Source organism: Rhinoraja longicauda, chromosome 11 (genome assembly GCF_053455715.1).
Source record: "Rhinoraja longicauda isolate Sanriku21f chromosome 11, sRhiLon1.1, whole genome shotgun sequence".
In the NCBI taxonomy this organism is placed as follows: Eukaryota; Metazoa; Chordata; class Chondrichthyes; order Rajiformes; family Arhynchobatidae; genus Rhinoraja; species Rhinoraja longicauda.
The window spans coordinates 43,674,722-43,927,166 of record NC_135963.1 but is presented as its reverse complement, the minus strand read 5'-3'; the positions used below and the strand labels follow the sequence as shown (position 1 = coordinate 43,927,166).

Here is a 252,445-nt window from a genome sequence, read left to right as displayed (position 1 = left end):
CAAATGTAGGCTTTCTAAGGAGGTAGAGGCTTTGGTGTGTTTTCCTGGCTGTAGCTTTGATGTGGCTGGTCCAGGACAAATTGCTGGTGATATTTAGTATTAGTATTACAAATGCATGTTTCAAATGAATGTCATACCAAGCCTTCCAAGTGCAGTCTTTTGAAAGTCTTAATAACTAATATTCCGAATCATATAAGTTGCTTGCTGTCCTTCTCCCCCAACAGCAGCAGTCTTCAGAAATTCAACATTTTTCATTTAAACTTGGGAACATCCATTAAAATGGGTGATTTTTGAGTTCATAAACACAAATTAGTGAACGGTCATCAACCTGTAATGCTGACTGTTTCCCTCTCCACAGATGTCGCTTGGCCTGCTGAATATTAGTGGCATTGTCTGTATTTTTTATGGTTGAGCTTCCAACGTGTACATTTTTTATGCTTCTTTTGATATAAAACATATTTCTTTAGCTGGAACCATATTATTGTTTGAAAAGCCAAAATTGTTGAGCTGTGCAGTTCATCACTTTGACGCTCCATTGTACAGGCCACAGTGAGTGGATGTTAGCCAGCATTCCCATTAATTGCTGCTGCCTGCTACTGAAAAGTATGATATTAGAAGAACACAACTAACTCGATCGTTGTGTCCAGGGCTGAACAAATGTATGAAGTGCACTGTCCAGGCTTCAGCAAGTACTTGGAAAAGATCCACTCTATGGCCTGCCAATGTTCAGGAGATACATACCAGCAAGAACTGGCAGAGAAGATGGGAAGGAAATTGAGCAAAATCGTCAAATATTTCTTATAGAAAGAGCTTCCAATTATGTCATTTTTGTGCGTTAGGCCATAAAAGCAGTACAATGAACATTAACATTGAAATTAAAACAACAAAATGCAAAAAATGAATGATTATGTTATAATGTTAAAAAGTTTTGTGCATTATACCAATAACACATCTTTTCAGTCTGAAGAAGGGTCTCGACCCGAAACGTCACCCATTCCTTCTCTCCTGAGATGCTGCCTGACCCGCTGAGTTACTCCAGCATTTTGTGATACCTTTTTTTTGTTATATCATTTTGGCCTTTTATAATTAAGTCCATGACTCATGTCCCAGATGTATTAAGTATATTCATTCAGCTGCCATTTTCTTTGAGCTGGCAATTGAAATCTCAAACACTTCAGCAAATAGAGTATCTAAACTTCATTGGTAATCATTCAGTTCCCAGTATTAACAATTTGGCACACTGCTCCCATTGATTATTACGTGGGTGAATGTATTTTCTAGCACAATTCTGAACAGCAAAATAGACGCTCCCGACTTATGTAAGGGTTACGTCTTGAGGACCTTTCTGTAAGGCTGATGGTACGCAAGTTGGAAAGGTAAATTTAAATACATAAATTTACTATTTGACATGGAGACCACGTGGGAGCTCTGACACAGAGACCATGTGGATGTCAGTGGGCTTAAAGAATTGCTTAGGTAAGTGTGAGTTTATGTAAGTTGGGGAGATCCCGTAATAAAAAAAATCTGAAGTTGTATTGTTCTGTCTTATTTGGTTTATCGATCAAAATGTATCACAATCGACCAAATCGTTCTCGGACGTTGCAAATAGCCAAGGCTCATGCTTATTGTTCGTTACTGGCCCTTGCGTTTGTTTGGACGTCTGGAGGATCTCAAGACTGTCCGGGCTACCACCCTCACTCATTGCTGACCTTCAGTCATTAGGTAGGCAGAGTGAAATAAATGGTTGTCTACTGGAGAAGTACAAAACTGCACAATTAAAAGCTATCAATGAGTGAAAATAACCCCAAAGTTGGTACAGTAATATTTGAATACTGTTTCTTGTTCAAGTGATTTTGCATTTCTTTGGGACCTAGATTTTTGTCTTATTAGTTATTAAGGAACCATAATTTACTATTTACAGATGTATAAAGATAAAAATCTTGATTTACCTCAAAATAAAATTATTTATTTTTTGACTGGCGGCGTAGCAGTAGAGCGAGCTACAGCCTTACAGCGCCAGAGACCCGGGTTCAATCTTGACTGTCTGTACTGAGTTTGTACGCTCTCCTCGTGACCTGCGTGGGTTTTCTCCAAGATCTCCGGTTTCCTCTCGCGCTCCAAAGACACACAGGTTTGTAGGTTAATTGGCTTGGTGTAAATGTTTAAAAAATTGTCCCTAGTGTGTGTAAAGCAGTGTTAATGTGCAGGGATCGCTGGTCGGTGCGGACTCGGGCCGGAGTGCCTGTTTCCGCACTGCATCTCTAAACACATTTATATTTTGACCCCAAAGAATCTATATATAATGATTTAAATTAAAGCAAACATTAAAGGGTGCTATGAATTTCTGATGCGCTTTGTCTCTAGTAAAGATACTGGAAATGTGTTTGCTGATATTCAAGCGATATATCTGCTGTATGGTGATGAACTGAGATGAACAACCAGAATTGCAAGTTTCACTTTTAGTTGGCACCAACCCCCCTGATCTCATCTGGGCTTTCAACGGAGTATCGTGGTTGGCCTCACAACCTGGGTAATGAAAAGGAAAATTATCTAATGTTCCAATGATTCATTTCTCCCACAATCCAAATAGAACACTCATTTTTCATTGTTTATTTTTTGTTCATGTAGTGCATTTTTCTCCATGTGTTTCTTTTCCTCCAATTTTAACTGCTTTACCATGTGGTACATTTTTTAAATCTAGCCAAATTCTACGCATTTGACTTCTCCCCACACCGTATAGTTTAGAGATCCAGCATGGAAACGGGCCCTTAGGCCCACCGCCCAAGCCAGCCATCGATCACCCATTCACACTAGCTCTATGTTATCCTACTTTCGCATCCCTACACACTAGGGGCAATTTACAGAACCCAATTAACCTGCAAGCCAGCATGTCTTTGTGATGCTGGAAGAAACTGGAGCACCCGGAGAAAACCCACACGGTCTCAGGGAGAATGCACAAACTCCTCACAGACAGCACCTGAGTTCAGGATCAACCCCAGCTGTTAGGCAACAGCTCTGTGCCACTGTTCTGCCTTGTTCCACCTCACTTCAATTGATAGCTGCTTAACACTTAACTGTTTAAACATGCTTTATAGCATCTAATAGGTCAGAGAAATACGTTCATTTGATATTTTTTTACCTTGCTATTAAAATGTATTATTTTTGTCAATACATTGTCAATACATTTTCAGCTTCTTTTGAATATTTGCTCTGGGTACTATTTTTTTTACTGTATGAATTCAACAAAAGGGGAATTGCCTGAAAAGAATTTAAATAATTTATGGTATTTTCTTCAGGTTGATAGTTCCAGATCATTGGATTGAGAAAATATGAAGCCATTTAATTGAATGATGGTAGTTTATTGATGGATTTCCAGTATTTAAGGTGAACAAAATGAAGTTTGATTATTTTGTACCAAGTTAGAATATTTGATTCAAACAATGACACAGAATTTACAGTTAGAAATAACAGTAGGCTCTTGCTGCTTTCCAACAGAAATAGGAAAAAAAGCAGCGACTTTCTATAAAGGGGTGGCACAGTGTCGCAGCAGTCGAGTTGCTACCTCACAGTGCCAGAGACCTGGGTTTGATCCTGACTACGGGTGCAGTCTGTACGGAGTTTGTACATTCTTTACAATTTTTCTGTCTCATGAAAGCTAATTTTGTATTTTTGGATTGCTTCCAGGTGGATAATTAAATGTCCTGAAATCATTTTAATTCCTTTATGTTCCTACATTAACCTTGTTTATCATTATTTTGATGCTCTGCAATGCGGACAAAGTAAGTTTAATTTATGGTATCCCATTTGTTGAATCTGTTATCATGGGTATTTTTTTAATTTAGTTGTAGTTATCTCATGAGATTTATGTGAAAGGTTTTTGTGAGAAGTATTTTTATGGAAATTGACATCCTGACTGGTTGTTATCCGATGCCCTCTGCTGGAAGTATGTGCCAGTTTAGTTGATGCTCAAAATGTCCAATGATCAAATGAGCATTCAGAAACTGATGTGGGCCGGATTTTTCCTCAGCTAGTTCGCAAGTGTAAAACAAGTATAAAATAAGGCCGAGGTGTATAAGAAGAGAAACATTAGAATGGAAATGAGGTTACTATAAATCCTGTTTTATGAAATTACGGAAAGTTGTGAATGTTGCCCTGCCCATCACAAAAACCAGACTCCCCACCATTGACTCCATCTACACTTCATGCTGTCTCGGAAAAGCAACGAACATAATCAAAGACATGCCCCACCCCAGTCATTTCTCCTTCTTTGCACTCCCATAGGGCAGAGGATACAGAAGCTTGAAACCTTGCACCACCAGCCTTGAGAACGGTTTCTTCCCCGCTGTTATCATGCTTCTGAACAGCTCTACCATAAGCTGGGGTTATTCCCTTGAATCACCTCTGCCCCACTGGGAACATTGGACTTTATATATGGAACTGTTGTGCTTCAATGCTGTAAACTATAGTCTGCACTCTGCATGTTCCCCTTTACTCTTCCTATTGTACTCGAGTTTGGCTTGATTGTATTGGATAGCATGGAAAACAAAGCTTTTTACTGTACCTGGCAATAGTACAATAGTACTATAGACAATAGTCTATATGTGCCTATGTGTATGTGACAATAATAAACCTAAAGCTAGAATGTACTGGGTCTAACCAGAGATTGCTGGGGGGGGTTAAGGAACTTTGTGGAAACTTGCATTTAGCTAATTAAAAAAAAATGTTTATCAGCCTATACAAACGGCCACCATAAAGTTTCATTGGTTACTGGGAAGATCCTTGTAGCTGGAAGTCTTGCACCCAGAGAATCTGCAATATTTTGGGTGATTAGCTCAGGAATGGGTTGCAGAGGATATGGTGATGGACGAGTAATCCAAAGGTTTCTGTTATAAAAGGTTGCAGACTAATCCCAGAATAGCAGCTGGGAAATATTAGACTCGCTTTAATAAATTAGGAATTAAAATGTAATGTCTGTCGGTGACTGGATTATCACTGAATAATCAGAACTTGGTTGAAGTCAGCTGCTCCAAACTACCACACAATTCAGCCATCGCTCTTTCACCCTCCAACTTAAGCATATCCAAAATTGTAGGAGTAAGACACTGGCTGGTTCCACTGGCATTGGAGGAGAGTTCCAAAGATTTGCAAATCTCTCTTGGGGAAAAAGGAATCATCTTACCTCTGCCTTAAATGCACAACCTTTCATATTTAAATGGTGAATCCCCTGGTTCTAGATTCTCCCCACTAGAGTATGAAGACCTTTAGGACTCTGTATGTTCCAATCAAGTATTTTAGCCCATCAAGTCTTCACTGACCATCAGCATCCCATTGTACTAATTCTACATTAAATCCATTCTTTTTATTTTCCGCACATACTCGTGAACTTTTATTTTCCCCACATACTCATGAACAAAAAGGCCGTAAAGCTGGGTCCATGCAAGTGCCCATGACTACGCCTTAGATTTGGAGAAAGTGGGAGGAATCAAAGGAGATGTTGTTGAGGGCAAGGACAAGTTCTGCTCGGTGGAGGGGTGAGTTAGAGGGAAATTGGTTGGGTCTTTGTTCGTGGAAGAAACTAAAGGTCTCAAGGCCCTCCTGGTGGGGGATGGAGGTTTGAGGAAGATATTTCTTCTGTGTCCCGTGTTGTTCCCCCTTACCCCAGACGCAACAAGGACAGAGTGCCCCTCGTCCTCAACTTTCACCTTATCCACATCCAACACATTATCCTCCAACATTTCCATCACATCCTGCGAATCCCACCACTAATCACAAATTCCCATCTCCACCCCTCTCTGCCTTCTGCAGAGACTGCTCCCTCTGCAACTCCTTGACTCATTCATCCCTTCTCACCCAAACCACCATCTTTCCAGCTACCTTCACCTGCAACCGCAGGAAATGCTACACCTCTCCTTGTATCTCCTCCCAAGACTGAATCCAGGGACCTTAACAGTCCTTTCAGGTTCACATGTACCTCCTCTAACCTCATCTACTGCATCAGTGTTCCCGATGTGGGCTCCTGTACATCCGAGAGACCAAATGGAGATTCAGCGACTCACTGAACACCTACGCTCGGTCTGGCAAACCCCACGGGATCTCCTGGTTGCTAACCATTTTAACTCCCTTCCAATTCCCATACTGACTGTAGCGGCAACTTTAGTCTTCCCTATAAGGTCCAAAGCTTACCGTTTGATGAAGGAATGGGAGCAGTGGTTCTTGACTCAAATAACAATAACAAAGAGATAGACAATAGACAATAGGTGCAGGAGGAGGCCATTTGGCCCTTCGAGCCAGCACCACCATTCAATGGGATCATGGCTGATCATTCTCAACCAGTACCCCATTCCTGCCTTCTCCCCATACCCCCTGACTCCGCTATCCTTTAGAGCTCTATCTAGCTCTCTCTTGAATGCATTCAGAGAATTGGTCTCCACTGCCTACTGAGGCAGAGAATTCCACAGATTTACAACTCTGACTGAAAAAGTTTTTCCTCATCTCCGTTCTAAATGGCCTTCCCCTTATTCTTAAACTGTGGCCCCTGGTTCTGGACTCCCCCAACATTGGGAATATGTTTCCTGCCTCTAACGTGTCCAACCCCTTAATAATCATATGTTTCAATAAGATCCCCTCTCATCAATTTAAATTCCAGTGTATACAAGCCCAGTCGCTCCAGTCTTTCAACATACGACAGTCCCGCCATTCCGTGAATTAACCTAGTGAACCTACGCTGCACGCCCTCAATAGCAAGAATATCCTTCCTCAAATTTGGACCAAACCTGCACACAGTACTCCAGGTGCGATCTCACGAGGGCCCTGTACAACTGCAAAAGGACCTCTTTGCTCCTCTACTCAACTCCTCTTGTTATGAAGGCCAACAGTCCATTGGCTTTCTTCACTGCCTGCTGTACGTGCATGCTTCCTTTCAGTGACTGATGCACTACGACACCCAGATCTCGTTGTACGTCCCCTTTTCCTAACGGCACCATTCAGATAATAATCTGCCTTCCTACTCTTACCACCAAACCTCACACTTATCCACATTAAACTGCATCTGCCATGCATCCGCCCACTCACACAACCTGTCCAAGTCACCCTGCAACCTCATAGCATCTTCCTCACAGTTCACACTGCCACCCAGCTTTGTGTCATCTGCAAGTTTGCTAATGTTACTTTTAATCCCTTCATCCAAGTCATTAATGTATATTGTAAATAGCTGCGGTCCCAACATCAATCTTCACGATGTTGCAGTTAGTTGTTTATTGAAGCAAAATACAAAACAGATTAGTATATCCCGTCGTTAACTTGTTTGTTTGTATTAAGAACTTATTTTCTCACCGTCACTCCTTGGTATGCTATTATCTTAGCAGGCTTGACTTGTATGGCCTGCTTACCCTATGTCAGCAGGCTCCTCGTTGTCACACTGAAGCATTACGTCAGTGCTGGGCACGTTATACTCATAATTCTGGCTCCGCCCATGGCACCTCCCAGTCCATTACGTAAACTCCAACATTCATCTCAGGACCACCCCCCCCCCCCCCCCCCCCCCCCCTGGTATCCAAAGATAATACAGCAGGATACAAAGTAATATAATAATATGCAAAATGTGTCCTACACTGACTTTTCTGTCCATGGCCTCCTCCATTTCACTGTGAGGCCACATGCAAATTATAGGAACAGCACCTCATATTTCATATTTGGGTAGCTTACAACAGCGATATGAATGGTGAATTCTCTAATTTTAAGTAACTTCTACCTTCACTCCCCTTCCTCCACCCTAGTCGTTTAACCAGTTTCCACAGTTCACCACATTGTATCCCGCTTGAGATCACACCTTCTCTAGCCAACAATGGGTTATTTGTAACAGGCCATGATTTGACCTGGTCTTTTCTTGCCTCCAGCTTGTCACCCCCCCAATCCACTATTTTCAATTTGAAGGGTCCTGACCTGAAACTTCAGCCACCCTTTCTCTCCAGAGATGATGATGCCTGACCCGCTGGGCCCTTTGTCTACCTTTGGTATAAACAAGTGTAAGAAAATAACTGCAGATGCTGGTACAAATCGAAGGTATTTATTCATAAAATGCTGGTGTAACTCAGCAGGTCAGGCAGCATCTCGGGAGAGAAGGAATGGGTGACATTTCGGGTCGAGACCCTTCAGACTGATGGTATAAACAAGCATCTGCAGATCTTTGTTTCTGAAGACGGGTTCTCAGTTTACAATTACTTGCTGATTCTTCCACATAATTTTATAATCCCTGAATGATCCAAACACTCCCTACCCAAGAACAATGTGGGAGTTGCTTCAATTAATAAGCCACCAGGGTTAAAGGGGGCAGTTCACCACCACTGTTTTCAAGGGCAATTAATGCTGTCTTGGTGGATGCTCCTTGGTGGATACTTGGTGTACCGGTCGTGCCCAGGAGGTGGCGTTTTCTCCACCCTGCAGTCGTAGGTTTGTGCAGCCCTGCAGTACCGGGTTTGAACTGCGGGCAGTTCGCCGCCCAGCAGTACTGGTTGTGCCCGACCGGCGGTGCTCTCTCTCCCCACCCCCTGCAGTACTGGCTGTGCCCAGATGGCGGTGTTCTCTCTGCCTTGCACTACCGACTGTGGCCGGCCGGCGGCGCTCTCCGCCCTGCAATACTGGCCGTGCCCGGCCGGCGGCGCTCTACGCCCTGCAATACGGGCGGTGTCCGACCGGCGGCGCTCTACGCCCTGCAGTACCGACTGCCCGGCCGGCGGCGCTCTCCGCCCTGCAGTACCGGCTGTGCCCGGCCGGCGGCGCTCTCCGCCCTGCAGTACTGGCTGTGCCCGGCCGGCGGCGCTCTCCGCCCTGCAGTACTGGCTGTGCCCGGCCGGCGGCGCTCTCCGCCCTGCAGTAGTGGCTGTGCCCGGCCGGCGGCGCTCTCCGCCCTGCAGTACTGGATGTGTCCGACCGGCGGCGCTCTCCCCGCCTTTCTTTAACCGGCTCGGCTCGCGACGAGTCCAATCCACAACGGTCTCTTCGCCAAGATGGCGGCGTGCTCCCAACAGCGGGCGGACAGCGGGGCGCCAGACGGCGACTCTGAGCTCGGCCCCACCGACGCAATGGCGGATGAGTTGCCGGTCCTGACGCCACAGGAAATCGAGCTGCGGCTGCAGCGAACCCGCAAGGAACTGAGCAACAGGAGGAAGATTCTGGTGAAGAATCTGCGGTCGGACAGCAGTAACCAGGTACCCGGCTCCCGAGGCGGGCGGGCGGGGGGTGAAGCCGGTTAAACTGCGGACTGGCGGCCGGGCTGGGCCGGACCGGGCCGATGGCGGCGCGCCCGGCCCCGCCGCCATTCCCCCGGCCTCCGGGGCGCTCCCTCGCCGCCCGTGGCGAGAGGCGGGGGGAGGGAGGCGCTCCGTCGCCATGGCTAGAGGTGGGGGCGCTCCCTCGCCGTGACTAGAGGGAGCGGAGGGGGGCGCTCCCTCGCCGTGAGCGTGGGGCGGGGGGAGCGTCGTGCGTCCGCCCGGAACTCTCTCACGGCCTTTTACTACATCTACAGACGTGTTTTATAGATAAAGTTGCTCGCAGTAACTCAGCTGCAGAGTGCGAGAGGCAAAGAGAGAAGTTCAATTATCGTGATTCTGGTGGTTGGAAGTTGTGGCGAAGGAGTTTGAGCTGGTTCAGACTGACGGGGTTGTTTGAGCTGGTTCAGACTGACGGGGTTGTTTGAGCTGGTTCAGACTGACGGGGTTGTTTGAGCTGGTTCAGACTGACTGGATTCCCCACATGGTTTCTTTCCTCTTTATTTTTTTTGCTGTGTAGAACATCGCAGTATGCGCCCATTTTCCACTTTCCCCTTTTTTTAAAAAACAATATATTTTACACCAAGTGCGTTTTTTTAAAATAAATATTTTGTAGAACGAAGTTTGACTATTTTTTAGAATTCTTGCTTCTATTAAAAAAAAAAATGAACACTGTGTTACGTACACGCTTTCAAAACCCGCAGTATTCTTTCTGTAAGTTAAACTAGTGTTGAATTTCCGTATCATTACGTACACGAAATATGACAAATTCCACCATGAACAGCGCCTTGTGTGTTTTAACCTGGTGGTGTTATGATTGCAGTTTCATGTCATCATATCATCATATCATATATCTACAGCCGGAAACAGGCCTTTTCGGCCCTCCAAGTCCGTGCCGCCCAGTGATCCCCGTACATTAACACTATCCTACACCCACTAGGGACAATTTTTACATTTACCCAGCCAATTAACCTACATGTCAATGTAATTACTTTTTACGTTGGGTCATAGCTATCGTTAAACTACGAAAGGCCATACAAATGATATCAACAGCTGTTTTAATTTTATATTCATAACGTTTTTTAAGCGACAGGTTATTATTGTTTTGTAGCCCATTTTGAATATAATGTAAAACTGATTTATGGCTCTTACTTTTGATGTTATTACTGTCTGGGAATTCATTAGTGTACTTCACCTGGGGTTTAAAGGTACTATTCAGACACATTTGGGTACTGGAGTTGAGTTTCTTCTGTTGTGTATGAGGTATAGGTATAATGAAAATCTTGATTACAGCAGGATTGCTGGCACATGGATTCAAACAGCACACAAAAACAAATTATATATACATACATATATGCATTACACCAATTCTTAAAGGCAAAAAAAAAGTACATTGCAAACTACAACAAGAAAACAAGTCCATAGTACATATGCAGGATAGACACAAAAAGTAACTCAGCTGGACAGCCACCATCACTGGAGAGAAGGAATGGGTGAGTTTCGGGTCGAGACCAGGCTTTCCTTAAGATTGGTTCAAGAACCTGATGGCTGTAGAAAAGTAGCTGTTCCTGAACTCAATGGTGCATGATTTCAGGCTCCTACCAATGGTAGTAACACGAAGAGGGCAGGGCCGGGCCCAAATCTAGGTAAGCGATGATGTAGATGGTGTAGACGCCACCTGAAAACTACTTGTTACGATACCTTGAAAATTCCCAGGAGCTATTCGCATGACTCAAGTAGCTAAGAATAAACATGTTACCTGAACTGGTGCATTTCCCTGAGTTTTCCATCAGAGGGATTTGCAAGAAATATGGTGAGACAAGACCAGCTATTTTGCAGACCATATGCAAATACGCAAAGTTATTAAATTGAAAAGCCTTTCTCTCTTCTTTGAGTGAACCTTTCTTGTCAGTCTTCTGTGCTGTTGATGCCTTTCATTACAATGCTGTGTGTACTTTCCAACATTTAGACTTTGCAAGTCTGTTTATGTAAAAAGCAGACCCAGTTTATGACTCCTGGGAGCCCTCGGGTAATGATCTACCCCAGCCCAAATATAGTTGACGAATAATTTTATTTTATTGCGTAATACTAAGCTTGCCACCAAATATGTGAGTGCCTTTGACATAAAACTGTTAAAACTTTAATAAAATAAAAAATATGGAACTACAAAAAATCAGAACCCAGGTGGTCCCAGCTGGAGGCCGCCAGCTCCAGGTGTTTGGCCGATGGTAGGCCGCAGTCTGAAACGTCAACTGTTTATTCCCTCCAGACGCTTCCCTAACTGCTGAGTTCCTCCAGTACTCTTTCTTTAACTTCTGTAAGATATTTTCTCAAGCAATTAGACTAACCAATACAGCAGAAGGCAATACTTTAGGGAATGTTGAAAGTCATGCAGGATATACAATGCAGTGAAGAATATTACAGATGTTAGGCTGAGTTATAGCATCAAATATGAATTGTGTGGGAGAAATTTTACCCTGATTTTGTTCATGATTGCCAAGGTTTTCCCAAATCACAAATCATGTGAACAATAAAGTGGTGCCCTTGATAATGAACATGAGTTTGAAGTTAATGTAGATTATGTCACTGACTTGCTTAAATCTCACGTAAATCTCATTTTAAAAAACAAGTTTAAACCCCAACCATGAAAAAAAGAATTCACTCCAAAAGGATTGGTGGAAGCTTTGAAGGCATTTGAAGGTTTGTCAATGTTAGAAGGCTAAGATCCTAACTTGGCAAGATGCACCAAGGCCTGTAGGGGTGTGAACTAGAGTATTTTATGCTACAAAGAAATTTTAGAAGAAAATGGCAACCTTTTAATCTTTGCTTAAAATAGTTTAAAAGTTTGAAAGGAAACTTGCCGTTGCATCTACTTCAATTCTGTTGGAATATGGTATTGAATGGTTTTTGTGTGGCCGGACGTACTTTCTGAATTCCGAGCACCAGGACGATATTCACTCGGTGGCAGGGAGAGCATGAAAGCTCCACATCCTGAGGTCGCAAAACGCCCATGTCTCTGGCGCTGTGAGGCAGCAGCTCTACCAGTTGTCCCATTGTGTTGCCCTTCTTTCAGGACTGCTTAGGGATAGTGCATTGGAAGATGTTCAAGACAAATGATTCAGCCCAAATAAGTACCTCTGTCCTTGCCAGTCTCGTCAATAAATGTGTTCTGTCAAAAGAAAAATGGGGTTTATCCTAATCCTTGGGTGAACAGGGAGATTCACTGTTTTACAGTCCAGATCTGAAGCTTTCAAGAAGGATTATCTTGCACTAAACCAGAAAATCAGGTATGATCTCCGCAGGGCTATCTGGAATGCCAAGAAAGAATTCCAAAATAAACTAGAGGCTCAATTCAATTAAGCAGTGTGAAGCATCTTTGGTAAGACTTGAATGCTATAATAGGCTAACAGCCAAAATTGTGGGTGATCTCAAGCAACCACACAGCTCTACCAGATGACCACAATGCAATTTATGTCTGTTTTAAACACGCAAAATTCCACTTGGGTGACCCCCATCCACCATGTGTTCTGTCCCATACATGTCAATGATTAGTTGGGCCTAGTTTTATAGGGTTGTAAACTCTCATAAAATGGCCGGGTGACGATACAACTTGTCGGCTGGATCAACAACAGTGATAGCATAAAGAACAAGGAGGAGGTTAGGATCCCATGGATGTGTTTCCATAACACAAATTGGATATAACATGAGTGAATTTGAGAACATTATTTGCATTGTGTGGGCAGAATTGGTAATAACACGGTTTCAATCGGGAACTTGGTAACCACTTAAAAGTCAGTCTGGAAATTGACAAGCGGGAACAAAAAAACGATCTTGGATTTAAACAATATAGGAGATTTTTTTAAAAACCTGTGTCCATGTGACCTACGCACAGTCATCAGACATCATTTGAATACAGCTGACCATTAAAATGACAATTGTGCAACAATACTCTATTAAACAATGTAACGTACAACCTTCAGCATTTTTAATACGCTGTGACAAAAATAAACAGTTCCATTTTTTAATTTTTTTTACATTCTGTTAGAAAATTACTTTGTTATTTCAAAAAGTGGCACTGCAGACCTTAAACCCTCCCCCAAATTCCCCACACAATTCTCTTTATAATGCGATTTTTCTGTAACATAAGATATCTTATGCACAGCTATCGTGTAACAACAGCACTGCCAATATTTATTTGGGCGCCAAGAAGATTTGCCATGTCCACGAGGATTTTCTTGAATTTCTACAGATTCTCATGGGGTGCACCTCCATGATTTGGCAACTGCTCTGTACTTCAAGGCCTGAATCTGCAGAAAGTGGTGAACACAGCCCATTTCCGTCACGGGGGCCACTTCCATCCAGTACATCTTCATGGTGCTTTGTCTCTTGAAGGCGGAAAGTATCATCAAGGATACTTTTAGCCAGTCTGGCTGATCCCTTTTCTCTCAGTTATCTTCTAGGGAGAAGACACATGAGTTCAGATGGCCAGGCTATTGAACAGCTTTTTCCCCCCACTGCTGTCAGACCTCTGAATCAGCCACCTCTTTCACATCCCTTACCAGAGATGCTGCCACTTGCTCTTACTCTAGTTTACCTTGTTGGGTTATTTTGTTATTGTTTTTTTCACTACTTCAGATTGGACTACAATCATGCACCATTCTTATGCTTAGCACTTACTGTAATTGTTGTTGTATTTATTACTGTATGCATATTGTTTACAGAGCTTCCTGTAAGCAAGGAGTTTCATTGTGCATTGGTGTATAAGATGATAAACTGATCTGAACTGAGCTGTGGATATATTGGTGGATATATTAAATCAGTTTTATCTTTTGGAAATGTAATAATTGCTTTAAACAAAATGGGTTGCTTTATTTCAGGAAAAAACCCATATGGGTACTTGTAACCTGCTGTTGCATATATATCATCCCAGGTGCCCGAGTCCATGGAGTGGAGTAATTGCAATTTACTTAGCTGAGGCAAATGTGATACCATAAGTCTGGAAACTTTAAAGAGCATTGCAGTTGAATCTGACCATGCCAATTATACCCATTACAATTAGAAATGTCTTCACTCATTTGCCTGTGAAAGTATAACTTGAATAACTGAATAATTTCCGGGAATGGTGGTTATACTTTGCAAAGAGAAACAATTACATTGTAAATGCTCCATGTGAGCCAAAAGAATATTCAAAGTTTTAAGTTGGATGGAAAATTGGCTTCATGAAAGGAGCAGAGGGTGATGGTGGAAGGTTGCTTTGCGAACTGAAGGCCTGTGACCAGTGGCGTGCCTCGGTTCAGTTTGTCAATTATACCAATGATTTGGATGGGAATGTAAATGGCAGATTAGCAAGTTTGCAAATTATACATAAGTATACATCTATGGTTTGGGGATTGGAACATCAAGATTACTGCAGTATAAATTACAATTAATATTTTTTTAATTAGATAAGAATCAACTTGAATCTAATAACAGAATATTCTTTTTACACTTAAAATTGCTCTTGGGTCTGGAACATCAAAATGAGTTACTATAAAATTGACCATTACCGTAAAACCAATACTAGTCTTTTAAGATCTAAAGATTATATTCATTAATATCCATTTGTATATGGGTGTTAGGCCTGTCTTCTTGTAAACTCAAGTTGTGGTTTCAAGTCCTGCTGTGGCACAAAATCCGTAGTCCTGTACGGGGATTTCAGCTATGGGAGAGCTATTCTGTCAGACATTTTATAGTTTTGTACATGTGTTGAGTCGATAACCCCCATCGTCCTATAAAATATTCCCATAATACTGCACGAGGATGAGCATTGAAAGTCGCCTTTGCAGGCCTGCTAATCATTCCCCACAAACATAAATCAATAGCCTTAAGGACATAAGGAATAGGAGTAGAATTAGGTCATTCGGCCCATCAAGTTAACTCTGCCATTCAATCATGGCTGATCTATCTCTCCCTCATAACCCCATTCTCCCGCCTTCTCCCCTTAACCTCTGACACCTGTACTAATCAAGAATCTATCTGTCTCTACCTTAAAAATATCCATTGACTTGGTCTCTACATCCTTCTGTGGCAAAGAATTCCACAGATTCACACCCTCTGACTAAATAAATTTCTCCTCTTCTCCTTCCTAAAAGAATGTCCTTTAATTCTGAGTCTATGACCTCTAGTCTCGACACTCCCACTAATGGAAACATCCTCTCCACATCCACTCTATCTGTCTAAGCCTTCACTATTCTGTATGTTTCAATGAGGTCTGCCCCCTCATTCTTCTAAACTCCAGCGAGTATAGGCCCAGTGCCGACAAACGCTCATCATAGGTTAACCTACTCATTCCTGGGATCATTCTTGTAAACTTCCTCTGGACTCTCCCCAGAGCCAGCACATCCTTCCTCAGATATGGTGCCCAAAATTGCAAACAATATTCCAAATGTGGCCTTGTAGAGCCTCAACATTATATCGCTGTTTTTTGTGTACAAGCCCTCTTGAAATAAATGCTAGCATCGAGTTTGCTACCAATTTACTACCAATTCAACTTGCAGATTAACTTTTTGGGAATCCTGCACCTGCACTACCAAGTCCCTTTGTGCCTCTGATTTCTGGATTTTCACCCCATTTAGAAAATAGTCTGTGCCTTTATTCCTGCTACCAAAATGCATGACTCCACAGTTTGGTACACTACATTCCCTCTGCCACTTCTCTGCCCACTCTCCCAACCTGTCTGTCCTTCTGCAAAGTCTCTACTTTCTCTGCACTACCTGCTCCTCCATCTATTTTTGTATCATCCACAAACTGCCACAAAGCCTTCAATCCCCTCATCCAAATAATTAATATAAAATGTGAAGAGTAGCGGCCCCAGCACCAACCATTGCGGAACTCCACTAGCCACTGGCAGCCAACCAGAAAAAGCCCCATTTATTGCCAGTCTTTGACTTCTGCCATCCAGCCAACGTGCTATCCATGCTAGTTTATGCCCTTTGATGCTGTGGGCTCTCATCTTCCTAAGCAGCCTAACATGTGGCACCTTATCAAAGGCTTTCTGAAAATCTAATTAAACAACATCTATTGACTCTCCTTTGTCCTGCTATTTACTTCTTCAAAGAATTCCAGCAAATTTGTCAAGCAAGACCTCCCCTTCACGAAGCCATGCTGACTTTGGCCTATTTTGGCATGAAATTCGAAGTACTTCGTAACCTCATCCTTTATAATCTATCTATCTATCTATATATAATATATATATATATGTGTGTGTGTGTATATGTTATCTCTCTGCAAATGTGGACCTACAGCCAAAACGGTAAACCATAGCGCCACAATTTGTGCGCCACCTTAACCACCACACTCCTGCCCACTGTTAAAAACAAATTGGTCGTATATTTTTTAAGTTAGAGAGATTTTAAAGTTTAAAACTTTCATTTCTAAACACATTTTTCAAAGTGCTGTGCGTATGATGTCACCATAGGGCACGCACGGCCTCTCTTTTCATTCGCACAAACAAGATGGACGCCGTTAGCGTGGCCGTCCGCACGCAATCAGGGGCTCCTCTCTCTCCCCTCTCCTACACCCGCCGCCGCCGCCCGCCTCAAGTAGTCCCGGCCAGGCCAGAGCCGCGCTGCCCGACTCCAGTAGTCCTCCCTGCTCCCTCCTCCTCCCTGCACGCTTGGTAAGTGGCTTTCGCCGCCAACAGCTCCAAGGAGGGGAGTGGGTGGGGGTAGGAGGGGGGGGGAGTGGGGCTGGGGGAGGAGAGAATGGGGGGGTGGGGAGAGGAGAGAGTGGGGGGAAGGGGAGTGGGGGAGAGTGAGAGGGTTGGGGGAGGAGACAGTGGGGGGAGGGTGGGAGGAGGAGAGAGAGTGGGTGGGGAGGAGGAACGGTGGTGGTGGTGGTGGTGGGAGGAAGAGAGAGGGTGTGGGGGGAAGGGGGTCAGTGGAGAGTGGGGGGAAGGGAGTGGGCGTGGGAGGGAAAGGGGTGGGTGGGAGGGGGACAGTGAGTGGGAGAGGGTGGGGGTGGGGAGGAGGGTGGGGTGGGGAGGAGGGAATAGTGGGGGAAAGTGGGGGTGGGGGTGGGGAGGAGGGAATATTGGGGTGGGGGGAGAGTGGGGTGCGGGCAGGGGGAGGGGGGTATAGGGGTGGGGAGGGAGGAATGAGTGGGGGTAGGGGAGGGGCAAGTGGGGGTACGTAGGGAGGATGGAGTAGGTCAGTGGGGGGAAGGGGGGGTAAGATTTGAGTGGGGGGGTTGAGAGTGCTACATCAATACAGGAGAGGCTTTGGGTCCAGGGCTCACCCACTCACACTCTCTCCCATTCCCTGCCCCCCCCCCTCCCCTCCCTCTATGAGGAATGGGCCCGACGGGCCCACTTGGTCTAGTGTGTATGTATGTGTATATATATATGTGTAAAACTCTCATGTTATGTGTGTATGTATATATATATATGTGTATACATTGTATATTTGTACGTGCCCTAAATAAAGCCAAAACGGTACACGATAGCACACCAATTTTATGCCCACCCTCCCCACCATTCCACTGCGGTCTCAATTGATCAAGTTTTGTTAGATGGATAGAGCAGGAGGAGGCCATTTGGCCCTTCGAGCCAGCACCGCCATTCATTGTGATCATGGCTGATCGTCCCCAATAACCCGTGCCTGCCTTCTCCCCATATCCCTTGATTTCACTAGCCCCTAGAGTCTATCTAACTCTCTCTTAAATCCATCCAGTGATTTGGCTTCCTCTGCCCTCTGTGGCAGAGAATTCCACAAATTCACAACTGAGTGAAAAAGTTTTTTCTCACCTCAGTTTTAAATGGCCTCCCCTTTATTCTAAAACTGTGGCCCCTGGTTCTGGACTCGCCCAACATTGGGAACATTTTTCCTGCATCTAGCTTGTCCAGTCCTTTTATAATTTTATATGTTTCTATAAGATCCCCTCTCATCCTTCTAAATTCCAGTGAATACAAGCCTAGTCATTTTCAATCTTTCCTCGTATGACAGTCCCGCCATCCCAGGGATCAATCTCGTGTACCTACGCTACACTGCCTCAATTACAAGGATGTCCTTCCTCAAATTAGGAGACCAAAACTGTACACAATACTCCAGATGTGGTCTTACCATGGCCCAATACAACTGTAGAAGAACCTCTTTACACCTATACTGAAATCCTCTGTTATGAAGGCCAACATTCCATTTGCTTTGTTCACTGCCTGCTGTACCTGCACGCCAACTTTCAGTGACTGGCGTCACACTTATCTATATTATACTGCATCTGCCCATTCACTCAACCTGTCCAGGTCACCCTGCAACCTCCTAACATCCTCTTCACAGTTTACACTGCCACCCAGCTTTGTATCATCCGCAAACTTGCTAGTGTTGCTTCTAATTCCCTCTTCCAAATCATTAATATATATGGTAAACAGTTGCGGCACCAACATCGAGCCTTGCGGCACTCCACTCGCCACGGCCTGCCATTCTGAAAAGGACCCGTTTACTCCTACTCTTTGCTTCCTGTCTGCCAACCAATTTTCTATCCATGTCAACACCCTACCCCCAATACCATGTGCTCTAATTTTAGTCACCAATCTCCCGTACGGGACCTTATTAAAGGCTTTCTGAAAGTCTAGATACACTACATCCACTGGTTCCCCTTCATCCATTTTACTTGTTGCATCCTCAAAAAATTCCAGAAGATTAGTCAAGCAAGATTTCCCTATCATAAATCTATGCTGACTTGGACTTATCCTTTTACTGCTATCCAAATGCACCGTTATTACTTCTTTAATAATCGACTCCAGCATCTTTCCCACCACGGAAGTCAGGCTAACTGGTTTGTAATTCCCCGTTTTCTCTCTCGCTCCTTTCTTGAAAAGTGAGATAACATTAACTATCCTCCAATCCACAGGAACTGATCCTGAATCTATTGAACATTGGAAAATGATCACCAATGCGTCCACTATTTCTAGAGCCACCTCCCTGAGGACCCTCGGATGCAGACCATCAGGCCCAGGGGATTTATCATCCTTCAATCCCATTAGTCTACCCAATACTATTTCTCGCGTAATAAAAATTTCTTTCAGTTCCTCTACCCCCCTAGACCCTCTGTCCTCCAGTACATCTGGGGGATTGTTTGTGTCTTCCTTAGTAAAGACAGATCCAAAATACCAGTTCAACTCTTCTGCCATTTCCTTGTTACCCATAATAATTTCACCCGTGTCTGCCGTCAAGGGGCCCACATTTGACTTTGCTGCTCTTTTTCTCTTAACATATCTAAAGAAGCTTTTACTGTCCTTTTATATTCTTGGCCAGCTTCCCCTCGTACTTCATCTTTTCAGCCTGTATTGCCCGTTTTGTTACCTTCTGTTGTCCTATGAAAGTTTCCCAATCCTCTGGCTTCCGGTTACTCTTTGCTGTGTTATACATCTTTTCTTTTAGTTTTATTCCATCCCTAACTTCCCTTGCCAGCCACGGTTGCCTCCTACTCCCCTTAGAATCTTTCTTCTTTTTGGAATGAAATGATCCCGCGTCTTCCGGATTATGCCCGAATGTATTGTTGCATTTTAAAAACCATTAACTTAATAAACTTTAATAAATGTGCTTCTCCCGCCCCCCTCTGCTGGGAGGACTGGTGCCCGTCCCGGCGTGCCCTGCGCCTGACCTTCCCATAGTGCAGCGCGTCGGTAGAGGGTCAAACAACATGACTGCCACCGAGTTGCCGTTGCAGGAAAGGTTTCCACCCAACGCGTCCACGGCTCGCTCTTGTCGACACGATGGCCGCCTGGGGCTGAGATGAGTGGCTCCCTCTCCTACCCACGGCCCCGGGGGCACTCCCCGGCCGGCGACGGGTCCACAGATCGTCAGTTGGGGGAGGGTTGCCGGGCCTGCAGGAGAGGTTTGCACCCAACGGGGGTTGCCGCGCCCTCAGGAGGGGTTTGCACGGAGGGTTACCGGGCCCGCTGTAGAGATTTGGACCCAACAGGACCACACCCGGCCATCGGACTCTAAACTCTTACCAACCTCCGAAGTCAGACTAACCGGCCCATAGTTACCACTATTCTGCCTTGCTCCCTTTTTGTGAAGTGGGGTAATATTGGCAATTGTCCAATTATCTGGGACCATTCCTGACTCTAGTGATTCCTGAAATATCACTATCAATGCCTCCACAATCTCTAAAACCACCTTTTTCAGAACCCTAGGGTGCAGTCCATCTGGCTCAGGTGACTTATCCACCTTAAGCCCTTTCAGCTTCCCAAGCACCTTCTCCCTAGTAATAGCCACTCCACTAACTTCCACCCCCTGATTCTGTTTGAGGCATGTTGCTGGTGTCTTCCACAGTGAAGACTGATGTAAACACTTTATTCAACTCCTCTGCCAATTCTTTATTCCCCATTGTCACTTCTGCATCATTCTCCAGCAGTCCAACCTCCTCTCTTGCCTCTTCTTTGTTCTTTATATAACTGAAGAAACTCTTGCTATCCTTTTTATATTATTGGTTAACTTACCTTCGTATTTCATCTTTGCTCCCCGCATTGCCTTTTTAGTTACCTTCTGTTATTCTTTAAAAGCTTCCCAATCCTCTGGCTTCCCACTAATCTTTGGGAGCACGCCTTCTCTTTTAGTTTTATACTGTCCTTGACTTCCCTTGTCATCCATGGTCGCCTCTTTCTCCCCAAGAATCTTTCTTCCTCTTTTGAATGAAAAGATCCTGCATTTTTTGGGTTATTTTGTTTTGATGTGTTTATGCTTTATTCTTAATTGTTAACTGTATGTTTGTGTTGTCATTTGTGAGCGGAGCACCAAGGCATATTCCTTGTATATGCATCTACTTAGCCAATAAACTTATTCATTATGTCATTATTCCCAGAAATTTCTGCCATTGCTGTTCCACCATCATCCCTGCTAGGGTCCCTTTCCAGTCAACTTTGGCCAGCTCCTCCCTCATGCCTCTCTCATCCCCTTTGCCCAGCTGCAATACCGACACTTCCAATTTCACTTTCTCCCTCTCAAATTGCAGATTAAAATTTATCATGTGGTGTTCGCTACCTCCTAATGGTTCCTTTACCTTGAGTTCCCTTATCAAATCCGGTTCACTGTATAACACTAAATTCGCCTTTTTCCTGGTAGGCTCCACTATAAGCTGTTCTAAAAATCCATCTTGGAGGCACTCTACAAATTCCCTTTCTTGGGGTTCGGTACCAACCTGATTTTCCCAGTCTATCTGCATATTGAAATCTCTCATGACCACCGTAGCATTGCCTTTTTTTCATGCCAATTTTATCTCCAGATGTAACTTGTACCCTGTATCCCGACTACTGTTTGGGGGCCTGTAAATAATCCCATTAGGGTCTTTTTAGTCTTATAATTTCTCAGCTCTATCCACAATGACTCTACATCTTCTGATCCTATGTCACCCCTCACTAAGGACTGAATTTTATTCCTAACCAACAGAGCTACCCCACCCCCTCTACCCACCTTCCTGTCATTCCGATATGACGTATAACCCTGAATATTTAGCTCCCAGCTCTGATCCTATGCAGCCACATCTCTGTAATTCCCACAGCATCATACCTACCTATCACTAACTGTTCTGTAAGCTCATTCTCTTTGTTTCTTATACTATGCATATTCAAATACAACACCTTTAATTTGGTATTCACCTCCCTCGTCACGCCGGTCCCGATTTTACCCGACCTGGATCTTTTACCCCTTCTTGAACTTTCCGTCCCATTAATTTGGGAGACTTCTGTAACATTTCCTGCACTCTCTTTCCCTTTAACTTCACCCTTACACTTCCAATTTGCTGACCCCCCCCCCCACTATTTAGTTTAAATAGTTAATATTTCAGCTGTTAATGTGTCTGGTGAACAACCATTTTTAAAATGGATATGCTTAGGTTGTTAAGGCCTGCTGTATTGAGTGGATTCATTGTTTACTGACACATCACAATTATGTGGTTGATGGGGAGCCTCTACTGGTTGCCATTCAGCATTCCTATGGGAACATGCACCTGGCTGACTGCCACCTCCTTTGTTGCACTTGGTGAATTGGTGTGCCAACAGTTAATGTAAATGATGCAAAAGATTATCTTCCCGAATGAAGAGATTTAGTGCCAAAGCAAGATGTAAATAGGGCAAAACAAAAATCTGCTGTTTAAAGTATTCTCTCTTTTCTATATTTTTCTCAGACCTGGCTATAGACAATAGACAATAGGTGCAGGAGTAGGCCATTCAGCCCTTCGAGCCAGCACCGCCATTCAATGCGATCATGGCTGATCACTCTCAATCAGTACCCCGTTCCTGCCTTCTCCCCATACCCCCTCACTCCGCTATCCTTAAGAGCTCTATCCAGCTCCCTCTTGAAAGCATCCAACGAACTGGCCTCCACTGCCTTCTGAGGCAGAGAATTCCACACCTTCACCACCCTCTGACTGAAAAAGTTCTTCCTCATCTCCGTTCTAAATGGCCTACCCCTTATTCTTAAACTGTGGCCCCTTGTTCTGGACTCCCCCAACATTGGGAACATGTTATCTGCCTCTAATGTGTCCAATCCCCTAATTATCTTACATGTTTCAATAAGATCCCCCCTCATCCTTCTAAATTCCAGTGTATACAAGCCCAATCGCTCCAGCCTTTCAACATACGACAGTCCCGCCATTCCGGGAATTAACCTAGTGAACCTACGCTGCACGCCCTCCATAGCAAGAATATCCTTCCTCAAATTTGGAGACCAAAACTGCACACAGTACTCCAGGTGCGGTCTCACCAGGGCCCGGTACAACTGTAGAAGGACCTCTTTGCTCCTATACTCAACTCCTCTTGTTACGAAGGCCAACATTCCATTGGCTTTCTTCACTGCCTGCTGTACCTGCATGCTTCCTTTCATTGACTGATGCACTAGGACACCCAGATCTCGTTGAACTCCCCCTCCTCTTAACTTGACACCATTCAGATAATAATCTGCCTTTCTATTCTTACTTTCAAAGTGAATAACCTCACACTTATCTACATTAAACTGCATCTGCCATGTATCCGCCCACTCACACAACCTGTCCAAGTCACCCTGCAGCCTTATTGCATCTTCCTCACAATTCACACTACCCCCCAACTTAGTATCATCTGCAAATTTGCTAATGGTACTTTTAATCCCTTCGTCTAAGTCATTAATGTATATCGTAAATAGCTGGGGTCCCAGCACCGAACCTTGCGGTACCCCACTGGTCACTGCCTGCCATTCCGAAAGGGACCCATTTATCCCCACTCTTTGCTTTCTGTCTGTCAACCAATTTTCTATCCATGTCAGTACCCTACCCCCAATACCATGTGCCCTAATTTTGCCCACTAATCTCCTATGTGGGACCTTGTCGAAGGCTTTCTGAAAGTCGAGGTACACCACATCCACTGACTCTCCCTTGTCAATTTTCCTAGTTACATCCTCAAAAAATTCCAGTAGATTTGTCAAGCATGATTTCCCCTTCGTAAATCCATGCTGACTCGGAATGATCCCGTTACTGCTATCCAAATGCTCAGCAATTTCGTCTTTTATAATTGACTCCAGCATCTTCCCCACCACTGATGTCAGACTAACTGGTCTATAATTACCCGTTTTCTCTCTCCCTCCTTTCTTAAAAAGTGGGATAACATTTGCTATCCTCCAATCCACAGGAACTGATCCTGAATCTATAGAACATTGAAAAATGATCTCCAATGCTTCCACTATTTCTAGAGCCACCTCCTATCTGAGATGATTGATCAAATTAGATGTCCTGCTCTAATTGCAAAGAAGGCATCTCATTGTCTAATTAATGTTCATTCTCATTCTTGCTCTTCTACCCTTGCCCTGTGTGCAACTTCCCAAACAATGGTTTGGCTCTTCTTGAGTCGTTCTTTCCTTTTACTAGATTCTACAATCATGGCTGTTACTGCCATCTCCAGCATGTTGACTATTAAATTTTCTTCACTGTCCTCACTTTCCCTTCACTTTCATTAGACCAAACATTACCACAATATACCATCATGATTTATTTATTTATACTACAGGTGCTCGACTTTGCGATGGTACAAATGGCCACGAGCCACAGCTCGCTTGCGGCCACGTGATCAGGTGTATTAAATGCATTTGGACTTACAATATTTTCGGTTTGCAATGGGTTTCTAGGAAAGGAACCCGGGTGGGGAGTGTCCTGTGGGCGGGCAAGGGGGGACAGGGAAAAGGCACTGACCTCTGCCCCGTTTCTCCTGCGGGCCTGGCGTGGAGCCGAAGCCTCTCCTGCAGCTCGGCGGGGAGCGACGGGGACTGCCATCTTGTGTATCTGCCGCCGCGCTGCACCACGGGAGGAAGGTCAGGCGCGGGGCACGCCAGGACAGGCGCCGGTCCTCCCGCTGGACCTCCGGGGGGGAGGGGGGAAAGCACGTTTATAAAAGTTCATTAGGCAAATTGTTTTTAAAAAGTAAAAAAAGTGGGTTTATTCAGACCACAGGGGAATGGTGAGTAGGGTGGGCCTAAAATTGTCGTGCTGTCGTGTACTGTTTTGGCTGTGTAGAGGGCATGGCGCGCGCGCACACACACACACACACACACACACACACAATCATATTGCCTTTTCCCTTGTAGGTTATATAAGCTGCTCTAAGAAGCCATCTTTTAGGCACTCCACAAATTCCTGGGATTTTCGTGGGATCCACACTGATTTTCCCAGTCTATTTGCGTATTGAAATCCCCCCTGACCATTGTACTATTACCTTTCCTGCTGTTTGTATCTCCTGATGCCATTTATATGCTACATCCTGGCTACTGTTCAGAGGCCTGGAGATAACGCCCATCAATCTTTTTACCTGTGCAGTTTCTTGACTCTACCAACAAGCATACTACATCTTCTGATCCTTTGTCATCCCTTGATAAGGACTGAATTTCATTCATTACTAACAGAGTTACCCCGCCCCTCTGCCGTCTGTCTTCAATAGAATGTGCGCCCATAGTTACGCAATTTGCTAGTACCCTGGACCCAGCCGGGTTCACCTGGAGTCCGTCCCATTGGAGCATGTACTTCCTTCCCCATACTTATCCTAACGTCCCACAAATTCAACCCTACTTCTCCCACCAATTTTTGAGCCACGCATTCAACTCTTTAATCTTCACCACCCTAGGCCAATTTGCCCGTGGCTCAGATAGCGATTATTACACCTTTTTGGTTCTGCTTTTCAATTTAGTTCCTAGCTGCTTGAATTCTCTCAGCAGAATCTCTTTCCTTGTCCTACCGTTGTCATTAGTACCCACATGGACCATGACAATTGGATCTTCCCCATCCACTCCAAATTGCTCCGTAGATCATACAAGATGTCCCAAGCCCGGGCACCAGGCAAGCAAGACTGATTTTGGGACTCTCTATCCTCATGACAGAGAATCGTGTTGTTGTAGTTCGTGCCCTATGAACAGAATAGTCAGACAACCGAATTCGTTTAACCTCTTTATTCTACTCACCCAGGTGGGAGAGTCTAGAAACCGAAGCGTTTAGAAACGCTCAAGAAGCTAGTGTAGTCTCTCTCTCCGAAAGCTAGCATTTACACACCTTTTATACCCTAAATAGATGTGCCAGCATTTTTCCATCACTGCCTTATATGGCAAGTTTACAACGCCCTATAAATCTTTGTGTCTTTCGGGACCTCCGTGTCCATCTTCTTTCTTGGGAACAAAGGGCAGTCCATATGGCAAGATGTTCTTCTTAACACTTCAAAGCTTTGAGGCCAGTTGCTGATATCAGAGGATACGATCAGCCATAAACCGCGCTTCCATGCTGACAACAGGATGCCCCAGGAATAATCCGAGCTGGAGCTTTTACACTCCTGCAATAAAACCCACATTGCTGCATTCGTAATGTTAGCCCTTACAGTGTCTATTCCCCTAACTGTACTATCCCCAATGACAATGTCGGAAAATGGAACTAGCTTCGATGTGGCAACTTGATCAGCATGGATGTTGCGCAGAAGAGCCTGTTTCTGCACTGTCTTTAAAATTTAAAACAAAAAATAGCCAAGGACTACATTTGATACATGCAGTATCTCAGTAGTAATGAACTGAAATTGTTTATTCCTATTTTCATTCCTTCAATTCACCATTCATGGTAAAATGTTTACAAACTTGTAATTATTAACTTGGGTAACAACCTTTTTAATCATATGCCTTTTCCAAGAAAAAAATATTGAGATTGTGTTTGACCACTGTTAACTTGGATGTGTAGTGATTCCCAAGAACCAGAGGTCTCCTGAATAAAAGGCCCTGAATGCAATTTTTATCAAAACTGTTGATCAACTGGGGGTTTTTTGTCACAAAAATATTGTTTTGCCAATCTGTTGCTTGGCTCATTATGAGAGCAAGTTGTTATTACTTAGATAATTGAGCAGAATGGTTTATCTCTCGTATAATGTGAACCAGGTGGAGACCATACCTTTTTTCATTATTGCCTCAATCCATTTTTTTTGTTGCTGAAACATCTTTACAAAGGACTAATTTTGTTACCTTCGTGTCGGAAAAAAAACTGCAGATGCCGGTTTAAATCAAAGGTAGACTCAAAATGCTGGTGTAACTCAGTGGGTCAGGCAGCATCTCGGGAGAGAAGGAATGGGTGACGTTTCAGGTCTAAGAAGGGTCTCGACCCAAAACATCACCCATTCCTTCTCTCCCGAGATGCTGCCTGACCCGCTGAGTTACTCCAGCATTTTGTGTCTAGCTTTGTGAATGAGTGAGATAACAACATCTCTCAAGTACCTCATAGCACTTTAATTCTCAATCACATTTTTGGGGATTTTAAATGTGCACTAAATACATTCGTGCTAAGCACTAACCTGTTGGTGGAAATGGCTGTTTATTATTAACGAAGCTGCAAAGTCTAATTTGGAAAAATTAAACTAAACTCGCTGGTCGGCGCAGACTTGGTGGGCCAAAGGGCCTGTTTTCATGCTGTAGCTCTAAACTAAACTATAAATTTTATTTATTTAGGAGTATGGAAACATAGCCTTATTGTTCAGAAAGATTTTGCTATTTTTGTACACGAGACTACACTAAAGCATTAAGACATTTAAGGCCTCAAAAGTTGTATACATTCAGCTCCAGATGTGTATGATGTCTGATGCCAGACCAGGAATACAGTGTAGGATTGAGCTCCCTGGCTGTCGCTGAAGTAGCTTTTATTATGATCTTGTGTGTTGTGACTACATTTGGAATCTCAACCTGAATATCTCTTGGTAATGAGATATTATTTTCGTAACTGCTTTAACATGCTTAATGTAGGTGGCTAATGTTATTTTTCTTCCTTCAGGAAGTACATGAATTGCTGAAAGATTATGAATTGAAATATTGCTATGTGGATAAGAACAAAGGAACGGGTGAGTAGAAATTGTATTTGAGAAAAGGTTTAGTTCTCAGCTATCATTTAACAAGAAATGTTCAATCAGTTGCATTGCCCAATATTTTAAAAAAACACTTGGAAACCATGTGATCTTTTAATAACATGCCACAGAAAGCAATCGATTCAATTGGTGTTTCTATGTGTGCAGCTGCAGTATCGCTATCTACCAAACAACAATGTGGAATATAAGACAATGTGGCAAATTAAGTATTGTGTAGGGAAGGGGGTGTTGGATTAAGGATTTTGATGAGGATAGAGAACAAAACCGTTGTGCAATGTTGAGAAACTAGTGTGTGTGGAGATCTTGATGTCTCGTTCATGAGATCTTGAACCTTGTTACTTTTTCCAAGTAGTTGGGCTTCTCAACATTAATAGAACCACAATTTTTTTTTAAAGGTTATGATACTTTACAAGGATGAGAAAATGCCTTTTGTTTTGCTCCCTATGGCTAGGTCATTTTTCTGCCTTTTATGGGTGGTAAAAACTGAATTAATCAGTGCTTTCAGAAGTGAATTTGACCCCTCTTTCCCCCAACCTTACCTGTGCCCCAGTTGGATACTCACCCATTTCTCCCCTTTCCACCTACATTTCTTCCACCAGCTTCACAATTCACAACTGTTCAATCCTTTTGTCTCCCATCTGTCGTTTCATCTCTGGCCTTTGTCCACTACCTGCCTATCCAACCCCCTCCTCACCTGTATCAACCTATTACCTGCCAGGCTCTTCCAGCTTTCATTTATCTTCCCCCCCCCCCCCCCCCCCCCCCACAATCAGTCTGAAGAAGTGTCCTGACGCAAAACATCACCTATTCATGTTCTCCAGATTTGCTGCCTGACCCACTGAGGTATTCCACCAATTTATCTTTTTTTTTTGTTGTAAATCAGCATCTGCAGCTCCTTGTATTTACCATTGAGAATTATTTGATGGGCTCTCGGGAAAGCCGAGCAATGGGACTGACAGGATGGTGTGGTGTCCGTGAACTCCTCCGGGCACACTGCTACAAATTGAAAAGACTTCCTAATAACTTTGCAAACCAGTGACCTTCACTACCAAAAAGCAAGCACTGATGTGTAGAAATACTCTCACTTCTACCCAAGACCTATATCAACCAGGCTTTGAAAGTTATCATCATTTTCCCGTGTGCTCATTATTGCAAAGGCATTGAAGATTCTGCTGCTTGTGTGTTTGAATAATTGTAGTTAGATGGTAGGATTACTGATGTGCTACTGGTTTATAATCTTGAATCCTGAACTAATATTGCAGGGAATTTACATTAGTCTTGTAATTAAAAGACCCTCTAATAAAATTGGATCAGCAAAACAGGCAAGTTGTTAAAATTATTAGAGATGATCAGTACCTGGTGCATAAGTATTGCGGATATTACTTGCCATCAATGTTGTGAAAATGGTCCAAGCTTTTGCTGCATGCAGGTATGAGCTGCTTCATTTGCTGCAGTATTGCATACAAAATTGAACATTGTTAGAAAAGTCAAATAGGTTTATCTCCTGTTGGTTCATTCACTATCTATTCTTCAGTACTTGGCCACTTTGGTTTCTGATAAAGGATATTGAAGTACCCATATCTTGTGCCCTTGTTAATTTCATGAACCGAGGGAAGGCAGCAGGTGAAAATCAGGAGGAGGTTTCCTTGCCCAAGTCTGACGTAACGCCATGAGACATCATGGGGATTGAAGTCAAATGATAAGGATTCCAAGGGTTACTCAATACCACCTATACGCGTATGTGCCAACCTCGCTTAGGTCTGTATGTTTAGTGGGATGAGAACAGCCAGAAATTGTGATGGAAGAATCCCACACGTTGTGTTGGCAATGATTGTGCGTAGCACTTTATCGGAAGGATCAGACAGCTGTGGATGGCAGCTGTGGCAGGGCTTGTACGCCATCACTTCCTGCAGATGAAACCAGTGGCAGGTCGAGTGACATCAAGGGAAGCGCAATGCTTTCTATACACATTTCAAAAGGAGAACACCTATGTGCCTTCACAGGCTCCCACAGTCTCTGATGGTATTGTAATCTCTGTCGCCGAGGCGACCTCAGAAGATTCTTCATGGGGCTAAACCGTCTGGATTTGTGGTGTACTTGGCTGCACCTTTAAAACCTGCTCAGACCAACTGGCTGAAGTTTTTGCGGATATCATCAATCTCCCTAAGGTCTGAGGTTCCCACCTGCTTTAAAAGGGCATCAATGATGCCAGTGCCCAAGACGAGTAAGGTGACATGATTTGATGACTACTGACCAATGGCACTAACGGCCATGGTATGAAGTGCTTTGATCAATGGTACAGATCACAATAGATGCAATCTTACTGGCTCTCCATTTTACACGGCACCACTTGGACAATAAGAATGCATGCGTCAGGCTGTTGTTCATCGACTACAGCTCGGCGTTCAACACTATCATCGCCTCCAAGCGCAGAGAACGAGGTGTCTGCTGATCTCTGTGCGACTGGATCCTTGACTTCTTCACTGGCAGACTACAATCGGAAAAAATTGGCAACAACTCTTTCTCCTCGAGCAGCTCAAGGATGTGTGTGCAATCATCTGTTCTGTAGCCATGAGTGCATAACTATACCATCACCATCTTTAAATTTGCCAACGAAACCACCATTTTGTTGGACATACAACAGGTAATGATGATGAAAGAGTGGAGGAGGGATGATAGAAAATCTGAATGAATGGTATAGATTTTCAGAACGACGATCTTGCTCTCAACATCAGCAAGAAGAAGGAACTGATTGTTGACTTTAGAAAAGGAAAGTTGAATATCTGTAAACCGAACTTAATTGATGACAGACATCTCTGAAGACCTGCACTGGACCCAGCACATTAATGCAATCATAAAGAGACCTATCAACCGATGCTTCTCGCCATCGACACCGGCGATTGTGCAATCCTGCTCCTTCTCGACCTCAGCGCAGCGTTCGATACAGTGGACCACACCATCCTTATTGACCGTCTCCGGTACGCGGTTGGCATTGATGGCACTGCCCTGAGCTGGTTCGCTTCGTACCTCAAAGATAGGAGTTTCGCCATCAACATAGGCAGTTACTCCTCTGCTCCAGCTAGCCTCTCCTGCAGAGTTCCACAAGGCTCCATCCTAGGCCCCATTCTCTTCTCTCTATACATGCTCCCCCTTGGCCAAATCATTCAAAGGCACGGCATTTCTTTCCACTGCTATGCCGATGACACTCGGCTTTACCTCCCCCTGAAACCCAACAACCAGTCAAATTTAAACAGCCTCTTACACTGCCTTGAGGACATAAAATGTTGGATGGCACAGAACTTCCTCCAATTAAATGAGAGCAAGTCTGAGGTCATCCTATTCGGCCCCCCCGACTCCATCAAATCGATAACAGGCAGTCTTGGAAGTCTATCCTGCCTAGTCAAACCGCATGTCAAAAACCTCGGCATGATATTTGACTCTGCATTAAAATTTGATAAGCAAGTCAACGCTGTGGTAAAAGCCAGCTTCTTCCAACTTCGAACCATAGCTAAAATCAAACCTTTCCTCCAATTCGACAACACAGAAAAAATCATTCACGCTTTCATTTCCTCCCGCCTAGACTACTGCAACTCCCTATACACTGGGATCAGCCAATCTTCCCTGTCCCGCCTGCAACTGGTCCAAAACGCTGCAGCGAGACTCCTGACGGGTACCCGTAAAAGGGACCACATCACCCCGATTCTGGCCTCTCTCCACTGGCTCCCTGTACGGTACAGAATCAACTTCAAGCTCCTCCTATTCACGTATAAAGCCCTAAATGGACATTCCCCCCCCCCCCCTACATCAAAAATCTTCTAACCCCCCTATCTAACTCCAGGTCCCTCAGGTCGGCTGACTTGGGGCTACTCACTATCCCGCGGTCTAGGCTCAAGCTCAGGGGTGACCGCGCTTTTGCGGTTGCAGCTCCTAGACTGTGGAACAGCATCCCTCTCCCCATCAGAACTGCCCCCTCCATCGACTCCTTTAAGTCCAGGCTCAAAACCTATTTCTACTCCCTAGCGTTTGAGGCTCATTGAGGAGGCGCTGTGAACTGTTTGCGTGCTACTGTATGTTTCATTTTTTTTCCTTAGTACCTAATCAGATGTACAGCACTTTGGTCAACGTGGGTTGTTTTTAAATGTGCTATACAAATAAAATTGACTTGACTTGACTTGACTATCAACGCCTCTACTCAGGAGATTGAGGTGGTTCGCTAACTCAAGCGCCTGGGAATGAAGGAGATTAGAGAGGGGTAGACACTGCCTGGTCCATCACGGGTACTGATCTCTGCACCATCGAAGGGATACATAGGAGGTTCCTCCACAAAAAGGTTGCAAGTATCATGAAAGACCCACACCACCCTGGCTATGCTCTCATTTCACTTCTACCGTTGCAATGAAAGTATAGGAGTCTGAAAACCGTGGCCAACAGGTTCACGAATAGCTGCTTCCTAACAGCCATCAGGCTTTTGTGCACTTCACAACAGTAACCTCAACTATGAACTTTTATGGACGGTCTTTAGTTGCACTAATGACTTTTGGGAAATTTTACACTAGTCTTGGCATTGTTCATTTATAGGATTTTTCTTTATATTATCTGTATATTGCATTCAAAAGCCTTGAATAAGCTGAATAAAGAGCACTTCTTCTCAATCATTACCTCTGCTTTTGTCCATTAGCAGGCATGTGAATTTTCCGCGTTTCCGCAGATTTCCACGTTTTTAAAATCCATTTTCCACACTTTTTGCATGATTTCCGCGTTTTTCACTTTGCCAAATGAACGGAGAAATCGGATCGAAAAAAAGAAAGAAAAAAAAACCCGAACTATAGACTTGTAATGAACACGAGGGTTCTGCGAAAAATCCCCCTTGCGCACCCTGGAAGTCTCCCCGGAAATGTGGCACCTAGGCTGGGCAAGGCAGCCAATCTCGACCTCATCCGGACTTCCACGGCCGATCAGTGGGTTGAATTTGCAACCTGCGGCCGGGGCTCTGGAACTCCAGCCCAGCTGGAGCCAGCAGATCTATCCCCATAGCCGACTTCCTTGGCCTGCTGGATAAACCAGCAAAGCTCTGGAACCAAGAGTGCCAGAAAATCAGTGGTGGAATTGTAATGAGTAAATATTACATTTAAGTGCAGGATTTCATTAAGACAGGGTTAAATATTAAAACAGAGCAGAAAAGCCAATTACCACCTTTTTGGGCTGATTATCAATTAATGTGCGAATTTACTTAAATGTTATTAGTATACAGTGACATATTCACATTATTTTGTGATGTCTCTTTTTACTTTGAAATTAACTAAAAGAGGCCTAAAACTGGTAATTTTGTGTGTAAATTTTCAATTTTTTTGACCCCCGCTGTACACCTCGCATAAGCGCTCGGCTCTTTTCCTCTTTTTTTACCTCGCTCACATGCCTGATTAAACACCTCCAGCCCCATTTGTGGGAAAAGTCTGGTTCCTACAATTGTCCCATCAGCTTCATCAGCCTGGTTAAAAAGTGAAAAAATCAGAGTGAGGGTGGAAGTGGAGAGGAAGAGTTTGAACTGCAGGTTATGATCTTGTACTGTATTTGTGTTCTTTTTCTTAATATTTAGTTTTCCTCTTTAAAGCACAAGATTCTGATTTGATATTGGAGGAACAGAAGACAGCTGAAAGTTAGGTTTTGCTTAAGTGCAATGCTGCCTCAAGCCATGCAAATTAAAAATGGAATAAAATGTAATGGAATCTGCAAATGTATGGTTTGATCCTGAAGAAAATTGAGCATGTTTGGCCTATAGTGGAGGCATAATGGGTTTTGCAGGGATTGTGGTGGGGATAGATTATGAAGTAGTCACAATTGGCCTGTAGATTTGTGGCTATCAGATCATTTGTGTAGGAAGGAACTGCAGATGCTGGTTTATACTGACACAACATGCTGGAGTAACTCAGTAGGACAGGCGGCATCTCTGGAGTGAAGGAATGGGTGATGTTTCTGGTCAAGACCCTTCTTCAGATCATTTAATGGAGCTGAATCAGTATGAAGAAGGTCCTGACCCAAAACCTCATTTGTCCATTCAATCCCCAGATGCTGCCTGACCTGCTTAATTGCTGTGTAAGAAAATAACTGCAGATGCTGGTACAAATAGAAGGTATTTATTTCACAAAATGCTGGAGTAACTCAGTAGGTCAGGCAGCATCTCAGGAGAGAAGGAATGGGTGACGTTTCCGGTCGAGACCCTTCTTCAGACTGAAGATCTGAAGACTGCTTAATTGCTGTGATTTGCTCAAGATTCCAGCATCTGCAGTCTCTTGTATTGATAGTGGAGTTTGGTTTGCATATTTGGTGGAGGGAAGTTGTGGTGCTCGGATGCGAGGTCCTCGTCAGAAATGGGGAATTTGACCAATAAATTGGAGATTAATAGGATTGGATGGTTATTTTGGAAAGTGGATGAAGAGTGATGCTTGTGCAGCAGATCAGGTGATAGTGGGTTGGAATTGGCTGAGGTGAAGAAGGGGGTAAGGGGACCTTAAATGAGGTTATGGATTTGAACATAGCTTGTCATATTCCTTGGTCTGGACTTCACAGGTTGGAAGCTGCCCAGTCATATCCTTGTTTTAAAAAAAATGAAGTAGCTTCACAGGTTCTGGAAATAGTGTCTGGAGGCATGTTTATTTGACAATTTCTTTCACTGCTTGGTATGACAAATGAATGGATGTCTTTAAAAGAAATCACACATTTAATAGAACTAGCTTTGAGTGCACTATTTTCTTTTTTTTGGTGTTTTTATTGAAATTTCATTGTACAGTGTCTGACGGCAAACCTTTGAGTACTTTCGTGATAATATTTAAGATGGAAGTTTAATGTGACCTTGATAGGCATAGCTTGTCGTATTCCTTGGAGTGGACTTCACCGGTTGGGAGCTGCCCAGTCATGTCCTCGTAAATTAATGAAATAGCTTCACAGGTTCTGGAAATGGTGTCGGGGGGGGGCATGAATATTTGGCAGTTCTTAACATGGTTAGCATGACAAATGATTGGTCGTTAAAGAAAAATCACGCATGTAATGGAAATTGCTTTGGGTCCACGATCTTCCTTTTTATTGAAATTGCATTGTACAGTGTGTGATGGCAAACTGTTGAGTATTTTAGTGATTATGTTTAAGATGGAAGTTTAATGTGGTCTTGATAGGTTGGGTATAGAATGGATGTTTCCATTGCGTGAGAAAATTGCGGTACTGTTTCAAAAAAGAGGTTGCCCGTTTAAGATGGAAGAAAAGGATACATTTTTAAGGCTTCAATCCTTGGAGCTTTCTTTCTCAAAGGACGATGGAAGCAGAATATTTGAATATTTTGAACGGGGAGTCAGGTCGGGGGGGGGGGGGGGGGGTCCTGATTGGAAAGGGGTAAAAGGTTACTGGAGTTGGGTAAGAATACAGGATTTGGGTTGCATCACATTACACATGACCTTATTGAATGGTGGTGCAGACCTGGAGGGTTAAATAGTGTATGGGAGGGGGGTCATTTATTAATACAGAAGAAGGTTCTGCACTTGCATTGAAACATCAATGCAGCAATTCTACCCAAAGTTGTTCTTTGATTTTCTTTACTTTGTATTCCTTTGGACATTATTTATACTTGCTTTGCCCCTCTTACTTTTTCCATTGATTTTGGATTACCTTCAGACACGTCAGTTCACTCCTCCTTTGAGTTTCTAAGATTTTATGAGAGAACCTATGGACGGTCAAGATTTATGCCAATAAAATCTAATATATTGAGCCTATAGATAGCATCTTTCCAAAGATTTTTAAGATTTGAGGACAAAGGAAATGTGACATTCATGGCCTTTAATACTTGAATTGACCAAAAGAAAATTGGTTAAATTTGATATTTATTCATAACTTGTACCTAATTCGTACAAAAGTTATTGGGGTGCATTTAAACAATTTCTGTGCGAATTTGCACCAGACTTCCTGCAAAGTTAATTTGCTTTCACAGATATGATTTTGAAATGCTTAACATATATAACATATAACAACTACAGCATGGAAACAGGCCTGTCCGGCCCTACCAGTCCACGCCGACCATTCTCCCTGACCTAGTCTCATCTACCTGCACTCAGACCATAACCCTCCAATCCCCTCCTATCCATATACCTATCCAGTTTACTCTTAAATAATAAAATCGAGCCAGCCTCCACCACTTCCACCGGAAGCCCATTCCATACAGCCACAACCCTCTGAGTAAAGAAGTTCCCCCTCATGTTACCCCTAAACCTTTGTCCCTCAATTCTGAAGCTATGTCCCCTTGTTGGAATCTTCCCCACTCTCAAAGGGAAAAGCCTACCCACGTCAACTCTGTCCGTCCCTCTCATAATTTTAAAAACCTCTATCAAGTCCCCCCTCAACCTTCTACGCTCCAAAGAATAAAGACCCAACCTGTTCAACCTCTCTCTGTCGCCTAAGTGCTGAAACCCAGGCAACATTCTAGTAAATCTCCTCTGTACCCTCTCCATTTTGTCGACATCCTTCCTATAATTTGGCGACCAGAACTGCACACCATACTCCAGATTCGGCCTCACCAATGCCCTGTACAATTTCAACATTACATCCCAACTTCTATACTCGATGCTCTGATTTATAAAGGCAAGCATACCAAACGCCTTCTTCACCACCCTATCCACATGAGATTCCACCTTCAGGGAACAATGCACAGTTATTCCCAGATCCCTCTGTTCCACTGCATTCCTCAATTCCCTACCATTTACCCTGTACGTCCTATTTTGATTTGTCCTACCAAAATGCAGCACCTCACACTTATCAGCATTAAACTCCATCTGCCATCTTTCAGCCCACCCTTCCAAAAGGCCCAAGTCTCTCTGTAGACTTTGAAAATCTACCTCACTATCAACTACTCCACCTATCTTAGTATCATCTGCATATTTACTAATCCAATTTGCCACACCATCATCCAGATCATTAATGTAAATGACAAACAACAGTGGACCCAACACAGATCCTTGGGGCACTCCACTAGACACTGGCCTCCAACCTGACATACAATTGTCAACCGTTACCCTCTGGTATCTCCCATTCAGCCATTGTTGAATCCATCTTGCAACCTCACTATTAATACCCAACGATTTAACCTTCTTAATCAACCTTCCATGTGGAACCTTGTCAAATGCCTTACTGAAGTCCATATAGACAACATCCACAGCCTTGCCCTTATCAATTTCCCTGGTAACCTCTTCAAAAAATTCAAGAAGATTAGTCAAACCTGACCTTCCAGGCACAAATCCATGTTGACTGTTTCTAATCAGGCCTTGATTATCCAAATAATTATATATATTGTCCCTAAGTATCTTTTCCATTAATTTTCCCACCACAGATGTCAAACTAATAGGTCTATAATTGCTAGGTTTACTTTTAGAACCTTTTTTAAACAAAGGCACAACATGCGCAATGCGCCAATCTTCCGGCACCATCCCTGTTTCTAATGACGTTTGAAATATTTCCGTCATAGCCCCTGCTATTTCTGCACTAACTTCCCTCAATGTCCTAGGGAATATCCTATCAGGACCTGGAGACTTATCCACTTTTATATTCTTCAAAAGTGTCCGTACCTCCTCTTCTTTAATCATCCTAATTTCCATCACTACTCTACTTGTTTCGCTTACCTCACATAATTCAATATCCTTCTCCTCGGTAAATACCGAAGAAAAGAAATTGTTTAATATCTCCCCCATTTCTTCCGGCTCAGCACATAGCTGTCCACTCTGACTCTCTAATGGACCAATTTTATCCCTCACTATCCTTTTGCTATTGACATATCTGTAGAACCCCTTGGGGTTTACTTTTACATTACTTGCCAAAGCAGCCTCATATCTTTTTTTCGCTTTTCTAATTTCCTTTTTAAGATTCCTTTTACATTCTTTATATTCCTCAAGAACCTCATTTACTCCCTGCCGCTTATATTTATTGTATATCTCCCTCTTTTTCCGAACCAAGTGTCCAATTTCCCTGGAAAACCACGGCTCTTTCAAATTATTATTCTTTCCTTTCCACCGAACAGGGACATAAAGACTCTGTACTCTCAAAATTTCACCTTTAAATATCCTCCATTTCTCTATTATATCCTTTTCATAAAACAACAATTTCCATTTCACTCCTTTTAAATCCTTTCTCATCTCCTCAAAATTAGCCTTTCTCCAATCCAAAATCTCAACCCTTGGTCCAGATTTGACCTTCTCCATAATGATATTGAAACTAATGGCATTATGATCACTAGACCCAAAGTGCTCCTCAACACATACCTCCGTCACCTGACCCATCTCATTTCCTAACAGGAGGTCCAACACTGCCCCTTCTCTGGTAGGCACCTCTACGTATTGCTGCAAAAAACTATCCTGCACACATTTTACAAACTCCAAACCATCCAGCCCTTTAACAGAATGTGATTCCCAGTCTATATACGGAAAATTGAAATCACCCACAATCACCACTCTGTGCTTACTACTAATATCTGCTATCTCCTTACATATTTGCTCTTCCAATTCTCGTTCCCTATTTGGCGGTCTATAATACACCCCTATAAGTGTTGCTAAACCTTTCTCATTGCTGAGTTCCACCCAAACAGCCTCCTTAATCGAGCCTTCTAGTCTGTCCTGCCAAAGCACTGCTGTGATATCCTCCCTGACAAGCAATGCAACACCCCCACCTCTTGCCCCTCCGATTCTATCACATCTGAAACAATGAAATCCTGGAATATTTAATTGCCAATCGCAACCCTCCTGCAACCATGTTTCACTGATCGCCACAACATCATACTTCCAGATGTCAATCCAGGCTCTAAGCTCATCCACCTTTCTTACAATGCTCCTAGCATTAAAATATACACATTTAAGGGACCCATCATTTCTTATTCTCAGTTTATTTCTTTTCCCTTCTTTCTCTCCTACATATTGGGTCTGAGTGTTTCCCTTTTCTGCCTCCTGCCTCACACACTGCCTATTAGCTATCTGTGTTTGAGTCCCTCCCCCCAACCGTACTAGTTTAAAGTCTCCGCAGTTATTTTAGCAAATCTCCCCGCCAGGATATTGGTTCCCCTCGGGTTCAGATGCAACCCGTCCTTTTTGTCCCAATGATCCAGAAACTTGAAACCCTGCTCCCTGCACCAGTTCCTCAGCCACGTATTTATCCTCCACCTCACTCCATTCCTATTCTCACTATCGCGTGGCACAGGCAGTAAGCCTGAGATTATTACTTTGGAAGTACTTTTTTTTAACTCTCTTCCTAGCCCCCTGAATTCTCTTTTCAGGACCTCTTCCCTTATCCTACCTATATTGTTGGTACCTATATGTACCACGACCTCTGGCTCCTCTCCCTCCCCTTTCAGGATATCCTGGACACGCTCAGACACATCCCGGACACCGGCACCAGGGAGGCAAACCACCATCCGGGTCTCCCGACTGCGTCCACAGAAACGCCTATCTGACCCCCTCACTATAGAGTCCCCTATTACTACTGCTCTCCTCTTCCTTTCCCTACCCTTCTGAGCAACAGGGCCGGACTCCTTGCCAGAGGCCCGGGCACCGTCGTTGCCCCCAGGTAGGCTGTCCCCCCCAACAGTAAAACCTGGTATTATTAGTTGCTTGTTTCTGCGGCCTTTCTTAATCCTGCAAATTATGGGGAGATAGACCACATGAGTAGTATAGAATATTCACACTTTCATCATTCTGAATAATTAGTATGAATACCACAATAAGTGGTTAATACAAATTCGGGTGGTTGAGACTGACAGTTCTAATTATGGGACAAAGCTCAGATAGGCTATTTTAGACCACCATTGCAATCTTGAATATTTCCATGGGAGTAAGTTATGGCAGTACTGGCCATTGCTTACTACCAAGGAAATAATCAATTGGAACATTATGTCAAATGATCCCTGAACTCCTGGACTAGGAATCATCACTGCCATCTGCCATTGGATCGTCTGACCCACAGACCACAATCTTTCTGACCCACAGACCACAATCAGTGAGGATAGGTGATAACACCACCTCCACAATAATTCTCAAAACCAGTGCCCCACAAAGATGCGTTCTCAGTCCCCTCCCATACTCGTACATTCTTGACTTTATGGCCAAATTTGGCTCTAACTCCATTTGCAAGTTTACAGATGGCACAACTGTGGTGGGGCCGGATAATGACACGGTAGAGTACCTCAAGAAGGAGATTGAGAATTTAGTTACATGGTGTCAGGATAATGACCTCTCCCTCAATGTCAGAAAGTTGAAGGAGGCAGGTGGAGAAAGCATGGAGTACATGCCCCAATCAGCATCAACGATGCCAGTGGAAATTGTTGTGACCTTCAAGTTCCTTGGCATTAATATTACCAATGGCCTGTCGTGTGCCTACCACATTGATGTGACAACCAAGAAGCTACACCAAAGTCTCTACTTCCTGAGAAGATGGAGGAAAATCTGCATGTCTTCAATGACTTGCAAACTTTGACAAATGCACCATGGAAAACATACTATCGGGTTGCATCGCAGCTTGGTTTGGGAACAGCTATGCCCAAGACAACAAGAAATTGCAAGTGTTATAGATATCTCCTAGTCCATCTCACAGACCAGATTTCCCACTATTAATTCCATCTGCACACGCTGCTACTTTGGAAAAGCAGTCAACATAATCAAAGACTTGTCCCATCCTGACCATTCCTCCTGTCTGGCTTCTTTAAAGAACTTTAAAGCATGCCCCATCAGACTCGGGTACAGGTTCTTTCCCTCTGCTATCAGGTTTCTGGGCAGTCCTTCTGTAAGCTCGGGTACTGACCGATTCACCTCTCCCGCATGTGAACAATGGGCTCAGTCTATAGAATTGATGTGCTATAATGCTGAGAACTATATTCTGTGTTCTATCTTCCCATTTGCTCTATCTATTGTACTTTAGTTTGACTTGATTGTATTAATGTATGGTATATCTGATCTGTTTGGATAGCATGCAAAACAAAACTTTTTGCTGTATCTCAGTACACATGACAAAATAAACCTAAACTTAAACCAAGGAAGGAACTGCAGATACTGGTTTAAACTGAAGATGACACAAAAAGCTGGAGTAACTCAGCGGCACAGGCAGCATCTCTGGAGAGAAGAAATGGGTGACATTTCAGGCCAAAGAAGGGTCTTGACCTGAAACGTCACCCATTTGTTTCTCTCCAGAGATGCTGCCTGTCCCACTGAGTTACTCCAGCTTTTTGTGCCCTCTTTTGGGGAATTTTATAATTTGGTGCATGCTGTGTATTATTACACTTTAATTAAATTAACCATTGCATTAAAAAAGCAGCGATGCATTCTTTATTTAAAACTATTTGATATACCAATAGCAGATTTTCCTCGGTCAATTTTCAGAGCAATGGACATGAACATGGCAAGGATGAGCAACCCTAATTGCCCTTTAAGGTCGTGTTGAGCCATCTTAAATGGCAGCAATTCTGTTGGGCATTGATTTGCAAATTTTAACCCAGTGGCATTTGAGCAACAGTTATATTTTGAAGTCTGAGTGACGTGTGACTTGAAGGAATCCGACAGATGTTGGCATTTCCAACGACATTGCCTTTGTTGTCCTTGATTGTAGACATTCTGAATTTGGTTAATGCATTTGGAATTGAATTTCCTGAAACGGGTGTCTAATGTGGATGGCTAATTGCATTTCTGGGGAGTAGGTAAAAATCAGTAGTAGATATTTATTGAAAATTGATTACCGTACGTACGTGCATTTATTCACAAAGTGCTGGAGTAACTCAGCAGGTCAGGCAGCATCTCAGGAGAGAAAGAATGGGTGATGTTTCGGGTCACCAGCATTTTGTGAATAAATACCTTCGATTTGTACCAGCATCTGCAGTTATTTTCTTACACTACCTGTTGCTATCATTCTTCAGGAAACGGGGCTTCCCCTCTTCCATTATAGATGAGGCTCTCACTAGGGTCTCTTCTACATCCTGCAGCTCCGCTCTTGCTCCCCCTCCCCCCATTCGTAACAAGGACAGAATCACCCTCGTTCTCGCCTTCCACCCCACCAGCCAGCGTATCCAACAAATCATCCGCCAACATTTCCGTCACCTACAATGGGACCCCACCACTGGCCACATCTTCCCATCCCCTTCCTTTTCTGCGTTCCGCAGAGACCGTTCCCGCCATAACTCCCTGTTCCACTCGTCCATTCCTACCCAAATCACCCCATCCCCGGGCACTTTCCCCTGCAACTGCAGGAGATGCAACATCTGTCCCTTTACCTCCCCCCTCAACTCCATCCAAGGACCCAAACAATCTTTCCAGGTGAGACAGGTTCACCTGCATCTCCTCCAACCTCATCTATTGCATCCGCTGCTCTAGATGTCAACTTCTTTACATCGGCGAAACCAAATGCAGGCTCAGCAATCGCTTCGCTCAACACCTTCGCTCAGTCCGCCCTAACCAACCTGATCTCCCGGTGGCTGAGCACTTCAACTCCCTCTCCCACTCCCAGTCTGACCTTTCTGTCATGGGCCTCCTCCAGTGTCATAGTGAGGCCCACCGGAAATTGGAGGAACAGCACCTCATATTTCGCCTGGGCAGCTTGCAGCCCAGCGGTATGAACATTGAATTCTCCAACTTTAGATAGTTCCTGTCCCTCTCTTCCCCTTCCCAGATCTCCCACTGTCTTCCTGTCTCCACCTATATCCTTCCTTTGTCCCGTCCCCCTGACATCAGTCTGAAGAAGGGTCTCGACCCGAAACGTCACCCATTCCTTCTCTCCTGAGATGTTGCCTGACCTGCTGAGTTACTCCAGCATTTTGTGAATAAATACCTTCGATTTGTACCAGCATCTGCAGTTATTTTCTTACACGTTCGTACTTGCATGGTAGGTACATTTGTTTTCAAAACATTGAAAAGCAGAGTTTTAATTTTTGTTCTGTGAATGTTTTGGTTACTGAATGGTTGCCATATTAAGTGAATACACAAAGTACCTTTTCAGCTGTATGTTGTGTGTTTTCTACTAAAACTAGTACACATGACGGAAATGTTGTTTTGAACTTGACTGGTCAGCAATTTCTTTTGGACAATACTGCTTTATTTCTGAACTCTATCTTTATCAGAGTGTGTGCGCTGATCTTTTGTGGTTTCTGTTTACACTAGGCAGTGCTGTGTAAGCTAAAAGCCCACATGGTGCAGCATTGCAAAGCATAAAAGGTGAGGTCAAACAATAGACAGTCTAGAACATTGGGGCTCCTGTAACCTTGAAAGCAAGTGTAATAGTTTGAATTTTCAGTATTAACAAAATATCGTTGTTTTTTATATTCACTTGTTTAGATTTGTGTAATTTGAATAAAGCTATTTTAATTGTAAAGTTTGTCATTGCTTAAATTTTTTGTAAGCACTTTCTTTTTGGAACATTGAGGATTGAAGTATTAATCTAGGCCATGTTGAATTTCAAGTGATGGTTGGTAATGAATCTGTTGTGCAGCCACCTTCCTTTTCTAATTGAAAGAATCACGCCAATGATTTTTCATTAATTGTAGTTGTTATATTTTAATGAAAATCAAAGCCGAAACGATCAATTTATTATAGTCTTTTACGGCTGTCTTGAAACAAAAAAATAGACACGAGAAGCCAGTGTTATCCATGTGAAGCTAATAACATATTAAATAATGAAGAAGCTAGAATGTAAAGTTTCTATTGTAGAAATTGAAAAGAATCTTTCTTTTAACTTTCTGTTTGATAATTTGTGTAGAACAATTTGTCACTCCATTGTTTATTCACCTTGAAGACTTCCTTTTGAGTTACTGTTTTATTGAATTGCAGCTAGTTCAGCAAAGGTAACTGATTTCCTTTTTGTCTACGTTATTTGTTTGATCCATGCTACCATGTAAGTGAATAATTATTTAAAAGGAATAACATTTAAGTGATGGAAATGAAATACCCTGCTATAAATTTAATTTCTAAGTTAGTATCAAAGATGTTAATACCAAAGAAGGAAATTGATCTTGTGTCAAATACTTTAATATATTGACTCTTTGATTTAATGTGATTTTCTTTTTCAGCTTTTGTTACTTTGCTTAATGGAGAGCAAGCAGAGGATGCCATTTGCAAATTTCACAAGTCCATTTTCCAGGAAAGAGAGATAACTGTTCAGCTACAATCGACAGATAGTTTGCTATGTGTTACTCAGCTGCCCCTTTCCTATACACAACAACAGTTTGAGGATCTGGTCCGTCTCCATGGAAATCTGGAGCGGTGCTTCCTTGTTTATAGTGAGACCACTGGGCATTCAAAAGGTTATGGTTTTGTGGAATACATGAAGAAGGATTCTGCTTCTCGAGCTAAATCTGAACTTATGGGCAAACAGCTAGGATCTTGCATCCTATATGTTCAGTGGACAGATGCTGATCAACTGTCACCTGATTTCCTTCATTCAAAGTGCCTTTGCATCGATAAAATTCCCCATGATTACAAAGACTCGGAGGAGCTGACGCAGTTCTTCTCACAGATGTTTAAACCAGTTTTCTGTCAGGTATGTAGAGAAAAATGGGAATATGCTTATTTTTTTCATGGCATGGACTTAACTTTAAATTCAGTGGTTGTAATATTTTTGAACTCAATGTGCAATATGGTTTTGTGAACTCAAATTTTAGAACATTACTCCAGGGTGTCTCCACTACTTCCAGTGTGTCCACTACTTCCATAGCAATCTTTTTCAAAATCTTGAGATGCAGATCATCCCTGTAGATTTTTATCAGCTTTTGTCACCTTCAATTTTTTTAAACTAATGTTCTTTATTCTACAGTATTTCTTGTTTAGTCTAGATGGCATTTTCTTGTTTTCATTAAGATGGATACAAAATATGTATTCAATTCCTGTTTCCTCTCCCCAATATAATTTATCTTGATCTCTGAGACCCATGCTGCAATTCCTAATTTGCCTTTCAATGAGCACCCATAGAAGCCTTTATAGTCTTTTTTTTCTTTTCTTGATTACTGTCTCTTTTTGTCATTAATTTCTTGGTTCTGTTTTGCTGCAATGTGACATTTGGCCCATACTTGTGTTTCCTGCTCTGTTTGGCAGAATAATTTTTATTGATGGGATTTTGTGCCTCTCAGTATCTTATCATTGTTATAAATTATCCTTATAAATGTTCACCATTGTTTACTTAGTGCTGTATACTTTTAATGCCTTTTGCAGTCTTTTCAACTCGTAATGTGTTTTCCCGCTTAAATTTATTGACTGTCACAGTTGTACTGGGTTAGTGCTCTTCAACTTTGGAATAGTGCTCTTCAACAAGTGTTAACGGATCTTTTATTAGGATTCACTCAATGTTTTTTCTATGCTTTCTTCACTTAGTTGCTTTCCTCCTATTTCTGCCTTCTACCACTTCACACTCTTTCCCACACATACCACTGCTGAAATTGGGAGGTCAGAAATATACTGGAACTCCCTGACTTGACAGTTGCGTTCCGTGAACCCTTGCGCAAGCCAGATTTTATGTAAGTCTGAATCTCCATCCACTGCCCAAAAGAACTCATGGAGAGTATTAACTGTCTCCGTGTCCGGCTGTTTCCAAGGCACTTTCTGCAGTGCGCAGCCTTCTGGGTAAGCACAGCTGCCGTTGCCTGAGTTACACTTGTGGCGATTACAAACTTCCTTGTTAGCACCAGGGACTCAGTGCAGAATTGTTTACGGAAATGCGAGTGTATGTATGTCGCCTGTTACATAAATCGGGGAATGTTTACATTCTAGTTATGAATATTTGGTAATCCAGATTAATATGGTATTCAAAGTTAGGATGAAATGAAGATCTTCTAAAAAATCAATCTTGCACTACTGATTCTTTATGCAAAAGTTTATTTGAGTGGTAGTAGCTTTTCATTGTAACAGTATTGTGACTATCTGCAAGCTATTTAAGTTTTGTGACAGCCAAGGGCAGCATCCTTATCAGTAATGATCACCAAATATTGACCTAATTTGTATTTTAATCACCTTATCTGTGCACAGGAATTGAACCAGACACCTCTCTTGTTGGGACACCTCTCTTGCCCCTCCCCTACCCCCACTGCCCCTAGCGTTGCCTCCACCCCCATTTCCCCCTCCCCTCCCCACCCCTATTTCCCCCCTCCTCTCGCTCCCACCCCTCTCCCTGCCCGCACCACACTCTCCCCCCACCCCAATCGTCCCTCCTCCCCACCCCCACTCCCCCCCCCCCACTGCCACTCTCCTCCCCCACCCCTCCTCCCCCACCCGCTTCCCCCCCTTCCTCCCACCCCACTTCCCACCCACCCGCTCCCCCCATTCTCCCCTCTTCCCCACCCCCACTCTCCCCTGCCCTGCACTGCCCCCCACACCCACTGCCCCTCCTTCCCCCACTCCTCCTCCCGCCACTCTCCCCGACCACCTTCCCCCCCACTCTCTCCCCCACTCTCCCTTTCCCCCCACTCCCCTCCTACCCCCATCCTCCCCTCCACCCACTCGAAACCCCTTGCTTCGGGCCCGGCAACGCCGCTTAAAGCTCCTCCGTGCGAGGGGGAAGGCACTGAGCACAGCACTCCCGTCAGTCGGGTGGGTGCCCCCACCCCTCGGAGCGGGAGAAGCAACTACACCTCCCGGCGGCAGCGTTGCCTGATCTGAGGAATGTCAGGCGCGAGGCATGCAGGGACGGGCGGCGGTGCACCCGGGGGGCGTATTAGTTCAAGTTCGGGGGGTGGGTGGAGCGCATTAGTTAAAGGTCCGGGGGGCGAGAGCGAGCTCATCTCTTGAAGACGTGCGGGTCGCATTGTGCCGTCACACGCTGAATAGCGGTGTGGGAGGGGGGAGCGCGAGCTGATCTCTCACAGTCACACGGGTGCCATTGTGACGTCACACGCTGAAGACCTTCAAGAACTGGGTTAGAAAGGAACATTTTAAACTTTAAAATCTCTAGCTTTAAAAATATAGCTTCAATTTGAATGAGAGTTGTTACATATTATGCCCAGGATTGTGGTGAGTAACATGGGCCAAACATTGTGGCGCTATGGTGTACCGTTTTGGCTGTGCGAACCAAAAAAGGTTGACACAAACACACAAACAAACACACTTTTAGTAATATATAGATATCTTGACAATGTTTGTCAGTTCTTTAGCAAGCAGCTTTGCTTCAGATACTTGGCAGTTAAGGAAAATTTGCCCGTATTTAAATATCTTCCAAACAAGGGTATTTTTGTTTTAACAACTTTTGTGTTTTAGTGTACATTTGAGTAAAATCTGTGGTGCCAATGTGCATTTCATTGGGTTTTCAGCCACTTTATTAAATTGTGCCTTTTTTTAATTGACTTTGGGAAGGTTGTGAAAAGAACTGAGCCAATTGAGGAACTGCTCCATTTACCACTAGATATTTCTTTGAGTGGAGGATTGTTGTTCAACTTTTGTTTTAGTGTGCTTATTTTTCTTTCATTTTATTTATCAGCTTGCCCAAGGCTCAGGTAGCCATCCGTCTTTTGCAGTAGCAGAGTATGAGACTGCTGACCAAACTGAATTAGTTCAGCGATCTGCTAATGGAATGCTTGTTGGGGGCAGCCATGTCCATATTTCATTTTGTGCTCCGGGTCCTGCAGGACGCTGTACTCTGGCAGCACTTATTGCCGCCCAGAGGTTGGTAAGTAAGATCTTTAATCCTCTTCAGAATATTTAAGTTATAGCACCAAAATAAGTATGACATTTATTCTGTTATTTCAGCAATAAACAGCATTACTAATTATTTTGAACGGAATGATACAGCATGGAAATAGGCCCTTCAGTCTAACTAGCCCACACTGACCAAGATGCCCCATTTACCCTAATCCCACCTGCCTGTGTTTGGCCCCTATCCTTCTAAACCTTTCCTATCCATGTACCTGCCCAGATGTCTTTTAAATGTTGTGATTGTACCTGCCTCAACTATCTCCTCTGGTAGCTTGTTCCATATACCCACCACCCTTTGTGCGGGAAACGTTGCCCCTCAGTTTCCTGTTAAATCTTATACCTCACCTCAAACCCATGTCGTCTGGTTCCTGATTCCCCTACTGTGGGTAAAAGACTGTGTATTTACACACAGCGTATTTACACTGTGTATTTAACTATTCCCCTCATGATCTTGTCCATCTCTATAAGATCACCCCTCATCTTCCTGTGTTCCAAGGAATAAGTCGTAGCTTGCTCAGCCTCTTCTGATAGCTCAGGCCCTCGAATCCGAACAACATCTTCGTAAATCTTCTCTGCATTCAACCTAACATCTTTCTTCTAACAGGGTGAAGATCTAAACTGAACACGACACCCCAAATGTGGCCCCGCCAATGTCTTGTACAACTGTAACATAACATCCCAACTTCTATACTCAATACTCTGACTGATGAAAGCCAGTGTGATTAAAGATTTCTTGACCACCCTATCTACCTGTGATGCCACTTTCAACGAACTATGTACCTGCACTCCTGAATCCTTCTGCTCTACAACACTCTCCAGAGCCCTGCCGTTCACTGTGAAGGTCCTGCCCTGGTTTAACGTCCCAAAAGGCAACACCTTGCACTTATCTGTATTAAACTCCATTAACCATTCTTTAGGTCATCTGCCCAACTGTTCAAGATTCTACTGCAATTATTGATAACAATCTTCCCTATCTACAATTCTACCCACTTTCATATCATCTGCAAACTTACTAATTGTGCATTCCCATCCAATCATTGATATAAGCCACCAACAGCAATGGGCCCAGCACCAATCCCTGAGGTCCACGACTAATCATAACCTTCCAGTCTGAAAAACAACCCTACCCCATCACCTTCTGCTTCCTTTCATGAAGCCCATTCTCCATCCTATTAGCTAGCTCTCCCTGGATCCCTTGCGATCTAATGTGGCCTACCAGGTGGACCTTATCAGATGATTTCCGCAAGGCCATATGGACTATGTCTTCAACTTTGCCGTCATGAACTTCTTAAAAAAAAAACTCAATCACATTCTTGAGATATGATTGTCCACGAAAAAAACATGTTGCCTATGTGTAATCAGCCCATCCATCCATATTCCTATCGCTCAAAATACTCTCCAATAACTTGCCTACCACAAATGTTAGGCTCACTGATCTATAATTCCCAGGCTTTTCCTTGCAACCCTTAAATAGAGGCATAACATTAACCACGCTTCAGGCTTCTGGCTCATCCATATGTAGTGATGATTTGTATATATCAGCTAGGCTGCCTGCAATGTCTTTAGCTTCCCACAGTGTCCTTGGATGTATCTGATTGGGCCCAGGAGATTTAATATGCTTTAAAACATGGGCGGCACGGTGGCGCAGCGGTAGAGCTGCTGCCTTACAGCGAATGCAGCGCCGGAGACCCAGGTTCGATCCCGACTACGGGCGCCGTCTGTATGGAGTTTGTACGTTCTCCCCGTGACCTGCGTGGGTTTTCTCCGAGATCTTCAGTTTCCTCCCACACTCCAAAGACGTACAAGCATGTAGGTTAATTGGCTGGGCAAATGTAAAAAATTGTCCCTAGTGTGTGTAGGATAGTGTTAATGTGTGGGGATCGCTGGGCGGCGTGGACCCGGTGGGCCGAAGGGCCTGTTTCCGCTCTGTATCTCTAAATTCAGCACCTCTTCAACTGTAATACTGGCTGTCTTCAAGACACTTCTATTAACTCTCCCAAGCTCCCTGTCTTCACATCTTTCTTCATAGTAAACACAGAGGAGAAATACTAATTGAGGAACTTGCCCACCTATTGCAGCTCCACACAGATGACCACTTTGGTTTCTGAGGAGCTTCTGTTTTCTCTAGTCACTCTATTTTCTTTAATGTGCTTAAACAAAAAATCCTTTATGCAACAGAGCTATCTCCTGCCCCCTTTTTTACCTTTCTGATTTCCTTCTTGAGTATGTTCCGCAGGTCCTCCAGGGACATGCTTGAACCCAGCTTCTGATGTCAGTCCTCTGCCTCATTTTTCCTGACCAGGGCCTCAATTTCTCTCATCATCTGTTTCCTTATTCCCACCTGCTTTGTCCATTACTTTAACAGGAACCCGCATGCCCTGAACTCTTGTCAACGCACTCTTTAAAGCATCCTACTTTCTGGACGTTCCTTTGCCAGCAAACAACCTACCCCAATGAAATTGAGTAAATTCCTGTGTAATACCATCAAAGATGACCGTGCCCCATTTCAGAATTATAACGTGGGTCTGCCGTATCTTTATCCATAACAATCTTTAAAGCTAATGGAAGTAATTGCTGGTTCCAAGAGGCCCGCCCACAGACATTTCAGTCACTTGCCCTTCCCAATTTCGTAAGAGTAGATCCAGCTTTGCCCTCTCCCCTGCCTGAGGAAACTTTCCTGAACACATTTCACAAAATCTGCCCTATCTAAGCACTGGCGCTATGACAGTCCCAGTTTATATTGGGAAAGTTAAAACTGTCCACTATGACTACCTTATTAGCCTTGCTGTCTGCTATCTCTTGGCCTCCAATACTCGCTGATTATTTGGGTGTCTGTAGTACACTCACAACAAGGTGATCATTCCCTTCATTTCTTAGCTCCAATCATGTAGAATCACTGGACAATCAGTAATGTCGTCTCGGGCAACTGCCGTGAAATTTTCCTTGATCAATAAAGCAACATCCCCTTTTCTTTACCCCCACCTCTATATCTCCTGTAGCATCTGCACCCTGGAACATTAAGCTGCCAGTCCTGTCCCTCTTTTAGCCAGGTTTCCGTAATAGGCACAACATCCTAAATACGTGTACCTATCCATGACTTGTGTTCATCCGCCTTTCCCGTCAGGCGCGTTAAAATAAGTGCGCATTAAAATAAGTGCAATTCAATCCAACAGTTCTTCCGCGCTTCCTGTCATGCTCCTACCAATTCTGTCCACTGGACTTTCTTTCATATAACTGACCGTGTACTGTCTTCCAGCCTCTCGCCTGCCTCAGTCCTGCATTGGATCTCGCCTCCTAAGCAATAAGAATATGTATATAGAAAAGAAGACTTGGATTGATTTCAAGTGCTTTATTAGGATTTTTTATGTTGTGAACCACTTTTCCTTTTGACTGAACAATTTTATATTTGGGTGCAATAGTTGTTTCAAAATGTTAAGATCATTAACATTATTGTATAATCAATGCTTGAAATCTGCCAGATTGCCTCCTTTTTTCCCTTCACCCCTTCCCCTACCATTTCTCTGTTCTACTCCTTCACCCCATCTTACTCCTTCCGCCCTTCTCTGGCCTGCCTCTTTCAATCTGCCGAAAGGGCTTCAAGATTATTCAAGCAATCATGGTGTACTTTGCCCATATGACCACCATTTGAAGTGTGAGTTTTGATGGCAATTATTGGGAGTTATTAAAGCACTTCAATACCACACCTTGGCCCTTGAATTTATTGCAACATCTACATGCAGGAGGAGGTAAATGCATGTTTGTTATGATATATACATTTATAAAAATATCAATTTTTTTTTCAACCCAGTTCTATGGGCAGTTTTCTCAGCACTTGAGAATTCTTGTCTGGAATAGTCTAATATTGTTCAAGATGAGAACAACATGGGTTGAATTCCTTTCATCAATCTCATCCCCATTATTAAACCATTATGCTTAACATATATATATATATATATATATATATATAATACATTTTAATTTTAAATTAACCCATTTTTGCTTAACTTAATATTATTGAAGAATAATCATAAATTCAACAAAACAATCTAATCTGCAGTATTAATAAATTCAGATTATCTTTGTAAGCAACATTGTATTAGTAAAGACTATATAAAATCCTGCCTTTGAGAATACTGCTATTTATTAACTGGCATTCAATGACCATGAATTGAGATGAGAAAGTTTTTCTTCACACAGAGAGTGGTGAATCTGTGGAATTCTCTGCCACAGAAGGTAGTTGAGGCCAATTCATTGGCTATATTTAAGAGGGAGTTAGATGTGGCCCTTGTGGCTAAAGGGATCAGGGGGTATGGAGAGAAGGCAGGTACGGGATACTGAGTTGGATGATCAGCCATGATCATATTGAATGGCGGTGCAGGCTCGAAGGGCCGAATGGCCTACTCCTGCAGAACTATTTTCTATGTTTCTGCCAGCAAAATTCAAATGGTTAGTTTACTGAATATATACTGTCTGTGTTCTTTATGGAATTCATGATAATTCAGATTTCATGATAATCGGGCTGTGGAACTGGATATTTTGAATTCTTGTATTAATGCATATTTTTCAAGAGTAAATAATTAACAATAAAGGAAATTTCATTCGAGCAAGTATCTCAGTTAGAGGCGAGAATGGCAGCTCAGAAATATGAATGCACACCTACTATAGATAGCCATTGAGCCATATTGAACCAAGCATCTGCCTTTTTTAAATATATTTTGCCATCGCAGCAGCACTTTGGTTCTGTGAGCTGGAGTAGGCTACAGGTGGAATATAGTTAGGTAGGAGATAATGTTATTCCGGGTCACGCCAGTAATTGTAAACCTTCCCCATACAATTGACCTCACAAAATGCAACACTTCGCTCTTGCTTGGATAAATTCCATCTGCCATTTCTATGACCATATTTGCAATTGATCTGTCTCCCGTGACCTTTGACAGCTTTCACTGTCCACACATTCACCAATTATTGTGTTATCCAATCAACCCATCTATATTTTTGTCTAATTTACTAAGATGTATCACAAAGAGGTCCCAAAATAGATCCTTGCAGTCACAAACTGCCAGTCAGAATAACATCCTTCCATCACTACCCTTTGTCTTCTGAGTAAGCAAGTTCTGAATCCAAACTAAGTCATCATAGGCAACATCCACAATCGTACCCTCATCAATCACCTTTGTTACACCTTCAAAGAGCTCTATCAAGTGTGTAAGATGTGATCTGCCCTGGACCATAGCATGCGATTGTCCCTAGTTGCCAGGAAATCCTATCCCTAAGAAGCCAACATACATTTAAATTGAACCCTTCAGCTTTATTGCAATGGCCGCAATCATGTAGAGTGGACACATTCATTTAAAAAGGGACACTATGTTTAATAAGGAAACGGCAGATATCATTTTATTGGATCTTTAAATGCCAGTTAATTCAAAACATTAAGGTGAATATGAGCAAAATGATTAATTTTTTATTAAAAGATCAGAATAGTTAAATTGCTTTGAATTTCTAAAATATTTCTCATCTGCTTTTAAATATTAATGGTCAGAGTTCTGTAAACAAGAGTGAGCTGTCAGAGGCCATCCGCCCATTTGAGGGTTCTGGTCTTGGGATTCTATGCTCAAGACCTACCATTTCTTGTGGACTTTCTGCTTCATAGAACACTTCATAGAAAGGGAGGTCTGTGAAATTGGGCCCACAGGGCCTCAAAATGTCCATGTCGATTTGGGAATAATGCAAGTGGCCTTCTGGATTGAGTGTAAATGGCCCAATAATATTACTTCCTACTGTATTTGTCATTGACTGAGAATTTTGAATGGGATGATTAATGGTTCAGTTAACTACACGCACTAACATTTCCATTAACATTTTCTTTTTTTTTTTGTGGGACTTGCTGCATATGTTTTGCTGTAAATATGCTATGAAAGCAACTAATTTACTGCTGTGTATATTTCTAAATATTTGACGTTATAGCAGTTGGGGTGTCTAACTCTGAATTAAATTTTCTCTTAAGTTGCTAAATAGCAGAAAGGGCCTTCTTCCTGAACCCAACCCTTTGCAATTCATGAACACCCTGAGTAATCCTGCTGTATTGCAGTTGCTACTGAGACCTAACTTCAATGGGCAAGCTGGCAAAAAAAGTGAGTGGTTTGATTCTTGCAAGGCAATTTTGGGGCCTGGTGTATTATTTCAGTTCTTTATAGATGAATTGTAGAAACTAATACAATACTAATACAAGACCTTGGATTATAATTCTGATGAAGCTGTTTGTAATTACCATGGGATTGAAGATTGGGTTAAATGTTGTTCAGAGTGATGGGATTTCAGTTGATGGAATGCTCACAGTTGTACTGGCATTAAAGAGCAGTTCTTTGGGGATAGGTTACACTTAAATTGAGCTGGGATGCTTCCTGCTTGGTTATAGGGTATTTAAACTTATGTTATGGGTGGAATCTAAACAATCTTCCTTTGGCATTGCTGGTCCATTACGGAAGTTCTAATAATGTAAAAATTTGTGATCTTTGGTATAAAACTTAAATACTTAGCAGATTAGCCAGCATCTGCGATGCAACAAATGGTTGAATCTACATGTCATTAGAACTAGTAAATATTATCTAATAGGTTTTGTGCAAGTTCAAAAGTGAGGAAATTTTATATTTGAAAATTGGTTTCTGTTCAGATAGGTGAACCTGAATAGTTAAATGTCAGGCAAAGCCACAGATTCTGTAGCAATTTCCATGATGTGTTTGCTGAAGGAAGAATTTAGTGCTTGATGAGGTATTGATGGAGCAGGGAGAGGTAGATATTCTTAACGGGTCATCCTTTATGACCAACTGGAAAGCTTGAAACTTCCAGAATGAAGGGGTTCCATTGTTGTCAAATTGCTCTTGATTATTCTCATTTATTGTGTAGATATTTTTTGTGTATACTTAGGGAGGGAGGTGAAGTGTTGGTGTAATTCATCTTTCAAGAACTGACAAGTCCATAATTCAGATTTGACACAATTTAAATGCTGAATGGTGCATGCTGTCTGTCCAATCTGAATTATGTGCCCAGGTTAGTTTAGTGTTTGTCTAATCAGCCTTTTAATCAAAAAGCAATTGGGCCAAACTAGTCAAAGTGGTTTAATTTAAAACATGTAGAATCAAATGGATTACGGAGAAGGAACAAATATTTTGTATGCTGGTTTTGCTCATGGGCACTTACAGTCAGGTGAATGATGGATCAGAATTGCTTGTGACGCCAAGCATGCCAAAGTAATTTGTCATCATGATTCAACCCTTAAGAAAAATAATACATGGAGCCGGGCCAATATTTGCGTGACCACTCATTTTGAGTTATTTAGTTTTCTGTGTTATTGCCATTAAGAAATGCTGCCATGGTTTTTTTTTAGATAATTGAAATGTGCGTTGCATTTGCAAAGTGTTTCTTCAAAGGTTGTTCTAAAATTTGACTTGTTCCCTTAAGGTTTGCTGGGGAATACTTTGGGTCTGCCAACTTTGCAAAACCCTGTACTGACTGCAGCCCTACTTCAAGCACAACAGGTAGATGATTTGAAATCATTTTCTGAAGCACATTCTAATAAATAAAGGATAAGCCATGCTAAGCCATGCAACAGAGAACCGATAAAAACTCTAATTTGAATGAATCATTGCCATCAAACTCTTTTTACCCCAACACTATGTCGAGTGTTGTTGAAGATATATTGCCGTTAATCGAACCTCTGTAGAAAGATTTGCATTTGTGTGGGATCTCTTTGGTAAATAAACGTTGAAAGTTTCTAAGAGTCCTCTTCAAGCTGTTCACATGGAACAAGCTACTGAAATTACTTAAATCATACGTAGTCAAATATGTGTGCAAAGTAAAGTTAATTTATCTCTGTTCTAAATCTTTTAAAAAATGGCTCCATGGTTGATGTCAATACTTGAGCCCTGCAAGGATTTTTGTCAATTACTTAACAATTTTGAAGAAATTTAAATTCTTCTGTAAGTTGGAATTTTATTGAAGGAAAAGTCAAACATTTTTGTAATGTTTATCATGAAAATCGAAGAAAAAAACCGTTTAATTTTCCCAAAAGAGTCCAATGGCCTACTCTCTTCACAAATCAGTCCTCCAAAAATTGTGTAAAGTTCATTTTTCAAATCTAATTTCTTGCATGGATGGAACATTGCAATATTGGCTCTTCTTTTGGACTGCAATACTGGCTTCACTGATGAAAAGGCGCTAGTTTGTTTCAAGAGCAGATGTCTTAACTGTGTGGCTTTTAACTAGTGCAGACATATTTCCGGAGCCGCTGAAGCCTAGAAATGTGCACTGGTTATCTGAGAAAATAATTGTAGTCAGTCCTCTGTGGAAAATAATTCTTAATTTTAATATTCTTAATTTTTTTAATCCAATTACCTTGGAGTGATAATATTTGTGTGGTTGATTGACCTGCTTTATTGAACAACTTTTTTTTCCCCCGAATTAGAATGCTGCATTGGGAAATGGATTGTTTCAGAATCTACTGCGAATGCAAGTGGCGCAACAGCAACTGCTTTTGAACAAAGAGAATCCAGCAATCAACAATGTAAGCTGTAATTGAGATGAGTCGATAATCTCAAATCCTTAACTAGATTTGTATTACTGTGTGCAAATTTTAAAAAAAACTAAATGCTGCAAATCTGAAATGAAAATAGTAAATGCTGGGTGAATGACCAATAGGTTGGGCAACATTGGAGAAAAGAGAAACAACTCGTGTAGTAGGTTGAGAACCCTTTAAAGTGAGGTGAACTGGGAAAGTGAAGAATAAATTTAAGTTGCAGAGGTTGAGGGTGTAATGTTTAAAATATAGGAGTAAGACATGAGTTGCCCAATATTTATAGAACTGCCTTATTAATAGATGAAGGCAATTGGAGCATGAAAATAAAGGAAAATATAAAACTGAAATGCAGGTCGGATCTGTTGCTGAATCTAAAAGGAAAATGTTGGAAATGTCTGGCAGATCAGGCATTGCCTATGGTGAGAGGAAAAGTGAGTTAACTAATACTGATCATTTCAATATCTATCCTCATTCCAATGAAGTCTCCGCTCATGAAAGACTCGCCACGATATTGTTGTCAAACACGCTGATGACTGCTGTTTTTAGTGAAAGGCTTTCATCTCACAGAGGCCGAACATCAGTTCAAAAAACTCCCTCTGGATTGTGATCTCACTTATGAGCACCAGATTGTTGTCTTCTGGACTGTCACTGATCTTATTTTTTTGAGATATTTTTTCTCCACAGCCTTCATCTTCTGATGTCTCCAGCCTGCTCCTCCCTTTCTCAAAATCCATAAATAGACACCTTTTCAGACTGAGCTTGCTCTGCTGAACTGATTACTACTTGCAGTCTCTATCCTTAATATTTTTGAGTTTGGGTGCAGAGTTTGTGTTCTGGATAACCCAATGGATTTATTTTTCAGGATTGGTGAAAACACATTAAAAAAAAATTATTTGGCATGATGGGTCAATTTGTTGGATCTCCTGGAGAGCATCTTAAATATGCCTCCTGTTCTATTTCCCATCTACTCTGAATTACTCTCCAGATTGTGATAAAGGTGTTGCACTGATTTAAAATATAAAAGCAAGAATAGACAATTAATACTTCATGCCTGCTTCATCACTTGATAGGGCCATGGATAATTATTTATCTTGACTCTACTTTCCTGTACCTACTCCATATTCTTAAAATCCCCCAATAAAATCTGTCTTTGATATACTCTGCGACTGAGCTGCCATAGTTGACAATTGAGAATACTAAACAGTCATTGTAAAAAAAAAAAAATGTTTAAAATTTGTGATTTAAGTCCACTTGCAATGAAGGCCACTGTACAAATTACTCGTTATATGAGCAAATTATCCATGATTTGTGTATCAGGACCCCCAGGTACAAGTCCATTTGAATGTCAGTTCCATTCACACTCTCACGATTTAAAAAAAACATGCTGGGTTTCAATTGTTTGGACCAAAATGATTGCTTCACTTTTCTCTGCATTATATTTCATCATTAGTTTTTGGTATGAGTTGTTTATGATTGTATACTAAAATATAGCCAGGTTTTGTTTTGTGTGCTATACCAAGGAAATCTTCATATATGTGAGTATATCAGGTAGTGCAAAAGAGAAAATACACCACAGAATATTGTGTCACAGCTACAGTGAGTGCTGATTTCTTTTTTAAATTGTGCAATGAGCCTCAGCAAGTTTGGTTGGAAGATTTGGGAATTTATCCCTAATTAATGAGAGCTTTGTTCAAAGCTCTGATAACAGTGGGGGGAAAAGCTGTTCTTAAATCTGGTTAAGCTTTTGAATCTTTTGCCTGACCACCTCTACTTCATATCCTTGCCAGTCTGTTTGGCCCATCTGACATCAGAGGGGAGAAGAAAGAATGACCATGATTGGTATTATGTTGGCCACTTTCCCGAGGTAGTGTGTAAAGGCTGGTTTTGTGTGATGGGCAAGGTTGTATTCATAATTCTCTGCAATATTTTTGTGTTCTTGGCAGAGCAGTTTCCATGCTAAGCTGCAAAGTGTTTGGTTAGGATGCTTTCCATGGTACATTCTTAGAAAATGATGAGAGTCGTTGGAAACGTGCCCTATTTCTTTAGCATTCTGAGGAAGTAGAGGTGTTGGTTGCATTCTTGGCTATAGGTTTGTGGTTGGACCAGGTGAAATTGTTAGCAAACTTTCACACCAAGGAGCTTGAAGTTCTCGACCATCTTCACTTAATATACTTCTCTGTCCTTTTGGTCTACAATCTCCCTTCTCTATCCTCCACCACTGTCACTACCCTTAAGCTTTTTAATAAATAATTATGGATATAGTACTTGGTTTGCTTAACCAAATAATTAATATAACTTGTGAACTTATTGGATCTCAGCAATGTTCTTTGTGGCACCAATTAGCTTAAGCTAAGGGAAACCACCTAAAACCTTGCATTTCTGATCTGCTGTAGGTTCTTCAAAGGTGGATTTCGCGGAAAGAAATTATTGATTTTAATGTAATGATTTGTAGGGGACCAGACCATAAATAATGCAGGAAGAATGGCCACGAGAATAATGCTCAATGATTGTTGGTGCTTTAGGTGTACGGATTAGATTTTTAAGAAATGTATTAAATATGACATTTGTGTTTTTTGTTCTTCGTCTTTTTATTTCCAGAAGTCCAGTTTACTTGGAGACCCCTCTATATTGCTTCAGGGAGCAATGGGAATTGGACCAACTATGACAACAAATCCTGGGAAAGGGATTTTGGCTGAACCACCAAAGGGTAAATTTATTATTTTTTGAGTGGCACAGTTTAGTTTTGTTTGGAGATGCAGCGCGGAAACAGGCCCACCAAGTCCGCACCCAACCAGCGATCCCCGCACACTACATCCTATATACACTAGGGAAATTTAAATTTTTAACATGCCAATTACCCAACAAGCCTGCACGTCTTTGGAGTGTGGGAGGAAGCCAGAGCGCCTGGAGAAAACCCCACGCATGTCATGGGAGAACGTACAAACGCCATACAGACAGCACCCGTTGTCAGGATCGAACCCGGTTCTCTAGAACTGTAAGACAGCCACCCTACCATTTCGCCAGTGTGCTGCCTGATAAATTATGAACTATAGAATAATCTTGATTGTTTAATGGATGAAATGTGTTTTGAGGACTTGAAACTGGCATATCACAAACATTGGAACTATTGTTCCTTGGGCAGTTCCTCTGGATTGAGTACTATAATCATCCTGAACCCCGTCTATATTATTCTCCAGCATTGTCACTGCCTTCTAGGTTTCCCATCAGTAATTATGTGTATATTATATGGTATGCATATCTAAATCATCTGTTTTGCACTTGGTCCTCAGCACCAATCCCTTCAATCCTGAGGTGATTGATGAGGCCATTGTGGGACATGTAGACCCTGCCATAGTTGGAGCAGAGGGGTGGGTAGTCTTTGCATTGCTCATGCGGGATTTCTGTGTTTCCCCAATGAGATAGGAATTTCATTTAACATAGAATTCTATTCTATGAATGGAATTAAGGTTCTCATACCATGTTGAAAACGCCTGTACCTGCATATCACTGATTTGTGGCGACGTTATGCATTTAATGATGCTGAAGAACATACTCCAAGCTATTCCACTGTCCTACTAATAATGATTTACCATAACTGGGCTTGGAATAGGATACTGTTTTGGGCGTATGGTGTTGAGGATGCCCACCAAAGCTGACTGAGTATAATTTGGGACTTAATGTTGGTTGGCTTATTCTGTGAGTGGTTTGGCAGAATTTTTGCGAAGGAAGATGGTATCTCTCCAGTGCTTGTCACCAGTTTTTCTTTTATGATTCTCTGCCTGTCAGCTTTGAGATGCCAGCTGCATATCTCAAACGTGTAGAAGGCTATTCATCTTCACTCTCTTCCTGGGAGGCCTGTGGTGAATTTATTCATGAGTTGTTGTGAAGGCAACCAACAAATGCAAAGATTGCACCATTGTTGGAAATTTAAGTTTGTGTTTGTAAAAAAAAAAAGGCACAATTTTTTTTTAAAAGCTCTTTGGATAGTTTTATTAATTGGCAACACTGTTTTAACCAAACCTCTGACTGCCCCTTGTGTTGTGCATGAATGTAACATTCCTTGCAATAATCATCCTTTTGGGTTCGTACTGATATATATATATATATAATAAAGTGAAGTGCCAGAAGATGAAATGTATTGGCTTTTATTGCATTGTTGCCCACTAAAAGAAATGTACTTCCAAAAGAATTGTGTATTGAAAATGCTCACAGCTTTAAAATGCATTTTGAAAATAATTAACTGATTTTACAATCAACAAATTGATGTTTCCCCACAGGTATTCCAATTTCTGCATTTAGTGCTGAATTTGCTAAAGCCCAGCAACCATTGGGAACTTTGCCATTTTGTTCCAGGTTCTTGGGACAAAATGTGACAGAGCAGAAAGCCCTTTTGGAAAACCCAAATCTGGTCCTGGGGCCATTTCCACTCTCTGCTCCTGTTAGCCACTCTCATCTTCAAGGCAGTCCCAATTTTGCTCTGGGCAATTTATTGGCCTGCCACCAAAAGCAGCAAACTCGACCAACCTGTATGAATGGGACTTTTTGGGTAAGCATTTTGTTATACTTTCCCACCCTTTCTATCTTCTCTTCTCATTGAAATTTTCCCTCCATTCTATATTGAAGCGACATATTAGGATTATGGAAACCTAATCTGAAGTTTGGAGTTCTTGAGGATATACAGTGCAGTAATGTATCTGTAAAATGTGATCACAAGCCAGTTCTCAAATGAATGCTAGTTATGTTTGAATAGCTGAAGTTTAATAAATAAAATTATAGTATTTCAAATGAAAGAGGCATGTACCCAACCTTCAAATTCAATTTAATTTAATTATTTTTTCATATTTAATAAGGGTATCTATTGTTTTTATTCTTGGATATCCTTGAAATATCTCTATATTAGGTATCCTACGAAAAATACAGCAATATTTATTTAAATATAGTTCCCTTTATAGCAAAAATGGTATTCTGGGGAGAGAATTATTTAAAAACTGAGCTAAAACTTTGGGCAATATTTTATGAATAAAACACATTTATGTCTTAATATGTTGATTTTAAAATCCCTGGTTAAATACTAAGTATTGTGCTGGGACATTAAAATGCAATCAGCAGAAGGGAACAGCAACATTTAGCTACTGGCATAACATGATGAAGTTGGACATTATTTAGCCGTCTGATCATTAATACCTTTCAGGAAGGAGTGTCAGCTATTTGTATTGGGCTGATCTCCTAACTCCCGAGCCACAAGAGGATATTAAGGCTGAACATTGAATGCAAGCATTGTTCTCAGAAATAAAAACAGGCCTTCTGCCATGTCGACCAAGTGCTCCATCTCAGCTTGTTCCATATCCCTCTAAACCTTTCCACTCATCTACCCATCCAAATGTATTAAATGTTGTTATCCCTTCCTCAACTACTTTCCCTGGCAGCTCATCCCATATACCCACCATCCTCTGTGTGGAAAAGTTGCCCATCTGGTTCCTATTAAATCCTTCCCCTCGCCCTAAACATATGCCCTCTAGATACTGCTTCCTCTACTCTTGGAAAAAGACTGCATTCACCCTATCTATTCCCATCATGATTTTAGATTTTTATAAGATCGGCCCTCAGCCTACTAAGATCTCAACTTCTCCCTGTAGCTTATACCCTTGATCCCTGGCAACATCCTCAAATCTTTCAAAATGTGTTCTTTCAAGTTTAATGGCATTTTTCTGTTTGCGGTGTGACCAAGTGTGACCTCACCAATGTCTTACAAAACTGTATCATAATGTCTCAACTTCTTTATTGTTTCTTTTTAACCATTTAAAAAATTAAAATATAATGCTTTTTTCTTAAAGGCAGCAGTTAGTGATGCTACTGAACCCAAAATGGTTAGTAGTCTTCTGAGAGATATGAGCCGGAATGATCAAGGGTAATTCCAATCTAATGGGTAATGGATTCCGATCATGGGAAATACTAACACAAATATCAACATTTGGTCAAAGTGCAAAGCACTTCTGGTATTGGTAAAATAATCTCCAGTTAAACTTGGTGCATTGAGGCAAGGGTGAAGTGTGAAGGGTTTGGCTTTGTTTGGAAGGTACATGATTGATACAATCACCAGATATGTTTGGGATCTTGTCACGACCATCTTTGATTATACGTTTTTTATTAATCCTTAAATCTGTTGGGCTGAATTGTGCTCTGTTCAGCCAAGTATCTCAACTTGTTCCTCCACACCATTGTGAGCTTTGGATGATGATGTAGGTCCAACTGAGTTGCGCTTTCCATTCTGGAGTTGATCGATGAGGCATAGTAAGGCCTCGTACATAACTAAGCCCTGGCTGCTTTAGGGCTATAAGATCTCATCCTGGAAAGCTTTGACGTCCTTTCAGAGGAGTTGGGGTAGGTGGAGTGCAGTCTCACTTTAGAGCTTTGTAACAGTTTTTAAATGCCTATTATGTTATGTTGTGTTTATTGGTACTTGTACCGAGGTACAGTGAAAAGCTTGTTGCATGCTAAGCAGTCAGCGGAAAGGCAATACATGATTAAAATTGAACCATCCGCAATGTAGAGACATAATAAAGGGAATAACGTGAATAGCATTTAGTACAAGGTAAAGTCCAATCAAAGATGGTCTGAGGGTCTCCAATGAGGTAGATAGTAGCTCAGGACTGCTCGCTAGTTGGTAGGATGGTTCAGTTGCTTGATAACAGCTGGGAAGAAACTTCCTGAATCTGGAGGGGTCTGAAGAAGGGTCTCGACCCGAAACGTCACCCATTCCTTCTCTCCCGAGATGCTGCCTGACCTGCTGAGTTACTCCAGCATTTTGTGAATAAATGCCTTCGATTTGTACCAGCATCTGCAGTTATTTTCTTATACTGAATCTGGAGGTGTATGTTTTGTGCACTTCTATACCTTTTGCCCGATAGGAGAGAAGAGAGAGTGGCTGGGGTGCGACTAGTTCTTTTTATGCTGGTGTAAATGGAGTAAATGGAAAGGAGGTTGCTTTGTGTGATGATCTGGGCTGTGTCCAAAATTCTCCGCAATTTCTTGCAGTCTTTGATGGATCTGTTCCCAAATCGTGCTGTGATGCATCCCGATAAAATACTTTCTACGGCGTATCTGTAGAAGATCTCTGACATATTTGAAATTCTAAATACATTTAAAATATTAAAGTGCAGACAGTTGTAAGAAAATAAATAATCAATTAAATCTGTTTAAAAAAAATTTTTACATCGTTTAATACTTGCCCTTCATTTGCAAATCCCTATTTATGTGAATAGGGACTTTCATCATAAGCAAGGTGTGTACTTCAACTCCAGGACATGCTTGTTTGCAGAACCTTTTCAAAATTACTGGTCACAGCCAGCACAGTTCAGCCCATGGTTATTATTTGAGAGTCTAGAGAATAATTATTGAAACTGTATTAATTGCCCCACAATGGTTGATTAATGGAAGAAAATTGTTAATTCAGGGTCTTGTTTCTATGCAGAATGCTGCAGTGGGCAACCAATCGTCATTGCTTGGAGTTCCACCAAATGATGTAACAATATCACACAATCCATATCTTAGCTTTGGAAATATAGTGCCAGGTCTGAATTTACATGGTGAGTAACCTGAGGAAGTATGTGTTACGTTAATGAAATATTAACTTGAGAGTATGGTGTCAGAAGTAGATGGCTGCTCGTGATACAAAATGACAAGGAAGCTGGCTAGAATTTATGTGAAAACTGCAAAGGGATGTTATTCACAACCATCAGCATTTGCTGTCTTTTTTCAATGTGGCCAGTTTGATAAAACAAAACAAAGTAGTGGACATCGGCGGAGATTGATGTGTTTTAAACATTTTTGACGAGTGACGTAATATAAAGGTTATATTGATATTAGTATAGCACTTTGTATTATTTCATTTTTTATCACTTGTAGTATTTTACTTTTGTAGTTGGTTTAAACTTCTGTACCAATTTTAACTTCTTTTTAATCCTTTCAGTTGGAAATGCTAACAAGCATGCTCTTGTACAACAGCACAATGCAGTTATGGAACCCATGTTGAATCCAGGCTTTTCCAGGGCAGCGACAACATCGGAACAGCTACAGGCATCTGCCGCGCAGTACGCACTTGACTGCTATACTGCGTATACACCCAACTATGGCGAATATACACAGGTAGTGTCACAAATAGCTAACTGCATTAGTTATTTATCAAAATTACTTTTAATCTAGCTAGTTTTTATTTCGTTCCAAGGAAGGTAGTCATTAGACTGAAATTCCTTTTCATTTAAATAAGTGATTTGCATGTACAAATGATTTAATTTTGCTGAACAAAGCTCATCAAAATCTCTACCAAGAGTCGAGAGTATTTAATTGTCAAGTGTCCTGACAGTAGAACAATGACATTTTAATGTGGATATGGTAGTGTGCACATATAGTGGTTCTCTTGTAATTATGTGCTACTAGGCACTTCATACTGCAATTCAATAGTATTGAGGAGTGTGCTGGCAAAAGCAGTTTAATGAGTTGCTCTAATTTCAAGATTTAAAAAATCCAAGTCTGAGGATGGGAGAGAGGTAGCAAAAAAGGCTCAGTGGAATTGACTGCTCAGATCAGGGATAAAGCGCAAAATCCTTTGAGGTCACAAATGATCACTTCCCAACTATGCCAAATGGATGTATTCTGGAAGAAAAAGTTGTATGGAATGATCAACTTGTAACTTTATTGACAAAGCACAAGTGTAACAAAAAGACCGACATGCTTCACAGAGAAATTGACTGGAAGTTGTCCAGAGGAAAAGTATCAATAAAAAATAACTTTCCACAGTTTTTTTCCCCATGTTGCCAAACTGTTAAATTTTGCAACATAGATCTAACATTAAATGTGATAGACATTGGGCATTAGAAACCTAGAAGGTCTGTGAAAAAGGAATTTCACTTCAGTCTGTTAATAGTCAACATCTAGGTAACCTTTTTATGGTTCATATTGTGGACTTTTTTGAATATACTTAAATGATGAAAGATGTGGTTCAGACTTCGTTGGAATATAAATGATTGTCCCAGCCAGCAAATTATTTTGATTTCGAGTTTACTTTGTGATATTTTGTTAACATCAATTAAAAAAATATGGAAAGTTGTCACTAGTGAAACCTTTTTATTCTATGTGCTCCAAGGGTTCCCTCTCAAATGGAGGAACCGATTTGCCATCAAATGCAATGGATAGATCTGACAGTTTCCTATCTCCTAACCAGCTCGTTCATTTTAACTACTTATATCAGAGTCCAATAATTATCATGACAAAAAACAAAAAATCCAAATATTTGCTTTTCTAGCTAACCTGTGTTGTCCTGACCCCTGAAACCCCTTGTCTTCCTTCAAAGCAGAACCTAATTTTGGACCAGCTGTTCTTAATTTCATAAAGTCTTAATTTTTAATGTTGAGGTTGTATTATCAGGAAGTTTAGAACATGAAAAAGAAAGCCATTAATTATTTCTGTACAGATGTATGAGTGTACAGATCTGCTTTTCACATTACTTGAACTAGCACTTTGATTCGCAACACAATATTCCTTCAATTCAGAGTTGCATTTGTATTGATCTAAATGAATTCTAGCTGCCCTTTTAAAAGCTGTTTTCTTGATCTTATCAATAACCTTTGCTTTTGTATTTAAATATAACCTTGGTTATCTACTTTTTTGATGGAACTTTGTTACATTATGAAAGATGAATTGAAAGCTAGTTTTTTCTTAGTCTGAAAATGGTGCAATTGTTTATACGTTGGTAGGATACCATGCAGCAGTGGTACCAGAACTCTGTTCCATCTCACAGCTCTTCTGAGGCATTTGTTCCAGAGTGTGGAAAAGATCAATGTGAGGCAAGTAAAATTTCAATTAGTTTAGGTTCTGAAACTTTACTGTAATACTTTGGTCAAGAATTAGGTCAGGTCAGAAGTTACTTGTTTAGGTTCATCTCGTTATTGTTCCAATGTGTCGTTATTACTTCCAAACACTTTTAAATTCATGGTATGTCTTTATCCAAAGAGAGCATGTGGCAGTGGTAAATGGGAAGTTGTACAGGTGCTGTAAACATTTGGAACCAATGATTATTGCTCAAAATCCTCCCAAACACTGAATCAGACATAGAGCATGGTCACGGGCTCTTCTATTTGGCCCAACTTGTCTATGTTGCTTAACTGAGCTAGCCTCACTTGCCTGTGCCTGCCCCATACTCCTCCAAACATTTCCTATCTATGCATCTGTTCAAATGTCATAATGGTACCTACCTCTGGTAGCTTGTTCAATAACGCAGTTTGTCCTGTCCAGTTCACTGGTCCCTTTTAAATCTTTTCACTTACCTTAAACCTATGCCCTCTAGTTTTAGAGACCCCTGCCCTTGGGGAAAGAGAATGACTATTCACCTTGGCTATGCCACTCGTGATTTTCTATCATCAGTCTCATACAAACCAGGCGGAGAGAGAAGAATTATGTTCAGAAGCATAATCTGTCTTCCATTATCTTTAGCTACAAAAAAGTTGTCTGTCTTCATGTATAGGCTGCAGTGGAAACTCGGGATGGAGAGGGAGGGGGGATTAGGGAGGGGTATATTATGTGTCGGGTTGGGGGGTCCATTGTGGCAATCCAATTATATTACCTGATCATGCATCACCATGTTTTTTTCCTATCTCGCTTCTAATTTGATGTGTGAGGCAAGTTGTAATCTCCCAAGATTTTTCTGATCAGTAAATTCAACACTATAATAGAAAATTAGCTATGAATGCCAAATGACAATGAATTGTGTTGCCTGAGGCCTATGTTGACCCATCAAACTACATCTTAACGTACATGCCAACCTGGTTTTCGACAGGCCATTCAGCCCACAATGTCTGTGCTGAACATGATTCCAAAATAAACTTGTATCATCTGCTAATCTTACTTTAATGAAATAATTTATTTGAATTCCCAATCTCTTGCCCTTCAGCCACCTTATATTAAATAGATCCTTCCATTCCTTTTTGTTTTACGATAATTAATTATTTCCTTGTGTTAGGTGTCCCATTTATCTGTTATTAGATATTGTCTATTTGCTGTTTAGGTACAAGCACCAACTTTTGTTCCGACATCAGTTGCTCCTCTTGAAACATTCTATGCTTGGGTAGGAAATTGAATACGCAGCAATTGTAATCTACGTTACTCAGTTTCTACTCTTGTCAGGAACTTAGCAATTGCTAATATTTGAATTTTATTCAACATTTCATGGTCAGTAACTGAGTGAAAGATGTTTCTTGGTGCAACATTTCTCAAAAACGACTGGACCAACTTCCTAATGTGTCTGATTCGAACTATTCATAACAATGACTGTTTTAAACACACATCGAATTGCAGCTACTCCTGATTTTCCGTTTTAATTAGCTAAGCTTGGTACTATGAATCAATCAATACTTTATTACAGACTCAAGGTCCAGATAAAAACCAAGACATTACATATAATAAACAAACAGAAGCACAATAAGTTACATACAAAAGCACAGTAAGTTACTAACAAATTACTAACAAAAGCACAATAAATTACGTGCAAGCACAATGCATGGTTTAAAGCATCAGCCATCAGTGATCAACATGTCTATGTCAGTACTATGTCTGTCACTTGACTGATTTCTCTTTTCAGCTAGCTATTTTACATTCTGAATATTGATTCCCCAAGTAACTCCAAGTCAATTTAGCCATGTTGTACATGTCTCCATAGAGGTGCTTTAAAACATAGAATGTTTGCTCCCTTTCTTGTGTGCACATTTTTTAACAAAGACATACTATTGATTTTTTTCAAACTTGTTTTTTTATTCAAAACGCAAATGCTAATCTTAATACGTAATGACTCCCATTCATGCTTTTGTTTTTTTAAAAACTCTGGCATTAAGGGATATCAACCAATTTGTTATATTATGCAAAGATAGGTTCCCACTGCATTTTCATCAGAGATTTTCTTTTGGCCATATTGGCCAGTTTTATTTTACTAGTTTCTGGGCTAGCATAGTCTTGGGAGCAGATTAGCCCCCTTACTGGCTTAATGATGCTGTAACTCTGGAAATATCATGTAAGTGCACAAAATGTAAATTTGGGTTGTTTTCAAGAGCCTATTAATATCTACTGTGCACTAGTTTCTTTGAGCTGTTTTTAGGTTAGCCATGTATTCTACCACCCACCTTCACCAACACTACTCTTTGTACATTGTGATTATAACCATGCACAATCCTGGTACAAAGCAGGGAAAATGTTAGTAAACATCTTGGAATACAATTTTTTTGACGTTTAAGGCAAGCACGTAGATGGCCTTTATTGCAGAGATATTGTGGGTTGAAGGGACTATGTGCTGTACTATTTGGTGTTCTATTAAGCAGACTGGGCCTATATTTTTGAATTTAGATTGAGAGGTGAGCGCATTGAAATAAAATGATTATGGGGCTTGACACCTAGATGCATGAATGATAATTTCTGATGAGTCTCAAAGCCGGGGGGGCGGGGGGGGGGGGGGGGGGAGTTGATGGATAAGCGTATTGAGAAAATATAAGATTCGGGTAATTTTTGAATGTTAAAGGAAGTGGAATTAGTACATGGAAATCACATTGAGATTAAAGATTAGCCATGACCATATTGAATGGATGGCATCTTATTGCAGCGATGAATGTTTACATGAGTTTGCTGTGACTTCTGTTTCTTCTGTTCTAATGGATAAAAGTTAAATGACCTGTTATTGTAATTTTCCACATGATCCTATTCTTGCATGCATTTCATTATAGGGAAATGATTGTGATAATTTCAGTCAATCTTGCACTTGGTATGGGCTACATTTAATCAAAGTTCATTTGTTTACACTGATAATTGATGTACATATTAAAGATAGGCAAGATGCTGAGCCTTGAGGTGCACCTGTGTTGATAGTCGATAAGGAAAAGATGTTACCAATCCACACTGAGGTCTGCCAATTATGAAGTCAAAGATCCAGTTGGAGTTGAAAATATATTCAGAAAACTTGTTCAAGAATTCTAGTGTTAAGAGTAGAGTGTTAAGAGTAGATTTAAAAACTAGGAAATTAAGATTGGTGGACAGATTTTTCTTGTATACAAAATAAGTCTTGCAACTTGTTAAGGCCATTGTTAGATGTTAAAACAGCAATTCAAAATGCTACGATGAAAGAAAAAGTCAATTGAAAGAAGGTGTGAAAGTAGTTGTTTATTTGATCCTTAAATGTGACATGCTTAAATTGCCTTTTCCTAAATAAAAATGAAAGCTCACTTTTTTAGCATATATCTGCAAATGTCAATGTGGATTACAGTATGGCAGTGCAAGTGGTGCCTTCACATTATGCTGGGAGTCAGACTTTCCTAGAAGTGCACAAAATATAGTCAAAAGTACAAGGTTGAAGATGTTTTTGAATATGACAACTGACTGGAAAATTTAAGGACATCTGCAGCCTTGTGTTTCTGCCAGGTACACTTTCTGGGCCAAAACATTTGTGTTCATTCACTTTCTTGTTCTGCGCTCTACACTTCTGATTCTACGCTTGGGCCCAAACCCTTATAAATGACCATTACTCCTTTACAAGGTCGAAACCTGACCACATACACTTGATCAGCATTCAAGTTTAAGTTACTGTGTGACAGGTATTTGTTTCGGAAAAGTACCAGGCAATGACCATCTCCAACAAGCAGGCTTTCCTGAAAGAAATACATCAGAAACATAATTGAACACTTCCTATTTTTCTGAATGCCGTTTTACTTGCACCAAATTCAACCAAGAGAAAACAGCACTCCATTCTCTATTTCAGACAATCACTTCCGCCAACCTTCTTTCCCTCTTCTTTCCTCCCCCCTCCCCCGCATGCCTGATGGCTCTGATTAACAAACGACATTTCGGGTTGTGGCCATTTATGAACATGTCAGCACTGTTTTGATGGTATGAAACAAACAGGCAACTTTGAAAACCTAGAAGGACGAGTGTTGTAAGCACATTGGAATGGCAACAGATGTTAGTTCCTCAGACCTTCACCATCTTGAAAATATCAATCACTTCATAATCGCTGGGTTAAATATCTTAAAAGCACTGCCAAGGTGGCTTTGCTACTTGAGCTGCAGCATTTCAATATCCTCATACCCTTCACACTTTCTCATGGGCAATTGAGGATGGGGAAATAAGGTCAACAAATACCAGTAATTTCCACATCACATACATTGACATACAAGAATACGTAGGTTCTGCTTCTGAAATTCATTAAACTGATCTTCTAATATGCACACTCAAGACAAAATAGTGACCCACAAATGAATTCTGATTGAATAGTACAAACCAGGGATGCAACACAAACTACCTCTTTGTTTGTAAATAAATAGACTAGGATTTGATATAGAGAAGAGCTGGGATGCTAAATACATATATTAGAATGTTGCATTATGAGAAATTATTCCTAGTATTTAGGCCATCCAGTATATTGGAGTATAAAGGGTTTTGAATTAAATCCTGTATCTCTTCGTGTAAACTTCTGTCTGCAAAATGTAAATGTGATCTTGTCCTGTTCATTGCAAAAAGTACTTTAAATTTATCTATTGAAATCTTTTTATTAAATTTAAAAGCAGCAATGCTCAGGTAACGTATGGATCAGGGAGGATTTCTCATCTCCAGTGAAGAAGGGGCTGTAAAAAGAGAGCACTTTTTAATATCCAGCACATATCACTGGATCATACATTTGTTGATGCTATCAACAATATTGCCCCCCCCCCCCCCCCCAAGTTCTTGTGTCCTAGGATCTGGGCCAGAATAGGGGTGGCTAATGGCAGTTATCTGGGAAACAGTTGATATAGATCAACCCTCCAATATGCTACAAACCTCGTGCTTGCTCTCTCTCGGTATGTTTCTATAACATGGTACCCACAGCATTTAATTCAAAACAATGGAGAGATACCAGTGCTATCTCTGTAAATTCTTTTAAATCCACTGGCAGGTTAATTTAACCTGTTGGGATTCTCTCAGCCAATATCCCCAAAACTGAAGTCCGAATGACATTGCCAGCTCAATCAGCTGGATCATGTTCATATGCTTGGCACCAAATACAGAGACACTTTGTATCAAGATGGGATCCAGCAACAGATTATAGGTTAGATGGAGTAATTACAGCATTCCAATCAACTCCGGATGCCTGTTCCTTGACTGCTCAAAAAGGAGCAAGGCCATTTGGGATCACATTCTTCAGTGGCTTGCAGTGTAAGTGGCAGAAGGTGTGCACCACTTCCCACACTAGCAGTGCCAGAGCCTGCAGGTCCCACATTGGTCTCAACAGCCAATTTACACCCTGCAGAACATGAAGCATACCATCCTTAATCCTCGGAGCAACTGAATGAAATCTTGGGAGCTATGTGTTTACTGTTGGTCATGCCAATCAACTGACCACATCCATTGCTGGGAAAAGGATATTGAGAAATTGAACCTAAAACATTCTTGTCTGGTCTTAGGGTGTTGTTTTTATAAGGAAATATCAAGTAAGTTTTATTATGTTTATAATTTTTGAAAAATGATCAATTTAATATCCCTTTTTAATTGAGTTTGTAAAAGATGTTACTGCCAGATCCTGGACTTCTGTGCACATAGTGGATCTATTTTTCCAGTTTTAAAGTTAAGCTTGTACGTTTACTAAAGGAATAGGACATAGAGTCATAGAGTGAGACAGTGTGGAAACGGGCCCTTCGGCCCAACATGTCCCAACTACACTAGTCCCACCTGCCTGCGCTTGGTCCATATCTCTCCAAACCTGTCCTATCCATGTATCTGTCTAACTGTTTCTTAAAAGTTGGGATAGCCCCAGCCTCGACTACCTCCTCTGGCAGCTTGTTCCATACACCTACCACCCTTTGTGTGAAAAAGTTACCTCTTGGATTCGTATTAAATCTTTTCCCCTTCACCGTGACTCTATGTCCTCTGGTCCTTGATTCCCCTACTCTGGGTACTCTGTGCATCTACCTGATCTATTCCTCTCCTAAATTTTGTACACCTCTATAAGATCACCCCTCATCCTCCTGCGCTCCAAGGAATGGAGACCCAACCTACTCAACCTCTCTATAGCTCACACCCTCTAGTCCTGGCAACATCCTCGTAAATCTTCTCTGAACCCTTTCAAGCTTGACAATATCTTTCCTATAACATGGTGCCCAGAACTGAACACAATATTCTAACTGCGATCTCACCAACGTCTTATACAACTGCAACATGACCTCCCAACGTCTATGCTCAATACTCTGACTGATGGCCAATTTGCCAAAAGCCTTTTTGACCACTTTATCTACCTGCTACTTGACCTTTAAGGAACCATGCACCTGCCCTCCTAGATCCTCTGCTCTACAACACTGCCCAGAGGCCTACCATTCACTGTGTAGGTCCTGCCCTTGTTAATCATCCCAAAATGCAACACCTCACATTCCCTGTATTAAATTCCATCAACCATTCCTCAGCCCATCTGGCCAATCGATCCAGATCCTGCTGCAATCTTTCACAACCATCTTCACTATCTGCAAAACCATTTACATTTGTATCATCAGCAAACTTGCTAATCTTGCCATGTATGTTCTCAACCAAATCATTGATGTAGATGACGAACAGTAACGTGCCCAGCACCGAACTCTGAGGCACACCAGTAGTCACAGGCCTCCAGTCCGAGAAGCAACCTTCTACCATCACTGTTGAAGAAATTAATTTAGAGGGAAATTAATGGAAAATGAAAAGCAGAGACTTCGCAGATTTGCTTCGAGATTTTATTGCATGATATCATGGAGAGATGGTGGCAGTAAACTGCCCACCACTTTTCTGACTTCACAGCAGAATGAGCCGACAGTTACACTGTGCAGTAAACAACTTTTGTTATTTGTTGGAATATTTTTGTCGAGTAGGTATCTATCAACTACATCTTCTTTCTTCTTCTTAAGCCCTTGGCTCCTCTAGGGAGCATAGGCCATTGACAAATGTCCTCCACCTCACTCGGTTGTTGGCGGTTCTTTCGAGATCTCCCCAGTTGAGCCCACTCCCAGACATTTCTGCCTGGACACCTCTTTTCCAGCTGTTCCTGGGGCGACCTCTTTTCCTTTTTCCTTGGGGGTTCCATTTCAGGGCTTGCCGGGTGACGTTTGTTGGCAGGTTTTCTGAGGGTGTGTCCAATCCAATTCCATTTTCCCTTTTGAATTTGTAAGTCAATAGGATCCTGGCCTGTTCTTTTCCACAGGTCCACATTGCTTACTTTGTTTCTCCTCCAGATGTTTCGCGCTCTCATCTTCCAGAGTAGATAATGGACTGCCCACTGGCCAATTCGATCTCCCCTGACTGTCCATCTGGTTTCTGCCAAAGGCCGAACATAGGTCAATTACTGGAAAGGTGTCGGCTTCTGCCAGTAGAGATGACAGAATAATATTGGTGTCAGGTACTAAAAGAGCAATAGGGATCACTATTCTGTTGATAGCCAGCTCTCAGGTCTTGGACAAAATGCCATTCATTAAGTCTTCCCAGTTTTGGGATTGGCAGAATAGGATTATTACATGGAGTTTGCGTTTTCACTAATGCTCCTTGTTGTAATAAAGATATGATGACTGTAGCTATCCCTTCAGCCTCCGGGGTCAGTTGATACTGTTTTAAATATGGCAAGGCAGCACCCTTTCTAAAGTCACTTCATGTTCAGGGGCTGAATGATTCTTATGCTTTGCCCATAGTTCAGAGGGTACTTGGACCAGAGCCATTGGTAACCTTGACGGATCCTCAGTTGGCAGCTGTTGCTTTTCAAAAATTGTGTCCCACTCCTTTCTGACCCATGTGATCTTTCCTTCTATGTCAATAAAGAAGTAAATCTGGATTTCACCTTCTGCCATTGGTAACTTTAAAACATGAATTGACTGTCCTTCAGCCTTTTTATCATTTCTCCTATTTCCTTTGCTGTTGCTGGAGATCTAGTAGCTACGGTGGGGCGAGTGCGAGCTTACAGATGTTAAGCTCATCTGCCTATAGTTCCCAACATTTTCCCTACAGCCCTTCTTGAAAAGCGGCACAACACTTGCCACCCTCCAGTCTTCCGGCACCTCTCCTGTATTTAAGGACGACTAGTAAATTTCAACCAGGGCTCCCGCAATTTCCTCTCTAATTTCCCGCAATGTACTCGGATATATCTGATCAGGCCCTAGAGATTTGTCTACCCTTCGGATGGAAAGCCTCCTCTTGGGAGCAGATGCGGCAGAAATTGAGAGTAGGGGAGGCAGGGAATGGTGGGAGGGCTAGTGGTCCAGATTACTAGGAATCAGTGGATTTTTGTAGTAAACATCAGTTGATTATCTGATCCATGTGAGGGAGAACCAGCATCTGCAGTTCCTTGTCTCTATCCATTAGAATACATTGATATATTAGGTGATTGCACGTACGGTCAAAGTGCGTGACGCACAGAGTCGCTCAAGCCATCTGGAGGACATGGCAGCTTCCAGCATACACCACCAATACATGCAACAGGTCCATTCTTACCTTTAAAAAGCCGCCAAAAGGCCAATTTTTGTGTTGTAAAAAATGAGGAAGAAGCTGGAGGATCTGGCGGAGGTAGAGGAACCGAGAAAAGGGCTGCCAAGCCCGCGGACACAAGAAGCAGCAGGGAAGACGTCCGGCCAGCCGGCAGGAGAAGGGGAAACGCGGCCAGGAAGGGAGCCAGGAGAACAAGGCCGAAAAACAGAGGCCATGCGGGGGGAGAGGAAGAGGAGGAGGAAAGGACGGGGTTGAGCGCGCTGGGAGAGGAGCAGCGGGAAGAACCCAAGCCGAGGGGCCTGGAAGGTCTGCAGGGGCAGAAACACCGAGCGCTGGAGGTCGATGATCCACTGGAGCCTGAGGGCGAAGGGCCCAGGGAGCCGTGCTCGACGGCCTTGGAGTAGGAGGCGGTGGAAGACGAGCGGAGTGTCGAGCCCGAAGAGGAGGAGGAAGTGGACCGGGGAGAGGCCGATCGGCAGCGGAGGCCGAGCAGCAGTGTGAGCTGGGCTGGGAGCCGAGGCGGAGAAGCCGGCCACGGACGGCTCTGCTTGGCGGCCCCAGCCTCGAGGTGTTGAGTGGAAGCAGACCCCGGCTGACGGAGAAGGCGAGCGGGGAGAAGTGCTGGAGGACCAGCAGGAGCGGCAAGGGGCCGAAGATCCACAGGAAGCGAGGCGCGGAGCGGGGGCATCGAGCCTGGAGGAGTGAGGAGCGCGGGAACGGGGTGAGTTACCGGGAGGGAGCCGGAGACGCGCTGATGGGAGAAGCCGGGTGAAGCTGAGCTGCAGCAAAGTGCGGCCGCAACATTGAACTGCAGTGCACGGCGTGCCCTCCAGTAGGCGTTGCATGGCAACAGTATGCGTCAAGGGCCGTGACCTCGCCTGCCGTGCAATCACTCTATAGACCAATGAGAGGAATGTTCCAAGGGGGATACTGCCAACTGTGATTAACTAGATGTTAAAAATATTGACAAAAGGAAAGGCATATAATTAAGTAAAGACAAGATTATATATGCAAAACAACAAATGATTAAAAAATAAAGGGAGTGAAAACTGGTGTACAAAATAAAGCTCTCTAGAAATGTTAAAACTTCAAATGTTTTATCGGTATTGATGAAAGTATTATCAATGAGAATCCAATTCAAGGATTTTTAAAGAAGTGATGAGGTATTTTCAATTTTCCAAAATTCCCTATATTTGAGGAAGGCTCCATTTAGATTGAAAAGTAAGAAATATAATTTGTGTTCAAAAAATGAGTGAGATAGAAAGCAGGAATCTACCAAGCAGTTAGCTTAACAGCCATCTGTGGGGAAAATGGTAGAAGCAGTTTTTCAAATATGTTACTGGCCACTAATTAGGTAAAGTCAGTGAGCTCTTTGAAAAAGAAATTGTGTTTAATCAATTTTTTTGGTAACTCGTTTTTAAAGAAATAAAGTGCTATGGGTAGAAGAAAACCATTGAATCTACTTTTAGATTTTACGAATGATTTTAAGGCGCTGCATCAACGATTAAGATGTGTGAAATCTTGTGACGGAGGGCATGAATGGAAGATTAAAAGACTTAAGAAAAGGAGAGTAGATTTTGTCTTTGTCTAATTAGCAAGATGTGATTGATGAAGTCCCACAGGGATCTCTACTAGGGCCTCAACCTTTTGCTTTTTATATAAATTACTTGACAGCGCCATAGGTATGGTTCCTAAATTTGTTAATGACACAAAAAGGATAGCAAAGTTATGAAGAAGGGCTTGAATCCATGTATCTTTTAAATTTCATAAAGGCTCTCTTTCCTCCCACCCCCATCCTCAATCACCACCTCTGGCAGTTTGTTGCAGAAATAGGTGTTCCTCGGGTCCCTTTATAAATCTTTCCACCCTTCATTTTAAACCTAAGCCCTCCAGTTTTAATCTTTTCCCAAGGTAGGGAAATCTGTGGATATTCATTTTTTGTCTATGCTACCAAATATATTGGAAGCAGTTCACAGAAAAATTCCTGGATTGAAACCTGAAATTGGTGGGTTTTATAATAAGGGAAGGTTGGGCAGACATTTAGAAGTGAGGTAACTTGTCCAAAAACCACTATGTGGGGACAATGTTTCTTCTTGAGTCTAAACCTAGAGGGGACAGATTAATAATAAAGGGTCATCCATTTTTAGAATGATTTTGTTTGATCTGAAACTCAATCTCGTCTTCAAAAGGCAGTGGAAGTGGTCTGAACGCTTTGGAAGTAGAAGTAGGTCGGTCCTTGGTGAGCTAGGTGGTAAAAGGTTTCTGAAAATAAGATTAGGTTACAAGCTTTTTATTCACAAAATGCTGGAGTAACTCAGCAGGTCAGGCAGCATCTCGGGAGATAAGGAATGGGTGACGTTTCGGGTCGAGACCCTTCTTCAGACTGAGGTTACAAGCTACTTGCCAGAATCTTTCACAAACTTATCACTCTCTATTGATTTGAGAAAGTAATTGGATATCATGGTAATATTTGTATCTGGTTTTGGGTGGGGAGAAGAGAGAAAGGGAAAGAAGAAACGTTGATGGATTTTTTTTTTTCCACAGCAGGATCCTCTCTCTTCAGCGTTTGCCCCGGGAGATGGCATCCTAGGTCCGGTACCATTGGGAAACATGATGACCAATATCAAGGTAAACTTCTAAATCTTTTTCAGTTCAGTGATTATAAAATGTAAATGTAGATCTTTGCTATTGTAAAGGACCTGTCCCACTTAGACGATTTTTTTAGGTGACTGCCGGCGACTGTCAAAGTCGTAGCAGATCGCCAAAATTTTCTTTTCCCCTATGACAATGACCACGACAATGCCGAGTCAGGTCGATACAAGTTACTTTTTTTGTGAAACGAGCACCTGGCTGAGAGATTACACCGTCTTCGGAAACATCACAAAATTCCCACCCTTACCTGACCGTCAAACTGTCACCTCCAACCTACCTGTCAAATGTCGTGACAGTAAATAAATTGGTTAAACAAAATTATCTTCTGGTATCTTCAAATGCCTTTTCTTAATTTAATATTACGTGCTTCTAAATGCATCTGCGACAACCTAGCAAACCTGGGGACAGCATGCGACAGCGCCCGCAATAAGCTACGATACCTGGCGACAAGCCAGGTGTCGCTAAGAAATTTCAATCTGGAAAATTTCTCCACGACGCGCCAAGATCCGCTACGATTCATTGAAGACTCCTCAAGATCATGCCCGCACCACCCTGGCGAACGTTCGGCGACAGCCTAGTCGCCTTAAAATCGCCTAAGTGGGACAGGCCCTTGAGTTGCTTTGGGAACAATGAAAATTATACCACTTAACAGTTCAGAAGTTAGGATCTTCATGGAATGGTGCTGGAATAAGAGCAGGGAGGTTATGCTAGGAGTGCATACTGGTCCCATGTTATGCTAGGATGTGGTTCTGGTCCCATGTCGCAGAAAAGATGTGACTGCACCAGAGAGGAGGCAGAGGAAATGTACAAAGATGCTACTGATGTTGAAAAAATGTAATTGAAAGATATAGTAAGCAGAAGTGGTGTACTTTGAAACACGGGACGCTGAGTGGGGATTTATAGTGTATTCATGGTTCAATTCAATGGTACCTTATACTCGCATGTTCCTCGGACTGTGAATTTCTTCTTTTCATACATTTCAATAAAATACCTACAATCTTAGGGACAAGAGTTTAGGAATAGTAGACAATACACAATGGTGTTTCTGACGTCATTTTGTCTGTCAATGTTGTTAAAAATGTCATCTTTGGCCTGTTGTCCTGGCGATGGCATAGGGTCAGAATTGTAGGGTCGTCAGGCGATGTTGGTGTACTCCACCGCTGCATGCCGCATCTGATCAATGTGCTCGATTACATGGAGCAGCGCCTGATCTAATTTCAGCTGAGTTCAGGTTGTGAGTTCACACCTCACTTTATGACTTGAGTACAAAAGTGGCCATTATCACAATGCCTTTGGGTTAATCTGGTGTGTGCAATTTATTAAAGTAACCATATTTAAAATGTTTAATTTTCTGTTAAAAAAACCTCTTATAAATACAAATGCAAGTGTTTGTCCTTGTCAAGAGACAAATGAATTTGTAAGTAGAACCTGATTAACCATTTTGTAATCAAGTTAATTTACTCTATTTTCATAAGTTCGTAAGTTATAAGAGCAGAGTTAGGCCATTTGGTCCATCAAGTCTACTCTACCATTCATTCAATCATAAGTTCAACCTGGGCCTTAAATCCACCAAATGACTTGGCCTCCACAGTAATGAATTTCACAGATTCACCACCTTCCAACTAAAGAAATTCCTCCTCATCTCCTTTCTAAAGGTGCGTCCTCTCTACACTACCTGCCCCTCCACTATCTGCAGACTTGGTCACAAAGCCTTAAATTCCCTCATCCAATTCATTGATATACAACGTGAAGAATAGTGGCCCCTGCAAAACAACACTAGTCGCTGGCAGCCACCCAGAAAAAGCCCCCTTTACTGCCACTCTTTGTCTCTTGCCATCCAGCCAACCTATTATCCTTGCTAGTATCCTCCCTCGGATGCAATGGGCTCTCATCTTTTTTAGCAGCCTCATGTGTGGCACCTTTTCCTTACAATTTTCTTCTCTCAGAAGATTCTCTTTGAATGGATTCAGTTCCTTAGGTACTTTGCAAAATTCTATTGGTCAATCTTCATAAAATGCTTTGGAAAATTTTGTTATGTGAAAGATTTATGAGTAAATGTTTATTCTGTTATCCAGAAAAGGTCCTGCATTCTTAGTAAGATGCAAGAAATTGAGTGTGATTGGGATGGAATGGGTGGATAGGGATAGGATAGCAACCAAACTGGTTGAAAATGTTGGTGCGATATGAAACAAAGTAGGTGGTCATTTGGAACAAACTAACTAACTGAAACTGTGTTGTTTGCACTGCGGAGAACCAAAGTGTTTGGTTAAATGTGTGGACGTCTGACCACTTCTGCTGCAAATTGAGATGTCGCACAAGGATACTTGGTATCCTTCATGGGAGATTGAAAGGTTCTTGGAAATTAATAAGTCTGCATATGGTCATTGAAAGTGTTAAAACGGTTTGAGGGAATGTCTTTAAAAAGGGAGGTCCGGAATACTATTGTATATGGCATATCTACAGTGCCCTCCATAATGTTTGGGACAAATACCTATCATTTATTTATTTGCCTCTGTACTCCACAACTTGATATTTGTAATAGAAAAAATCACATGTGGTTAAAGTGCACGTTGTCAGATTTTAATAAAGGCCATTTTTATACATTTTGGTTTCACCATGTTGAAATTACAGCAGTGTTTATACATAGTCCCCCCCAAGGGGACTAGCCCCCAAAACAAGCACAAGCAAGATAACTGCAATACAGGCCTGGCAGAGCATCACCAGAGAAGACACCCAGCAACTGGTGATGTCCATGAATTGCAGACTTTAAGCAGTCATTGCATGCAAAGGTCATTGCATGCAAAGGATATGCAACAAAATACTGAACATGACTACTTTAATTTACATGACATTGCTGTGTCTCAAACATTATGGTGCCCTGAAGTGGGGGGACTATGTATAAACACTGCTGTAATTTCTACATGGTGAAACCAAAATCTATAAAATGGCCTTTATTAAAATCTGACAATGTGCACTTTAACTACATGTGATTTTTTTTCTGTAACAAAAGTCTCAAATTGTGGAGTAGAGAGGCAAATAAATAAATGATGAGTCTTTGTACCGAACATTATGGAGGGCACTGTAAATCTATAATGACCACAACAATGGAGCTATGAAATACACGGTGCAATGACTGGAGATTTACATACATTTTTATAATTAAGCACAGCAATGCTTTTACCCTGAAGTAAATCTGGTTAATTTGGAACCAAAGTTAATCTTAAAACATTACATTCATAGATAAAATGACTGGGCAATAAGGAGCAGTAAAATTTATCTTGCATATCTTCAGCCAGAGTTCAACTGTCTACTCTGGACCAGATTCAAATTTGGTTTAGTTTATTGTCATATGTACACCAGGATGCAATGAAATTCCTTGTTCACATAAGCTCAGAGTAAATCGTATTCATACCATCATAATAAATACATCGAGTGCATAGCCACAGAATACCACAAAATTGTTGTACAATCTGAAGTGGTGTTTGTTTAAAAAACTGAACTACAATAGAAAATAACGAAATGAGGTAGAGTTAAGAGTACACAGCAGAACTTCTGGAAGGTGGGTGTAAAAGAGGTGATTGATTCAGGACTCTGGTAGCAGTGAGGAAGAAGCTGTCAATTAGGTCTGGACATCTGGGCGTTCGAGATCCTGTATCTTCTCCCAGAAGGTAAACGAGAGAAGGCATATTGGCCGTGTTGGCAGACATCCTTGACAATACTTCCATGGCCGAGTCAAAAGTGTTTAATTATCATATGTGCCGATAATGGAATAATGAAATTCTTTCTACAGTGGCTTAACAGGACCGTAAGCATAATACAGATAAATCTAATAACTTAAAAATTTAATAAATTAACGACTACTGTCTAGAAATCGTCCTACTGTCAATTCATCCAGCCTTCCTGATACAATGCATGGTGTAGAAGGACTGGATGACCACACAGTTTTATCTGCTCCCAGCACATTAGTGAGACATGAAGAGCTTCCCAAATCAATTAGATGGCAGCACTGACATTGGCAGTGGTGAAGCCAGGTGCTCCAGCTATCAAATCTGTTTAATTTGAAAATCTAGACATTCCTCTCTCATGAACTGTCAATTTTTTAAGTTTTAAAGTTAAGAGTACAAAAGCCACATGCACCTTATATACAATTTTTATTAAATTACTAGACGAGCGCAGCTAAGGGGGGTGATGAGGGGTTGAGGGGGGATGGAGTGGGGAGAAGGGGAGGGATAAGAGGGGTTCAGGGGGGGATGGAGTGGGGCGAGGAGGGGGGATAGAGTGGGGAGGAGGAGTAGAGGAGTAGAGGGTGCTGGACCAATGTAGGAGAGGTTTGGGCCCAACGGATCTGGGGAGTGTCCCTCAGGGCCGTGGGCGAGTGGGAACAGGGAAGGGGAGAGGGAGCCTCTCAGCTCTGACCCGTGTGGCCAGTGGTGCGGGCAGAGTGAGCCGTAAACACGAAACATCTTCTGCAGTGTCCTACGGGCGTACAAACCCCCGTTGGGTGCAAACCCTACCGATCCGTGGACCCGTTGGTGGGCGGAGTGTCCCCCAGTGCCGGGCCCAGCAACCCTACCAATCACTGGACTCATTGGCGGGCGGGGTGCTTCCCCCGGGGCCGTGGCCGTGCGAGGGAGGACAGGGAAAAGGCACTGAACTCAGCCCCATGCGTCCAGTGCTGATTGGCAGGGAATGGCGGCGACGCCCATCTTGTTGGAGCCTCTGGCGCCGCGCTGCACCAAGGGAAGAAGGTCAGGCGCGGGGCACGCCGGGACACCTGGGCCACATGCGTCCGGCGCTGGGCGGCGGCGTTGGCCATCTTGTTGGGCCCTCTGGCGCCGTGCTACACCAAGGGGGGAAGGTTGGGCGCTGGTCCTCCGGGGAGGGGGGAAGGAGGAGGGGAGAGTACGTTTGTTAAAGTTAGCGCCCCCCCATTGGCCGCGACTCCCGTCATCGTGTGCCCCCCCCCCCCCCCATTGGCCGTCGCTCGAGCGGGTCCCATTGTGACATCATACACTGAAAATGGCAAGCATTGGTTTAATAAGGTAATTTTTTTACTTTAAAATGTTTCTAATTTTTAAAATATAAGACCAATTTAAATGAAACATGTGTTAAACATTCCCCAGGACAATGGGTGGAAAACTACAATTCAGTCTCTGCTGTAGAATGGCTAAGTTTCCCAATGTAGATCTTGATAGATGAGTTGTCCTGAGGAACAAGGGATAAATGCTGAATAGGCCAGCAGTTTATGGCGCTTTGAGTTAAATTGACATTATCTGAAATAGCAATCAGATTAGCAAAATTTCAATGTTTCGAGCAACCCATTTTATTAGAAGCAATTAGAGAATGCTTAGGAATGGAAAGGGATTATTTGCTCTTCACCCTTTAACACCATTTACATCCTTCATCTTTCCCTGTTATTGATATAACGGAGTTAACAGTTATATAAGGTTAATTAAACCTGAAACTTTGCAGTTAAGCACGATTCATTTTCTTGTTGGAATAATTTTATTTTCCTTTTTTTAGAGCAATTACAATAGTTTCAATACTTATTTTGCCTGAATTTGAGATGATGCTCTTGTTTTCCTTAAGTCTCCAGTGACTGGCCAGAAACGTGCATCTACCTACCTCCTCCCTTCTCCAGAAGTGAGTCCAGATGGCAGCTACGTTGGGCAACATTCACAAGGCCTGGGTGGTCATTATGCCGATTCCTATTACAAGAAGAAGAGAATATTTTGACTTGCGTTCACCATTACTTATGCTACTTTTTCTTGTGCTTAATGCTGGAACATTCTTTTAAATGCGAAAATGCCCTATGTCAGTTCATTTTTGTTTTGAAAATTAGATTTTAAATTTAAGTTTTAAATAGGTTTCTTTAAATTTTATTTGTTGCAATGGAATTTTTAAACATTTGACTTCCTCTCCACTGCATTCTTGAAGCAGATTGAGAATGGATTAGCATGCATTTTGTTTCATGCCTGATGCAACTGTCCTGTCTTAATTGTTTGAATCTAGCTGCATAATCTGGTTTCAAATTTAAGGTTTTTGCGGGCTGGAGCCAGCTTTAACATATCTCAACTGGACCTTATACATTTAATTGAATTTGAAGCACTTCATAATCATATTTGAATGTTTCATTGTGCAATGTATTAAGGATTTTGGTTGGGGAAGATAAATGTGCTATGAAAAGATAAATATGAATCCCTTTCTCGCACCCCAAACAATTCCACCCACACCCCTTTTACAATCATTTCACATCAGACACATTTTCATTTAGTTGTTGAATTGCACTACTTTAAAAAAAAGTTCACGAATGTGCAGTGTTTTTAAATGTACATGAAAATAAGCTTTGACCATGAATGAACCACTTACTCTCTCACTGCACTAACTTGTATATTTGATGTAGTGGGCATCGTAAGATTACACTATGCAGTACATACTGTGTTCACTGACCAAAGCAAAACTTTACATTTTTTGTGTAAGAAATTATCACTGAAAATGCAGAAGTATATTCATTTCTTCATGAGATGCAATTTTTTTTCTCTTGTGTTTTAAAGGTGTTTGCTGGGTCCATGCTTTTTTTTTGGATGGGTTAATTATTCTGAGGGAATTTTCAATACTGAAATGTATATTAGTGTATTGGGTATTGGTTGGTTAACTGGAATTGGTTGAGGACCATATAAGAAGGTTGCTATTTTGACCAGGAAAAAAATATTAGGAGTAATTTCACTGCAGTTGAATCATAAATGGTGGTTTTTTCCCTCTTGTTTTTGAATAGTAAAACCAAATGCAAGTCTTAAATATTTTTTCTGTTTTTCTTTGTCCCTTTTTTTGGTAAATGAATTCAAGGTTCAAAAACCTTTTTATCTTTTTGGCTCTCTGGATTCCCATGGCATTCTCTTAATATTGTGATTTTGTAACATGGATGAGGCACTGCATGTACCTTTGAAGCCATGATGATCTAGCTCAGTTTTATTTGCAAAGGGCATTTGATGGAAAACTGAAATGGCTATGTTAAAGTCAACTTATTCTGGAAATAAAACCGTCTAATACAGGTCAGAACTGCTTTGTTTTTTCCTCACTGCTGTTGTGTCAGAATAGATGGGGAGAGTTGAAGAATTTGGATATACCTTGCAATTTATAAAAAGGGTTTAGTAAAAGCAGCCCTGTTATCATATGTTCTAGGGAAGCATTCCTCTTGCAAAGTCAAAACTGTTTGAGGATAGAGGGAATATTCTTCCATTCTTTAAAAGTTGTCGACTGATGCTTAAAATGATAGTCACTTAAACTGATCTAAGTAATATGGCCAGAGAAAGTAGTGGAAGTGGGAAACTGACAGTCCATGATTATAAACCAGAAATGGACAGTTTTGTAACTAATTAAATCACTTGGACAAGATCACTAATGTGTCTGCTTTGATACCTGATTTGGTGCCCTTGATGTAGGTGATTGTGATGATGGAACTGAATCTTGGAACTGAATATGCAAAGTCAAATAGGCTAACAAGCTGAAAATGATGCTGCAGTACTCCAAAGGAAAGAGATGTAGAAAATCAATCCAATCTGTTCATCATCCACTCTCTTTGGGGTGAATTTAACTATGATCAGGCGCTTCTAGTCTCAGTAGAAGCACTAAGTGCCTGTTGGTAACAAAATCAATGTTATTTAGTTCTATTCCAATTGTTTTTTAAGTCTTTTGGAGTCATATTTGATTGGTAACATCCTGCAATCCTCAATCTCACTGTGGGTTTATCATCCACAAGTTAATCAAATAGGCAATGATATTCCAGAAGTAACAACTCAGTCAAGTTCTTCATAGTTTACAATCTAACCACTACATTTGAAACAGCAAACAAAATGATCAGTGTCATAAGATTCAAGTCCTTGCAGTAAATCTCTATTTTTCATACAGATGATGAGGGCATGATGTCAGTAGGTGTGTGATGTGCCATTCTGGTAGATACTTTCCACATGCTGTTTGAAAGTAGTTCCCTTTTATTTTGTCGGTATGTCCACTTTTGCAAATGAATACAGTGCACCATTACATCTTCCTGATTCAGCTTCAATTGGAGTTCTGTTCAAATATTTCACGAATATTTGAATTTCTCAAGTGTTTTCAGTCTTTCTGATTGTAAATTGGCTTTGTGCAATCCCCCCCCCCCCCCCCACCCCTCAGGTCTTAGCACCAAAAGGAATGACCATCAGGTGGGATGGATGAAAAATGCACAAATGTACCTTTATTTTCCTGAGAGTCATTTGCGATTTCCCAGTTGGTGATCATGCAGGGTTTATCCTGGAGATTCCTAGAGGTTAAGACTATTCTTTAGGGTGCCAGTGCAAGCAACCCATCAAAACTCGAGCAGGCAGAAATAGGATGCAAGTAGAGATGCAAATGTAAAGGTGGGTTTTGAAATGGATTTTGCAGATGAGAAGCAAAATAGCAAGATGAAAGGTACAGAGGAGAGTTGTCCTAATTGGAAGAGTAGAAAGTAGGGATGGAGGAATGTGATGGAACTGTAGTAGGAAAGCTAATTATTAAAAATGATATTAAAATGCATATAAAGTGAGGTTGGGAAAGATTTATCAAAGTCTAAAGTTTAAAAGTGGGAGGAACTTTGTGATGAGATTTCGGATGAACTGAATTTTGATTGAAGGTGTTAAAAGTCAAACGTGGAGGGGCGAAGGCAAGAACATAAGTAGGAGTAAGAGGTGGAGCAGCGGTAGAGTTGCTGCCTTACAGCGCCGGAGACCCAGGTTCGATCCCGACCGCGGGTGCTGCCTGTACGGAGTTTGTACGTTCTCCCCGTGACCATGTGGGTTTTCTCCGAGAACTTCGGTTTCCTCCCACACTGGTGCAGGTTTGGTGCATTCACAAACTAAGCATATTAAACCAATGTATCAGAAACAGCAAAGCAGAACCACGATGAATCATCTAGGGTGTTATATTACAAAATTCAGGTCGGACTGCTTTTTATGCATACAGTACCTAACTTTTATTCAGGACAAGGTGAAGACATGCAAATGTCATAAAACATTGCAACCTGATCATTAGTAGGGTTTATTAGTGTTTTGAACTGCAGGCTAAGAAGATGCAAATGGTGCTGCAGTGCTCCACAAGGTGATGTTGAGAATCGATCTGGAAATGAGTATCATTGAGGTGATTTTAATGATAATGCAGAAGGCACATCTGGACATTTATTTTAACTGTAAGAGGGAATGGTTTTGGGATTGTAACATCTCCCATGCAGGTTTTCAACAAGAATATTCAGTCAGAAATTAAAATTAACTGGGTGTTGCAGTTGGACTTTGGGGACTTCTAAATGGATGAAAGGGTGGATTCCAAATAGTAAGCTCTGATGTCCACCTAGACAGCTAGATAGTACAGTAATAGAGATAAAAACTAGATAATATCAGTTTGCATTTTGGGCTTTTTCAGGTTGGGAATAATGTATAAATGAGAATTGAAGAGTTGACAGATAATTTAGTTCCAGGTGTCACAAGAAATGAATGTTACTGGCTGCCTAATGCCCTATGCCTATCTGCTACCTTGGACTTCCTGAATGCAGATACAAACTGATTCATTTTTGAGCAATTTTGAATGGAATAGATTACCAGTGCAGTCCTCAATAAATCTCATTCTGATATTATGGTGGGGAGGTATTAATTAAACAACTGAAGATGTTTGATCCTGGGATGCAGCTAGGATGAACTCTTGCAGGTATTCTTGAAGTCTCGTCAGGTAAATTAGTGGCGTAATATTGACTGGTCTGTGTTGTACAAAGACTCAATAGTTGGTCTTTGTTTTAGTGGAAATAAGAGTATGAATTGTTTTCTCACAGTGTAAGCTTTCTGCAAAATGTCTAGTTTCAGTGCGAATCTTATTTTCAAACGGTTAAATTAGGTCTGTTATGTTGCTAAGCATATATGTGCATGCATCAATGCATTACTTAACATTTTTTTTTTTTTAATGTAAAATGGTTTTTTAGGACAGCATCAAAATTGCATTAATTAGGCTTAATCTTATTTTGGGGAAATGTAATCACCAGTAGATGAATGCCCTTGTACTGCCTTTTTCTTTCATTTTAGTTGCTTGCTATCACTCTGGGCAGCACATACTCTTATGGTTGCACTTATGGTTCTGATTACACGATTCCATTTTCTTTAGCCCAAAGCCAAATTAATGAGATAACAGGCATTTGACGCTGGGATTTACATTTTGAAAGGATTAAGTTTAAACATTTGATTATTTCCATATACTTTTTGAAAACAGCTGTTTAAAACAGGGATGATCATACAGCTTATCAAAATCCATCTCGTGAATTATCAAGATCGGACCATCTTTTTGAGTGGGAGTATTATTTTAAAATGTTCACAATTGTTCAGGATATGCAATCCATCTAATGCCTTACCTGCCTCAAATTTCCACATATTGGATGGAGCTGCACTTCAAAAATAAAAGTGGTTTGGGCTGATCTTCCATGACAGGATCTTGGTTTAGTTTAGAATGCTTTATTAAATACACATTAATTATGCAGAAAGGAAATATCAAATACTTTGTATCTTATCTTCTCGCTGCTCTCTTCTGCCACGCACTTGCTCCTTAAGAACTGCCTTTATCATCCATGCCGTGCACTGTGGAAACAACGCTCTACAGGGGATGCGCATTATGTATAAATTTGTGCATTTTCCAGATGATTTTTGCAATTTCACTAGAAACTTCAACACTGGCATTCAACATTGATAGCTCTGTCCAAGACTTTTGATATGTTGGTGATGGAAAGTAAATGAGAAGTGGTAATTTGCTGGACAGGATTTGATATTTTTGTGAATAGTGTGCCTGGGCAATTCTCAGTTTATTTGCTATAAAGTGGTTTTGTAACTAAATTGGGTCAGTTTTGTATAAAGCGCAGCTAATTCTGGGGAACTAGTCTTGAGCATAATGTCTAAAATGTTATCAAAGTTTCCTCCATTCACTGGCCCAATAATTATTTCTTGATATATCTAGGGAATCAAATTAACTGAAAACTTTCTTTTCTGATATTATTGACACATTGTGTGAGGCATGGCGTGGCATATACTCATTATGTTTTAAAGATGGTTGAAATTCTTCAGCATTTTTCATTTGTGTGCTGAGCTCCACCAGCATCATCAAAGGTAGGAGGTAGTTCCATGAACATCCCTCATGTTATGTCTAATTGTTCACTGCCATTCTCAACTGCATGTGAAGAGCTTTGCTTTGCTGCTTTAGATGTAGGCTGGCAAAGGTTTGTTTAAACAATGCTACTTCCAGCATATGGATGGATGTAGCCCTGACTGATATTTTCACCAAGTTGACATGTATTTTTAGGTCTGGTGTTATTTAAGGCATGATCTTCTGCACTTAATGAGCCAGGATTAATTCCCCAGCTTAATGGCAATTAGTTGAATGAAAGAAATAACGAGGCACACTTTTTTTGCAGTAAATCATACATTGAAAACTATATCAGTAATATGATGACATTTCTCTTGAACAAAATATCTGATAGTTTGGAGGGAATGATGTTGGGTAGGTTTTCTTTCCCCTTATTGGCTTTCACTATGCTTCAAACTACTGTCTCTTTTGATTATTTGGCCAGCCCTGTGGTGCTATTGAACATTTCATTCCTCGGGGTGTATTATGTTCTTGGTATCCTCATGACTGTATTTAAATCCTCTGTGAAAGCAGATGAAGATTACAAGATGTTCTTGCCCATGTTAGTCTGATAACATAAAACTTGAATCAAAAGTCAATGTTCAAGATCACTTGGGTCACGTTCATTGGACTATGTGATTTGTCCCACCACCTCTGAATTTGGTAGGATGGAGGAGTCTCAAACATTGGTTTAAAAAATATTATTCAAAATGCCTGATGACTAGAATAGTGTACTCATTTTAAGCATGTCATATCGAGCGAGAATTTGCTGGGTTATTTTGCAGTCATATGTCCTGATCATTTGCATGGCAGTCTGTTTTTAATCTTGGGTTTAGTTGTAATTTAACAGGATAGTAATCATTTCAGAAAACAGTTAAGGATCAACTGTATTGCTGGGGATATAAATTTATAAAATCTAAACTGAGATACAGAACATTTTCTTTGATATATTAGTGAAGTTCACTTTAAGGGTCAAGTTCTTTGCAAAATGGGACTTGTAATGAGGTCTTTGAAACAGCAAAGTAACTGAAGCTTTTGGATCTGTACTAATATAGTAAGCCATGCTCCATTCAACACAAAATCTGGGTGGCCAAGTTCCAGTTGATGTGCTATCATGGCGGCACGGTAGCGCAGCGGTAGAGTTGCTGCTTTACAGCGAATGCAGCGCCGGAGACTCAGGTGCGATCCTGACTACGGGTGCTGTACTGTAAGGAGTTTGTAAGTTCTCCCCGTGACCTGCGTGGGTTTTCTCCGAGATCTTCGGTTTCCTCCCACACTCCAAAGACGTACAGGTATGTAGGTTAATTGACTGGGTATATGTAAAAATTGTCCTAGTGTGTGTAGGATAGTGTTAGTGTGCGGGGATCACTGGGCGGTGCGGACTTGGTGGGCCGAAAAGGCCTGTTTCCGCGCTGTATCTGAAATATGAAAAATAAATAAAAATAATTTTTAAAATAAAATTTTGATCAGGTGATTTCTCTCCAGTCTAATTGTTCCTACTTGCCCTAAATATTATAACTCAGGGACTTCGTCTTTGTTGTATTTAAATAAAGCAATTTTACGTTCTCCGGTATTGCTTGCTAGTAGCCTGCAAGATAACTTTAATGTCTAACCTGGACACTATCATTTAAATGCAATTGAGTTATTTAAATTAATGTCATTGTGGTTGGAAGAGTAAATTTGATTATTGGTTCTTCCTTGCTCCTGAACTTGCAGGTTGGTTCCACAAACAGTAATTAAACTAAATTAGACCTGCAAGTGATTGACAACTGAATTTTGAATATACTTTGCTACAGAAATGAATCAAGGGAGAATCACTGCAATTTTGTGAGTTATCTAAAGACAGGACCTTTTGCTTGTGTCCAATTGTGATTGAAGCAAGCTGCTTGCATTTAATTGTGGATTTTCAGATTTTATGGACTGAGTTTGGATTTTTAACCAGTGCTTATTAAAATAAATTTTCCTTCATTGTTTTTTGTTTGTAAATTGCTCTCTATCTCACAACGTAGTGTAATTCATGAGGTGAAGAGAGAGTATCATTTTAAAATATGAAGAAGCCCATGGCTATGGCAATAGTGTTGAAGTGCATTGTAGTTCAGTGGTACTTGGATCAGGAATGCAGAGAAAAGAAAACTTAATGGCATTGATAAAATTCTGTAATTTCTTTCATTTGGTCTCCTCCCCACAAGCGTCATCTACTGACAACTGCCATGTGCATTGATGTGTGTACGGAACTGACAATTTATTGTAACAGTTTCTTGCACCAGATGATAGATGCATTAGAGTATTAGGCTATTGTTCTTAAATTAAAAAGTGTTATGCCCAAACATGATTTGAGATAAAGATTTGTATCAACTGTTTTCTTCAAAGAGCTTAGTGGTTCTGAATTTTTTATTCTAAAGAATTTTACACTGTTTTGGTTTACTTTGTAGCCCAGTCACTAATTGAATTTGAATGTCAAATTAAAATCTATTTTGATGCACAAGGCATGTTATTGAGTTGTCATCTTTTTTAGACGAATTTTGCATTGCTAGATTTTCGAGTACGTAATGATGCTCTCTATTGTATTGAGTCAGCGCTTAGACTTGGAACAGCCATGCTCTTCATAACACAATATTTCAGAGGGCGAGTAACTAATTGTTTGAATGTATACTAGGTACTTGATTTTTCAATTGAACAAGATACAAAGCCGCAACTGCTGTCATGCATATTTTCCACTTAGCATGAAATGACATTCTATATGTTAAGAAAATTATGAAATACCTTTGAAGTTGAAATAGATTTATTGTTTTTGTTATATTACAAAATATAAAATGTAGAAACAAATTAATGCAGGAAAAAAACCACGTATTTACTTGCACCTTGTCCTTCCCTGGCCGCACTGATGTCGAACCCAGAAACAACTCAATTAGCATACATCAAGTGCTCACTCTAAGCGTGTTAATTACCTTTTTGAAGTCGACAAAGACAGAAATATTTGGCAGGACATATGGACAACTTCCTTCCTGTTTAACATATCATCATATCATATCATATATATACAGCCGGAAACAGGCCTTTTCGGCCCTCCAAGTCCGTGCCGCCCAGCGATCCCCGTACATTAACACTATCCTACACCCACTAGGGACAATTTTTACATTTACCCAGCCAATTAACCTACATACCTGTACGTCTTTGGAGTGTGGGAGGAAACCGAATATCTCGGAGAAAACCCACGCAGGTCACGGGGAGAACGTACAAACTCCTTACAGTGCAGCACCCGTAGTCAGGATCAAACCTGAGTCTCCGGCGCTGCATTCGCTGTAAAGCAGCAACTCTACCGCTGCGCTACCATGCCGCACATAGTGACTCCAACCAAATAAGTAGCTGAGGACTTTATTCTAATCTGAAAGATGGTCTTTACTGAAGTTCTGTTTTTCTCTTCCCCCCTCCCCCGTCCCCACCTCTATGAAAATTGCACATATAAATTGGATATTCATCAACAAAGGCCAATGGCTGCCTTTTCAGAAAATTGCCCCATCACTCCTAATTATCACTAATATTTACAAAAGTCTTGGTCTGTTTAATAATTACCTGACACATTTGCCAGGGAAATAAAATTTGAATTGCAAAGTTTTCAAAAAACAATCTTGTTTAATTGAAGTCTTGGAAAATTAACTTTGTCTGGATAAATTTGATTTTCCAAGGGTACGACTGCATAGTGCCTTCTAGAAGTTCCCATTTAAACACATCATAGTAATACAGTATTTACATCAAGTAGTTGCATATTTAAACATGACAGTTGCTCATGGTTACAAAAAATACAATCAATCCCTGCAGCGGCCCACTTATTTAAATTCACATGCGTTGAAGCAAAGACTCAAATACATTCACAAGGTTTCCAAATGTTGTTCTGTTACTTGGGCTGTGTTCCCAGCACTTCTTCATATGATAATAAACCTAAGAAATGAGTACAATGTCAATGATTAAGAACGGTCAAATTTCACACTACTGTATAATATGCTTTACAAAAACAAAGGATAGTTATCATGAGGGAGGACCGTGAAAGTCCATTCTGCAGAAATGCATATTTCCCATTGGATTAGACCAGGCTTTCTAAATATCATATCATATATATATACAGCCGGAAACAGGCCTTTTCGGCCCACCAAGTCCGTGCCGCCCAGCGATCCCTGTACATTAACACTATCCTACACCCACTAGGGACAACTTTTACATTTACCCAGCCAATTAACCTACATACCTGTACGTCTTTGGAGTGTGGGAGGAAACCGAGCATAGAACCAAAAGTCCCAATGTCAATAAAGGGTAGTTATTTAAGACAAAAGGTATAGAAGTATGAAAATGCACACCCACCTCCAGATTCAGGGATAGTTTCTTCCCAGCTGTTAGGCAACTGAATCAACCGATCCCAACCAGAGAGCAGTGTTGAATGACTATCTACCTCTGGTGACCCTCGGACTATCCTTGCTCGGACTTTGCTGGCTTTATCTTGCACTAAACATTCCCTTATGTATCTATACACTGTGGCTCGATTGTAATCATGTATTGTCTTTCTAGTGACTGGATAGCACACAACAAAAGCTTTTCACTGTCCCTCAGTACATGTGACAATAATAAACTAAACTATCATTAACAGTGGAGTAGGCTCACGTGCAAAGTGTTTTGTATTCTCAATTCCACCTCTTTCTCACTTCCCTCACTCACCTGTCAAAAATAGTTCTATTCTACTTTCTCTGTTTTCCATTGCTCTATCCCAGGTTAACAATGTTGCTTATATTCAACTTTGAATATACCTTCGCTAACAAATAGCACAATGAGCCATAGAATGTTTAAACACCAAAAATAGAACCTGTGTAGGAAGGAACTGCAGATGCTGGTTTAAACCAAAGATAGACACAAAAAGCTGGAGTAACGCAGCAGGTCAGCCACCATCTTTGGAGAAAAGAAAAGTTGTATTGACTCCCACCTCTTGATCCCTTTGATAGATTTTTTTGATTTGGCTGTGGCTTTGCATAATAGCAAGACAGCTCTGGTCTTTTGTTCAAACCCTCTTGCAATAAAAGCCTACACAAGGTTTTCTTCTCAATTGCTTGCATTATCTGATTATCTTTTATTGAATCCTTTACAAAGCCAACCAGATCTATCTAATAAACATTCAAGATGAATAGTTTAAAAATGATAAGCAGCTTTTTTTGTGAGAGATGCCTATTGTTCCGGAATGGTACGAAACTACATATTAGTTAATTGAGTATTTTACCTCCTCAGGACAATGTGCTGGGCAGGGCAAACGTTTGCCTTCTTCAAGTACCCGCACAAGCCTTGTGACTGTCATCTGACCTTGAGTTGGGCCAATCAATTTCAGGAACATCTTTAAGAATTAAAGTGTATAATGTTAAATATTGTTTAAAAAAACGAGTCAAATTGGAAATGTTGGGAAAGATGAGCACTTACATTCATTGGACTATGTTCAGACTCACAGTATGTCATCAATTCATACAAAGTAACACCAAAGGACCACACGTCTGAAGCAATGTAGAATTTACAGTGTATCAAGCATTCTGGTGCATACCTGCGGAAATAAATCCATTTGCATTGAGTCAGTAACATTAAAGTGGGAGTGAGGCAGATTCATAACCTTACTTTCAACTTCTAAAATGGATACCGATGAGGTTATTTGACATAAGCGATGCATGTAACATTGATTGGAACATTTCCCACCTGCTCAATTGTTTCTGGGTATTCTGAGGGGATGTTTGGTCAGGTCACTGAATCCTGCAAAATTATTACAAATCTAGGTGACAAAATGGGCTGTGAAGTTGATGCAAGAGAGCTTCATGGAGAATTTGATATAATATGGAATATAATGTGGAAAATGAAAGACCATGCAGGGAGAGTGCATCCAGAATATTGTTTGCAGATCAAATCCCCTTATCTAAAGAAGGGTATATTTGCAATATAAGTGCAATATTTGTAACATTAGGTTGTTTCTTGGGAAGGTGGGTTTGTCACCTGAGAAAAAAAAAGAAAGACTGGTTTTATATTCTCTGGTGTTTAGAAGGATGATGTAATCTCATTGTAACAAGAAACATCTTACATGGCTTGCTGCCTGGTTGAGGGGTGTAGAACCAGGCATCAAAGTATAAAAATAAGGGATCAGCCACTCAAGACTGTAAAGATTTTATTTCATGCAGAGATTATTCAATCGTTACTCAATCTTTGGAATTTACTATTGAAAACAGCTGTAGCCGGATAGATTTTTCGATGTCATGGGATATGGGTTATTGTTGGGAAATAGCATTGACATTTTCAGCCCCCTCCCCCCACCCAATGATCTGGAATGGCAGAGCAAAGTTAAGGAGCCAAATGGCCTCCAGCATCTATTTCCTTTATTCTTATACAACCAAGGACTGCAGAAGCGGTCACAATATTTTCTATGATTAGGGTCAACACCATAGGCTTTTTTTTCTGCCTATGAAATTTTAATCCCTTTGCAAAGCCTTAAGAAATTCTAATCAAAAACATTCCATCTTTATGTGCAATATGTATCATAGGCTTCATAATTACCAAAACACAGGACTGTCCGAATCGTCTTGCACTTTATAATACTCCTTGTTGGTCTGGATGACTTTCGTTAGTCCAAAGTCTCCAATTTTTACTCTGTTTTCATTTTCCACAAGAACATTTCTTGCAGCCAAATCTCGATGAACATACTGCAGTGATCCTAGATACTCCATTCCCTAAAATGACATATTGCACATTTTAATCTGTTTTGTTGACATTCAAGTAAATACTAGCAAATTTGTACTGAGGCTTGTATTTTGCCCCTTGTCTTTGGCCTTTTTAACCTTGTGTGATTAACATCAGGTTCTGGCAGTAATCAATTTATTTTAACTATTCCCACAAAGGATTCATTTTCTACTTACTAATCCTCCACTCCAGCCCCGTCCTGCCCTCATACTCACCGTTGAGAAATATGTAGCATCAAATACACATTGATACTTCTAAAAAACTTATGGTAGATTTAATTTCTCTGGTGCTAGCAAGGACATCGTTACTGCCCTTTCCTAATTGCTCTCAAAGATAGTGGTGTGTAATCATCTTAAATTCTTAGCCCTGGTGAAGATATTCCTATAGTGGTGTTAGGGTGGCGCCGAACGATGGCTGCCTCGCCACCGGTCTATCTCGTCTTTTACTTTGTTGTTTTTAGTTTGTTGTAAAATGTATGTTTTAGTGAAGCTTTAGTTTTGTATTAGGTGGGGGGGAAACTTTTTATCTCTTTCCTCGACGGAGATGCAACTTTTTTCATGTCATATCTCCGTCCGCACTGTGGCCTAACATCATGGAGCTGGCGGCCCCTTGCTGGGGATCGACTTCCGGAGCTCCATCCATGGGAGCCTGCGGACTTAACATTGTGGAGCTTGCGATCCCCTTGTTAAGGATTGACCTCGGGAGCCTGCGGACTTTAACATCGTGGAGCTCGCGGTCCCTGATTAGGGACCGACTTTGGGAGCTACAGCTGCACGAGCTTCGACCACCAGCTGCGGGAGCTTTGATCGCCTTGACTGCGGATGATTTGACTTCCCTGTCCGCGGGAGAATAGGAGGAAAGAAGTTAAGACTTTATTGCCTTTCACCACAGTGGGGAATGTTGAGGAATTGGGATGTTCGATTTCTAACAACTATTTTCCTGAAGTCAAGGTACAACTTCAAACACTACTGTCCTACACTAGAGTGTTTAGTATAGTTTAGAGATATAGACCCTTCGGCCCAGTGAGTCCGTGCTGACCAGCAATCCCTGTACACTAACACTATCCTGCATACCAGGGACAATTTATAATTTGTTATACTGAGGCCAATTAACCTACAAACCTGTACATATTTGGAGTGTTGGAGGAAACCGGAGCATCTGGGGAAAACCCCTGCGTTCATGGGGAGAACGTACAAACTCCGTACAGACAGCACCCGTAGTCTGATCTCTGGCACTGTAAGGCAGCAACTGTACCGCTGTGCAACCGTGCCACCCCTTTCTTTGTCTGTGACGTCTGTAATTAATTCAATCTTGTATCTTATGTCCTTTGTTTTACTGAGGAACATTATTTTTGGTGAGCTGCCTTGTGGATTCTAGAAATAATATGTCTATATTTTGGCAGGAGTGAGCCAGCACCAACATGTTACATACACACAGATTACAAAAAGGACTTTTAAAGCAAATGTCCATATTATTCAGTTCTCTAAGGTAATTCTGATGGTAATAACAAGCGGGAGAAGATTTATGCTTAACTTTGTCAATGGGGGGGATGGCTTGGAGAAGTGTAAATAAGCTGAGGTTTAAGCTCTCATGAACTTTCCTATCATGCTTGTTGGTAAATAATTGCAGTTGTTGGATGAAGACAGGTTAACAAGATTGGGATGACCTCTGCACCCACAGGCTTAATAGGAGGCTGGTGGATGGGTTTTGGGAGGAAGAGCAGATGCCAAGGCCTTGTGAAGAAAATTAACTACTAATCATTCCATTACTGATGGGAATTCATTATTTACTTTACTACAGTCAACTAACTGGACCAGAAAGCCAAAATAGCTACCGTCACCATCTACATAATAATCGCTTACTTTACAAATCTGCAATGCATATAGAATTTGACTTTTTACAGTCACTTTTGATTTATGCAGAGGGAGGTATTCTTTAAGGCTTCCAGAAGGAAGATATTCCATGATCAGCTTCATCCCCTTTCCACCTGGAAAACCAAAGCAAATTTAGTTTAAAAATTGCTAATTCAAATAAGAAAATAAAACAACAGATTTTTAACACAACAGTTAAGTATCTAGCCGAACAGTTACATTACCAATGAAAGTAAGGCTATGGATCAAGTGCTGATAAGTGGGATTAGTGCAGAAGGGTACTCATTAACTGGTGTAGGTCAAAGTGTCTGTTTCTCAGTGCACAACTGAAAACAAATTGAAGAACCTCTGCAGTTTTCCCAGATTATTAAGATATCTGAATATGACTGAACCTGGAAAATCCCTGGGTCTATAATATCCACAACACTACCATTCCACCACATTTATCAAGGGTGGCACAGCGATAGGTTTGCAGCCTTACAGCCAGAGACCGGGGTTTGATCCTGAATACCCATGCTGTGTGTACAGTGTGTCCCCCTGTGGGCTTTCCCCAGGTACTCTGGTTTCATTCCACACTCCAAAGACATGCAGGTTTGTAAGTTAGTTGGCTTCTGTAAGTTGCCTGTAGTGTGTAGGATAGAACTAGTGTATGGGCAATCATTGATCAGCATGGATTTGGTGGGCCAAAGGGCCTGTTTCCATGCTGTATCTATAATTTTCCAATGTTCTATAGATTCAGGATCAGTTCCTGTGGATTGGAGGGTAGCTAATGTTGTCCCACTTTTTAAGAAAGGAGGAGAGAAAACAGGAAATTATAGACCAGTTAGTCTGACATCAGTTGTGGGGAAGATGCTGGAGTCAATTATAAAAGACGAAATTGCAGAGCATTTGGATAGTAGTAACAGGATTGTTCCGAGTCAGCGTGGATTTACGAAGGGGAAATCATGCTTGACTAATCTTCTGGAATTCTTTGAGGATGTAACCAGGAAAATTGACAGGGGAGAGCCAGTGGATGTGGTGTACCTTGACTTTCAGAAAGCCTTTGACAAGGTTCCACATAGGAGATTAGTGGGCAAAATTAGAGCACATGGTATTGGAGGTAGGGTACTGACATGGATAGAAAATTGGTTGACAGACAGAAAGCAAAGAGTGGGGATAAATGGGTCCCTTTCAGAATGGCAGGCAGTATCTAGTGGGGTACCGCAAGGCTCGGTGCTGGGACCGCAGCTATTTACAATATACAATACAATATATCTTTATTGTCATTGTACCCAGGGGTACAACGAGATTGGGAATGCGCCTCCCATACGATGCAATAATTTAGGTAATTTAGACAGCAGCAACCCAACGAAACGAAACAGTTGTAACAGTTTAGGACAGGGTAAAGTGCAAGTTGATCTATGCGTTGTGGCCATCCGGCTCAGCAGGACCGGTTCATAGCAGCTATGGCCCTGGATGAAGGGATTAAATGACTTGGATGAAGGGATTAAAAGTACCATTAGCAAATTTGCAGATGATACAAAGCTGGGTGGTAGTGTGAACTGTGAGGAAGATGCTATGAGGTTGCAGGGTGACTTGGACAGGTTGTGTGAGTGGGCGGATGCATGGCAGATGCAGTTTAATGTGAATAAGTGTGAGGTTATCCACTTTGGTGGTAAGAATAGGAAGGCAGAGTATTATCTGAATGGTGTCAAGTTGGGAACAGGGGACGTACAACGAGATCTGGGTGTCCTAGTGCATCAGTCACTGAAAGGAAGCATGCAGGTACAGCAGGCAGTGAAGAAAGCCAATGGAATGTTGGCCTTCATAACAAGAGGAGTTGAGTATAGGAGCAAAGAGGTCCTTCTGCAGTTGTACAGGGCCCTAGTGAGCCCGCACCTGGAATACTGTGTGCAGTTTTGGTCTCCAAATTTGAGGAAGGATAGTCTTGCTATTGAGGGCGTGCAGCGTAGGTTTACTAGGTTAATTTCCGGAATGGCGGGACTATCATATGTTGAAAGACTGGAGCGCCTAGGCTTGTATACACTGGAATTTAGAAGGATGAGAGGAATCTTATCGAAACGTATAAGATTATTAAGGGGTTGGACACGTTAGAGGCAGGAAACATGTTCCCAATACTGGGGGAGTCCAGAACAAGGGGCCACAGTTTAAGAATAAGGGGTAGGCCATTTAGAACTGAGATGAGGAAAAACTTTTTCAGTCAGAGAGTTGTGAATCTGTGGAATTCTCTGCCTCAGAAGGCAGTGGAGGCCAATTCTCTGAATGCATTCAAGAGAGAGCTGGATAGAGCTCTTAAGGATAGCAGAGTCAGGGGGTATGGGGAGAAGGCAGGAACGGGGTGCTGATTGAGAATGATCAGCCATGATCACATTGAATGGCGGTGCTGGCTCGAAGGGCTGAATGGCCTCCTCCTGCACCTATTGTCTAACCAAGTGAGCTAGAGAGAATATGAAATCACATTAATTTGAACAATTTATAACTTATTTCAGAAACATCCAAAAGGTTAAGAAATGGGGCATTACCTTCTTCTGTGCATATTCCTTTATACTTAACAATATTTTCATGGTAGAGAGTCTTTAGAATTTCAACTTCTCGTTTGAGATCTGCTTTGTGTTCGTCATTGCTTTCTGGTTTCAACGATTTGACTGCAACAAGTTCTCCAGTATTGTCACCCTCTGGATCATAACGACAGAGCTCAACCTTCCCAAAATGGCCCTTGTGAATGAAAAAAAATGTTACTGACTCTCCAACTTGATTGAGAGAACCACTATTTTGGCGAGTAGCTTATTCTAAGATGATCAAGGAACTCTGTGGTACGAGTATTGCTGTCTAAATCGGAGTTCAAACTATACAGTTTCATATCTCACTGCAAAACCCTTGTTCTGTTTGCAAGAGTGGAGTGCTGTGAGAGAACAAGTGGAGGAAATGCATGAGAGGACCTCATCATATTAATCAGGAAGCCTCGTTTCCTGAAAGGGGACATTTCAGATTTCCTTGAATGGAAGCCCCTATCCTTTGCTCCAGATTCCAGCATCTACTGCCTCTTGTGCTACATTTCGAGTAATAGAGTTTCTACAATAAACTTATTCATTTTCTTCTGGATTTTTCAACCTTTATTCATGTTTCTCAGTAACTTGAAAAATATTTAAGTACAGCCTAATAAATCAAGTGCAGACAAAATCAGTTAATTACCTCACCAAGATCTCGTATTCTACGGAGGAATCTTTTCTCAAAATGGGTTGGGTCGATTTCTGCCTTCGGTTCGTATTCTGGAACTATATTTGGATCTGTTCATAAACATTAAAAATACTTTTGAAACAAAAGTGAAAAAAACAATCATATCTGCCAAGTGTTATTTGTTTTAGACCAATGCAAATGACAATTGATTAATCTTCTTAATCTACTGCTCAGATCTTTGGCCATCCCTAACCATACAGCCACTGTCATAATGGAATGTGTATTTGAGACTGAATTCCCCAAATTGGCCCAAAAATCATCGTCTCCATGCCAATTTTCAGTCAAAGATGAATAAGCAATTTTGTACTAAGACAGAAAAAACAGTACCCAAACCAAGTATTCCTTAAAATAATTCGGTTTTGATATGCTTTTTCACGTGCTCAGAAGTAAGGATTAGTGCAACAACTAATAAAAATATATAATTGTCATTTGCTGTAGAACAAAAACAGGAGCAGGCACCACTCTGGTCACGATATAGTCAACATCATGGAAATAAGACTGGCCACCAGAGGTGGTGCAAGTGTACATGGTGTCAATATGCCAATGACCTTAAGTTAATGGAAACCAGGCCTGTACAGTCTCTGGGCTATATTATATGAACTGAATTAAACAGAAACTGTTATCTTAATAAGATGCAGCCAAACACAAAATCTTCCTGACAATGCAGTTTCTTACTCTGTTCTTGGAGTTTATTGATCTCTCTCATAATGGCCCTAAAGAAGGGTCGCTCAGGCGGGTTGTAAGTCATGCACTGTTGCATCAGCTCGACCAGTTCCTTACAGGAGGATGGAGGTGTTAGCTTACATCGAGCTTCATAGAATCTTTCTTTCTGTGTTATAAATAAAGCATATTACAATATGCAGATTAGAAACTTTAGACAGAGAATGAAGGCACAACGGTTTTTTATAAACTATATAAATGGAATGAGATTGTTTCCTCTCAAAAGCAGGAATCTTATAAAGTCATTAAGCAACACAAAAACAAATTAATTAATCTGTCACATTCAAAGACAATACTTTTTCTTCATTCCAGGGTAGGACTTGCACAGTAAATGGTCGGCTGCTGGGGAGTGTTGTTGAACAGCGAGCTCTAAGGTACAGGTACATAGTTCCATGACATGGTGACACAGGTGGACAGGGCAGTAAAGTAGGGGTTTAGCACATTTGCCTTCACCAGTTAAGATAGAAGTGTCAGAAAGTGACAGGCCACAGTACTCTCACCTTCTGGTTACCCTGCTACTCGAAGGAGCCATTAAGCTGGAAAGGGTGCAAAAATGATTTAGAGTCATACACAATGGAAACAGGTCCTTGGGACCAACTTGTCCATCTACACTAGTCCCACCTGCCTGCATTTGGCGCATATCCCTCTGAATCTTTTCTATCCATGTACCTGTCCAAATGTAGTTTTAAGAGATGTTACTGGGTCTAGAGAGTTTGAGTTAGGAGAAGCTGGATCATTTTGTCCTGACAATAGGAGGGCTGACCTTATAGGGTCTTATTAAATCACCAGGGCCATGGATACGGTGATTAGCTAGTCTTTTCCCCCAGGTTTAGGAGTATGAAACTAGAGGTAATCGATTTAATGTGAGACGGGATAGATTTAAAACGGACCTGAAGGGCAACTTTTTCACACAGAGGGTGGTGTGTTTATGGAACCAACTGCCAGAAGAGGAAGTACAATTATGACATTTTAAAACGTCAAGCACATAGATAAAGGTTTGGAGGGAAATGGGCCAAACGCAGGCAAAATGGGACCAGCTCAGATAGACAACTTGGTCAGAATGGATGAGTTGGGTCTGAGTTATACAGCTCTATGACTCAGAGTTAAACTCTCACCTTGGACATAGAGATTTCAGCTGATGACCAAGAATTTAGTGAATAAAGAATGCGATTCTCACTTTGTATGTGATTGGGCATATTTATGCAAGATTACAAATATACACTCCACTTCCTTTGTATTTATTCTAAATTTTGATTAGAATATAACAGATTTTTAAAATATTAAAAATTCAATACAACTGGATAGCAGGAGGAACAGATATTTTGAAAATAAGGAGAGAAAAGCAGAGTCAGATTTATTCACTATTAAAATACCTCTGCCAGGCTGCGATCTTTTAGAGGCACCTCTCCATTATAACAGATGGCCCACAGGGTTGTTCCAAAACTCCACTTGTCTATAGCAATGCTCGTGTTTTTGGACTCTTCTACACATTCAGGTGCAATCCATGGAATGCGCTCAACACGTTCTACAACAACAGTAAGAAACAAACATATAAATAAATGAAGCATGTTCCTTTGGAGGTCCTTCTTGATCCTAATTAAAGGCTCATGTTTAAGTTTTCCTTTACAATAAAAATTATTGGTTTATGAGATTCTCTGAGTTCACCTATTTAACACAAACTGAAGGATTTCTAGCTGCTCTAGCTACTGATTCATGCTCAGATACAATATCAAGGTGCTAACCATTCTTTAGGATCTCAAATGGTCTTTCAATGTGGAAGGCCAGTCAGAAATTGCCACCTGGCTATTCAAACTTATTGGATTTAGAGTTCATCCTCATTGCTTTTCTCCTCCAATATCCACAACTGGATACTTTATAACAACAGTTGATGATCAAGAGAAGGACTTTTGTGTTCCACAGCACTCATACACCAAGGCTCGCTGCTCTGAGACTTTTGCCACGTGGAAGAGTTCACCCCATAACACAGACCAAACAGTTTATTATTAGTATTAACTGGGTTTGTATTTTGAGTTTTCCTTAACAAAGCTGAGATGGGGAGTGTTGTTCACATCCCAGGTTATAACTTGTGTAACATTAGATAGCAAGTGGCATTGCAGCAAAGGGAGGAACTAAGCTATTCCAGATTTCATTCCAAATATGAAATTTGGAATAGCTTTTGAATTGAGTAACCATTTTTTGTTCAGCCTAATGATGGACACACTCGATTACAGGGCCAGGTCTTTTCCATTATAAGTGCTTTTCATTACCTGCAGAAAGGGATTCGCCCTTCTTGCCTTTCACCCCAAATCCCAATGTCAGGCCACAGCCTGAAAATCTGTCCACCCCTGTCACTCCCATGGTGCCTGCACCTGATGCCACCAAATGTAATAATTATCACTATGCCAGCTTGCTGCCCGGCTAGTATTGTTGATAAGCTTAGGACGTTGTCACACCCTAGAAGTCAACAGACTCCACCCAAATTCCTCATGCCTCACTGCAACTCACAACCCACTTTCAGCCTTTATCTCACAAGTAAACATAGATGTGCTGTTTGCTTGAAAACTGAACAAGCGGTTAATATTTCTCTGATAATTAAGGTAACATAAACTCCATAATTCCACACCAAAACCCCTTTTTACCAAAACTGAAGGCAGCAAAATATTACCTTCTCTGGACAGCACCGATATTGGAACTCCTGGGTCACTAAGTTTGATGAATGGACCTCCGTCATTTTCAATCCCTTTTCTTGCCAGCAAAATATTTTTTGTACATACATTGCCATGCACTAAGTTCTTGTCCTCCTGTTTGTGAAATTGATCCATGTTAGTTCCACACTTGATCTCTATGATTAAATGAATCTTCAATTTTTCTCCATGTGGATTGAAAATTATGCAACAGATCACGAGTAGAAAAGGCTGCTCAGCCCATGAGGCCTCAAATAATTCTTCTCATGTCACTTTAATTGTACCCAATTAGTTACAAATTCATGCTTTAAATACTCCCTTGTCCTCACGCTGCCTCGGGAAAGCATCCAAGCAGTAAAACAACACAAGCAGTGATACAAAATATTTATCCACCGGCTTGCTCGCCCTACCAGGGATATGTACATAGTTACAGAAAGCACCTGTGTTAAGAAGCATTACTAGAGTTTGCTGCATCATGCTCACATCATATTTGATCATTCAAATGAAACTCAATTGTGCTTGCGGAGTTGTTGGCACATAGAATACTTGCTGATCATCTTCAAACAACAAATTAAAGCACAATAGGATAGGCTTTGAGTAAAATTAATAATCTGAATGCATTTGTCTTTATAAAATGTATTATCGCAAACAATTTATTGAATAGAAATTACAATATGAAATTGTCCAACAATTCTATAATCAGGTTTCCTTCATGCAGTCAGTAGTCAGACAAGCTTCCAATTCCATTTACATTTATTCTCCTTTCCTCAACTATCTACATATTCTTTAAAGTTAAAATAGCATCTGCTTCAATTTTTAATTCTAAAAATGTCCATGTATAAAACAATATTAGGAGTACACCAATCAGCCATTCATACCTGCTCTGCCAATCGGTAAGACCATGGCCTCTATTATACCGCATCCTTTGATTCCCTTAATATTCAATAATCTATCATTATATGTCTTGAATTCACTGTACAACTAAGCCTCCATACCCTTCTTGGTAAAGAATTCTAAAGATTCATTATTATCTGGGTGAATACATTTCTCCTCACCTCAATTCTGATAGGCCAACCCCTTTTCTTTAAGATAATACCCCTTGTTCTAGACAATGCAGATATGGGAAACAAAAATTTTGCATCAACCCTCTTAAGTTTCAACCAGATCACTTCTCATTCTTTTGAACTCAAGATAATGAACCCAGCCTGATTAACCTCATTTTATACAACCAAACTGCCATCCCAGTTACCATTCTGATGAACCTTCACCACATTATATCTGACATTAGTATCCTCTTCATACTTTATTTCGTTTGGGAGACCCGTCTTGTACACAACATTCCAGGTCTCATCATAGTTTGTACAAGATATCTCAACCCTACTTATCATCCTGCAGCTGACCTTATTTTGTGTGCTTGTCCACCAAATGCTCCACATTATTTTTCTACCAAAGTACATGACCCTACATTTTTCTACATTATAATCCATCTGCTATGCCCTTTCACTTCCCCTCTAAAAGCACTTCTGCATCCTCCTCCCAGCCCACACCGTCACCCAGCTTTACATCATTAACAAACTTGGATAGATAGCCCTTGATTCCTTCACCCAACCATTTATGTAGACGGTGAACTGCTGAGGCCTCAGCATTAATCACTGTCATTTTATGGATGACCTTCCGAAAATCTGAATGCAACATGTCCTGTGGTTTGCTCCTAAGTATTTTTGCTATTTACAACCTCAAAACATGATTTTCTTTTCATCATCCATGTTGACTGCCCAGTCTTTTTCTAGGTCAATCCCTTAATTATTTTAGAACATTCTTAATAGTAACAGTAAAATTGCCCCAGAATTTTTCCATTGATGTGGAGGCCAAAACAGTGCTTTGCACATCTTCTGTAATCTTCCTAAGATGTTACATCACTGAGATGTTACATCATAATGTTTCCATATTCTTAACCTCCTGACACAAGATCAACAAATGTATTATATTTTGCAATGGTGCTTGCCACCAGAGTTTGTCACTATCTTGAAAAACCACAACTCCCAATTGCTCTCCCCTTCCACTGTACTCCGCTTTCTCCCAATTAGTTTATTCAAAATTGTACCATCTCACAGTCACCAAGACGGAGTTCCATCCGACACTCCATTTATCAATTTATCACCATTTTAGAATTATTTAGTCTGCTTTTTACCTTTATTGGAATTTACATGCTACATTGTGCAAGCACACAAATATTTTAACGGATTTAATGTTGTAATCTTACCAGATAGCTCAATGCACTTGCCAGCTGTTTAGCAACCAGAAATTTCCACGGTGTGCTAGTTGAAAGATGTTCACGTTCTCGATGCATAAACAAATCAAGTGGGCCAAATTCAACCAATTCTTCAATCATGATATCTAGGGGGAAAAATGTAGTTTTCATTTGTATCTTCATCCATGCCTTTGTTTAATCTCCTTTTCGATTAGAAATACTAGGATAATAAAAAGTACATCAAACTTTCTTTGAAATGGCACATAAATCTACAGAATGTATATGGACATATTCATCCCTTGTTCTCTTTTGGTTAACAGATTCTATTCAGCTGATTAGAGGAAGTCTTGGAGCTGACAGTTTTACAAGTGACCAAAATATGATATCGTTACTTACTTCATCAGTAATACCATTAAAGACGATAGCAGTCTTTACGCAGCACAATTTCTATGCTGGCCTACTGTTAGACAGTTATAATTATGAAGGGAGATGTCAACCATTATGTAGATCATCTTATTTTAAACATCAGGAACTAGATAATGTAATTTTTTAAATTATGACCCTTCTAGAGACTATGTTTCTTCGCCATAAGAATCAGCACCACATTCTTACTTAATTTAGTTTCAAGAGCCGTTATTAATGATCGAGGCTTCTTGCTGAGAAACCTAACACATGCTCTAACTGGGGTAATTCTAAAAAAAGTTAAGTGATCCAGTGACAAAAACAAAATATTTTGTGTAGATTATCTATTCGGATTAGATCAGTTTGGTCTAGCAAGTTCCAAGCAACTAAATGATAACGAAACATTGAGGTTGAAGTTTCAGTGATCTACTCTTCACATGGAACAATCACTCTGCTTCCATTTATACTTGGATACCGCCTGGCACTATTGGAGTGTGATGCAAAATGGGCAAACCTCAGATATCCTGGTGCCTCCCCATTATATTGTGCCCGTGCCTAATAAAGTTGTGCATGTGCTGAAGTGGAATTGGAATCTAAACTGCTGAAAATTAGTGACTTAATGTGGGTAGATATAATGGACAATAGAGAAAAAAAAAGTACAACATTGCCTCATTCCATAATGTAAACAGATAAATTGATATTAATGGGATATTTATATTTATATAATGGGATATTTATACTTTTAAAGGAAAATGCTACGAAAAGACTGAGGAAATACATAAAATGCTGGAGTAACTCAGCAGGCCAGGCATAATCCCTGTTGAACATGGATAGGTGACGTTTCAGGTCAGGACCTTTCTTCAGACAAAGGGCCCTGACCCGAAATGTCACCTATCCATGCTCTCCAGGGATGTTGTCTGACCTGCTGAGTCACACCAGCATTTTGGCTCATTCCTTGGTAAACCAGCATCTGCAGTCCCTTGTTTCAAACAATGTCAGCTATGTGCATGTTTTAAAATCAACCGCTCAGGAAGGTTTAATGTAAATTCTCCTTCAGCTTTTCAGATTCATTATTCTCTCGGGGACAGAGATTAAAACTTTGGACCAAAGAATGCAAGAGAAATGTGCAGAAAAACTTTTCTCCTTAGTAGTTATGATATTGAATTCACCACCTATTTAAACAATTCAGAATCAACCCAGGCATTAAATGCTTGAGAGAGAATAATCTGCAAGGTTGTGGGGGAATGGTGCTGCTGGGACTACTCCAGTAGAAGTAGTAGAAGTAGACAACACCTAATGGTCTAATGGCTTCCATCATGCTAATGTTTTGATTTTTAGAGTTGTATTGAGTTTTAAATATACTTGCCTTACTGTTATAGTCCCATGTAAGCCCTGAATAAAATTATTTTCAGCCTCTTCAGGAGAAAATTCAAAACATAGTTTTATGCATAGAATAGATCATAATAATGGAAAATTATTAATAATGTGTAACAGTGATACAAAATTAACTACTGCAACAATTGTCAGCCTTCAAACTCCATCTCAGCCTCTTTCAATCCATTTATCCCTCCTCATTTCTCAGGAAAGCAAACCTAGAACTAGATTGCTTTATAGCACAATCTTTTTGAACCTTTAGAGTATTTTCAAATTAGTCATTCTAGTGAACAAAGAGCCACCAGAATAACAAGAACACCTGTGGACCTTGGAAACCTGAATCTACTTACTCTGCAACTCAATTGGTGCTCAATATGTGCGTTCCATTCTGTAGTAATTAATGAATGGAATACATTTTGTTGATCATTAACTAATTAAAATGTGTTTTTATTTTTAAAACATGTATCCAAACACAAGGAGTTTTTGGATAGCAGATTTTAACACTATGCGCAGCGATGGAGTTGCAGCCTTACAGCAGCAGAGACACGGGTTCCATGCTGGCTCTGGGTGCTCTCCACATCAAATTTGTACATTCTCCCCATGACCTGCATGGGTTTTTTCTGGGAACTCCAATTTCCTCCCACACTCCAAAGATGTGCAGGTTTGTAGGTTAATTGGCTTGGTAAAATTGTAAATTGTCCCAAGTGAGAGTAGGATAGTGTTAATGTGCAGGGATCGCTAGTCGACGTGGACTCGGTGGGCTCAAGGGTCTGTTTCCGCACTGTATCTCTAAACTAAACTACAGTTGATATAATCGCTAACACCTTGGCTAGTTTAGCAACACAGAATTGTGAGCAGGCCTCATCAGTGTCAGTCTGGCTGTGGGCCACAGCACACTACTTGAGTCAAGATATTTCAATCTGTTTTTGTCCAAAAGGGACAGCTCTTTATTCAGTCCACGGTGGATTCAAGTGTAATCTCAGCGCTGATTGGATATTATGTCACCCGGGTAACTAGTAAATAAAATGTTACTTACTTTCCAGATCTCGAACACAAACTCCATGTAAGAGTACAATGTGCTTATGAGAAACTTGCCTCATCATACTAGCCGTTTCAAAGAAAGCCTGTGAAGAGAATAGTTTGCTTCATTGATTATATGATACACGACTAGAGATTAACACTAAAAGATCCTGCTAGTTTTCAGTATCTCAGAGCAAACAGATTTTCTGCAAAGTATTGTTTTAAGCTTAAACTTTAAGAATTACATTAATATTACAAACCTGACATTCTGGGACTGCTGGACGTGAAAGGCCTAAAGAAGTGAGGCTGGGGATTTACCTAAATAGCTTGAATTTGATGCTTTACAGAACAGGAATCTGGCATTCAGTGTGGAGAGCAAGGACATGGTGAATGAATGTGGCTACATGCGAGACATCACTGTGACAGAGAGATGTGGATGAGTTGGTACAGGGTGGATCCCTACATTGGAAAACCTGAGTCGACCAGAGCGTAGATTTTGAGCAGATATGAACATGGTGGGCATTGCATGGTGGTGAATAGGGACTGTAGTGCTGATGGAGAGGATGAAAAGAAACATTGGCATTGCTCGGTCTTTGATTTAACAATTCGAAAAAATCATCTTCCTTCTGATTTCCCCCCAAAAAATTCAAAATATTGAACGTTCACCAATGTTTCTTTTCGGTCAGTCAAGAATCAAGTCAACCAGTCATGTGCATCTTGCACTTAAAAACAAGGAGGGGCAGTCTACAACCTTGCCCAGCGAAGTAAAGAAAATATCTCAAGCAGAAAACTAACGTTGATAAAGTTACTGCTGTACAGCAGAGTTCCAGCTTACCAGCGAGATGTCTCTGTGACTTGGATCAAGGATCTTAAGGACTACTCGGATGTCTTTTGTATTGTAGAAATTTTCATTCTCTTCATCATCATCTTCTTTGTAATTCAGTGTCCCAGAATAAATGTTTGTTCTGGTTCCTCTTCCAAGGTGTTCATTCTGGTGGGTACAAATCAACCAGATGATAATGAATCAGATATGGTGCTAAACTGCATACAGGACACAATAAGGAACTCAACAAAGAGACTTTGTTGTTGCTCATGACAAATTAGGAAGTAGATTGACTGCCTGAGGTCAGCAGTGTGTAGGATTTATAAACAAAGGAACTGGATGGTGCACCTCACACTAAGAGGAGCATGGTTAAATTCTGCTTCTGCTGAATTTCTCATTTCTGTTTCACAGCAGCAATGAATGCCCCATGGGTCAGAAGGTCACTGCTTTGCAGTGCACTATGTCAGTGGAACATGGACCTCATTTCATCATCTAGTTTAAGCTGAATTAGCTGATCTTGGTCAAAAGCAGTATGTTCTGCTGAGTTAGTACTTTATACCATTTAGCAAAGATCATCATGAAGCTTTAAGATTTATGAAGCATGGAGCCATTGCCCCTATGTGGCACTGCTATAAATGAGGCAGGCTGAGAAAAATCACTGTACACTGTTCCAGGTGTGGCATATAAACAGGCCCATGAAGGGCTGCAGGATAACTTTTATCCCCTTCATCTCCAGACCTATCCATAAGGTGCAGCACTCCACTGAATTTGGATTATTTTCAATACTTGTTGACATAACACTGATTATGTGGATGGAATCATCCTTCTTCCCCTCCCCACTCTGCTGTGCCTCTTTTGGCCTCCATCACTGCTAGCTTTAAAGAGTTTGAGAGCACACTGTTCTTTCTACCCCACCTCGGTCCAATGTGCACAATTTCATATTTGCATTCATTGAAATTGATTGACCAGAATTGTTTCCATTTGCTAAATGGATTAAGGTCACTTTGTAATTTAATGTTACCTTCCACAAGGCCATGGCTCTCTACTCCAGCCTTTGTGAACCCTCTTAATCACACCCTCTCCGTCACTAATGACCTCTACTCCTTTGGAGAATGTTAAAAGCAGTCAGCTGACATTGCCTCTGACACTATCAGTACAACTTACTAGAAAACCAAATTAATGCAAAGTCTTGCTGAGGATGGCCAGTTCTCAATGCAAAAGTGCCTATTTTTACAGATGACACACACAGATAAGAAAGGCTGTGTGTTTTGGGCAGTAAAAGGCCTCAACAAAAATCTGGTCTATAACAATGAAACAGAGTCTGACATGACCCACCTGACAAATCTCCTCCTTGCGGATTCGATGGAAGCTCAACTGACTTAAGTTGTAGTTGCTTGCATTCATCTGTGAAATCTGGGACCAGCTTTTTGTCATCACCAACAGATTTGAGATTTCTGTAGCGAGAGTAAATGGATTTTATTTCAGCATCTCCTTGCATCAGAATGAAGAGTTTGCACTGGGAAAACCTGGGAAACATCATCTATCGATTCCTCCAGAGACAATACCTGACCCGCCAAGTTACTTCAGCACTTTGTGCTTTTTAAAAAATTATACAGATGATCATATTCCAAATGGAGTGCTGGCTCAATTTTGCTCATGGCCCCCTTATAAAGTGATTCTGATTTTAGAAGAATGCAGTGGGAATTCACCAAAAAAGACAAGGCATTTACAGCATTAGGCACAAGAATTGGGCTGTGAACTGTATTCCCTTCAGTTCAGATGGGTGGAACTATTACAAAGTTAAAGGAAGTTGATCGGGTTTCTATTTTAAAAAATTGGGTTTTTGGGGACAGAATCTTAAAACTGGAGGTAAATGATTCAGGAGTGAGATCAGGAAATACGTTTTCACAGTGGTGGAAATTTAGAAAAATGTCTCCCACCAGATCAATTTTATGTCAAGGGAGCTTTTCAAGCCTGAACCAACAGAATTTTGTCGGGTATATTACCCTGTGGTATCGAAAGCAGATGAACTATGGTGCAAAATCAGTCACAATTGAACTAAATATCAGGACAAGTTCAAGGTCTGAATATGCAATAACACAAATCAAAATAATTCTGTAAAATAAATTAAATTTTAAAAAGTAATCGGTTGTGGGCATTTCAAATTAAAACTACTTCATATTTGGAATTGTTCCTTTGACAGTAACAGCAACATCTCTCGCAAGCGAGTCAATAATTTGTCTTTGTTTTTCTCTCGTGCTTTTTGAAATTATCCATGTTAATAGCTGTAAGCATCAAAATGCACGATGTGTAGGCTTGTTCAGAGGACTGCGTGGGCGTACATGTGGGACTGATAGTATGTGTAGGTTTCAGCAGTGCGTAGGTTTGTATGTGTGGGTTCAAAGGAGGAAAGGTGGTTGCTTTGTAGATTGTCAGCCTACGAGTCTTTATGCATGCTACAAATTATTTATTGACAAATCATTTTAGCAACTTAATACTGGGTGATAGCTTTCTTGTGGCAGACCAATGTTCCATATGTGAAAATAAGCAAAAAAGAACATGCTGCCAAGACATGTTTGATCGGGAGGGACTTAAATGCATTGAAATTTATAGGCAAAGCAAATCTAGGCAAATTCAAAATGAGATATATTTGCTTAGAATTTAACATGGTTTTTTTTCTTTTAAAAAGTTGCAAAGTCAGATATATTATCAACTAAATTCCAAACTGTCAACAGGTTCTTTCAGTCAGTCAGGAAACCCAAAACTGATAAACAAAGTACGACCACATTAACTCTGTCCTTCCTGCACTGGATTGTGTCTCAAATCATTAAATTGAAAAGGTGGAGTGGGAGAATGGAGCAAGAATGATTTAAATAAAATGTATGCAAAGTTCCACGCCTAATATATATTTCTAGAGTTGCTGGTTTAAAGAGTAGATAGTATTTCTTAAACAAGCTCCGCAAATACACCCTCCAACACATAAATGAGGATTCTCAAATAAGGTTAAGCTTGCTATGGTCTGCAAAAAATCACACCAGCCACATCTAAAGGTCAATCCGAGCAAGATGTTTTGATAAGAAACTCCTTTCTGCAATAAACAAGAAAACAGATCCCCATTGACCTATGGACAGAACATTTTAACTTAAATTATTTAAATTGAGAAGAATTTAGCACAATCGTGAGCCACTTTTCATGCACAAGTGATGAAAAAAGCTTGTGTAAGATTCTTTGCACTTATCGTAGGAATACATGTTTTAAGAATTTGCAATTAGTTTTATTTTATCTGTGTCTCTTTTCAAATTGCAAAAAAATATTTTAGTAGTGATACAGAGGTAAAAAAGAAACTTCAGGAAGGGTCCCGATCCAAAACAACTGTCCATTTCCCCCCACAGATGCAACTTGACCCACTGATGCCTTTCACCAGTTTGATTTTTGCTCAAGATTCTAGCATCTGCAATCTCGTGTCAATAATGTAATGGTTTCTATAGGCAGAGTCATAATATTCCAGCTTCATTTTGATTCGTGACCATGTAAAATCAATTCTGTTAACTGCTACATGGCATAAGCACGTCCATGTCCCTAACTTTGAACATAAACCACTTTTGCAGTAAGCATTTTGAGAATTGAGATAGATGGCTTTGGATCAATCAAGGTGAGAGATTGGACTCCAAACAGACCAATTGTTTTGGGCATTACTTTGGGATTCAAAATGACATCTGTGACACACAAGGTACATGAAAGACACAAACTCTGTTGGATGTCTTCTGGTGCAGGTGTTAATATGTTCATTCAAAACCTACTGGTGGGAGAGCCAGTTTTATGACTTGCTGCACAACCTCAACATCACGAGGAGACAGCCATCATTACCGTGCAGGAGGCAAAAAGTGGTTGCTGAAGAGGAAGGGAGCCCACAATGTATGCAGTCAAACCCAATATTAACAACCTCAGCCCTAGTTCCCCATCTAGCTCTACTCCCCCACTCCTAACCTTCCCTGTCACCATGAAAATAAACCATTTGGTCACTAAGCAAGAGTAATGGTGAACAAATAAATATTAGAAATCGGACATAAGAGTGAAATCATGCCCAATGGCATAAAAGCCTTAAGTTCACATTGTGCATTCATGTTGGGCCAGTCTTTGCTGTGCCATGAGTATCCTGGTCTTCCCACACAGAGCCGTTGGTGACTGCAGAATGATTGGTACAGCCTATCCTTCAGCAGTGAAGAGTACAGGTAGCCTTTCTTTGGTCCTGGACTGGAGGTCTGGATGCAGGCTACAACATCTCAGTAATGGACAGGGGAATCTGGCTAGGGCCCAGCCAACAGCAAGGACCGCTGTCACTGGGAGTGAAGCACAAATGTTTGGCAACCCTAGATAAAGTGGTAAAGAAGGCATATGATACGCTGGTCTTCATGAGTCGGAACGTTGAGTACAAGAGTCAGGAAGTCATGTTGCAGTTTTATAGGACTTTGGTTAAGCCACATTAGGAATATTGCTTGCAGTTCTGGTCGAACCATTATAGGAAGGATGTGGGGGCTTTGGAAAGGATGCATCAGAGGTTTACCAGAATGCTGCTTGGATTATAGGGTATTAGCTATAAGGAGAAGTTGGACAAACTTGTATTGTTCTCACTGGAGTGTTGGAGGCCGAGAGAGACATAGAGTAGAGAGTCAGAAGCTTTCTCTCAGAGTGGAAATTCAATGACTAGAGGGCATAACTTTGAGGTGAGAGGGGCAAAGTTTAAAGGATATTTGCGGTGAAAATGTTTTACACTAAGGGTGGTGGGTGCTTGGAACATGCTGCTGGGGGTGGTGGTGGAAGTAGATACAATGGTGGAGTTTAAGAGGCTTTTAGATGAAAAATCAAGTGATACGGATCATGTCCAGGCAGATGAGATTAATTTATCTTGCCATCATGTTCGCCATGCACATTGTGGGCTGAAGGGCTGTTCCTACGCTGTACTCACCCTCAGAGAAAATGGCAGACCTGTATTTCAGGGACCCACCGCAACCGCACATGGGAAGCAGGTGAACAACCAAGCAATTTGTTGGAGAGGACAGCTGGACTATGGTGGCATCCTGCAAGGCGATCAACTTGTCTACACAGTAATGTTGCAAACCCGTATGGAACAAACTTCAGTCTGAGCATCTCCTGGAAGTGGCTGGTGTTGCATTAGAACCAGACATGGCAATCCGATGCCTCATAATCAGCCCACAAGTTTATGGATTTCTTGACCTTCCGTGATGGAAAGAATGGGTCTCAAGCTGCTGGGGAAGACCCATGTGAATGTGGAGCCAGACTTCTCCACATTTCCTGGCAGGGCTTCCAACACGTTGAGCTCTTCAATGCATGCATCTTCTGAATGCAAGTCTATCAAGGCCCACATCTCTGAGAGACCTCCATTTGTAGCAAACTGGCAACCAAAGCTATCCCTATCCTCTGGCCTTGCTGAAAAGGGTGGTGAATCTGTGGAACTCAGTGCCACAAAGGCCATGGAGGACGTCAATGGATATTTTTTAAGGGAGAGGCAGATAATTCTTGATTAGTAGGGGTGTCAGGAGTTATGTGGAGAAGGCAGGTGAATGGGGTTAAGGGGGAAAGATACATCAGCCATAATTGAATGGCAGAGTAAACTTGATGGGCCTAATGGCTTAATTCTGCTGCTATCACTGGTGAATTTATGAAAACCACTTGGGCTCACTACTCATTACATGCAGAGCTTGCCTCTAACCCAATGGTGACAGCCAGAGTGAAATTGGGCATCCATTGATCTTCATCACTCACTTCTTGATGACTAATAGGTCAATTTACACTTCTCAAATACAGAGAGAAGGAGGAGGTACACAGCCAAGTTTGTTGGAGAAAGGGAATGACGGGATAATATTATGGGTGTGTGCTTGCACCATCTTCAACCAGCATGTCAGAATCAATTGTAAGATAGGCAGAAAGTGGAAAGAAAGGGAGGCATTTAAATGTAGTGTTTACAACCTTTCCTCTAACCACAACATTATTTAGCACTGCCCCTTCTGAGCAGTCACAATCAGTTGCTCCAAAAACACAATACAGTCCTATGTCACTTGCAAAGTTTGGTTCCCTTGGAGCCAAAGGAAGTGAATTATGGAGCAGGTTGAACGTGCATCCACCAGTGTACAACATACATTAACCACACTTCCCACCGAGAATGTATTTCTGGCCAAGAGATTCTTCACACGTTCCAATTCGGAACTTGGCTTAGCCATTTAGTCTTTCGTACTCCTAAGTATAAAGGCTTTGAATGTCGCATCACCAGCACCCTACCACTTACTTTCCTTCAGTTTCTCCATTATCAATTCCAACCGCGATAGTTCTCTGCACACAGGACCCAGTCACTTCCACTCAGGCGTCTCACTTTAAAAAGGCAGTGACGCTCATCCTCCTTACCTCGAGGTTTTGGTGGGCAGCAGGATTTGAGTTGGAAGCTGATGTCCTCGGTTTTAAGAATCTGCCCTTTGAGATGTTTCATGAGTTCCCCGAGGTTGGCGTAGTAGCTGTCAGAGCCATGTAACCTGTAGCCAGAAGAGCTGCTCACTTCAATCTGAAAGTTTTTGTACTGCTTTGGCATTCTTGAGCCACTGCCTCGATCGCAGAAGCCAAAGCACTAGAGGGAAGCAAATGAGAATCTCAGAAATCTATAGCGTTAAGGCCTATCAAATCCCTACAGAAAGTGGAGGTCATCATTTACTTTACAGGACGAGGACAGAAAGCAAAGTGCTAATGTGGCTGGACTTAAATGTTAGCCCCAGCGAAGTCAACATTTACTGCAAACAATCGGCTTGAAAACATTCAGGTCAAGCTGCACAAATGCAAGTAATAGTGTTAATGATTTGTGAGTATCTATCCAAGCCCTTTGAAAACACTAATCAGATCTATCTACTTCAAACACCTTTCTTCGAACAAAAACCACCATCCTGTGAGGGAACATGCTTCTCAGATGTCTTTTCAATTCCACCCCTCACCTTGAATCTGTTTCCCCTAGTTATTTACATTAGAAGTGTTGGCAAACGTTTGGGCTAGTGTTTCTGTGCCAATAAACAGAGTAAGCCAATTCAGTCAATTAAATGACTAAATGTTACAATGAGAAAAGTAAACTTCTAGAAATGGATTCTGGCTAATAATATCCCAGCAAAATAGTCACGACTTTGAATTTTACTATTTGTACAGCATCACCTGGAAGAGGTGATTTCACAGCAATAGAACCACCCATCTGCAATCAACTGAAAGCAAACTTTTATACTAAGAAGGGATTAGAATCTGTGGCCTCACCTACTAGTTGCCAACATTTAAAAATACAGCCAGCCAGCTGCTTTGCCTTTAGAAAAGCTGCTGGAATTAGAGGCCATTAAACTGAACAGTGTGTTCGTACTTTCCTACTTGTAGGTCGAATTCTCTTCATTATGGTTTAGGTTTATTATTGTCACGTCGAAAGCTTTGTTTAAGAACAATTTACTGAGCCGAGCCAAATAAAGTCCGCGTCGCTGTGGGTTTGCAATGTTGATTTAGAACTGAGATGAGGAAAAACTTTTTCAGTCAGAGAGTTGTGAATCTGTGGAATTCTCTGCCTCAGAAGGCAGTGGAGGCCAATTCTCTGAATGCATTCAAGAGAGAGCTGGATAGAGCTCTTAAGGATAGTGGAGTCAGGGGGTATGGGGAGAAGGCAGGAACGGGGTACTGATTGCGAATGATCAGCCATGATCACATTGAATGGTGGTGCTGGCTCGAAGGGCCGAATGGCCTCCTCCTGCACCTATTGTCTATTGTCTATTGATTTCTTTTTTTGAAAAAAGATGGCAAGGTGTTTTTTCCCCCCCTAAAACATGGGCAAGTGCCTGAACTTTTGTACATAAAATGTCATCTCGGATGCCCTTCGCAATACTGAGGTTTAAAGAAAACACAGAAATTTGTGGTTTAAAAACATACTGAATAATTACCTCAGGGGGTGAACAGCACGCAACTGTCATGAGAATGTGATTGAAATCTGTACAACTCCATCGTAATACGTACATACCGTCCTCGTTGCCTTCGTGCTTCAACTTGTTGATAGCATATTCAGTACTGACAAGAGAACAGGCAAAAGGGCACAATTTTAAACCACATTTCTAAAAGTTACGAGGAAAAGTTAATAAAATTCATTCGAGACTTTAAACTGAGCTGTGTGAAGTTTTAATGACAGGAAAAGGTTCCAAATGAAAGATTAAGAAATCAGGTACAATCTTTTCATAAAGTTGTATGAAAACACTGCTGGAATCAACAGTATAAATGATCTATATAGTAAGTATAAATAAATATAAGAAGCTCATATATTTCTGAAGGGAGCGTGAGAGTTTTGCAGCCTTAATGTCCAGCTCAATTTTGAAATAGCTTCTGTCTCCCACAAATATGGCCTAGTGAAATCTCCATTGCCTAGCACCACCCCTTTGCCACCGTATCTTTCACATGAATATCTTTATCATCTTTGGATTTGATTAGTTGAATGGTTTCCTTTCTGGTCAACCTTATTCTAGAATCTTCAATTTGTGCAGATTCAACACTGAGTCCCTCGTCACTAATTCAAATCCGATTCCAGGACCCCAACTCCCTTGAACGTCTGACATTACATCGTCTCCTAACATATAGAAAAATCTTTACGTAGTTCTCAATTCATTTCATGGGCTCATTCCAGTTTATGTGACAGCTCTTCCAGCCTTTTACCATCCTACCTCCTCTGGTTCCATTAGTCTCATGGTTTAATAATTTTACATTCAAATTATTGTACTCAAATGTCACCAACCCAACCAAAACAATTAGCCTTTCCAACTGTTAAAATCCCTCTTCATTCCCCTTTAACCAATTTTCCTTACGTCTTTTGTGAAGCACCCAGAGCCCTCCAGAATAGATACAACTTATTCCCATTCCCTTGGCACACAGAACAAAGGTCATCACTCAATGGGGAACAAAGATAACAACTAGGAGTGAAAATTACTTACGACTTTGAAATACCAACTTATGACAGTGCTTTAACTGGACTGATGCCAACATATTTTTGTTTGAACATTACCACCAAGTTTCACTGTGCGAAAAGGTGATCAAACTGTCTCAGATTTGATCATTAGGTAATCATTCTAAAGTTGAGGAATTTATCTAACAGTGGTTTGCTTCTCTCAAAGAATGAGATAAAATGACAAGACAGTGAAATGGAAGTGAGTAGCTGTCAAGTTTGGTTTTAAAAACCCTAAAAATGTTACAATGTTCAATGAATTACGGTCGAGGACGGGCTGCGTGTCCCGCCGGTCGGTGGAGGATGCACTGCCGAGGACAAAGAGGGACCCGGCGTGAGGGGGTCGCCGAGGAAAGAGAGAGAACCAGCATGGGGGGGGGGGCGCTAAGGACAGAGAGGGACCTCGTGTGAAGGGTCCACTAAGGACAGAGAGAGACCCAGCATGGGGGGCCCGCTAAGGATAGAGAGGGACCCAGCAAGGGGGGGGGGGGGGGGGGGAGGCGCAGAGGACACCCGCTGAGTTACTCCAACATTTTGGGTCCACGGTATAAACCAGCATGTGCAGATCCTTCCTACACATTAAGCCAAGTAATTGTACTTTTCTCAAATAAACGATGGGTAATTTTCGATTTACCGTATGGGCCCGTGGCAGCCATGTTTAATGTTGCGCACTACCAGAGGCGGAGCCACTTCAGTGCACAGATAGTGGTGGGCGTCTACTGTCAAACGGAAGTAGCCATCAATCAAAGATACCATGGAAAGTGCTTCATCATAGCATGACAGCTCAAGCTCCTGAAACACAAAAAATATTAAGAACGTGACAGAAACAGTTTGTAACCAACTTAATATCATTGAATTGCATTGAATACTTTAGTCAAATGTGACACGTCACAGTGAATATCTTTGCTTGCAAGGTATGTAAAAAGTCACCCATAAAAGGCGCTTACAAAGTTACAAATTCCCCCCCCCCCCCCCCTTCACCTATGTGAGATCCCCCTTTGTTCTTCCCGACCTCCCTCATGGCAATCTCCCCCACGCTGGGTCCTCCTACTGATTTATTCCACTTATAATTGCACCCTATATGCTGTTGGCAAATAACAAGTTTTACAGTTTCTAATTATTATTATGAAGCTAAATAGCTCAGTGATGAACAAAATAGTAAAAATAAACTTAAGTTCATCTGGTAATTCAATTGTAAACACTTTGAGTGGAATAAAAATCGTACTGGTTGGCATCCAATTTTCTCTGTGATGAGTTAGCAGATCTGGAGTAAGTTGCCAATGGAGTAATAAGGTTGGCATCAGCTTCAATGACAATCGAATGCAAAGGGCCCCAAAAGCTTCCGACTCATATAAAAAATGCTTTCATACTATTGCATTCTGCTTCCATACTTTCACAGAGGCAGTAACCCATTAATAGACAGTCCATCAAATGGAGGGTGCGAAGGCTTTGGAACCATGGAGGTCAAGTCATGTTTATTATCATGGCGGAGATTAACAGATACTTGATTGGTAAGGGTGTCAAGGGTTATGGGGAGAAGGCAGGGGAATGGGGTTGTGAGGGAAAGATAGATCAGCCATGATTGAATGATGGAGTAGACCCAATGGGCCGAGTGACCTACTTCTACTCCGATGATTTATGAACTAATGAGATGGTGCAGACGAGATATCCCAGAGTGCTGCCTAGATTAGAGGGTAATAGCTGTAAGGAGAGATCAAACAGACTTGGATTGGTTTCTCTGGAGCATTGAAGGCAGAGAGAAGACCTGATATACGTTTAGAAGATTATGAGAGGCATAAATGGGGTTCATAGTACCCCCATAGTACTTTATTGTCACATGTACTTTGGTACAGTGAAATATATTTTTGCATACAGCGCAGTAAAAATCTTACTTTCCATAGGCACAAGCATACTTAAGTACAAAAGTGTAGGAATACTATGAATACTACTACACTGAGAAGCATACACGAGTCACCATGTTTCAGGTGCCATTTTGTATGGTTTAAGACCAAAGTTGTTAAAAATGTAGAGTCTTAACTTGGCTGTAATAGTGACAATCATTCCCAGGGTGGCAATGTCAAATATACCTTTAATGTGAGAGGCTGAAAGTATGATGCAAGTCTTTTTTAAACACAGAAATTGGTAGCTGCCTAGAACCTGCCGTCAGGGGGGTGGTGGAATCAGCTTATATTTTTTTGTGAAATAATAGAAACTATGATCATAACGAATATATTCAGGATTTAACTGTAATGCTGTTGTCTGTAATTTCTACAATTGTGTCCAGGTTGCCTAAAGAAGGTGGTTTCCAAAGCTGGCTAGAACAAACAGTACCTTCTTATCAATATCTAAAGGCAAGCTGATAAAATAACTCTATTTCCCTCCCCTATGCCTCATGTATCAGACACAGTGTCTGCAATTTGCAAGTGATTGAGAACGGACCAAAGCAGGAGTAAAGATATAAGGACATCCTTTGACATAAAACAATGCACCATGTTCAGTTGGGGAACGGACAACTACATTTGCCTCTGAATTTTACTGCCAACTCAGCTTGAGATAGCAGCAAATCCTCTTTTAAAAAGTTGAAAACAGCAAAAGCCATCAGCTTCAGCCCCCACCTCAGACTTTGTATGTTGTTAATTTTCTCCATCAATTTTCTAAATGGAAGGAACCATATTTTGAATTGAATTGAATGTGAAAAAAAGTGCTGATGACAGATGGAGTGGAGGAGCCCTGAAGCAGAATGCCATTGATGCATCTGGAACTGGGTGGCAATGGACATTGTTTTAAAAGGTCAGGATGATGTTGCTGGGAAGAGGAGCAAGAACCTTGTAACTGATTGGGGAATGGTCAATAGTCGATAAAATGAGGGAAAAGTTTCAACGCCCAATTCAGAGCATCTGAATTTAGATACTGAAAAGGAGATAGCAAAAAATACTATTTATCCCCTCGACTTTAAAGTTAGGATAGACTCTGAAAATATTTCAGAGAGTACTCTTTAGCATTCAAAACCATTTTATTATCAATTAATTAATTGTTCAGCACAATGAGATTGTGTACTCTGGTAACATGTACACGTCCGCTGTTCTTCAAAATGCAACCATAAAAGAACTTGATAGACACGTGGTGCGTGGAACCAAAGTAGGTCAGTGAGTTGCTCCAGCTTCTTCTGCCACATTTTTAGACCGTGGCTAGTTTGTATTTCAAGATCATTTAGCTGTCTTTGCATCATATCCCTCGATAGCCTACATGATTTTGCTTGCACGAGATCATCATTCAGTCACCCTTCAAGAAAACCTACAAGCCTGAATGTTATCTAAAGAAACAACAGAACTTGATTATGAGATCAATGAATAGCAACCCAGCAAGAAGAAAATCTGGAATCCTCAAATAACTTACCAAGTTTTTGTTGTCTTGTTTGTTGATCATGACGAGGGAGTCCTTTACGGTGATGTGCGTGATCTCATAAAAGTCAGAAAATAGATTCCAGTTCTCACAGTGAACACCTTTGCTTTCACCTGTCTTGCTGCTTTTGGTCAGGTGCTTGTTCTTGTTCTTCTGCAATTTATTTTTCTCTTTCAAATTCGTTGTAGACTTTAACAGGAGAAAAAGGAGAAATTTAAGTTTGATCATAGCTAATGCTTGTGCAGAACTTGCTCAAAATGTTATAAATTGGCAGTTAAAGACAGGATAGATTATACATTTTGTAGAATGCTGCAGTTCACTAATCTCAGAACTGGAACGACCCTCAATTAGACCCGTCCAAATTATTCTTTCATTTTTTCCCCATAAAATCTATCTCCACTGATTACCTAGGTGATCAACTTCACAAATTCACCACCCTCTGCATAAAGTATTTAAATTTAAAATCCTTGTACATTTTCCTTTTACATTGAAGTTGCTTGCCAATTGTAATTTTCTGGGATTCTTTAACATATTTTCTGGTTTCAGCTTAGCAAAACAATTTAAACTTTGAACATCACAGCTGAAATTATACACAACAAAGCTGTGATGAAGTGAGGCGACATGCATAATTCAGCACACTGCTTTCCAATCTGATCAGATATTAAGAGGTAGAAAAGGGTAATCAATATGAAATCCGGTTTAAAAACCTGAGGTATCAGGAACATGTGAAGTACCTAAGATTGGTTGCTCTGAAAGGGAGAGGTTTGGGGAAAATTCTGTGCCCGAATGCAAGTTAAATTTGTTAATCATCCTCAGGTAATCCAAAATAGGATTTTTCAACTACTTCAGTTACATCCATGGAGTATGTGTTCTTAAATATCTTTCTTTCAATTTGTAGCATTCCAATTAACTGGGAAGGAAGGAAAAGAGGGGATGATTGAGACGTTCTAGCTTATATATTTAGATTTTTCATATTTTCTTTTGACATATAAACCCATCAGGTTTATGTCAGTTTACAGAGCAATCCCATCCCTGTACTAATTTCTCTGTGACCAATATTCTCTCTCATTCTCTCTCTCTCTCCCCATCTCTCTCCCTCTCTCTCTCTCTCCCCCCCCCCCCCCCCCCCTACACACACACACACACACACACACACAATCTGGAGTTGAGAGAGGAAGTGAAGTGGTTTAACAAAAAAACTGCCACTTCCTCATAATAGTAGCTCGCAAACAACACGCACCAAGAAACTAAGCGTCTAATACAAATAACAAAGTACCCTTGGACTAGATTTTCCCACCGTGGCTGCCATAGGAAATTTATACTTTCTGTAAAATGGTGAAACTAATCTTCAACACTGACACAAAATGGGCAATTATGAAATGCTGGTCTGTTTTTACAACCTTTCCTTTCCCTTTTTCACTGAAATATCATTGAAGGCAATATCATTCACAGTTGGAGATGGGAAGCCCTAAACACATCCTATGTAGCAACGGACAGGAAAACTGACAGGCATTGTAACAAAATATAAGCAGGTTTCAAGGAGATCAATGAAGGGAGAAATAACATTTGAGAGTACAAGCAACTATATACATTAAAACAAAATATCAGAAGAATTATTAACAAAGCAACAAGTCCCTCTTGCCCTTCTGCGCTTCCGAGACTCCTGTCTGCAATGGCTGGCCTTGAGATCTCGAAAGTCCTGACACCTGCCCGCACCAAGACCCAGGGTCTCTCTCTCTCTCTCTCTCTCCCTTCCCAACAGTGAACTTCCTTCCATCTCTCTCCCCAAAGGTGAAGTTCCTTCTATCTCCCTCTCCTTGAAAATGTTCCTTCTCTCTCTTCCCAAAGGTGAAGTTGCTTCTCTCTATCTCCCTGAAAATGAGGTTCATTCTCTCTCTCTCCCCGAAAGTGAAGTTCCTACTCCAATAGTCGAAACATGCACTTATATAATAACTTTCTCTCTAAGCACAACAGGTGACTATGTGTCAAAACTAGCTATCCTCCTTTGTGCCATAATAGCGTGAGTTATTTGTCCTATGGGAAGCCGAGCTAGTCTTAGATGTTTCTAGGCAGGCAATGGCTTATCTTAGTGACCTTGCAGGTGGCCTCATGATTTACTGGTCCCTCTAACTTAACCTGAGCATTATTCCAAAATCTCTACTTGTTTTCCAAAGCAGGGTTTCAAATGTGAAGCTGACAACTCCATTTAATCTGACACAGACTGTTTAACCCTTGCATTACAGGTATATAATTCTTAAAATAAAATGTTGTGCACTTTGTAGAACCCGGAATCTGCATATTGATGAACATTTCTTCCAACCCCCAATCATTATCTCCTGTTTTCTGATGAATATTGCAGTTAATAGCAACATGGAAAACCTGCTTCCAATCTGAATTTACTTCCCAATTACGTTCCAACAACAAGATGCAGTAAAAGCAGCAATTCCGCATTCATCCCACACATCCAAAATAACGTCAAGAACTTCCTTTATATATTATTTTACGTGTAGCAAAATGTCCCAAACATTCCATGAGTGTTATCCAACAAAAATTAATGTACATTCCACATAAAGGCTACTAGGCAGCTGACAGAAGGTGGGTCTTACAAAACATTTCATCTGCAAAAGAAAGAGGGAGATAAAGAGACTAGAGTACAAGGCTTCAACAGCGGCTCACGGAAAATAAAGTTCAAGAATAAGCAAGAGGTCATAATTAGAACAATGCAGAAACTTGCTCAGGCTACATGTTACTGAAATAGGAAGAAACACGACCATTTAAACCGAGGGAAAGAAAGGTAGTACTGAGATTCTGCTTGACTGGGAGTCAATATTGATCAGAAAGAACAGAGGAAGCGAATAAAAACTACAGTGCAAATTGGAAAAAAGGTGACAAGAGTTTTGGAAGAACTAGCTAAAACTCAAAAATATGTATCTTAATTAATAAACCTATTGTAATTACTCTTTTCTTCTTCCATGACCAATTAGGCTACACTCTTTCATCCATCTCATTTTTAATAGTCCCAACCCAGGAAGATTACAGTCAATTTATTGATGCTCAGATTTCACAAGCCTGAGTCCTCCTACCTTGCTATTGGCAGCAGAGTCCTGCAAAGGGCAGTATTGAGGCAATATTCCTGCATTTTTGTAATTACAGCAAGCTGCAATAACGCATGTAGTTATTTTTGTAATTATTAGTGCAATTTATTTCTACATGTAGTTATTTTCAGCAGCCATGCAAAGCACCTTATTTATGGGCAAAGTTTATTTTCACATGAGCAATACCACAATAGATTATCTGGTATCAACAAATAATGAGAGTTGTTAAACTTAAGTTCCTGCAAGATCTAACAATAGATGCAAATACAAAAATGCAGTCCACATCAAAGCTAATATAGAATAAATTGGAAAAGCAAATCCATTAAGTAGAAACTTTGGAAAAGGTGGGAGCGGATGGATTTCAATCCTGAGAAGTTCCAAGTTAATGCATTTTGGAATAGTGCTGCAACGGTAGCGCAGCGGTAGAGTTGCTGCTTTACAGCGAATGCAGCGCCGGAGACTCAGGTTCGATCCTGACTACGGGTGCTGCACTGTAAGGAGTTTGTACGTTCTCCCCGTGACCTGCGTGGGTTTTCTCCGAGATCTTCGGTTTCCTCCCACACTCCAAAGACGTACAGGTATGTAGGTTAATTGGCTGGGTAAATGTAAATGTAAAAATTGTCCCTAGTGGGTGTAGGATAGTGTTAATGTACGGGGATCACTGGGCGGCACGGACTTGGAGGGCCGAAAAGGCCTGTTTCCGGCTGTATATATATGATATGATGATGATATACAAATAATAGTTTGCCGCTAAGGATTGTTGATGAGAAGAAGGGCCTTGGAATTCAACTCCACAATAGATTATCCACAATACGATATACATTAATGACTTAGATGAAGGGATTAAAAGTACCATTAGCAAATTTGCAGATGATACTAAACTGGGGGGTAGTGTGAATTGTGAGGAAGATGCAATAAGGCTGCAGGGTGACTTGGATAAGTTGTGTGAGTGGGCGGATACATGGCAGATGCAGTTTAATAAGTGTGAGGTTATTCACTTTGGAAGTAAGAATAGAAAGGCAGATTATTATCTGAATGGTGTCAAGTTAGGAGGAGGGGGAGTTCAACGAGATCTGGGTGTCCTAGTGCATCAGTCAATGAAAGGAAGCATGCAGGTACAGCAGGCAGTGAAGAAAGCCAATGGAATGTTGGCCTTCATAACAAGAGGAGTTGAGTATAGGAGCAAAGAGGTCCTTCTACAGTTGTACCGGGCCCTGGTGAGACCGCACCTGGAGTACTGTGTGCAGTTTTGGTCTCCAAATTTGAGGAAGGATATTCTTGCTATGGAGGGCGTGCAGCGTAGGTTCACTAGGTTAATTCCCGGAATGGCGGGACTGTCGTATGTTGAAAGGCTGGAGCGATTGGGCTTGTATACACTGGAATTTAGAAGGATGAGGGGGGATCTTATTGAAACATATAAGATAATTAGGGGATTGGACACATTAGAGGCAGGAAACATGTTCCCAATGTTGGGGGAGTCCAGAACAAGGGGCCACAGTTTAAGAATAAGGGGTAGGCCATTTAGAACGGAGATGAGGAAGAACTTTTTCAGTCAGAGAGTGGTGAAGGTGTGGAATTCTCTTCCTCAGAAGGCAGTGGAGGCCAGTTCGTTGGATGCTTTCAAGAGAGAGCTGGATAGAGCTCTTAAGGATAGCGGAGTGAGGGGATATGGGGAGAAGGCAGGAACGGGGTACTGATTGAGAGTGATCAGCCATGATCGCATTGAATGGCGGTGCTGGCTCGAAGGGCTGAATGGCCTACTCCTGCACCTATTGTCTATTGTCCACAGATCCTTGAAAGTGGCAACACAGGTAGATAGGACAATATCATGCTTGCTTTCAGAGTTAAGAGGAAAGATATACAAGTTGGGACATTATGTTGCAACTTTACAAAACAGGTTAGACCACACTTGGGGTACTGTGTGCAGTTCTGGTCACTGGATTCTAGAAAAGATGCACTGAAGAGAGTACAGAAGAGATTCATCAGGATGTTGCCTGGATTGGAGAACTTTAGTTAGGGTGAAGATTGGATAGGTTGGGCTTATTTACCCCAAAGAGAAGGAGTTCAAGGGTTAACCTGGTAGAGGCATATCAAATTATGAGGTATAGATAAGGTAGATAACTTCCTTTTCCCCATTGCTTTGGTATCAAAAACATGAAGGAATATATTTAAGGGGAGAGGTAGAAATATTGAAGGGGATTTAAGAAGACAGTTGGGGTTTTTTTTTTACACACACCGAGAGTAGTTGATATCTGGAACTCACTGCCGGGGGAAGTGGTGAAGTTAGATACAATCATTATATTTAAGAGACATTTAGACAGGCACTTTAACAGGCAAGGCAGGAAGGATATGGACTTAGAATGGATAAATGGACAAAAAGGTCAGTTTGGATGTGGTGCAGCGAAGGTGTGGTGTTTCTGTGGTGTACAAATTTAAGACGCAAACAGCAACATCTATATACTAAAACTCTCGTTTGTTTGTTTGTTTGTTCCTGAACGACCGAAACGGTACACGCTAGCGCGACAATTTTAGGCCCACCTTACTCACCGTCGTCCCTTTGGTGCTAATGGAAAAAGTTTCATTGAAATCGGTGTTATATTATTAAAGTTATTCACATTTTAAAGTTTAAGTCTATCTCCAAGGGAGGGAGGGGGGAAGGAGGGGGGTGGAGGGAGGGAGGGAGGGAGGATAAGGGGGGTTGAAGGGGATGGAGTGGGGGGAGGGGAATGGGGGAGGGGGAGGATAGATGGGAGGAGGGAGGGAAGGGGGTAGGGGAGGGGGGGAAGGGGGGATGGGGAGGGGGGGAAAGGGGAGGGGGGGAAAGGGAAGGGGAGGGGGAGGGGGGAGGGGGGAGAGAGAGGAGAGGGGGGAGAGGGGAGGGGAGGGGGAGTGGGGAAGGGGGAGGGGGAGGAGTGGGTTCTGCACCAATGCAGAAGAGGTTTGGGCCCAACGGGTCCACTTGGTCTAGTGACTGAATAAAAACATGTTATCAACCAATAAAAGTTCTTGGAACTGTAAGCACAAAGCATTGGTTTCTCATGCATATCACTCACAAACCTCATGGCTCTTTTGCAGTAATAATAGCAAGTGTAGAAATAAATTTACACATGCAGTGGAAATGGTAGTATAGATTAAATAAAAGCATTGGATTTGATTCCTAGTATGAGCTTTTCTGATTGAAATGGGAGAGGCTGCATTAAAATAAAATTCTTCTCAACTACAAATAGAGGGGAATAAATAGAAACCTATTCCCCATTGCTACTTCAGAACACTTGTCAGAAATTGATATATGTGGACATTAGATAGGCCAGGTCCCTGGGTTGAATATTCTACCAATATGCATGCTGATATGCTCCTACAGCAGCTCCTTACTGTGTGGAAATCACCACTTACCTCTTTCGGTTTACGTCTCCACTTAATTCCCGTACTTCCTGCGATCATCACCTCATGTTCTTTCTCTTTCTGTTCCTTCTCAATGGGCTCATAGTTGATCATCAAACGTTCGTTTTCCGCTGAGATCAACAGGCTTATCGGCTTAAATATTTCCTCTCCAAAATTCTTGGTCAATGATTCCAGGGTGGCCAGATACTTGACTTTGAGGTCATGAGGGGACACGCTACTGTCACACACCGTCTTGTTGTTGAACTCCTTCAGGAAGTTTTTGAAGACATTATTGATACGACACCTGGTCAGAATGTTTCGCTGCCTGATGCTTGAGTTCAGTGTCTCAGGAATGTAATTCTTGTAACTGGAAGAAACCAAATCATTGACACTCTTTACATGAGCATGCTACCTTGTACTTGAATCATCTTTGTGCAATGAAACAATTGTAATCAACTTGGCAACAATGTATTTTGTTTTACATGGACTTTAATGTACATTTCTAATCATTGTTATCCAGAATATGATACTTTAGTTCAACTAATCCATATAAATGAAAGAGGATTTGGTCTTGGCGGGTTGCATTAGCCATGTCATAAAAACATAGAAAATCGGCCATTCAGCTACCATTCAGTATGATTATCCACTGTTGTGCTATTCCTGTCTTTGCTGCACATCCTTTGACCCCTCCAGGATATAGCTAGTTAAGGGCCTTAGGCGATTTTTTAGGCGACTGTCAAAGTCGTAGCAGATCGCCAAAATGTTCTTTTACCGTACGACAATGACCACGACAATGCCGAGTCAGGTCGATACAAGTTACTTTTTTTTTGTGAAACTAGCACCTGGCTAAGAGATTACACCGTCTTCGGAAACATCGTGAAATTCCCACGCTTATCAATGTTTCTCCAGCGTCCTAATTTTCGCTGAAATCACTGATAAGTCTGTAATTACTTGGGAGTTTTGAAATATAACATCTTGCCCGGGTTACCTGAAAACCAAGCTTCACGGTAACAAGGCATAAACTGGATTGACTTCCAGTTTACTAATAGCAGTATTAAGAAATTTAATTTTAAACGTGGTTAAATGGATTTTTGTACGGAGTGTGGGCATTCTTTGAAAATGTACGGGAGATGCATATCTGGCTTCTGATTTATTCACAAAATGCTGGAGTAACTCAGCAGGTCAGGCAGCATCTCGGGAAAGAAGGAATGGGTGACGTTTCGGGTCGAGACCCTTCTTCAGACCCGAAAGGGTCTGAAGAAGGGTCTCGACCCGAAACGTCACCCATTCCTTCTCTCCCGAGATGCTGCCTGACCTGCTGAGTTACTCCAGCATTTTGTGAATAAATCGATTTGTACCAGCATCTGCAGTTATTTTCTTATATCTGGCTTCTGAGTTGCATATCTGGGCTGGGATCTGGCTGATGGCCATAAACATGGCGAAATTCCCACGGTCCAATTCCTGACCGTCAAACTGTCGCCTCCAATCTACCTGTCAAATGTCCTGACGGTAAATAAATTGGTTAAACACAAGTATTTTATGGTAGCTTCAAATGACTTTACTTAATTTAATATTACGTGCTTCTAAATGCATCTGCGACAACCTAGCAAACCTGGGGACAGCATGCGACAGCGCCCGCAACGATACCTGGCGACAAGCCAGCTGTCGCCGAGAAATTTCTATCCGGAAAATTTCCCAGCAACGCGCCAAGATCCGCTACGATTCTTTGAAGACTCCTCACGATCATGCCCGCAACACACTCTGGCGAACTGCCAGTGACAGCCTAGTCGCCGGCAGTCGCCTTAAAATCGCCTAAGTGGGACAGGCCCTTTATATAGCATAGAAATATGTCTGCTTTGTCATCAGCAACTATTTACTATGATCCAATTTACTCTTCCCACAGTCCCAGCAGCTGCCACAAGATTCCACCATTCTCTTACTTGGGGCGATTTAATATACCATTTTTATTTAATATATCTTTAGCACAGGAGAGGAAACCAGAATATCTGGGCAAACCCAGGGAAAACATGTCAGTTCCACGTAGATCAGCTTAGAGATCAGCATTGAACCTGTGGTGTTGGAGCTGTAAGACTGTAGTTCTGCTGAGGCACTTAATGGGCTCTGGCATCTGTTAACCAGTGAGTATTGGAGATTATTGAAATATTACTTGAGCTATTTCAACTATTCAATGCACCCATTTAACAGAAAGTTACCTTGAAAAGCAATAAATACATTCATCCCAACAATACATTTATTCAATACATAAATACAATTATTCTAAAGATATGCAATAGATACATTAATTGGTTGGAGAGTCTAAGTGGCCTAATCCCGGTTCCTGTACATGGGGTTGGATAAAGAAGTGTGTGGAGAGGTATGGAATCCTGCATGGCTACGCATCATTTCAGGTTGTTTATGCAGCAGGACGATGTACCTGGTTGTAGCTTTGGGTACCTGCAAAGTCTGACTGCAGATACAAAGGCAAATGGCGAATTTCAAGAGTGTAGTAACAGTTTAGTTAAATAACCACATCTTAAATGAGGTAGACAATCATCATAAATAAAGTGTTGTTAGTCAACATGACCTAAATGTTGATAATCCAAATAAGAAAAACAACCTTCCAACTCTTATCACCAAAAGTTCATGCTCAGACACATCATGACCTACAGGCCCCAATTTGTGTAATGAGATTCAGGTTTGCCTTAGATTCTTTTGTGTTGGAATCATACATCTTTGCCATGAATTTCGAATTACACCATCGAAACATGACCTTTTGCCCAAATTGTCCATGCTAACCAATATATGCATCTATGTCGATACCATTTGCCTGTCCTTCTAAACCCTTCCGATCCATGTACAAGTCCAAACGTCTGTTAAAAGTTTTGTAAAAAACTGCTTCTACCACCTTGTCTGGCAGCTCCTTCAATCACCCACCATCCTATGTGAAATATTTGCTACTTACATCCCCTTTAAATATTTTCCCTCGCACCTTAAATCTATGCCCTCTTGTTTTAGGTTCCCCCTGCTCTGGGAAAAAGACTGTGGCTGTCTACTCTATTTATGCCCCTTATAATTTTATAAACCTCTATAAGATCATTCCCGTGCCATAGCCATGATCACAATGAATGGCGGTGCTGGCTCGAAGGGCCAAATGGCCGCCTCCTACACCTATTTTCTATGTTTCTATATCATCCTTTAGCCTCCTTTGTTGCAGAACTGTACGCAATATTCCGAGTGTGGCACAACCAAAGATCCTCATTCTGTGTTTGTCAATATTGTTGTCTAAAGAAACAGCAATGCACTCCCATGAAGAACTGAAGTTTGAAATATAATTTGGAACAAGCTTACACCTCAGGATGTGGTGGATAACAGTTTAATGGCTATCTCCCCAAGATACATTATTGATCTTTTTCATATACTCACTCACTCCGGTAACAAATACAAGCAGTCAGGAATAATAGATACAGACAATACTGCCATTGAACCTGTGTGAAAGGGTGTCTCACAGCCAGTATTATAACATTTCTCCATTTCTCCCTTGGGTAGCTCTGAGTTAAAGGAATTGAGTAAAATCACAAGTCATTCATCCTATGTGCAACAAGTATACTCCCTTGCCTTGCATTGCATTTCCTTTCCTTTTCTCCTCTCCCCTACAATCTCTTTAAGTTTAGTTTAGTTTAGAGAAACAGGCCCTTTTGGGCCATCGAGTCAACCAGCGATCTCCGCACATGAACACTATCTTACACACACTAGGAACAATTTACACTTATACCAAGCCAATTAACCTACAAACTGTACGTCTTTGGAGTGTCGGAGGATACCGAAGACCTCAAAGAAAACCCATGCGGTCACGGGGAGAACATACAAACTCCGTACAGACAACACCCGTAGTCAGAATCGAACCCGGGTCTCTGGCACTGGTAGCGCTGTAAGGCTGCGCCCTTTTAGTTTAGTTTAGTTTTCCAATTCAGGTGAAAGTTAATTGACCAGAAATAGTAACCCTATTTCTTTCCCTGTGGATGCTGCCTGCCCTCCTGCATACTCCTCACTTTTGCTGATTTATCCAACCTACACGACAGTTAACCTGGTGGTTTTAAATAGTGAGATTGAATAGCATGTGACACAAGAGAGGTGACAATCAAATAATTTCATATTCCTAATTGTCCTTCAATTTCTCTGTGTAAAAACAGCTAAAGTTGAACTCTAAGTCTACAGGGCATTCGTGCAAGAGGATATGTCAATAGTAATCAAGTTACTAGGAAATTAGAAACAGTTTGTGAGTTTGTAAATAGCTCACAGCCATTGTATTGCAACATCATTTTATCTCTCCCTTTGTGGTTGTGAACACAACGAAAACAGAGACATCGGCCCCTTGACATATGCGGAAGACCAAAAGTATTGTAATTAATTGCTTTGTTGGAAACCTGCTGAGGCCCTGGTGGGTGGTGAATGTGTTGGGAAATCAATGTTCCTTGGTTCTTAGCCTCCCCCCGACCCCAGCCATCAGCTGAGCAGTATTCAACAGAGGAAATCTTGATACACATTGTGAGGCAACCTGTCAACAGCAAAATAAGGTTTTGTGGACAGGAAATGTGTGCGAACGTTGTTCAAATTCCAGGTACCATTTAGGAAGCCAATGCAAAATCGGCAGTCAGATAAATACTTTTGCTCAAAGAATTGTGGCAGGGACAGCAAAGGTTAGAACACACTATATGAATAGATTCAAGATACAGTTACATGTACCTGCAACAAGGGAAAGAATGAAGCATGCAGAGTGAAAATTGTTAAAAGTTCTGGTAAATTACCATTAAAAAAGTGAACATTGAATCTCAGGTTAAATTCCTATTTTAACAATTTTGTCTTTATTCTGAACAATTTCTGCACTGTTTCTCAAATTAATTGTTTCACAGATGATGTAATATAACAAATTACATTCCAAAATTACATTCCAAAATCCCCTCACCTCATTTCCTTGGAGATTTCTTGCAGTGGGATTTTCCGGTTGAGGGCCTGATGTGTCATTGCCAGGACTGCCATTCCCAGACACTCATTCTCTATTTCATGAAATTCATGATCACTTTTAGGATCTCGAACAGGTGCCAGACCTTTAATCAAATCATACTGTCCCTGAAATAAGAGGATAATTGTAAGCTTCAAAAGAAAATGGCATTTTATCAGTCTTAAGTTTTGCCCAGAGAACCATCTCTCTCTCTCTCTCTCTCTCTCTCTCTCTCTCTCTCTCTCTCTCTCTCTCTCTCTCTCTCTCTGAAAGTAGCTTCTACTTTATTACATGCATTGTAGGAAAATAACTGCAGATGCTGGTACAAATCGAAGGTATCACAAAATGCTGGAGTAACTCAGCAGGTCAGGCAGCAACTCAGGAGAGAAGGAATGGGTGATGTTTCGGGTCGAGACCCTTCTTCAGACTGATGATCATTATTACATACATGATCAATATTGAACAACCAAAGCCTACCGATTCCAATGTTCAACAAAGTGCTGCTAAAAAGAAATGCAGGTTGAACTGACACAATAGAGCATGCCGATTTGTCGATATTCTTATTTCATTATCAGGCAACCAAATTGTAGGACAGCAAGGGTCAGAGACGAAGAATTGATTTTTTTTTAAAATTGTAGATACCGAAAATCTGAAACAAAGATAGAAAACAGTGGAAATACACTGCAGGTGAGGCAGCCATTGTGGAAACTGGGTAAGAGAGAGATGCAAGTTAGTCTTCAATCAGCAGGAAGATGACAAGATACCTATGACAAGATGAGTAGAAATGGTGTAATGGGATAGTTATCTGCAGAATATGTTTTGTAGGTCTGCGTAATAAATTGTTATTGATAGAATGATGGGACTTGCCTGGTAGGCTACACTTATGCTTGTCGAATGCTGGAAAACAAAAACTAAGCAACTTAGACATCATCTGTGGAGAGAGAATCAGCTAATGCTTCAAATAAGGGACCCTTCATCAGACTTGAGAAAGAGAAGCAGCAAAACAAGGTGCTGTAAGAACTCAGTGGGTTAGGCAGCATCTGTAATGGAATGGACAGACAACATTTCGGGTTGGGGTTCTTCTTCAGACTCCTTGAAATGCTGTTGAAACCAAGGAACTTCTCTGTTAGAGAACTCTGTTAAGAGTTAAGCTTGTGGAAAATGCGATAAGGTACAATAGATGTGAAATTTGTTGCAGATAGACACAAAATGCTGGAGTAACTCAGCGGGACAGGCAGCATCTCTGGAGAGAAGGAATGGGTGACGTTTTGGGTCGTGACCCTCCTTCAGACTGAGTTTGTTCCAGAGGTGGTTTGGGCATATTGGGCACATTCAGCTTGGCAGTCTTACAATGGAGAGGAAAGGAGAGGAAAAGAGAGAAAGGAAGGCAAGCAGAACTGGTTCTTATTTAGACAGGAAGAAAGAGCATGCAAGAGCATGTTATCTAAAGTTAGAAAATGTGATATTATGTCTGGAAGGTTGCAACGTGTCCAGACTGATGAAGTGGTGCCTTTTTTTGGCGTTTGCATTGAGTCTCATCGTAACTGTGCAGGAGATTGCAGATAAGCTGCTCAGAGTGGGAGCAGGATGGTAAATTAAAACGACAGGTAAGGTTTCATGGTCAGTTTATTGTCACATGTACCAATGAAGGTACAGTGAAATTTGAGTAACTGAAAGCTGAAAGTATTTCCTGCGGACAGCGCACAGATACTTTGCGAAGTGACAATCTGCATTTCATTTCCCCAAGGCAGTGCAGGCCACATTATGAACACTAAATGTTGTACGCTAGAGTGGAAGGAGTGCAAGTGAATCACTGCTTCACCTGGAATGATTGTTAGGGTCCCTGGATGGTAGAAGGGAAAGAGATAAACGGACAGGTATTGCACCTCCTGTGTTCACAAGGAACATTGCCACATGACGGGGAACTGGTCACAGGGCTAAATAGCAACCAGGGACTTGCCAGGGGAACAATCTCTACGGGACACTAGAGGGGGAAGAGAGGGGAACATGTGCAGAGTGATGGAACCTTGTTGGAGCTGGAAAAGTCAGGAATTATCGTGAATAAACAGGGAATTGGAAGATCAATGATTCTATCCATCAAATGAAAGAAGATACCTGCAAATAAATACCCACAGTGTACCAGAAGAACAAAATCAGATTTGTACACATTAACATGACACAATTTGGAATATTATGTGACAATAAATTGGAATATAATGTTAACAATATGAAAAACTATTACTGTGCAGAAAGATTATTGAAGAGTCCAAATCAATAACAAAATATTAATTTGGGAACAGGGGTCCCCTCTTCTATTATAGATGAGGCCCTCACATGTATCTCTTCGGTACCCCGCAGCTCTGCTCTTGCTCCCCCATCCCCCCCCCCCCCCCCAGTATCGCCTGGCCCACAGCCAACAATGAACCATTGTGGGCTCCACCTTTCCTTGATCATCTTACTTTTTTTGCGTTCATTGAATTGTTCTCTGTCTATATCACCATCTATATCTCTAATTTCCTTTTCCCCTGACTCTCAATCTGAAGAAGGGTCTCGACCGAAACGTCACCTATTACTTTTCTCCAGAGATGCTACCTGACCGCTGAGTTACTCCAGCTTTTTGTGTCTATCGTTGGTTTAAACCAGCATCTGCAGTTCCTTCCTACACAAAACATTATATGGTCCCTTTAGGTTTGGAACCTCCTGGATTTGATAAATCCCAAGATCAAAACCATTAACCAAAACTTATACCTGGAAGAATAGGTATTCCAAGGAGTTTGCATCCAAGAGAGGAGTTCCATTTTCTGCATTTTGCGAGTCACGCATGTTTTTCTGCTTTCGTGTAGGAGTATGTCTCCAGACCGGTTGTTCATTTTCATTGGATCCATGCCAGTTCCCAAAGAAGAACCTGAAGAAACAGAGATGGTTTGTTCTGGAAGGTGATCAATGTAGAGCAATGACGTATTGAATGAATGCTGCAGCCACACACAGAATAATGGGCAGAGGTTTATGTGCAGCAGATTGTACCTTGGGCTGTTGACCTTCTATTTTATTCTCCAAATCTCCACCAGCAATCTGCTTTTGTTGTAGTGCCAAAGGAATAACTACACCTGGAGTCTTTTGCCCACCTTGAAGTATCAACAGATATAAATCAACACCTATCCATGTTCTTCAGAGATGCTACCTGACCTTGAGTTACTCCAGCACTGTGCCTTTCTTTGGGGGTAAAACTGCATCTGCAGTTCCTTGTATCCACAAATCAAGTCTTCAGTTTGTTACTAACTGAGGGCACCAATAGTTCTCAGAGGCCTTTACTGAAAGTACAACATTCACATCATTACACAAGATTTTGAAAGGAAATACTGAGTCAAACGGTGTCCCTTTCGCAAGACCATGAATGACTAACTCATAATGGTAAGTATGCTGGCCAACTGTTTTAGCTCATGTATGTTATCACAACATTTTGGGGGGGTGGGAAGGCTCTTTGATCACAAGTCATGAAATAGGTGGATTTGCTCCTATCCTCACTTGGCATGTGTACTTAGCGCACAGAAGACAATCAGAAACCAGGACAAAAATGTGTAGCAATAGGAATCTCTATTCTAGAGACCCACTAGAGTCCTATCTTTCCCACCTTCCTTAGTTATGAGATCCCAGGATTGATCACCTTTATGTCTCAGCTTATCAGCCTCAGCAGTTGACTCAGTCTTCACCTTCCTCAACTGGTTCCAACTGCCATTTTGTTTAACTTGTCTGCTTCCACTTTTCATCCACTTGCCTGTCTTCAAACCCCACCCCTCCTCCACCTACTTATTATCCTTCATCCCCCCTCAGTCCACATTTCAACTACTGGCCTCTGTGTCACTCCCTCCCCTCTCCTCTTTATACTGGCCATCTTTCCTCTCCACCCTTACCCAAAAATGTCGACAATTCCTTTCACTTCACAGATGCTGCTCAACCTGCTGGGTTTCTCTGGCAGTTTGTTTTTTTGCCAAGAGGAGCTAACTCAATTAAGACTGACATAAAACTTGCTGTTTTCCTTATCTGCATGAAGCCTGCCACAATGGTTAGTGCACCTACCAAAAGAATTATCACAATATACAATGTAATACAGTTAAATGTAATCCAACCCAACCAGCAACTTAAACAGTTATATGTATATTAATGGGAGGTCAGCCCAGGAACAACAATCTAAAGCCTGGTATTTTCTGATAAGCAAACTCCACCAAATAGAGTTGCATCCAATTGCTGTTTTCATTCCCAGTTCTTAACAAATCTATATATAGCAATGCCAAATAAACAGAAACCAGCAGAAACAAAAAGATAAAACAGAAATGTTGGGAATATGATAGCAGAATAGCCAACAGTTTTTAAGTACCAACCCTCCCATGTTCAGATAAAACGCTTGCCTGAAGTATCATAACTTGCATATTCTCTGCACTAATTGATTCAAGTGCCTAATTTGAGGAAGGACATTCTTGCTATTGAGGGAGTGCAGTGTAGGTTCACGAGGTTAATTCCCGGACTGGCGGGACTGTCGTATGTTGAAAGAATGGAACAACTGGGCTTGTATTCACTGGAATTTAGAAGGATGAGAGGGGATCTTATAGAAACATATTAAATTATTAAGGGATTGGACACGCTAGATACAACTGTTAGATACATGCTTCACAAGTCACTTTGTTGCCAAAGCACTGATCCAATGATACCACTTAGTGGGTAGGAAAAAAAACTGCAGATGCTGGTTTAAAATTGAAGGTGGAAACAAAATGCTGGAGTAACTCAGTGGGTCAGGCAGCATCTCGGGAGAGAAGTAATGGGTGACGTTTGACTGATGTCAGGAGAGGGGGCGGGACAGAGATAGGATGTAGTCGGAGACAGGAAGAATGGTGGAAGGACTGGGAAGGGGAAGAGGATAGGGGAAGCAGGGACTACCTGAAGTGGGAGAAGCCAATGTTCATACCGCTGGGGTGTAAACTGCCCAAGCGAAATATGAGGTGCTGTTCCTCCAATTTATGCTGGGCCTCACTCTGACAATGGAGGAGGCCCAGGCCAGAAAGGTCAGATTGGGAATGGGAGGGGGAGTTGAAGGGCTGAGCCACCAGGGGATCAGGTTGGTTGATCTTGGTGGGTAGCCCAGCAATGGTCATCCTTCCAGCTGAACCTATCATCTTCATTTCACTCGAACCATGATACGGAGATAGCAAGAAGAGCAGAAACCTCCGTGTGATGGACTTACACTCAGGATTATCTCATCTTGCCCATCTATTATATTAAAACAGAATTAGTGAAGGTCTAGGAGCAGCTCCTTACATGCATGCGATGCCTGATCCATGCGAAAAAAGGAGTGAAAATGTACACTGCTGGAGCTGCTGCCTCACATTGCCAGAGACCAGGGTTCGATGTTGGCCTCGGGTGGTGTCTCTGTAGAGTTTCCACAGAAATGGATGTGAAAGTGGACTAACATAGAACTAGTGTAAATGGGTGATAGATGGACCAAAGATAGGTGGGCCAAAGAGCCTGTTTCCATCAAAAATACTAATTAGCATCAACTGACCTTAACTTCACAATATTAAAGTAGCTATGTGAAAAATTGCTATACTTTTTTTAAAATTATGTAACATGCGTGTACTGCTCACACATTTAAGATAAATGTCACTACCTGCTTATTCAAAAATAATGCATTTCACAAATAAAATTTGTTATTTGTTCTTTGCAGCAACATATCGGAAAGATTATCTTTTTTTTTGCCAACTACACTCACCAAAGATTCCACCCAAGAACAGCATCAGCTTTTGTTATGTTTCTTTAACTGCACAAATATCAGTTCCTCATCTCAATCTGTAGTTGATATCCCACCTTGCACGTATAGAAAGATCTGATCGCACTTCTCAATGAATATCATACACATTCCCCCAAAGCATGCAGAAATGGTATTAATCACCTTGCAATGCAGGTGCCCTGACAAACTGGACCACATGTTTGCAAGAAGGACTAACTTGTAGTTGTGCTTAGGAATCCAGATGTGAACAAAGCCCTGGACCTGTTCTATTTAGAGGAATCATCAATTACATGAGGGTTCGCTAGGGATTCAACAGGATAAATTGGTATATCCTCTAAATGGTTTAATATTGTCCAAGAATCACTTCATAAACAAGACTTTAGCAGATGCTCAGTAGGTGAGGAAAGACCAAAGAAGAACTAACTTTGTGCAACTGTGATGGCCACATGCATTGTTGCATCCAACTCTCCTTCTAACGTTTCTACAGTTCTTTCTTATGGCATGACTGAGGTTTCTGAATCTTCTTCCCTTCATAACTCTGGGCTCCAAATCTGCAACTCTAATGACAGGCTGACAGGCTTCCATGTCAAATACAATTCATCTCTTCCTTATTGATTTATGGAAGTAAAGCATTATTTCACTTCTGATTACTAGTCTACCACTCCTTGTGGAATGCATTGCTAATTGGCATAAAGGACCAGCTTGGCCTCAGTGCATCATGGTCAATGGAGTATTTTACTGAGAGTGGCATTGAGATGTTCTGATGATGAAGTCAGTGGGCATCAAGAGGAAAATACTGCAGTGAATGGAGTTGCACTTCGCATGAGGGAAAATAGTGGTGATTGGTGAAAGTCAATCATCCCATACCCCATCCATCACATACGTGTCAGGAGTGTGACAGACACTCTCCACGTACCTGGATGAGGAGAGCTACATTATTCAAGAAGCCTGATGCCATTAAGCACAAAGCTGCCTGCATAACTGGTGGTCCATCAACCATCCGGAACATTCATTATCTCTACATTCAGTGTACAGCAGCAGAGTGTACCAGCTACAAAATGTAGTCCAGTTAATGCCTTGGTTCCTCTTCACCATATAAAATTCTTATTCAACGTTAATTTTTAAAACATTTCTTCAACATCACTTGGCCTGAAACCTTGAACTCCATTCCCAACAGCATTGTAGGAGTACCAAACAAACTGCTGGAGGTACTCAGTGCTCAGGCAGCATCTATGGATGGTCAACGCTTTGAGTTAAGGCCCTGCATCAGCAGCTTCTCCCTGTCGCCACAGATGCTGTCTGACCCACTGGGTTCTTAAGTTCTAGGAGCAGAGTTAGGCCATTTGGCCCATCAAGTCTACTCCACCAAGTCTACTCAATCATGGCTGATCTACCTTTCTCTTTTAACCTTTTCAGTCACAACTTGGGTTTTTTTTCAATACAGCTTACAGCATCACCAGTCTCTTCTGTCTCCACGCTAAGAGTACCTCAGCAGTTGAAGGTAGCAACTCATTACTCAAGTACAATTAGAGATGGGAATAAAAGTTTTCCTTAGCAGAAGTGCCCTGAACATGAGAAATGAATAAATAAAATAAGCTTGCCCTGTAAAATGATAAAAGAGCAGAGTTTCAGAAAAACAACAACACTAGAGGAGAAAAAACCCCATATTGCCATGGAAAATTAATGGAATGTGTGTACCATAGGATATTGCTTATGCAAAAGCAACATTTTCAAAAAATAATCAAATCCTACCTCATCCGATAATGTAATATCAAGGCTGTTTGCTCATCAACTTTGAAGATGTGATTTGGAGAAAACCAGAGTTTCTTATTTGCGTCAAACAATGCAAAGAGATTCTGGCATAATGGAGAAATACCTGGCAAAAGAAAGAGTCAACACTTTACCTTAAACATGAAATGAAACTGGGCACATAGTGTCACATTACTTGCAAAATTCAAATAAAATAAATTTCTCACTAATATAAAAATGAAGTGTAATAAAGACTATTTAGCCCACCATGCCTGGTACCTTTCATCAACCCAGCAAAACAAGGTAAATCATTTTTTAAATCCCTTCTATTGAAGGCCTTTTGTAGAATTTTAAACACTCATAACTGTCAGATTCTCGTAAAATGAATGCAGTAAATGTGTGAGATCATAAGGCACACGACATGGTGACTGGCACATTTTCCATGACTATATTTGCCTCAAATATCCTGGAGTTCATTCCAGGTACTCACCATCATCTTATTAAGGGCAATTTGAGATGGCAATAAATCACCATGCCAGTTGTGCCCACAACCTAAAATTATTGTTACTCTGAAAGATTGACTTTATTCCCATTTTTCCTTCAGTTTTTATGTTCAGATCGTCGTCTGCCCCGAATTATGATCTTTTATCTAAATTAGGAACATGAAGGTCTCCACAAATCTTCAGCTCGCATGTGCAGCAATGGGAAACTGGGCAGACAGTAGATTCAATTTGTCTATGCTGCTTGGTAAGGCAAGAAGCAAATTTGTAATTTTAACACCATTAACACTGGTGGAGATGTAATTAGTAACTCAGCATGTGGCACTCAGGTACAGAGCCTTGTGCCTTTTAGCATGGCCCAGCCTGGTCCAGGTCAAACTCTGCTAACACTTTGTAAAACTTTTGATTTCAAATTCACAGAAAATGGAGGAATGTACAATTTATGCTCAAAAGCATTGCCAGTCTATAAATTACTAGACGACCCGTGGACCTGTTGGGTTCCCGTTGTTACTAAAGGTTCTTTAGATAGATATTACAAATGTAATTATTTCCAGACTCCCCGTCCCCCAGAAACAGTCAGACCACCCACATCCCCCTCCCCTGAAATGCACAGCAAGATCCCAGTTTATACTTAAATAACCCTTGCATTTGAACCACAACCCCAATCGGCTCCAAACCCCTCCTGCATTGGTCTGGCACCCTCCCCGTCCCCCAGAAACAGTCAGACCACCCACATCCCCCTCCCCTGCAATGCACAGCAAGATCCCACTCAGATTATACTCAAATAACCCTTGCATTTGAACCACAACCCCAATCGGCTCCAAACCCCTCCTGCATTGGTCTGGCACCCTCCCCTCCCCCACTCCAAATGCGCACAGCAAGATCCTAGAGTATATCCGAGGCTATGGCGGCCGGGGAGTCTCCCACGGGGCCGGGCGAGGAGGGAGAGGGAAGGGGGAGCCACTCACCCCGGCCCCGGGTGGCCATCGCGACGGCCAGCAGCAGGAGAGCAGCCACAAGGCGCTGCCCCATATTCGTCCTGCCGGCGGCCATCTTTTTTGACCTTCTCTCTGCCGCTGCGCAGCACCACGAGAGGAAGTTCAGGTGCTGGGCACACCGGGACGGTTACCCGTTAGGTTCCCATTGTGCCGCCGAATACGGAAATATTAGATTAAAATGGCGATCTCATCTTGTATGTTCCCGAAATGCAGACAAAACGGTACCTGAGAGCGCAACAATTTGAACGAAACTTGATACTGCACACCGCAGGCGAATGGTACGGTGGCCCTAAAATTGTTGCATTATCGTGTACCGTTTTGGCTGTATTTTGGGAACATACGTACATACATAACTGGAAATATGGTGGCATCATCGCCCACAATCATGTTACATGATGTTACATGATCACACAAACAGTACCTAGAAATGTTGAAACTGGAACAACAATTCTAACACTGCCCGTTTCTGTTGAAAAGGAAAGCGACACATTTTGAGAGTTGCTGACGTGGCTATTCCTTTTCCAACTCAGCAAAAGATTATCTCAAAAAGGTTGTTTGTTAAATCAGTCACAAGTGGATCTGTAGGACTAGTTTGATTTCTTCGGGAGTGAAAAGGAATATTGCAGTTTTATCTGTTCATAATTATCTCATTTAAGATCTGAAGGTTTTCTCAATACTCCCAGCAGATCACACAGGAAATGTGTGCGGAGTTGGTGATGCATAAAACATCATTGCTATGGGAGTGAACCAAGAGAATAACTTTTACTTTCTTACGTTCATGTGAACTTGGAATGAAACTTATTCCAAAAAAAAAAGTATTTAAAATAGTCTTACCACATTTCTTGGCAACGTCAGTGCACATCTCTTCAGCAATATGTTCACCATCAGGCCATTTGATGGTTGAATTAGTTACATACATGAACACTTCCATGCCTTTAGTGGGAATTGCCATCTGCGACTGCAAAATATGTGACCTTCTTTTCAAGCAAAAGTCCATGGCACAAGTCTATTTTCATTTAGATCCTGTACATAAAAAAAAGTATGTAAATGTTATTTCATTCAACACACAAATGGAAATATAAAATAATCTAAGAGGTGCCTGGTTTAGTGTATTGGTTTTGGAACCCAAGGGAGGCAACCTCAATTGGCGAGATAGACACAAAAAGCTGGAGTAACTCAGCAGGACAGGCAGCATCTCTGGAGAGAAGGAATGGGTGATGTTTCAGGTCAAGACCCTCGACCTGAAATATTTTCATGTTGGAGTGGGACTTGGATACAAATTTCCATTCTTAACCTAGAGAAGGGCACTACTTACCATGTCTCTTAGATAGGAGTGGAAGAGGAAGGCAAAATTGTATTGCAAATTGGCCAACAGTTCCTCAATTTTCTGTGACAAGAAGCATTGGATGCTTTGAGCTCACCATGCTTTGAGCTCACCAAGGTAATGGTGCATAGGTTTCCAGCTTTGCATAATTGAGAAAGTAATGGCACCTTTATAATCCATCTCCCCTTTGCTTTTGACTTTTTAGTTATTGACACTGCTGTCAGCCAAATAGGAAATATCTCCAATTTGTTAAGTTAACATTTCAAGAAAATGAATGAGAACATTCTTGCAAATGAATTCTTCTTCTAGTTTCCTTAGTCTTGCATGCTTAGGAAAACAAAGAATCCAGGTGCAACACAACACCTAGATAACATTGCTTTATCCCAACAGTTGCAACACAGTTGACTACTGGATTACAGCAACTGACACACCAAGTCTTACATCAGTCTACTCCATGTGGACTTTAGAAACACTTGAATTAATCATGTCAGGAAATGCAAAATGTCATTTTACCAACAAATACATTTGAAGAGTAACTGCAACCTTCCCATCCAAACCTGCAGACAGGTCTGTAGCCCAGATTTACGTCCCATGACCACCAGGTGCCCATAACCATCAAGCACCCAATTACACATTTTATTACATTTATTTCAAGAGTCCAGTTTGTACAATTTCTTGTCATAAATCCAAGCTATAACTATTACCGACATGCTCTCAAACTGCTTCCTTACTAAGAGATTGACGCTCTGTCTCCCTCCTAGACGGATTAGATGTGCTCTCTTCCAATCCATTGTAGAATCTGCAGATTTTCTCAAAAGCACCATCAAATGTATTAACTTGTCCTATAACAACTATCTCTTACAAAATTTATGGATGCAGATCGTTCGATCCTGGGAATTTATCACATTTCCGCACCATTAATTAATACCGATACAGTTTTTTTCACTAATGCGAAATTCTTGCAACTTCGCATTCACTTTAGTCATGTGCTTCTCCCAATATTCTAGAAGGTTTGGGTATGACCTTCCATAATGACAAACCTCAATGTTTAATTTGTCGGTCATTTCTCTATTTTGCAATATCATTTCTCTATTTTGCATGGTCGGTACAGCGGTAGAGTTGCTGCCTTACAACGCTTGCAGCTTCGGCGACCCGGGTTCGATCCTGACTATGAGTGCTGTCTGTACAGAGTTTGTAAGTTCTCCAGGTGACCACATAGGTTTTCTCCGAGATCTTCGGTTTCCTTCCACACTCCAAAGACGTACAGGTTTGTAGGTTAATTGGCTTGGTATAAGTGTAAATTGTCCCTAGTGTATGTAGGATAGTGTTAATGTGCGGGGATCGCTGGTCGGTGTGGACTTGGTGGGCTGTAGGCCCAGTTTCCGCGCTGTATCTCTAAACTAAACAAAGTATAATTTCTATCCCCTCAGTCTGTAATGAAAATGCATTAACATAGGATCACCTCTCTCTTAATAGCTTTAGAAGTATTTGGAATCTATTTTTACATTTCTTGCTGGATTACTCTTGTACTATACTTTCCCTTGCCTTCTCAATAATGCCATTTCCCCACAATTATAATAATCTTTTTGGTGAGATTATTTAATTGATAATATTGTTGAACTCTTGTTATTTGTGCAATGTGTATGAAGGAACTGCAGATGCTAGTTTAAACCGAAGATAAACACAAAATGCTGGAGTAACTCAGTGGGACAGGCAGTACCTCTGGAAAGAAGGAATCGGTGATGTTTCGGGTCGGGTCTGAAGAAGGGTCTCGACTCGAAACATCACCCGTTCCTTCTCTCCAGAGATGCTGCCTGTCTCGCTGAGTCACTCCAGCTTTTTGTTTCTATCTTTTTTTGTGCAAGTTTGGTACTCCTCGGTGAAACAAGTCCTGAATATCTGCTCAGTTGACTGCTCCCTCCTCATGGTATCTACGAGAGTTTAGATTTCTACACATTACCAAGCATTTAGACTAGGAAATCTGCCCAACAGGCCAGATGTGAGTGTAGTAACGCAATTACAGGGGGAGGATAACCACTTCATAGAGAAGCACAAATACAAGTTGGCTTCCATTTTGTTTTGGCTTAAATGGAATGATACAAGTATGTTTAATTCTCGCCCAGTAACAAGTTATGTTAATTTTTAACAAATTTAGTAGGCCACAGATATTTAGTCTCCAAAACAACATTGACAGCCAGTAAAAAAAAAAAACTGCTGGAAGAACCAGATGGTTGGATTTGCGAGGCAAATGCCTCTGGAAACTCCAGGTACATTGAGCTTCCAGGTATTGATTGTTCTTTGCACCCTAAACAATGGCAGCATTATTTCATTACTTGAAATGCTTGACATTGCATACCCAGCCACCAAAAGAACAATATTTTGTGTTTGGCATTCAGAAAAAGTCCTTTAGCATACATTCTGTGCTCACCAACTACACCTTTTCAAGAAGAGCTGAACGCTTGCGACAATAAGGGGAGGGGGGGAGGAAGAGGTAGTCCTTCGTGAGTTAATATCCTCTTAGTACGTTCATTTGATACAATCATTCTGTGCAAAATGCTTGCGTCAATGAGAAGTAGCTCATGTCTACTTCCTTTTTTTCCAAAACCCACAGGCGAACTGTTCTCAAATTACTTTTCTCCTGCAGATCAAATCATATTGGCTCACAACAATCACAGCAATAATAAGCTATTACTAATCAGTTGTAAAATAAAACAAGCATTGAAATTAACAAGTCAAATGCAGATACGCTAACAAGATACATACATTCCTCGGCTAGCAATTATGACCCTGGTCTTTTAACACACAGTCGATTACGCATGGCACTAATCTTAACTGGCAGGAAAACAGACGTGCTGGCCTATAACCAGAGCAGTATGCTCCTGCACAAAATCCAATTTTTCAAACATTTTCCACCCAGTTTTCTTTCTGCTAATCTTGCTCTGCTATGACCAAAGGAAAGACGAGGAGACTAAATTGCTCATCTTGCCTGCTCTGTGGTTCAGTAAGACCAAACTTAGCCCTCCCTAATTCCAAACATCAGCAGCAGAAAAATCCTCAAATTAGTCAGAAAAATACCAAGGTCCACAATCCTCTGCACAAAGAGATTTCCCATTTTAGTCTTGAATGGTCGACCCCTTATCCTGGTTCTTCCAAGCTTGTCTTGATTCTCCAGCATAAAGAAACAGCTTCTTAGCATTCACCCTGCCATTTTGTTTTCAAAATCTCACACTGCTATAACTGCAACTTTCTAAATAGGACTCAAATTGCTTGTTTAACTCAGCGGGTCAGCCAGCATATCTGGAGAACAAGGATAAGTGTTGTTTCGGGTCGGGACCTATCATCAGACACTTTGTGCCCTTTTGTGTATTCCAGAGATGCTGCCTGACCCGCCGAGTTACTCCAGCACTTTGTGTCCTTTGGTGTAAACCAGCATCTGCAGTTCCTTGTTTCTGCAATCTTCTAAACAGAGCCAACAGCCATCTTTTCTTCAAAGAGTAATCCTTCCATCCCAAGATTCAATTTGAAAAAGGTTTGGTGCGAAATTGAGCATGAAACTTTTTACCACAAAGCTGCAGTTTGTACAAAACTTGCCATTTAATTACAAAAGCATCCAGAGACACCGTCCAACCTGTCTTACTGTGGAGACCCCACGTATCCATGGCTTTCACATTCTAAAGGGGAAAACACCTTGTTCAAGGAATCGTCTTACTACTTTGTTGAATTTATGACCACTTTCCAAGAAATGCTGACTCTTGCAGTGTTGAATTACATAAATGGGTAATTCCCACAAGAATTATAAAAATTCCAGTGAGAATGTTTAGGTGATGCACACTAAGCAAAGTTTTGAGTTGGCCACCGACACCAAAGTTTAGTTTAGTTTACAGAAACAGCACAAAAACACGCCTTTTGGCCCACCGAGTCCACACCGACCAGCGATCCCCACACATTAACACTACCCTACACACACTAGGGACAATTTACACTTTTCCCAAACCAATTAACCTACAAACCTGTTCGTCTTTGGTGTGTGGGAGGAAACCGAAGATTTTGTAGAAAACCCACGGGGAAAACGTACAAACTCCTTGCAGAGAGCACCCATAGTCAGGATCGAACCTGGGTCTCCGACGCTGCAAGCTCTTTAAGGCAGCAACTCTACCGCTGCACCGTGCCACCTAGCACAAAGGCTTAAGTCTGGAAACAAATGATCTTATGGTAATAACAGCACTCAACACTCTGGCCACTAACAACTGCATAGCTAAAACTGCACACAAATAGGAGGTTGCTATCAAGCATATAACACACAGTGAATCATTGCAGTCTTCACCCTACAATCCCAACAAGAAATTATAGACGAATCATATGAAAATCAAAAAAACCCGGCAAATCTCAAACAAACACAGAAAATATTGAGCAAATACTCAGCAGATCAGGCCGCATCTAACAAAAGATTGATTCTGTTTTTAGTTTCACAGGTATTCCTAACCGACTTGAGCAAATAAACAAATGCTGGATTGGTCACTGATTCTGCACCAAAAATGGCAAAAGCTGTGAGGGTTTGTATACTCAGCAGTGCAGGATTTTAACAGCACCATGTGATGATTATTGTCAAATCTCCTGTGTAAATCCTAATTGTTCATTTCGCAAATATAGAAAATGCTGAACACACAGGGAGGAGCATCAGTGGAGAGGAAAACAGGCTGTCTTTTTCAGATTAATCAGACCATAATGGCCTGCTGAGTATTTCCAATACTTTGGTGGTTTTATTCGTATTTCCAAATACCTGCAGTTTTTCTGCTTTTCAATATCAATTTTAGTCACATTCCCTCAAAGGAATATTGGTACGGATTCTTGTTTTTTTTCCCCCATGTCTTGTCCTTCCTTAAATTCCATCTGTATTTTCCTGGCTTTATTTTGCTTGCCAAATATTCATTTAAATCCGATTCATATTTTCTGCTTTATATTTCTTGGATTGGACCTTGTAGCTCAGCAAGGATTCTTCACTTTGTTAGGTTAATAAGACTCAACTGTTCCTCACACATGCCACAGGGCAGCACAATGGCTTGTGGTGGTGCTGCTGCCTTTCAGCACCAGAGACCCAGACCATGGGTGCTGTCTGTACGGAGTTTGTACATTCTCTGTGTGACCGTGAGGGTTTTCTCTGGGTGCTCCGGTTTCCTCCCACACTCCAAAGACATACAGGTTTGTACGTTAATTGGCTTTGGTAAAATTGTAAATTGTCCCTAGTGTGTAGGACAGAGTTAGTGTATGGGCTGACCTTACACAAGCACACAAGATCTCAAGAAAGTTTGACAGGGTAGATGCTGAAATGTTTTCACTGGTAGGAGAAGCACCAGCAAGGGGACATTGTTACAAATTAAGCAGTCATTTAAAACTAAGGTATGGAGAAATTTCTTCCCTCAATTGGTAGTGAATCTCTGGAGATCCATGTCCCAGAAGGTGGTTTAGACCAGAACATTAAATATATTTAAGGTGGAGATAGATAAATACGTGATAGACTGAGAAATTGAGGGTTATGGTTCAAAAAAGTAAGTTGAGGTCAGCATTGATCAACTGTGATCATATTGAATGGTAGGGCAGGCTTGTGGGTCTGGTGGCCTACTCCTGCCCCTATTTACTTGTGTTTGATGCAGAGTCTTATCACACAACCCTCTTAGATCTATGGTCAACCATGGAATCTAAAATTAAAAACTTCTGCGATCTTAGCCTAAGTAGCAAAACACAAATGTTTTATTGTTCTGCATTATGAATGATTTAGAATGAAACTCAAACAATTTATTTTTAAACTTTTTCAAGATGGAATCAACACTGAAAGTTCATTTATCTGTAGAATACAGATAGTTATAGAATCATACTGCACGGAAAGATGCCCTTCTGCCAACTCTCCATGCCAACCAAGATGCCCCATCTAAGCTCGTCCCATTTACCCTTCTTGGCCCATATCCCTCTAAACCTTTTTAATCCATCTCCATGTCCAAGTGTCTTTTAAATGTTGTTATTGGACCAGCCTTGACTACTTCATCTGGCAGCTCATTCCCTATATCCACTACCCTCTGTGTGAAAAGGTTATGATTTAGTTTCCTATTAAATCTTTCACCTCTCACCTTAAATTACTGCCCTCTAGTTCTTGATTCCCCAACCCTGGGAAAAAGACTGTGTATTCACCCCATCTATTCCCTTCATGATTTCATGGACCTCCATAAGATCACCCCTCAACCTTCTGCACCCCAAGGAATAAAGTCTGCCCAATCTCTCCCTATAGCTCATGTCCTTGAGTCCTGGCAACATCCTCGTAAATCTTCTCTGCACTTTTCCAGTTTATGTTTCTGTAGAAAATGTCTGTACAATACAGGAGTTCTCATTTAAACTTTTGCACAACATACGTACTTCATTTTGAACATTCTTGATCAAGTCTCAAGCAGCAGATTGAACCAATAACAACATATTTTCAGATGCAAATAACGTTTAAGCATGCTTTCCAATTTAAGTCAAGTTTAAAATTCTTCATGATCTTTTGCCACTCTCAATGCTGTATAGGACAGGGATGGGGGGAGGGGCTAAGGACCGGAAATTAGATCGAGACTGGATTGATGTGAATTTAGCAAAGGAGGAATTATTGGCAGGTTTATTGACGACATGCACTCACCTTTTACAGTAACAAAGCAATGGTGAAAAAGCTGTGTTATTGGCTACATTGTCCATCCTTAACCTTCAAATGTCCGCACCATCAATCACCCTGCAGTACATATTCAGCACAGTTTACCTAGGCAAATACTTCACCAACTTCACCACTAAAAGACTGCAGCAGAGCAGGCAGACTCTTGTATCTTTTCACGGAGTGGGATTTTGCCAGGACTTCAATGGTTCTGGACATCACTGATGGTTCCTATCTGACTACACAAATACCCACACCTATTCCAGTTAACTTGTCAGAATTCAGGAGACAATGTGCTGTGCTAAGGTACTTTAAACGTATTTATATTTTCTCTAGTTGAGAGTTTTCCAGCTGATTCCCCAGTGTTGGGAGCTCTCCGGAAAGTGGAATAAACATCTGTTTTCTCAGCAGAACACCTCCCTGGTCTTTCAGAGGTAATTCAAGCCTTGAGATGAAGCTGCTGTGTTGACACTAGTTGGGAAAAGCCAAGTTTTATGGCTGACCTCCTGACATTTTGTGGGAACAGAACTGACGAAGCCTCATATGGGGCTATCCTATGAAAAACATCAATACTGGACCAGGCCTCCACGTGTAGAACAGGTACGTAGCTTCATGCACATCTCTTTCAAACAAGCAGCTGGTTAAAAAGGGTATGGTAAATATTTCCATTGCAAGAAAGATAATTCTTCCAATACAAATTGCAACAATATACTGTGAGCCACGTTGCAGAAGTGTACGAAAGGCAGTAATGAACTCTTCTGCAAAGGGCAACACATTGTATACCAGGGCAACACGTGTGACAGAAGAGGCATAATCATGAATAAGAACAGAGGAGGAAAACAAAACACAAGACCAAGTGTGTAGAAGCAACTCAAATGTGTTGAAAGGGGCAAAGTTCCAAGGCCTGGTGGTTGCTAGCTCAAGAAAACTAAATATAATCACTATTTATTCTGCTAATCTCCACAGAGTCTTTGGCTCCTATTCACTCATCAACTCCGCCCATTCGATTCACTATGGAAATAACCAACAAACCAAACTTCCAGTTTAGGAGTTCTGAAATCCCAGCTTATAAGGCAATTGGACAAATTCTGAGATATTGATCAACGTTCAAACGCAAGCGACTGCATTATGGTGCATATACTCTTTTCAAAACATACATCCCAAGCACGATGCACAAATGGGGGAAAAAAAATATTATCCTATTGTGAGATAATTGTCAGTCAAAATGGATAGAATAAGAAATAAAGGGGGAAAAGTGCAATACTGAACCTAACCCACTTTGGGTAATAGTTTAAAAACACACAAAGAAACTTCCTTCCTACCTGACAACACCTTTCTCCTACCATTTCTCATGTGCAATTGCAAACTGAGTACTTAACTGCTCTTCAGTTGCACACAAACTTCACATGGTTGTCTGATAACTTGGAAGGAGGAGAAATGCATTGTGCCGCTGCAGTATCAGAACACCAGCGAGTTTCTATCTTAAGCTCTGTAGCACAGGTAATCTTTCAACCATTTTTGTTGTCAACCAGTTAGTGTATTTTTTGCTTATTACTCATCTAGAAACATTACCAATGGAGCAATATTGACCATGGAGTTTGAGAGTTGTGGAGGAAATGTACCAGTCATTACCCAAGAACTCTTATCAAAGTGCAAGTGCCTGGATGCAAATGATCACATGTTTGGCCCAGGTTTTGCTTAAAAGGTATGTCAATATACATTGCCTAAATGCACACACGAACAACTCAACAAGGCATGATATTAAAAACTAGTGTTTATGGAATTCCATTCCAGCAATTAGTCATCTTCAGGACAGGGAGATTAAAGCTTAACAAAGTGAATATTATTGCTTGAAAACCAGTTTAATCAATTTCAGTTGTAAAATATACCATTGGATTCACGCCTCACAGTCAAAGAAGATATTTATCTGTCCTTACCAAAGGAAAATGGTTCTATTAGAATGGCATGTAATAGGAAAGGAAAAGAAAGCCTAAAACATGAACCAAAACATGAGAAGAAAAATATGGTGCCGGATTTAAAATAAGATAAAAATAAAATGAGAATAAGCAAAAATTAAACATATAAACAGGAAGGCTGAACAAACAGGAACATGCACTGTAACCAGAATAAGACTTTTGCATTTGTCAATTTCAAAGTTGATCATTGCGGATCTAAATTAGATGTCGTACAGTTTAAAATAAGTAGTAACTATCCCAGCTAACAAGGGTACAGTCCTTTCAGGGAATCCTAGCAAGTCACATGATTTGATTCTTGTAAACGCTAAAGCAGGGGTATCAAACTGGGATGATTTGGGGGGGGAAAAAGTATATTCACGACGCGCTCTCTCCCTCCCGGGTCTCTCTCCCTCCCCGCTCTCTCTCCCTCCCCGCTCTCTCTCCCTCCCCGCTCTCTCTCCCTCCCCGCTCTCTCTCCCTCCCCGCTCTCTCTCCCTCCCCGCTCTCTCTCCCTCCCCGCTCTCTCTCCCTCCCCGCTCTCTCTCCCTCCCCGCTCTCTCTCCCTCCCCGCTCTCTCTCCCTCCCCGCTCTCTCTCCCTCCCCGCTCTCTCTCCCTCCCCGCTCTCTCTCCCTCCCCGCTCTCTCCCTCCCCGCTCTCTCCCTCCCCGTTCTCTCTCCCTCCCCGCTCTCTCTCCCTCCCCGCTCTCTCTCCCTCCCCGCTCTCTCTCCCTCCCCGCTCTCTCTCCCTCCCCGTTCTCTCTCCCTCCCCGCTCTCTCTCCCTCCCCGCTCTCTCTCCCTCCCCGCTCTCTCTCCCTCCCCGCTCTCTCTCCCTCCCCGCTCTCTCTCCCTCCCCGCTCTCTCTCCCTCCCCATTCTCTCTCCCTCCCCGTTCTCTCTCCCTCCCGGCTCTCTCTCCCTCCCCGTTCTCTCTCCCTCCCGGCTCTCTCTCGGGATGCCAACTATTTCACTCTCAAATAGGGGACAAGGTGACGTCACCGCCCCGCACCCCACGTGACCTCACCCAACCAGCTGCCACGTGCTGTTTGCTGTTGTGATTCAAAATGCTTTCGAAGAAAAGAAAAGTTGCAATGGAAGGTCAGATATTCAACGAAAATTGGAAAGATCTTTATTTGTTCTGTGAGGTCAACGGCAAACCTGTGTGTCTGATATGCTCACAACAGGTGGCTGTGGCAAAAGAGGACAATATCAAACGACACTATGAGACGTCACATGGAGAAAAATATGACAAGTACACAGGACGACTCAGAACACAGAAAGTAAACGAGCTTGAAGCAGCTCTAAATAACAGCAATCAGTGTTCACCAAAAGTCGATAGACTCATCATGGAGCAGTCAAGGCCTGCTATATTATAGCCAACAAAATAGCTGGTGCGTCGAAGCCATACTCAGAGGGAGAATCCATCAAAGCATGCATGCTGTCGGTGGCTGAGCTGGTGTGCCCTGAGAAGAGACAGGCTTTTGGTAATGGAGCATTCCTTGAGGATGTCAGCTTGTCAAGAAATACTGTGGCAGAATCGGGGACCTTGCAGAAGATTTGAACAGTCAACTAAAAGACAAGATGAAGTCATTTATTGCCTTCTCTATTGCAATTGATGAGTGCACCGACGTGACAGATGTAGCTCAATTGGGGATTTTTATTTGTGGTGTTGATGCATCTTTGACTGTCACCGAGGCGTTTGTGGAAATGGTGCCCATGACAAACACCACAATGGCGAACAACGTTTTCTCCAGCCTCGTCGAGACCTTGGACAGACTGGGGGTTGACCGGAGTCACGCTGTCAGAGTGGCAACAGATGGCGCACCATCCATGGTCGGGAAAAAGCCAGGTGTTGCGATACTCAGAGAGAAAGTTCAGATAGAGAATCCAGAGCAGAAATTCTGGAATTTTCATTGTATTATACACCAAGAGACGTTGTGTAGCAGGAGCCTGAAAATGGACAATGTCATGGATGTGGTAATCAAAACAGTTAATTTTATTAGACCCAAGGGACTTAACCATCGGCAATTTGACACTCTTTTGTCCGAAAGTAATAATGGACACAGCCTACCCTACCACACTGAAGTCCGCTGGTTGAGCATCAACAGAGGGGTTGTGCTCAAACGTTTTTTCCAATTATGTGCGGAAATTGGACTATTCATGAACGAGAAATGGCAGAGTTGGATGACTCAGACTGGCTTCATGATCTTGTATTTTTGGTGGATATGACAGAGCACGTAAATGTGCTTAATGTTAACATGCAAGGCCACAACAAACTTGCTACGGAATACTACGACGGCATTCGTGCCTTTCAAATTAAATTAGGCCTGAGGGAGATGCAACGATCCCGGAGCAACCCAGCTCATGTCCCCCTCATTGCAGTCTGTGCGTGTCGCTCATGGGAATAATGACAACATGGACAGGTACAAGTACAAAATATCGCAGCTGAAAAGTGAGTTCCAGAATCGTTTCCAAGTCTTCACTCAGCTCGAGAAGGAATTCTCACTATTGTGCTCGCCATTTGCCGTCAACACAACATCAGATGTGCCGGAGGAACACCAAATGGAACTAAATGAAGTTCAGTGTAACTCGGCTCTGAAATATAAATTTGAGACTGTGGGTCTGGACTCATTCTATCAATACCTGGGACCGATGTACCCCAAGATGACAGAGTTTGCCTCAAAGATCATTTGCATGTTCGGGACAACATATCTCTGTGAGCAGGGGTTATCCATAATGAACATTAACAAATCCAAACTGTGCTTGCAGCTGACGCACAGACATCTAAATGTCATTATGAAAATCACAACTGCCCAGAAACTGGACCCTGATGTTCACAGGCTGGTTAAAGCCAAGAGATGTCAGGTGTCTGGAAGCAGCAAGTGAGAAATGAGTGATTCTTTCATTTTCTGACTATTCTATTATTGTAAATGTGATCACTTCAATAAAAATTAGGGGCTAACTGTATTCATTGTCTGAGTTTGATTGCTGGAAGCAGACGAATAAAATTAGGTGCAGTTGTGTAGCCTACATGTACAATTTGTTTCGTTAGGTCTACATTCGTGTCTGCTAATGTTCGATTTCAAATGGTTTATTAATGGAAAGGGTGTTGCTCCCAAAACAATCTTAGCCAAAATAGCATTCTTTATTTCTCTCTCTCATCACAACTTTCTTGCAAGTTATTACCAATCATAAAAGTAATGCATGCTGGGCAATCTTCTTCATAAGAAACAAAATTCGTAAAGTGAAACACTTTGTAGTTATAGCAGAGACACATGAGAGCAGGTTGAAAAAATGAAGGCAACAAAAGCTGTGTGGGCACAACTGATCCGGCCCGCATGAAGTCGCATTTTGCCCATTCCGGCCCGTGACCTAAAATGAGTTTGACACCCTTGCGCTTTGCAGATGAAACAAGTATACAGGTTGCCATAACCATAATCAGATTTTTGAAAGCTAATCCCTTTAGCCTACCATTGCCTCATCATGCATCACATGGTCTCACATTATCTAATCGAATAACTTGTTGATCAGTGAGTTAGATATCAAAAGTGTATTAAGAGCATAAATAATAATTAGGGGCATTTTTGTCCTACTTTTTTGAAGAAAGAAGGATATACTCAAGAATTGAAAGCATTTTATCTTTCTAAACATCAATCGAGCTCTGGAAGTTAAACAAACTCAGACGGGAAACAAGGAGTCTAAAGAGGCGGATAACCTTGATTTTTTGCACAACAGGAAACAATAGAATCAATGTCATTAAAAAGCAAAGACTGCGGATTCTAAAAATCTGAAAGAAAAGATGATGAATACTGTAAACACTCTGCCGGTCAAGCAGAATTTGTGGAAAAAGAAACAGCAGATAAATAGTTATTCCTCAAGAATATCTAGGGCTTCATTGGAACAGTGTCAGAGAACAAAGCAGAGGTCAGAGCAAGAGTGGAACACAGAATGAAACCATAAAACAGTACAGCACAGGAACAGACCCTTTGACCGCAATATCTGTGCCAAACATGGTGCCAAGTTAATTTCTGCCTGCACATGAGGGAACCTTGGATGATCAAAGAGATTTTAATGTTGCTCAAAGGAGAAAGGAAGAATATGTAAGATTTAGGAAGACAATATCAAACAGGGCCTTTCAGGAACATAAACCAGCAGGAGAGAACTTAAGCTGGCCAAAAGGGGGCATTTACTTATTTACTTTGTGTCATCACACAGCTGTTTGCCAATAGACAATAGACAATAGGTGCAGGAGTAGGCCATTCAGCCCTTCGAGCCAGCACCGCCATTCAATGCGATCATGGCTGATCACTCTCAATCAGTACCCCGTTCCTGCCTTCTCCCCATACCCGCTCACTCCGCTATCCTTAAGAGCTCTATCCAGCTCTCTCTTGAAAGCATCCAACGAACTGGCCTCCACTGCCTTCTGAGGCAGAGAATTCCACACCTTCACCACTCTCTGACTGAAAAAGTTCTTCCTCATCTCCGTTCTAAATGGCCTACTCCTTATTCTTAAACTGTGGCCCCTTGTTCTGGACTCCCCCAACATTGGGAACATGTTTCCTGCCTCTAATGTGTCCAATCCCCTAATTATCTTATATGTTTCAATAAGATCCCCCTCATCCTTCTAAATTCCAGTGTATACAAGCCCAATCGCTCCAGCCTTTCAACATACGACAGTCCCGCCATTCCGGGAATTAACCTAGTGAACCTACGCTGCACGCCCTCCATAGCAAGAATATCCTTCCTCAAATTTGGAGACCAAAACTGCACACAGTACTCCAGGTGCAGTCTCACCAGGGCCCGGTACAACTGTAGAAGGACCTCTTTGCTCCTATACTCAACTCCTCTTGCAAAGTTTAGTGCCATGTCGTTGGCCTCTGCAAGATCCTTTACAGTGCATGTGTCATGCAGCATGTCACAGCTCAGGAGATGTTCAATAGTCTGGAGGCCACGTCCGCACTCGTAGTCTGCCGCATCTTCAGTGTATCCCCACTTCAGCATGTTCGATTTGCTCCTCCCCATGCCTGCCCGCAGTCTGTTGAGACTGCACCAGGTTAACCACGGTTGGTCGGAACCTGATGAGAGTTTCTCAGAGGGATCGATTGCCATGTACTGAGTGTCTTCCGGAGATTTCTCTCGTCTCTCTTCCCAGAGTTTGAGCCTTCTGGACGATGCACTACAGTCCAGGGGATGGACAGAAAAGAGGAAACTTCTGCATGATTTCAAACACTGAGGTAGCAAAGGGTGGTCATGTAGGGGGTGTCTTTCATCCTCTGATTGTCTGAGGTGTTCTTTTTGGCTGGCTACAGCTCTTCTGATTCCAGGAGGTGCAATGCCAGAGAGTAGGTAGATGTTGTCAGTCGTGGTAGGTTTCATGCATCCACTGATACAGCGACAGCTTGTGTTTAGCACAGGATCAATCTTCCTTGCATGAGCTGAGCGCTCCCACACTGCGCAGGCATACTTGGCAGTGGAGAACAGAGAGCCAGAGCTGTTGACCGAATGGCTTAAGAATTTGTTCCCCATTTTGAGGTACTCAGCTTGCTAAGAAGTGCATTTCTGGAACTGACTTTTCCTTTAAGCTTGGTGATATGTGCTTTGTAGGTCAGAGATCGATCAAGAGTCACACTGAGATAGACTGGACTGTCACAGTGCTCCAATCTGACTCCATTACATATGATCTTCAACCTTCGATTTGCATACTTGTTTTTCAAGTGGAAGGCAAAGATTTGGGTTTTAGATGGATTGGCTCTCAGGTGATTCTCTTTGTAGTACGAGGACAGGTTGACTAAAGCCTCACACAGAGTAGCTTCTGCCTCAAGGAAGTCAGCACTTTGGGTTGTAATACGCAGGTCATCTGCATAAATGAAACTCCTGGTGTTGGGATGGATAGGATGGTCATTAACATAGATATTGAACAAGGTGGGTGCCAGGACACTTCCTTGAGGGAGGCCGTTTTTCTGCCTGCGCCAGCGATTTTCTTTCCTAACAGCTCGACAAAAATGCGTCTGTTTTCAACCAGAATCCTCACCAGGTTGGTTAGATGCAAGTTGTGTGTCAAATGAAGTACTTTGTGTAACAGTCAGCGATGGTTTACTGTATCATAAACAGCTGAAAGGTCTACAAAAACAGCGCCTGTGATAACACCTTCCTGAAAGTCATCCATGCAATGTCACAGGTAAGTCAAATTGAATAAAATTCCAATGCTTTTTATATGTACATTAAAAACAAGAGGGTAACTAGGGAGAAGGTAGGACCACCTAAGAATAAAGGAGTGAATTTATGCTTGGAGCCAATGGATGGTGGCGAGATACTAAAGAATACTTTTAATCTGTATTCACAGAGGAGGACGACATGGAGGATAATGAGAACAGTGTGGGTACAATACTATGCTCGGGCAGTTTGAGATCAAGAAGGAGGTGATGTTGGGTTTCTAAAAAATCATAAAGGTGGATAAATCTTTGGAGCTTGATGGAATCTTTCCCAGATTATTGAGAGAGGTAAGAGAAGAGATTGCAGGAACTAGAAGATCATTGTATCCTCTCCAGACATAGACGAGGTCCTGGAGGACTGGACGACTCTCTGATTGAAGTGCTGAGCCACTGGGAGATCAGGTTGGTTGAGACAGACTGAGCGGAGGTGTTCAGCGAAACGATCGCCGAGCCTGCACTTGGTCTCGCCGATGTAGAGAAGTTGACATCTGGAACAGCGGATACAATACACCAATGCAGTCGGCAATGTAGCGGAGGTAGAGTTCGGGGATGGGGCCAGTGTACGCCTGGAACAGGGATTGTTCGACGTACCCTACAAAATGGCAGGCATAGTTAGGGCCCATGTGAGTGCCCAAAGCTACGCCTTGGGTTTGGAGGAAGTGGGAGGAGTTAAAGGAGAAGTTGTTGAGGGTAAAGACCAGCTCTGCTGGGCGGAGGAGAGTATTGGTAGATGGAAATTGGTTGGTTCTGCGGTTGAGGAAGAAACGGAGGGCTTTCAGACCCTCTGGGTGGGGGATGGTGGTGTAGAGTGACTGGACATCCATAGTACAGATGAGGGAGTGGGGGCCTGGAAAACGGAAGTTATTGTGGAGACGGAGCGCATGTGAGGTGTCTTGGACATAGGTAGGGAGGGATCAGACCAGGGGGGATAGGATAGGGTCGAGGTAGGTGGAAATGAATTCGGTGGGACATGAAGAGGCAGAAACAATGGGTCTGCCAGGACAGTTCTGTTTGTGGATTTTGGGGAGAAGGTAAAACAGGCCGTGCGGAGCTGGGGAATGATAAGGTTGGAGGCTTTAGGGGGCAGAGAGCCGGAAGAGATGAGATCAGTAATGGTGTTGGAGATTAAGGCCTGGTGCTCGTCTGGGGGGTCATGGTCCAAGGATAAGTAGGAGGAGGTGTCTGACAGTTGTCGTCTGGCCTCAGTCTGGTAGAGGTCAGTGCGCCAGACTACCACGGCACCTCCCTTGTCAGGGGGTTTGATAACTATTATGCTTGCTCATTCTTGTCGCATGCACTCATGCCAAGCCATGTAGTCTTGAGTAGATATGCCAAATACCTGGTTCAACAATTCACCACCGACTAAAACTGCAGACATATCCTGTGACGCAATGATAACCACAGTCTCTTACTGCAAACCACCTGCATCATCTCCAATACAAAACGAAGTGAGCTCAATGTCTATAAATTTGCGAGAATCTGGTTAGCTATCTCCAACACACCTTTCCCTTATCCTCACCTGCTGGGCCAAACTCTCTCATTGTTTCCCATCTCTCCAAGCCCCACTTTTCAATTTCACCAGTTACCATCCCAAGACCCTTATCAAGATTACCTAGTTCTGTTCCTGTTCTCATGACCTTATTTCCACAACACTGATAACCACCCAAGTACCCTCTTTCTCCACTACATTAGCTAAAAGTGCTAACAGTATCTGCTCAAATGTTATCATATCATATCATATATCTACAGCCGGAAACAGGCCTTTTCGGCCCTCCAAGTCCGTGCCGCTCAGTGATCCCCGCACATTAACACTATCCTACACCCACTAGGGACAATTTTTACATTTACCCAGCCAATTAACCTACATACCTGTACGTCTTTATATCTACTGCCATCACCCTTCTCCTAGGAAAAACCTTGAATCTATCAGTACAACCTACCCATCTTCAGTGTAGGAAGGAACTGCAGATGCTGGTTTAAATCGTACATACACATAAAATGCTGGAGTAACTCAGCAGGACAGGCAGCATCTCTGGAATGAAGGAATGGGTGACGTTTTGGGTCGAGACCCTTCTTCTGTCTGTCTACCCATGTTCAGCTTTCCTTTGCTGTGCAACATCCCTGAAATTGTTGTTGCCTCCAATATCTCCAAGTTAGAAAGCTTTGTCCGATCCCTCCTGTCTGGTTATAGCCCGTGACGGTGCTGAAACAGCTGATGACAACCTATGTGGCCTTGACAATGAGAAGCTCTCCTTCATGATCTGTCCAGTTTGACACAGCGATCTCACCATCTTCTTCCAAAACCTCTCCACCATTATCCAGCTTAGTGTGACCACACTCACCTGGCTCCTTATTTTTATCTATACATTCAGAGTCCGAAATCATCTGCAATGATTTATCTGCCCATGCAAGTACAATTTCATCTAGTGCCCCTCAAAAGGTTTACCCTCCCATTCCACATTTACAACTCCTTCACTTCAACATCACCCAAACCAAAAAACGTATTAGATTTCGCCTTAGCCTAACTTCTAGATCCCTGCACTGCCACTAAATTATCGGTGCTGGGTGACCAGAAATATCCTTCATCGAAGCATTGGTGAGTCTAAAACCTTCAACTTTGGTCCTTTCTACAAGCATAATTCTTTGGTTACCAATTCAATCTTCTTTGGAAATTGGCCAAGAGAATTTGAAAATTTGGACAAGATGTCGACAAATCCACTCTACAGATAAGCCTGCTTTCTTTCATAATATCTGCTCCCGCTTCAGTTGACCACTTGCTGAAACTTCATCCACAGGCTTTGCAACCCATTGCAGGCAAGCCTCTCTTGTTTCATCCCCTAATCTTCAGGTCATCTAAATTCTCCTGCTCGTGGCCAAGTCTTCACTAAACCATTCTCGTATCATTCCCTGTCTTTCAGACCAACTTAACCCAATTAAGCATTGCCTTGATTTTGAAAATGTCACTCTTTTCTTCACATCCATGTGCTTATTTCTTATTGCTACAAAGTCACCAAGACAAAACCCTCCATTATATCTGTAGTTCTCCAGCACTGGTTTCCTGACCATCCCCATTATTGTCTTGGCGTTTCAACGGTCAAGGCACCAAGTTCTGTAATTCTCTCCCTCCACTTTTCTTTCTTTAAGATCAGCCTTGAAACCTACTCTATTAGACCAAGACTTTGTCATCTGATGGAAATATTTGTTTTATGGATCAAAGTTTGCAATATTGCAGTAAAACACATTGGAATCTTAAAGAACCTGCATAAATACAAGATATGTGCAAGGAGAAACCTCTGCTGCTGATGCTTTGCTGCAACAAGATATTGAAATGTTGCAACATTATGAAAACACACCCAAGACACAGTTGACTCCAAGGAGTTTATTAGTCATAGGAGCAGAGTTAGGTCATTCGGCCCATTGAGTCTACTCTGCTGTTCAATTGCAGCTGACCTATCTTTCCCTCTCAACCCCATCCATTGAGTTATATATGCTGAAAACAGTACCCCACAAACAAATCTTTAAATTCAGACATATATTTGACAATTAAATAGACACATGTTTTATTTTAACTTGGATATCCAGAAAATAGTGGAAGCAATGGAGTTGGTTTGGTGCTTGATTTTAAAATTTATAAATGAACTGGAGCTGGACAAGGACAAGAAATTCATCGTTCAGCAAATGTTTCAACTGAGTATTCAGTTCTGATCCGAATTCCTGTTATAGTTCTTACTGCACTTACACAGGGCCTTAGTGAGATCACACCTGGAATACCTTGTGCCGTTTTGATCACCTTACCTCATGGAAAGGCAACACCTGCCAGAGAGAGTTCACTGAAGAGTCAATGGACTTGGTGCTCGAATCATGGTATGCTAATTAAGAATAGATTGAGTAGACTTGGCCTGCATTCTCTAGAGTTTAGAAGAATGAAAGATAATCTTATTCAAATGTACAAGCTTGTTACAGGGCTTGATAAGATTGAGTTTGATTCCCCAGCTGAGGAGAATGAAATTATCATGGTTTCAGAACGAGGAAAAGCCATTCAGAACTGGGTTGAGAAAAAATGTCTTTATTCAAAGAGAAGAATGAGTCTTTGGAATTGTCTATCATGGAGGACTGTGGAGGCTGAGAATTTCAAAACAACATTCACTGTAATTATGGATATTCAAGGGATATGGGCATAGGGCAGGAAAGTTATTCAAGGTAGAAAATCAGCAAAGATCTTGCTGCACAGCAGAGTAGGCTCAAAGAATCAAATGGACAGCTCCTGCTAATTCTTATGTTTTTATTTTGCCTCTTTAGTGTATTTTTTCACACTTGCTGATCCTCTTCTACTTCTGTCGTATGTCGTTTAGACCTGCAGCTCCGTTGAGGCGAGCCAGGCCAACGTGTCATCGTCCAGGTCAATCAGACCTCGTTCACCATTCGGTGGCCGGTATTTGGGGCAACTGGTGACTGTGTGCTCCACTGTCTGTGTTGGGTCCCCACACTCGAAGAAGGCACTGTCCACGAGACCCCACCTCTTCATCGCTTCTCCATAGCGTCCGACGCCTGTCCTCAAGTGGTTGAGGCTCATCCACTGCTTTCGGGGCAGGTCCTGGCCAGGGACATCCAAGGGTTCACCGATGTAGCGGTGTAGCCTAGATGGTTCCGCTGACTTCCACTGGTCTCTCCATCTCGTCTTGACCCAGGTGGCCTTGGAAGTGTCAACCGGTGTTGTACAGAGCAGCTCGTGGGCTTGCATGGCGAAGGGACGCCGTGACTTGAGGCGCACATGTCGTGGTGTCTCTTGCTGATGTGATCTTGCTGATCACTTGCTGATGAATGCAAGATATTCTCCAGCTACAAACATGCCAATGAAACTTACAAATGATTCCAAACTCACTTTTTTTCCTTCAACTACGGCCACTTCTTTCAGTGTCGGAATTATAGGAAATAAAAGTTAATATAAAAATAGAAGAAGGGAACTTAATATTCAAAGCCAGAATCAACTGTTTGCATTCTGGAACAGGCAGACATGTCACAATCTAATCATCGACAACACCCCAAATACCACGGTGCTCCATGTTCACCAATGAGTATCTGGGCTCCAAAGACCAAGGATTGGCAGTAGAGTTCCACCCTTTACAATGCTCTGCACAACAGTACTTTGCCTAACCCAAGCACCTCCCAAATTTTCACCACCAAAACAGGGCAGCAAGTACATGTCGAACACAATTAATTGCAAATTCCTCTCAAAGTGATATGGCATTGCTACAGGAGTACCTTCTGCAGGAGGATTGTTACAGTTAAGGACAGTGACTCAACACCTTGATGTCCTCAAGAGCAATTAGTGGTGGGTGATGCATGCTAGCCTTGCCAGCAATACCTACATCGTCCAAACAAACAAAATAAAAATATTGCAATGTAAAGCCAGGAACCTAGCAATCTTGGCCCTGGTTTAATGTCTAATGCTTTCTGCACGCTCACAATTGAAATTAGCAGAAAAGCACCAAACAGGCAAGAGGTTCTCCAAGATAATCATGGAAAAAACCCCAAATAACTCCCTTTCATTCATCCAGCCAAAGAGATTCTAAAGCCCAACCAAGCTTCAGCCACCTCTGTTCAAATGATTTAACTTTTATTTCTCATTCTGCATTCATTTCACGTACCAGACATTCTATGCATAGATAATTTATGGGTGCCGTGTCCGTAAATTTACCAAAATAGAATGAGGCGCCTTGATTTAATGTAAAGTTATATTTCAAATTAACTTTTCAATATTCTAAATTTACAGCACCTCCAAAAAACATCTTTCCAGACCGAAAGGCCAAACTATTTCTAATTATTTCTTCTCATTTTCAACACTAAGTATTTACTATGTGGCTGCCCACTAGCACACTGCGTGTCTTATTTCCTTGCAGCCACAAATTAATGCAGCATTCAAGGTGTGGTCTGACCAGAAACCTGTGAAAAACCATTGCTTATTGTGTTTGGTCAGTGCTTCTTCTGACAAATTCTGTTATTTTGACTTGGTGGTTCATCCTGACGGCTTTTTCAATGCTAATATATATTGCGTGAAGATGATTATTATCAGGCTTGTTTATAGCTTCTGCAGCTCCAACCCCACCCGCAAGGTAAATATTTTGTTTCATGCACATAAAGAAAAACAGGGCATATTTGCATTTATTAGCATTGTGCTAATCTTAATATTTTGTGGACCTAAATATAGCAGTACATGCATTCGATTTGCTTATCTGAAGCAGACAACTGAATAAGGCCCGCTCGCTGGAAGATGCAAGTGACTGCTTTATCTTGAGTTCAGATCCAATGTTGAATATCTCCTTATTCTGGTAACTGCATTAGAACTTGCGTTGAATTAGCAATCTCAAAGATTTTTGTAATAAGTGGAGAAATGTCACATCATCAAACGTTAACTTGGATTCGACCACCTCCATCTACAGTCAAAATGTGCAAGAAAGAACTGCAGATGCTGATTTAAACCAAAGATAGACACAAAAAGCTGGAGTAACTCAGCAGAACAGGCAGCATCTCTGGAGAGAAGGAATGGGTGACGTTTTGGGTCGAGACCCTTCCCCAGAGTCTGATCAAGGTAGTTTCCTGGATATCAGCAGCTGCCAAATTCATTGCTGGCCCAATGTCCAATATTAATTCTTACCCTCTTCACTCCCCACTTCTCTGTGAGCTGATTTTTTTCCATCTGTGTGAGGCCCAGTGAATCCTTTACCGAACTATCCTTGAGTTATAGAAACATAGAAACATAGAAAATAGGTGCAGGAGTAGGCCATTCGGCCCTTCGAGCCTGCACCGCCATTCAATATGATCATGGCTGATCATCCAACTCAGTATCCCGTACCTGCCTTCTCTCCATACCCCCTGATCCCTTTAGCCACAAGGGCCACATCTAACTCCCTCTTAAATATAGCCAATGAACTGGCCTCAACTACCCTCTGTGGCAGAGAATTCCACAGATTCACCACTCTCTGTGTGAAAAAAAACTTTCTCATCTTGGTCCTAAAAGACCCCCTTATCCTTAAACTGTGACCCCTTGTTCTGGACTTCCCCAACATCGGGAACAATCTTCCTGCATCTAGCCTGTCCAACCCCTTAAGAATTTTGTAAGTTTCTATAAGATCCCCCCTCAATCTTCTAAATTCCAGCGAGTACAAGCCGAGTCTTTCCAGTCTTTCTTCATATGAAAGTCCTGCCATCCCAGGAATCAATCTGGTGAACCTTCTCTGTACTCCCTCTATGGCAAGAATGTCTATCCTCAGATTAGGAGACCAAAACTGTACGCAATACTCCAGGTGCGGTCTCACCAATGCCCTGTAGAACTGCAGCAGAACCTTCCTGTTATCTGATTGTTCAGAGAGCAGATTGGTGAACTATCCTCAGGTTACAAAAGAATAGGGAATATTCGTAGTTAAATGCAACATACTAGTGGACTGCCTCTTTACAGCTGTGTGAATGCATTCTTTGAAAACCTGCACTTTGGAGAAATCGTGACAAATCTACTTCCTAATTTATCTCCATGTGTGCTGAAGGAAGAGGTTGGCAAGTGAAGAGGAAGGTCATGGGGTCTCTCAGACAGGACGAGCGAATGCAACAAGTTAGGGGAAAGGGGAATTGAATGTGTGTGTGTGTGTGTGTGTGTGCGCGCATGTACACACACTCCATACCATTGAGCCAATAATTTGCTTGTGAAGTCTGTGTAGTAGCTAGTGTACAATGGAAAGCCAACATTAAAATAATTCACAAAATGCTGGGGTAACTCAGCAGGTCAGGCAGCATCTCAGGAGAGAAGGAATGGGTGACGTTTCGGGTCGAGACCAAGAAGGGTCTCGACCCGAAACGTCACCCATTCCTTCTCTCCTGAGATGCTGCCTGACCTGCTGAGTTACCCCAGCATTTTGTGAATAAATTCCTTCGATTTGTACCAGCATCTGCAGTTATTTTTTTTAAATAATTCATACGTACTCATTTTACACTCTGCAGAAAGAGAGTGGAAGCAAATCACCTTCACACCAGGGGTATATGAAAGAAGAAATCAGAGATAATCTTTCTAATTTCACTGGGGAAAATTCAGAAGGTGCAATTTAGGGATCACCAAAAAACTCCTCTGCTTTCATGAAGAGAAAATGGAAAAGCAAATAAATATGTTGCAATTCTGCAAATTTCTGTCAGATTATTAATTTATTTTCTTGCTTGTTTTTCCTGAAATAGATAATTACGATGATTTGTTCACAGCGTTGATTTTTTTTAAAACATAAAACCATTCAGGGTACTCCCCCAAATTCAGAGTTTCTTCCCAATTCATTCCATTCTCTTTATTTCGATCCCGATAACCTCTCCATCTTTGACCAAGTTTTCGCCACCTGTTACATAATCTATACATGGGCCTTGATTTTTAATTGTCAAAGGTGTTGTAGAAAATCATGTATTTGGAGGAAAGTGATTAACCTCTCTCATTTCTTTTCTTGATTATCTGAGGGATCGTGTGTGGTTAAGGAACGAAATAAACAGGATGTCACCCATCCAACCTATCAAAGTCTCCGCGGTCTCAAACTTGTTACAGAGCTGGCCATCGTTCTGATCAACAGGATAACACTCTGATCACCACTTTCTGCGAAACACGCCAGGCGGTGAAATCCATATCCCACTCCCTCGGTCCACCACCTCGTTTAATTCAAACATGGGTAGGTAGTCTGGATTAAAATATGCCACTTGTCTAGTGCCTCACGGTCAATTAATTCTCCACGGTTCTGGTTGTGAATAAAGGGGAAATCCATTGATGTTCAGAATAAGCCCCTTTTTTAAAAGCGAGATGATGGACAATCCGCACTCACAATACCACCTCTGAGAATGGCCATTACAATGCTGGATATATATTCCCTAGTTCTGTCTCTGAAAAAAAACAACAAATGCTACAAGTATCGACTGCAATAATCTTCCTATTCTGTTACAATTGACAATCGATCTCACGCAAGCTACCAAATTGGACTTGTTGGCATTACTCACCACTTCCTTGTTGAGCCGATCGTCTTTACATCATCGTTCTCCTCGGCAAACATGAGACAAAACCTTCCAGTTTGTTTTGTTCCTTGGACGGGGAGAAGGCACCACGGCCTTCCACCGCTGGTCAGCTGCTACTTCTGGCTTGCGATACACCGTGTGTTTGTTATTTAGCCCGTTTAAAGTTCCCAACGCGGACAACTGTGTCCCGGCGCTGCACTTGGTCGGCAATCCGGAATCACTTTGATGGCCACCAGTTCCTGGACCGCCCCACCAGAGCCATGTGATGCCCAGCAGTCCCAGCCAATGGCCCGGCTCTCAACCCGCCCCTGCCATCATCCCTGGGAGATGGAGTTCATTTTTTTTTATAAATTCGTGTTGTATTTCAAAATCCACCCGAAGGAAAACGAAAAGAAAGATAAACTCACTGTAGTCGAAGGACTAAAGAGTAAAAGTCGTTTTGAGATTTGCACTCGCGAAGGTTTGATACCCGTTGCGTTTGCACGCACATAGAGATAGATAGAGAGAGAGAGAGCGAGAGAGAGAGAGCGAGAGAGAGAGAGAGCGAGAGAGAGAGAGCGAGAGAGAGAGAGCGAGAGAGAGAGAGCGAGAGAGAGAGAGCGAGAGAGAGAGAGCGAGAGAGAGAGAGCGAGAGAGAGAGAGCGAGAGAGAGAGAGCGAGAGAGAGAGAGCGAGAGAGAGAGAGCGAGAGAGAGAGAGAGAGAGCGAGAGAGAGAGAGCGAGAGAGAGAGAGCGAGAGAGAGAGAGCGAGAGAGAGAGAGCGAGAGAGAGAGAGAGCGCACCCAGAGAGAATTAGCTCCAATTGTAAATCTACCGACGGTTGTATTTATTCATCAATTCGTCGTGTTTTAGAAACAGCGACAATAATGACGGTGCTTGCAGCGAGAGGGGGGGAGACGGGGGGGGGGGGAACTCCGCACTGCACTGGAAGCCGACTGTTGCCGCATTCCTCTTAGGTCATCGTTTGCAGTCTAATCTCCAGCAGAGGCACCAGGAGCACTCGAGAGCCCTGCTGTGCGAGTCGTCACGTCCCCTTGCTAATCTCTTAAATAATTTAACGGTACTCAAACAGACCCACTGAATGTTCACGTGTGACAGATCTACTGGGTAATTTATATTTCAATACACCAGCCTTCAATGAAACTGGCGGGTTTCATCAAAAATCAGTACAAACTCGAGTTTCTTCACCACTAATTCCTGTTCTGTACTTTCCCAGCGTCGGCAGAACCCCCTGATAAGTTCTCAAAAGCAACATGCTCGTCCCTTCTCGACTTCTTCACAACTTTTGACGTGCTTACAATTCAACATTGGTTGCAGGTTAAGAAATAACTCATTATGTTTTTATCCTCACTTTTAATTTCTTCCATTCTATTGATGTTCACAGACACAGTCATACAGCAGGAGAACAGGCCCTTTGATCCACCGTACCCATGTTGACCATTAAGTATCTGTACTAATCCCATTTTCCAGTACAGCCAGTAGCCTTCTGTAGAATGGCATTTCAAGTACTTATCCAAACACTTAAATGTTGTCAGAATACCCACCTCCACCAACCCCTCAGTGAGTGGGTTTTGGATTTCAACCACCTTCAGTGGAAAGAAAATTCTCAAATGTACTCTAAATCTCCTACTTCTTACATTAACCGTATGTCCTCTGGCTATAGGCATGTCTGCTAAAGGCCAAGGAGATTCAGTTTGTACCCTATCTAAATCCTCCACAATGTTATATATTTCATTTAGGTCCCCCTCAGCCTTCTCCACTTCATCCCAAATTATCCTGTCTCTCCTCAACTAAACCATGACATCCCAGGGAACATCCTGGCAAATTTCAGCAGCATTGTCTCCATATAATCACACCCTTCCTGAAGTGTAGTGACACGAAGTGCAAATAGAACTCCAGTTGTGAACAAACTAATCTATTTAGTTCAACCAGGGTGGCACAGTGGTAGAGTTGCTACCTTTCAGCATCAGGAACCTGGGTTCGATCCGGTCTATGGGTGCTGTCTGTACACAGTTTGGATGTTCTCCCTATGGTTGCATGGGTTTTCCCTGGATGCTCCTCCATTGAAATTTATTCTACAAATTTCCAAACATCTGCACATCTAGGTTTCTGGAAAACAATTCAGGTTTCTTGATATTTTGCAAATGTAATCACTCAACCTTTCACTTTCTTGCCTTTACATGCCAATCTCTGACATTGTTTCATTACACATAATTGTTCCATTGCCTTAAATACATTCCTTAACATCTACTTATCTGGCCAAATGATTGGTCTTGTATGCAAGTGATTTTTTAATTATATAGACCTCACAAAGCTTTTTGGGGTATTTTGCTATGTTAGAGATAAATAAAGTGTTTGATAGAGCTTACCCAATTGCTAGCATATGAAAGATTAAATTTTATAAAACATCAGTGGTTATTGGAAGTTCCGATGTGATTAGCAATTACTTTAATGTACATTTATTTTATGAATATACAATAAAATATAACGCTATCAACCTAAAATACATTTTCCTATCATGCCCCAATATTTCACGGATATAAAAATTTGAAATCTGCACACCTATTACGCTGTACATAATACATATAATACATATAAAATACATAGTCAATAAGAAACACTAAAGCAAATATCATGTTACATCAATTTTCCTTCATAATATTTAGTTAACATCATGTTCAATGTCTTATCCTCGATTTATGGATGGTAAGGGTATTGTTCACTCTGAAAAGATTGTTATCTATATACTAAAATTCGTTTGTTTGTTTGTTGCTGAACTACAGCCAAAATGGCACACGATAGCACAACAATTTTAAGCCCGCCTTACTCACTGTCATCCCTTTGGTGCTAATGGAAGAAGTTTCATTGAAATCGGTGTTATCTTTTTTAAGTTATTCACATTTCAAAGTTTAAATCTCTCTCCTTGGGAGGGGGGGAGGAAGGGAGGGAGAGGGGTGGGGAGGAGGGAGGATAAGGTGGTTTGAGGAGGTGGAGTGGGGGGGAGGGGAAGGGGAGGGTGGGGGGATGGGGGAGGGGGAGGAGGGGGTGGGGAGAGGGTGCTGCACCAATGCAGAAGAGGTTTGAGCCCAAAGGGTCCACTTGGTCTAGTCTATATACTAAAACTCGTTTGTTTGTTTGTTTGTTCCTGAACTACAGCCAAAACGGAACACGACAGCGCAACAATTTTAGGCCCACCTTACTCACCGTCATCCCTTTGGTGCTAATGGAAGAAGTTTCATTGAAATCAGTGTTATATTTTTTAAGTTATTCACATTTTTAAGTTTAAATCCATCTCCTAGGGAGGGAGGGAAGGAGGGAGGGAGGGAGGGAAGGAAGGAAGGAGGGAGGGAGGGAGGGTGGATAAGGGGGTTGAGGGGGATGGAGTTGGGGGGCAGGGGGAGAGGAAGGGGAGGGGTAGGGGGGAGAGGGGAGGGGGATGGGGAGGGGGAGAGGGAAGGTTGGGAGAGGGGAGGGGAGAGGGGAGGGGGGGAGGGGAGGGGAGGGTGCTGTACCAATGCAGGAGAGGTTTGGGCCCAACGGGTCCACTTGGCCTAGTATATATAAAACAGGATATAAAAATGGTTCATACAGATATCTATTAAAATGTGTTTAACCCTTGCCTTACAAATAGATCTCCACTTGCAGTTTTGTAAACTGATATTTACAAACTATAGCTAAACTATATTATAGTTTTTAGAATCTGCCTAATTTTGTTAATCTACCTAACACCCATTTTATTTGTTCTGTCCTTTTTTTTGTCATTGATAGTGAAAAGCGTCAAAGTGAAATATGGAATTAAATTCTATGTTAATGATTTGAATTTTTTTATTTTGCTTGCTGTATTTGTGAGCAATCATTGACTTCCCGAAACAAAAATGCTGAATCTCTACATTATGCTGTGGCCACAACCTCTTAAAAACAAACATGTTCAATTTCCTTCTTATAAGGTTTCTTAAAATAATTATGACCAAATAATTTATTATGTTATAAACATTTGCAGTACAGTTTGATTAAAACAATGTGGCAATGGACTTTGTACAGCCCGAACCCTACAGTAAGATAATTGAATTCCTCAAGTTTAGGTGATGACCAACCCCTTCATCTTCACTCACCTTTTCTCCAACCCCCCATCCTTGTACCCACCTAGAATCGCACCTATTTCTTCCCTCCCCCTCCCTTTCCACCTACATTCCTTCCTCTAACTTGACAGTTCGCAACTCTGCAATCCCTTTGTCTCACACACCTTGTTTTTTTCATCTCTGTTTTGTCCAACCATCTGCCAATCAACCCCTCCTCCCCCCCCCCCCCCTCCACACACACACACCTGTATCCACCTGTACCCACACCATTCTTTGTCATGTCCCACCTTTCTTCCAGCATCCCCCCCCCCCCCCTCCCCACTCCACTATGACAATCGGTCTGAAGTAGGGTCCAGACCCAAGAACGGCACCTATCCATGTTCTCCAGAGATGCTGCCTGATCCGCAGTTACTCCAGGACCTTGTCTTTTTTTAAAAATAAATCAGCACCTACAGTTCCTTGTTTCTACATGCTGAGAATACTGTGCTCCTGCAGAGAAACAAAACGTAGCAGTAATTTGTCAGAGTTAAGGGGTGGAACTTCCGCATTTTAAAGAACGATCGCGCCTACGCAAGTCCCAGAAAGGATACGTAGGCTGGGGGATATTTACCGACAGCGATCCATACTGGCACATTTCCCATATAATTAGATTCTACTCTTCACGCGATGGAGGTGGGTGTTTAGGGATATTGGCGATAACTTTATTACATTTTAGCTGTAAAAGAACCGGATTTCCACAGCACCGGGCAGGAATTTGAATGAACGAGATGTATTCCTTCTTGAGCGGGCTGAACGTCAAGGTACCGTCTCTGACTCAGAGGGAGCGGAGGCGCAATACATTTAACCAAATTAACTTTACGGGAAATCAGTTGATCTGTGTAGGGTGGTGATTTCTCGCAAGTACAATACGCATTCCGTACGGCAAAGCGGCCAACACATTTCACTGTTAGCGGCAAAACTTCCACTTCAGTTCCAGACATTTGTTTCATATGTCTTACATTATCGCCTTAAAACCCCTTCACTCTAATGCTATAGGCTATATTTAATTTTCACATTGTAAAATGCACTTGCAATCTGTTTTTTTTCTACAAACGATGAATTTATATATATCCTCGTTAAATAGAAGCCGAAATACAACTTTGCAATTGTTATAGAACCATTCAGTACAGGGAAGGTTCAGGGAGACACAGATGTTGGAATCTTGCACAAACACAAAGTGCCGGATGAACTCATCGGGTCAGGCAACATCTGTGGAGGAAATAGACAGACGGCGTTTAGGGATCAGTCTGAAGAAGGCTCCCGAGCGGAAGCGTCGGCTGCCCATTACCTCCACAGATGTTGCCTGTCCCGCTGAGATCCTCCTCCACCACGTTCCTTGCAGCAACGACCCCTGGGGCAAGGAGGCGGGGGGGGGGGGGGGGGGGGGGGATACCGCCCCACTTAGTTTCACGTAATCCTTCCTCGTAAATACAACTGTGAAATTTCAGACATTTAAATATGCGATCTGATTTGGAAAATATGGCTAAGGCTTTTTTCCAATCTGACTTCTAGACAGTAGTTAAACCCCACACCCGCGGGAATTTTGATTAGGTTACTTTTAATTAATAGTGACACCGGTAAACATCACTGGACGACTAACCCGAGATGCAAATGGATTCATTTATAAATGGCCACGTTAACTTACAGACCACGGCCCGTCGATTTCACACGACCCGAGTGGAAATCAGCTGAATTAACAATGTTTCCATATGGCAGGACGCGGACGCAGCAAGTTCGCTACTCGTTTACCACGTACGTCCATTTGACATACATTTGCAGATATCATTTCCTGCTGGCAGCGATGCTCAGAAACATCCACTTCATTGGATCTATATGTCTTGTCTGTGCTGTGATCTGCACTCTAGGGGTATTGACACTGTCCGAAATGTTTATATATATTATGCATGGCTCTTGCTGCCGTATGAGCGCAGAAACATTACCGGAATCTGACGTTTCTTCGCAATCGGAGCCAAGCCGATTCTTATATTGAGGTTGAGGAGGTTGGCGTGGGTCGGGCAGGCAGGTTGGTTATCAATATCCGATCAGTGCCGTATCGACAAATGATCAACAGCGAGGGAGCTCGATGTATCCGCCGACACTTTACCATTGGTTGGAGACGAAAGGATTCCTACAGCCCTTCTCCCATCTGCCCCCACAAGAGACAAACAGATTGAAATTAGAGTCAATGCTGAAGTTCAGAATCCCAATCTCGTTGTACCCCTGTACAATGACAATAAAGATATATTGTATTGTATTGAATAGAAAACAAATCTTTAAAAAAACCTAAAGGGCATTGAAATTGTTTTAAATACAGCAATTCTCCAATGCAGCAAACACGGGAATCTTGAGAGTTCAAATGCTTGCTCCCCCCTCCATCCAAACAAAAGTTCTTGTTCGACTTCGAAAGGGGTAATTTTCCACTCCGCAAGAAAGCATTAATGAGTTGGGCAGTAATTCCTGCAAGTTTAGTATGCATTCATTAAAAAACGTGAAGGATTTAATTTCTGTCTCAGTGCAGCCGAAACGTTTATAAATGAACGAGCTGCGTCCCCTCGCCCTATCCCGCGTACGGATGTGTGCGTGTATGAGCCAAGTGTATGAAGATCTAGATATCAAAGCCAGCACAAGGCAAGCGATCCACCAGACAGCAGTGATCCCTGCCTCGTCTATCTCTCTCTGACACGAACTACCTATAGAGGGCTCATTGCATACCAACAAGAGTCTTCAAAAAACCCTCACTCATCCACTGGAAGAATAAGAAATCCATTCGAAACCCCTAGTAGCGAGGCACCAATCACACTGTCAAAGTTTCGGAGTTGTCCTCTCCTCCCTCTTCATTCAATAACATCATGGGTGATCTGACTATTAATCTCAATCTTACTATCATTCATTCCCTCCCTAGTAAGTTTCCAAACCTCTTTTATCAATAATATATCTGCCTCTACCTTCAGAAAATTAAAAAATCTACTTGGCCTCACTTTGACTGAGTTTCAATGGGTTGCTACCATCAGAAACAAAAAATCTAATCTTCATATTAAATAGACAATCCAGTATATTTTAGTCTGTGTTCCCTAGATCTCGATTCTCCCACACGAGAACATTTTCTCTCCACATCTATTCCTCAGCATCTTGTATGCTTCAAATGAATTATCATGCTCCTAAACACCAGCGGATAAAAGTCTATTGTATCCAAACTTCCTTCATAAGACAAGCCAGAGATCAATCTTACAAACTTTCCTAAACTGCTGAACTTCAAAACTCTAGGTCAGGCATGTTTATTTACATTCCTGACTACAGACACTCCATTCAGGAAAGATTTAAGAATAGATTCCTCGAAAAAAATAACAACATTGACCCCGGCTCATGACTGTTGAAAGAGGAGAGTAGTTGTGACAGCATGCAGTTCCTCTTAGCCACTTGTGAAGAGCACTCAGAAATCCAAATAGAACATAGAACAGTGCAGCACAGGAACAAGCCCTTCGACTGACAATCCCCATGCCAAACATGATGCCAAGATGACAGTCTTTGAGAATGGAGCTGTGAAATATCTTTACTCTTAATAAATTTAGGATTGGAAGCAGATTTCATCCTTCAACGTCCAATGAACAAGTTTTAATAAGGGAACTTAAGGTAAAGGAACCGCTTGGAGGTAGTGACCATAATATGATTAGTTTTAATCTGCAATTTGAGAGGGAGAAGGTTAAACCAGGAATGTCAGTGATGCAGTTGAACAAAGGGGACTATGAAGGCATGAGAGAGGAGCTGGCCAAGGTTGAATAGAAAAGGATCCTAGCAGGAATGACGGTGGAACAGCAATGGCAGGAATTTCTGGGCATAATCCAGAAGATGCAGGATCATTTCATTCCAAAGAGGAAGAAAGATTCTAAGGGGAGTAAGAGGCAACCGTGGCTGACAAGGGAAGTTAGAGATGGAATAAAACTAAAAGAAAAGATGTATACGATAACAAAGAGTAGCGGGAAGCCAGAGGATTGCGCAGCTTTCAAAGGACAACAGAAGATAGCATAAAGGGCAATTCGGGCTGAAAAAATGAGGTACGAAGCGAAGTTGGCGAATATAACGAAGGACAGTAAAAGCTTCTTTAAGTATGTTAAGAGAAAAAGATTAGTAAAGACAAATGTGGGTCCCTTGAAGGCAGAAACGGGTGAAATTATTATGGGTAACAAGAAAATGGCGGAAGAGTTGAACAGGTACTTTGGATCTATCTTCACTAAGGAAGACACAAACAATCTCCCAGATGTACTAGTGGACAGAGGATCAAGGGAGACAGAGGAACTGGAAGAAATTTGCATTAGGCGAGAAATAGTATTGGGTAGATTGATGGTACTGAAGGCTGATAAATCCCCAGGGCCTGATGGTCTGCATCCCAGGATACTCAAGGAGGTGGCTCAAGAAATCGTGGACGGATTGGTGATCATTTTCCAATATTCAATAGGTTCAGGATCAGTTCCTGTGGATTGGAGGGTAGCTAATGTTATCCCACTTTTTAAGAAAGGAGCGAGAGAGAAAATGGGGAATTATAGACCAGTTAGTCTGACATCAGTGGTGGGGAAGATGCTGGAATAAATTATTAAAGAGGTAATAACGGCCTCCTAATTTGGATAGCGGTAAAAGGATTGGTCCAAGTCAGCATGGATTTGTGAAGGGGAAATCCTGCTTGATTAATCTTCTGGAAGTTTTTGAGGACGTGACAAGTAAAATGGATGAAGGTGAGGCAGTGGATGTAGTGTATCTAGACTTTCAGAAAACCTTTGATAAGGTCCCACACGGGAGGTTGGTGAGCAAAATTAGAGCACATGGTATTGGGGGTAGGGTATTGACATGGATAGAGAATTGGTTGGCAGACAGGAAGCAAAGAGTAGGAATAAACATGTCCTTTTCAGAATGGCAGGCAGTGGTGAGTGGAGTGCCGCAAGGCTCGGTGCTGGGGCCACAACTATTTACAATATATATTAATGATTTGGATGATGGAATTAGAAGTAACACGAGCATGTTTGTGGATGACACAAAGGTGGATGGCAGTGTAAACTGCGAAGAGGATGTTAGGAAGTTGCAGGGTGACTTGGAGAGGTTGAGTGAGTGGGCAGATTCATGGCAGATACAGTATAATGTAGATAAATGTGAGGTTATCCACTTTGGCGGCAAAAATAAGGAGGCAGATTATTATCTCAATGGTGTCAGATTAGGTAAAGGGGAAGTGCAATGAGACCTTGGTGTCCTTGTACACCAGTCCCTGAAAGTAAGCGTGCAGGTACAGCAGGCAGTGAAGAAAGCTAATGGCATGTGGCCTTCATAACGAGAGGATTTAAGTACAGGAGCACTTCTGTAGTGTATAGCGCCCTGGTGAGACCACACCTGGAGTATTGTGTGCAGTTTTGGTCTCCTAATTTGTGGAAGGACGTCCTTCTATTGAAGCAATAGGTTCACGAGGTTAATCCCTGGGATGGAGGGACTGTCATATGAGGAAAGATTGGAAAGACTGGGCTTGTATTCACTGGAGTTTAGAAGGATGGGAGGGGATCTTATAGAGACGTATAAAATTATAAAAGGTCTAGACAAGCTAGATGCAGGATAAATGTTCCCAATGTTGGGGGAGTCCAGAACCAGGGGACACAGTCTAAGAATAAAGGCGCGGCCATTTAAAACTGAGGTGAGAAGAAACTTTTTCACCCAGAGAGTTGTGAATTTGTGGAATTCTCTGCCACAGAAGGTAGTGGAGGTCAATTCACTGGATGAATTTAAAAGAGAGTTGAATAGAGCTTTAGGGGCTAGTGGAATCAAGGGATATGGGGAGAAGGCAGGCACAGGTTACTGATTGTGGATGATCAGCCATGATCACAATGAATGGCAGTGAGGGCCAAATTGCCTCCTCCTGCACCTATTTTCTATGTTTCTATGTCATATTTTCCCCATCAACGGAATCTGAAACCAATGTGACTTTGTGATCATTTCACCTCAAAGAATTCCCCTGCAGGCAAAAATGAATCAGTTTCTCCAACCATTTTGTAGTTAAAATATATTGCTATTTATTTTATTAATTGTTCCCAAAATGTTTTCATAAAATTAGTTTTGTATTAATGCATCCACTAATGAGACATTAAAACCTTTGTTTTCTTTACAAATATAAAAATTGCCTTTAAAAGTGTGATATCTGGCAAGAAATCTTTAGCATAATATTCCCTCTATATTTTTCTAGCTCAATGGTCTATACAGCAGAAAAAATACTTAAATCAACTTGGAGGCTGACCTTTATCCGAATTATCCTTCTAACATGCTCCCAATGAAAACTATCCATAACCTTGGCTACTCTTGTGCACACATCACAGGGCTTTAATAAGTAACAAAATGGCTGTCAGCTTGTGCCAGACATGCCTGCAAAATCAATTTAGTAGTGTTGTGCAAATTAGGCGTTGCGCAAAAAGGATCAAACAGATAGCATGCACATTCTCCACAAGAAACACTGCATATGAATCAAGGAGAGTTATCTTGCTACTATTTCCCCCTTAACTCCATCGGTGGTAAACAAGCACACAAGAAAATGGGATGAGGAGGAGGCCATTAGGCTTCTCAAAGTTGCTTCCGCCATTCAACATGATCATGGCTAATCTACCTCAAGCCTCTTTCTGTGCCAGTTCCTGTCTAATGCCATAAAAATCTGCCTTGGTCAATTTAAGACCTGAACTCCTGGGACAGTCCTATCATTCTCATAACTACCTTTAAAAAAAAAATTATGGTCACTGGCCCCAAAGTGCTCCCCCACTGATGTTTCAACCACTTGCTCTTTCTCGTTCCCTAAGAGGAGGTCCAATGATAGATCCTCTCTAGTAGTCCCTCCATACATTGATGAAGGATATCTTTTTGGAATCATTATATAAGAAAATAACTGCAGATGCTGGTACAAATCGAAGGTATTTATTCGCAAAATGCTGGAGTAACTCAGCAGGTCAGGCAGCATCTCGGGAGAGAAGGAATGGGCGACGTTTTGGGTCGAGACCCTTCTTCAGTCTGAAGACGACCCGAAACGTCGGCCATTCCTCTCCCGAGATGCTGCCTGACCTGCTGAGTTACTCCAGCATTTTGTGAATAAATACCTGCTTTTTGGAATCATTTATCAATTTCACCCCATCCAAGCTCTTTACATTATGGGAAACCTAGTCAATATTAGGGAAGTTGAATCTCCCACTAATCCTACCCTATGTGCAATCTCCAGACACGTCTGCTCCTCTAATTCTTGCTATCAGTGGTTAGATTGTACTGTGCTGCTCTGCTCCATCGCCTGGCTATAAACTCACCAGCTCAGCTGGTCTTATGCCGCTCTTTCATCCCTTCCTACTGCTGCTTTGGGACAAGGGAGGAAATAAGCAAAACCCATGGAGTCACCGTGAGAATATATTTCCTAAGGGCAGCAACCTATCACTCGGTACTGTCCCTTTACCCTCACACTCGCTTCTGTCACATCTCAAAAACAGAACAAAGCTGGCCCTTGCTACCAAAATCCCATCTCCACCCTCCCTTTTATGTCCAATTTCCATGAATATGTTGGAACCAGAGCTACGAGGATGTCACTCGGTCAGTCGTGCATCATGTTCTTTAAAGGATAATTCACCAGCGAGCTCCTTGGGATGTTTCTGCCCAAGAGTGGATAAAATAGGAAATTATTGTTGAGGAAAGATTTATTTTTAATGACTTGATGTCTTTTTAGGATCTCTTTCATGATTCACACCAATTCTGGTTAGTCACTAATTGACCTTGTTAGGTTTTGAGAGACATTCAGACAGGATTGAGCCTGGGCCACGCTATTGCATGGCAGCATCTCTCCTGCTGGGCTACTGTGTCCTGAAATGATCCCATGCACAGAGTTGGCCCTTCAAATCAGACATGTTTATTCTGTATGCAATTTACAACAAACACAACATATGTATGTGTAAGTAGGAATACAAAGTTAAGCAAATCCATCCTTTTGCCAAAACTGCTTAAAATATACAATAGTTAAATGGGACATTGAAATTCTAGCTGCTACAGTATTTCCAATGGGAGGTGGACAGAATTACTAAACTTCTAAATTTATAATAAGGTTGGATGATAAAAACAGTAATAGGAAGAAAGACTTTACAAAGTTCGGCAAAACACAAAAACTTTTAAAAAGCTGCATAACTTAGTGATAAAGATTTTTTTAAATTTGCCTTTTAAACTGCACACAAGGGATAAAGTTCATGTTTATTGCAAGGATTTACAAACAAGCAGATTTTTAATATATTAGCACAAAGAGCGATTTAACCAGATCACTTCATCGGTTCCATTTATAATTACAAAACATTCACCAAATCAACACACATTCTTCTTAACTTCCAGTAGAATTTCTTTATGCATTCAATTCTGGAATGGAACAGGAAACAAGATAACCTACTGCTGGAGTGAGCATTTCATGAATCGAAAACACGTTCCGTCTTGTAGGGGACTGCTCACATCTTTGCAAGGGCTCTGATGTCCAGGTGGCTACCATCCTTCAGTTATCACAGTACTGTACCTTGAGAGTAGACAGCATCAGCACTATGATAACTGAGCCAGGGCAGCCAGATAGTCACTCCCTGTGAGTACAGTCCCATTTCAAGGTTTATATCTGTAAAAGCAAAGGTACATGGCACATTCATCGTAGCATACATTTCTTTAATCATACTTCAAAGTTTAGTTGAGAAAATGTGTACATTTTAAGAAGTTGCTTTCTCCAAGAAGTAACTCAGTGTTCTTACGATTGACGGATTCTTGATTAGTAAGGGTGTCAGGGGTTATGGGGAAAAGGCAGGAGAATGGGGTTGAGAGAGAGATAGATCAGCCATGATTGAATGGCGGAATAACTCAATGGGCAAATGGCCCAACTCTGCTCCAAGAACTTAAATGTTGAATTAATTTCAATTTAGGGTATTTATTACCAAAAAAAAATCTCCTTATATTCTGCCAGTTTTTCTGTATCCCAATGGTAAGACTTGAGGTCTTAAGGCTCCCAGCAGATTGATTCTTGTTCTCACCAACATTCATATACACACCCTTATATAGATGAGTGGCAACGTAATAATTAAGAGCAGATTCTATTTCTTCACTGTCTTGAGCCCAGAGGTAGCAGGGCCAATGCATAATCCCAGCTGAGAGCACATGTCCAGAAAACTGTTCCAATCTCTCAGCTTCAGTTCAATATTTCTTTATGTGAGGGTTAATGGTAAGCCACACTTCAGTGTGAACTTCCAACTACCTTTGTGAAGGTGATGGCACCCACTGCCTTGAACCTTTGATGGTGTGGGGAGCTCCAGGAATTTGTCTCATCAATGATGAAGGAATAACAATATATTTCCAAGCCTTTATTAGAATCATACAACATAGAAACAGGCCTTTTGGCCCAACTCACCGATGCTGACCAAGATGCCCCTTCCAAGTTTGTCCCATTTACCCTTGTTTGACACCCATCCCTCTAAATCTTTCCTATCCATGTATCTGTCCAAATTTCTTTTAGATATTGTTAATGCACCTGCCTCAACTGCTATAGAGTACAATTTAAAGGGGTGGTGCTGTTGGGTGACAAAGGTTAAAGTTTGTTCTCAAGACAAGACATACTTGAACAACTATCCACACTGTGAAGTTAATTCTAGAGTTGTTGCTCTATTTCAACAGCTGGGCCAGCAACATAGGTATCTCTGAAGCGCTTCTTCAGACTATCCCAAGCACACTTGATAATACATGGGCAGAAGACTGGCGTCTGTACAGGGGTGACCTCAGCAGATGGATAATCCACTTGGCACCGCTGGCTGAAAGTGGTCATACAAGTGCTCCCATGATTGGCCTTGCTCAGAGGTTGTGCATATCCTCCCATTATTTGCTGACCACTACTCACGACTGGATGTGGCAGAAGCACAACATTGTTAGCTGTGGGGTCACTTCATTATATAAGGATATGAAACTCTTGTCCTGAAAGTGGCAGTAACTTTGACTGCATTTGAAGCGTACATGCACAAACACTTGACGTGTTGTATTTTGCAGAAGTGTGATTCAAGATCTGACCTGCTTAATTCCCTTTTTCTGACAGGTGCATGTTCTCATTCTGCACCACAGATTTGTTATTTTGCTGAAAAGAATAAATGTGCAGAAGGATCTAGAGTCCAGAAGCACAAGTTACTGGATGTACCAATGCAGTTTAATGAAGCAATAAAGAAAGCAATCATCCCATGTCCAGACTTCCAAACATTTACACAATCTTTGTTTGAATATTTCCGGAGTGCTGTGAACAGTTCTGGAAGGAGGCAGAAAGGAACTGGAAAGATGCAAAAACAAACCAGAGGTTCTGACAAGTGGGAGGTTATTCATCTCTTGGTATAGCTGTAGCATTTACTCCGCAGAGAAAAACTGAAGAGGAAGTTAGAGAAATACATTGAACTAAAAAAAAGGAGCAGGAGAACAATTTTACTGAGGTTAAATGTAGAATAGCGGGAGAAGGCTCCAAGAAGCAACAAAAATGAAATGACCTGTTCCTGTACCCAAGTGAGTGAGCAGTGACACTGTGAAGACAGGCCTGAGGCAACTTTCAACCTCATCTTTGTATCAGGAGAGCGCAACTACAGACAGGGGCATGACCCCTGTATTAATTTGAAGCAAGGCTTGGATAACAAGATAAAAAGAAAGGGTAGACGTTCTGTGAGAAATATTTGCCTATTACCTCAGGAGCATACCTAAAATAACATTAATTCTGCACCTTTTGATTCTCACTTGCCCAACCACCGGGTTATTTAAAATAATGTGATTTAATTTTTTTCAGTCAATGGAAAAATACATTTCCTGTTGGTTTTATATAGTTTCACTTTCAGCAACACATACGTTTTAAGGCAGTTGCCATAAGTTACCCACCAACCGATAAAGGCGAACTCTACCACATCTGACTTAGGCTGTGTGAACCCAAATGTTTATAAACATTAAACTGTGACCTACATAAAGCAATTGATCAAAATGAAGTGCGACAATCAGCAGGTGCCTTGGCAGTTTTGAAATTTGATCAGGCATTATTAATCGAGATCATAATAAGCCAATAAGACAATACTCATCATTTATGCAGTTTATAGTTTTCTTTTACACTTCCAGGTGCCGTCTCCATTGCTCACAGACACTGCCTGAGATGTCTGCATTTCACCATGTTTACAAAAACAAGTGATTTTCCCTGTGGGTTTACACAAAGGCACCTTCTGTTTTCTTCGCAAATAATTTAACACATATCAATCCTTCCTTTAAGAAACCTATATTTCGAAAAATGCAGAAGTTACTGTAGTAACCCACAGATGAGTGCAGCTCTTTGCATAGTGCTGAAGTATGAAGCTAGTTCATGCAGGTTCTGGGCACTAACAATTGGGCTTCACTGTTCCCATGATAGAGGGGGACAAATCAAGACCAACGCTGTGACACTTGCCGAGACATACACATGGTTGTCAGCCTAGGACTATACTTGAATTAGCTACAAAATGCCTCTACCAACCAATATCCAGCCATACTCAGTGACCTGCTCTGTACAGACTTCAACAATATTATGGAGTTGATCTGCCATTTCTGGAAATACTCAGTTGATCTGCCATTTCTGGAAAACATTTCTGGAAGCTGGACGTGGAGAGAAAAAGAGGAAAAATGTATAAATCTCAAAGCTAAATGTCAAAGAAAGTGGATGGTAAAAATGATAAATGTACAGGGGACTTTTACTGGAAATACAATTATACTAGAATTACAATCATTTATACTGCAAGTGACATATAGAGCCAGCTTTTGTAAAGATGGAAAGGGAAATACTTCAAAGAGACAGAAGATTCAAATCTACTGGTCCCTGTTTGATCACTAAGTGCATAACGTGGATTTAAATAGAGAAATAAGTATTGCAAAGGTCCCGTTGTGCAATAAGGCAAATGAGTAAGTGCAAAGATTTCTGCTTGAACAAAAGCCAGCTACTTAAGTAGAGGTAAATGATCATGATTACATTTACCTATCCAGGCAGGCAGGGTAAATTTGGGAAAAACACTTCCAGATGGCCTGCACAGGTGCAAAGATTGAGAAACAAGTAGAGACTGTGAACAGAAAGCTGGCATTGGAACAGATGATTATCCCCAGTAAGACCAAAGATCATGGTTGTGAATGGCCATGTTAAAAATTGTGTAGGAACAGAGACTGCAGGATGAGAGAGTAACAGAAATTACCACCGTCTCTGAAGATGTTTAATTAGTATCATTTTTGGAAAGCAATGACACCATTCAGAAAATTGAATTCATAAGGAAAACCACAACACTATTTAGCAGTGGTGGAATGCATGTAGGATAGTCAAGCTAGTGATACATCATTTAAAATCCATCACAAAATATTTGGAAAAGGAGACGCCAGCTGGAAGCAGCAGTTCATGTCAAAACCAGTGAAACGAGAAAAATGATTCAGTCCTGCAAAGACACAAAGCATTCAGAAAGATATTAGGAATAATAACCATGAAGACAGTAATGTAGGAATTACTATTATGGCAATGCAAGAACAGCTAAATCTGGGAGTGATTCCACAGATGAAATGGTTCACATTTCCAGCAACTCATGATCACTTCTTGGAAAGGAACTGACACCCGGTTAGAGCCAACCAAAATACTCCTGGCTGGAGCTTTGGAGTACAAAGTAAAATTGGCAACTTGGAAGTAAAGTACAAAAAAAATAACCAAGAATGCCAGGGTGGGTGGGGGGGGAATGATAAATATGTTCTACGTTTTAAGCCGAGGTGCTATCAAGATGAAACACATGCATTTTATTTTCTTTGTACCTTTAAGTATTGCAACAGACTGCCAACTTAGATCACATGTTCTAATACTTTGCACTGTGACTTGAAGAGACAACCTTCTGACTGAGAGACATGCATGGTGCCATTAAGCTGTCATATACCAAAGCAAGCAGATCTATGGAGAAAAGTGCTCCAACCAGATTCCTTGGAATTATTCTTGCTTATATTTCATCTGTTCTCTGTTGTGCACTTCAAGTCTATAATCAAAGCATTAAATATATAACCTCTGATTTACAGACAAGGTGAACTAGAGAATTTAAAATAATTAGAGGGAGATATACAAGTTATTATTATTGAAAGAAATACTGTATTAAACTTAATGGGATTTATGAAAGACATCATCAGAGCAGAAATGAAGTGTATACAAGGATGTTATTAGAGAAAACCTGAGCATCCAACTGAAATTCTATGGTTAAGTAAATTGGGATTGAGTGCTGCAGACTTCTAAAAGGTTACCAATACAGCCAAAAATCTACAGTGCAGGATAAGATTACTATGTGATTGAAAAAATACAAGCGATTGAGAGCCCTTCTGCAAATATTTTTTTTAGAAGGCAGTTATGCTTGATCAACATTATAGCTTTTTAAAGGAAGTGATTGTAGAGATAGTATTATATTGTATTGTAATTAATTTATTAGCCAAGTATGTAAAAACAAAGAATTTGATTTGCCATACAGTCATACCAAAAAAGCAACAAGACACACAACTACAGAAAAATTAACATAAACATCCACCAAAGCTCACTGTGATGGAAGGCAATAACGTATTCTCTTCTTCCCATTTTTCAAAATTCACTAAATTCAGAGCGGAAACCAAGAGACAGGAAAACAGCCAATGTAACTCCCTTGTTCAAAGAGCGAGGAAGACAACTAACAATAATTGGAAAACTGAATATAATCAAACCTAGTTGATATGGTTATATAAAAGTTTAATTATATTTAACAAATATGTGGCAGGGAGAGATGTACTGTATTATATTTTGAATGCCATTTGAATGGTACTAGTTTACTAATTACATTTAAGACCTGAAAGAGGGAATTAAGTTGGAGGTTTCTCATGCTATGAAAATAGGTGGAAGGGCATTTAGGAATGAGGGCATTGTGATTCTGAAATGGGATATGGACAGATTGAATGACTGGGCAAAAACCTGGCAATTGGAGTTTAATGTGGGGAAATGAGAGTTCGTGGTAACAGGAAGCATTAAAGGTGATTACCTACATGGAAAGAGATGCAAATTATGAAGCTGTTCTAGTGCACAAATCACAAAAGGTTAACAGGCAATTCCAACGAGTAGTTAAGAGGGCAAATGGAAATTAGGCCTTTATCATGGAGTTTACGAGTAGAGAGATTTAGTTACAGTTGAACAGTGATGGTGAGGTGACACCTGGAATACTGTGCTCAGCATTGGTCCCATCAGTCTAGTCACCCTGCTCCTTTCAGCTCTTCCATGTTAATTTCCCTTTCTGAGTCTCATGTGCATTTTCCCTCCTCCTCCCCTTCCACCCATATTGCTCCCTCCAGCTTTACCTTTCATTCCTACTCTTCATTCTTCTTTCTTGAATTCTCCAATGTTAGGTAAGCAACCTATAACTATCACCTTCCCCGCCTTTTCTCCACCCTTTTCTTCCCTGTGCCCCACCTGGATGCGCACCCATTTCTCGCACAATGATGCTCTTTTGACCTTTCATCCATATCGCTCACTCCGGTTTTACTTTTCACTCCTCATCTTCTTTCCTTAACTGAAAACCTTTTGTTCACTTTTCATCGCTAGCCTTTGACATTTACACCAACCACCTGCCATTCACATGTATTCACCCATCGCCAACCAAGTGATGCCCCATCCCTACCTTTTCCGGCTTTCTCCTCCCTGCTCCATCAGTCTGAACATGGTTCCCGATCTGACTCGTCCATTCTCTCCATAGATGCTGCCTGAGTTCCTCCAGCAATTTATTTTTTGCTCAAGATTCCATCAGTCTCTTGTGTCTACATTTGGAAAGCTTGTAAAGTACTATTCCGGCAGAAACTAAATGAGCCAAAAGTTTGTGTATTGCTACATTACAATATTTTAACACAAATTTGCTATCATTCATAAAATACATTATTCTTTTAACCACTTAAGTTAAATATTTCATCTGTAATTTCATTACTTTAATATTTCTAAGTATAAGGAACCACAAGATGTCCTTAATGAGTAGAAAAAAAGATTAAATTTAATCTGAGGCAATATAATAATATTTGGGGGCATTTTTTGTAAAAACATTCAAAGTGGGCATCTCCATTGGTATTTGGAATATGGAATAACATGGTACACATGGCCTTCAATTTGCTGAAACATGTGAAAATCATGGCATTCAGTAATAGTATGTATACAGATTTATTATTCGTGTTTCATGCCTTGACTCAACTGATTAAAAGACCAAATGCATACTTGGCTCTGTTGCAAACAAACACGAACAAAGTCTGCTACACAGCTGCTGAGCATCTTGTGAGATTTGTTTTTCTTTGGGCACAGATCCCCAGCTCACACTCGTGTGTAACCGTGAGGGGAAACAGTATTGTCAAAATTGCAGTTTTGGGGTGAGATGCTACATCAATACCCTTCTGCTTGCTTGCAAAATATCTCATTCACTGTTTACAATAAGAGCAGCAGTTTTATTCCCAGTCTTTTGCCCAATTGTTACCCCTTGAACAACATGTTAAAAATAGATTATTTACCATCAACATAGTTTTCTCTTGCAGGGAAAGTTTGCTGCCCAGAAATTGCTGCTATGTTCTCTACAACAGAAACTACATTTCAAAAAATTATTAAATTAACTATAAACCAGCTTGGGGGTCTACAGGTCAAAGAAGACAATTTAAATGCAAGTGAAAAACAAACTGCTGGAGGAACTCAGTGGTTCAGGCAGCATCTGTGATGGAAATGGACTGATAATGTTTCAACCCTTCTTCATAGGGAAGTCTTTTATCAGAGCAATATTTTGCCCATGTTACATATTTTCAGATTTAATGTGTTAAAACAAAGGCTTCATGCCCAGAGGTAGAGAAGCGAAGAAAAATACACGGTGGCTCTGGACTTGGCCACAGCCGTGATACTTGCTCCAGCAGTTGAAGACTTGACAACACTGATTAAAGGTGATCACTTGGGTGAAGTGCCAGTGGTGCTGGCTCGAAGGGCCAAATGGCCTCTTCCTGCACCTATTTTCTATGTAAATGGTAATTATGTGTAGAGAAAATGGAGAAACACAATGAGGTGTGTGGGTGTGTGGGGAGGGGGGTGGGGAGGTAATATACCAACATGATGGAGCACCTACTCTCAACACCATCCAGTCTCCAAACTCCCAAATTCTGGCCTCATCTCATTCTGTGGAGATGAACAATCAAGGGAACTTCACATTTATGGGGGGGTGGGGGGGGGGGGAGCAGAAAGTACACTCTTGGGCAAAGTCTTGATGCTAATTTACCATTTTACTCACAACTGATTACAAATAACAGAGAACAACTTAAAGTTGACTTGTTGAATTGAGTAGATAACATTAAACCTTTCTGTGATGTTTGTTGCCGAGGGAAACCTGCTCCAGACTGAAGGGTCTCGACCCAAAACGTCACCCATTCCTTCTCTCTTGAGATGCTACCTGACCTGCTGAGTTACTCCAGCATTTTGTGATACCTTCGATTTGTACCAGCATCTGCTGTTATTTTCCTACATTACCTCTAAAAGACAATCACTACTTTAATAAGGCATAATAGTCTGGAGATCTATGCAGAGATCCACGATTATTGTACCACATTAATTTACTGCCCCACACCACTTTATCACAGTAGCCATCAAACTCAACACCCGAAGGTTCACAATGTGAATAGAAGTCCAGCCACTTAATCAGTCTGTACTGATGTTTATGCCCCATAAGCTTTTACTTCTGTTTTGCGTGCCTTATCTCAGCCTTTCAATCAACTATTTTCTTTCCTTTTCTCATGTGTACTCATCTAGTTTTCTTCTGAAAGAATCTAGCTTTTTGTCCCAATCATTTATTGCACTGGTGAGTTCTACTTACCAACTCTCTTCCCCCTGGAGCCAATGGAAATAATGGCATATACATGCCCCCTAGTTTTGGATTCTTCAGCCCATTCATAATCTTAATACTTGTACTGTGGAAGGGTTCAAATACTTACCTGTCCAAATATAAAAGTGAAGCATTTTAATCTCCATTTATTTGAATTTTCCATTTTTGTTTTCTGATAACAGCCACAAAACAACTCTTAGTCTTATCTCTTAATAGAGTTAAAGCTCTATTGGCTATTTATATTATGTCAGCCTTGAATTTGCATATGAACAATGAATTAGAGAATATGGCTTTCAAAATGTGGTTTTATGCACAGATCAACAAATTATATAAGACATGTAACAGAATATTTTCCTCGGCAATGTGAATGGTAATCAAAGAAAGAAAATCATGAATTAGTATAAATGCAGGTAGCTTATGGATATTTTTTATCAATGACAATTTGTTTAAAATTAATTATACAAATGACATGTTGAAGAAGTCAAAAATAGACTTCAGGCAAGTTAAGTAAACATATCTATATTTTGGCAAAGTTAATCATTGAAAATGCAACCCTGAACTGAATCAGGGATGGAAATATCAAAAAAATCAATCTGCAATTCTAAACAGAGTTAAGTATCATCTTACCAAAGCTAAGAGGGATGAAATAAACGGAAAGGCAAATCTGAAAGCAGTAGTTTGGCGAAGGCTAAATTTTGATTCAAAGGCCAAAGAAAGTTCATTTGACATTTCAGCCTTTGTGTTTTGACTAGGATACTGAGTACCAATGAGTAATGTTTAAAAAATTGACACATGGCAGCAGATCTGTAACAACAAGCCTTCTGTCTCCACCCTGCAAGACTGAACATCACAAACCAAAGTGGTGACAGAAGCTGACGTTTTTGCCTTTAAATTATTGCTGGAGTCAGCAGTAAACTGCAAGATGTGACTTTTCTGCCTTGTGACAAAAATCATAATTTTGATTCTTTGCTTCAAAGCAAAAGTAAATTTGGTGGACGGTTGGAATCCAGGTTTAACGACACACTTTGATGCAGTGCAACTATTATTAAAGGCCATAACGAAAGTAGAAGGGAAACACTGGTTAAAAATGTATACGTCACAAAGCAAACTAGAACTGTTCTACAGATTATCAGGCACCACTCCTTGCTCCCTTCTTGTTCATGAGATGTAGACTCAAGCCAACTTCTGCTTCTGTGGATGCTGACTCGTCTGTAATGCCTTGTCCGAATGACCATACATCAGTTTGTGTGCAAACAGAAGGAATGTGTTTTCCTTTAACCATAGAGAGCATCACAAATGAGTCTAATGCAAAAGGACTGTACTTTCTTGTTATATCTTTTTAAACGTACACCTTGACCCATTAGCAATGTTTCTTAAATTTTCTAAATAATTCCCAAGTCATAGCCTTACATTCTCTGCTCATTGTAAAGATCAGCTCATTCAAAGTTCTGTATTCAATAACCATTCAACGCCAATCCCACTCACACAGATGATTTAGCTAGCAGGCCTGCATTGATTCCTGGTTCATCAAATATAATTTAAAAATCACATCCGTACATTTAGGACCATTTTATTTTTACAGGATATGGGCAAGGCTAGCATTTATTACCCAATACTAACTGCCCTAGAAAAGGTAGAATGCATCACTTCAGTCCTGTGTGGTGCTACTGGTTTGGAAGCGACAGGATTTAAAGCAACAATGATGGAATGAGGGTACTTTTGCACCCTGTTTTACTGGCACCCCAGCTACCATCTCAAATAGAGCTTGCATCTGCCACTGCTGAATCCTGACTGAAAATTTATCATCAACAAAATGGACTGTAGCTACTTGCTTATGGCACTTAGATATCATATCTCAAAGCTGCCACCTCTACCACCAAGAAGGACAATGGCAGAGTGCATGGGAACACCACCCATTTCCTTCCAAGTCACATTTGTTGACTTGGAATATATGACCAGTCATTAATGACATGGTCATTAAGTCCAAATGCTGGAAATACCTGCCCAGGTACACTGTGGGATAACTTTACAAGAAAGACTGTGCCAATTCAAAGTATCAAATACAAGGAAGCAATATATTCTGGTCTTGCTGGCACCAACCTGATCCCCAGAGTATAGGAAGGATATCGTTAAACTGGAAATAGTGCAGAGAAGATTTACAAGAATGAGTGCTTGAGCTATAGGAGAGGATGGGCAGCCTACAACATTATTCCATTGACATGGAAACAGGCCCTTTGGCCCGGAGAGTCTACAACATCTAGCGATCACCCCGTACACTAACACTATCCTACACACTATGGACAATTTACAATTTTACTGAAGCCAATTAACCTAGAAACCTGTGCGTCTTTGGAGTGTGGGAGGAAATCGGAGCACCCGGAGAAAACCCATGCAGTCACATGGAGGACATAGAAACTTCATACCAACAGTACCCACAGACAGAATCGAACATGCGTCTCTGGCGCTGTAAGGCAGCAACTCCACCGCTGCGCCACTGTGCGGACAGAGGGTGGTGGGTATATGGAATGTGCTGCGAGAGGAGATAGTTGAGGCAGGTACAATAACTACATTTAAAAGACATTTGGACAGGTACATGGATATGATGTATAAGGGATACGAGGGATAAGGGCCAAGCACAGACAGGTGGGAAATAAATGGGGCATATTGGTCGACATGGCAAGTTGGGCCGAAGGGCCAGTTTCATGGTGAATGACTGCAATATTTAGTTTATTATCTTTGCTATAGCAATGCATTTTACTGTAATGAAGAGCATTGAGAGGTTGGTTACGGTTCTGGATCCATCTGGATAACAAGGGACACGTGCTCATAGACTATAGCTCTTCATTCAACACAATCAACCCCTGCAAACTTACCAATAAGCTCCAACACCTGGGCTTCTGTACATCCCTTCGCAAATGGTTCCTCGACTTCCTCATGATTAGTCCATGTACAGGACAGAGAAAGAATACCAGGTTGAGTGGAGCCACAACAACAACCTCTCACATATCATCACCAAAACCAAGGAACAGGAAGTCAGGAGACCAAGTACCAGTTTTCATTGGTAGGTCAGCAGTGCAGAGAGTTAGCAGCTTCAAATTCCAGAGCACATAGATGTTATCATGACGATGTGTGCCATTACCTCTACTTTCCAAGAAGTTTAAAGAAATTTGGCATGTTACTAAATATACTATCAAACTTCTATAGATGAACTAGGGCGGCACGGTAGCGCAGCGGTAGAGTTGCTGCTTTACAGCGAATGCAGCGCTGGAGACTCAGGTTCGATCCTGACTACGGGTGCTGCACTGTAAGGAGTTTGTATGTTCTCCCCGTGACCTGCGTGGGTTTTCTCCGAGATCTTCGGTTTCCTCCCACACTCCAAAGACGTACAGGTATGTAGGTTAATTGGCTGGGTAAATGTAAAAATTGTCCCTAGTGGGTATAGGATAGTGTTAATGTACGGGGATCGCTGGGCGGCATGGACTTGGAGGGCCGAAAAGGCCTGTTTCCGGCTGTATATATATATGATATGATATATATGAACTGTAGAAAGTATCCTTACTGAAACGAAAATTCCAATGCACAGGAACACAAGAGGCTGCAGAGAGTCGTGGACTCTGCCAGGTCCAACTTGGATACAGCTTGAAAGCATCCACACCGACCTTACAAAGGTGACAGCTGTCATCAAGGATCCCCACCACCTGGGCCTTGCCCCCTTCTCACTGCTGCCATCGGGCAGGAGATACAGAAGCATGAAGTCCCACACAACCAGGTTCAGGAACAACTACTTTCCTACAACAGTAAGGTTGTTGAACCAACCTGCACAACCCTACTCCTACGTCAGCAATGGCATACGATGGATTACTTCTTGCACCATGTAATTGCTTTCTAATTGTGTTTTGCAGTCTTTTTCTTTTCACTTTTAAGTTATGCATAATTGATGTTTTGTGACTTGTCTGAGTCCATGTGCCTAAGTTGCACCACATACGACAACAAACTCAACTTGACTCATTGTTGTCGATGAGAGAAAAATTATGATATAGTTTGACTAAGAGCTGAGACAAGTTACATTTCTTTCAAATATTACTAGATTAAAGCAGAATAAGTCTCTGTGCCACCTTGATGTTGTACTGGATCGTGGAATGTGCTATCCTTTTATATATCCCAGCCTCACTCCCTCAATTCAAGTGCAACAGAAACCATGACAAACAGTGTGATACATGGCTGCTATAAAATTAATTAATTCCAAACTCTGGTCTGTCTTTTCTATCTCACACCAAGGCCCAGTCACATCGCCCACTTTTACGGTCCTTTGCTCACCCCCCCCCCTCCCCCCTTCCCCCTCAACACTGCAACTTCCTCTCACCATTACATTTCTGACTTCCTTTCTTTCTCAGTTTCATTGGGGTTTAGTTTAGTCTGGAGGTACAGCATGGAAACAGCCACTTCAGCCCACTGAGTCCATACTGACCACCGCTCACCCATCCATAAACTAGGTCTATGTCAGCCCACCTTCCCATCCACTCCTTGCACACTAGAGGCAATGAACCTACAAACCCACACCATTTTGGGAAGTAGGAGGAAATTGGAGCACCCAGAGGAAACACATGGTCATAGGGAGAACATGCAGACTCTAGACAGCACCCAAGGTCAATAATGAATCCAGATCTCTGGCTCTGTGAGGCAGCGGCTCTACCAGCTCATTGCACACAGACAGCACCCTGTGTGTTCAATTTGAACATTAACTAATTTCTCTTTCCACGGATACCGAATGGTTCCGTTCGAACAGCTTTTGATACTGACCTCTCGTACATCTTGGTAATATTTTCACTGTTCCTTCAGTAACAATCATGTCAGCTGACTGGGCCCTGAACATTTACAGTTCTTTTTCTCAAACCTTCAAGCTTTTCTCCTTTGACATGCTTCTTACAACCTACATCTGTTCCAATATCTCTTTTAGGTGTCAAATTTTGTTAAATAATTCTCTTGTGCAAAAAAAGTGCTACATAATTGGACGTCACTGTTTAAATAAAATTGGCACCATTATAACAAGTTCAGAAGTGGTAGAAATGGAGAGCACACGTGGCAATAAATTTCTGTCCAATATTTATCATTGTTCCCCATTAGATTATTAGTATCATTGACCAGAAACCTATCTAGATTGGTCAAATAAATTCAGTGGTGACAAGAGCAGTCTTGACAGAATATACTTCAGGAAATGACTTCTTAATTCTCCAAAGCAGGAGTGTAGTGCAATACTCAACTTGTCTGATTGAGTCCAACATTGAAAAAGCCAAACACTATTTAAATTTCTATCATTGCCATACCATGACTGCAGTGCATACACAATCTATTAAATCTTTACCACCTCCCAAACCTGTGACCATTATCAATCAAAACGATGGCAAGCTCTGGAGATGCTACATAGGGTAGACAGGCAGAACCCTTTTTCCAGGGTGGAAATGTCAAAGGACATAGCTTTAAGGTGAAAGTGGCAAAGTTTAAGTCTGAAGAAGGGTCTCGACCCAAAATGTCACCCATTCCTTCTCTCCAGAGCTGCCTGTCCCGCTGAGTTACTCCAGCATTTTGAATCTATCAAAGGTTAAGGGAGATGTGTGGGGGAAGTTTTTGTTTTACACAGCAGGTGGAGGGTGCCTGAAATGGACTGCCAGTGGGGTGGGTGGTGGTGGAGGTAGATATGATAGCTGCATTTCAGAGGCTTTTGGATAGGCACATGGATATGCAGGGAATGAAGGTACATGGTTCATGTGCAGACAGTTGAGTTTAGTTTATTTTGGCATCATGTTCGGAAAAGACGTTGTGGGCTTAAGGGCCAATTTCTGTGCTGTACGTTTCTATGTTCTATGTTCGAACACCATCAAAACATACATCACCCCGACATGGAACTAGGACTGTCACTCCAGCAGCAGAATAGCAGTGTCCTCACACATGGATGTGCAGGTGCAGAGCAGTAATATGCATTACTATGGGTCATGAGTTGGGAAACGAGATTGGCCTGAAGTTCACTTTTGGGTAGCATGGGCACAGCAGGCTGAATGTTCTCCATCTGTGCTGCAAGGTTGTATTATTGGTACATTGAGCACATGGACCACGTTAGTTAAAAAGGAAATTTGCCACCATCACCAGAATATCAAGAATGTTGATAACAATTCTGAACAGTAAGAATTCTGGCAAGCGATAAAGGCTAAAATCCACACACTAAAGCCAAAGCATTAAAAAGGAATTCGATTTCTATTTAACTTTAGTGTTGATAATACAAATACTTCAAAAGGGTCACTCTTTCGTCGCAGTCGCGTTGCCTACCTTGTTTAGAGGGAGAAGAGGAGGAGCTGATTTTCCCAGAGATTTAGGAACTAGGAATTCGCTGCTCCGCCCTTCCTCTCCATGCACGACCCTTGGTGTAAACAAGTTAGGTTTGGACGCGGTTTCCAATCTTACGAGCCAGCAGAAATCTTCAAAAACAAACATGCAAATCGGGAGAAAAAAAATTAAAGACTCTCCAACAAGCAGGAAACCTTCGGAAACAGTATTTCCCCCGAATATCATTAAATCGCGCTTACAAAATTAAAAAGAAAAGGAAACTCGCGTCCAAATTTTTAACAGTAATTCCACCAACTTCAAAAATCGATATTACTCATTGAGAATTTTACTCTGGTTTAATTGGCAATGTTAAACTCCAGCTACCAACTTGCATTAAAGAATAATATATTGCATTTAATTCTATACATAGAACTATATGTTTTAAATTAAAAATTGGTAAACAGATCGAGACAATACAGCCGCGATTGAGGAGAGCAGCTGCTATCACAGGGAGCCCCCCCTGTGATGGACCGTGAGACCATCCAGCACCCTGGTAGCCGCGCTCTCCTGCCTTGTCCCCAGCAGCGACCAGCCAACTGCACGGCTGCTCCCACAGCGCTGGCGCTCCTCGCTCAGCTCACTCTCCTCTCTCCCCGTCCTCACTCTTCCTCCTCTTCCTCCTCCTTCTCCTCTCTTTGTTTACATGCATACTATTTTATGACGCAGCAAATACGCTCTCCCAATGTGACTGCCGCCATTTTTGTGTTTTTATTAAATCTCATAGCCATGTGATATATATTTTTTAAAAAACTTCCGGGTCCCCACTCTGACTCCCCCGGAGTGCGAAATAAAGCGAAATGCAATATATATATTTTTAAACAAATGTCTGCTGCTAAGATACTTTGTTACCGCTTGGAATAAATAATTTATTTTGCAACTTCATAAGCTTGCAATTAGTTGACGTTGCTGCCAACTTGCGATCTTTGTCTTGGCACAAACAATATTTTTGCTCACTGTCGCAATGATGTGTGCAATTTGATACCCTGCTTTTATTGTACAGGACTGGGGCTGGATCTGCCTGTGCGCCCTTGGGGATCACCCCACCTCAGATTTGTGTTTTAACCACTTTCCTGCATTTCTCTTAATAGTTTCCCTAAAATGGATGGACAATTCTAGGTCTGGTAATGATTCAAAGCTAGACTTGACGCCAAAGGAACCATTTAAAAAAAACACATTCCGAGAAAGGCTATATTTGCAACACTAACTATTGATTATGATCAAGTTTAGCATTCTGAAAAAAAAGACTTTATAATCACTCTAATTTAATTGTGGTAAGTCCAGCAGAATATGCTTGTGTGGAGGATATCTGCTTGAAAATGTGACACATCAACAAAAAGATTGGAGCAAGTTTAACAGATGCCTAAACTGATCAGGTGACCTCCCATCGGGGCAATGTTCTGGAGGGTGACCAGCGTCTCCAACCTCTGCATTGGAATACATAAACAACTTAATATTAATCATACTCATGGAATGTTTAACAACTTAATATTAATCACACTCATGAAAATCTTCATTTAAAAAATTTATATATTTTTTTTTAAAGTATATATATTGGCAGAGAGAAATGAATTAAAGCCATGACCTCATCAAACAATTGTTGATATATGCAAAAATAAAATTTTCAAAATACTTTAGATAATCATAAGTCATAAGGAATAGGAGTAGAATTAGGCCATTCGGCCCATCATGTCTACTCTGCCATTCAATCGTGGCTGATCTATCTCTCCCTCCTAACCCCTTTCTCCTGCCTTCTCCCCATAACCTCTGACACCTGTACTAATCAAGAATCTAACTCTGCCTTAAACATATCCACTGACTTGGCCTCCACAGCCTTCTGTGGTAAAGAATTCCACAGATTCACCACCCTCTGACTAAAGAAATTTCTCCTCATCTCCTTCCTGAAAGAACGTCCTTTAATTCTGAGGTTATGACCTCTGGTCCTAGACTTTCCCACTAGTGGAAACATCCTCTCCACATCCACTCTATCCAAGCCTTTCACTACTCTGTATTTTTCAATGTGGTCCCCCCTCATTCTTCTAAATTCCAGCGAGTGCAGGCCCAGTGCCGACAAACGCTCATTGTTCCTCTGGACCCTCTCCAGAGCCAGGGCATCCTTCTGCAGATGTGGTGCCCAAAATTGCTCACAATATTTCAAGTGTGGTCTTACCAGCGCCTTATAGAGCCTCAGCATTACATCCCTGTTTTTGTATATAAGCCCTCGAAATAAATGCTAGCAATGAGTTTGCTTTCTTTACAATCGATTCGCCTTGCAGATTAACTTTTGGAAATCCTGCATCAGCACTCCCAAGTCCCTTTGCACCTCCGATTTCTGGATTCTCTCCCCATTTGAAAATAGTCCACGCCTTTATTACTACTACCAAAATGCATGATTCCACACTTTACTACACAATATTCTATCTGCCACTTTTCTGCCCACTTTCCCAACCTGTCCAAGTCCTTCTGCAGAGTCCCTGCTTTCTCGATATGACCTGCCCTTCCACCTATTTTGATATCATCTGCAAACTTGGCCACACAGCCTTCAATCCATGCTAGTATCTGCCCTTTGATACTGTGGCCCCTCATCTCCCTCAGCACCCTCACGTGTGCCACCTTAATCTTGATGTTCTTCCCTCTCATTTGCTGTTTTTATCCTTGGTTGTTGCAGTACACTTACAAACAAATTGTTCCACTCCAAAACTTTCCCAATTCACAGTTCTTTGTGTGGTTTCTCAGATAGTTTCAACAATTATGTTTGCAAATAATATAACTGCCAGTTTTCTGATCCAATGCGGTCTGATGGTGATCAGCAACAAACATGAATATCTCCTCCAAAAGGCTGCATATCCAATATTGTAGGCATCCTAATCCATCACCAATACCTTAATGCAGATTATGAGCCAAGGTCTTGAATCTATAACCTTTGACTCAGAAATTAGAGCAATAACACTGAATCACACCAATAATCCCACAGTGAAGACTCTTCATTGCTCCTCAATTTCTAAGCACATTGTTAGTATGGTATTAAGCTAAGGGGCAATTCAACTAATATACCATACATGTGTAAGGGGTGTAAGGGAAAAAATGGTGTGTTTCTCGCACTGTTCCGAATGAGAGATTCCCATAACTAGTTGTGATCTAATGGGAAAGTATTTTTGGTACATAATAGATTTAGGGAAGAGGGAGCAGAAGGTTAAATAATGGCTAGAGAGATGGAAAGAAGAGCAGTAGGGTAAAGGAGAACCGCAAGAGGAATGCAAGAGGGAAATGGAGAAGGAAAGAGGAGATGAGAGAGTGCAGAGGATTTGGATTGGAGGTGTCACAATAAGGATCAACAAAAGCAATGGGAAACAAAGAATAAAAACGTCAAGCCATAGAGAAAATAACATGATATTAATAGAATGACACCCGGATGAAAAATACGATATGAAATGGATAGGGAAATGACAAACTAGAATGAGCATTTCCAAGAATCCCATGCTCAAGTGGAGCAACCATGTTGAGGGCTGTGTTTGAGTTTGAGGAATAAGTGCTGAGGCTTGGGCTAAAGAGGCTTTGGTGTAGAGGCTGAACAGAGGGTTAAGGTACGATAAGCTAAGGTCTTTTATGCTTTTTGCTTTGGTATTGGAGCAGTTGGGATGGCAGTTAGGGAAGTGGTATGCTCCTCCTGCAGGATGTGGGAAATCAGGGAATCTTCCAGTCCTTGGGACTACACGTGGGAAATGTGCCCAGCTACAGCTCCTGACTGAGCGTATGAAGGAACTGGGGCTGGAGCTGGATAGACACAAGATCATCCAGTAGGCTGTGAGCATCATTGACTGGTTGGGAGAGTACAAACAGACTCAGGAACAGTTTCTTTTCCTGGGTCATCAGAACTCTAAATTCATCAAATATTCACAGGACATGAGACATGCCGTCATCCATTCCACTATAAAAACAGAGCACTCAGCAAATATTTATTTTTGTCATTTCTTTTAAAGTATTTATTACATTTGGAAAATGCAATATTCTCCCAAGTGCAATATTCTACGTAGTTGTGATAAATATATATTAATTTACTACTTTAAGCATTTCAATGACGTATTGGATGTGTTTTTAACTTGTTTTAACTTGTTTTGGTTGCACTGATCAGGAGTAGCTCTCCTAATTTCGTTGTATCTCTAAATACAAAGACAATAAAGATTATTATTATTTTTATTATTATTATTATTAAAGAAAATAGAGAGTGAAGGTAGAAAAAGGGGTGCAATCCTGCACAGTGAATTAAAGGAGTTAGGCAAAAGGTTAAAGAGCATGACAACAAGAGGAGTAATTACATGATTACTCTCAGTGTATCAGCCTAGTTAGGATAGGAGTAAGGTCAAGTCAATTTTATTTGTATAGCACATTTAAAAACAACCCACGTTGACCAAAGTGCTGTACATCAGTTCAGGTACTAAGAAAACAAACATACAATGGAGTGTTGGTGCAAGGGGCAGAGTTATGACTTTTGAACCACTGGGATATCTTCTGAGGTAGAATGGGTTGCAGCTGAACTGGAAGGCCACCAATATACCTGGTGGGGAGATTAGATAGTGCCACCAAGGACAGTTTAAAATAGATTGGCAGGGGCTAGGATCCAAAGCTGTAGTGAGGCTGGAAGGTGACATAAAATGCAGTCACAGCAAGTTCAGTAGACAAAACAGGCAGGAGCGCAATAGGGAACAAGGAAATTTGCTGGATTAAATTACATTTATTTCAATGTTAGAGGCCTGACAGGCAAGGGGAATGAATTCAGGCCACGGATATATATGTGGGATTCTGGTAATATACCTGTTACAAAAACATGGCTAAGGGAAGGACAGGACTGGCAGCTTGATGTTTCAGGGGTACAGGTGCTATACAAAGCCCAGGGTTCCATGGTACAGGTATGGGACAGAGTGGGGGAAAGAGAGGAGGGGGAGTAGCTTCGTTGATTAAGGATTATAGTAATAGTCAGAGGTAAATTTACTGAGGGATCATCCAGCGAAGCTTTATGGGTGGAGCTGAGAAATAAGGTGATGATCCTTAGACTGATGGATTGTACTATAGGCTCCCAAACAGTCAAAGGAAATTATAGGAACAAAAATGCAGGGAGATTGTGAAGAGTTGCAAGAATTATAGGATGGTACGAGTAGGTAATTTTTTCTTCCCTGATATACACTAGGTCTGCCATCGTATTAAGGACTTAGATAGGATGGAATTTGTTCAGTATGTTCAGGAAAGTTTCCTTTGTCAATATATAGAGGGCCCAACTAATGAGAGGGCAAATCTTAACCTACATTTGAGAAATTGGGCAGGACAGGGCAGGTCTTAGAGCACATTGGGATTGCACCATAGACCATTGAGAGAGCACCATAGTTTTCTTAGTTTTTAAGTAGTTAAGAAAAAGGACAGAAGTGGTCAACAAGTTAAAGTCCTACATTGGGGCAAAGGATCAGTGCTGGGTCCATTACTGTTTGTCATCTATATCAACGATTTGGATGAGAATGTACAAAGCACGATCAGTAAGTTTGCAGATGACACTAAAGTAGGTGATATCGTATACAGTGATGATGATCAAGAATAACAATAGGATTTTGCTCAGCTGGCCAAAGAATGGCTAATGGAGTTTAATTCAGATATGTGTGGAGTGTTGTATTTTGTGAAGTCAAGCCAGGGTTCTGGGGTGTATTGGAGAGCAGATGAATCTAGGATTACAAGAACATAGTCCCTGAACATGGCATTGCAGGTAGAAAGGGTGACAAAGGCAGTTTTGGGCATGTGGATCTTCACCAGTCTTGAAATTGGAACATTATGTTATAGTTGTATATGTTATTGGTGAGGCCGCACTTGGAGTATTGTCAGCAGTTTTGGTCACCTTTTAATGCCATTAAGCTGGAGAAAGTGCAGAGAAGATTCATGAGGATGTCGCCAAGATGCAAAGGGCCTTTTTCCATGTTGTATGTGTCAATGACTCTGGAGAATTTGGCAAACCAAAATATTAAGATTAATGGAAGGCTGGATTGGGTACAATGATGAACAAGTATTGCTTAAGCTGTAGAGAGTCCTGGATCATTAGCCTCTGGGGTATAAAATTTAAAAAAAACATTGATAGCACTCAGCAGATCAAAGAAAAAGTGAGTTCATGTTCCAGGTCAAGGACCTTTATCAGAACTGGAAAAGTGAGCAAACAAACAGGTTGTATTGCAGTGAGGGTGAAGGGTGGAGAGAACAGAGGGAATGTCTGTGACAGTGTGCAGATTAAAGTTGTCAAGGTAAAAATTACGTTAAAAATTTACAATTGGAGATGAAAAAGAAATGAAACTGAGTGCTGCCATATTTGTGTAGAGTTGTGAAAGTGCAATCCATTTTTATCTTCAACCTAATGAGCCAGAGAAAGGCAACGCTACAAGCAGTTGACAATAGACAATAGACAATAGGTGTAGGAGGAGGCCATTCGGCTCTTCGAGCCAGCACCACCATTCAATGTGATCATGGCTGATCATTCTCAATCAGTACCCCGTTCCTGCCTTCTCCCCATACCCCCCTGACTCCGCTATCCTTAAGAGCTCTATCTAGCTCTCTCTTGAATGCATTCAGAGAATTGGCCTCCACTGCCTTCTGAGGCAGAGAATTCCACAGATTCACAACTCTCTGACTGAAAAGGTTTTTCCTCATCTCAGCTCTAAATGGCCTACCCCTTATTCTTAAACTGTGGCCCCTTGTTCTGGACTCTCCCAACATTGGGAACATGTTTCCTGCCTCTAACGTGTCCAACCCCTTAATAATCTTATACGTTTCGATAAGATCTCCTCTCATCCTTCTAAATTCCATTCTTTCTTCTTTTAGTTTAGTTTAGTTTAGATTAGAGATGCAGCGTGGAAACAGACCTTTCGGTCCACCGAGTCTGCATCGAACTGCGATCCCCGCACAATAATGCTATCTTACACACTCTTGGGACAATTTACAATTATACCAAACCAATTAACCTACGTCCTTGGAGTGTGGGAGGAAACCAGAGATCCTGGAGAAAACCCAGGCGGACACAGGGAGAACATACAAACTGCGTACAGACTACACCCGAGGTCAGGATCAAACCAGGGTCACTGGCGCAGTAAGGTAGCAACTCTACCACTGCACCTTAAGATATGACAGAAAACCAAGACAGTGACCAGCAATGGAGACTTTGGTTTTAGCCTCAATTTTCTCTAAACATGGGCACAAAGCGAAAAAGATCCAAGTTATAATTTTCTCACTCATGAAAGGATCCACAGGATGAAAAGCCACGACAAGTTTTTTCGCCAAACAGTGTTTCAATAATTTTGTTGGTACTGAAACACATACTTACACCAATAAAATGTCACCATGACGTTTATGTCTGAAGAAGGGTCCTGAACCGAAACGTCACTAAACCATGTTACTCCAGCACTTTGTCTTTTTTTGTAAACCTCCATCTACAGTTCCTTATATCACATTTATATTGGATTATTGTTATTATATGTGATGCAAGATGATAACAACAAATTGGATTTTACTGTTTTTATAAATTGCAAATTGTCCAATGGGGTCTTTCTCAAAGTATTAAGAAGTAAAATTTGGCACCAAATCATACAAAGGCTTGATCCCAGAGGAAGATTTTAAGGAATGTATTAAATGTAAAAAAAGAGATGGGAGGATTAAGAAGAGATTCCAGAGCTAAGATCTTGACAGCCAAAGGGCAACAAGCAATGATGATTGTTGGAAATAATTAGGGGGCCAGAAATGGTGCATAGAGATTTCAGAGGATTGTAGGATGTAGAATAGAATAAAACCATGTAATCTTGTAGGGTGTGGGAAGAGATTTATTAATGGTTTATTATTGTCATGTGTACTGAAATACAGTGAAAGGGTTTGCTTGCGGCTATCCACAAAAATCATATCATTAATGAGTAAAAGGCCAGACGCAATTACAACGTATAGGACAAAGAGATAAATACCAGAGTGCAGAATATAGTGTTACTGAGTTATAGTGATATTAGATGCTGATAAGTACAGATTAAAAAAATGTGCAAGGTTCGTAATGAGGGAGGGTCAAGATCGCGACCTCATTCTTAGATCACGAGGAGTCCATTCAGTAGTCTGATAACAGTGACGAAGAAACCATTCTTGTATTTGATGGTACGTGCTTTCAAACCTTTGTAACTTTTGCCCAAAGGGAGAGGGCAGAAGAGGGAATGACTGGGGTATAAATAGTTCTTGCTTATAGTGGCTGCTTGCCCAGAGTGTAAAAATCAATGGGCGGGTGGGTGGGGGTGGGGGGGCTTGGGGTGTGGGGGGGGGGGGGGTAGTTGGGGCGACTTATGTGATGGTCTGGGTACATCCATAACCCTGAAATTTCTTGCGTTCTTGGGCAGAGCAGTTTCCAAATAAAGGAGTGAGTGAAGGAGAACAGGCGGGGAAAGAAGTAGGAGGTGAGGGTGCATGTGGGAGGGGTGGTGGTGTGTAGGAGTTTGGGAATGGTAAGGTGACTGTGCAGGAGGGAAAGAAGCTAAGATGGTATTTTGGGAGTTTGGGAGAAGGAGGGAATGGAATGGGAAGTGGAGGAATTAAATGTGGGGAATAGCACAAGAGAGGGACAGGGCAGATAGAAGGAGTAGGAAGTGTGCTTTGAAGGTAGAAGAGGACACGAGTATGTGAGATTAGGAGTGGACAGGAGGAATGGAGAGCGACTAGAGAAGTAGGAAGAGGAGGGTGTGTGGGGTGAGGAAGAGGGGAAGAGACTGTATTTGGCACAATGATCACGTGTAGGATGAAGAGGTTAGAGGAAGAAAGCGGTAGCAATGGCAGGAGTTGTGAAAACTTCACTTTATATTGTAAGATAACTAAATGTTTTAATGAACATTGTGAATGATAAAAGATTTTGCAAATTTCAGTTACCAAGTGTTCTATGCTTTCTTTTTCTTTTTGAATTTCTTTAGGTGGTTGAGGGCTCTTGTAAAGAGGTTGGATTAAAAAAGAATTGAAGAGTATATACAGTACTTTACTGCAAAACTAAGCATTGCGCAATAATTAGTAAATATTAGGACAATCCCATTGTATACCACGTGACAAAAAATTGCACATCAAAATCATCATAGAGTGAACCTGTGAAGTCGAGATATGTACATTTGTTGGTTGGGAATTGTCAGCATCAGCTTACCATGAATTGATTTGCAATTCCACAGAAAAATGGCACAAATAAATGAGTTAGTGGTGAGCACCCTATGGAGAGTACCACTCATTAGTGTTGAGATTTCGTCCCTATTCGGAAACATTGAAACCGAGGATGAAAACAACTCTACTGAACCTCTGCCTTTGACAGCAATACAAGTGGTGAATTGCTGCTGCTAATTTAAAATAGGTTGACGTAAATAGCATAGAAAATAAATGTTTCTGCTGATAAGACTACAAATGCCCCACTGGTTTGACAGAATAAGTAACTATCTAAGATACGGATCAGGGTGTCGTGAGTTTAAACAATCTCACAATGTAAACTGTGATTTTTTGCCACACAAGGCTGTGGAGGCCAAGTCAATGGATAGATAGATTCTTGGTTAGATTCTTGGTCAGAGATAGATAAATTGTTGGTTAGGACGGGTGTAAGGGGTTATGGGGAGAAGGCAGGAGAATGGAGTTCGGAGGGAGAGATAGATCAGCCATGATTGAATGGAGGAGCAGACTTGATGGACTGAATGGCCTTATTCTTCTCCTATTTTCAACTTATTTTCAATCACAGCAGGCACAAACAATATTCTTGCATATTATTTCAGGACAATATTCTTGAATATTTAATTAGTTGGGTGCATTGGATATTGGGTTTGTCAGTATTTTGCATATTTTGTGCAATTAGGACAAAATGAAACCACCTTCATCCACAAGTTTCAGGAACTGGATGACACCCAGCATGCCTCTGGCACTCTAAAACACAGCTGGACTACATAAATATGTCATGGGAGGCTGGGCCAGATTCAAGTTTCAAAAAGGAAAGGCATCCAACATACAAATGTTAATGAATTCCACTCATACAAAAGCTATTGATGAAAACTGAAGATAAGAGGGAGCAGCAGTAGAATCTCTTTCTTTCGCAAATATTGCATAACATTCACATTGGAAAAACGAGCAATCTACGAATGATTGTAATTTTTTAGAACTTTGAAATTAAAGTATGCCACGTACTATGAAATATTTATACCAAGGTTTACAAAATGAAGTTATAAATATGATGACAAACATGGTTTCAAATCAAATGAGCCAGGAGGTGAAGGCAAAATGCCACTTGTTTTTACATGATTGCAAAATATCAGCAAGAAAGAAAGATTGTGTGCTACTTCATTAACAACAATATTTTATTCTAATTTTCATGCCAGCAGAAATCTCATTAGTAACTCACACCTGAAGAGACCTTGTGCTTCAAAAGCATTGATAAAACATAAAAACATTGATAAAAATGTGTGCACAAGTTAATATTGTGATGGACTGCTATGATATCTGGATGCAATCAGAGTAACAGAGAAGTTTCATAGAGAAGTATTGTCAGTAGTTAACCTGCACTTTACCTGATGTGAAAGTAACTTTCCAACTGACATTGTTAGTATAACCTTTGCCTATATCTCCTTGGTACCAGCTTACTTTAGCTCTGGCTGTTGTATTCATTTCTTGCAAGTTAGTTTTAGTTGACTGTGCTCACAATGTACAACTGTTTGCTGTTTCTTTTTGCTCCAATTCAACCTTCCAATTATTTTTAATTATTACCGATAGAAGACATAACATAGATAGGGTAGACAGTCAGAACCTTTCTTTCCCAGAATGGAAATTTCAAAGACTGGAGAACATAGGTTTAAATGAGAGGGCAAAGTTTAATGGAGATGGCAATTTTTTTTTACACAGAAGATGGTGGGTGCCTGGAACGAGCTGCGAGGAGTGGTGGTGGAGGTAGATACGATAGTGGCGTTTAACAGGCTTTTAGATAGGCACATGGATATGCAGGGAATGGAGGAACATGGATCATGTGCAGGCAGATGACTAGTTTAGCTTGGCACCATTTTTGGTACATTGTGTGTCAAAGAGCCTTTTCCTGTTCTATAATGTTTACGTTCCATCTATTTACTCAAAAATCTAAGAAACCTGAGCCCTCAAAGAGCCAGTTGAACGTAAAGATAATGGACATCAATATACTGCTAACTGGGAAATTCAAAAACAATGTCAGCTTTATCTGCAACATCAACAGATGTCATCAACCAGCCAAACACTCATTAAGCACTGGGACGACAGCAAAGAATAGCAACGATTGATTGGTCATTAGGTCATATAGCTGATTTCAAGTATTCTCTGGCTTGCAAAAACAATATCTGTTAATTAACAGTCCTGGCATGCACTTGTCTCTGCAATTGACCTCATTAATTCAGTCAGGTTTGCTCTCTTGAATAAAAACGTTATAAAGAGTAGGGTAGGTGATCTATGTGGACTTGCTGGGATGAAAATGGAGCAGATTTGAGAAGTCAGGAATAAACACAACCAATATCATACAGAGCAAATCATCGTCGATTCTGAAATAGGGATATAATAGCCTTGACAACAAATGATAATTATCAAGTCAGTAATAGACATCTTGGTCAGTAAATTAACTCAATGCTTTTCGTGTGACTTGCAATACTCTGAAAAATATGCCTGCATTTCACTCTTATCATGTATCTGTACACTGTGAATGGCTCGATTGTAATCATGTATCGTCTTTCCGCTGACTGGTAAGCATGCAACAAAAGCTTTTCACTGTACCTCAGTACATGTGACAATTACCTAAAACTGAACTGAAACACAAATTATTCCTGGATAAATTGTGTGTTCTGCCATTGGCAATATGGTACATTAAGAAGGAAGGCAAAATAGCCTCTGAACTTTAGCAATAGCAACATCTCTGAGAAAGGAAAACACTATAGGGCAATGTTATGAATGTTATGAATTCCATTCCTGAATATTATTTCAGATTCTGTCAATATTATATTGCTTCCTTTGATACGATACGATACGTTAGAACTATTTATCTCAGGAGGGAAATTGTTCTGCCAACAGTCAAAAGACGTACTCCAAAGACGTACAGGTATTTAGGTTAATTGGCTGGGTAAATGTAAAAATTGTCCCTAGTGGGTGTAGGATAGTGTTAATGTACGGGGATCACTGGGCGGCACGGACTTGGTGGGCCGAAAAGGCCTGTTTCCGGCTGTATATATATGATATGATATGATAAAACACAAGATACATGAAACATGAAATTAAAGTGATGAGTGGAATGGATTGGAGATGTGCAAAGATTGGGAAAGGGGGTGGGGGGTGGGGTGGGGGGGGGGGGGAGAGAGAGAGTCAGTCTACCCCATGACAGAAGGGGGAGGAGTTGTACAGTTTGTTAGCCAAAGGGAAAAAGGATCTCCTGTGGCATTCTGTACTGCATCTTGGTGGAACCAGTCTGTTGCTGAAGGTACTGTTCAGGTTGACCAGTGTGTCAGGGAGGGGATCTTTCTTTCGTATGTCAACAACAACAATCAAAAGTGGCAATTGGTGCTTCAGAGTACCGTAGGTGACGCTTTGTTGCAAATTTTGCCAGTTCCGTAGAACTACCCAGGGTGGACGACGAGGACGTAAAGCGGCTCCCACCCCAGGGAGGGGGTGACTGTATTGTCCAAGATGCTCTACAATTTGAGGAGCATCCTTCCCTCCAATACCACCTCCCATGAATCCAACTCCACGTCCTGATGAGCTTGTTAATCTTGTTGGCGTCCGCGGCCTTCGCCCTGCTGCCCCAGCATACGATAGCAAAGAAGATGGCACTGGCCGCCACTGATTGGTAGAACATCTGCAGCATCTTACTGCAGATGTTGAAGGAGGAGAGCCTGCTCAAAAAGTACAGCTGGCTCTGTCCCCTCTTGTACAGGCCTCAGTGTTCCTGGACCAGTCCAGTTTACTGTCCAGGTACACTCCAAGGTATTTGTACCCCTTAGTAAACTGCACATCCATACCATTGATGGAGATAGGGGATAGGAGTGTTCCCCTCCTCCTCAAGCCCACCACTAATTCCTTAGTCTTGTCAGTGTTGAGCTGCAAGTGATTCACCCCACACCACTCAACAAAGCTGTTGACTACACCTCTGTATTCAGCTTATCTCCCCTCACTGATGCAGCCCACGATTGCAGAGTCATCCAAAAACCTCTGCAAGTGGCAGGAGTCCGAGTTATATCTGAAGTCCGAGGTGGAGATGGTGAACAGGAAGGGAGAGAGGACCATCCCCTGTGGGGCCCGTGTATTTCTCACTACCATGTCCAAGACACAGTTCTGTAGCCTGACATACTGTGGTCATCCAGTCAGGTAGTTGGTATCCAGTCAGGTAGTTGGTATCCAGGACACCAATGGAGCATCCAACCGCATCTTCGTCAGTTTGCTCCCTAGGAGTGCAGGCTAGATGGTGTTAAAAGCACTGGAGAAGTAAAAAAACATAACTCTCACAGTGCTTCCTGGCCTATCTAGGTGAGCATAGGAATGATGGAGCAGGTGGATAATGGCATCCTCAACCCCCATCTTTGTTTGGTAAGCGAACTGCAGAACTGCAGACCATACAGTGTTGCCAGGTCAAACCTGAACAAAGGTATAAAAATGGCCAAAGACACCCATAGGCAACGGGTGGAAGATCACCAATACCACGGACACCAAAAGCATGTGGCAGGGTGTCAGGGACACCACTGGCTACAAGAGCAGCCCTGCCTGCCCCCAAAGCGATATCACACTAACCAACGAATTAAACACGTTCTTTGCCCGCTTCGAAACTGGCAACACCACTTTGAGTGGAAGAACCCCAGCCGAGGCAGAGGGACAGGTCTTGCAACTGAGCACTCAGGAAGTACAACGCGCTCTGCAAAGGGTCAACCCACGCAAGGCTGCAGGCCCGGATGGAGTTCAAGGAAGGGTACTTAGGGACTGTGCTGAACAGTTGGCTGAGGTATTCACCAGGATCTTTAACCTGTCGTTATCTCTGGCTAGGGTCCCCAAGTGCCTGAAGTCGGCTACCATAGTGCCGGTGCCGAAAAAAGCAAAGATCACCAACCTGAACGACTACCGTCCGGTTGCCCTAACTCCTATAGTCATGAAGTGCTTTGAAAGGCTGGTCCACTCACACATCAAATCCAGCATCCTTGACTCACTGGACCCACAACAATTTGCATACAGGGCAAATAGATCCACAGAGGACGCCATCTCTCTGGCTCTTCACACTGTCCTGACTCACCTGGAGAGACAGGGCACGTACGTGAGGATGCTATTCATTGCCTCGCTCTGCCTTCAACACGGCCATCCCCACCAAGCTCATCACCAAACTCCACCAGCTAAGCCTCAGCTCATCGTTATGCGACTGGATTCTGGATTTCCTGCTGGAGCGACTGCAGGCAGCGAGAATGGGCCCGCACCTGTCCTCCACTATCACCCTGAGTACCGGCACACCACAGGGCTGTGTTCTGAGCCCCATGTCGTACTCCCTATTCACGCACGACTGTGTTCCTGCATTCGACACCAAAACCATTGTCAAGTTTGCAGACGACACAACGGTGATCGGGCTGATCACCAATGGTGATGAAACAAACTACAGCGCAGAGGTGCAGAACCTGGCGGACTGGTGCTCTGATAACAACCTATCCCTAAATACCACCAAGACCAAGGAGCTGATCATCAACTTCCGTAGGTCACACAACGGGGAATACGCCCCGATCTTTATCAACGGGGACAGTGTGGAGAGAGTGTCCAGCTTCAAGTTTCTGGGCACTCACATATCGGAGGACCTAACATGGTCCAATAACACTGCTGCGCTGGTCAAGAAGGCACAGCAACGACTGTTCTACCTAAGAACACTGAAAAAGTCTGGTCTACCACAACAGCTCCATGCTCACATGGCATCCCTGTGTGGTATCTCAGCTGCACGGAGGCAGAGAGGAAAGCTCTTCAGCGGGTAGTCCATAGAGCTCAGAGCACTATCGGAACACAGCTACCAGCTTTGGAGGGCATCTACAACACACGATGCCTCAGAAAAGCCACCAGCATCCACAAAGACTCTTCACACCCCTGCAACAGTCTGTTTGAACTTTTACCATCGGGCAGACGCTACAAGGCCTTCTACGCCCGCACCTCCAGACTCAGGAACAGCTTCATCCCCAGGGCCATAGCTGCTATGAACCGGTCCTGCTGAGCCGGATGGTCACATCGCACAGTGAACCGGCACAGATCTACTTGCACTTAATTCTGTTTTAAAACTGTTCTAATTTGTTTCATTGGGTTGTTTAAATTTAAATTAATACTGACTAGCTCATTCATTTATTGCATCGTATGGGAGGTGCATTCCCAATCTCGTTTTACCCCTGTACAATGACAATAAAGATATATTGTATTGTATTGTATTGTATTGTATTGTATTGTATTGTATTGTTACAGACTTGTGAGGATTGGTGTTAAATTACAGCTGCAGATTATTGAAGTTACCATTTTAAATGACATAAAAACAAGCAACGAGTAACCTCCCCTTTCTTCCACAAATAGAATAAAATTATCAGATGTTGAAAAGATCATTGATGCATTTATTGTCGTTCTGCCATTGGAGTTATGGTACATTAACAAGCAAGGCAAAATAGCCTCTGAACTTTAGCAATAGCAACATCTCCAAGAAAGGTAAATACTATAAGACTATGTTCTGAATTTCACAACTTTCCACAAATATGTAAGTGGGGGCACGGTGGTGCAGCTGGTAGCACCAGTTTCAATCCTGACCCTGGGTTTCCCTGGATTTCTTCTGGGTACGCCGATTTCCTCCCACATCCCAAAGACATGTGGGTTTGTAGGTTAATTGGCTTCTCTAAATTGCCCCCTGTATGTAGGGAATGAATGAGAAAGTGGGATAACATAGAGCTAGTGTGAATGGGTGATCAACAGAGGGCGTGGACTGAGTGGGCTGAAAGGCCTGATGGCATGATGTAACTCTAAACTAACCTAATCTGAAAAAGACAAGTGGTCCTATCCCTTAGGCCGCGCTGTCTATCTATATACTAAAACTCTCGTTTGTTATCTTGTTTGTGACTGAACTTCAGCCAAAACTGTACACAATAGCGCAACAATTTTAGGCCCACCTTATTCACCATTGTCACTTTAGTGATAATGCAAATAGTTTTATTGAAATCGGTCTTATATTTTTAAAGTTATTCACATTTTAAAGTTTAAAAGAAGGGGAGGGGAGGAGGGAAGGAAGGGGGGAGTGGGGGAGAAGGGAGAGGGGAGGGGGGTTGAGGAGAGAGGGGAAGGGGGGAGGACAGGGTGCTGCACCAATGCAGGAGAGGTTTGGGCCCAACGGGTCCACTTGGTCTAGTAGAGTATAATCTTATGGTGACCCTTTGCGAAGTGTGAAGTACTTCTCATAGCCACTCTCTACAAAGGCAGATAAAGAAATTCACCTTTACCTTCAATGCACCAGCACATCCTTTAATCATAGGAGATCTGTTTAAAGCTCTAAATCTCAAATCTGGGACAAAATTCATGTTCTACCAGTCGGCAGTGATTCCTGGTTTTTTATGCTCCAGAGAGAAGGACTGCCTACAGCAGAACCTAAAAGTAGGTACCACACTCAATGTCACTGCAAAAATCCTCAAGCAAAATAGAAGTATCCGTCAACCAATACCAGTGTCATTTCACTGGGTAACATCCCCAGTGTTGAAGTACACTCAGCTTCATGAAACAGACTCCTGAGAAATGGACACTCTTTTATGAGCTCTATCATGGGAAGAGATTGTTCTTAAACTGCCTCAAAAACTGTAGCATCCCTTCTGATTCCTAGGAATCTTTGACCCATGCCTACTCACTCTTGGAAATGGAACATTTGGGATGACATTGAGAATTTTGAATCAATGTTTTGGAAGTATACAGAAACTCAGCTTCAGAAATGGAAAGAATGAACCACCTTGCAAACTACCCGCCCACCCACATCATTGTGCACCTCCAGTCTGAACTATGGATTAGTCGGAGGGTCCCTCAATGGCCTCATCGGCTACTGGAGTACCCATAGAACTGAAGAGGAACAAATCATCCTCAATCTTGAAGGATTGCCGGAAAAGGAAAAAGTAGCCCTGCCTTTCTCCATACATTTTTAATTTATGACTTTGTTTCTCATTGATGTGGTGGAAACCTTGAAGGCATATTTCAGAAATAACATGTTGACATCTCCTTTTTGGTATGTTATGCTTTCTTGCACTTCATTGTGCCACCTATTAAAAAGATCAGTGTGATAATCTATGTGTGAAGCCATAGGAGGTGGGCAGTCTTAAATGAATACTTCTCATCTGCATTTACCAAGGAGAAGGACATGAAAGTTAATGAGTTCAGTGAAGACAACAGTAATATCAACATTAGTAAAAGACCGACCATGAAAGAGGAGTTGGCAGTCTTGAAGCCATAAAGGTGATTAAATCTACAGGGCCTAGCCAGTTGCATCGTATGACATTGTGGAAAGCAAGCGTAGAAATAGCTGGGGCCCTGGCAGATATTGGAGGAACAGCACCTCATATTTCGCTTGGACAGTTTACACCCCAGCAGTATGAACATTGACTTCTCCCACTTCAGGTAGTCCCTGCTTCTCCTCTCTATCCCCTCCCACTTCCCAGTTCTCCCACCATTTTTTCTGCCTCCGACTACATCCTATCTTTGTCCCACCCCCTCCCCTGACATCAGTCTGAAGAAGGGTCTCGACCTGAAACGTCACCCATTCCTTCTCTCCCGAGATGCTGCTGGACCCGCTGAGTTACTCGAGCATTTTGTGTCTACCTTTGATTTAAACCAGCTTCGGCAGTCTTTCTTCCTACAGATATTTTAGTATCTTTCTTGGCAATCGATTAACTAAGAAGTGGCTTATATCATGTCTCTATTTGACAAGAGTTCCATAAAAGCTCAGGAAATGCAGGCCTTTCACTAGCGGTGGTTGTTACTGCAAGGGATTCTGAAAGACAGGATTTATTTACAGAGACTGATTACAGATAATCAGTATGGCTTTATGTCAGAGAAATCATGTCTCATGAAGTTGATGAGTTTATTGAGGAGGTGACCATGAGGACCGAAGGGGGCAGGTGATCTGTGTGTACTTTAGCAAGGCTTTTGACAGGGTGCAAAAAGGGGAGGCTAGTTTGGAAGGATAGGACAGATGGGATCCAGGCTGAGGTGGCCAATCGGATACAACGTTTGCTTGTTGAGAGTAGTGGTGGTGGAGGGTTGTTTTTGGAGGCCTATGACCAGTAATATGGTGTACGGATTGGTGCTGAATACTCCGTAGAACACAAACTGCTGGAGTAACTCAGCGGGTCAGATAGGGTCGCTGGTGGACACAGGAAGGCCATGTTTTGGGTTGCGACACTTCTTCAGATTGATTTCAGTGGGGGAGAGAAAGCTGGAAGAAGTGAGGGCAGGAAAAAGCTTGGCAAGTTTAGTTTAGTTTATTGTCACATGTACTGAGGTACAATGAAAAGCTTTTGTTGCGTGCTTACCAGTCAGCGGAAAAACATGACATGGTTACAATCGAGCCAGTCACAGTGTACACATACATGATAAAGGGAATAACATGAATAATGTTTAGTGCAAGTCCAGTAAAGTCTGTTCAAAGATAGTCTGAGGATCTCTAATAAGGTAGATAGTAGCTCAGGCCTCTGTGATAGTTGAATGCAGGTGAGGGGGAGGGTTGATTAGCAGATGGGTAGACAAAGGCTAGTTAGGGCCATTTCTAAAAGCATAAGATATCACTTTTTTAATAAAAACAGTAATCGGGCATCAGTGGCAAGGACAGCAACATTGCCCATCCCTTGAGAAGTGTCAGTGAGCTATGTTTTTGAGTAACCAGATTTCTTCTGCTGAAGCTTTTACAACAGTGCTTTGGTTCCAGAACTAGGAATTGATGACAATGAAGGAAGTCAGAACAATATGTAACTTCCAAGTCTTCCAAGTCAGAACAATATGTGACTTGAAGGGGAACCTCCAGGCAGATCTTCTACTAGCTCTTCTGTTATATCATTCTGGGTAGACCAAGTCTCCAGGTTCTTCAGTCTGAAGAAGGGTCTCGACCCGAAACGTCACCCATTCCTTCTCTCCTGAGATGCTGCCTGACCTGCTGAGTTACTCCAGCATTTTGTGAATAAAGTCTCCAGGTTTGATTTTTGATATGTCTTAAATATGGCAATGGGTAAAATGACATAAGAATTGGTTACAATGCCACTTGAATACAGTAGGGTGAAAATCTGTAAAATTCTCAATCAAGCACAAATGAAGATTGTAATGCTCCCACCTGGGGCTCATTGGTATTGCCTTTAATAAGACTAATACAAAACTTTTTATGCAGGTAAAATATAATCATCTGAACGAGTCACCATAAGGAACAAAATTTTGTAGACTTAAGAAAGGAAGAAAATTCTCAAATCCTAAATGTTACCCTTTTTTTCTGAAATGACTGTTTAAGGAGTTGTAGAATTCATCCCTTCACATTACAATTTACTCACAATACGAACGAGTTTACTTCTCTACTGCCTTACGATTGTAATCCAAATAATGGATTAATTTTCCACGCAATAATTTCGGATTTACTGCTTGGCTCTCGACTTTATCCCGCGCAAGTGGAAGAAACACTTTAATCCCCAAACCTGATCCAGCGCTCACGGTTGACAGCAGACAGTCGCCGCTTCGATGCTCTGACCAGCCAGCCAGCCATGTTTGGAGTCCATGCAGCAGTTTCATCTCTGTTTAATTGATAGCTTGTGAACTACAGGGCCCAGTGTGCGTTTGTGGAGGTGTGAGCCGCATACTTGCACTGTGAGATACCGTAATGAGAATCTTTACACTACAACGAAGCCAGCCGTGTATTTAATGCCGCGTTCACTGACACCACCAATACACATCATCTGCTCAGGGAAAACGTAAGTACACGTTTTCTTTGGGATTCTGAATAATTTCATAACTGACGAGAATTGTTTTTTTTTCCCCCCAATCCTTCTCCACGCCATAAAGTAGAAAGAGAAATATGATTTTACAGAGAGAAGCAAGTTTAGATGTTTATAAAATCAAGCACAATAATATATTTTTCAATTTCATTTACCTTTGTAAAAGTGCACCCTATTAGATGTTAGCACATTTAATTGATTTTTTTGTTTGTGTGAGGGAGAAGGATATTTAAATATTATGCCGAAGAAAGTTTTGCTGAAATAAAACTTTAATGTACAATATCAGTGGCGAATCCAGTCTCCTTAAATATAAAAGTGCTTCGGTTGTAAGAACCGAATTGTGTATTTCGTTGAGAAACAAATTGTGGATCAATTTATGAATAAAACCTTATCTTCTGGAATCCTGTGCCGATTGTGAACTATGGTGTTTTCCCCGCCTCCTTTAGGTTTCACCGTTGTATTTTCCTCAACTATTTTGCTGAATTTAATTTCAATTAGCGAGTTTGAAAGATGGCTTCCAAAATACTACGAGCTGCCATCCTGGGGGCGCCAGGCTCCGGGAAAGGAACCATTTCTGAGAGAATAACGAAATGCTTTGGCCTTAAACACTTGTCGAGTGGTGACTTTCTGCGATCGAGTGTGAGATCGGACCCTGGTAAGTGCACGGGAACGTGCAGCCCTCTGTTTGTGTCAGTGTGTGTATGGATACATGTCACCCTGCAGGTGCATCATTTTTATTGCTCCAACACAACTCGGTTCATAGAGTCAGAGAGTGAAGCAGTGTGGAAACAGGCCCTTCGGCCCAACATGCCCACACTGGCCAACATGCCCCAGCTACACTAGTCCCACTTGCCTGTATTTGGTCCATATCCCTCCAAACCTGTCCTATCCATGTACCTGTCTAACTGTTTCGTAAATGTTGGGATAGTCCCAGCCTCAACTACCTCCTGCGGCAGCTTGTTCCATACACCCTCCACCCTTTGTGTGAAAATGTTACCCCTCAGATTCCTATTAAATCTTTCCCCTTTCACCTTAAACCTATGTCCTCTGGTCCCCCAATTCACCTACTCTTGCCAAGAGACTCTGTGCATCTATCCGATCTATTCCTCTCATGATTTTATACACGTCAATAAGATCACCCCTCATCCTCCTGCGCTCCAAGGAATAAACCTCCCCCTACAGTTCAGACCATCTAGCCCTGGCAAATTCCTTGTAAATTTTCTCTGTACCCTTTCCAGCTTGCCAACATCTTTCCTATAACATGGTGCCCAGAACTGTCATGACCGTCTTAGTGGTGAAAAGCGTACAGAAACAAGGTATCTTCTGGAACAAGTAAACATCTCCAAAATGGTCTTGAGATTATCTGATCTGATTTATTTGATCCACCTTCAGTTTTGCAAGAGTATCTCTGATGGAGATTTCAAAACATTTCAGGGCAATATGAAGTCCACATGCTGGTATGTAGATGCAGAAAGCAGTTTTGATAATCACCACGATGAGGTAATCTGTTTTGGTGACTCTGGTTGAGGCCAACACACCACAGGCAAAGCGTCATGTTGTTAGGTTGACAGCAGATTTAACAGATGGTACTCAGACCTCTTCCTGCTGCCCGGCTGGACTCTGAGTTTGGTGTAGGCAGGGTTGCTGTTGTGGCAAGGCCATTTTCAAAGAAGTATGCATTCATGCACACTATCCAGGGCAACAAAACACATCAGCTGTTGTGAGAAACATTCTAGGACATTCTAGACAATGGTCGGGAAAGGAAAAAATCAACTTGCAGGATCAAAACGCAAAGGACACTGTTAGCCCATGAACCATCTCCAGCATCTGTGGAGGGAATGGGCAGATGCCAGACTCTTGGCATATTGTCATTCAGGTTAAATTGGAATGGATCAAAAAATATTTTCTCAAGTGGTAACATTACCATTTAGCCAAAATGTAACGTAAAAGTATCAAACGAGGCAGAAATACCCAAATACAGTGCAAATATACTTTTGTTTGAACTTATTCAAACTTATTGAACTCACATTTCTCCTCTTATGGTATGTCATAGCACACCGTTAGTCAACTTAAAACATTCAAGAGAAGGGTATGAATGTACACCTTTGGTTTTCTGGGGAAATGTTGACAGGTTATTTGATGTATTTTTTGGGGAGTTATTGGATCTGCCACATGGCTGAATCATAAATAGCCTATGAAATCAAATATCTGCACATCCATGAGATGAACAATAAAAAAAATAGTCATTGGATAACTTGTGATTTGGGATTAATGAATGAACTTGTAAAGTAAAAACTGTCAACCAGGGTGATCAAGGGCATGATCTGTAGAACTTGAATTTTTGAAATTAAAAGAATGTCATCCTGGTAGTTGTTTTACCAATAAATTACAGTTAAAACTAAAACTAAAATGCTGAAAACACTTGGCTGGTCAGATAGCATCTGTGGATAGAGAAACACAACTAAAATTGCTTGTTGGAGGTCAAAGGTCTCCACCTGAAGCACTAACTCATTTTCTCTTTCCAAAAAAAGACACAAAGTGCTGGAGTAACTAAGCGGGACAGGCAGCATCTCTGGAAAACATGGGTAGGTGGCAGTTCAGATCAAATATCATAAGAAGGGTGCAAACCCAAAACATCATCTATCCATGTTCTCCAGAAATGCTGCCTGTCCTGCTGAGTTACTCCAGCATTTTCCTTGTTTTTTTTAGTCATAATACAATACAATACAATACAATATATCTTTATTGTCATTGTACCCAGGGGTACAACGAGATTGGGAATGCGCCTCCCATACGATGCAATAATTTAAGTAATTTAGACAACAGCAACCCAAAGAAACAAATGTAACAGTTTTAGACAGGGTAAAGTGCAAGTTGATCTATGCGTTGTGACCATCCGGCTCAGCAGGACCGGTTCATAGCAGCTATGGCCCTGGGGATGAAGCTGTTCCTGAGTCTGGAGGTGCGGGCGTAGAAGGCCTTGTATCGTCTGCCCGATGGAAGGAGTTCGAACAGACTGTTGCAGGGGTGTGAAGAGTCTTTGTGGATGCTGGTGGCTTTTCTGAGGCATCGTGTGTTGTAGATGCCCTCCAAGTCTGGTAGCTGTGTTCCGATGGCCCTCTGAGCTCTATGGACTACCCGCTGTAGAGCTTTCCTTTCTGCCTCCGTGCAGCTGAGGTACCACACAGGGATGCCATGCGTTAGGATGCTCTCTATGGTGCAGCGGTAGAAGGTCGTCAGCAGCTGTTGGGGTAGACCAGACTTTTTCAGTGTTCTTAAGTAGAACAGTCTTTGTTGTGCCTTCTTGACCAGCGCAGCAGTGTTATTGGACCATGTTAGGTCCTCCGAAATGTGAGTGCCCAGAAACTTGAAGCTGGACACTCTCTCCACACTGTCCCCGTTGATAGAGATCGGGGCATATTCCCCGTTATGTGACCTACGGAAGTTGATGATCAGCTCCTTGGTCTTGGAGGTATTTAGGGATAGGTTGTTATCCGAGCACCAGTCCGCCAGGTTCTGCACCTCCGCTCTATAGTTTGTTTCATCCCCGTTGGTGATAAGCCCGATCACCGTTGTGTCGTCTGCAAACTTGACAATGGTGTTGGTGTCGAATGCAGGAACACAGTCGTGTGTGAAGAGGGAGTAGAGCATGGGGCTCAGAACACAGCCCTGTGGTGTGCCGGTACTCAGGGTGATAGTGGAGGACAGGTGCGGGCCCATTCTCACTGCCTGCGGTCGTTCCAGCAGGAAGTCCAGGATCCAGTCACATAATGACGAGCTGAGGCCTAGCTGGTGGAGTTTGGTGATGAGCTTGGTGGGGATGACCGTGTTGAAGGCGGAGCTATAGTCTATGAATAGCATCCTCACGTACGTGCCCTGTCTCTCTATGTGAGTCAGGACAGTGTGAAGAGCCAGAGAGATGGTGTCCTCTGTGGATCTATTTGCCCTGTATGCAAATTAATTCCATGTTGATTGTGTTTTTGTGTTACTCCAGCACTTTGTGTCTTTTTTTGTAAACCAGCATCTGCAGTTCCTTGCTTCTACATTCTGGTAGTGTGACCGACTGGATCTTTTTGTGCTAAATCCAATTGTGGCCAAATTGTAATAGAGGTTTACTTTAGCTTAATATATTTGAATAAAACAGCAGCCTGAATGCCAAAATCCAGCACTGCCTCAGAAGTAGCAAAGTTAAGGTCAGCCTTTATCATTATGTCAGACAAGTAGTAGGTATCCCACACAAATATTATGCTAAAATCAGAGAAAATAGGTTATATTATGTTATAGATTCAACACAGTTTAAAAAAAAAGTTATTATTTCTATTTAGCTGTGCAATTAGACACTTTATTGACTATGTTGTTGATTGATGTAACCAAAATCAATCTGTTTTGCTGAACATCAAAAAAAAGAAACACCCAGGCTGCACCAAAGGTCAAGACTGGATTATGCAAGCCCTAATGTAGTGATGGAGTTGAATAAGAATTACAGTTCATTTTCAAAATATTATCTATTAGATGAAGATGCTGCTGTGATAACTTTTAATGCTGCCAGTTTAGCTATCATGCTCTTTTATGTTTCACACCCAACATGAACTATTACTGGACAAATTTACATGAATAACAATGTATCAGGAATTCTGCTCCTGTTCTGCTCCTGTTAAACAATAAATGTTAGAGAATTCTTTTATTCAAAAGTCACAATGTCAAACTAGACTATAAAGTACATTAATTGCCTCATGCTGTTATGAGGCAACTGAATCATCCAACCACAACTAGAGAGCAGTGCTGAACTACTCAATACCCCTTTGATGACCCTTGGACAATCCTTAATTGGACTTTGCTGGCTTTACCTTGCACTAAATGTTATTCTCTTATCAGGTATCTACACGCTGTAAATGGCTCATTTGCAATCATGTATTGTCTTTCTGGATAGCATGCGACAAAAGCTTTTCACTATGTACATGTGACAATAAACTAAACTCGGTGCATGTGACAATAAACTAAATGAACTTAACTAACCAACCTAACTAACCAACCTAACTAACTAACTAACTAACTAACTAACTAACTAACTAACTAACTAACTAACTAACTAACTAACTAACTAACTAACTAACTAACTAACTAACTAACTAACTAACTAACTAACTAACTAACTAACTAACTAACTAACTAACTACCTGACCAACCAACTAACTAACCAGTAGTTACTTGACTTTTATCTGCTACTAGACCAACTGGACCCAAAACTCTCCTGCATTGGTGCAGCACCCTCTCCTCTCCTCTCCCACTCCCCCCTCCCCCCCACTCCCCCTCCCCCTCCTCCTTCCCCTCCCCCTCCCCCCCCCACAGGAAATAGATTTAAACTTTAAAATGTGAATAACTTAAAAAATATAACACCGATTTCAATGAAACTTCTTCCATTAGCACCAAAGGGACGATGGTGGGCCTAAAATTGTTGCGCTATCACGTACTGTTTTGGGTGTAGTTCAGGAACAAACGAGAGTTTTAGTATATAGACTAGACCAAGTGGACCCGTTGGGCCCAAACCTCTCCTGCATTGGTGCAGCACCCTCTCCTCCCCCACTCCCCCCTCCCCTCTCTCCCCCTCCCCCATCCCTCCCTCCCCCCTCCTCTCCCCTCCCGCCCCCTTCCTAGGAGATAGATTTAAACTTTAAAATGTGAATAATAATCCCTGCAAGGCTTTTGCTGTGGTGCTATGAAGGGGCAGGGTTATCAAAGATTTTTGTTTTTTCTATCTCTCTCCCCTGGGCCCACTGCTCACAGGCAGTAGATCAGAGGCCAGAGTATGTCTGTGACAGTCTGTGTGTCGATAGTGGGGAATCTGGCCTGTGTGATGTACTGGGCTCCACAACCACATCCACAACTCTTAGCAATTTCCTGCAGTCTTAAGCAGAGATGTTCCAAAATCAAGCTGTGATGCAACCCAACAGTATGCTTTCCATGGTGCTTTTGCAGAATTTTGCATGAGTCATTGGAGACATGCCAAATTTCTTCAGTCTCTGAGGAAGTAGAAGTATTGGTGTGCCTTTTTGGCTGTTACTTCAATATGGCTAATTCACGACAATTATTCATAATGTTAATACGAATGAACATGAAACTATTTTCACTTTGGCACAATTAATGCTGATAGGGGCATGTACTCCACCCCGCTCCCTGAATTTGATAACTAGCTCCTTCTTCCTGTTGTCCTGATACCATATGACTAACTTCTCTAACTCCTTCCTGCACTCTTTCTCATCATTGTTCATGATCTGGCCTACTATAGTGCTGTCATCTGCGTTCTTGTAAATGGAATTGGAACTGAATTTGTCCACACAGTCGTGAGTGTGTAGGGAGTATAGTCGAAGACTGAGAACACATCCTTTTGGGGTACTGGTGTTGAGAGGTAATGTGGAGGAGGTATTGCCAGTGAGACCTTCTATTCTCACTGATAGTGGTCTGTGGGTCAAAACGTTGTGGACCCAGTGGCAGATGGGGGTGCTAATTCCAAGGTCCAAGAGTTTGGACATGAGTTTGAATGGGATTATGCTGTTGAATGCTGAGCTGTAGTTGATAAATAAGTGTCTAACATAGGAGTCCTTGTTGTCTAGGTGTCCCAGAGATGAGTTGAGGGCCAAGTACATGATGTCTGCTGTGGACCTGTTGCAACAGCAAAGTGTGTGTTGTGATATATTTATACTAGGCAATAGGGTTAATGCAGAGTCCTAACTCTGATAATTTTCATCCACACGCAGGCACAAGAATTGGGATAATGAATATTGTGGAAAGGTAATTGTATATTTTATTCATTGTAAGATTATTTTGACTCGTCCCTCAATAAATCTTTGCATTAAGTATAGTATAAACATTTTTCTCAACGTTTTATTGTAACACCACCTCATATTACTTGTTAACCTACAAAACTGGAATTTACTTCCAAGTTTCAGAGAGATATTGTCAATATTAACACTCGACTGCAAAAACCTTGTCAAAGGATTTTGCAGTCAAGTGTTAATATTGATGATATCTCTCTGAAACCTGGAAGTAAATTCCACTGCACAGTTTCTGTTAATGTTATTTTTATCCATGGGGAAAAGAGTTGCTGCCAAGCTCAGGGGGCATGGGGTGGAACAGTGAGCCAAGAAGGTGTGGCTGGAGGTTGCCTGAGTGATTAGGAGTCTGCATCAATGGTGAATTCAATACTAAAAGCAAGCAAATGCCCTCATCAGTTAAAGAAAGATGAGAGCGGGGGCACATTCATAAACTTCCTGTTGTGAGCATTCCCCCTACTACCACATCCTGCCATCTGAAGTACTGTCAAGCCAGCACATAACTCCTTGCAATATTCACCTTAATCGTTTACCCATCCCTGGCCAATTTCACAGATCGCTATTCAGGCCCCTCATCATTTTATACACCTCAATTATGCCCCCTTTTAACCTCCTCCACTCAAGGGAGCAAAGACCTAGATCCTCCAGTCTCTGCTCATAACTGAATTGTTCCACAGCACATAGAACATGCAGTGCAGGAATAGGTCCTTCAGCCCACAGTATCTGTGCTGAACACAATGCCAAGTTAAACTATTCTCTCCTCCTTGCATTTGATCCATACCCCTCATGTGCCTATTTAAAAGTCTACTATCTTATCTGCTTCCACATCCAGCCCTGGCAGCACATTCCAGGCATCCACCACTCTCTGTATAAAAAAACAGAGATATGCACTTCTCTGACGTGCACTTCTCCTTTAAACTTTCACCCTCTGACCTTAAAGCTGTGCCCTCTAGTCTTTTACATTTCCACCCTGGTAAATAGTTCTGACTGTCTACCCTATCTATCCCTGTCATAATTTTATATACTTCTATCAGGTGTCTCCTCAGCCTCCGACGTTCCATTAAAAAAATCCAAGTTTGTTCATCCTCTCCTTATAGGTAATACCCTTTAATCCAGACAGCATTCTGGTGAATCTCTTCTGCACCTTTTCCAAAGCCGTGACATCTGTCCTATTATGGGGCAACCAGAACTGCACACAGCACTGCAAATGTGGCCTAACCAAAGTCCTGTAAAGCTGCACCATGACTTCTTGACTTAATATCTTGACCATTGAAGGCAAGCACACTGCACACCTTCTTTACCGCAGTATCTACATGTGTTGCCACAAGTAGCTTTCAGGGAATCATGGACTTAGACTTGAAGATCCTGAGAGATATAGAACATTGAATGAAAGATATGCAAAAAAGTAATTATGATAAAGGAAACAGGCCATGTTAGCTGTTTGTTGGGTGAAAACGATAAGCTTGGGTGGTGAGGGATGGAGAGAGTGGGAATGCCGGGGTTACTGCTCAGTAATGTCTCCCTCCATGTGGGTGTTGGTGAAAGATGCTAGCCAATATTGGCCAAGAACATCTGAGCCCTCGGTTCCAGGATGAGAGCAGCCCACTTCTCTCTCAGCCACAGCAGTTGCATAATTTGGAAACATGAGGAAGAGGAACAGTAAAGATCTGCGGTTGAGCAGGGGGATGCAAACAGCTGATATATTTGTTTGAATCCTATGTTTCTGCCATTATGTTTATTTCACTTGTATTTGAAGATTGAATTTATCCAAAATTTAAGATGCGAGGGGGGTGATTTATTCGGGGCCTGAGGGGCAACTTCACATCGAGGGTAGTGTGAGCTGCCGGAGGAGGTAGTTAAGGCAGGTACTACACAACATTTAAAAAACCTTTAGACAGGTACATGGATAAGAAAGGTTTAGAGGGATATAGGTGAGACTAATGTAGATAGGCATCTTGGACAGCATGGGCATGTTGGGCTGAAGGACCTGTTTCCACGAAGTATGACTATGAATCTGTAAGCACGTGGGTAGGGGTTATATTTAGCTGTAGGGAGGATGTTGTTAAGAGTTGTGTATTTTGCATATTGATTTCCTGGACTGATTCACCCAATTCAGCCATGCCATAATGAGAACTATAATGTGTATTGTCTGTTTGATTGGCTGTCTTGTATTTATCCTTCTCGTCTCCTGAGTGTCCCTGTGCTCTGTACATTGTGAGCCCTGAAGGTCCAGCACTGCCTGCTGCATCGTGCTATCCAGAGGCTGTACTACTTCTGGGCCCCTTGAGTTGATTTTCTCAAAGATCCCTACATTTTAAATGGATGTATTTTCACTCTGCAAACTGCCTGTCAAATTGTATTCTGACACAAAGTGTTCATGGACCATAAACTGTCCAGAATGAGAGCACTCTGAATCCAACAGGAATCTAGTCCATATTTTTATGGTGACATATTTGTTTCCTTATGATAGAGTAAAAGCTTTCACTAATAAGTTCATGCATTCCCAATACCAGCTATCTTTCCCCTGAGCCCTGACATTCCATTAGCAATAATTTCTGATCATTTAAAACGTTTCTGGCAGAATATACCGCATTCCAAGATCCATTTGTTATCATCTAGGTCTGTTGCTGCTGCACTTTGCGCTTGCTGATCTCCATTGGTTCTTGGTCCAGCAAAACTGGCCTCTAAGAGATCCACGTTTCAATACTGGCCTCTGGCGCATCCTTGATTTTAAGCAGTGTAGGAAGGAACTGGAGATGCTGGTTTAAATCGAAGATAGACTTCATTTTAAGCATTCAGTTGCTTAGATCTTAAACTTGGAAGTTCTTTTCCGAATACCTTTTGGCTCTACTAAAAAATGCTGCTTAAAGATTTACCTACCACCTTGACCAATTGACCTTATGTGGTTAGGGTATGTGATCATTTGATCATCCTCCTGTGGTATGTGTCACGATACTTCATTAAGCTTACTATCCAAACTGATGTTGAACAAAGGGAAGAAGTAAATCATTCTTCATCTGGCGACCTCAGTTCTTGCCTAAACTTTGTACTTCCAGCATCTACAGTTGAGTTGTGTTCTCCAGTATGCCTTGGGTTACAGGTCAAAATTCCTTGAGCTATTTAAATTCCTTCCTATATTTTGTCTTGGAACCAGCTTCTGGTGATTGCGAGACACAAAAATGGATCCCACATGGACAGATGACAGGTGAGAAAAGAGACAACCCACTTTTGTTCATCCCTTCAGGAAGAATTATAATCCTGCATCTGCCAATTATTGTATCCAATAATTTTTGAAACACTTCAAGATTTTTATCTCTACTGCTCGGACACCCAATCCATATTTTAAATATATATTTTCTGAAGAAAACTTATTGAAATAAATATCACCATGATGGGATTCAACTAGGGTGGCACAGCGGTGGTGTTGCTGCCTTACAGCACCAAAGACCTGGGTTTGATGGTGACTATGGTTGCTGTTGGTGCGGAGTTTGTACGTTCTCCCTGTGACCTTAGTGGGTTTTCTCCAGGATCTCTAGTATCTTCCCACACTCCAAAAATGTACAGGTTTGTAGGTTAATTGGCTTGGTGTAATTGTAAAATTGTCCCAAGTGTGTATAGGGTAGTGTCAGTGTGCGGGGATCGCTGGTCGGCATGGACCTGATGGGCTGAAGGGCCTGTTTCGGCACTGTATCTCTAAACTAAAAACTAAATTGAATTGTCTCAATGACAATTTTATACAATTTAGTTTAAGGTAGCTTTTGGCTGAACTGTTTTCATGTTTTTCATAATCCTTCTCACATGCCTTAGGGATTGCCCTGGATACATTGGTCAATGCTTTCTTTGAATGTAATGGTACATCGTTTGAATATTTAAATTTAACTGCATTCAGTTGTTTTTGGCTAGGTAGCTTTGCATTCTTTCTTGATTGCTGCTCTTCAAAGCCTGATTATGTTGAGAGTCATGTCTCTCCAGATTCCCAGATGCTTATTTTATTTTTTGCACCATTTAAAATTTCCATCTTCGCTGATAATCTGAAAGCTAAATTTGGTGAGTTTTTTTCTTCTCTGCCTGATTAAAAGCCAACATCATTTAACAATCTATTCAGCTACATTTTGGGCTCCAAACAAACCATCGCTAATTTTAATCAGGTCAATAATTTGCTCACTTTAATTTGTTGCTTGAACAGTTTGTTTTTTAATATGGGATGCCAAGATTTAATGTATTCTTTAGGTGAAATAAGTTTAGGAAATAACTAATGATGTGAATGGCTTGCACAAGTGTAATTTACTCTTTATTACAAAGTCACTTATGTCTTTATTTTAGTATTTTCTTTATGAATCTCAAATTGGAATTTGAGAAAATACACTTCCCAGTGTTGTTTTCAGTGAAGATATAGTACTATTGTAACAATAAAAAGCCATGGCCTTAACTCTCTTTACAATTAAGACGATATAAGGGTATTAAGGACAATACTGCAGATGTGGTCTCACCAGGGCCTTGTACATCTGCAGAAGGACTTCTTTGCTCCGGTACTCAAATCCTCTCATTATGAAGGCCAACATGCCATTAGCTTTCTTCACTGCCTGCTGTATGTACACGCTTACTTTCAGTGACTGGTGTACAAGGACACCAAGGTCTCGTTGCACTTCCCCTTTACCTAATCGGACACCATTGAGATAATAATCTGCCTCCTTATTTTTGCTGCCAAAGTGGATAACCTCACATTTATCGACATTATACTGCATCTGCCATGCATCTGCCCACTCACTCAACCTATCCAAGTCATCCTGCAACCTCCTAACATCCTCTTCGCAGTTCATACTGCAATCCAGCTTTGTGTCATCCGCAAACTTGCTAATGTTACTTCTTATTCCATCATCCAAATCATTAATATATATTGTAAATAGTTGCGGCCCCAGCACCAAGCCTTGCGGCACTCCACTCTCCACTGTATGCCATTCTGAAAAGGACCCGTTTATTCCTACTCTTTGGTTCCTGTCTGCCAACCAATTCTCTATCCATATCAATATCAATATCCTACCCCTAATACCATGCGCTCTAATATATGTGTATATATATATATATATATATATATATATATATATATATATATATATATATATATATATATATACTAGACAAAGTGGGCCCGTTGGGTTATGATCTAATTGAATTGCTGTGCAGGCTGAAAGTTAAAAACTGAAGCGGTCAATGTAATTTCAATTAAAATGTGAATATAGATACTGATGCAAACATTTTATTGATGCTGCATTCTTGTAGGCTTTAGAATTTCAGTCCTTTTTATAATAATTTATCCAATCTGCTTAATATACAAGTTTCATGTCTGAGCTGGGGATCCAATGCACACACCCTCCGTACCTCAAGCTTAGCCCTAGTCTACTCAATAGCCGAGTTTTGCTCAACAGCTTGGGTTAATAGCTGCCACACCAAACGTGTTGACACTGTCCTTAACTCTGCAATGCGGGTCATCACAGGGACGCTTAAGTCAACACCTTTGCAGTAGCTCCCTGTCCTCTCTCACATCGCCCCTACCAGCACACACAGAAGGGAGAGGATGTTGAAAGATTGGTGCACCATCGAGGCTAACCCTGACTTTCCCATCCATGCTGACTTAAACAATTGGCCCAACATGCGCCTTAAGTCCCGCAAACCCTTCTGGTCTTCTGACAAACCCCTGGAAGACTTTGACCTCAAGACTGAGTGGCGCAGAGCCTGGAAAGATGCCAACACCAACAACGGAGAGGTCATCACAGACCCCATAGTGAAACCTTTAAGATTTGACCTCCATCGCAAGCAATGGCTAACCCTGAACAGGATCTGCACCCTCCATGCAAGAATAGCCCATCACCTGCACAAGTGGGAGATGACAGACAGCCCTGCTTGCGACTGCAGATATCCAGACCAGACCATCCCACACATCGTGAATGACTGTTCACTGAGGCTTTTCCCTGATGGCATCAAGGCCTTTCACCCAGCAACTGATGCTGCCCTGGCCTGGATGTCTACCCTTGACCTACAACTTTAGGCTGTGCATGCCATACGCAAGAAGAAGAATATCTGAGGTCGTCCTTAATTAAGTTTGCTAATTTCAGTGGGGAAGACAAATGACCTCAGAACACTTAAATAAGAGGGGAAAAATTCGTAATGGTTTCGCCTCTCAGCTATAATACATTCACCCTATTGGTGAGAATTAGGGGCGGTGCAGTGGCACATTTAGGGCGGCAAAATGACTGCTGCCTTATAGCGCCAGAGATCCGGGTTTGATCCTGACCACGAGTGCTGATGGTACAGAAGTTGTACATCCTCCCTGTGACCATGTGGGTTTTCTCCAGGCGCTCTGGTTTCCTCCCATATTCCAAAGACATATAGGTTTGTAGGTTAACTGGCATTGGTAAAATTGTAAAATTGTCCTTTGAAATTACAATTGAGCGTGGAAGACTGAAATGTGCCAGGTTGGAAGTTGAGGTGCTGTTCTCCCTGAGCTTAGCATGAGCTTCATTACAAGAGTTTCGGAGCCCAAAAAGAGTTGTCAGCTTGGGCGCAGGATGGAGAATTGCAGTGAAAAGTGGCTGGAAGTTCAGAGTCACACTTGAACACCGATTGGAGATGTTTTGCAAAGCATTACCTGTATCTGAGACAGAGAATACTGAACACTAAATTAAAACATGGACAAGGAAGTCTTTGTTTCACCTGAAAAAAGTGCCTGTGTCTATGGTTGGTGAGAAGGAAGGAGAAAAAAGGGTTGGCGTTAAAACTCCAACACTTGTACAAGTGGATGTCCTTTGCAAGAGAGGGGTTGCTGGAGATGATTGAGGAGTTGAGCAGAGTGTCATCGGGGAAACAATTTCTTTACATTTTTTGAACACGAGCTCCAATCAAAGAGGTCCTGAAATCAGTGGTAAAGATCCAGTCTACACCTTACTTAGTATCGCAGACCATAAATTTAAATGACTTTCTCTAAAGTAATATGCTTGAAAGTTTAAGCTGCTTAGATGTTAATATATCAAAATTGCCATTTCAATCTCTTTATTTCCATTCACATTAAAACTGAACTTTTCTCTTTACAACCTACAGAAATTGAGCTCCTGGCAAAACGCTATCTGGAAAGAGGGTATTTGGTGCCGGATCATGTAACAACTCACTTGATGCTGGAAAAGCTTAAGTCAATGGGAGAACAGAGTTGGTTACTGGATGGCAAGTGTCTCAGTTACTAGCTCCATACTATCATGGTCCCTGGAATCATTGAGCCATCTGGGTGAAAGGCCAAGCTGCAAGGTGTGGGAAACCTTCATAGTTGTAAAGCACGAAAGGTGAATCAGGAAATGGTGACTAGACGATGCAAAGATTGTGCATCAACAGGCTATTAAATGAGGAAGGGAGGAAGAACAGGAGGCGATCCATAGCTTTCAACAGAAGTAAATCAGAATGGAGATACTAAGGCAAATTAATTTCTCTCCTACAGTGCCCTCCATAATGTTTGGGACAGACCCATCATTTATTTATTTGTCTCTGTACTCCACAATTTGAGATTTGTAATAGAAAAAATCACATGTGGTTAAAGTACACATTGTCAGATTTTATTTAAGGCCATTTTTATACATTTTGGTTTCACCATGTAGAAATTATAGCTGTGTTTATACATAGTCCCCCCATTTCAGCGCACCATAATGTTTGGGACACATGGCTTCACAGGTCTTTGTAATTGCTCAGGTGTGTATAATTGCCTCCTGAATGCAGGCAAAAGAGAACTCTCAGCACCTAGTTTTTCCTCCAGTCTTTCCATCATCTTTGGAAACTTTTATTGCTGTTTATCAACATGAGGACCAAAGTTGTGCCAATGAAAGTCAAAGAAGCCATTATGAGATTGAGAAACAAGAATAAAAATGTTAGTGACATCAGCCAACCCAAAATCAACTGTTTGGAACATCAGTAAGAAGAAAGAGAGCACTGGTGAGCTTACTAATCGCAAAGGGACTGGCAGGCCAAGGAAGACCTCCACAGCTGATGACAGAAGAATTCTCTCTATAATAAAGAAAAATCCCCAAACACCTGTGTGACAGATCAGAAAGACTCTTCAGGAGTCAGGTGTTGGTTTGTCAACAACCACTGTCCACAGAAGACTTCATGAACAGAAATACAGAGGCTACACTGCAAGATGCAAACCACTGGTGAGCTGCAAAAATAGGATGGCCAGGTTACAGTTTGCCAAGAAATACTTAAAAGAGCAACCACGGTTCTGGAAAAAAGTCTTGTGGACAGATGAGGTGACGATTATGTTATATCAGAGTGATGGCAAAAGCAAAGTATGGAGGAGAGAAGGAACTGCCCAAGATCCAAAGCATACCACCATCAGTGAAACACAGTGGTGGGGGTGTTATGGCCTGGGCATGTATGGCTGCTGAAGGTACTGGCTCACTTATCTTCAATGATGATACAACTGCTGATGGTAGTAACATAATGAATTCTGAAGTGTATAGACAAATCCCATCTGCTCAAGTTCAAACAAATGCTTCAAAACTCATTGGCCGGTGGTTCATTCAACAGCAAGACAATGATCCCAAACATACTGCTAAAGCAACAAAGGAGTTTATCAAAGCTAAAAAATGGTCACTTCTTGAGTGCCCAAGTCAATCGCCCGATCTGAACCCAATTGAGCATGCCTTTTATATGCTAAGGGGAAAACTGAAGGGGACTAGCCCCCAAAACAAGCATATGCTAAAGATGGCTGCAATACAGGCCTGGCAGAGCATTGCCAGAGAAGACACCTAGCAACTAGTGATGTCCATGAATCGCAGACTTCAAGGTCATTGCATGCAAAGGATATGCAACAAAATACTAAACATGACTACTTTCATTTACCTGACATTGCTGTGCCCTGAAATGGGGGGACTATGTATAAACACCGCTGTAATTTCTACATGGTGAAACCAAAATATATAAAAATGGCCTTTATTAAAATCTGACACTATGCATTTTAACCACATGTGATTTTTTTTCTATTACAAATCTCAAATTGTGGAGTACAGAGGCAAATAAATAAATGATGGGTCTTTGTCCCAAAGGAGGGCACTGTATATCATTGCAGGAAGGAGAAACACATTGTGTGACTTCCTCTTAGACGCTCCCTTGGGATTGATGGTGAATTGCTTCCACTCGTTCTCTGGGGTTCTGATGAGGCAAATGTAGGTTGTGCTGTAGGTGGGATAACAGGTACTGACAAGATAGGTGGAGTGAGCAATGTGGGCAGTGGTGTGCTTTTGCTGCCCTTCATGCCAGGACTCCATGTGTGGTCGATGACTGGAGGTTAGTGCTGGTTCACTGACAATTCTCAATGCCGTCCTGAATCTGCATCCTGATTCCCACGAGTCTGGCGGATATTGTAAATTTTCAAGGAGGCACACCCAGTGGCCACAGTGCCTGGACTGCCTTGAACCTATGAAGAGTCTTGATTTCTTTATGACGGAACTATAAAATAAAAACTAAAAACATGAAGAAATTATTAGCACCTCAGTTGCTAAAGCAGGCTGCACCACACTGTGTATTGACCAAAACCATGCTGCCAAGGATGGTGGTGGAAGCAGATACAATACTGACATTTAAGCGGTGTTTAGATAGGCACATGAACATGCAAGAAATGGAGGAATATGGATCGCATGTATGCAGGGGAGATTAATTTAACTTGGCATTATTTTCAGCACAGATGTTATGGGGCAAAGGGCCTGTTTCTGTGCTGTACTGTTCTTTGATTAGTTCTAAGAAAATATTGCTTTTGTGAACCGTATCTGATTCAGACAGATTTTTAACACATGCTTTCTATTCTTTGGTAAAATCCCAAACCAGTGCCATTCCAGGCTTCAAATCCTGAAATGATCAGAACATAGCTGAAGTATGTTTTTTTTTCCTCTTTTAAACTCTTTTCTGCACGTCCTATTGAGACTATTGGCTTCAAATAGGATTTACATTTTTGTGAGGGCAGTTTATTTGAGTATGGGAAGTAACAGCAAGTTTGACCTGTAGCTTCTTATCAAATATCCATACAACCAGTTCAGCAACAATTGTTGGATAGTCATAGAAGAAGGAGTAGTAACTTATTTCTCCTACTTCAAGAAAACTAAAATTATTTGTAAATCATGCACTGATATCCTAACAAGACCATGATAATGATAAAAGTTGGGTTCCAACTTGGAAATTTTACCAAGTCCTGAACCAGATAGTGAACCTAAGCTGTGTTTTCTATTTTTGTTGCTCTGACAAATTCTTATTTTTATCCTTGTATTCTACAGCCTAAGATCAGTCATTAAAATTACTGTCAGCATGAAAAAGTGCTGTACCTTAAAAAAAGATTGTATGCTGTACTTGACCAAACACAAAGTGCTGGAGTAACTCAGCAGGTAAGGTGACTCCAGCACTTTGCGTTTTACTCGAGAATCCAGCATCTGCGGTTCCTTTTATCACCATACTGAACTGATTCCTGCATTGTGGTGCATTCAGAGCAGCAATAACTATGTTGCAATTAGAACTTAGAACAATACAGGTATGCACCATGATATCTGTGCTGACCATGGCGCCAAATTAAATTAATCCTATCCTCCTGCACATAGTTTGTATCCTTCCATTCTCTGCCTGTTCATGTGTCTATCTATATGCTTCTTAAATGTTGCTATCATTTCTGCTTCTAACACCTCTCTGGGCACCTCTCTGGGCAGTATGTTGCAGGTACCGAGCACTCTGTTAAATAAGGATGACACAAAATGTCGACCCGAAACGTCACCCATTCCTTCCCTCCTGAGATGCTGCCTGACCCGCTGAGTTACTCCAGCATTTTGTGTCTACCTTCAATTTGAACCAGCATCTGCAGTTATTTTCCTACACTCTGTTAAATAAAATCACCCAGTAATTCTCCTTTGAACATTCTCCCTCTCACCTTAAAGCTATGCCCTGCGATATTTGACATTTCTACCTTGGGGAAAAGATTCTGACGATATATGTCGCTCAAAATTTTATATACCTCTATTATGTTGTCTCTCAGCCTCTGACTCTCCAGTAAATCCTGGTGAACGTCTTATGAACCCTTCTCAAAACCTCCACATCTTTCCTGGAGTGTGGTGAACAGAACTGTGCACAATACTCCAAATGTGGCCTAATGGAAGTTTTAAGCAGCTGTGACATGACTTGCCAATTTCCAGACTCAATGCCTTCACCAATGAAGACAAGTATATCGTATGCCTTTTCACTGTGCTGCCACTTTCAGGGAGCTATCGATCTGCACTCCAAGATCTTTCTGTACATTAATGCTCCAAAGGATCCTTCATTTTACTGTATACTTTCTTCTTACATTTCACCTCCCAAAGTGCAACATTTCACACTTGTCCAGATTAAACTCCATCAATTTTTCCACCCAAATTTCCAAATTATCTATATCCTGTTGTGTTCTTTGACGACCTTCGTCACTATTTACAGCTCCACAATTTTTTGGCTTGTCAGCAAACTTATAAATTAACCCACTAACATTTTATTACAAATTATCTATATATCTCAAAAAGGTCCCAGCAATGATCCCCCCAGAACAGTACTAGTCACAGACCTCCAATCAGAATAATACCTCTTTACCAATGTCTTCCATGGCCAAGCCAGTTTTCAATCATATCTACCAACTCACTGATCCTGAATCTTCTGGATGGATCTATCACAAGGGACCTTGTCAAATGTTAAATTCCATGTAGACAACTTCCACTTCCCTACCATTATCAATCATCTTTGACACCTCACAAAACTCAATCAAGTACTTAAGACATGCTGACCATTTCTAATAGTTCCACACTTTTCCAAATGTGAGTAAATCATAGCCCAGGGAATCTTGGTCTTAATGCTCTTCGGATAGGGAGAATAACGATTAATTGAGCGAAATGGAGATGATCAATAATAGGATTTGGCTTGACTGCATTGAACCATGTTTCTCAACAATTTGTCGACCGTTGCTGCTATCGGCTGCAAAGGATTCTAACATGATGTGAAGCAACGCAGACGGGGTGGGAGGGGAATGGCTGCATTCCCTGGAAACCGTTCACATCCTGATTTTCCGTTGTGTGAAAATGCGTCATCTGCAATGCGTATGGAAATGTCAGATCAAAAATATGTTTATAGTGATTAATTTGAGTTTTTATTCACACACACTTCCAAGAAAGCAAATTTCATTTCATAACTCAAATGTTTGGGTAGTGATTTGTGAATTCTGTAAGGGTGAATTTTCATTACCAGAATGGCCATAACCTGGGGATCTGGACCAAGCCAGTATGGGTGATTTACATTTCATGGTATTGAAGCTAATTGGACATGTACATCAATTTATTACAGTCATATCAATAATATATTAATTAATATATTAATTATATATTAATCATGTATATATTAATTAATTATGTTTATTGTATTAATTAATCATATTTATTATATTAATTATATATATCAATTAATATATGTAATTAATTCATATATTCTTTTATTCCAATAATTATAATAATAATAAGAGGCATTCATATATGAAAGATGTTGAGAATTTATTTTCATGATTTGAGTAATACATTTAAAGAAATAAATTTCAAGTAAGTTATGTATTATTCTGACGTTTGGAGGAATAGCTCCTCCTGCTGGTTTTACTGGTAAATCATTGGCTGCTTATGTGATCTTTTACTGCTCCGAGTCTAGGTTTCCCTCATACGCTAGCTCAGGCAGTGGCACTTAACGGCATCTATCAGCTTGATCTTGTCATTCACTTAAATGTCCCATTTGAAACATTGAAAAAGAGACTCAGAGCGAGATGGGTTCATCTGTCCAGCGGAAGAGTATACAATATGACATTCAATCCCCCACTTTTGCATGTAAGTACTGACCAAGCATTTTGGTTCAATTTGTAGAAACATGCTTTGAAAACTAATATATAGGGAGAAAAAGTTGTTGCATTTGTCAAATTATGTCTGAGGGTATATATTGAAATATACGAACTGAAACTGGCAGATCTTTCAACTTAGATAGACACAACATGCTGGAGCAACTCTGCGGGACAGGCAACATGTCTGGAGAGAAGGAATGGGTGACGTTTTGGATCATCACCCATTCCTTCTATCCAGAGATGCTGCCTGTCCCGCAGAGTTACTTCAGCATTTTGTGTATATCTTCGATAAACCAGCATCCGCAGTTCCTTCCTACACAGATCTTTCAACTTAATCAGACCCTGATTCACTAAATAATTGCCGAAATATTGATAATGTAAAGATTATTAAACTGAATGGTTGAAGTTAAGTTCTGCTGTGTCACTGTGATGGGGTGGGCCTCAAAGACCCAGGAAGGTTGGATAAAAATGGAGATATTGATTTCACACTTGAAGAATGGCTGTATTGGCTTACAAATTCAAAAGTGGTCTGAACAGAACAACGGACCTGCCCTTTCACTTTAAGAGACTACTTGAAATGGCAAAGCTCAAGAAACAGAAGTAATATTAAATAGTTTAAATAGTCTTGAGTTTGAGTTTAGCTTATTACCGAGGTACAGTGAAAAGCTTTTAAATGCTAACCAGTCTGCAGAAAGACAATACATAATTACAATTGCGTCATCCACAACGTACAGACACATGATAAAGAGAATAAAGTGAATAACATTTAGTACAAGATAAAGCAAGTAAAGTCCGATCAAAAATAATCTGAGGGTCTCCAATGAGGTAGATAGATTAGAACTGCTCTCTTGCAGAAAAAGGAACCATTTATTTTTTGATGTTAGGGATGTGTTGAATGTGTGATTTGGCCATTTTTATTATGTACTGATCTTCTTTAAGAACCAATCTTTAAAATCTTGTTCCAAAAGATCCTTATTGAAAATCAGGTTAATTATGTGTTTAGTTGGACTTTTATTAAGAGAAAACAATAGTGTTTTTTAAGAGTATAGCCAATATAAATGACTGATACCATTTACTCCAATATCTGACTTTGGGTTCAATGCTTAGACAAATAAATGAAGGCTGTCTCTCTTTTGACTGTCAGTACTGTCTTCCTTCTATCCCTAATGTTGTCTCTTTAAAGAAACAGTCTTGCCATTGATCTACTTACTGTGACTACTTCATGTTTTACTATGATTTTGTTCTTTATTACAATGTAAATGATCTTTTTTTTCTGCATGCAGGGTATTGATGATAAAACTGGGGATATTTTAATCCAGCGTGACGATGATAAATTGGAAGTGATTGCATTCAGATTGCGTCAATACAAAGACATTGCAAAGCCAGTTATCGATTTGTACAGGTCAGTCATATAAAACTTTACTATTTTCTGAAACCTCTTATGTAGTAAATAATCTGAGGTGCCTCACAGTGCAAGATGAAATTTGAACAGAGCTTTGGGCAAAAGTTAAGGATGGGAGATGCAGTGGATTCATTGGACACTTTAGTTGGAGGGAAAATCTTGCCGCAAGATCAGATGGTTTCAGATTATTTATCTTGATTTGATATAACATTTAACAATTTATAATATCCTAGTTACCTTTGTTGGCTGTGGTGGCCTTTTAAGTGTAAGTCTATTTGTTGGTGTTAACTGTGATTAAGAACAATAATTGATCGATCCTTCGTCACTTCCATATTTAACTTCATTATTAGGTAAAGGCTGAAAGGATTAAAATTAGGGTCAAGGAGCAGCACAATGGTGCAGCAGTGGAGTTGCTGTCTTACATCGCAAGAGATCTGGGTTTGATCTTGGCTACGGGTGCTGCCTGTTTGTAGTATGAATGTTCTTCTTCCTGTGACTGTGTGATGCTCTGGTTTCCTCCCACATTCTAAAGACATGCGGGTTTGTTAACTGGCTTCTGTAAATTGTCCCTAGTGTGAAGGATAGAACTAGTGTACGTGATCACTGGTGGGCGCGGACTTGATGGGCCTAAGGGCCTATTTCCACGCTGTATCTTTAAACTGAACTTAATTAAATTATGAAAAGAGAAAAAAGGAGCGATCATTATTTTTCTAGCAGGAAGGTTTGTGGTAAGGAGACACTATAAAATTACTATTGAAAATGAGCAAGAAAAGTTTTGAAGAAATTAGTTTTGGGATCATGGAATGCTTTACCACATGGGATAGTTAAGATAAGGGCCACTGCATGTACTGACATTAGTTTTCCTTGTGTGGTCAATTCGAAAAAGAATGGATTTATTATCCAACCTTTGTTCACAGGTGGAGATGTGTTCTCCACAAACCATTGTGGCCCTTGTGGTGATGTTACTTTCATAATTATGTAGGTGGGGTCATCTGAGATAGCAAATATAAATAGTATAAGAAAATAACTGCAGATGCTGGTACAAATCAAAGGTATTTATTCACAAAATGCTGGAGTAACTCAGCAGGTCAGGCAGCAGACTCTCAGACTGAAGAAGGGTCTCGACCCGAAACGTCACCCATTCCTTCTCTCCTGAGATGCTGCCTAACCTGCTGAGTTACTCCAGCATTTTGTGAATAAATAGCAAATATAAATGATCAGCAGCATCTCTTAAGTTATGTTGGTGTATGACTTGACTTGTCCCTCCTGCAGTCACAATGCACTGCGGGTGATGAGAGTGGAAAGGAGTCAAATAACAGGTATTATTCCAGTAAGGTACTGTTTTGGATGGTACCAAGCTTCATCAGTCAGGTCTGCACCAATCAAGGTTCTCTTATTCTTCCTTCTTGAAATGTGTAGATGACAGAGTAGCCGTGACGAATCTGAAAGGTTTAATAAGGTTTAATACTGGGTCAATGCTGATGGTGAGGAGAGTTGGTGATGGTGCTTCTGTGGTAAACCAGTATTCAAAAGCTCTACTTACGTCATCCTTTCAGGAAGGTCGTTTTAAACATTCACAACCCCTGAGAGAAAATAATTTGCCTCTTCTCCATTTTAAGTGGGCAACACTCTATTTTTAAACAGTTCGTTAATTCTAGATTCTCCATCAAGGAGTAAAACATTTGCACCCCCTCCTATCAAGACCCTTCAAGATCTTGTATTTCAATCAATGACTCTCATCCAAACTCTAGCTGACAGAAGCTTAGCCTGACAATTTTTTCAGATATTTGTCTAGTAATCCTTATCTGTCCCTTGTCCATAAATAATCAAATCAATAATCAACACAGTCCTCCAGGTGTGATGTACCTGTGACCTGTGTGAGGCATTTCATTGGTTAACTTTCTTTTATATTGTTCCGTTATAGTTAGTTGTCAACTGAAGTTCACAGCAGAAATATTACCTACTACTTCGCAAACTAACTGTTTGAACTGCTTCATTTTAAGGCTGATATGAACAGAGCTGAATTCTGAAATTGTTACAGGAAAGCCCCTATATGGACCTGGTGACATAGTGAAGAATATCCTTGAAACAACAGGAGATGATTAGGGAATTCCTATAAGGATTCTGTTGTGTTTGATATGACTCCAGGTTCTGACATAGTGAAGAATATCCTGTGACTCCTTTGATTTTGATTTTATAAAGTTACCTTCTTCTCGAGGACAAATTTGGGGTTGGGAGATTTTATTAATTTAGCTCGCCCACAAATAACCCGTAGTGGTGATCCCTTTGGGGTACTGTTCACATCAAAGAGAGAAGTCTACGTGGGTAGTCCGGGAAGTGAGTTTGACTTGCTTCCACTCTTTTTTTGTGAGAACTAGTTTAGTTTATACACAAAATGCTGGAGTAACTCAGCGGGTCAGGCAGCATCTCAGGAGAGAAGGAATGTGTGACGTTTCGGGCCGAGACCCTTCTTCTGAAGAAGGGTCTCGACCCAAAACATCACATATCCCTTCTCACCTCAGATGCTGCCTGACCCGCTGAGTTACTCCAGCATTTTTTGGCTACCTTCGATTTAAACCAACATCTGCAGTTTTTATTCCTACTAGTTTAGTTTAGAGATACAACGCAGGAACAGGCCTTTACCCCAGACGTCGACTTGCGACCTCCGCACATTAACACGAATCTACACCCACTAGGGACAATTTACATTTATACCAAGCCAATTAACCTACAAACCTGTACGTCTTTGGAACGTGGGAGGAAATCAAAGATGTTGGAAAAACCCACGCAGGCCATGGAGAGAATGTACAAACTCCGTACAGACAGCATCCGTAGTCGGGATCAAACCCGAGTCTCTGACACTGTAAGTGCTGTAAGGCAGGAACTCTACCGTTGCACCACTAAGGACATTGTGGAAATCGATGTCCTGACAAAGACATTGTGGGAATCACAGATTATTTCACAGATGGGGCAGCAGTTGGCTGACGGATTAAGTAGTGTAGTCCTTGCGCCATTTAAATGGGCCTTCTCTGTGCTCCTGATCCACAATCTCGAGGTTCTCGATTTTCTCCCAAATACTCCTCCCCTTTTGTGATTATTGCCTCAGATTCCAGGCGTCAACTGGATGTTGTATTTTTCAAGAAGTTTTTGAACACATTGTAGAACCTTTTCCTATGTCGGCTTCGTACCTTCATCCAGTGACAGAGCTTGGAATAGCGTGCCTGAGAAGAATGGTGTTGGGCATTTGAAAAACATGGGCTGTCCACTAGAATCGAGTGAGTGTAAACAGCGCTCAATGCAACAGACATTGGCCAGGGAGAGGATGCTGCCATTGGTTTACTTATCCTTCCAGATGAATTTGCAGGGATGGTAGTATCTTTCCAGTGCCTTGAGATACCTGCTCTAGGAAGCCCAATGTTCAGAAGCTTAAGGGGGAGCAATGATCATTGCTGCAAGTGAAATGGCTGAATATTTAAAGCAGAGGAACATATGCCAATGAACAGGTCAGTGTAATTAATATTGTCAAGTTCGCGTGTAAAACTTGAACACTAACACGATGGGAAGAACTACCTTGGTTTATGTCATAAAGGTCTGTTCAGTCAGATTCTTGGAAATTTATTTGGGTACATTGGGATAGGGAGAGATAAATAGATAGATTAGGATAGATAGACACAAAAGGTTGAAGTAACTCAGCCGGTCAGGCAACATCTCTAGAGAAAAGGAATAGATGACACTTTGGGTCGAGTCCCCTCTTCAGACTGAGAGTCAGGGGAGAGGGAAACCAGAGGTATGAAAAGGTACAGAACAGATCAGAGCCAGCACTGATCACCAAAGAGCCCACAATGGTCCATTGTTGGCAGTGGAGGGGGTGATAACGAGGGGATACGAACAGTAAACCTAGCAGGACGCCGAGGGCGGAGGTAGGTTGGAGAGAGAGGGAATGCGAGGGTTACTTGAAATTAGAGAAGTCGAAATTCGTATGGCTGGGTTGTAAGCTGCCCAAACGAAACATGAGGTGCTGTTCCTCCAATTTGTGTGTGGCCTCACTCTGACAATGGAGGTGGCCCTGGAAAGGTATTATTGGTGAATACTGCTTGAATAGAGGTTGCCAGTCTAAAATTCCACTGGTGGCAGCCAGTGAAGGTGAACAACAGCTAGCTAGTTGGATTTCAGTTGAACTCTGCATATGTGGCTTTGTGTTAATAAAAGCAAGGAATGTTCGAAATATTCAGCTTGTCATTCAGAATCTACAGGAAGAGAAAGGTAGATCAGGTAGGTCCAGGCGGACTGAGAGAAGATGCTGTCTGTCCAGCTGAGTTGCTCCAGCTTTTTGTGTCTAAATGCTGGAAGTCGTCATTGCCTGAAATAGTTGAAATCAGCTTTGAACTAAGAGTCTGTACTGTGTTTATTTGACAGATGGGTGCTGTTGCTTGAATTTATGTTGTAAGCATCAAAAGCAGCATCTCATTTTCCAGCTCAGATTCAATTCTGAGAACAACAATTTCAAAATGCGCATTGTAGACACAAGAAACTGCAGATGCTGGCTTACAATAAAAGGTACAAAAGTGCTGGAGTAACTCAGTAGCTCAGGCAGCATTTCTGGAGAACATGGATAGGCTGAAGAAGTGTCCTGATCCAACAATTCATCTATCCATATTCCCCAGAGATGTTGCCTGACCTGCTGAGTTGCTCTAGTACTTTCTGTAACAAATAAGCATTTCCTGTTTTCATTTCAGGCTTTCATCATCCACAATAGTTTGCCTTTGTGTTTGTTTCCTCCTTTTAGTTTCTGAAACGTTCCTGCTTTAGAATGTTTTTCACACCATTGTAAACTATTCTTTTGAAAGCATTGATTCCGGGGACTGAGCACAACAAAAACTCCCTTGAATATGTTGAGTGATTTTTTCTATGTGAACCCAGTGAGTAAATAGTAGGCTATTTCACATGGAGAGCTTTGCAGATTATTCCAGTTCCAATCCCATCTTCACTCAAAAATCCAAGCCTATCCACTATTTGGTATGGATCACTGATTAATGGTTAAAAACAGAACCTTTGGCTATTGTGAATGGAAGGAACTGAGACCAACTGCAGCATCCTCTGACTCTGTTTGAAGTCAGTCAATTTAAATCGCTTCTTGATTTAAATATGGGATTATATCAATCTGAAGTGCTCAGAACTGTGCCATGTATCATTTTAACTAGTTGAACCATTGGCAGGCCTTGGAGTCCTAACAAAGAACAGTTTATTGAAATTCCCAGTAGGGAGAAAGAGACTGCAGCTTGCAAAGAGATCATTTCTCAATATTAACTTTCATTGCAGAGAAAGGGACAAGTTTTCTGTCAGTATTAATGCACAATGTCATTTGTAAATGCTTTGCATCACTGAGCTAAGGTTACAAAAAGTTTCTAAAGTACTCACTAAGATAGAAACATAGAAAATAGGTGCAGGAGTAGGCCATTCGGCCCTTCAAGCCAGCACTATGATTTTCAATATGATCATGGCTGATCATCTAAAATCAGTACCCCGTTCCTGCTTTCTCCCCATGTCCCTTGATTCCATTAGCCCTAAGAGCTGTATCTAATTCTCTCGTGAATACATCCAGTGAATTGGCCTCCTCTGCCTTCTGTGGCAGAGAATTCCACAGAGTCACAACTATCTGGGAGAAAAAGTTTTTCCTCCTCTCAGTCCTAAATGATAATGAAATAAAATGTAATGAGTAAAGGATAATGGTACTTTAGGAAAGAAGTAAGAATCTCTTGGAAAAAGAAATTGTCATGTTTGAGAAAGAATGTACCATGAAATATTATTTTAAAAGATGCAAATTGGACTGGCCACAACCCTGAAAGGAAACTGTGGTGTCTTTGTTGTTTTCAGTAACAGCCTGGTGTTGGCACCACTTTACTGTTTTTTGTAATGGTGACTCAACACAGATAGAGAAAATGTGTCCACTATGTGTAAAGGCATGGAATGTAATTGACTGCAGCTGCAAGGACATTTTACTAGAGCATGGGCAGTGTTAGCATTGATGGGCAAACACCATCTTAACACATATTAAATTAAAGGATGTTTCCACAAGTGGGAGAGTCTAGGACTAGAGGTTATAGCCTGAGAATTAAAGGACGTTGAAACATAGAAACATAGAAAATAGGTGCAGGAGGAGGCCATTCGGCCCTTCGAGCCAGCACCGCCATTCACTGTGATCATGGCTGATGATCCACAATCAATAACCCGTGCCTGCCTTCTCGCCCATATCCCTTGATTCCACTAGCCCCTCGAGCTCCATCTAACTCTCTCTTAAATCCATCCAGTGATTTGGCCTCCACTGCCCTCTGTGGCAGATAATTCCACAAATTCATAACTCTCTGGGTGATAAAGTTCCTTCTCACCTCAGTTTTAAATGTCCTTCCCTTTATTCTAAGACTGTGGCCCCTGGTTCTAGACTCGCCCAACATTGGGAACATTTTTCCTGCATCTAGCTTGTCCAGTCCTTTTATAATTTTATATGTCTCTATAAGATCCCCTCTCATCCTTCTAAACTCCAGTGAATACAAGCCTAGTCTATTCAATCTTTCCTCATATGACAGTCCTGCCATCCCAGGGATCAATCTCGTGAACCTACGCTGCACTGCCTCAATTACAAGGATGTCCTTCTTCAAATTAGGAGACCAAAACTGTACACAATACTCCAGATGTGGTCTTACCAGGGCCCTATATAACTGCAGAAGAACCTCTTTACTCCTATACTGAAATCCTCTTGTTATGAAGGCCAACATACCATTAGCTTTCTTCACTGCCTGCTGTACCTGCACGCCAACTTTCAGTGACTGGTGTACAAGGACACCCTGGTCTCGCTGCACCTCCCCCTTACCTAACTTGACCCCTTTGAGATAATAATCTGCCTCCTTGTTTTTGCCGCCAAAGTGGATAACCTCACATTTATCTATATTATACTGCATCTGCCACGCATCTGCCCACTCACTCAACCTGTCCAGGTCACCCTGCAACCTCCTAACATCCTCTTCGCAGTTCACGCTGCCACCCAGCTTTGTGTCATCCGCAAACTTGCTAGTGTTACTTCTAATTCCTTCATCCAAATCATTAATATATATGGTAAACAATTGCGGCCAAAGCACCGAGCCTTGCGGCACTCCACTCGCAACTGCCAGCCATTCTGAAAAGGACCCGTTTACTCCAACTCTTTGCTTCCTGTCTGCCAACCAATTCTCTATCCATGTCAACACCCTACCCCCAATACCATGTGCTCTAATTTTGCTCACCAATCTCCTGTGTGGGACCTTATCAAAGGCTTTCTGAAAGTCTAGATACACTACATCCACTGGCTCCCCTTCATTCATTTTACTTGTCACATCCTCAAAAAATTCCAGAAGATTAGTCAAGCATGATTTCCCTTTCATAAATCCATGCTGACTTGGACTTATCCTTTTACTGCTATCCAAATACACCATTATTACTTCTTTAATAATTGACTCCAGCATCTTCCCCACCACCGATGTCAGGCTAACTGGTCTAACATTATTTTAGGAAGGAGATTGAGAAGAAATTTCTTGAGTTAAAGAGTGCTGAATCTGTGGAATTCTTTGCCACTGTGGAGGCCGTCAGTGGATATTTTTGTAAGGCAGAGATAGATAGATTTTTGATTAGTACAGGTGTCAGAGGTTATTGAGAGAAGGCAGAAGAATGGAGTTAGGAGGGAGAGATAGATCAGCCATGATTGAATGGCCGAGTAGACGATGGGCCGAATGGCCTAATTCTACTCCTATCACTTATGACTTAAATTGCAAGCTCACAAGCATGTAATGTGAATCAAGCATTGGTCCCTATTGCACAGTCTTCCAGGTGAAAAATGTGAGAAAAGATACTGGGCTATTTCCTGTGCCTTATCTGGATGTGACGGAGCAAATGACTGTCACCAGAAAACTGCCCTTTTTTAGACACAAAATGCTGGAGTACCTCAGTGGGACAGGCAGCATCTCTGGAGAGAAGAAATGGGTCACCCATAGGAGAATGGGTCACCCATTCCTTCTTACCAGATATGCTGCCTGTCCCACTGAGGTACTCCAACATTTTGTGTCTATCTTTTTAAACCAGCATCTTCAGTTCCTTCCTATGCACTTCAACTGCCCTTTTTTGTTTGTTGTGGTCGATTTCTTGTGGAGATGTATAAATAAGAAAAAATAAACATTTGCGACATGGTTTGGAGACATGGAATCTAGGTTTCATAAATGAAAGAGGGGTGTTGGAACCAGTCCATCACTCATCAGCCAGTTTCTCTTGAATATTTCATTTTCTTTCCACTAAACTTTGAAAAGTTCATTGGAATAATAAACCAATTGGGAAGCTGAGAATAATAACAAAAGGAGTCAAGAGAGAGGGTTATGATCAGATCAAGATGGAGGATGATGAAGTGAGAAAGGACCTGGGAGAAAACTGGGAGAGGATTAGGTAACTCATCAAACCAAGTGAAATAAGAGCAAATGAGCCATAAAAAATTCTACATATTAAAAATGGATTGAGTGTGTCATGGGATTCTTTCATAGAATCCATTAAAAAAAATCCCAGGTCAGATTTAAGAACCCATTTTAACAATTACACGTTTTCTGTGTCTGTAATAGGCACACTAGATGTAGGTAATACAACAAGAGACCTTCATGTAATTAAAAGAACAAAGAAGAAAATGTCAGTTGTAATTCACTACAGTACTCTGGTACTGGTGTAAATAGGCACTCTGAAGTAACATTATGATTTCACCTATTTGCTTTTGCTGCTCGATAAAATCACAGAAATAGTAGAATGTAAAATACAAAACTTTGAATATAGCCTAAAGTTGGATTACTTTTTGAGATATATATTTAACCTAAAAAAACTACTCCAAGCCTCAAGAGTCAAGAGTGTTTTATTGTCTTACTAGACCAAGTGGACCCGTTGGGCCCATTCCTCTTAGAGGGGGGACAGGGAAGGGGAGAGGGTGCCAATCACCGCAGCCCCGTGGTGTCAATGCTGCAGCCAGAGCGAGCTGTGGACCCAAAGCCTCTCTTGTATTGGTGTAGGACCCTCACCCCCTCCACTCAATCCCCTTATCCCCGCCTCCTCCCAACCACTCACTCACTCCATCCCCCCTACCCCACCCCCACTCCCCTCCCCCCCACTCCCTCTCCCCAATCCCCCCTCCCCCACCCCCACTATCCCCTCCCCCCCCCCACCCCCACTCCCACTCCCCCTCCCTCCCACTCCCCTCCTCCTCCCCACTCTCCCATGCCCCACCCCACTCCCACACACGCCCCTCCCCTCCCTCCCTCCCACACCCCCATCCCTCTCCCCATTCCCCCCCCCACTCCCCCCACCCCCACCCCCATCCCGTCCCGCAACCCGGGCATCAGTCAGACCCCTCAAATCGCCCTCCCCTGCATGAGATTAATATATATTGAAAGATATACAATATAACATTTAATATTCTTACATTATTATATTTTAAGTATTATAATTAATATATTTTATTATTATTATTATTATTATTACCCTGTGTGTGTGTGCGGTGGGGTTATAGTCCTGTGATTGTCCGGTGCGCTGGGGCGGTATATTGTCCGGTGATTGTCTAGCTTCTGTTGGCATATTATATTATTTTGTCTAGATATATCTTGCCATATTATTTTGGACACTTGGGGGCGGTCGTTAGATGAACAGGGTGGTGCATAACAGACTGGGAGTGGTCAGATACAGGGAGGGTTCTTACCAGACCTGTGAACAGACCTGTGAACAGATCTGTAGAGTTCTTACCAGACCTGTGAACAGACCTGTGAACAGACCTGTGAACAGACCTGTGAACAGACCTGTGAACAGACCTGTGAACAGACCTGTGAACAGACCTGTGAACAGACCTGTGAACAGACCTGTGAACAGACCTGTGAACAGACCTGTGAACAGACCTGTGAACAGACCTGTGAACAGACCTGTGAACAGACCTGTGAACAGACCTGTGAACAGACCTGTGAACAGACCTGTGAACAGACCTGGAGACCAGGGACCAGACCAGGGTCAGAGCAGCCAGCTACGACTTGAATGCAAAATAAGTTCAGCCTGGTATGTTCATCTCCTTATTTGTACAACTACTTCAATAAACAACCAATTAAACTGGAAAAACGACTAGAAGATCTGTTTTGTTGGGGTTTGCATACGATCACTCCGATTCCCTGTGTAGAAATGGTAATTAGAAAAGAATTTACTGGAAATGTCTGGAAGTTGCCATTACACTCCCCATTCCTTTCCCTTTCTTACTTTCCTTTCTTCCTCCAAGATGTTTCCACTCTACTGTTGCCTCCCTCTTTGATTCTCCCTGAAATAAACCCTGTCTTTAAGGTTATACGTTGCCAGAGGAAGATGACTAGCTACAGTGCTCTCCATAATGTTTGGGACAAAGACCCATCATTTATTTATTTGCCTCTGTACTCCACAATTTGAGATTTGTAATTTAAAAAATCACATGTGGTTAAAGTGCACATTGTCAGATTTTAATAAAGGCCATTTTTATACATTTTGGTTTCGCCGTGTAGAAATTACAGCAGTGGTTATACATAGTCCCCCATTTCAGGGCACCATAATGTTTGGGACACAGCAATGTCATGTAAATGAAAGTAGTCATGTTTAGTATTTTGTTGCATATCCTTTGCATGCAATGACTGCTTGAAGTCTGTGATTCATGGACATCACCAGTTGCTGGGTGTCTTCTCTGGTGATGCTCTGCCAGGCCTGTATTACAGCTATCTTTAGATTATGCTTGTTTTGAGGGCTAGTACCCTTCAGTATTCTCTTCAGCATATAAAAGACATGCTCAATTGGGTTCAGATCGGGTGATTGATTTGGCCACTCAAGAATTGACCATTTTTTAGCTTTGAAAAAATCCTTTGTTGTTTGGGATCATTGTCTTGTTGTAGAATTAACCACTGGCCAATGAGTTTTGATGCATTTGTTTGAACTTGAGCAGATAGGTTGTGTCTATACACTTCAGAATTCATTATGCTACTACCATCAGCAGTTGTATCATCATTGAAGATAAGTGAGCCAGTACCTTCAGCAGCCATACATGCCCAGGCCATAACACCCCCACCACTGTGTTTCACAGATGAAGTGGTATAATTTGGATCTTGAGCAGTTTCTTCTCTCCTCTATACTTTGCTCTTGCCATCACTCTGATATGTTAATCTTCATCTCATCTGTCCACAAGACCGTTTTCCAGAACTGTGGTTGCTCTTTTAAGTAGTTCGTGGCAAACTGTAACCTGGCCATCCTATTTTTGAGGCTAACCAGTGGTTTGCATCTTGCAGTATAGCCTCTGTATTTCTGTTCATGAAGTCTTCTGCAGGCAGTGGTCATTGACAAATCCACACCTGACTCCTGAAGAGTGTTTCTGATCTGTCAGACAGGTGTTTGGGTATTTTTCTTTATTATAGAGTGAATTCTTCTGTCATCAGCTGTGGAGGTCTTCCTTGGACTGCCAGTCCATTTGCGATTAGTAAGCTCACCAGTGCTCTCTTTCTTCTTAATGATGTTCCAAACAATTGATTTTGGTAAGCCCAAGGTTTGGCTGATGTCTCTTTAACAGTTTTATTCTTGTTTCTCAGTCTCATAATGGTTTCTTTGACTTTGATTGGCACAACTTTGGTCCTCATGTTGATAAACAGCAATAAAAGTTTCCAAAGGTGATGGAAAGACTGGAGGAAAGACTAGGTGCTGAAACCTCTCACATTAAGGAGACAATTCAACACACCTGAGCAATTACATATGCCTGTGAAGCCATATGTCCCAAACATTATGGTGCCCTGGGGACTATGTATAAACACAGCTGTAATTTCTACATGGTGAAACCAAAATGTATAAAAATGGCCTTTAATAAAATCTGACAATGTGTACTTTAACCACGTGTGATTTTTTCTATTCCAAATCTCAAATTGTGGAGTACAGTTGCAAATAAATAAATGATGGGTCTTTGTCCCAAACATTATGGAGGGTACTGTACAGCTATATCTGGAAAAGAGTGGTCCATGCCTTAATGTTTTTTTCTGTTGGAAGTATTCATATTTAAAGCTTTTTAAAAAAACCTTGTTGATTGATCCTTGGCACAACACATGCTTAGAATGAGTTAATTTAGACTTTAAATAGCAATAACATAAAGGAATTGTTCATCAAGTCCATCTTTGTTACATTGACAATAATAGGGGGATACTTTTTCACTATTTATAAAGTTGCAATGATGTAATAATACATATTGAAAATTCAGTTTATATGCTGATTCCTTTGTACATATTTTCAAAGGTGCACAATGACCAAAGCTCCTGTTTTAAGCCAAATTATGTGGAGAAGGTTCTGACTTTTGATTTTATGCCATACTTTACGTTCATATGCCAGATTTTGTGCTCTGTTACCTTCCATGAAACCCAGTGGTTGGATTCATATGAGCATTGTTTTTATTATGGGGAATGTTTCGTTGCCAGTGTTTATTTTACACCCAAGCAGTAGCTTTGTTTGGGAACATTTGGACTGGGCATTCTGAAGATAACTCGAGCAGATGGTTTTTAATACAACAGCATTTTTACCCTATCTTTGGTGTTTAATGCTTTTTGTTAACTGTCTCTTGTTGACTGGCTGTTTCTTGTCCCACGTCTCGTGTATTTGTACAAGAAACCTATTATATGAATCTTTAGGAATGGTGCCATTATTGCTCAATACTTTTCAAGCAGATTGTTGGCCTAATCCACAAAATGTGGTTTAAGACCATTCTCTTGTTACCTGATTCAATGCTATACTATGCAGATTGGGCTGTCGGGAGCCCATTAGTTTATGATGATCATTGCTTTTGAAACTTGTTTTGTTTTTTCTACAGAACCAAGGGAATTTTGCACACATTTTCTGGGACAGAAACAAACAAGATTTGGCCGTACATTCATTCACTGCTAAGTGCCAGGATTCCAGCACTTAACATTGAGGTACCAATTGGACAAAGCTGAGCCAATTTACGTGGACAATATCCGGGCTCAAAGAAATTCTAGTGTTTTTTCCTTGAACCGTCTGCATTTTATTTAATTTGATTCAAGATACCATTTTATTTTCTCCTGAATGTAAGCATGTACCGTTATTGCTAAGGGCTTCTAACCTCTAGAAGCCTCTAAACAGTATTCTGTCCCAATGTTATTGAAACAAAATATAGACAGTGAAATGTTTTAAAATGTCATTCAGGTAGCATTTGAATTGGTTGGCATATCAGATGTCTTTTATTTTTTATAGATGTGTTCCAGACAATTTCACAATATAAAATATCTGGGTTAACACAGACTAACTTAATTTTATATTATTTAATTGGGATTTCTACAAAGACTTTTTTGGGTATTGCATATGCTTGTTTTTTTGCATCGCAGTATTTCAAGCATGGCAGACCATCAGGGCTAAACCATAATTGTATATATTTTTTCTATCTAGAAACATATGCAAGACACATTTAAAATAAAACTAATGCTGTGCTTCATCAAGGTGATGGCTATGAAAGTAGGGGAGTTTCCCATTTCTGCACTCTAAGGTCAGTTAGATGTAGAATAAAACTCTCTCGCTGTGACCCAAACAGTGTGAGTTAATCACAAGAATATTTTGTTCTTCCTTTTAAATGTTTACTTTTTCCATTTAACCATTCGACACACTCTCTGAATTAACTTACAAGATGCAACTATATCTCTTTCATTGCCCATTCAAAAACTAATCAGCCCCCATCCGTTTAGTGTTTGCATTGATTGGTTTAGTGGAGCTGGATGTTGGGAGAGAAGCACGACGGTGACTGATATTCCGTCACCTATTTACCACCAAGAACAAAGACAGACCATGCTGATATTGTGGCAGATTCATGACGAAAGGGAAGCTAAGTAAATAGAAAGTGTAACCTATTTAATTTTAATACCTATAATATGTGGAGAAAAGAGATCATAAGGTCATGGGTCATAACCAGTGATGGAAATGGGGGGGGGGGGTGGGGGGGTGGTACGCAGGGGACGGCGTTCCCCTAGTTTTCAATTTCCAGCTCGGGTTTAATGAGTACTGCAGAAAGATTCGAGGTGTAACTGCCTCTGTTTGGTAACTGCCACTGTTAGCACTTGTTAGCAGCCAGTAATTGGCTGTTAACAAGTGCTAACAGTGGCAGTTAACAAATCGTTTTGGTCTGAGTTGAATAAAGTGTTGAAGGCCTCGAATCTTTCTGCAGTACTCATTAAACCCAGGTAGTAGTTATACAATGTGTCATCAATACATCGATCCACATTCCTCAGTAAATGTAATTGTGTTTTGACCATGTATTAATGACACCGCATTCCTTTGAATAAAATTCAAGGGAGAATTTCTTAAACTCACTGTCAGGGCTATGAGCCCGCGAGCACGGGCTCAGGTAAAGTCACGTTATTTTATTATTCCACGTTATTTCATTTGCCGCTCTGCCTCTCTGCCGCTGTGCCTCAGTTGTTACTCACGGCAGGAGCTAATATCTGCTTCCACGGCGATGCTGGTGGTTGCCGGCTGGGCTGGTGAATGAATGGAAGGGTGAGGAATGGGGGCTTGTCGCCGGTGATGCTGGCGAAGCACCCAATGCCTTCCACTTACTTTGGTATCTTCCGTTGTATCAGATGAGTACAATCTGTAGGACGTGAACGGCGTTCAGGGGAAACGTTCAAATCAACATGTTTCTGTGAATTGTTTTTTGCATCTTCTAGACACAGTAATAAAGTGTACAAACTGTTGCTGGTAACATTGCTGAGCCCTGTGTTAGTGCTTGGGGTGACATTCTTCAGTCTGCTAATTTAATGAAGCGTTTTAAGCACATGAACGGTTTCATATTGCCATTGAAATAGCGGACAAAGAAGATCTTAAATCCTGAAATCTTAAGCATTGACTCAGTTACGTGGCCAGTCATAATTTTGATTTTATGAACGCCTAGAATGTTTGGAGTTTCCTTTGGATTTTCTTCCGAAAAAAGAAAATACGGAAAACACTCAGTGGGTCGGGCCGCAACTATGTAAAAGGGGAGTTAACTTTCAGATCAATTCTTTTCTTATTCCCTTGATCACGGGTACAAGAAACATGGACATTGTCGCGCCATCGGAATGTTATGAAATAACCCCTTCATCAGTTCTTGGGTTACCGTTGACTGTTATTTAAGAAAATTGTATCATCTTCCGATGGAGCCCAGCAACCTCCTTCCCTCCAGGATGCTTAACTTTATCAATGTAATAAAAATATATTCCATAAATATATTCCATTTCATATTTTCCAGTTGGTGTCACTATAGCGAAAACCGGGGGTTAAGCAAAATTATACTTTTATCTAACTTTTAAATGTTTAAATTATATTACATTCCCCCTGGCCTCAGATGGAAAGTTATAAAAAACAGACTTGTACGGTGAACTGCAAGTTGAGCGGTGGGTACAGGACAACGTCTGGAGCTTCATTAGTCCAGTTGTTACATTTAACTAGGGAGTAGGAAGGGTTAGTAGGTCACCATATTATAAAGTTGAAATTGCAGTCATGGAAGCATCTTTGGAACCAAGGAGTTTCATAGGCAGTTTAAATGGAGCCAATAATAGCTGCCAATTGACAAATAGCCTTGCCACCATATGGGAGAGATAAATCCTTTAGTGATGCTGGTTGGTGGGTAAATATATGAGAAGAACAGCTGCAGACTTCTGCTGACATTGCCTTTTTGCCATTATATTGTCACCCAATGAACTGGAGGCGGGATTGCACGTACGATTAACTGAACAACATAGTCAATTTACTCAGTAAACAATCTATTTAAAGGGCAGAGGAAACAAATTGCACCAAGTTCTCCCAGTAAAATTAGGATAATTCACTTCTTCGCCCTCTCAAAAAGATAGTCACTGCAGTGAAACCTGCAGTAAAATCTTTCTTAATCACCTTCAGTCGGCCATTTTGTGGGGAATCGCATTGGATCTTAAGGTGACTTTTAACCTTATCTGCACCATTTTTAAGCTTGGTAGATTCTGCCTCCTTATTACTAACTAACTACCTATTACCTGACCAGATATTCTCTGATTATACTGGAATAGTTTCCGTTGTTCTCACTATGAATCAAGGTAAGGTGTATGCAATCAAACTCTCATGCATATAACCTACCTAGTAGTCATGCTTTTCACACCATTCCGTGCGTGCTGATGTACATTCATTGTTGATTAGGCAATGTTTCAATTTCAAAATCTCACTTTCCATTTGTTGAAAACATTCCAGAACTATATAGACATTCCTCTATCTATGTAACCGTTACCATTCCTGTTGTCATCCAAGGTACTCAAAACCGTTCAATTCGAACCTCCCGATTATTCATACTTTTAATCCCTTCACCACTTGCAGTTGCACCATTACCTGGTAAGGTCCTAAGTTTTAGAACTCC

The 252,445-nt window shown here is 41.5% G+C and overlaps 3 protein-coding genes and 1 long non-coding RNA gene across 9 annotated transcripts; 2 read left to right on the top strand and 2 right to left on the bottom strand.

Annotated features, from left to right (window-relative positions):
- Window positions 1–8,944: 8,944 nt before the first annotated feature.
- On the top strand, window positions 8,945–85,085 carry raver2 (ribonucleoprotein, PTB-binding 2). 4 transcript variants are annotated; one of them, XM_078407517.1, is made up of 14 exons: window positions 8,945–9,206; window positions 27,558–27,624; window positions 43,712–44,181; window positions 47,104–47,292; window positions 53,323–53,449; window positions 54,777–54,853; window positions 55,780–55,878; window positions 58,489–58,597; window positions 60,168–60,436; window positions 63,362–63,476; window positions 63,860–64,035; window positions 65,643–65,732; window positions 76,933–77,013; window positions 82,627–85,085. In XM_078407517.1, exons 1-14 carry the CDS (start codon window positions 9,006–9,008, stop codon window positions 82,771–82,773), a joined length of 2,217 nt encoding a protein of 738 aa, XP_078263643.1. In that variant the 5' UTR covers window positions 8,945–9,005; the 3' UTR covers window positions 82,774–85,085. The 4 variants fall into 4 exon arrangements, with proteins under 4 accessions (XP_078263643.1, XP_078263642.1, XP_078263645.1 ...); XM_078407516.1 differs by having other exon boundaries at window positions 76,930–77,013; XM_078407519.1 differs by lacking the exon at window positions 65,643–65,732 and having other exon boundaries at window positions 8,946–9,206; window positions 82,627–85,084.
- Window positions 85,086–90,998: 5,913 nt separating this feature from the next.
- jak1 (Janus kinase 1) lies at window positions 90,999–168,002 on the bottom strand. The gene is made up of 24 exons (XM_078407507.1): window positions 167,428–168,002; window positions 143,086–143,274; window positions 140,757–140,880; window positions 135,974–136,130; window positions 133,190–133,353; window positions 128,239–128,593; window positions 121,745–121,939; window positions 118,983–119,140; window positions 117,303–117,426; window positions 115,756–115,972; window positions 110,671–110,789; window positions 109,348–109,503; window positions 108,529–108,616; window positions 105,729–105,862; window positions 103,447–103,582; window positions 102,155–102,306; window positions 100,737–100,890; window positions 100,017–100,111; window positions 99,347–99,539; window positions 96,816–96,940; window positions 94,771–94,943; window positions 93,658–93,775; window positions 93,464–93,574; window positions 90,999–92,142 (listed from the first exon to the last, which is right to left on the bottom strand). Exons 2-24 carry the CDS (start codon window positions 143,246–143,248, stop codon window positions 92,041–92,043), a joined length of 3,513 nt encoding a protein of 1,170 aa, XP_078263633.1. The 5' UTR covers window positions 143,249–143,274; window positions 167,428–168,002; the 3' UTR covers window positions 90,999–92,040.
- A 15,655-nt stretch (window positions 168,003–183,657) lies between these two features.
- LOC144598127 (uncharacterized) lies at window positions 183,658–195,538 on the bottom strand. Of its 2 annotated transcripts, XR_013547830.1 has the most exons (4): window positions 195,429–195,538; window positions 194,791–194,939; window positions 186,256–186,391; window positions 183,658–184,026 (listed from the first exon to the last, which is right to left on the bottom strand). It is a non-coding gene; the product is annotated as an uncharacterized LOC144598127 (long non-coding RNA). The 2 variants fall into 2 exon arrangements; XR_013547829.1 differs by having other exon boundaries at window positions 194,791–195,507.
- A 19,081-nt stretch (window positions 195,539–214,619) lies between these two features.
- ak4 (adenylate kinase 4) lies at window positions 214,620–249,997 on the top strand. Of its 2 annotated transcripts, none has more exons than XM_078408015.1 (6): window positions 214,620–214,826; window positions 215,297–215,505; window positions 228,776–228,895; window positions 234,407–234,579; window positions 235,874–235,992; window positions 248,888–249,997. In XM_078408015.1, exons 2-6 carry the CDS (start codon window positions 215,361–215,363, stop codon window positions 249,009–249,011), a joined length of 681 nt encoding a protein of 226 aa, XP_078264141.1. In that variant the 5' UTR covers window positions 214,620–214,826; window positions 215,297–215,360; the 3' UTR covers window positions 249,012–249,997. The 2 variants fall into 2 exon arrangements, with proteins under 2 accessions (XP_078264141.1, XP_078264142.1); XM_078408016.1 differs by lacking the exon at window positions 214,620–214,826 and adding an exon at window positions 221,606–221,639 and having other exon boundaries at window positions 215,437–215,505.
- The last annotated feature ends 2,448 nt before the right edge of the window (window positions 249,998–252,445 follow it).

Coding starts and splice junctions, on each gene's coding strand:
- raver2 (XM_078407516.1), top strand. CDS start 9,006: ATGGCGGCGTGCTCCCAACAGCGGGCGGACAGCGGGGCGCCAGACGGC. Junction 47,293..53,322: donor TTATTGCCGCCCAGAGGTTG/GTAAGTAAGATC, acceptor TTTTCTCTTAAG/TTGCTAAATAGCAGAAAGGG. Junction 65,733..76,929: donor GTGGAAAAGATCAATGTGAG/GCAAGTAAAATT, acceptor TTTTTTCCACAG/CAGGATCCTCTCTCTTCAGC.
- jak1 (XM_078407507.1), bottom strand. CDS start 143,248: ATGGACTTTTGCTTGAAAAGAAGGTCACATATTTTGCAGTCGCAGATG. Junction 93,575..93,657: donor CTGAACATAGTCCAATGAAT/GTAAGTGCTCAT, acceptor TAATTCTTAAAG/ATGTTCCTGAAATTGATTGG. Junction 92,143..93,463: donor CAGCACATTGTCCTGAGGAG/GTAAAATACTCA, acceptor CTCATTTCTTAG/GTTTATTATCATATGAAGAA.
- ak4 (XM_078408015.1), top strand. CDS start 215,361: ATGGCTTCCAAAATACTACGAGCTGCCATCCTGGGGGCGCCAGGCTCC. Junction 234,580..235,873: donor TCAATCCCCCACTTTTGCAT/GTAAGTACTGAC, acceptor TTCTGCATGCAG/GGTATTGATGATAAAACTGG. Junction 235,993..248,887: donor CCAGTTATCGATTTGTACAG/GTCAGTCATATA, acceptor TTTTTTCTACAG/AACCAAGGGAATTTTGCACA.